Source organism: Chrysemys picta, chromosome 6 (genome assembly GCF_011386835.1).
Source record: "Chrysemys picta bellii isolate R12L10 chromosome 6, ASM1138683v2, whole genome shotgun sequence".
In the NCBI taxonomy this organism is placed as follows: domain Eukaryota; kingdom Metazoa; phylum Chordata; order Testudines; family Emydidae; genus Chrysemys; species Chrysemys picta.
Window position 1 is genome coordinate 36,465,523 of NC_088796.1, and position 288,358 is coordinate 36,753,880.

A 288,358-nucleotide genomic window follows, 5' to 3' on the forward strand; every position below is an offset into this window, starting at 1 on the left:
CATTCCCAGTCCTTATTCAAACCGGAGTTGATTGTGTCTAGTTTGCATATCAATTCTAGCTCAGCAGTCTCTCGTTGGAGTCTGTTTTTGAAGTTTTTCTGTTGTAATATAGCCACCCGCAGGTCTGTCACTGAATGACCAGACAGGTTAAAGTGTTCTCCCACTGGTTTTTGAGTATTTTGATTCCTGATGTCAGATTTGTGTCCATTAATTCTTTTGCGTAGAGACTGTCCGGTTTGGCCAATGTACATGGCAGAGGGGCATTGCTGGCACATGATGGCATATATCACATTGGTAGATGTGCAGGTGAACGAGCCCCTGATGGTATGGCTGATGTGATTAGGTCCTATGATGATGTCACTTGAATAGATATGTGGACAGAGTTGGCATCGGGGTTTGTTACAAGGATAGGTTCCTGGGTTAGTGGTTTTGTTCAGTGATGTGTGGTTGCTGGTGAGTATTTGCTTTAGGTTGGGGGGTTGTCTGTAAGTGAGGACAGGTCTGTCTCCCAAGATCTGTGAGAGTAAAGGATCATCTTTCAGGATAGGTTGTAGATCTCTGATGATGCGCTGGAGAGGTTTTAGTTGGGGGCTGAAGGTGACAGCTAGTGGTGTTCTGTTATTTTCTTTGTTGGGCCTGTCTTGTAGGAGGTGACTTCTGGGTACTCGTCTGGCTCTGTCAATCTGTTTTTTCACTTCAGCAGGTGGGTATTGTAGTTTTAAGAATGCTTGATAGAGATCTTGTAGGTGCTTGTCTCTATCCGAGGGATATTATTATATTTAGCTGTGAGAGTACTTTCAACTAAGCTCTGTGTAAGCTCAAAAGCTTGTCTCTCACCAACAGAAGTTGGTCCAATAAAAGATATTACCTCCCCCATCTTGTCTCTCTAATATACTGGGACGGACAAGCCTACACCACCACTGCAAATGACATTGTCAAAGCACTTCAGCTGAGTGTGCAAGAAAATGATCCACATTAAAACAAAGAGAAGCTTTCCATGATTAAGTTTCATAAGTGAGGTGCCTAGAGGCAGCTCACATCTCCCTGAGATCTTGGCGGCTCAAGTGGAGTATGCTTGTATAAACCCCACAACCCTTGATTTGGTAGCATTTTATGCCCACTTTGCACTGGTGTAAATGCCTGTATAAGGCAATGGAGAATAAGAACCGTTGCATCAGTCTAATGCAAACTCAGACAGTTGTGCATTAGCTCATATTGCACAGGTTTCAGGGGAGGGATTGTGGTTGGGGGGGGGTTATTTTGTAGCTTTTGTGTGGCCATAAGGGCTAGAAACACTTATTTTAAATACAGCAAAACTGGATGTGTCCACCAGAGAAGGTCAGGAACAGCTTTCTTGCTCACTGTGAGGTGTAGACTGGAGTGGTTGCTGGTTTAACTTAAAATATTGAGAGATTAAGGCTCAGGAACAGGACTTGTGGCATTTTACACATAACTGTGCATTGTACTTTTGCTGCATATGGAGCAACACACATTAGAAATTTAAATACAGCACTTGAACAAGTGAGTAAAAAAAGTTTCTTTTCTAGAGTATTAGAAACTTTATTTAGACTCTCTGTAAACTGAATAGATGGCAGGAAAACAAGAGGAATAGTGTATTCCTTAAGTACCAGGGCCAGCTAACAGGAAGGCTTCTTATTGCAGGACTGGGGCCTATAGGATATTCTTGGCTACATATGGATACTAGAGCTGGATGAATAATTCTTTTTTTTTTTTTGCCTTTTTTCTGACCGCAAATATTCCCTAAACCAGATTGTGAAATTCTCAAATTCATTCATTGATTGCAAATGCTTTACGGAATGCAGCAAGAAATTCACAATGTTGGATCCACATCTTCCATGGATGATGAAGGCTGGTGAGGAAGCATCTTTGGTGGTGGTTGAGTTACTCAAGCAAACATCAAAAGGCCAGGAAGCAGGGGTAAAATAACACCATAACTTCTCTCATTCCCCAGGTTTAATACTTCTTCAATTTGGCTTAGGAGAAGGTGAGTGTGATGGGTTCAGTCACAGAGATTCCCTTGGGACTGTTACCTGATATGCTGAATTACCTCTGAGCCCATTTTCCCTGTCAGCTTAGGACTCCAGAACCTGCCTTGTTGAGCCAGACACGCTAGCCTGCTGCAACACAGACCCAGGGTCCGGACCATGCCCCCAAAGCTGCAGACTTTAACCAAAAACTGCTCAGCAGATCATCTATCTCCAGCACCCAGACACCCAGCTCCCAATGGGATCCAAACCCCAAATAAATCCATTTTACTCTGTATAAAGCTTATAAACTCAAATTGTTCACCCTCTAGATCACTGATGGAGAGCTATGCACAGCTGTTTGTTCCTCCAGATATTAATCACTTACTCTGGCTTCAGTAATAAACAAGTGATTTTATTAAGAATAAAAAGTAGGGTTTAAGTGGTTTCAAGTAATAACAGACAGAGCAAAGTAAGTCACTAAGCAAAAACATGGAAGTCTAAGCCTAATACATTAAGAAACTGATTACAGGTAAACGGATACAGACTAACACGGCTGCTACTCTGAAACCTTTGATTACAGGTAAAATCTCACGCTGAGAGATGTTCCAATAAGCTTATTTCACAAACTAGACTCCTTCCCAGTCTGGGCCCTATCCTTTCCCCTGGTACAGTCCTTGTTAGTTTCAGTAGACATCTTAGGTGGAAACTAAGGGTTTTCTCATGACTAGCAGCCACCTTTGTTCTATTCCACCCCTTTTATAGCTTTGGCACAAGGCGGGAATCTTTTATCTCTGTGGGTCCCTACCCCTCCTTCTAACTGGAAAAGCACCAGGTTTAAGATGGATTACAGTGAGACCCCAGCCCCCATTCTTCCAGGGCTGGCCTACATGTACCAGGAAGGTTTGCAAGTAAACAGAGCCATTTACAAACAATTGCCCTAGTCAATGGGAGCCATCAAGATTCTAAACCACCATTACTGGCCCACACTTTGCATAGTTACAGTAGGACCTCAGCATTATACTTTATATTTCTATCTTCAGATACAAGAATGACACATGCATACAAATAGGATGAATACACTCAGTAGATTATAAGCTTTGTAATGATACCTTACAAGAGACCTTTTGGATAAAGCATATTCCAGTTACATCATATTCACACTCATAAGCATATTTCCATAAAACATTATGGTGTGCAATGTCAAAATGATGAAGGAAGAACAGAGGTGGGGTTCATTGGCACAGAAAAGGCGGCTGTTGGGAGAGTAATAATAAGTAAGATCTGAGATGTGGCTAGGGCCACATTTGTGGGTGAGGACAAGAATCCTGATCATGAATTGGAAAGCCAGAGGGCTTCAAAGTGGAGGAAGATAACATAGATTAAGCATTAGGGCAAGAAGTTGATTTTAGCCACTGTGTTCTGAATAAGCTAGTAGGGGGGTGAGATGGGAAGGAGGGAAAACAATAAGGAAGTTGCAGTAGTAAAGGCCTAAGAGTTTGGATACTCTGTTCCTCTCTTGCCCCCCTGCCCCCATTCCCTACTTCTCCAGCTTCCAGGCACAGAGAAGAAGGCTCTTTCAAAGAAATTGTGCCAGACAAATTTTATCAGACTCCAGAAGTAGTGGATGAAGGGACTGCAGTCAGTACTGTCTGGACTTGAATAGTGTTTGTTCAGTGCCTTACAAAATCTTACTGGAAAAATTAATTAAAATTGCCTTAGCTAAGGGCACTGGTAAATGAAAAGAAACTGCCAGCAGGACTCTAACCAAATGGCAATGGTGTAAAGTAATATGTGGAAGTGGTGTGGGGATGGATTTACTGGACTCCTGCAAGGATCAGAATTAAACCCAATTTAATTTAGCATCTTTATTACTGAGCTGGAAGGTGGCATAAACTTGCAGAAGACACTGACCTGCATGGTCTTGGGAGGACAGAAATAATGAAAGAGGAACAGTAAATGTTAAATGGGAGAAGGAAGTAGGAGCATAATAAATGTGGAAAAGATGTGCTAATACATCTGTGAAAAATAATCACATCAATATTCAATAGCACAATGATACTTGGAAAGCAACAGCTATGACACAAACCTCTTACAAAAGGAGTGATATGGAAAGCAAGCTAGATAATCAGCTTGCCACCTAATGTGATGGCAGAAACAAAGGCCAATAGATGGCTGCATTCCCAAACTATCTGCCTATTGAGGGATAACACTCTGGGGGCAGAGGCCTGGAGCTGGCCTGGCTGCCTGATTAGCCCACTCCCTGCACCTCAGGAAAAAGGTGGATCTTAATTAACTGACTCTTGTAAAATAGGGCATTAGGGATGACAGGGAGGGGACTGCAAAAATATCCAGGAAACGGAAGTGCCTGGGTGGTGCTCTCGATGGCTTTCCTGCTGGAAGGAACTTCTCCAGAAAACCACACAGTATTTAACACAATTGCACAGCTTCCCTGGGAGCAGGAGCTGGTACCACAATGATTCTCTGTTGGCCTGAAATTGGCCCTCTGCTGCCACTATTGAAAGCTGAGGCAGGGAATGTAATAGCCAAGAGGGCACTGCAGTGGACCTGTACAGCTTGTTACACTTGACTAAACTACACATATGCTTATCCAATATTTAAAGGGTGAATAAACACCAAGGGCCTGGTTCTTTATACCTGTCTGTCAATGTAAATGATACAATTTATTCCTATTTAAGGCTATCCACACTCACTTCAAGGCCACTTTACTCTGTCAGAGTGGGGTAAAGTCTTATAAGTGTAAGTGAGACTCAGGCTCCAAAAGTATGAAAACAACAGAGGAGTGGGGGATTTTTTTCAGCTGCTATAAGGTCATAAAAACAAAGTAATCAAAATAGATTGAAGAAAGGGAAGATACAGGGTAGGATTTGCAAATGCACTTACATGAGTTAGAAGACTAGGCCTCATTTCTTGTGTGACTAAGGTGCCCAAGTCCTATTGGCTTCAACCTCACTTTAGGCACTTTTTGAAAATGTCACCCTTAGCCTGTTAAGAAATATTTCCTAAGAGTGAGGGCTTCTCTAAAACGGTAAGAGACCTATTAGTGTCAAGGGAGGTAGTGGAAGAATTGTTGTTACCGAATACAACATAGGGAGAAGCCTTCCACGGGAAGAAGGATGGTAATGTAATCTAATATGTCTGTCTCTAATTTCTATGATTGCTTGGGGGGAGTGGGAGACATGGTTATGAAAATGTATTAGATAAATACAAAAAAGTGGCAAACTCTTGTTTAAACAGGATCAATGAAAGTAAAGAAAAGCATGATTAATGACAATTAAAAGTTAGCTGGAAATGATCATTAGTTATTTGGATTTCTACAAACAGATGGATAAATAAAGTGCCTTTCATAAGCTCTAGACTCCCTTTGTGGTTATTTAAAAACAAAATAAAACAAAGACAAATGGGAGTAACTAATGGAACCTTACAGACCATAAGAAGTGAGTTTAAATGCCTCACCCACTTTCCCTAAGTAGTGCTCCTCTACGCCATCTCTCTCCCAAAAGCCTCCATAAAGAGAAGAACTTTCAATGTAACCTGAAATTATTTGAAACCTCTTAGTCTGATTTGACTCTGTAAGCAGCAATGTCTTCTTTTAAATAAGAACAGTCCTATTAGTGAAATTGGGTTCTTTACACTATGGAAGAAGTGATTTAGTAGAAATGTATAAGGTCTGGACAAGGGTCAATATGAGCTAAGAATATTTTACAGTGAAATTTCACAGTCCCAACTATTTTGGCCATTTGACCAGAAAGAACTGGACTGTGAAATGACTGTGCAAACAAAATACGTTAGAACTATGCTTGTCAATCAGGTACAGGGCTGCCTTTAAATTGGATATGTGCACCAACTGTTAAGGGAGCCAAAAAAGCTAGACATGGTCACGCAAAAAGATATGACTGAATATACCTTGCAAAGGTAGAAGATTCAGGGAATTTGTAATCACCATCTTTTTATAATTAGGATTAAAATGAAAATGGAAGTTAAAAGAGAAAAGCAAAAAAATAAAATAAAATAAAATAAACACACTATAACCTGAGTAAGATAAAACAGCATGAGGAACCAAGGGAAATGGAAGACAATGACTGTATATGCTGTAGCCTAATTTATAGATTATGTATTAATTATATTGATTATTTAAGAATCCCCAGTTTTCACTTTGAGGGTTGACAGGTTCTTGTCCCAAGATAAGGCCCAGTATTATTCAAATTATGATATAATTAGGAACAGGAGCAGCAGAAGTGCCCTAAAAGTGGGGGGGGATCCCAGACGCCCAAACCCTGGCCCGCCTAACCACGCTGCACCACCTCTTCGCCCAAGGCCTCGTTCCCACGCCGCCTCTTCCCTCAAAGACCCTGCCACTGACTCACTCCTCTCTGCCCCTTCCCCCCGTCACTCACTGTTATGGCTGGTAAAAAGTGGGGGGCTGTGGTCCCCTGGCTTCCCTTGTTCTGGCACCCCTGGTTGGGAGCCCCAACGTGCACAGTTGCAACAACTCACACTGTAGGAACTCTTCTATATTTACAAATAGTTTATTAATACATTTAGCACAGTCACAAACACCCAACTCAGTAAGGTAAATAGAGATACCACAGAATGTACATCTGTACATCCATATATTCACATCATCCCTTGCAGAACAACCTGAAATGTTAGCCATCATCTTCCTCATCACCATCACCTTCCCCATCATCACCAATGGGCATCATTCTGGCACCTCCTAAGGACCACATCTCCTCCTCCTACTGCCCCTAAGCTGGGATGCAGCTTTTATAATATGATACGCTGACGCCACTATGTTTGATGCATATTCAGTAGGGGTATTTCCCCTTTTCCTTATTTGTATTCCCTCGCCTTACTACTGTTGGGAGTGTCTTTCTTCTATAGGTTAGTATATCAATGATTTCAACGTATTATTATATACGTCAATTCATGAGCATGGCCCTCTTGTGGTTAGGAATTTGTGGATGTAGCTCATGTACCTGTTATTTACGTCAATTTGTTGTCATGCCACTCTTGTGGTTGGGTCATGTTTCTGTAGTCAGAAATTCCCCTTAAACACTCTATTTTCAGCTCCCCAGTACTTGGGATTTTCCATTGGGCCATTTATCTGTTCAAAGTTCATAGGCCTCAAACCTTATGCTAACTAGGTGAAGCTAATGTCTTACAGGATACAGGCCTGTAGGTTCCTTGCATTACTGCTGAATATAATAAAAGCAGAATATAATGCAAGGCAGTGAATATAATAAAGGCAAGCTAGCCCACTAGGCTACAATGCAAAGGTAAAGCATGCTGATTAACAACAAAATATTATTCAATTAAGAGATTTATTGTACTGTATAGAGTAAGAGGAAATAGGAAATATCTTTGAATGAGGAATGGACCATAGCTTCAGTCTGAAATGTTTAACTACAAGGAAAGATAGGTAAGGGTCAGTCTGCCAGGATTCTAGACATGGAAGAAAATATCTAACAAAACTTCCTGAGTTATCTGAGTAAATGATCTGGCCTAATCCTGAAAACACTCTTGCAGAACAAGTAACCCCGCAATGCAGCTATGTCAGTTTCCACTAGTTGAAGCTCTGGCCCAGTGTATTCAGAGTTCAAACTTTTTGATGTACAACACAAACACTGACGCTGTCCTGAAATAGTCTGCAGGAGATCATTACAAATGATTCAGAATTAGCATTAAAATTATGTCCATCAAACAAGAGCACATTTCTGGGTGTAAACATGCAGCAAACACATGATCTGTTTAACTTACATTGGAACTCAATGACTTTGAAGAGGCTACACTGTCAAAATAAAATGCATTTGCTAAATTAGCTAGGGATATACAGTGAAACAGAGCAAATACATTAAAATTGTTTTGGCGAGATTAGGCTTTTGGTTTAATAAGTGATTAATTCAGTGCAATGTAAACAAGTTAGGTAATGAGACTATGAGCCAAATATAGTCAGACTATGGGGAATGCTTATTCTCCTTTCTATGTATACAGGGATTTATATGCACTAGTTAACTCCTAATAAACCACTGTAAGAGTTAGATATGTAGAATGAATCCTTGTAAAAAGGTCCCTTATAGCTTCAAAGGACAAACAGTGTAATGGCAAAGAAAGGCTAACTCTAAAATCCTTGTCAGTGTTGCTCAGAAGTGAGAGAGAAAACAAATCACAGGTGTGTGTAATGAGGCTCTCTACAATAGGGGTAGGGTTGCCAGGCATCCAGTTTTCAACCAGAACGCCTGGTCAAAAAGGGACCCTGGTGGCTCTGGACAGCACAGCTGACTGGGCCACTAAAAGTCTGGTTGGCGTGGGGCTGGCAGGCTCCCTACCTGGTTCCATGTGGCTCCCAGAAGTGGCAACATGTCCCTCCAGCTCCTAGGTACAGGGGCAGCCACAGGGGCTCCGCGCATTGCCCCTACCCCGAGTGCCAGCTCCACAGCTCCCATTGGCTGGGAACCGCAGCCAATGGGAGCTGCAGGGGAGGTGCCTGTGGATGGGGCAGCATGCAGAGCCCCCTGGCTGCGCCTACGCCTAGAAGCCGGAAGGATGTGCCACTGCTTCTGGGAGCACCTGAGGTAAATGCCGCCCAGAGCCTGCACCCCGAAACCCCTCCCACACCCCAACCCCCTGCCCCAGTCCTGAGCCCCCTCCCATACCCAAACTCCTCATCCCCTCCCACCCCGCAACCCCCTGCCCTGGCCCTGAGCCCCCTCCTACACTCTGAATCCCTCGGCCCCACTCCCCAGCCTGGAGCCCCCTCCTGCACCCCAAACCCATCATCCTTGGCCCCACTCCAAACCCCGCACCCTCAGCCGGAGCCCTCACCCACTCCTGCACCCAGCCCCCTTCCCCAGCCCAGTGAAAATGAGCAAGCGAGTGACGGAGAGAGGGTGGATGGCATGGGGGGGCCTTGGAGAAAGGGTGTGGTGGGGGGGCCTCGGGGAAGGGGCAGGTCAAGGGTCTTCAGTTTTCTGCAATCAGAAAGTTGGCAACCCTAAGTAGGGGTGAAATCCTGGCTCAGCTGAAGTCAGTGGTAAAGCTCCTATTGACTTCAGTGGAGCCCAGGATTTCACCCTAAGACTATGGAGCAGGAGTTCTCAAACTTCACTGCACCTCAACCCCCTTCTGACAACAAAAATTACTACAGACCATAGGAGAGGGGAACGATACCTGAGCCTGCCCGAGCCCCACTGCCCTCGGCAGGGGAACCAAAGTCAAAGCCTGAGCCCCACTGCCCCAGGTGGGGAGGGGGGCAAAGCTGAAGTCCATGGGCTTCAGCCCCAGGCGGAGGGCCTGTAACCTGAGGGCAGTGTGGCTGTGGCTTCGGCTTCAGGCCCAGGTCCTAGCAAGCCTAACGCCAGCACTGAAGACCCCATTAAAACGGGGTTATGATCTACTTTGGTGTCCCGACCCACCGTTTGAGAACCGCTGCTATAGAGTTTTCATTGCATATTACCTGACAGAGGTAGCTTTCTCACTGTTTCAAGTATTATAATAAAAAGATTTTCAGAATTTCTTGTACAGTTTAATTCACCATATTATGGGAATGACCCTTATGCACCAGAAAAAGTATGTCAAAGGCAGCTGAAACTCATAATATCTGAAAGCGCATTATCACGGCGAAAAAGGACAGACATTCTCAGAGCCAATTTTCAACTAAGTTAAAGATCATACCATCTGATTCAGAACAATTTCTACCCTGCTTGCTCAGAGGAGCCATCACTGGTCAAAGGGCAACCAGCTTAGTGTGAGTTTGGGAAGTGCAATTTCTTTTCTTAAAAAAAAAAAAAAAAAAAAAAGACTTGGTCCATTTAGCTTATGCCGTACAAGGCAAAGATATTGATCTCCTGAAAGTACAGGATAGGATACAAGGTCTTAAAAGAAAAAGGTACAGATTGCTGACCACAACTAGTGCAATATACTAGTTTGAAAAAAGAACAGGCTGAAAATGAAGAACAGGTTAGTTTTAAAGCATTCCAGGCAGATTTCCTTTACTCAGAAGGTATCTGGAATAAAGTGCCAAAGTCAGCACTGGAAGTAAGCACTGTACAGCAGCCCAAGAGGAAACTCAGCATCTAAGCAAAAGAAGAGACAGAAAGGGAGAACCACTGACTAGAGTGCTAAGCTGAAACTTTCTTACATTTAAAAGAGCAAATTCAAGAAGGAATATATAGCAGGCCAAATTCTCTGTTGACTTCAGTGGAGCTGATTCAATTTGCATCCACCAAGAATTGAGCCCAGCTTCTCTTATTTTCCTGTTGCGTGATCCAATTAATTATCCTCAAACTACCACCACGGGGTCACCTAAAAGAGGTTCAGATCATGAGGCTGAACTGAAGACATGGTCCCTGCAAAGTGCTCTATTTCAAAACATAGCCTGGAAAAAGTTACCCACGAGAAGTGTATTCAGAATACAACATGCTGAGTTGTTGGCAGAGAAATAATAATGTCCTCACTCTTGAGCTTGGTGAAGTTTAGTGCAATGCAAATTCATACAAATCTCACAGTGCTCATGAGTCACAATAATAAGCTGTTGCTTCTCATTTCCTGCTGAGAAGAAAGCCTTTTAGGACGAACCTTTCCTAGCTCTGTGCTGCCACTTCACTTCTTTTCCAGGAAAAGCATTGAAGAAAATGCTTTCTGGTTTTTCCAGCACCCACTGTAAAGTAAGTGAACTCAACTTTAACTCATCTGTTTGCATGGTTTTCTGAAAGCAATGCTGTGGGGAGAGTATCTCAAATTACATTATGGCGACATTAAAGAGATGCATCACTATATTAGTCAGCCCCAATGTGACATCAACCTTTACCAGGATTCCAGGAAAGGGCTGACTGGGAGGGAATAATGAGAATAAGGGTTACATTCGAGAGTATCCAAAATGCAACCCTTCTGCCAGGTGGTGTTAGTAGCAACAAGGGCTGGGTTCAATATCTACAATTTCCTCTTAATATACAGACTAGAACCAGTTCAAGCCCCCAACCAGAAACCTCAGAAAACTACACACCACATCTGGGTGCCTCTGAGAAGCAATACTTGCTCATTCAAAAGCACTGAGTCCCCTAGGATATGTCTAAACAAGAAAGAAAAACCCATAGCTAGCCCATGCCAGCCAACTCAGGCTGCAGGGCTGTTTCATTGCTGTGTAGACTTCCAGGCTTGGGCTGGAGGGGGGCGGTCTAGGATCCTATGAGGTGGGAGGGTCCCACATTTTGGGCTCCAGCCCAAGCCTGGAAATCTACATAGCAATGAAACAGCCCTGCAGCCTGAGTTCCTGAGTCGGCTGGCACAGGCCACTCACGGTGCTGAAGACCTACCCCTAAACGCATAGACTTTTAGGCAAGAAGGGACCATCGTGATCATCTAGTCTGACCTCTTGCACATTGCAGGCCACAGAACCTTGCCCACACACTCCTGTAATAGACCCATAACAGGATATACTGATTAAAAGAGGAGGGAACACAGTATTAAGTGGGGGGAAACACTGCAACAATGATTCAAAAGTAAACACCCACCCCACACTATCTTGGGCAGCAGTTCTTTGCCTCACTTTCCCCCCTTGCTGTGTGAAAGTCTGATGGATGAGTGTCTCTTTAACAAACAACTAACCTTTTCCCTCTACTACACCCCACTCACTGTTGGTTGCTTGAGGCCAGGAAAGTCCCAGAATCCAGGGGTGCATTGGAGAACTGGGGCTGAGCAATGCCTCCACCGTTGCTCACCATTGTCGCTGCCATCTCTGCTTGCTGCTGCCTCTAGCAGCATTGCTGTGTTCTGAGGTTCCACCACTTGATCCAGTTCTTAGTGACTTCACTGGTCACCAGGAACCTCGCTGCTGCATCCTCTGCATTGCCTTTCACCACAACACTGTCCTCATGTCAAGTCTTGGGGGCTCAACTCCTTACTTAGATTAACTTATCAGTGATTTCAGCTCTAGTGATCACTAAGAAGAAACAAGTCTGAAGAAATTGAGTCTAATCACCTCTGTTTCTAAACACTAGATGAAGAGGATCAAATGGAATCTAGTGTCTCTAAACAGAGTCCACACCACGAGGTAGGAACACTTATTCCCACCCACTCTGTCCTTCACATAGAGTTGACATTACTACCCCCACTTACCAAGCGAGGTACAGTTTGGGTGACTCCCTGAATTAGAGTTCAAAACATATGTTTTAAATGTTCATGTCTGACTAATGAATAATTGTGAAGGGAATTTTAGTGACAAATGAAATTAACTACCACAAATCTATACTTCATATTTTTGAAACTGGATCCATATCACCTTGCTTTGCATTTACAACCAGCTATGAATAATAATATACTAAAATCTGAGGAAACTGATATTGCTTAAAGCAAATCCTGTCTCGTGTGTACACAAAGAATAATTCATAAACTGGAAGAAGTTTTAAATAAAAACCAACACAGTGCTGATTCAAGTTAAAGAACAGAATATTCTAGTCAATATCATATCCGAGTGTGTCATGGATGGCTTTGCTTTGCCTTTGTTATGAAAGATTAATGGCAATGCCTTAATATGTATTTAGGAACATAATGTAATATCAAATATTGTTTTCTAGCATCTTGAATTTCCATGAGCAAATATTATGCCTTGAAGTAATTAATTTAAATTAATAACACCATGCTTTGTGTGTCACCTACAAAAATAAGTTAGAAGAATATTAATTAGTTTGCAAAGTCATGTACTAGAAAGCTAGGAAACAGAAGAATTTAGGTTTTCCATGCAATCTTAATTCTGTCCTCTTATCCCTATGCATTATCATATAGTCTTTATTACATGATCACATACTATGTTTTCCATTATTTTTGCCTCATTCAGTGCACAGGATGTATGGTGCTCAAAGAAGGAGGCAACTATTCAATATTTTTATCCTCATTACTTAATCAGTTCCCCTCAATCTCATTTAGTGCACACTATCCATCGCCTCTTCAATGAATATAGAATTATTAATCTCCTTGTGGTCTTTTTCTAGAAAGCTCCTCACTGTGATAGGAGTGCCTCAAAAACATTCATCAGTTCTCTCCTGTGAGATAAGAGCATTATTATCCCTCATTTACAAAAGGGGAAGTTGAGACAAAGACATCCTGGAGGCCATTAGTAGCAAAGCCAAGGAGTTATTCAACCCAACTTCCAAACCCTGTGCTCATTCTTCCAAAGCACACTGCAGTGCCTGACACTTCAGTTGCTATTGTAAGTGTTCAGCATTTCTGCAAACCAGGCCCTGATTGTTTTAAGCTGGGCACCCAGAAAATGTGTACCATAGAACTAGTGGCCACCTGCCACATTTTTGGTTTAAATAACTTGCTTAGCATCTCCTCAGAGGACTGTGGCAGAGGCAGGGATAGAACTAGGGTTTCCTGTGTGGCATTCATATCCCTTAGGCTAGGTCTACACTAAAGGGGGGGGGGTCGATTGAAGATACGCGAATTCAGCTGCGCGAATAGCATAGCTGAATTCGGCGTATCCTATTCGACTTACCCCGCTGTGAGGATGGCGGCAAATTGACCGCCGCAGCTCCCCAGTCGATGGTGCTTACTCCTCCTGGTGAGGTGGGAGTAAGCGCGTCGATTCGGGGATCGATTTATCCGTCTAGATGAGACGCGATAAATTGATCCCCGAGAGATCTATTTCTACCTGCTGAGCCAGGCAGGTAGTGTAGACTAGCCCTTAGCTGCAGCCTATCCTTCTTTTCTTGCTTTCATTTGCCCTGATCTCTGCACGCCTTCCAACATCTAGAGCACAAGGCAGGCACCTGCAAACAGCATCATTCACTACACAGCCCTGTTTCATTCCCTGAGTACTGTCCATCCTGTATTCTAAAGCAGGCTGCCTGCTCCTAGGGTTCCTGTACAAAGTGCGCTGTTGCTAATGCTGCTTCATCCTTAGATGAAAATGTCCATGTTCAGTTATTTTGGCACTTTGCCAGAATTTTGCTGTGACCAAAAGCAACAGAGGGGGAAAAGGAGACTTTCTGATTTCTATCTGAGTCAAATCTGAATGGAATTTCTTGGGACAAAATAAAAAAGGCACTTTTCTGTCCTCAGCCATGCCAAATTTCAAAAGCCTGTTGCAGTGGAGGAGTTATAGATTCTGTAAAGAGGTCACAAGACTCTCTTTTTATAATGGAAAAAAATGTAGACAGCCTAACTATAGTGGCCACTACCGGCTCCCCACTACAGCGTGTGTGTCTGTTCCTGTTGAAACTATGGAGCAAACTTAAAGTAGACAACAGATAATTAATCAAATTGGGGATTTTAAAGACGTGTCATTACCATTGGTCTTACGTGCTGCATAAGGCCAGGTTTGGGCCCTCTGCTTGAGTCTGAATTTCAGCCTAAGATTCTGAGCACCTGTAATTCCAGGTTAAAGTTAATGAGATTTAAGGGGGCACAGCATCTCACAGAATTGGACCCTTAAATGTGAATACCAAAAATGCGTACTCTTGATGTCTGTAATGAAACAGGATTAACATCTGAATAGCCATGGTGATTTGTTTGTAAATATCTAGACAGAATAGAAAACCAAGTAGTGATGCTTGCTTTTTTTTTTTTCTTCCTGAGTCATCCATAGCTGAGGGTCCCTAAAATAGCTATTAGGTTGCTTCCTGCCACAACAGCCTCGTCCAACACAGCTGCACAGCATTCATTTGGAAGTGCTTGGTAAAATCACTCCACTAGCAGTAACAGTATTTCAGTCTTAAAGTATGTATTAAATGAGAAACAGCAAGCAGAATTCAATTCAATTAGCTTTGAATGTGAATATCTTTCCTTGTCATTCACTTTTTAACTGAAATCTGCTGTCTGGTCAAATGCATTTTTGTTTAAAGCCACAATTTTATTTTATTTTCTTAACTCTTCTTCCTTCTTTACCTCAGCGTAGCTCCTGGATTTGGAACATTGAATCTCTAGCAGGAAAACTAGTGATTTTCTGTAGCAGTATTTGATCTAAAGGGGATTTATTCTGTGTGCAAAGTAACTTTTATTCATTATTGGGAGCTGCAGAATAGAACCCTGAGGGACAAAATCTGCCTTTGAATGCACCCAGGCAACTCCCATTTATTGCATGGATATTTGACAAACTCTCTAGGGTTCTTTTTTACTGACCAATCTACCATTAAGGAAAAAGTAAATAATAGTCACTGTTGGTAGGAGACCCTAAAATCCAGTGTTTAATTCTCCCTCTCTTGGCTCTGCTGCAGAAGTTAACTCAGTGGATTTCTGCTGTGGCCCTATACTGATAATGATGTTGATGCACAAAGGATTTGATAAGGGGAATTGGGTGGTTGTAAGGACTAGTGGGCAATGGAGCCTTCCATCTCTGATTGAATATGGTTCAGATCAGTAGTGACTTACTGTTGTCATATGATGGCTGTCCAAGACTATGTCAAATGATTTGGCAAAGGCTCATTCTTCTGTACATCATACCAACCCACATCACAAAAACCATCACACTTGAATGAGAAAGATATGAATGAACATGAAGAACAATCTACTTTTTCATACTTAGAAGTGGTCCCACTAGATTAGGACTGATTTTAGGCTGAGTGGTGTGGGAAAGCATAGACAGCAGAAGTACCCATTCCTTTTTTTTAAACAGATGGTTTAGGCTTAGCGGACCAGCACTCTGTATTACAGAGTGGCTGGCCCCTTTAAGTCAAGCAGGTCCAGCTCGGCTGATGACAAGGCAGGTGCACCCAGGTTTGGCCTAATGAGAGTCTGGGTGACACCTGAGTTAGAGGATAAGAAGATAGCCGCACAGTGCCAGCTGGGATGGAGGAAGTTGTAGAAGCATAGCCCCAGACAGGGCAGGCCCTGCCCTGAGGAGAGCTAGTTCCTGTAGAGCATTCCCTGGCTTAGTTGCCAGAAAGAGTAACTGGAAAGTTGCTTGTAATGTTGGGGAAGAAGGTAGGTAGGCAGGCAGGCCCAGGATGGGCAGGTGAGGAATATAAAAAGACTGTGATATCCTCCCATCCCAGGCTATCATTCTGGCCAACTATTTCATTTCTGAAGGAACACTGAGGGCCTGAGGAAATGGGGATGGAGTACCTGAAGAACCTGGGGTGGAGAAGGAGGGCTTGGCTGTGGATTTTAAGTTGGGGCATTAAGGCTTGCTTTAGGACTGTGTGCAGTGTTATCTGGAATATTAAGACAGCAACCCTGTGGCAGATTTATATGTGGAATAAGGTGTTAGTGGAGTAATTGCTGAGACTTCTGGGGAGAGGTTGTCTAGTCATGGCTCTGGCCTGACAGGCCACAGTTGGCCACCAGAATGTATTCTGAGATTGCCCCCTCTGAAACAGTCTGGCATAAGCAGAGGGCTTGTTAAGAGGCTTACATAAGCAATAAATGTAAGCTTTATTTTAAGTACCCTTTTTAATTTGTGGCTGTCCTTACTCCTGCCATACATCCTTAAAGCTACATGTACAATTCAAAATGTGGGATTTTTGTTACATAACTCCCATAATGCTAATGGCCTATGCTTCATGGGGAGGATACCCTGCTTAGACCCTAGTCCCAAACTGTATGCAAATTTAATCACCAAGCTGCCTGTTTACCAAGGTACTTGATGTAACTCTAACAATGTCACTAGTCCCATTTAAGCTACTTGCATGATTAAGTACTTGTCTAATATTAAGCATGGGAGCAGTCCTACTGGTTCTGAGTGTAAGTACCTTGTTGAATTGGGGTCTTACTCTTCCTCAGAATAGACTCAGACTTTAAGGTCAGAAGGGACCATCATGATCATCTAGTCTGACCTCCTGCACATTGCAGGTCACAGAACCTTGCCCGCCCACACCTGTAATAGACCCCTAACCTCTGGCTGAAGTCCTCAAATCATGATTTAAAGACTTGAAGTTACATAGAATCCACGATTTACACTAGTTTAAACCTCCACATGACCCGTGCCCCATGCTGCAGAGGAAGGCAAAACACTCTTGCCACTAAGCAGGAGCCAAAGTGCGCTCCATTCTCCATATCCTCTTTCAGATATATAACAGGACACAGAGATTGTACAGGTGGGTGTATTCAAGAGTTGCTGTGGGTGGGACTCACTAGTTAAAGGCCTCAGCAATCCCAGTGCATGATGGTGAATACCCCTGTGAACCACTCCATCAAGCTCCACTACACAAGGTGCAGCCAGTGCTGCATGGCTCAGACATAGGTGCTGGAACTAAGTGTGCTGCCACATCTTCTGGCTTGAAGTGGTTTCCATCCTATACAAGGTTTACAGTTTGGTTTAATGGCTCTCAGCACCCCCACTATACAAATTATTCTTAGCACCCCTACTCTACAAATTACTCCTGGGCTCAGGTTCACATATCCAGAGAGTGAAAACCAATGTCCAGGTGTTCCTTTTCCCTTACACACTGGGTAAACCATCACATGTTCTATGGGAGCAGCCAGGAAATGTAGCTGCATCTCTAAGTGCTATGACCCAGTAGCCATGGCAACTACAGTGTTATGATAGATTACTCAGTCAGAAGCAGGACTCCAATAATTTACACTGTCCCTTCCTGACCATGGAATCCAGAGCATTGTGCTACATTACTGCTTTATTGGCTCCATAGCTAAACAGGCACAAAAAATAAGGCCCAGTATATCTTTTATTCAAGAAAGATGTTTACATTGGCATGGATCCTTTAGTACGCCTCCATTGTAATGTCACTGAATCCATTCTCCAGGCAGTCTGTGAAGCATTTTAACGTGTTATACATAACAAAGCAGACTTCCATCTTCTACCTGCTAGTACTCTCTCTCCCGCCTTGTTGTTATAAAACAGCAGGGCTAAGCCTGTTCTTTAACACGCTCCACAGGTTCACTGGCTTTCCCACATTTTGCTGGAAGATTTCCTCCTCTTGCTTGAGAATAGCATTCCTCTCAGAGAAATCAGATGCTGGTTGGTTAATCATTGAGCTCAATGGGCCCTGACTGTGGTCAAGTTTCTTTGCAACTCCCACAAGATGACCTAAATGCTGCAGAGATAGACCATTGACAAAAATGCATCAATTGGCTAATATCAGCGCCAGGATTTTGTTCAGTTTGCCTCTGTTGGCATCTGGGTTCTAGTTGGGTAGTTCTGGGTATAGTCTCGGGGTCTTTCTCAGTGGATGTGTATCTGGCATGCTGGGATTCATGCTTGACAAAACCTAAGCTTTGTCAAGTTTCAATTCCAGATCCACTGCCAGAAGAGGCAGTGGCTGTATTTCAGAGCTGGGTCTGGCAATTTGAGATTGTTCTTGATGGGTCTAGTGATTATATGACAAGAGACTGTCCACTAAAAAGAAACCATCCTTGATATCTTTATCTGCTATTTTGTTAGACCAGCAATAACATCACAACTTGTTGGGAACTCTGTATCCTAAGTGTTTTTGTTACGTACTATAATTAAATAACTTTTAAAAATAAAGCCAAATGAAGCAGGATGTAATAAATAAATATATTTAACTAAATAGAGCTATGCGGGTAAAAGACAGTTACAAAGATAAAGACTGTATCTAGGTGAAAGACCTTTATCTCTTATGATTATTTTCTCTCCAAAGCCCAATTCCAGAATGAGTCAAATGGCAAACAAAAGTGAGAGATAAGAGAGAATATTGTGTTCTAAAAGGTCACAGAAAAAAATAACATTAAGGAAGACTGCACTGGAGAAAACATTGTCAGAAATATGGGTGTTTCAAAATAGCTGCTGTTGTTGTATACACAAAAGGAGAGTTAATTTACTTTTTCCTAAAACTACAAACTTGAAAGGATGCATATGTTGATCAAACTATATTCTGAGAGAGAGAGAGGAATAGTGATCTTTATCTAAATGTATTTGTCTTCCCTCTGCCTTTTACTTTTCTCCTTTCTGTGGTCTTCCCTTATTTGTTGCTTTTAGAGGGTAATCTTTAATTTTAATGTTTTAAAATACATTTGAAACTTACATTTGATGTTATTGTGTCTTGAGTGCTTCTATTTAGCCTGTGGAGTAAAATCACATCAGATTTGTATGTCTTTAGTATTTATTATGATCACCAGCAGCAACCGATAAATCAGGAGAGAGGCTTTCTCTAATTTCATTATTTGTTTCAAAAGTAGTCTTGCAAAATATGACAGGGAACAGTCAAGAAGCTGGGGTTCTATTCCCAGGTTTGCCACTGATTTCCTGTGTCACCTTGAACGATTCTTGTAGGCAAATAAACTGCATTATAGAGGGTGAAAATGTGTTTTCCTAAGCTCTAACTGCTCTACATTCAGATAATCAGAATTTACAATTCTATCTGAAGGATAAAGTGCAAATATTAGATTAGCTTTTGTGGTGATATATTCATCAAGAGCTAAACTGAATAACGGTTGCACACAGGAGTAGCCACACAGCCAATAGTGTGTTTCTTTGTGTAAAAAAGTGCTTAATCAGGCAAGCAAGGGTTGTACAGTCTAGCCCCAAATATATTTGTAATATGCTCTCCACTTCCAACCCCCCTTTAGCTGACTATCTATCCTTGCCAATTGTTATAAATATCTTCACCTTTCTCCCCGACCCACAGATAACTTCCTTCTCTGGATTTTGGGAGACTCTGGAAGCTGAGCTCTTCTTACTGCTTCCTGTATAACAGCAGCTATCAGGGAGATCAGTAACTAATCCTGTGGCTGACAATTTCTGCTACCTGACTGCCTTCAAACAGCTGTTCCACAGCAATGCAGGCTGCAGCCATCATCATTGAAACTAGATACACATTTCCAGATGAAAAGACTTGTGCTATTTGTCATTATTTCATTTGCCAAATTTAGTCTATTTTTATCTGTTCACAAACATGTTTGAATTTCTAAGAACTTGCTCACTTTCTGTAAACATGTGTATCAAATTTATAAACAAACTTCGGGCTTTGGGAAATCTATTAATGGATCCCTTTAACTATTTGCTATTCATTATGGGTGGTGCGCCATTGGTTACCCTTACCTAAATCATGTGGTATTGCTTCTGCTCCCTAATTGCATGACTGAACTTTTTAAACAGGAGAAGAATGAATAGTAAATAATACATAGCAGAGACCCTTGCTTGTATGTGAATGTTCCTATTTGCACAGAGAACAGCCATTTCCCAAATATTGGTATGAACAAATAAGTCATTCATATGAATGCTTGCAAATAGCAAATCAAAAGGGGTGTGGTCATAAAGCAACCAGTCACTGAGAATGTGAGTGCATATTCATGACAGTTTTGTAGCATTTGCCCAGCTGTAGCACCTGCTTAAAGGGCTTATACACTGCAATCTGATTCCCTCAGATGATGGCACACAGTATGAAGCCAGCCAATTCATAACAACCTTCTACACTAAAGGGAGCTTTAGGCCTGGTCTACACTAGGCGTTTATGTCGAAGTTAGCGCCGTTAAATCGAATTAACCCTGCACCCGTCCACACTGCGATGCTATTTAGTTCGACATAGAGGTCTCTTTAATTCGACTTCTGTACTCCTCCCCGACGAGGGGAGTAGCGCTAAATTCGACATGGCCATGTCGAATTAGGCTAGGTGTGGATGGAAATCGACGCTAATAGCTCCGGGAGCTATCCCACAGTGCACCACTCTGTTGACGCTCTGGACAGCAGTGCGAGCTCGGATGCTCTGACCAGCCACACAGGAAAAGCCCCGGGAAAATTTGAATTTGAATTCCTTTTCCTGTCTGGCCAGTTTGAATCTCATTTCCTGTCTGGACATCGTGGCGAGCACAGCAGCACTGGCAACGATGCAGAGCTCTCCAGCAGTGATGGCCATGCAGTCTGGGAATAGAAAGAGAGCCCCAGCATGGACTGATCGTGAAGTCTTGGATCTCATCGCTGTGTGGGGCGATGAGTCCGTGCTTTCCGAGCTGCGATCCAAAAGAAGGAATGCAAAGATCTACGAGAAGATCTCTAAAGACATGGCAGAGAGAGGATACAGCCGGGATGCAACGCAGTGCCGCGTGAAAATCAAGGAGCTGAGACAAGGCTACCAGAAGACCAAAGAGGCAAACGGACGCTCCGGATCCCATCCCCAGACATCCCGTTTCTACGAGGCACTGCATTCCATCCTCGGTGCTGCCGCCACCACTACCCCACCAGTGACCGTGGACTCTGAGGATGGGATACTGTCCACGGCCGGTTCCTCAGACATGTTAGGGGACGGGGAAGATGAGGAAGGAGATGAGGAGGGCGAGGCAGTCGGCAGCTCTCACAACGCTGATTTCCCCGACAGCCAGGATCTCTTCATCACCCTTACAGAGATCCCCTACGAAGCGTCCCCAGCCGTTACCCCGGACACAGAATCTGGTGAAGGATCAGCCAGTAAGTGTTGTAAACATCTAAACATTTATTTTTAACAAAACAGGAATATTAACAATTAAAAGAATGGGTTGTTCATGATTAGTGTGCCCTAGGCGCTTAACGGTTTAGTAAGGGGCAGTGCAAGTTTTGAAAAGAAATCTAGCAATGTCCGGTTTTCAGTGATTGTCCTGCACAAGCCGCTCTACTGTGTATTCCCTGCTACTGCAGCTACAGTAAAATGCGGTCTATATGTGCGGGGATAGAGCAGTAATCCTCCTGGGACATCTCGATGAAGCTCTCCTGGAGGTAACTTGAAAGCCGTTGCATGAGGTTCTTGGGGAGAGCGGCCTTATTGGGTCCTCCGAAGTACGACACGTTGCCGCGCCACGAGATTATCAGGTACTCGGGGATCATTGCTCTGCACAGCAGGGCGGCATACGGCCCTGGTCTTTGGAGGCTTTCCCGGAGCATTCTCTCTTTGTCGCTCTCGGAGATCCTCATCAGGGTGATGTCGGCCATGGTGACCTGCTTTTAATTAGGTAGGGGAATGTTAGTGTTGGGACTGCTTTCCCGTTCCTTTACAGAACTGTCACCGCTGGTTTGCAGCCACGCGGTGGAGGCGGGAGAGGGGCAGCCGAAAGGGATCATTCCCGGGGACAGCCGCGAGGGGGTGGGACAGGGGCAGAGTTCCCGCTTGCCGGATTGCTGGCAGCAGGGACTGACATTGATTTAAATGTGAAATGAGGCCAGTGGTAATATAAAAGTTTTAAACTGCCACAAGTGTACGGCTTACCATGTCTGCCTGCAACAGAAATTCCGTTGTGCTGCCTCGCTTCTCAAATGTGCTGTTCAAGACCCCAGGCACAGAATGCGAAGGCCGAGAATTCGACCTTGTGCTGAGTGCGCATGTGAAAGGTGCTGTGCATGGTCTTGTTCACAGAGAAAGACTATGTTCTTTGTTCACAACTACATTTATCTTTCAGAGGAATTCACTCCCTTTTTCCCATTTCCACAGCCCCGTCTGCGACTGTCTCACAACCTAGCCTGGAATCACACTCCCAGAGGCTAGCGCGGATTAGGCGTAGGAAGAAGAGGACACGGGAGGACATGTTCTCTGAGCTTATGGCCTCTTCCCAAGCCCAGGCAGCACAGCAGACCCAGTGGCGGGAGAACTTGACCCGAATGCACCAAGCCAACATGGATCGGGAGGAGAGGTGGCGGCAGGAAGACCAGCAGGCGACTCAAACGCTGCTTGGACTACTGAGGGAGCAAACGGACACGCTCCGGCGCCTTGTGGATGTTCTGCAGGAACGGAGGCAGGAGGACAGAGCCCCGCTGCAGTCCATCTCTAACCGCCCTCCCCCGCCACCAAGTCCCATACCCACCTCACCCAAAGTGCAAAGAAGGAGAGGCGGCAGAGTCCCTGCTAACTCTCACTCCACCCCTGCAGAGAGCTCTAGTAGCAGAAGGCTCTCATTTCCCAAAATTTGAAAAGTTCTTTCCTTCCTGCCTGACACAAGCCCACGTCCAAGTTTCACCTCCCAATGCCATGTGTAGTTGATAATAAAAAATTCGTTTCTGTTAACTACTGTTTCAATCATGTTCTTTTGGAGGAGGAGGGGAAAGGGGGTTGGAAATTGGACAGGACAGTCTCCTTTGGCAGGGTACATAGTCGGGGGCAGGCACAGCAGCAGGGCACATACACAGTGCAGTGATGCAGTGACTAGTTGCCCCGGTTAGTCTGGGAGGTTGTTTTGATGTAATGTTGGGGGGGGGTGGGTTGCTCTGTGACTTTGTGGCGGGGGAGGGCAGTTACAGATCTTAAGCGCCGGTCCTTAGACAGGATCACAGAGCCACACAGCATGGGATCTGTAACCGTCCTCCCCCTGCCACAAAGTCAAATAGACCTCCCATACACACAGTCCCGATCAGGAGGGGTGACAGGCTCCGTTGAAACAAGCATCCCACCGCAGCGGAGCCTGTCAATCCTTGAGTTTAGAAGCTGCATTCGCATCACAACACTAGACCCGCCCCGCACCACAGTCTGCGTCCCAGTTTTAAAAAATTCCCGCTAAAACAGTATTAAAGAAAACGGTGTGCTTTAACAAAGTAGAACTATTTTTATTTCGACACGTGTGTTGGAGGGGGGGTGAAGGGGGTATGTAACTGGATAGGATAGTCAACATTACCTGGGTAAAGAAACGGGGGCAGGTTTAGCTTCTCAGTACACAAACTATAAAATCACAGGTTACCCTGCTCACTCAGGAACTTTGCTTTCAAAGCCTCCCGGATGCACAGCGCTTCCCGCTGGTCTCTTCTAATCGCCCGGCTGTCTGGCTGTGAGTAATCACCAGCCAGGCTATTTTCCTCAACCTCCCACCCCGCCATAAAGGTCTCCCCCTTGCTCTCACAGAGATTGTGGAGCACACAGCAAGCTGCTATAACAATGGGGATATTGGTTTCGCTGAGATCACAGCGAGTCAGTAAGCTTCTCCATCTCCCCTTGAGACGGCCAAAAGCACACTCCACCACCATTCTGCACTTGCTCAGCCGGTAGTTGAAGAGTTCTTTTTCAGTGTCCAGGGCGCCAGTATAGGGCTTCATGAGCCAGGGCATTAGCGGGTAGGCTGGGTCCCCGAGGATGACTATAGGCATCTCCACATCCCCAACAGTTATTTTGTGGTCCGGGAAGTAAATACCTTGTTGCAGCCGTCTAAACAGACCAGAGTTCCTGAAAACACGAGCGTCATGAACCTTGCCCGGCCATCCCACGTAGATGTTGGTAAAACGTCCCCTGTGGTCCACCAGTGCTTGCAGCACCATGGAAAAGTATCCCTTTCGGTTAATGTACTGGCTGGCCTGGTGGTCCGGTGCCAGGATAGGGATGTGAGTTCCATCTATGGCCCCACCGCAGTTTGGGAATCCCATCGCTGCGAAGCCATCTATGATCGCCTCCACGTTTCCCAGGGTCACTACCTTTGGCAGCAGTACATCAACGATTGCCTTCGCTACTTGCATCACAACAACCCCCACGGTAGATTTGCCCACCCCAAACTGGTTCGCGACTGACCGGTAGCTGTCTGGCGTTGCAAGCTTCCACAGGGCTATGGCCACTCGCTTCTGTACACTCAGTGCAGCTCGCAACCGGGTGTCACTGCGCTTCAGGGCAGGGGACAGCAACTCACAAAGTTCCAGGAAAGTTCCCTTCCGCATGCGAAAGTTTCGCAGCCACTGGGATTCATCCCAGACCTGCAGCACTATGCGGTCCCACCACTCAGTGCTTGTCTCCCGTGCCCAGAATCGCCGTTCCACGGCATCAACATGACCCATTGCCACTGTGATGTCCTCGGCGCTGGGTCGCCTGCTTTCTGACAGGTCTGTGCTACTCTCAGACTTCAGGACATCACCGCGGTGCCGTAGCCTCCTCGCCTGACTTTTCTGCATCTGCCTCAGGGAAACCTTTATGATAAGCTGCGAAACGTTGAGAGCGGCCACAACTGCAGCGATGGTCGCAGCGGGCTCCATGCTCGGAGTACAGTGGCGTCCGCGCTGTCAATGACTGGAAAAGCGCGCGAACTGTTTTCCCGCCGGCGCTTTCAGGGAGGGAGGGCGGGAGTGATGGACGGATGACGACAGTTTCCCAAAAGCACCCTCGACTCATTTTGTTACCCAGAAGGCATTGCCGGCTACACCCAGAATTCCAATGGGCAGAGGGGACTGCGGGAACTGTGGGATAGCTGACCACAGTGCACCGCTTCGAATGTCGACGCTATCACCGTTAGTGTGGACGCACAAAGTCGAATTACTGTCCTTAGTGTGGACACACACGTTCGACTTTGCAATATCGATTACAAAAATTCGATGCAAGTAAAATCGAACTACTCTCGTAGTGTAGACAAGGCCTTAGAGACAAAACGTTCCAGAAACATTACAGCATTGTAAACCAGTGATTGGTTAAATGCTGTGGTGTCAGATCACCTTCTGGGGCAATGCTTTGTTTTCAAGATTGGAGTGCTGTCAATAGCTTACCACCAGTTCAGCTGGCTGGCCTACAGTTCAAGTGTTTAGCTGTTGGTTATGACTATCGTTGGGTTATTTAAGTCATCCCATGCCTGCAGACTCTCTCATTGCACCCACATCATGTGAGTGCATGAACAAAAAGTGAGCAACATAAAGCAGAACATGAAGGTGCCTGTTGGAAGACATATAATAAAAAACACTAAGTGGCAAATCCCACCAATTTGCACTATGCACATTTCTTTGTCCCAGCAGTACAAAGGGTAACACCTCATTATTGTTCCTGAAAATTTGTATGCCTCTGAAAGAAAGAAAGAATACATGAAAAAAGTTGTTTATGCTGAGATACTATTTTGGTTGTTCGGGGTGCAGCGAGGATCCTTCTGTCATTGTTTATTGGAAAACCTAAAATTTTAATGCAAGAAGATCACACATACAAAATATAAAGACCAAAACATCCTACTTCATATTCTATTGATATAACCCCTTTATAGAACACTCTCAGCTAACAGATTATTGTGAGTCTGTAAACTCTGAAGTAAGTATTAACATATTAAGAAAGACTCTGTTAGGCTAAATCCAGGAATCTATCAAAACTTTAACCCTTTAATTCTCCAGTGTAGTGTCTATATGGTGAATTCAGAGTATCTATTTCATAAGAAATTCTAGAATCAAATCTCTGAACATGTCAGTCTGTTTCAAATATGTTTAAGACTTTAAAGTATAACAATGCCCAAATGAGCAGTATTTTACAACAACAAAAAAGTGCAATCAGTTTAAGATCCTTGTGATATCGTCTTCAGACAACGCACAGTCAACATGTGAAACTCTTTGCCAGAGGATGTTGTGAGGGCTAAGACTATAAAAGGGTTCAAAAAAGAACTAGATCGATTCATGGAGGATAGGTCCATCAATGGCTATTAGTCAGGATGGGCAGGGATGGTTTGTCAGAAGCTGGGAATGAGCGACAGGGAAAGAATCACTTGATGATTATCTGTTCTGTTCATTTCCTCTGGGGAACCTGGCATTAGTCACTGTTGGTAGACAGGATACTGGGCTAGATGGACCTTTGCTCTGACCCAGTATGTCCATTCTTTTGTTTTTTTCCCAAACAAACCTTTAAAAGAATCTTAAAGAAGTCACCAGTGTTTAAAATCTCTGTTGTCTCCAGTTGCAGTTGAGCACAAATATAATATACCTTGTTTTGACAGAGAACTGGCTCGATCTATCTTCTTTCTTGTTAGGCATTTACCTTGAATCAATACAGAATTTCAATCACAAATTTTACAGAGTTGGATTTTTTTTTAAACACACGCACACTTTTAAATTTAAGTATTGAATGGGGCCAATATTGCACATATTACAGATTGCATTTATTCTTCTCATGTCTCAAGTGACTGAAAGATAAATGTGAATTGGTTCATGCAGAAAGAAATAATCAAATGCATAAATACACGGCTCTATCATGCCCTTGATAAAAACACTTCACTCCTATTTACATCCCAACATAGTGAAGCTGCTTTGGGCAGTCAGGGAGGAATTTTAAAGGAGCTGCACAGTGTTGAAATTAAATCTTGCAGGCTCAGATATTTTTGTCACTATGGACTTGTTTTGTATTTAAACCATTTGCCTACAGATATGGACTACATCTGCAGTATATAATATACCACATTTGTAGATGGTGATATCTTTGTGATAAATTGCTGTATTCATACACCTTCTCCATCTCCATGGGACAACTTCTAGCTTTCCAAACTTTTTAGCACTTTCACACTGTTGCCTTTTCCAGTGGTATAGCTGTTTTGTTTCTCACCTTCAATATATACCAACTCTTAAAATCATGACATTAGTATGTATAGCGAAGCTGATTAGATGACTTTCAGAAGTTTCTAAAATTAGATATATTTTCCTCTCCAGCAGAGAACTGACCATTTGGACCCAAGATAATTAAGGGTTAGGGCTTTAGAGGCTGAGGGCTCTGAAAAACAATGTCCATAAAAATGTTTTAAATGATCTCTAAAATAAGAAAAATATTTGTTCTGTAACATATGTGGCATATGCAAAACACATGATGGTTTGTGTAACATACAGGTTTTATTAGCCTTCATGTGGGATAACCTACGCAAATCATTTGTGACTTTGAGTTTCACCACTCATGAGTAATTCCAAACACATGCTGTAAAGACCTTTATAATCCACTGTCACAGTCTCTCTCGTTCACTCTGTGTGTGTGTGTGTGTGTGTGTGTGTGTGTGTGTGTGTGTGCATGCCAATATTACAATGGGAAGGGAAAGTGGGTAAAGACGTTAAAGGAATGGACTCTCAGTAAAAGGAGAAGATCAAAGAAAGACAAATGGTGGAAAATCTGGGGAAGATTGCAATTTTATTATTTGTCTACAGTAGTGCCACAAGCCCCCATCTGGGGTCAAATCCATTGTACAAACACATGGTAAGAGACAGGCCCTATCCCAAATAGCTTAAAACAGAAAAGAGAGAAAAAGGATTGGGGGATGGAGGTGAATGGAGTTGCCCCAGCAGGTCTGTGTCAGAGGCAGGAATAGAACCTTATTCACTGGACATGCTGTCTCCTGAGATGTATATCAGACCTTTAATGTTAAATTCCACTCAGGGTCCTATAGGATTTTAGAAATTTTCTTGTGCTAGGCTAGAATATTCAGATGGTGATTCCAGGCCATTTAAAGTATTTATATCAATTTGCCAGATTAAGGCCATGATTCAGAAAGGGAGTAATCCATTCCCACTGAAGTCATTGCATTTTTGTGCATGCTTGAAGTTGTGTGCTTAAGTACCTTATTAACTCAAGGCCTGACCAGGACTGCGAAACTAGTATTTACAAACAAAAAAATGCTTCTCAGAAGCCCCAAGCGTCATCTCATTGTTCAAGAGTTTGTTGAGAACAACCACTTACCTTCCACAAGAGAATAATAGTAGAGAAATACTGCAGAGCTCAATACATAAAGCACTTGAAAACAAGGCGGAACAGGGAAGAAAACCCGTACTGAATTGTTGTTCAGCTATTTCGCTGCTGACTTACAAAACATAAATGCGCTTGCGTATAGAAAAACATATCAAATGCAAAAACTAATGCTAGTGCAAGTGCAATGGTAAAATTGAGAAGTCATGAACCCAACAGTTAGAAATTACAAAAAGTAGTGGAGTTTTAAGTGCAACATTAATTGCCAATCCAGTATCTTGGTATTGTGAACTTTATATATAAAATCAGTACGTTATTAATTAAAGAAATTGGTTACATTTTGTATCAAGCTACTAGGAAGAACAACAAGGAAATAGTGTTCTCCTTTTTCAAATACAGCCCACCACTCCCAACACTTGAGGCATTGATACTAGGGTGGTAGTAGAAGCACTGGAGAATAATGTGGGGACCTGTATTGCAGAGGCAGAGAGCGAGAATAGGATGTAATTATTTCTCTGATCCTATGGCTGTATTTTGTTATGGTGATTAATGCCTGCATTTTATGTAACTTGCGTTGTGTAAATAACCCTGTGGCCTTTCCCTTCCCGTGCTGGTTGGTGGCTCTGAGTTAATAAATGGAAAAGGTGCCTGGAGGGTGGACCTGGGGGGTTGGGCTAATGCGAATTTTGCTGCTGAGCTTCCTAGGAGACGCTTGCTGCTGCCGCCACTTCCTTCCATCGCTGCTGCCTGCCTGAGTGAAAAGTCATCCATCTACACCCTGACCTCAGCCCCTAAGCCCCAGCCAGCACTTTCTCCGCCGAGTCACGCCTGTCCCACTCCCTCTGCCCTGCATCCCTTGCGGGCTACACTTGGGAACCACCTTCTCTGGCGTTGCCGATGGAGCTGTACGGAAAGGTAAGGCAGATGGGCAGCCCCTCCCAACCGATTCAGCGTCTCTCTCCTTAGCCAATCTGGCCCTCTGTTGTCTTGCCAAACAAAGTATCCACCCAAATAACGGCTTTGTGTAAAAAGCTAGAAGCTGGAGCGAGGGGGAGGGGGGTTAGACCCGAATCCTCTTGGCCAGCTGAAATGCGATCACCTCGGGAAACAATGTATAAACACTCCGAATTCGGGCTGAACTGGTAAGCCGGTGCCTTGTAGGGAGATGGTGGGGAGGCTGGGGGGGGTGGGGGGGGAGACCAAGGTATCGCGTGTAGCGCTAGGTCCCCGGCACTGCTGGACCCGCCCCTTGGCTGCTCTGTGGGGCTGCTGCAGCGGGGCTACTCATCCCACTCGGCCACTTCCAGCGCCCAGCTGGGAGAGGAGTTTGCAGCGCTCCCCTTGGCTGAGCGCGCAGCCCCAGCGCCTCTCTGCCCAGGCACTGGACTGGGCGACACCCGCTCTAGCTTCCCCAGCGCCTCTGCACGCGGGGCTGGAGGAGGAGGAGGGGGGAGGCGGAGCCGGGGCACGGGGAGGGAGGAGGGGCCCGCGCTGAGCGTTCTGGGAGTTGTAGTTCTTGCCCTTCCCGGCTTGCCTTTGCTTGCTGCCGCTGAAGGGAGCAGCGCGGACTACAGCTCCCATGGGTGGGCAGGGGGCGCCCGGCCAGCCGTGGGAGCGGCCGGAGGGACAGCTCCGGTGCTGATCCCGCCGCCGGTTTGTTAGCAAACGCCGGGGGAGCGCGCGGGGCGTGCTGTGGCCGCGCTCGCTGCTCGGCTGGACCCACCCGGCACGGGAGGCAGCCAAAGGACGCGGGCTGAGGATGAGGCACGAAGCTCCCATGCAGGTACCTCGCTGAAGGGGAGCGAGCGGAGAGCGAGCAGCCGCACGCTGCCTTCCTGGCGCTACGGACACACACGGGGTGGCGGGCGGGGGGACCGCTTGGGCCAGCCGCAGCCGAGTAATCGCGTTAGCGGTTGCTTACCTTGCGCTGCTGCGCAGAGCGGGGACCGAGCCCTTGTCTTGTAACCGCCGCGGGGGCTTGGGCTCCGCCGGGCTGGGAGCGAGCGAGTGTCGCTTCTGAGCCTCTCTGCGGTGGAAGGGAGGGAGGCGCACCCCACCTCGCCTCTCCGGACGGCTCTCCCTGCCTGCCCGGTGCTTGGCAGTTGCCTGGGTCAGTGGCCCGCTCGCTTCAGGGCGACCCGCGCCCAGCGAGGCTTTGCACAACTGTGCGGGGGTGGGGGGACACGGACTGCAAATAATTCCCATTCCTGGAGGCACTCAAGTCAAACACACGCCTGCTTGCTCCCAGTGCCATTTCCCCACCCAGCCGGCGCTCGCTGCTGGCAAGGCATGAGGGGTAGCTGTACGCCCGCTGGCCCTGATGTCCTTTTGTGCCACTCGCACGCTGGGGTGGGGGCATGGGAAAGCCCTCGATATTCAGTGACCCCCCCCCCCAGTGCTTCGTTTTCTAGCCAGCCACCGTGGTAGTGTTACTTTTTAAGATTTATGATCAGATATGTGTGCTGCATTAGGAAGCGCACCAATCTCTTCAGATATTAAGCTCCTTTGTGAATGAATCTAAACTCCTCTGTAAGTCAATTAATTATAAGTTTTTTTTGGGGTGGGGTGATATGCAGTGAGTTCTTCGCTGCATGCAAAGCAAGTTAACTGGAAATGGCTATCTGTTTATTAAACGAGCAGTTATCCATCTGCATCAAAGGATGATGTCTTGTTGATAGAATTTGAGATAAGAATAGGATAGCCCTTTCTTAATTGTTTTTGTGTAGGGAAAAATCTCTCTCTTTGCACTGGAGAAAGAGACGGATATTCAGATATTATTAATTGACATTGTCACGCACTGTCACGCCTCAGGTTAGTTGGTGTTTTAAATCCATTTATATGAAATTACTTAATTTATTTTAGGTTTTTTTGTATTATTTATTTATATTGTCCTAGCACATAGGAGCTCAAGTCATGGGCCACAACTCCATGCTGTACATCTGAACATATGATTTTTAATGGAAAATCAATCATGTTTACATTAGTAGCAATCAGTCATATTGATGTTATATAATTTAACTAACCTCTTTACAGTTGTGCTGTAAGTTAAGTTTTGAAGTGCAACCATGGCAGCATATGTTTTCTCTTTCAGTATTTATGGTATTGCTGCTATTATCTTGAGTTGCTACTGTAACAGTAGTAGAACTTCAACATGAAGGGGGTGAAATATGCGTCCCGTTTAATATAAATGTACAAAAAGGCAGCTAAAATATTGGATAACACTGCTGTGAATCCCACAATTGAAGCTGGATTTATTTGACTTCGAAAGGTGAATAATAAACCCATAAACCTTTTTTAGATCAATTGCTTATATATCACGTGCTGAAATCTTTCAGCCAAAGAGGCACATTAGAAATAAGCCAATCTACCATAAGCATTTCTATCAGTTTTCTGGCTAGAAAGCAGAGTTGGTTAAGATGCTGTTTAAAATATAAAGTTCTGTTTGGTTAGTACATGAGTATTTTCACTGTGTTCCTTACACTTAAATATATTTACATATTAAAATAATATTTTGAATTAAATGGTTTTGGAGATCCTTTTGCAGAAAAATAGGTTTGTATATTACAATGAAAATAGAAGATTTTGCTTGTCAGTGGAAGAAAGTGAATGTTAGGTTCCTATTGGATTAGTTATGTATCACAGATGTTGGATTTATTGTGGAAAAGCTTGTTAAATAGCTATAGAAACAAAATGATTGTACAAAACTAAACTAACTAAAGACAATCGCAGAGAAAGAAAAATCCAGGATCTGTAAAAATATATTTGTCATATTATGTTAAAATCACATTGATTTTTATATGAGCAGGCAAATATGAGATTGTTACTGCAAATACAATTGTCCATTGTTATAAAAAACAGTGGAAAACAGTGGCTTAGTATAAAAATGACAAAAAGGAGCTATAAACAAGTGTAATGTTTTTTCTTAAAGGTTGGTGAAAGGACAAATAATGTATGTTTCAGCATGTCTCATCCAAAACTATAATTGCACAGCATCTGGGTTTCTCCAAGATATGAAAATGCAATCAGGCAGATTAATTCAGATTAGTTGTCATTTCCATTTAGAGGCTGCAATTCAAATGCTTCTTTCCACCATCCCCAGCATGTCTAAAAACTATTCTTATTAAATCTTCAAGCAAAATACAGTTCTGCTGTGGGGTCTTCTTCTAAAGAGACATTTCTTTTTCTAACTCTAATTTAGTACAGTTCACAGTCCTTGTCCAAATGAGATTTTGGATTGACTGAACTAATTGCCCGCTTTACTTATTTTATCTGTAAAGAAAGACTTTTAGTTACCTGGTTTCCTGTTTGAAGCATATGATATATCTCTTTCTTTAAGCTCTACAGCTTTATAAAACAGTCTGTTATAGAGTAAATGTAATTCTCTGTTGCTAAAATCTCTCAATTGCAAAGAAACAGGAAGAATGATTAATTGTGTCTATGGATCAAGAAGAAAACCAAGTCACCAGGCAGTATAAGAACTAGTTCTTCCTTTACAAATCAACTAATAATTAAAAACATAATCTGAAAATATAATAAAAGATGAGATAATGGGCCATCTCAGTGGTACTGATCTTTTGTGCATACACAAGTTCCTTGTTTAAATCCCAAACACAGTCTATTTGTCTTTGGGCCAACGAGGTCTAAGATGCCTGGGAAGAAAGGACTCTCAATGCTTGTGTATAAAACTATATGCAATATACCCATGTGCACATACATCACTGCCCTCTGCCGGATGGAATCAGAGTTTGTGATGATTTTTTCTTACCATTTTAGTCACAAATTTAAAAAGAAAATAGATGTCTTAATATTACTAACAGTTAGGTGGAGGATTGTGGTTTTGGAAGCAATAGTGCTGAATTCTGTTCACTGTGCCACATAAAAGCAGTGTGGCTGGCATGTGAGGTGGCTGTATGTATGCAGGCATGGATTGTAGGAGGTGACTAAGCATACATTGTTCAATCCTGACTTATACAGCTGATTAAGGAATGGCAATAAAGGCTTGAAAAGGAATTTTGCCTGGTTAGAATCATATTGACTGAGATTTGGGACTTTGATGGAAGGGGTAGACTGTTATATTAGTGATGAGTAAACGGATTTGGGAGAAATAGAAGCGCTAACCTCTTTTCAAATATCATAGAATTGGAAGGGACCTCGAGAGGTCATCTAGTCCAGTCCCTTGCACTCAAGGCAGGACTAAGTATTATCTAGACCATCCCTGACAGGTGTTTGTCCAACCTGCTCTTAAAAATCCCCAATGATGGAGATTCCACTACCTCCCTAGGCAATTTATTCCAGTGCTTAACCACTCTGACAGGAAGTTTTTCCTAATGTCTAACCTAAACCGCCCTTGCTGCAATTTAAGCCCATTGCTTCTTGTCCTATCTTCAGAGGTTAAGAAGAACAATTTTTCTTCTCCTCCTTGTAACAACCTTTTATGTATTTGAAAACTGTTATCATGTCCCCTCTCAATCTTCTCTTCTCCAGACTAAACAAACCCAATTTTTTCAATCTTCCCTCATAGGTCATGTTTTCTAAACCTTTAGTCATTTTTGTTGCTCTTCTCTGGACTTTCTCCAATTTGTCCATATCTTTCCTGAAATGTGGTGCCCAGAACTGGACACAATACTCCAGTTGAGGCCTAATCAGCGCAGAGTAGAGCGGAAGAATTACTTCTCGTGCCTTGCTTACAATACTCCTGGTAATATATCCCAGAATTATGTTTGCTTTTTTTCAACAGCGTAACACTGTTGACTCATATTTCGCCTGTGATCCACTATGACCCCCAGATCCCTTTCCTCAGTACTTCTTCCTAGGCAGTCATTTCCCATTTTGTATGTGTGCAACTCATTGTTTCTTCTGAAGTAAAGTACTTTGCATTTGTCCTTATTGAATTTCATCCTATTTACTTCAGACCATTTCTCCAGTTTGTCCAGTTCGTCCGCAAACTTTATAAGTGTACTCTCTATGCCATTATCTAAATCATTCATGAAGATATTGAACAGAACCGGACCCAGAACCGATCCCTGCAGGACCCCACTCATTTTGCCCTTCCAGCATGACTCTGAACCCCTGATAACTACTCTCTGGGAATGATTTTCCAACAAGTTATGCACCCACCTTATAGTAGCTCCATCTAGATAGTATTTCCCTAGTTTGTTTATGAGACGGTCATGCGAGACAGTATCAAAAGCCTTACTAAAGTCTATCATAATAGACTCACCTGGAACCTTTTTGTAAGGACTGTTTTGAATTGGTAGAAGTATTTTCCTTGTATCTCACAACAATTCTCTCTAGCTTTCCTGATATTCTGCAAATTCAACTGGAAGGTCTCAATAGTTCAGGCATTTTTTCCCTTGGGCTGGCTGCTGCATTCAGAGTTTGTATGATCCTGCACCCTGCTGGAATTAGAGGCATGAAATGCATTCTGGGGCACACCTGAGCTCAGGAGGCCTCAAAGCATGTGAGATTAGAAGATGGCAATTGGCTTACCAGAGAATGCCAGATCTGCTGAGTCCCTACCATGGACTTGGCAGGTCATCAGATCAGAACAATGGACCTATTGAAGCTGGTTGAGCTGGAGAGGGAAGCGGGGTTAAGAGGGAGTTAGTAAAAGCAATGTGTGAATTTATCTCTACCAAGGAAGAAAATAAGCATATTTTCCTCAGAGCTTTTCACATGCTACTGCCACCCATGATGGTTGTGCTCATACAAAGGTAAACAAAACAAGGCTATGCTGGCTTCTACTGCATTAGAAATACATCAAAACAAAATGGAGAAGGACAACGGCTCTTTTGAGGCTACTACAAAATTGTGAGGAATAAAGCCAAATAAAAGCTATACAAGTACAGCAGTTAATATGGCCACATGTCTCTTAGCATTCAGCAAAACTATCTGATCCTTCCCAATTTATTTAACTTTCTGTTAACAACACAGGAAATGTTGTCCTGGAAAGATGCATGTAACATTTTCCACACATTTTAAATGACATTGTGGGATCTTGATTGCCTGACTGGCTAGGGGTATGTTCACATATTGTACACAGAATGTTTAGTTGCAAGGGTGGGTTTCTTGCTGAGGATGCAGGCGTGTATTTCTGTGCTATGGACTAGACTGCTCCTCAGAATGTGTCTGTCTTAAACAACATTAGTGGAGCCTCTTACAAACATTGTGAAGCTGCCCCCCCCCCATGATTTGTTGACATGAGGCGCAAACAGAGGCAGGTACTTGCAAACTTGGCTGCTTTGCTGGAGAAAACATATATTAAGGTCATCCATCTAATAGTACTTTACAGTTCTAATAGCACCTCCTATCTGTAGCTGTCACTGTGCCGTACCTACATTAATGAATGAAACCTCAAAACACCTCAGAGGCAGGTAAGCATCCTCTGATGTTGCTAAGTATTATCATCACCATTTGACCCCTGGGGAAGCCAAGCCACAAAGAGGTTAAGGTCACATAGGCAGTCTGTAGAAAAGTGAGGAATAGAATCCCGATTTCCAGGTCTGTGCTTTAAACACAAGACTATCCTTCTCATCATGATTATGCCAACCCGCCATAGAGGGCATGAAGGGATCTTGTGTATGAGGCTCCTGGTCACATTTTAGCCATTTTAGAAAAGAGATGGAGCTTACACATCAAGGCCAAATTGAGCAGTGATTTACATTCCATATAGTCCTGTTAGACTGGGACCACTCAGACTGTAAGTCTTGTCTGAACTTGGCATATTACTTCTCATTGCTGAAACTGTTTTTACCATTGCTCTAACTACGAATATGCCTGACTATTAATAGAAAAAGTAAAGGAACCACAGTATGCCTTCAGGTGTGAGGAATTATCATATCAATGGGGTGAGTGGGAGGCTGTTTCTTTGTAGTAAATAGTAGTAGTAATTCTTGAATCAGAGGGCGTCATTATATATAGAAAGGCAATGCTGTTCTTTGAAACATTCTATAAATCATTATAACTGAAGAAACCAACCAATGTCTGTCCTTGCGAGGGGGAGAAATGGGATTCTTCCCACACACAATAGTAGGCTTTGCTTTTCTCTTAAGAAAATATTATTTTTTATAATTATATAAAACAAAATATTTGTAAAATATATAAAGGAATGAGCCCAGGCATGTCCTAGCCAATCAGGAATGTTGCCCTTTTCATCCTATTTTGTATGGGGGCTTTCATTCTGTATGGCACAAGTGCAGTGTGTTCCAGGCATATAAAGGCAAGATGAAGGGATAAGCATCACAAAGAGTTCAGGCGAACTCAGTCCTGCCTTAATGAGAACATTGTTGCACTGCCATCAATTCTGTCTAGGAGTAGGGTCCTGTAAGGCCAAACAAAGGAACATGACTAAGTGCCTCGTTAGCATGGTGAGTGTCACATGTAAAGCCATATCTCTTCAAACACCCTGTGGCGGGGCGAGTGCCCCACCCCCCATGTGAGAGGGGGCTAGAGTAGGCCAGAGTGGCTGCGCAGGCTGGCAGCCAATCAGGAAAGGGCTTACTGAAAGCCAATCAGGGCCGACATTAGAGCCAGCCAATCAGGGCTAGGCTAGGCCCTATACAAAGGCTGCCCAGAAGAGCAGCAGGCAGTCTGTCCCAGACCTTCATGGGGGAAGGTCTATCTCCAGAGCGGGGAGACTAGCACCACAGACAGCGCAGTGCTGGCCTGGCTCAGGGAGCAGAAGGGATCTCTAGCTTGTAGCCTGCCAGGCTGCAGGTCCTGAAAGGGAAGGGCCTAGTGGGTGCAAGGGGCCATAGGGGAAGCGGCCCAGGGAAGAGGACAGATGAGGGGAGAGAAGGAGGACAGCGAGGCTGCTGCCAGAGGGTCCCTGGGCCGGGACCCAGAGTAGAGGGCAGGCCTGGGTCCCCACTTCCCCGTTGAAGTACACCCAGTCATCGGCCGTGGGGAGCGGCCATCACAGACTACACCAGAACCCTGACAAGGGGGATTAGACTTGGGTGTGGGGTTGGACATGGTAGCTGGGGCACAGAGAGACTGCTGATCAACCTCCCCGGGAAGGGTGTGTGGATGGACTAAGGGGCACTGCCGGAGGGCAGTGGTCCTGAAGAGGACGCTGTGAGCTGGTGAGTGACATGGGCTCAGACGCCAACCAAGGGTGAGAAAATGGGCGGGACACCACCAGGAGAGGGCGCTCCACTAGACTGAGCTAATTCCTGGAGGCAACCAGCAGGAGGCGCTGCGGTGGTGAGTCCCAACCCTGTCACACACCCTCATTCAGGGATCAGTTCTTGACCCTACATTATTTAACATTTTTATCAATGACCTGAAAGAGAACATAAAATCATCACTGATCAAGTTGGCAGAGGACAAATATTTGGGAAGTGGTAAATAATGAAGAGGACAGGTTATTTGTACAGCGTGATCTGGACTGCTTGGTGTGCAAGCAAACAATATGCATTTTAATAAAGCCAAAATGTGAATGTGTATCTAGGAACAAACAATGTAAGCTATACTTTCAGAATAGGGGTCTCTATTCTGGGAGGCAGTGACTGAAAAAAGTTTGGGCGTCATGGAGGATAATCAGGTGAATGTGAACTCTGAGTGCGAAGAATGTGGCCCAAAGGGCTAATGCAATCTTTGGATGCATAAACAGGGGAATTATTTGTCACTGGTGTGATTGTCTGCTGGAATCTGTGTCTAATTCTGTTGTCCACAATTCAAGAAGGATGTTGATAAATTGGAGAGGGTTCAGAGAAGAGTCACAGGAATGATTAAAGAATTAGAAAACATACCTTATAGTAACGGAGTCAAGGAGCTCAATCTGTTTAGCTTAAGAAAGAGAAGGCTAAGGAGTGACTTGATCGCAGTCTATAAGTACCAAATGGGAACAAATAGTTGATAATGGGCTTTTCAGTTTGGCAGAGAAAGGTACAGAGTAATAAAATCCAAGGTCTAGAAGTTGAACTAGACAAATTCAGACTGGAAATAAGGTAATTTGTTTATTTTTTATTTACCCTCACTGTAAAAAAAACAATTTACCAAACTCGTGGTGGATAGTCCATCACTGTGCATTTTTAAATGAAGGTTGGATTTTTTTTGAAGAGATAGGCTGAAGTTCAAAAGGAATCATTTTGTGGAAGTTCTATGGCCTGTGTTATACGCTTTTATAGGAGGTCAGACTAGAGGATCACAGCCTTGGAATCTATGGCTCTGTTCTCAGCCCATGCCATCATACTTTTTTACTTTGTATTTGTGGGAATAAGAAAACAGATGCCCATATGACTTGACTGACTGCTATGCAATGCAGAGGATTATGCCTACCGTTTATGCTTGCTTATTATTGGGGGGCTTAGCCCTGTTGGACCAGCCGGGATGCTAATGCCTATTTGCAAGTTCCCTCAGATACTAGGCGGCGATCCCAGCAGCGTAGAGAGGCCTTATTGGAAAAAGCCTGGTGGTCCCCGGCTTGCGCCCGCCTACTTCTAAAGGCCCCTCCCCCAGCCTAGCGGGAGGGACCACTGGACCCAGGAACCAACTAATCGCTTGGGACAACTAATGAAAAAACAGGGAATGGAGTGACGGTCAAAGGTTCAAAATAAGGGTGCCAGATGGGGACACCGAGCAGAGAACCCCGGACAGCGCCCACTGCTCCTCAAAGGTGTCAAGGGAGTTAGTGGATGCTGCCCAGTGGAACTCTGCCTGGAGGCATGAGACCAGGAAGGAACAGAAATAGCAGGGTTACCATACGTCCGTTTTTTCCTGGACATGTCCGGCTTTTTGGTAATCAAACCCCCGTCCGGGGGGAACTGCCAAAAAGCCGAACATGTCCGGGAAAAATACCGGCCGGGCACTTCCCCTCCCGGGCTCCAGCTGCTCTGCTCCTCCCCTGACTCTTCGACTCTGTTTAAGAGCCGAGCTGCCTGAGCGCTCCGGCTTCGGGCAGCCCCCTTGCCTCTGGACCCCGAGCCGCCAGCCGGGCACTTCCCCTCCTGGGCTCCAGCTGCTCTGCTCCGGCGGCGCAGCGTCCGGAGGCAAGAGGGCTGCCCAAAGCCGGAGCGCTCGGGCAGCTCGGCTCTTAAACAGAGCCGAAGAGTCAGGGGAGGAGCACAGCAGCCGGAGCCTGGGAGGGGAAGTGCCTGGCTGGGGGCGCAGGGTCCGGAGGCATGGGGGCTGCCCGAAGCCCGAGCGCTACCGGCTTCACGGTTTGCCGGGCAGCCTCCAGACCCTGCGCCCCCGGCTGGGGGCTTCCCCTCCCGGGCTCCAGCTGCGCTGGGGAAGTGCCGGCCAGGGGCGCAGGGTCTGGATGCTGCCCGGCAAACCGTGAAGCCAGTAGCGCTCGGGCAGCCCTTTTCGCGTGGCTGTGAGGGAGGAGGGGGAGTTAGGGCAGGGACTTTGGGGAAGGGGTGGGGAATGGGTGGAGTTGGGGCGGGGGCGGGGTGAGGCTGGGGTGGGAAAGGGGCGGGGCCAGGGCCCGTGGAGTGTCCTCTTTTTTTATTTTTTAAATATGGTAACCCTAGAAATAGGCCCCACAGTCGCAGAGCACCCCCTCGTCCAACATCCTCCTCCTGGTATTGTAGATGGTAACTTTGGCTAGAGCCAGGAGGAGGTTGACGAAGAGGTCTCGCGACTTTGTGGAGCCACGGATAGGGTGTGCGAAAATGAACAGGTGTGGGGAAAAGTGCAGCCAGAACCTCAACAAGAGGTTCTGGAGGAGCCGGAACAGGGGCTGCAACTTGGCGCACTCGAGGTAGGCGTGCGCCAGGTTCTCCCTCACGCCACAGAAGGGGCAGGCCTCGGGAGTAGGGGTGAACCGCGCCAGGTACACGCCCGTGCTCATGGCTCCATGAATGAGCCGCCAACTGATGTCCCCGGCGGGCCGTGTGACCAAAGTGGAAAAGGCTGGCCCACAGGGGCTCCTCACCCTCCATAGGTGGTAAATAGTCCCGCCATTTGATGTCAGGGCAGGACGCAAGGGTGAGGAAATGCAGTGTGTGGAGCACGAGCATGTACAGCTGGTCTTTGGGCGTGGTTTGGAACTGGACTGGCTGCAGGGTGTGCAGCCGGCTCGGAGTACGGGAGTGGGGAAGCCGGGGGGGGGGGGGGGGGGGGCTCGCAGAACAGGGGCCTGATAAAAAGGTCCGGAGGGCCTGGGGTGAGGGGTGGACGGGGAGCGCCCTTTCGCAAGGCCCGCCACGCAGGAAGATGAGAGAAGGGGGCGACAAGGCAGCACCCACCTCCTGGAGTACACGCAGGGGGGTCAGAAGGGTGGAGAGCCCCATGCACCGGCCAAGCACACGGGGATCCACCCAGTCCCGCTGTCGTAGTCCAGGAGGTCTCTGACCCTGGTGGTTTCTTCCAGGACCAACCTCCGGCACACTGAGGGAGACTCCGCCACCTGCACATGTAGATCGGGGTTGTGTAGCAGGGGCTCCATGAGGAGGTCCGCGCCCTCGGTGGCCACAATAGACCTGGTTGCTGAAAAAAGCTTCCAGGTCCGGAGGAGGTCCCGGTAGAAGACCGGCATCTCAGAGAGGTCTTGTGGAAGACCTCTTGGATGAAGAAAAAAGAGCTGCCGGTCATATCGGAGCCCTCAGAGGCGGCGGAGGAAGGTGTGCGCCAACATGCTCCATGCCAGACTACCTGCACTGTAAAGGAGTCTCTGCAGGGCCTGGAGGCGGAAGACATGGACCTGGCTACGAAGACAGACCAGGCCCTGTCCTCCCTCCTCCAGGGGAAGACTCAGAACCCCTGCAGAGACCCAGTGCAGTCCTGGCCAGAAAAACTCCAGGGCTATCCTCTGGAGTCTGGCCAGGATCTCCAGGGCAAGGCTCAGGGTGTTGAGCCAGTGCCAGAGCATGGACAGGACGAGCTGGTTCAGCACCAGCGCCCTCCCTCACAGAGAGAGACACCGGAGCAGTCCTGTCCATCTCCGCAGCCGCCCACCCACCTTGACCTCCAAAGCCTGCCAGTTCTCTGGTGGAGAAGGATGCGTGGCGGAAAGGTAAATGCCGAGATAGAGCAGCAGACCCGCACTCCACCGGATGGCCTGGAGCGCGGGTGGGAGGGAGCTTGCCTGCCACTCATCCCCGACCACCAGGCCAGAGCTCTTGACCCAGTTGACCCGGGCGGAGGAGGCTGCCGAGTAAACGGCCTGGCAGGCCTCCACCTGCACCAGGTCACCCGGGTCCTGGACCACGAGGAGCATGTCGTCAGCGTACGCCAACAGGACCAGCCGCAGCTCAGGCTCCCGAAGCACCAACCCCGCCATCTTCCGATGGAGGAGACTGAGGAAGGGCTCAATCGCCAGAGCGTACAGCTGGCCCGAGAGGGGGCACCCCTGCCATACTCCCCGCCCGAAGCTGACCGGCTCGGTCAGGGTCCAGTTGAGCCTGACCAGACACTCCGCCTCAGCGTACAGCACCTGGAGAAAACCCACAAACTGGGGCCTCCTTCTGACCCAGAGGGGGATGGCATGCCAAACAGCACTCTTGATTAGTCAAGAGATGTAGTTACTGGTCTACAGCTGAGACTGCTGAGAACAGTACTGAATGGTCTAGTTCTTATTAGGTGGGACTGGGAATATTTAAAATATTTTAAAATCAGATTAGAGTCTCCTGATATTGCAGGAGCAGGATCATCTTTGTGGTTAAGGCACTGAATGGAAGTAGGGAGATCTAGGTTCTGTTCTGGTTTTGTCAAACACTTTCCATATGGCCTCAGGCAAGTCATGGAGGCTAAAATTTTCAGGTGTCCACTGATTTGGCTGTAATTTTGGCATGCTTAGGCACCCAGAGCCTGATTTTGGGAGGTGCGGAGTGAGTTGGACACCAAAAACTAGTGAATACTTTTGAAAGAACTATAAAATTGATTTTTAAAAAAAGCACCTAGTGCTCAAGCACTGTTATGCCATTAGTATTTATATATTTTTAAAAATTGAGACGCTCAGATGGAAGGTGCCATTTAAGTGCAAAGGAGAAAGTAGCAAATTTTCACTTCATCTTATAGAAAGGCAAACATATGAAGGCACCTTTTTTATTCATGTGCTTCTTACTCTGGTGGCTCTAAAAGTATCTGCTGAATATTAAGTTGTTCAGTGAAAGAACAAGTTTGTAAGCTTTTCCTGATGTTAATGGAACCTGTGACAGGGAAGAACTCACCACCACGGCACCTCCTGCTGGCCATCCTGGGAATTAGCTCTCATTTTGCCAGAGCACCCTTGTCTAGTTGTGTCTTGCCCGTCGTCACTCTCACCTCCACCTCTAGGACCCATCGTCTTCTGTACACAGGCCTTTGGCAGTGTCCCAGTCGGTCCTTCCCCCCTTCCGAGGGACCGACAGTTCTTAGTCCAATCGCTTGCCTCAGTGGCAATCTGCAGTCCATTCACCAGCCACTTCCCTCAGTGGCATGGGGAGGGACCATTTACTCTGGGTCCCGACCCAGGGATCCTATAGCTGGCAGCCACATACTGCGCCTCCTCCAACTCTGCCATCTCCTTCCCTGGGCCACTTTCTCACAGTCCTAGCACCTTCTCCGCCTTTGTACCAGGGTCTCACTCTGGGAACTGGCAGCCTGCAGCTTTCTCCTACTCTGTTGACCCTGACCAGAACTGCTCTGTCCATGGTACTCAAGCTTTCTAAGCAGCCAGTTGTCCTCTCTCATCCTTCAGGGAGCAACTGCCCCCTCCTCTGCTCAGCATCCCCTTCTTGTATGGGCCTGATTGGCTATTCCAATAAAGCTTCTCCTGACTGGCTGGCACTATAAGCCTTTTCCTCATTGGCTGCATCCCATGCAGCCTCCCCAAGATGGCTTTAACCCCTTACCTACCAGTGCAGGGCAGTCGCCCCATCACAGAACCCTATAGGAAATAACCTATTTTGTACATAGTTGTTGTGAATAACCAAGTGTCAACTTGTGATCATGAGAAGCTCTTTGTGTTTTTCTAAAAGTAAAATTTATCTGATGTCTGACATCCTTTGAATGGTTTAAGCTCATACTCTAGAAAAAGATGTACGCAAAGATGTACACGTCCCTGCGGCCCACCACTTCCTGCAGCTCCCATTGGCCAGGAACGGCGAACTGCGGCCACTGGGAGCTGTGAGGAGCCACGCTTGCAGATGGTAAATGTCAGCAAAATGTCTTGCAGCCCACAATCAGATTACCCTGATGGGCCGCATGCAGCCTGCGGCCACAGGTTGCCTACCACTGCAGTAGGCTGTTTGGCATGTTGAGTTTTTGAAAACAGACAAATTTGCTACAGCCACTATCTTCTTTGTCTTTTTTTCTTCCTATTGGTGTATTTGGCACTGAATAAACATCCTTGGAAATGGAAGTCCTTTGATTATCCACAGAACAGAGCCCCATGAGCAACACAAGCAGTAGCAGTGCCTTCACACTCCTCTGCTAATGTGTCTCAAACGTAACAGCAAGGGAAGCACTGTTAGGAACGATAAAATGTATTTCATGGGGTGTAGTCGTACTTTGAGAAATGGGATATTTTGTATTTGAGAGCTTTTTGGAAGCATAAATTCCCAGCAGTATGCAATTAAGCGGAGCGCTGTCTATCATTCTCTGTAATCTTCCCATGCTTCCCACAAATTTGCCAAGCTCAGAAGTAGGAAATTAGTCATTTACATCTTTTGCCTTCCACACTCATAGCTAGAATAAGGGTGCATACTCTTAATCTCCAGATATAAAAAGAGGGGTGTCATTCTAGTGTGGATATGTCCAGTTTCCCCAGTACTCTGTTTGATGTATAGTACCTATGCTCCAGGCCATGAGCGTCGGGTATAATAGGCCAGGGGAGGCTCTGCCTCCCCTGGTGCTGCTGCAGCCGCTGGACCTCTGGTTGCAGCGTTTGGCAGTGAAGTTTTTGCTTTATTTTGCCCCAAGCAGGTTCTGGGGAGGCTGAGGAGGCACATACCACCTCCTCAGCCATCCCGGAACCTGCAAGGGGCATATCAAAAAGCATCTTCTACATACGCTTTTCCCCTGGGTGGTGGGCAGGTTGGGTCCGGGGAGGGTAGGCACAGCTGCGGCCAGCCCCGGGCTTCTCCAGGCAGGGGGAGGCTTGGCTCAGGGCTTCGACCAGCTTCAGCCAGTCCAGCTGGGGCTCCTCTGGGGGGGGGGGAGAGGCAGGGGGCTTGTGGCTCTGGCTGTGGGGAGGGCATGGGCGAAAGGGGAGGAGCTGGGGGCTAGGCTCCCCAGAGTGGGGCTCCACCCGCTGCCCAGGCTTCTGATTCTCTAGTGGAATGTCACTCTTCCAGAACTTCTATGACTCAGACACTGTAAGGACCCATGGACTGAGAACTGGGTTTGATGGCAGCTCTGCTTCCTTCCAGGGGCCCAGGTATGATTGCCACCAAGAGGAATTGAGAGACTAAGCTCTTCAGAAAGTCCCATGCAAAGGGGCATGAGCAACAGCCCTCCGTGATTCCCTGATTGCCTGGCACACTGTATATAAACCAGGAAACCATTTCTGGGAGTTGTCTCAGCAATGCAGACCTCCGGTGTGCTTTTGCCTTACACCCTTCTTGCTGTTCCTTGCTGCAACTTGCCTTGATCCCTGACTCTCAACCTAGGCTTGACTCCTGATCCTGGTTTACTGTCTCTGGCTTAAAACCATTGCTGACCCCACTGAAAGACCCTGGCCTGGCTTGACCCCAGTTCTCACCTCATGCTCTCAATTTGGTAATGGACTCTGCAGTTTTCCCCTGGCCTCGGGTTGACCTCTGACCTTCCGCCCCAATACTGAGCAGCTCGACACATCTGTATACTTTTAAGTGGGGGTGAGGACGACAACTCTCAGGTGATAAAGTCAAGAAAGAAAATGCCTCTTCTGTGGATGTCGAATTAGTGACCATTGGGTTCAGATTTATTCCAGTTGGTATTCCCGTGATAAATGGAGCTAGATGTGATGCTTTTATTGGATTTTGTGTGGAACAGAGTACTCATGGTGAATTGACATCATACAGGCCATATCTTATGCTTTGTCAGATGGTGTTTTCAATGGTGATGGCTTGATGTTTTTGTAAACTACATACAGTTAAAAGCTGTAAATGAGCATAAAGCTATAATTAAATAGATAAACAACATTTGATTTTCCTTTTTTGCATTTGTTTACTAAGTAATCTAGTCGTTTAAGATAAGGTGGAGCCATGAAAGTGTAAAGGTTTTGTTTGTATTTATTAAAGAAATCAGAAAGATGAAAGATTATTGATGTGTGCTGTTAGTCATAATTATTGCTTTTCATCTTAACATCATTAAACATTCTCTAATTCAGTCTCATCATGACACACTTACAAACTGGTTTATAAGTATTAAAGCCAGTATTTTCAAACTTACATGCCTACAGTTAGGTGTTGACATTCACATTTAGTCAAGAACCTTGGTTACTGGGAGCTGTGGGTGCTCAGCTGCTCTGAAAATCAGGCAGTTAGGTACCTGTAAGCCAGTTACATTCCCACCGTGCTCCAGATCTACACATGCTATATAGGGTCCCTTTGCTGGAGGGTTTTTTTTGTGTGTGTGATAACTTAGGCTGAAATTCATGTTCTGCTTTCTCACAAAGCCTGGTTAGTAGGAGATCCTACAGGAAACCCTAGCCCCACTTGCATCTTTAATACCCTGGTGAAGTTGACAAGGCATACGTTTCAAAGTGAGTCAGTAGAATTTTCTCAGAAGCTTTGTGCAGGCCTCTGAATCCTGCTAACAGGGTGGGTCAACAGAGAGCCCTGCATCTTTAGGCCAGGTCATGGATCCAGCCATCCTACAGAAGTGTCTACATGTGGATTCAGGTGCCTAACTATAGGCACACGGGTTTGCGAGTTTTGATTAAGCTTCTTTAAATTTGCCATAAACAGTCAACATCAGGGTTTGCTGACTGTCCTTCCTGTCTGAAACCACAATGTATGTATACTGTAATTTGTATTGCCAAATCCAAGCATTCAAAAATCATATCAGGCCCCCAAAATAATGTGATTTGCTTAAAACTCATCAGATTCTAAATAATCAGGGCTTAAATTCTCATAGAGTATTTCCCTAAGCCTCCCCTTCCCCAATATGCTATGAAAACTCCAGGGGGTTTGAAAATATTTACCAGAGCTCCCCTCCAGACAGCTCCAGTTGAATTTAAGCCCTGTAAATAATAATAAATGTATAACAGTGTTTTTCTTTGCTTTCTGGTATTAGAGCCTTTAGGCCACACTCTGATCATGTTTTTCAAGAAGTGTGCCTTTTTATAAATGAAAGCTTGATTCTCATGTAATCACCTAACTCCAGGACTTGGAGCCTTAAAAAAAGACTCAAGACTTTTGATAAAATTGTTAGAGTTGACAACACTGTGGGCACTTTGTACATAGATAGCAGAGGAAGTACAGCTCAAGACTTCTGCTCCAAAAACTCCTCTTGAACTTGAGAGAAAAGAGAATCACCATGAGCTGTGTTAGGTTTTCTATATCCTCTCTTTGGGCCATCCAATACAGGGGGAGACAATTACAAACTTTTGAGTAGCTCTGATTCTGTCCAGTAGAGGGCACTGGTGCAAACACACATTCAGGCTGTTACATTATTAAAGCACGAGGAGGATTTTTCCTTTTTCCAGTCAGTCACTTCAGTGGGAAGTTAAGAACAGGAGTAAAGATAATTATGATGTCTTACATGACCCACGAGCAAACCTGTGAATATGTACATCACTTGTGTTCTAGAATGTGGGCAGAGAGTGTCACTGGGAGACTGATGCGAAACATCACAGTAGTGATTACTGAAAGTCTGTTCTGCAGCAATTAGCAATCCTGTCATATTCAAACCAGTATGTTAAAAACAACTTTTCAAACAAATATGTTTGGAAGTCAAGAAGCCTGACAGTGTCTCTTTCAAGGTCAGGACAGTAATATCTGAAACATCTTCTGATTCCTCTGTTGAAAAAATTACTATTTGCTGAATTTATTTTACAGAAAATTTCCAGAACACTACAGTGGCACTACTGTAAACTGTAGAGTACTGAACTGTTACTGTAAAATTCTATAATATTTTTATACAGGTGCTGCAAATAAACAATTTAGTTTAGACTTTCTGATGATAATACAATGGACTATGTAGCTGCTTCTGAATGTGTAAGTAAATCATTTACATTCTTAACTAAAGATTTAAGATTTTGAGTCTGTCTGAATGGTCATGTAAGCCAAAATTTTCAAACCTGGGTGCCTAAAAGATAGGTTCCTAAATCTATAATTAGGCTCATAAATAAAAGTGCCCTGATTTTCAGAGGTGCTGATTTTCTGTAGCTCCCATTTATTCAGTTGTCTAAATGTGGATTTATGAGCCTAATTTTAGGGACCCCTCTTTGAAAACATAGGCCCCCATCACCTGTAGTATTGTATTGTATGAACACTGTGCTGCATTAACATTGTGTCCAAAATTCTATTACTGCATATAGAAAAAGAGACTGAAAGGGAACAAAAGGAAGAGACACTTTGTCAAAAGTATTTACCAAGTGGGTGAGAGACATTGTGATAATGAAAGGGGTAGTGGCAAAATGTTTTGGGTAAGAATCTAGCTATTACAAGGGACCTTTCCACATCCAATGGGTTTCTTCGGATCTAAAATAGATTAAGATTATGGCACAAGATGACAAAAGCAAGGATTGCAAAATTAAGGAGTGAATATACCCCTGTGTTTCTATGCTGCATAGTTACACACCAAAAAAACACTTAAATTGCTTCCTTATCTTCCCTTCTCATATATAGAAACATATAGCACTTTTCTCCTGATTAATTTCTGTATTTTTATGGTAGTATGCTATCACATTCTTAACATTCTGTGAATATAGATTGGTTTTTTTTTTTGGTACTATATTCAGAAATTGACCTGGTCCTTTTGATGGGGTTTCTTTTTATTTATTTTTTTAGTTTTTTGGTTTGTTTTTTGTTGATACTGATCACAGTGATATAACATACCTGATGTACCATCTCCCTCATACTGTAAGTTTTTTGCCATTATCTTTTGTAGAGGGAATTATTACCATGGATACCAGCATCATAAGAAAGAGTTAGGGCCTCTGTGAACTTGTCCTTGAATTCATTGATATCTATTGCCGAGGAGTCCAATAAAATATAAATGCCTTTGATTTATAAAGTACAAAAGACCATAAAAAATCCTTTTTATTTTGATTTACAGATGGCATCTGCTCAAGATTCCAGATATGGCCAGAAAGACACGTCTGACCAGAACTTTGATTACATGTTCAAATTGCTCATCATTGGTAATAGCAGTGTCGGGAAAACCTCCTTTTTGTTCCGTTATGCTGACGATTCCTTTACATCTGCATTCGTAAGCACGGTCGGGATCGATTTCAAAGTCAAAACGGTTTTCAAAAATGAAAAGAGGATTAAACTACAGATTTGGGTAAGCTGAAAAACACATGTCCTCTGAATGTTCTGTGTGGTCGTGACACAATATACAGCTATTGTTCTACTTCAAGGTATGCTTTTTTCCATGCTCTCTGATCAGGGCCGGCACCAGCGCAGCAAGCGGCCAACGGAAAGGGGCGGCAATTCGGCGGCAGGTCCCTGGGTCCCTCTCGGAGGGAAGGACCCGCCACCGAATTGCCGCGAAAGTGCCGCCAGTCGCGGCTTTCCCCCACCCCCCCCACCCCCCCCCGCTTAGGGCGGCAAAAACACTGGACCTGGCCCTGTCTCTGATGTAGACTATTTCTAGTACTCTGTATTAATATGTATGGCACAGTGCTGAAAAGCACTCAGCCAGATTTATTAAGGGCTAACTCCCACTGTAATCTAAACCTAAATACCTTTACAAATCTGGCCCTAGAGCTCTTTTCTGCATTATCCAATTGTCTAATATATTAAAACGTGTGGTTATTTTTTTGCTCAAATGCAGCAGAATTGACATTCTGTAGTAGATCACCTGAGAAATACAACAGGAGACATTCATGGCATATTCACATGTGTACAAATGGACTACCTTGGATGTACAGTAAATACTGAGGACTGTCCTGAAATACCAGTAAAGATCTGTCGCCTTCCCACAAAACAAAGGAAATTCTGAATCCAGGAGCTACAATAGAGGGTCTATGGAAAGACTTTTCCTTCCACTTACATGGCTGGAAAAGAGCAAGCATGTGGGAAAACAGTGGGAGCTTGCAGAAACCCTTCTGTGTAGATGGGGCTGTGCAGTTCAGGAATGGGAGGAAGCATGTCAGAAACAGGGAAGTCTGATGCCAGGGGACAGGTGTTCTCTGTGGCAAGCTTCTCTCCGACCCCCAAGGATATTCCAGTGGATATTTATGTGGAAGTTGCTGATTCTCATAGTAACATTAAGTCCTGCTCCAACCCCTTTGCAGAGATTGGCATAGCCCAAACAGAGGAAACAATGTTAGCAAAGCTCCTAAGGAATCCATATTGCCAAGGCTGGGAGAAAAGGGCTGGACGTCCCATTAGCATTAATGCTTCCTTTCCATGTAGTTCCCAGTGATCTGAGGAGTTTAAAACCTTGCCCCAGGTCTCCTCCAGGAACCCTCCCTAGTAAGTCAAGCCCTACTGAGAAGAACATTGAGGCCTTGTCTATAAAAGAAAAATGCCTCATGTTAGAACACATTTACTAACATGATTTTAAACTTGATTTCACCTTTAGGATGGACAAGGACAAGTCATGTTTAAAATCATTTTAGATGATCATCGCTAACCCTGCAGTGCCCCAGGATTAACTATGACCTGACCAGCTAACACATTTTTGACATCATTGTAGATAAAGTGTATTAATAGGTTTTCTAACATGATGAATATCCCTGGGTAGATATGATATATAAAGCCACCCATTGTTCTGTGGTCCCCCTGAGACAGGACCGCATCATCTTTGTCTCTTAATTTCCTTGGTTTTATCAATTTAGGTCATATCCTTAACATGATTATAACATACAATGCTGACATTAGTTAATTGCTTGCAGTGCATGCTCTTTCACAGTAATGACATGGCAAGCTCACAGCAGCACCCTTGGAAACTATGGTGATTACATGGTAATTCATGTTGACACCACTTCATTATCAGCAGATAATGGAGCAATAAAATTGCATTTCTATTATAGTCTTTATACAGTTCTCCTTCATTTTTTTTTAAATCACAAAGTGGCCTCTACAATAGATTTAATTGGTCATGTCTCTCCTAGCAAAAGCAGCAACATTCGTTTACAACATTATAGTAATGTGTATAGTTTGACACCAACATATTTCTCATCATACTTCTTCAGTGTAGACTATGAATATATACTTGGTTTAAAGGAGTTTATTAATCTAAATGAGCTACAAAGTGACATACAGAAGCTGGCTTTTGGAAATGCACTCTAGCCACCTATAATAATCCTCCTGTTCTATCGAAACAGGCACCTCCATTGTTGTGGTGGTTTGCATTACAGTATCCGCTGAAGGCCACTGTACTGAGATAGGGGCCACCATTGTGCTAAGCACTCAGTGAATACACCCTATGAGACAGCCCCTGCTCCAAAAGCTTGTAATCTAAATGGACAAGCCACACAAAGAGTGGGAGAGGAAACAGAGGGGAAATGACATGTCCAAGGTCACATAGTGGCAGAGCCATAGAACTTAGATCTTCTGATGCCTACTCTAGGGCTCTCTTCACTAGACTTTGCTGCCTCTCATCATTTGGTTGTATGAAACTTTTACTGCTGTATCTTACTGCACATTGAACCAATATAGTGTCTGCTATTTTAGATTTAGTGTTTTGCAGTATATCATTTGTGTTGCCCTTAGGTATGCTAGAGTAAAACTGTATGGCTGTTGAACCCCTGAAGCCCTCATATATGATATCTCCCAGGAAACTATTCCAGGGAACAAGATTTTAAACAAATGGATTATTTTTACCTCCTCTCATAAACTGTATTGACAGCCATACTATTCTTGGTATGCAGTATCTAGATATGTAGCTTCATACTGTATTGTACTTTGTTACTTTTATTTGACTACAGAATGTCTTTTTGAAATGAATGGTATTCCTGCATCGTTCAGTTTCAAACGGCATTTTAGTAACGTTGTGTTGACTACATGAAGCACAGAGTTGGGTGAATCAGAGCAAAAATTATCAGATGTTATTTCTAGGGAGATATATGCATTGGCCTGCAATGCTCCCTTGAACATCAGTGGCAAAACACTGTGACTTTAACATATATGAAATCAAAGTGTGCTGGCAAATCTCACTTATTTTGACTAACCAAACCAAATTGGAAACTAAAAGCAATTTTTAAGTATCAGTTCTGAACAATGAGATGGAGACTAAAATGCTTTGCAATGAGTAGCATATGGAGTCCCACTATGCTGTTCTTGCGGGGAACTAAAATGTTATACAGGTCATTAGAGCCACCAAAGTCCCTTCTTGGAGTCCCCTTCAACTACCTGAAAGGGGGTCCCAAAGAGGATGGCTCTAGACTGTTCTCAGTGGTAGCAGATGACAGAACAAGGAGTAATGGTCTCTATTTGCACTGGGGGAGATTTAGGTTGGACATTAGGAAAAACTTTTTCACTGGGAGGGTGGTGAAGCACTGGAATGGGTTACCTAGGGAGATGGTGGAATCTTCTTCCTTAGAGGTTTTTAAGGTCAGGCTTGACAAAGCCCTGGCTGGGATGATTTAGTTGGGGATTGGTCCTGCTTTGAGCAGGGGGTTGCACTAGATGACCTCCTGAGGTCCCTTCCAACCCTAATATTCTATTATGTCATTTGTCCCATATTGTCTCATTTACTATGCTTTAACCATTCATTTTGACATGTTTAGGCCTTAGTTCCTTAAGCTACTTACACATGTGCCTAACTTTAAGCATGTTAGAAGACCCATTGCAGTCAATTGAACTAGAACATTGACTTGATGTCAGTGGGACTATTCACATGTGTGACTACTTTGCTGAACAGTGGCCTTATCAGAGCCTAATTGTCTTTCCTATATTCCATCAATGTTTTCTGGTGCCAGGGCCGGCTCCAGGCACCAGCTTCTCAAGCAGGTGCTTGGGGCGGCCGCTCCGGAGAGGGGCAGCGGGTCCAGGTATTTGGCGGCAATTTGGCGGACGGTCCCTCACTCCGCCTGGGAGTGAAGAACCTCCCACCGAATTGCCGCCGCAGATCGCGATCGCGGCTTTATTTTGGTTTTGGCTGCTTGGGGCAGCCAAAACCCTGGAGCCGGCCCTGTCTGGTGCCAGTAGGTTTGTATGCCTCTCTTTTACCCAACCTCTCAGTGCTCAGAATCCTTTTTAATGAACCTAGTCCTCAATGTTCTAAATGAAATAGACTGTACATTTCCAGCTATAAAAAAAAAACAACACAGAAAACACCAACTTACATTAAACTAGAGTTAAAATGTCAAGTGCATATCAGTAACTCGGTGGTAAAATCCATATAATAATGCTGTAGTCAATAAACAAAACAAATAAACAAATTAACAAAAAAACTATTAATAATTGAGAAACTCATTTGAAGCTTCTGGGACAAATTTATTTCTTATGCTAAGACATGGCAAAAAAGCAGAAGAAATTTTTTTAAGGGTATGATTGACACTTAGAAAAAAAGCCCTTTCTTATCAAAGCATGAATAACACTTAGGAAAAAAATAAGTCCCCTTTCTTACAAACATCTGATGCAAGCCACCTCACATTTGGTAAAAACAAATTGTCCTCTGGCTAGATTCTGCCCTGTGTATGGCTGGTCTGTGCTGGGAGCAAGGCAGCAGGTTTACGGTGCTTACAATTCCTGCTCAGCCACAAATCCCTAAAGGAGCCAATGTAACCCCATCAGTGGGCAGTGCTGGTTGATGAAGAACATGAACATGATGGCCAGAGGATATATTCATCCAGTGCCTCACCTGGGCAGCTGTAGCATGTGCTGCTACTATGAGACCCTTGTCATAACTTAAAGCAGCCCTCTGTTTGGTGGAATCATTGTGGGAGGGCAGCAGTGTCATCACAACTTGCCTTTGCTGTGGGTGAATCTCCTCTGGGGCCCAACTGCCCCTGCTACTGCAGTGAATCTAAATCAGTGGGACTACTAGCTTGAATAAGGCTTGTAGGATTGGGCCTTTTGGACATACTGTCATGCTATTCCTAGGCATTGTCCTGATCTCCTCCATCTAAGTGCAAGTCACATAAGGGTCTTTCATTTTGGCATACTGTATTTCTCAGTGATATTTGTGTTCATGAATCATTATTTTTCCAAGCTGTTTTTGTAGAGCGTGTTTGAGATGTTTGGGATTTTCAACAACAGATGCTAAGAATTCACACAGGGAAGGAAAGCCCATTAGCTTGCACATTGCATGCTAATAAGATATCCCTAAACAGATAAATATTATGCTTTTATGTTACACAGATAACTGTCATTATAATCTCGAGGGAATATTTCATCCAAATGTAGCATGGGGGACTTCAGTAACTTCCAAAAATCGTCTCTATCATTTAATTAAAATAGACATCCTCATTTTCCTTTATCTTCCACTGGCCTGTTCCAGACTCTGCCCCTTACCCCTCTTCTTTTATTTTATTTCTACTACAGTAGCACCTGGAACACTAATCAAACTCAGGGTCCCACTGTGCTAGGGCCTGTACAGACAAATAACAGAGAAGTTAGTCCTTCCCTGAGGGTACTCACCATTGACATGTCAGAGAGGAGGCAATAGGTGGGAAAGAGAGACAGTTGGATGGGGGGTTGTAGAGAAGATGAGGTAACAAATGAACAGTTTATCAGTAAAATAGAAGCTTCAGCTCGCCATTCAACACCACATGGTACCAATTAACAGGCATCCTGGCAGAAGTAGGTGTAAGTATGCATTTAAAAGAGGATATGGTGGGGGATGGGAGGTTTTACCTATGCATGGGGGCGGCAAGAGAGAAAGAACAGAGAGGTTTGAGGGAGAAGAGGACAAGCAGGTGATCAGAGCTGATACCGTTAGTTAAGCAAATGTGGGAGTATGCATATGCTAAATTTTCCTTTTGACAAGTAATCTGTGCAAATCTGGCTCTGTGCAAATCACACTGAAGAAGGGATTATGGGTGTGTCCCTGTAATCCTGGTAGAGACAAAACAGAAGTCTGTACCGTTTGCCTGTGCAAGAAATGCCAGATTGGGCCCTGTTTTGGGGGTAAAGTATACACAAATCCACTATCCACAGGCGACATGTTTCCAAGAACACAAGGCTAGTGTTTTATGTGTGTAAATCCAGGGCCTGATCCTGCCAGGTGATGAGCGATCCTTGGTGAGATGCAGAACACTCTCAGCTTGTGAGGAGTTTAGTGGGAAGAGAGTGTACTTGGCACCTGGCAGGAGAACCGTAGCATCTTTCAAAGTCTGCACCTACACAGGATACACAAATTATCTGTCTGCATTTAAGAATGATTCTGGCTATTCCAATATTTGTGTTGCTTTAAAATCTCTTTATTAGAATAAAATACCTATGTCCTTAACATTCCGTACATCTTTGCTAAGGCTAGCACTAGAAGAAATGGTTTCAGCATTAGAATAGTTATAGCTTTTGTTGCTGAAACTGCCTTTGGTAGTGTAATGTTAATACTGTTTACATTTTCCTGACATTTCTTCTCTCTCACTATCAACTTTTCCTGAGATTGAGAGACACATTGACTCTCTTTATGTGCAAAATGGCAAGACATGTAAAGCTACTTGGTTGTCTAAAGTCTATTGGAAGACAAGCTTCAGAATGTTAATATTTCTGCTTTATGTAGTTATAAAGAGCATGGTTATTTTTGTTTCTTTCTTTTCAGAACTTTCCATTCCTCCTGCTTTACCTTCAGAATATTCTTATGTGGGTAGATACATACTGAAACTTCTGATTGTCTTCCAGCTGGACCATCCGTTACTCCAGCTGAAGTTGTGGTGTTAGGCAGTTGTGTGGCTTCAGGGATTGGTAGTAGGTACAGACCCTCTCAGCTTTAGGGTGCTGGTTTAAATCAGCTCAGGCTAGTAGTAATCAATAGTTGTATCCACCTGATGGCTAGTTTGGTGGTCTCAATCCAGTCAACGTGTGTCCACACTGCAAACACCAGCTTCCACAACTGGTACTGAAGCCCTAATCTTGCAAACACTTATGCACATGCTTAACTTTAATTGTGTAAGCAGGCCACTGATTTTGTTAGTATTAGCCACGTGCTTAAAGTTAAGCATATGCATAAGCGTTTGCAGGATTGTGGCCAAAGACACTTTGGAGAGTGTGAGGAAGCTTCTGCTGCTACTATTCTGTAGATAAACATCAAGCCAGCAGCTTTCACAAGTACTAAGTCCCACTTCTTATCCATATTCATTAGTGTTTTAATGGATTTTGAGATTTTTGTGTGGAAAAAATTTTCCTTATCTGCTGCATAGTCCTAGATGCATCACGTGTGTTCCAGCTCTCCTGTGATCACATCATGCTGTGTATCATAGCTGTATTTCTTATACTCCATGATAGAGCCCTTCATCAACCAAGGGACAAGTCTGTATTCAGAGGCAAGGACTAATGTGAAATAGAAGGCAGTGCTTAGCATAACTAAACATCTCATTAAGGAGCAGAGACATATGGCATCTTAAACTTGCTGTTTAAGTGAAAGTGTCCATGTGGGTTCTTCAATAGAAACTTTACTAATTTAAGGCATAACCTGGTCATAAATGTAGGTATAGATGCCGATTCTGTGGGTGCTCTGGGGCTCGAGCACCCACGGCGGAAAAAAATAGTGGGTACTTAGCACCCACCGGCAGCCTCAATGTCTGATCAGTTCCTCCCTCTCCCACTCAGTGCTTCCTGTCCACCAGCGGGCCTTGCCGAACAGCTCCTCCCCCTCTCTCTCAGTGCCTCCGGCCCACCATGATCAGCTGTTCAGTGGCAAACAAGAGGCGCTGGGTGGGAGCAGGTGGAGCAAGGGTGAGATGTGCTTGGGGGAGGGGGCGTGAAGGGGTGGGGCAGGAGCAGGAAGAGATGGGTGGGGTGGGGCCTGGGGCAGAGTGGGGGTTGAGCACCCCCCAGGAAAGTGGAAAGTCGGTGCTTCTGAATGTAGAGCTAAAAGGGTCCTTGCTGCAGTATGACTCAGCCAGATTTCCTCACTGGATTTCTGGGAATCAGGGATAGCTCTGCCAGACTTTTAGGGGATGTCTACACTGTAATTAAAAACCTGCAGCTGGCCAGTGCCAATTGGCTTAGGCTCAGGGGCTGTTTAATTGCAGTGTAGCTGTGCGGGCTTGGGCTGGAGCCTGGGCTCTAGGACCCTGCGAGGTGGGAGGGTCCCAGGGTTCTAAAATGTTAAAATGTATTACTGGCATGCAAAACTTTAAATTAGAGTGAATAAATGAAGACTCAGCTCACCACTTCTGAAAGGTTGCCGACCCCTGTTCTACAGCACAATTAAACAGAGCCTTGGCCTGAGCACCACAAGCCCAATGCAGCAGGGACAGGTCAGCTCCAGGTGTCTAATTGCAGTGTAGACATATCCTAAGAGAGTCTAGCTGTGTATGACTCCTGTTCAACCTGCCCCAGCTTTGCCATGACCCCACCCTCGATCTACACCCCTTTGGGGAAGTCAATGGAAGAACCATCATGTACCACAAACTCTGCCCCAGCAACTTTCTAGCTTGACCCTATTCATGTACACAAGAATCGGGAGAACACTGCACGAGCTCTTTGAAAAAATGTGGCAGCAAGAAAGTGTATCCAGAGCTTAATATGAATAGAAATATTGTAATTAGTTTGTAATATTTCAGCAAGGTAATTGAAGTATATTTAAGATACCTGTACTGCTGCAATGAATGGATCATCTGCAAAGGGAAGGAAAACCCATAGCTATCTGCTAGTAAGATTTGTGGTGCGTACTAGAACAGAGCATTTCTCTCTCAGAGAACTATTTGAAGGATCATTTCCTCTGGGTATTGTTTGGCATAGAGGCTTCTTCGGTTCTCAGTTTAAAAATTAAGGTCCAGAACTTTGCGTGGGGTGAATATTCACAGAGCACGAGTCAGGGTGGTGTGCAAGGGTTGTTTAGAGCTGTCCTTCGCTTTCTGGTGCAGCTGTGTGAAACCATCCTCCCTGTTCTGTGTCAGAGCATTTTGACGTCAGCTTTAAACGAAACTGGGTTGAAAGGGGCATAAGTGAACATAACCACAAGCCAGGATTAGTTTGGCATAAGAGCACCCCCTTTTATCTAACCATGCCCCCTTTTCTCTAGTATTCTAACAGGCCAATGTGCATGGTCTATGAGCCCCTATAAGAGCTCTGTGCCACTTCAGGATAATCCTTACACTAGCTGATCCTCCACGGGCCAGGCATTTAGCTTTTATGAACCCAAGTACAATGAAGGACTGTTGCAAAGCAGCCATACTCTAGATTTAGCTCTGTATCTAGACCAGTACATCTCCTGATTGATTAGTGGTTACGTAAGAAATATCAGTGAAAATATAAGGTTTGTGAGCACTGCACCTGTTCCTAATAAAGAATTGTTTATTGCCTGTTTCTGCTGCAAGAGAAGGATAATTTGCATTGGCTTGACTGCTCTGAATAATATTGTGCCATTTTACCAATCCAGCAATAAAGGCAAGTAAATAGAAAGGCAGGGATGACTTGCTTTTTAACCCAATACAATAGTTATTATATTTTCTGCTTGTTAGCACCTTTTTGATTTTTTTCTCCATAGTTTCTGGCTAGACTGAACTTGTTATAATTTTATTTGTTTCTCAGGGCATGTCTACACTATAAACTTAAGTTGATCTATGTTATGTTTCCTGTTAGGGCCATGCATTAGGAGCTCATTAAATCCTGAATGAAGTAAAGGCTTCAAACAGCCAACAGCAGAAGCAAAGAAGTGTGTCATAGTCCTGCTACTGTTGAATATGGGGTGGGCAGCCTGTCACCACCTCGGAGATATTTCTGAAGGATGAGAGGTAGATTGGGTCAACTTGTTAGCCTCATGAAGAGAGAGGCTGGGGGCAGGATCCACCCACTCACTTCCTAACCATGCAGCAAGTGGGATACAGGTTAGGTGGGATATAGGTCAGTCAGTTGTCATCAGGTAAGGGAAGATCGTGAGACCTCTGTTATGCGTGGGGAAGGAAAGTCTCAGCCAGACTTTTATTTGAAAATTAAATAAGCAGGAATATGTAGCAGTGCAGAGATTCTAATAAAGATGAGAGAAAAAGGCTACACTGCTGTATTTTATTGGTTAGCAATACACTGAGCATGAATTAATACAGTACAACTCACCCTCTGCCATGACTTATTGCTGAAATCTTCATATGGTTGTTAAATTGAGTTGCTTTTGTTTAATAGGCATAGGAGAGTATAGGGACAATATTGGTTCCATGACCTAATTGTGAATTTAGATTTTTTTTTTATGGTAGAGAAGTATCTCTCATGCTGGGAGAATTGAGAGGAGGAAAATAATAAAGAGAGAGATCCAGATAGGTCTGTTGCAGTCAGTGCTAATGTGCAGCAGCTGAGGGCAATCTCTCCCATAGCCCATTGCTTGTCTTAGGTGCCCTTGAATTCGTCGTTTGGAGGTTTACTTTTTTTGTGTGCCATGGGAAGAAATTGTAGAAGGTTTAGAAAGTGCTTTGGTATTGGGCTGAGGTAATGGCAAAGCATGATGCCCCAGAGTATGGTCAAACCAAGTGCTGACCTAGTGTGGAAATGCAGAAAAAAGACACTGTTGGAAACAAATTTGGTACTTGATTTCTGTAAACACTATCTTTTAATTGACTTTCAAATAGTACCTGAACTATCTTTTCACCAGTCAAATAGGATATGTCATTGCCTTCTGGGAAAAGCTCCATTCCCCCTTTTTGGAGCTGTGCATTCTGTTCAATGTGTACAGTAGGACCGAGGAAATGAGATCACTGTAACTTTCAAAGTCAGGTCCATAGGCACCAGTGAATGAGCCATAATCCTTAGAAAACAGCAGGATCACAGGAAATAAGAACGTTTTGACTGCATGGCTCCTCACAACAGCGTCTTTTTGAGAGCTATCTCCGGGTGATGGCACAAACAGGCATGAAGGAGCTTGAAGGTGAGGTGTGTCTGGAATAGAACTTTTCTACTGTCATGCATACTGAGGGAAATGGTGTCTCAGAGAAAGGTATCAGACCCATTCCGGGACAAGCATAAGGTGCCTGTCTTGGTGCTGTCTCTAGTTCTCAAAGAATTTCAACATGACTTAGCTGGTATATGCATATCTCGCAGCTCCAGACTGAATGTTTTCCTGCTCTTGCTTGTAATAAGCTGTGAAGTATCCTTATGGTCTCCTATCCCTCTAAAACAACAGGCTTGTAAATCATAGGCTCATTCATTACAGTATTTGGTGTAAATATCACTGATCTCTCTACAGGGCCCTGTTCTCTCACCACAACATATGAAGTTGATAGGACTTACTTATATCCTGACTAGACGTGGACTCAATCTGATGGCTGCTCTCATCAGTAATGTCCATTTTCCACAAAACCTGCCTTGTTTTTTCTATCTTTCTGAATATAGTGTTCTGAAATGGCATGGCAGCAGTCAAGAGACTAGAGCCCTCAGGGTTTGATTCTCCATATGCCTACCACCTGGTGTAGCCATTTACAAATCAAAATGGATGTGTTTTGCACATGCTTTCCTTAAATGCTAAATAATAACTTAACACAGCAACCTCGTTTAATATCAGAGACTAATGAATAATTAAAAATGAGGAATGACGTTTCTGGCTGTGATCATTCTGCCAACTTCATGATAAATAAGTGGATGGCAGAAGATCTTGGAGGACAACTGTTTGGGTTGGTTTTGGATAAGGAAATGTGTATATTTTGGACATACTGAGAAGATGCTGGAGAAACTGTTGGAGATGGCTAAGGATGATATTTAGAAGTATCTGAGCCCAACTGCTCTCTTTTCTCTCTAGTGACTATGATTTTGTAAGGTTATCTAATACATTTCTGGCCCTTACCTCAATCAATGAAGTACTGTTCCTTTGCAAAGTGGAGGCTGCAGCACAAAGTGGACCACCATCGGTGTAGTTACAAACTCAAGGCAAAGGCACAGGAGCATGATACGGCAGTTAAAGCACAGCAGAAGGAAGCAGTATATTTTTCTAAGCCTTGTTTCTCCTGCAGAACAGGTCGTGTGGGGGGGAGTGGCACTATATGTGAAAGAAATTGTATAATCAAGTGAAGTAAAAATCTTAAGCAAATCCGCATGTTCCATAGAATCTCTATGGATAGAAATTTCATGGCTCTAATAAGAATATAACATTAGGGATCTATTATCAACCACCTGACCAGGACAGTGATAGTGATGATGAAATGCTAAGGGAAATTAGAGAGGCTATCAAAATTAAGAACTCAGTAATAGTGGGGGATTTCAATTATCCCCATATTGACTGGGAACATTTCACTTCAGGACGAAATGCAGAGATAAAATTTCTCGATACTTTAAATGACTGCTTCATGGAGCAGCTGGTACGGGAACCCACAAGGGGAGAGGCAACTCTAGATTTAGTCCTGAGTGGAGCGCAGGAGCTGGTCCAAGAGGTAACTATAACAGGACCGCTTGGAAATAGTGACCATAAGACAATAGCATTCAACATCCCTGTGGTGGGAAGAACATCTCAACAGCCCAACACTGTGGCATTTAATTTCAAAAGGGGGAACTATGCAAAAATGAGGGGGTTAGTTAAACAGAAGTTAAAAGGTACAGTGACTAAAGCGAAATCCCTGCAAGCTGCATGGGCGCTTTTTAAAGACACCGTAATAGAGGCCCAACTTCAATGTATACCCCAAATTAAGAAACACAATAAAAGCACTAAAAAAGAGCCACCATGGCTTAACAACCATGTAAAAGAAGCAGTGAGAGATAAAAAGACTTCCTTTAAAAAGTGGAAGTCAAATCCTAGTGAGGCAAATAGAAAGGAGCATAAACACAGCCAAATTAAGTGCAAGAATATAATAAGAAAAGCCAAAGAGGAGTTTGAAGAACGGCTAGCCAAAAACTCCAAAGGTAATAGCAAAATGTTTTTAAATACATCAGAAGCAGGAAGCCTGCTAAACAACTAGTGGGGCCCCTTGATGATCGAGATACAAAAGGAGCGCTTAAAGACGATAAAGTCATTGCGGAGAAGCTAAATGGATTCTTTGCTTCAGTCTTCACGGCTGAGGATGTTAGGGAGAGTCCCAAACCTGAGCTGGCTTTTTTAGATGACCAATCTGAGGAACTGTCACGGATTGAAGTGTCACGAGAGGAGGTTTTGGAATTAATTGATAAACTTAAAATTAACAAGTCACCGGCACCAGATGGCATTCACCCAAGAGTTCTGAAAGAACTCAAATGTGAAGTTGCGTAATTGTTAACTAAGGTTTGTAACCTGTCCTTTAAAACAGCTTCTATACCCAATAACAGGAAATTAGCTAATGTAACACCAATATTTAAAAAGGGCTCTAGAAGTGATCCCGGCAATTATAGACCGGTAAGTCTAACGTCTGTACCAGGCAAATTAGTCGAAACAATAGTTAAGAATAAAATTGTCTGACACATAGAAAAACATAAACTGTTGAGCAATAGTCAACATGGTTTCTGTAAAGGGAAATCGTGTCTTACTAATCTATTAGAGTTCTTTGAAGGGGTCAACAAACATGTGGACAAGGGAGATCCAATGGACATAGTGTACTTAGATTTCCAGAAAGCCTTTGACAAGGTCCCTCACCAAAGGCTCTTATGTAAATTAAGCTTCCATGGGATAAAAGGGAAGGTCCTTTCATGGATTGACAACTGGTTAAAAGAGAGAGAACAAAGGGTAGGAATTAATGGTAAATTCTCAGAATGGAGAGGGGTAACTAGTGGTGTTCCCCAAGGGTCAGTCCTCGGACTAATCCTATTCAACTTATTCATAAATGATCTGGAGAAAGGGGTAAACAGTGAGGTGGCAAAGTTTGCAGATGATACTAAACTGCTCAAGATAGTTAAGACCAAAGCAGACTGTGAAGAACTTCAAAAAGATCTCACAAAACTAAGTGATTGGGCAACAAAATGGCAAATGAAATTTAACGTGGATAAATGTAAAGTAATGCACATTGGAAAAAATAACCCCAACTATCGGCTGAGCAAGTGCAGAATGGTGGTGGAGTGTGCTTTTGGATGTCTGAAGGGGAGATGGAGAAGCTTACTGACTCGCTCTGATCTCAGTGAAACCAATATCCCCATTGTTATTGCAGCTTGCTGTGTGCTCCACAATCTCTGTGAGAGCAAGGGGGAGACGTTTATGGCAGGGTAGGAGGTTGAGGCAAATCGCCTGGCTGCTGATTACGCCCAGCCAGACAGCCGGGTGATTAGAAGAGCCCAGCGGGATGCGCTGTGCATCCGGGAAGCTTTGAAAGCTAGGTTTCAGAGTGAGCAGGGTAACCTGTGACTATTAAGTTTGTTTAAACAGAAGCTGAACCTGCCCCCGTTTCTTTACCCAGTTAATGTTGACTATCCTCTCCAGTTACCGACCCCCTTCCCCCCCCTTCCAACACACCTTTAAAAATAAAATAAATGAAACTTTGTTCATTAACACCGTTTTCTTTATTAAGGATTTTGTGGTAAAGTGTTGAAACTGGGACGCAGACTGTGGTGGGGAGCGGGTGTAGTGCGGGTGTAGTGATGGAAAGGATGCTTCTAAACTCGAAGAATGACAGGCTCCTGCTCCTAGAGTGGTCCGCAGTGGTGGACTGGTTGTTTCAACAGAGCCTCCCCCCCCTCCTTTTCGGGACTCTGTGTGTGGGGGCTATGTGACTTTGTGGCGGGGGAGGATGGTTACAGATCCCCTGCAGCGTGGCTCTGTCATCCAGGCTAAGGACCGCTGCATAAGATCTATAACCGCCCTCCCCCGCCACAAACTCACATAGCCTCCCGACACAGAACATGAAAACCACCTCCCAGAATGACCAGGGTGCCTAGTGACTGCAATGTGTGTGACACCTTCTGCTGAACCTGCCCCCGTGTCTGTACCCTGGTAAAGGTGACTGTCCTCTCCAATTACCAACCCCCTTCCCCCTCTTCAAACACACCTTCCTCTAAAAGAACATGACGGAAACAGTAATTAACAGAAACATATTTTTTATTAGCAACTACACAGATAGGGGATGAAACTGGGACGGGGGCTTGGGTGAGGTGCTTTTGGAGTGAAGGAAAGGACTTCTCAAATCTTTGGGAATGAGAGCCTTCTGCTACTTGAGCAGTCTACAGGGGTGGAGTGACTGTTTTCATGGCCCCTGCCGCCCCTCCTTCTTGGGACTTTGGGTGAGGGGGAGATGGGACTTTGTGGCGGGGGAGGGCGGTTAGAGATAGAATGCAGCGGGGCTCTGTCCTCCTGCCTCCGGTCCTGCAGAACATCTACAAGGCGCCGGAGCGTGTCCGTTTGCTCCCTCATTAGTCCAAGCAGTGTTTGAGTCGCCTGCTTGTCTTCCTGCCGCCACCTGTCCTCCCGTTCGCTGTGTGATCGCTGGTATTGTGACATGTTCTCCCTCCACTGGATCTGCTGTGCCGCCTCGGCTTGGGAGCAGCTCATAAGTTCTGAGAACATCTCGTCCCGTGTCCTTCTCTTTCGTCACCTGATCTGCGCCAGCCTCTGGGAGGGGGATGCCAGGGTAGCTCGGGAGACACTTGCAGCTGTGGGACGGGAAAAAGGGAGTGAATTCCTCACAAAGATACAGTTTCGCGAACAATGAATATAGTCTTTCTCTGTGAACAAGACCATGCACATAATTACCTATCACATGCGCACACATTACAAGGTCGAATTTTCGGCCTTCCCATTGAGTGCCTGGGGTCTTGCTGTACAGATCACACAAGCGGGGCCGGACCACAGAATTTGGCTAGCAGGCGGACATGGTAAGGCGTAGACTTTTGGCTGCTTAAAGCTTAATTTATAGCAGTGCCCTCCTTTCACGTTCCAAGCAATGCTCCTAGCGTTGGCCAGTTCCTGCTGCCGGCAATCCGGCCAGCATGAACTCTACCCCGTCCCACCCCCCTCGCGACTGTTCCCAGGAAAGATCCCTGCATGCTGCCCCTGTCCCGCCTCCACCGCATGGCTGTAAACTGCCGGTTACAGTTATGTAAAGGAACAGGCAATCAGTCCCAATACTAACATTCCCCTAATTCAAAGCAGGTCACCATGAGTGATATCACTCTGATGAGGATTTCGGAGACAGAGAAAGAGCGCATGCTGCGTGAATGCCAGCAAACACCAGGGCCGTATGCCGCCATGCTTTGCGAGGCAATGATCCCAGAGTACTTGCTGCTAGCCTGGCGCGGAAAAGTTTTCTACCATGGAGGATGCAATAAGGCCGCTCTCCCCAGGGACCTCATGCAAAGGCTTTCACAATACCTCCAAGAGAGCTTCGTGGAGATGTCCCAGGAGGATTTCTGCTCTATCCCCGGACATATTTACAGAATTTTCCAGTAGCTGCACTGCATAGGACTAAAAACTAAAGCGCCTAGGGCAAACTAATCATGAAAAACCCATTGTTAAGATACCATTCCTATTCTGTTCAAAATAAATGTTTAAAACAGTTACCTACTGATCCTTTCCCTGATTCACGGTCCGGGTTACGGCCTTGGGAGAGTTGGTAGGGGATCTCCGTGAGGGTGATGAAGAGATCCTGGCTGTCGGGGAAATCAGCGTTGAAAGCGCTGTCGACTGCCTTGTCCTCCTCATCTCCTTCTTCATCTTCCCCGCCCGCGAACAGCTCCGAGGAAGCGGCCGTTGACAATACCTCATCGTCAGAGTCCACGGACAGTGGTGGGGTAGTGGTGGCGGCCTCACCTAGAATGGAATGCAGTGCCTCGTAGAAATGGCATGTCTGGGGCTGGGATCCGGAGTGTCTGTTTTGACTCTTTGGTCTTCTGGTGCCCTGTCTCAGCTCCTTGATTTTCACGCGGCACTGCGTTGCATCCCGGCTGTATCCTCTCTCTGTCATGGCTTTTGAGATCTTCTCGTAGATCTTCGCATTCCATTTTTTCGATCGCAGCTCCGAAAGCATGGACTCATCACCCCACACAGCGATCAGATCCACGACTTCCCAATCAGTCCATGCTGGGGTCCTCTTTCTATTCTGCGATTGCATGATCACCTCTGCTGGAGAGCGCTGCATCGTTGCCAGTGCTGCTGAGCTCGCCATGATGTCCAAACAGGAAATGAAATTCAAACTGGCCAGACAGGAAAAGGAATTCAAATTTTCCCGGGACTTTTCCTGTGTGGCTGGTCAAAGCATGCGAGCTCGGACTGCTGTCCAGAGCGTCAACAGAGTGGTGCACTGTGGGATAGCTCCCGGAGCTATTAGCGTTGAATTCCATCCACACCTACCCTAATTCAACATGGCCATGTCGAATTTAGCGCTACTCCCCTCGTCAGGGAGGAGTACAGAAATCGATTTAAAGAGACCTCTTTGTCGAAATAAATAGCTTCATTGTGTGGACGGGTGCAGGGTTAATTCGAGTTAACGCTGCTAAATTCAACATAGCCTCCTAGTGTAGACCAGGCCTCAGAGATCAGTTTTTTAAGCTTCAGGTTTTTTATTTTTATTTTTTTTCTCAGTTCACTTATTTATGTCTTGCAGCGAGGCCATACCACAGCAGGTATGCCTGAGTCAAGGGAGGTGAGTAAAAAAGAAATATTTTGATTCATTTTTAATGCTCAAACATTTCCAGCCAAACTGTCTGCTTTTAACTCCTTTTGGACAAAACCAGCCCGTAGCTCTGTACAGAGGGCTTCCAAGCAGTGAAATAGTGGAGTTCCACTGTGCAAGGAGATGTGGGTGGCAGAACTTGGGGTGGCTACACAGCAGTTTTACATTTCCCTGGCTGAATCTTCCTGATCTCACCAGAGGGAGTCAGGGTCCATGCATGCACACAAGGATACTGAATTAAGATTGCATGGGTAACCATAATTCTGGCATTTTCTACTTTTTTGAGAGCTTGACTTTGCAGCCTTAGCAATGTTCTTTTAATGGAACTGCTTCGTATGGAATATATTATATAGGCCAAATTCATCAGTATACTCCAGCACCACAAGGAAATCTGGTTTAGCTTATTGGTGAACAAGGCCCAAAGAACATATTTTGCCTACCTTTTAAAACGTTAGACATTATTTTTGTCTTGCTCCATACAGCAATTAAAATAAGTCACACACAGTAATTTAAAAAGGAACAACTTCAGGAACAACATCTTCTGCTTCTTTTGTCTCATTAAAGATAACTACTGTGCCAATTCTACAAAACCTGGCCAATCTGGGGCTTTTATGGGCAGTCTGATACTTCATGCCCATATTATTGCTTTGATCAGTGGTGCCTCAACAGTGTTTTTAAATGTGGGCAACTGACTCCTTGTTTTCAATCAGAATTAATTCTTCTTTGTAAATGAACCCTCACTGCTCTCTTAGAAACAACCTAAAAGAGTAAAGGAACTTCTTCTCACTCACTGTGACCCATCTTCCTGGGAACCTAGGGTTACCATGCGTCCGGATTTTCCCGGACATGTCCGGCTTTTGGGGGCTCAAATCCCCGTCCGGGGGGAAATCCCCAAAAGCCGGGCATGTCCGGGAAAATCGGGAGGGCTCGGCTGGGGCCTCTTTGGCCAGGGCCAGTGCGGGGCCGGGCCGGGGTCGCGGGGCCGGGAGCCAGGGGGTCCGCTGGGCCGCGGGGTCCGCGGGGCCGGGAGCCGGGGGGGTCCGCTGGGCCGCGGGGCCGGGAGCCGGTCCGGGTCCGCTGGGCCGCGGGGTCCGCGGGGCCGGGGGGTCCGCTGGGCCGTGGGGCCGGGAGCCGGTCCGGGTCCGCGGGGCCGGGGGGTCCGCTGGGCCGGGGGGTCGGCTGGGCCGCGGGGCCGGGAGCCGGGCCGGGCCCGCGGGGCCGGGAGGTCCGCTGGGCCGCGGGGTCCGCGGGGCCGGGAGCCGGGGGGGTCCGCTGGGCTGGGGGCCGGGGGGTCCGCTGGGCCGGGGGCCGGTCCGGGCCCGCGGGGCCGGGAGCCGGGGGGTCCGCAGGGCCGGGAGCCGGGGGGTGCGCCGGGCCGCCAGGGGCCGGCAGTGCTGGGCGGGCCGGGGGTGGTCGGCCGGGGGCCGGGGCCGGCACCCCAGGGCCCGAGCCGACCCAGGCTGGAGCCGCCGGGGGGCCAGCCTGGGCCGCTCCTCCTCCCCCTACACTCCCCCTTACCTGCTACAGGCTTCCTGCGAATTAAATATTCGCGGGAAGCAGGGGAGGGGGCGGAGACTTTGGGGAAGGGGCGGAGTTGGGGCGTGGGCGGGGCTGGGGGCGGGGCCGGGGCCTGTGGAGTGTCCTCCATTTGGAGGCACAAAATATGGTAACCCTATGGGAACCCAAATAATATAATATTTCCAGGGGTGCCAGATTTTTGGCATTTTGGAGACCCTTTTTTTCTGGAAGGGTGGCTTTGAGTGTACATATGTAGTTTGTTGTTTGTTTTTTACTTTAAACATCACTCACCTCCTGAAGGCTTAACTTAAGGTGAATTTGATTGGCGATGTGATTTAATTGCCTGTGCATCCAAACAAACAATCACTCTGTCATCTATATGTCTTGCACTGAAATAATACTAGAAATTCTAAAAATAAGCAAGAAGTGTAACAACTTGGGAGAGATGTTAGATTTACATCTAACATCTGTTGGAGTTGGACAACACTGAGTTGGACAACACTGCATAAAGTGAAAAGCCTTCCATTTATCAGGCATCATGACCAGTCAGCAGTCACACTGTAGTAGGAAAGACAAGCTTGGAGTACTACAGCAGAAGACATTTCCTTCTCTCCTATTTAATTAAATGAAGGGATGTACTCTGATCATAACCTGAACAGATTTGTGTAAACTCAAGGCATTGTGGTCCCATATTCAAACTGAACTTCTAGACCTAAGGTTTGCTCATCATTAATCATGCCATGAAAGAGGCATCAGAAAAGTACATAATAATAACTGTACTGATTTCTGTGTCAGTTAAATTGTAAATAACTAATATTCAGGACCTGAGCCTCATCTGGTATAAATCCGAGTCATTCATTGCCAGTGGGACTATGCTGATTTACATCAGCTATGGATCTCTCAATGGGGAAACAGGGAGCAGAGTGTAATTGAGAAGTGGACCATAAATTTTGTGAGTTGGGAGCAAAGAGACCAGGGGTGCCATTTCAGAAAAATTCTGTGGGGCGAGCAAAGTTTACTTTTCTAATGACCATGTCCAAAGTCTGAGAAGCAGCAGAAGGGGAGGAGTGGAAGACATAATAGAGCACATAGATCTATGAAAAATCTGGGCGTGGGGGGAAAACCAAGGTCTTTGTGGGGGGGCACTGTTCCTCCTGCCTCAGAGAAAATAATGCCCCTGAAAGGGGCACACGACTGAGACTAGGTCTACACTACCCGCCTGAATCGGCGGGTAGAAATCGATCTCTCGGGGATCAAATTATCGCATCTCGTCGGGACGCGACAATCGATCCCCGAATCGACGCTCTTACTCCACCAGCGGAGGTGGGAGTAAGCGCCGTCGACAGGGAGCCGCAGAGGTCGATTTTGCCGCCGTCCTCACAGCGGGGTAAGTCGGCTCGGATAGGTCGAATTCAGCTACGCTATTCGCGTAGCTGAATTTGCGTATCTTAAATCGACCCCCCCCCCCCGTAGTGAAGACCTGCCCTCAGATACAGAAGGGTGAGAGGGCGAGAGACAGCTGTTGCTTTTAACATGGGCTGTATGTTTTCTATTTTATTTCATCACTTGTCTAAAAAGCTATAGACTCTAGAATTAATGGCCATCAGAGCACTTGGAGCAGGGCTGAGGTAGCACAAATGATATTAAATGGAAGATGCCCCATGATAGAACAGTATCATCTGTTCAGAAGCCTCTTGCTGCTTGGTGCCACTGTTGAGATGACGCCAATAGCTAATAACATTATGGCAATTTTTTAATTAGAGAAAGGCTCCTGTGTTCTAACGCTGATTTCCATTTTCTCATGAGGAAAAGGTCTGTCAAAGCAATTCAGTGACGGGTCAGCTCCCTCCCTAAGCATCACGGTCATGCTAACTACAACAGCATCAAAACCAACATCATAAATACAGCCTGCTTCAAGATGCTCCTTTTGGGGAAAGGAGGGAGTAAGAGGGGTTTAATATACCCTTATCCAAATATAGACCCTGAACCTGACATGCGTGTGAGCAGTTTCCTGTAGGTGGGCAGACACCCTTTGCTTAAAAAGAACGCCCTGTTGTACACCCATATTGAGACCCACAGGAGTCATTGGGCCCACACAGATACAAGGGTCAACCCACAGGAATCAGATTGTAAATTCATTACTGTTATCATTCAATTAAAAATCTGTTTAGTCTTTTTTGGTAGGGTTTGTGGAACAGAATACTCAAGAGAGCCTTCATTACTTTAGTCTAGTAAACCCTATAAATTAATTATTATTGGCACTTTCCCAGAAAGTTATATACACACACACTCTGGGAGAGAGATCTGAATGGGCGTGGTGAAGATTGGTTTTGAGTCTAGAGTACATTCTCCACTATGGTCAGGGCATTACTGTATTGCAGGATACATTTAAGATAACATATAGGTTGTTAATCGTGCCCAAAGATGTTATCCAACCGGTTGATTCCCAATACCTGTGTGTCAAAAATGTCAATGGGGAGCATTGGCTCCTTTCTGCATTGTCTGTAGGCTTGCCAGATTATCAAATTTTGGTGGTTTTTTTCAGAACCAGACTCAGGATCTGCTTTTTGGTACAGTCAGGAACCTAGTGTCTGTTAAGGCACTTGCAAATTGGATTAAATATTTGCTCTTTCACAGCTTTTTTTGTTTGTTTGTTTTGCTTCTTTTTAAATGGTCTAAAACATTTACAAGATTTTGATGACGGGATGTCTCCTGCCTCCTCATCTTTTTGGAAATGTGTTTAGATTTGTGCTTGTTAAAGGACCAAATGGGATTTTTAAATGAGGTATGAGACTCACTTATATCACTTCTGCCTAAAGAATCTCCAGGCAATAACTGAAAGAGGAAACTATGAAATGAACTGGCAAGAGTTTCCTTGTTTTCTTTGGAAGTGAGTAGGAATCTATTTTATAACCACGGCTTAGGAAAAAGATATGTAATTAACTCCCTCAGTGGTGTATTCTACTCACCAATCTGCTTTCGGTCTGATTTTATATTTGTCAGAGAACCCTGTATAATGCCTGCAGCTGTTCTTTTCTCTGTTAATTAGCTGACCCATAATTCAATTGTCTGTTTTATATATATATTTATGAATGTTAAATATATTTGTATATTTTACATTCATAAATCTTACATATGTTAAATCTTAAACAGTACTTTTCCCCCCCTAAAAGCTATGCATTTTTCTTGAGTGCTAGTCAGGATTGTACAACAACTTGATATCCCATATAATTTAAGACTTCAGTAAATGATCTGCAGGTGATACTAATTATTTAAAGTTTCTCTTTTTCAATATGTTTAACAGACCTTGGTTAGTCTACCTTTTTTGCTGCCTCTTTCCTAAATGGTTATAAAGGCTGTTTGAAATTTGAAAGGTTACAGATTTAGTTTAGATTCCTCACAAAAACAGCTTTTTTCCTGAGTCCCAACTAGGGTTGTCAGGCATCCGATTTTTGACTGGAACGCCTGGTTGAAAAGGGACCCTGCTAACCGGGCCACCAAAAGTCCAGTTGGCAGTGCAGCAGTGCTAAGATAAAAAGAACAGGAGTACTTGTGGCGCCTTAGAGACTAACAAATTTATTAGAGCATAAGCTTTCATGGGCTACTGCCCACTTCTTCGGATGCATATAGAGTGGAACATATATTGAGGATATATATATATATATATATATACACACATACAGAGAGCATGAACAGGTGGGAGTTGTCTTACCAACTCTGAGAGGCCAATTAAGTAAGAGAATTTTTTTTTTGAAGTGATAATCAAGCTAGCCCAGTACGGACAGTTTGATAAGAAGTGTGAGAATACTTACAAGGGGAGATAGATTCAATGTTTGTAATGGCTCAGCCATTCCCTACACTTACCTACATGCCTCCAGCTTCCATCCAGGACACACCACACGATCCATTGTCTACAGCTAAGCTCTAAGATATAACCGCATTTGCTCCAATCCCTCAGATAGAGACAAGCACCTACAAGATCTCTATCAGGTATTCTTAAAACTACAATACCCACCTGCTGAAGTGAAAAAACAGATTGACAGAGCCAGAAGAGTACCCAGAAGTCACTCCTACAAGACAGACCCAACAAAGAAAATAACAGAACACCACTAGCTGTCACCTTCAGCCCCCAACTAAAATCTCTCCAGCGCATCATCAGAGATCTACAACCTATCCTGAAAGATGATCCTTTACTCTCACAGATCTTGGGAGGCAGACCTGTCCTCACTTACAGACAACCCCCCAACCTAAAGCAAATACTCACCAGCAACCACACATCACTGAACAAAAACACTGACCCAAGAACCTATCCTTGTAACAAAGCCCGATGCCAACTCTGTCCACATATCTATTCAAGTGACATCATCATAGGACCTAATCACATCAGCCATACCATCAGGGGCTCGTTCACCTGCACATCTACCAATGTGATATATGCCATCATGTGCCAGCAATGCCCCTCTGCCATGTACATTGGCCAAACCGGACAGTCTCTACGCAAAAGAATTAATGGACACAAATCTGACATCAGGAATCATAATACTCAAAAACCAGTGGGAGAACACTTTAACCCGTCTGGCCATTCAATGACAGACCTGCGGGTGGCTATCTTACAACAGAAAAACTTCAAAAACAGACTCCAACGAGAGACTGCTGAGCTGGAATTGATATGCAAACTAGATACAATCAACTCAGGATTGAATAAGGACTGGGAATGGCTGAGCCATTACAAACATTGAATCTATCTCCCCTTGTAAGTATTCTCACACTTCTTATCAAACTGTCTGTACTGGGCTAGCTTGATTATCACTTCAAAAAAAATGTTTTCTCTTACTTAATTGTCCTCTCAGAGTTGATAAGACAACTCCCACCTGTTCATGCTCTCTGTATGTGTGTATATATATATATCTCCTCAATATATGTTCCACTCTATATGCATCCGAAGAAGTGCTCTAATAAATTTGTTAGTCTCTAAGGTGCCACAAGTACTCCTGTTCTTTTTGCGGATACAGACTAACACGGCTGCTACTCTGAAACCAATGCTAAGACAGGCTCCCTGCCTGCCCTGGCTTCACACAGCTCCCAGAAGTGGCCAGCATGGCCGGATCCTAGTGCTGGGGCGGCCACAGGGGCTCCACATGCTGCCTCTGCCCGAGCGCTGGCTCTGCAGTTCCCATTGGCCAGGAACTGCAGCCAATGGGAGCTGCGTGGGCAGCGCCTGTGAGCGCAGGCAGCACAGAGAGCCCCCTAGCCCCTCCACCTAGGACCCAGACATGCCAGCCACTACCAGGAGCTGCGCGGAACCAGGGCAGGCAGGGAGCCTGCCTTAGCCCTGCTGCACCACTGACTAGGAGCCACCTGAGGTAAGTGCCACCCGACTGGAGCCCGAACCTCCTCCCGCACCCCAATCCCCTGCCCCAGGTCGGAACACCCCTCCCACACCCTAACTCCTTCCCAGAGCCCGCACCCTTCACTCCCTCCCTCACCCCAACCCCTTGCCCCAGTCCTGAGCCCCCCCCTGGATCCCGCACCCCAAACCCAGCCCCGAGCCTCCTCCCGCACCTAAACTCCCTCCCAGAGCCTGCACCCCCTTCTCTACCCCAACCCCCTGCCCCAGACCTGAACCCACTCCCGCATCCTGAACCCCTCATTTTTGGCCCCACCCTGGAGCCCACACCCCAACACTCTGCCCGGTGAAAGTGAGTGAGAGGGGTGGAGCTCAGAGAAGGGGTGGGGCAGGGCTTCAAAGAAGGGGCGGGGCCAGAGGTAGGGCAACAGTATTCAGTTTTGTGTGATTAGAAAGTTGGCAACCCTAGTCCCAACAAGCTCTTACTCACAAGCATAACCCTGACATCAGTGGGGACAGATGTTAGGAGCTGCATTAAATGGTTTTTGGGTTTTCCATGTTATGCTAATATTTACAGCTAAATCTTCTATTTTTGTGTTAAGTGCTTCCAGCAGTAAAAATCTGTTGCAAGTGAAAGCCCTAATTTATATACCTGGGTCACAATTCTGTGACCTTTGCATGTGTTATCCTCAGTCATGTGAATCATCTCATTGCAGACACTGGGACTGTTTCAGTGAATGAGGGTTACATAAGTAATGGTTGGCGCATAGGTGCCTCACTATACACCTCTTTGGAATTATTGTGGGGAAGTTCTATGGCCTGTGTTATACAGGAGGTCAGACCAGATGATCACATGGTCCTTGCTGGCTTTGAATCTATGAGTTTAGCATCTGCAATCAGTCAGCTTCAAATTAATATTACAAATCCAGATTTTGCCATCGAAGTGCCTCATTAGAGGCAGATCTAAATGCATTTCTACCTCTTCAACAATTAATTACTTGCGGCAGCTGCCTTTCTCAAATAACATTATGTACATGTGTGATTATGACACATGCAATTAATTGACACAGGACTTGGCAATGTTGTTATTACCAGTGAGGATAGCACAGAATCCTTCTCTAGTTTCATAGAGCGCTACCTATGATTAATTACAAAGTTTCTGCAGAAACAAATCTAGATGTCTGTTTTACTTGCTTACGTGCATTACTTATGGTCATCTTCTCTAAAGTATTTTGTGACATTCTTACACTTTGCATGAAATATGGTGGTTTCTTGAAGTTCCCTCTTCATTCGTATTTCCCTCCCTTTTTTATATTATCTCCCTTTGTTTTTGAAACCATTAGCACTATAAACTGGGAATGTCTGGCTATATACAGAAGCCTAAGGGTTTTAAAACTGTGCACAGAGACTGTGAGTATAGCTGGTTTGAAAAAAAGGAGGTAAATCTCAATATCTCTGTTTCCATTAGTTTAATTATCAAATATTTCCTTCTAGCTACAGTACCTGCTTGAAAAATTGGGAAGAGAGAGAGGGGAGAGACTCTTGAAATTTTCTAAACTTGTTTTAATTTTTCAAATGCAGACCAATACACTAAGCTAAGCCCAAAGGAGACACAGCTGTGCATCATTGGAAATGTAGTCCAGTTGAGGAGAATGGGGGCATGTCGAACTCAAAACTCCCATTAGATACCCATTGCCCCAACCTGAAATGAAATGTTTTGATTAGGGAATGACAAAAGTAAACACTTCAGAAAATTTTTGATTTAGAAATGTTGAACTTTTCTTTCCACAAAATATTTCAATATTTTGAATTTGCATCCTGATTTGGTACCAAGACAAATGTCAAAATATTAGAATTTCACATGGGGTGGAAATTTTGTTTTTTTAATTTGTGCTACTATTGACTCCTACTCATGGGATTAAATTAAATCAATAGAGCTAGTCCACTTCTGCCAGTGAAGAATTTGTCCCATTGACTCCAAATACAAGACCATCCTTCCTCTTATACAAACAAAATTGATTCCAGCCCATTTGGGCCCCATTTTGTTTGGAATTCTATAGATGATGATTTTTCATCCTCCCCCCCTCACTTATAACCAAAATGACATGTTGTTATTTTATAAAATTGGTTAATGCTTCTATGAGTTATGACAGGTTGGCTGGGGTGAAGAGGAGTGACAGGGTAGGCTGTCAGTTGAGGGATGATGAGAGGGAGTACAAGGAATGGCTGTCTCAGATGGGAAGAGGGATACTGAGACAGGAAGCAGCAGCAGCTGGGGGGCATATATATATAGGAGAGTGGTAAATAATAAAAAGTTCAGGTCATTGATACAGAGTGATATGGATCACTTGATAAGCTGGGTGCAAGCAAACAATATATTGTTTAATATGACTAAATGTATACATCTAGGAACAAAGAACGTGAGCCATACTTACAATATGGGGGACTCTATCTTGGGAAGCAGTGACTGAAATAGTCAGCTGAACGTGAGCTCCCAATGTGATGTTATGAACAAAAGTGTTAATGCGATCTTTGGATGCATAAAGAGGGGATTTTCAAGTAGGAGTCAGAGGTTATTTCACCTCTGTATTTAGCACTGGTACAACCACTGCTGGAATACTGTGTCCCGTTCTGGTGTTCGCAATTCAAGAAGGATGTTGATAAATTGGAGAGCATTCAGAGAAGAGCTATGAGAATGATTAAAGAATTAGAAGACATGCCTCATAGTGATAGACTCAAGGAGTTCAGTCTATTTAGCTTAATGTGACAGTCACGTTCCAGATACCCCAACGAGAAAATAGGGGGCATGAACCCCAAAGAATAAGCAATTACATCAAATGATTGTATACAATGTTGTCATATTATAAAATTATATCAAGTAAGATCTTTTATGAAAGCTTGATGGTCATTATGAGATATGTATACAGATTGTGGCTATGTATTTGTGTATATAAAAAAAACTGTGCTAATAATTTGTGCTGCAATATTCAGCTTCACATCACAGAAGGGTGGTGGGCAGTCAGGCAGGGAGGGGTTGCTTCCCCCCAGATGAGATTAGCTCCGAACACCTAGCATTGCACAACCCAGGAAAAGACAAATGTTGGGAAAACCATTCCAGTTAATGGGAATACATTGAGACATCCTGGCTATGAAGTTGAGAGGGAATTTCACCTGCCCTGAATCACCATCTGTCAACATATTCTGAGAGAGTGGGGAAAAAAACAAAATGGAAAAAACACTTTGAAGAGAAATATATCCGGAAACTGAGGGAGAGCATCTAGGTGAGACGCTATCTGTGAAATGCAGTTAGGGGGTATGCTGGGAAATGGTTTAAAGGCAATGGGTAAATTGTATTAGAAAAGGGATTTTTACCTAATTTGGAAGTGTGAAGCCTGAGGTGGCAGTGTTATATGTATTTTCTGTGTAACTTATGTATGTTTGCTTCCCCTGCTATTTCATCTTTGAATCTATGGTTTTTCCATCAGATAATCTTGTTTGTTTGTTTGTTTTTACCCCAAGCCGTTCTCTGGCATGCAGATTGTGAGGAGTGTGTGCGCCAAAGCAAGCTGATGTCTGGGGGGCTCGTTTCACACCTTGAGAGGTGTCAAACCAGAGGGGGGAAATCCAAGTGTCTGGTAGTTAAGAACTCGGGGTGGACAGATTTGGGGAGATTCAGGACCAGAAGGGTTGTTGGGGTCACACTGCAAGAAGTAACTAGGCTAGTGGAAGCCAGGGTGGGACCTTTGTGCTTGTGGGCTGGCTACTGGCGTCAGGGCTCTGAGCTGTAGCAGCATAGCATTAATGTTTTCAAGGTTACAGGGAAGGCAGTGACAGAACCTCTTACTGCTCTGGGCTCAAAACATCACACTTAACAAAGGAAAGGCTAAGGGCTGACTTGATTACAATGTATAGGTGCCAACCTGGGGAACATATGTTTGATAATGGGCTTTTCAGTCTAGCAGACAAAGATCTAACACAATCCAATAGCTGGAAGTTGAAACTAGACAAATTCAGACTGGGAACAAGACAGGTATTTTAAACAGTGAGGGTAATTAACCATTTTAACAAGTTAACAAAGGTTGTGGTGGATTCTCCATCACTGACAGTTTTTAAATCTAGGTTGGATGGTTTTTGAGACATGCACTAGTTCAAAAGGAATTGTTCTGTAGCCTGGGTTAGACAGGAGGTCAAACCCAATGATCACAGTGGCCTTGGACTCGATGAATCTTCCTCACTATACTGATGAGCAGACTGGGGCACAGAAAGACTGAATGGTTTGCCTAGGATTACAGAGAAACTCTGTCACTTTCCAGCCTACCCTCTTCCTTCACACTGTGGAATTAATGGCAATGAAAGGAGACAATATAGCACTATGAATCTGTGAAGTAATCACCATATGGCTTTACTGTGTGATTGCTAATGAGCTTATTAAAAACTAGAAGACAAAATTACAATTCTGTGTGATTTCAATTTACATTAGGCAGGGCTTTTAATTAGCTGCAAGCACTTCATAAAATACTGCAGCCTAATAACATTTGCAATGTGAAAACTTTCCAGCCTGAATTGAAAATGGTGATTGTAGAGGTACATCCAGCCTTCACTTGTCTGGGAGTGCTGTAACTCCCTTGCTAGGGCAGAAAACTACAGAGCCTTTCACTCAGGCTGAAATTCACCCCTCTGCAGAAGGCCAGAACAAAGACTATGCACTAATTCAAGCCCAGTATTGCTAAACTCAGGAGTTCAAAAATCAAGAGACTGGCTTAAAAGTCATGTTTGTTTTGTTTTTTTCAACTGGATTTAAAGCCTTTAGGGTGTACTTGAGTCACGTTTTCAAAGCTTTTGTCCATAATCGTGAGGGCTAGGAACTTAATTTTTTTTTAAATAGTTTTAAAATGAAAATTGAGATTTTCATGTAATCACCTGGCTCCAGGAGCTGGGGCTTTAAGAAAAATCCTAAATATTGCAAGGCTCATGATAAATTTGCAAGAGTTGGGAACACTGCAGGCCATAAATGGGCCTCAGTTAGTGCATAGGCTTTGTGCTGGTCCTCTACATAGGTCTGAATTTATATCTTGGTTATAACAAAGCAGCTCAGTATAGATTTAGTCAAGTGGCTCATTTTCTTCTATCTGTAGCTAAGCTTCCAAGGAGTTTAAAGTAGCACAGCAAAAACCACTGAATGTTTTTCCTGTAGTTTTCACCAAGATACAATAAATAACAAATTCCTACAAATATCTTACTTCATTTGAAAGACGCCAGTACATGAAGCGGAAATACTTCACCCTCAAAACGGGTTGTGTTTTTGGAAAATTGGAATGCATGTTTGAGGCTATGGTTTGTTTTGCGCTGTTACTTTACTTTCTCCCTTTAGAGATGCTGTAATAAGTGCACAGTGTCTTTGTTTAGTTCCATTTTTAATTATGAGGCAATTCTGGGAGTTTCTCATCACTCTTGTTTTATTCTTAAAGGGTAAACTTCATAGTGACAGGAACTAAGTGGGACTTAACTGAGGCATAAGTATTGAGCTGGCCCTCTGCATGGGATGAATATTACCCAAAGTGAGTAAATCTGTTTATTCATAAGAGTGGTGTAAATCCCAAATGTTAGCAAAGAATTCACCAAATTGTCCACTTCGACATATTCTCACAATGGAGGATGTTTATTCCTATCCTGCCTAACAGTTTAACTGATTCCTCTGTTCTAGCAGAGCTTAGAATAAAGTATTTCTAGTTTAGTATGAGGGTAACTCCTAAAAATTAAAAAAAAAAATTACAAATCTTTAAAAAGGTCCAGAATCACTGAAGACCATTGCCATATATTGATGGAACAGACATATCACTGGTTTTATTTTGAGCCCTCAACATTCTTGTTTCCAAATGAAAGGGTTGGTACCTTGCAGTTCAGGCAGAGAAAGCAATGACAGCAGTGACTCATGGTGCTAAGCAGGAGTAGTCAATTTATTTTTTGTCTAGGTCCAAATTTCTTACTCAAGGTATAGTCAAGGTCCAGACTCCAGAAGAACATTTTTTTCAAACCACAATAACGATAATAAGTAAATAAAAAGATTTCACGGTCCGTTCAAAAGCATTGGGTGGTCCAGATTTGGCCCGTGGTCTGCCTATTGACTATCCCTGCGCTAAGGTATTCTATGTATTTCATGTTGTAGTCTCTGCAATATGGAGATAGCAAGCAGAGTAATTAACATGGGAGAAGATTATGTGGACTGACATGTAGGGGTAGATTCAGCACTGTTGTAATCAGGTGTAACTCCTCTGGTTTAAGGGGAATGCTACCCTCTTACCCAAGGGCTGAATTTAGCCCTTAAAGTCAGGTCAGAATTGAAATAAATAAGTTCATTTGAATGATTGAAGGCAGTCTAAATAAATCAGCAGCAAAACAGAGAAATAAGATGTCTGATCACATAGGAAACTGGACAGAAAGGTTTTTACAATGAAAGCAAGAACTAACCAAGATTAACAGTGCCTTTGTTTTGTCCAAGTACTGCTGAATCACTCGCTACTGGAATCTTTCCTGGTGCAAGTCTGCAGCATTTTTTAAAAATCAGTGGATATAAAAGCTTACAGAACTGAATGCTGGCAGTCATCACTATGAAAGTGTTTAGCATTTCCACAACCCCGCTTTTAAAATAAGAGTTTCAGTAAGGAACATGTTTGGGAAGGTGCATGATATCAGCCAGAAAATCAAATTAACAGAAGGAACTTCCAGCATATGGGCTCTGATTCAGCAGAGGGTTTACACACATTCTTAAGTGCCTTGCTCAGGGATGTTTTCCTGAGTCCCTGGCACCTGGGCAAGGATACCTGCCTCTCTAAGTGTTAAAAGCTGGGGTTGAACTGGGAAGATCAAAGGTTCTCTCCACATTTCAGGGTATCAGTAAAAGAATCTGTTTGCTGAACTGACTACAGGAAATAATTGTAGAGGGGATTACCATAGGAAAGGAAAGTGCTAGAGGCAAGCTGCACATGTAAATCCCATGCTTAATGTAGCCCCTGACCAAACAGTGGTACAGAGATGTTTAACAAAGTCATAGGGATCAAAATAGAGCCCAATGGCACGTGAAAAGAAATGCAACTACATCACCAAATCAGCTCAAAAAATAAACTTCTAGAGCTGGAGCAGGAATAATGAAAATATCAATTGGCAACATTTCAAGGACCCTTAAGTTTTAGTTGGTCCCTTGGTGCAATATAATCACTGATGTAAATTTCCTTTGACAGAATAAGCTTAAATTTACAAGTTTTCCACCAGAATAGGGTATTGTTGCTTTTCTGCCAAAATAGATCAAGGTATACGCTTGGATTCTGTATCAGTCCAGAGCTGTATACTGTGGTGTAAACAGTTTGGGAGTAATTACACTAAAAGCTCCCAAGCACAGTCTTCCCAGGCCACACCAGATCTCTTTATCAGAGGCATTTCGTCATTGCGTATCTATGCCAATTTTCTCTTTATGTTAGCAAGTCTTCTGTATGGCAGAGTGCAGAATCATCTACTCTATAGAGCAGATCTGTGATACTTTGTTATTCACAGGTGAGTCAATCCAGCACACTTGTTTAGCAGTGGGCTAGGGCTTCAGCTGGTATAAATCTGTGTTGCTCCACTGGCTGCAGTGGTGTTATTCTGGTTCAAACCAGTAGGGGATCTGGCCTGGTACCTGTTTAGCAAATTAGGTAACAAGTTTGGAACACATCTCTCCTCATTCTGGATAAGCCCAGGGGAATCTCAAAATCTATGAATGTGAAGGTTGGCATCTTATTCTGGTACAACAGTTTTCCCCAGAAACTTGATACAATAGCCATTGCATAATTTTATCATTTAGCCAAATAACTGCTTCAGAGTCAAATGGAATTTCCCAAGGGCTCACTTAATTTAGGACATAGATAAATTGACCTGAGAAAAGGGAATAAATGGATAACAGATGAAAACAATTGCCCACCACTTCAAATAACTTATATTAACTAACACAACACTACAAAAATGTAATAAATCTACCTCGTTATGACCTATTGAATAATATCACGCCATGCACATAATTTCACATTGTCCATGCTGCAGGAGTTTAGTATTTATTAATGCTTTCATTCATTAGGTTAAGTGCAGTTGACTAACTTCACAATGCCAGGATTTCATGTGCCTGCAGCCTTCAAACCACAAGTCTAAATTTCCTAAAAAGGAGCATATATGTAATTTAAGCACAACTGTTTCAAGTTAAAGGCCAGCCTGGTATATTAAGATGAAATGATAATATATTGTTTATATTAGCAATATTGTTTGTGACCATCATTCTTCATGGTTGATTCTGCATGCTTTAATATGCTAGAGCACTATGCCAAGGGACACTTTAGGAAGAATCATTTTAACTGGATGATCTGGCATGTACTGCCATGGACAATCAGTTGTTTTGCTGCTCTAAAGCAAGTGCTGTCACAGGAGCAGGCTAATATTGGAAGCACTGAATGTTATTGACTTGCCTGTGTCCTGACACTATTTATGCAATCTGACTCATTAACATCTGCTCCCGTTAGAAAGCCGCAAATGAACCACAGCTGCCTTTCCTTTTAGAAGCTGTCTTTTTCCAGTATGTTAGTGACTCATTCAGAGCTGAAATTTTCTGAGGGAAATATAAGCCAGGCAAGGAAACACTCAGAGTCCACTTTTGCCCATTGATACGTAGCTGAAGCTCCCATTGACGTCCTTAAAAGTTGCACCCATATAATTGAGGGAAACTCATAGCTTGATGACACTAGTCCTTCCTGAATTGCTGTTAACTTTGTTTTCTTGGTTTCTCTCTCAACCACTGTTCCCAAGGTTTCCACTTGCCATAAAACCAAATAAGTTGATGTAAAATAATTTTTTTTAATTAGGAAAATAATATATTCCTCTGCTTTAAGTGACTCTGAACAATGGCTGGTCACAAAAGCTTGAGAAATCTTATTTTTAGCTTCCATAAACAGGACCCATCTACCTGTTCTTCTGTTAGTTTCAGTGTCACTTTCACAGCTGCAGCAATTCAAAGCCTTCTTTGAGGATGTCCTTAGCTGAGAAATCCTCAAAGGAGGCCTGAGTCTGTGGTCAAAAGCCTGAGGTTTGGCAGATATGCTGGCCTTACAGTAAGTGATGAAGATCCAGGAGCCATACAGGGGGATGCTGAATATCTGGGAGAAGGAGTTGGGGCATAAGGAAAGGGGAGGTGAAACTGATTGTTCATGAAATCTTCTTGGCAAATTTTCCTTGACATCTCTAGTTGGGTGGAATCCTAAATGTGCTGTTCTTGCACAAACTAATGTAACACTGGTCTACAATTTTTGAGAAGTCGTCTACTTCAGAGATAAAACGTGCTATTTATTGTGTATTTTGATGTGCTGAATTCAAATATGACAATTAAAACAACTGATTGGCTACTGTTTCTAAGATATTTAAGTTTTTACATTTTATGTCTATGTATATTGTGTAGATAGTAGAGTTTTAATCAAATTGTAAACCTAGGTCTTTTCATGTGTTTATGGTTGCTTTACATGATAATATTTCATCTGTCCTGTTTATATAACACTTTAAAAATCAGCAAAAGGGTTATATAAATAAAATGTATTATGAATCAAAAGGCAAAAAACTATTATGTACATAGTTTAGACCTATTCAGGGTCTACTCGGCGCTTCTTGGCTTGTCTCTTGTCTTCATTAAATGGAGCATCTCTTGTCACTGTCCAGCAATAGTCTGCAAGCATTGATGGGCTCCATTTGCCCTGATAGCGTTTCTCCATTGTTGCAATGTCCTGGTGAAATCGCTCGCCGTGCTCGTCGCTTTTTCAGTGGAAAAAAATCTAGATGAGCGTGCAAAAAATATATCTTTAGTGACATGTTGCAACCAAGGCTTTTGTATGCCTTGAGGAGGTTTTCCACCAACAACCTGTAGTTGTCTGCCTTGTTGTTTCCGAGAAAACAACACTGTGGTTTATTGCCACTAACTGGAAGGCTTTCCATGCCGTCATTTCCTTGCCACGCAGTGCATGGTCAAATGCATCATCTCGAAGAAGTTCACGAATCTGAGGACCAACAAAGACACCTTCCTTTATCTTAGCTTCACTTAACCTTGGAAATTTTCCACGGAGGTACTTGAAAGCTGCTTGTGTTTTGTCTATGGCCTTGACAAAGTTCTTCATCAGTCCCAGCTTGATATGTAAGGGTGGTAACAAAATCTTCCTTGATTCAACAAGTGGTGGCTGCTGAACACTTTTCCTCCCAGCCTCCAATGACTGTCGGAGTGGCCAATCTTTCTTGATGTAGTGGGAATCTCTTGCACGACTATCCCATTTGCAGAGAAAACAGCAGTACTTTGTGTATCCAGTCTGCAGACCAAGCAAGAGAGCAACAACCTTCAAATCGCCACAAAGCTGCCACTGATGTTGGTCATAGTTTATGCACCTCAAAAGTTGTTTCATGTTGTCATAGGTTTCCTTCATATGGACTGCATGACCAACTGGAATTGATGGCAAAACATTGCCATTAGGCAGTAAAACAGCTTTAAGACTCGTCTTCGATGAATCAATGAACAGTCTCCACTCATCTGGATCGTGAACGATGTTGAGGGCTGCCATCACATTGTGGAAGCATCGATGTTGTTGCAGGCTACAAGATCACCTTCCATGAAGAAGAATGGGACAAGATCCTTTGGACGGTCACGGAACATGGAAACCCTAACATCACCTGCCAGGAGAGTCCACTGCTGTAGTCTGGAGCCCAACAGCTCTGCCTTACTCTTGGGTAGTTCCAAATCCCTGACAAGGTCATTCAGTTCACCTTGTGTTATGAGGTGTGGTTCGGAGGAGGAGGAGGGGAGAAAATGTGGGTCCTGTGACATTGATGGTTCAGGACCAGAAGTTTCATCCTCTTCCTCGTCTGACTCAAGTGAGAATGATTCTGGTGCATCAGGAACCGGCAGTCCTTCTCCGTGGGGTACTGGGCGTATAGCTGATGGAATGTTTGGATAATGCACAGTCCACTTTTTCTTCTTTGACACACCTTTCCCAACTGGAGGCACCATGCAGAAGTAACAATTGCTGGTATCAAGTATCAAAGGGGTAGCCGTGTTAGTCTGAATCTGTAAAAAGCAACAGAGGGTCCTGTGGCACCTTTGAGACTAACAGAAGTATTGGGAGCATAAGCTTTCGTGGGTAAGAACCTCACTTCTTCAGATGCAAGAGGTTCTGCATCTGAAGAAGTGAGGTTCTTACCCACGAAAGCTTATGCTCCCAATACTTCTGTTAGTCTCAAAGGTGCCACAGGACCCTCTGTTGCTAATTGCTGGTATGATCTTTTAGCTCTCTCCAAATCATTGGCACTGCAAAAGGCATAGATTTCCTTTTCCTGTTCAACCACTGGCGAAGATTTGTTGCACAAGTGTTGCAGCATATGTGTGGGGCTCACCTCTTGTCCTGATCTCCAATTTTGCAGCCAAAATAAACATGATAGGCTTTCTTAACCATAGTGGTTATACTGCGCTTTTGTGATGCAAAAGTCACTTCACCACAAACATAGCAGAAGTTATCTGCACTGTTCACACAAGTACAAGGCATCTCTGCTCACTTTGGCTAAACAGAAATGTGTCCCTTTGCAAAATCAAACACTGACAAATAAGAGAGCACGACACTGTATGATTTCTAGAGCTGATATAGAGCAATTTGTTCAGCAGAGTGATGTAAGCCTCATTATGATTGCATCATCCATGACTTCTAGGAATAACATAATGCAATTCATATAATCTATGATGCAATACCAGCTTCAGATTGCATCATTCATTGTTTTGCCTAAAAAGCAAGTACTGTCCAAACCCAGTCATAGATTTATTCATAGACCCAGTCAAAGATGTATTTTAGTCATTTCTGGTTTAAATTGAGCTCCCTTCCCTTTATAACTCACTTATCCTCCGCCATTCCCAAGTCAAGGGTGGTATATACTGACCCAATAGCATATCTTGAAAACTAGAGCCAATCAACAATTTTAAGCATCATTTTCGAATTATTTATTTCAGAAGCATTTTGGCTGTAGAGCAATGAATTTGATTGTATTGGACTAGAAGTCTCAACCAGAAGTCTAACCTTTAAATGTGTTCATTGTTTGTTTACATGATTATGTATGCATAGGATGAAGCCAGAGGCTGTGGAATATGTGTTTCTGTATTATCAGCCCCGTTCTTGCCAGATTCTGTGAGCAGGCTCTGCCTTTTGCTCACAACTTAACTTTGCTTTATAGCAGCAAAGCTTTGACCACTACTTTTAGTTTAGGCCTTAGGCCTCTAATACAAGGGCTTATGTTTCAGGCCCTCTTCCTACTACAAATATCATTGAAAATAAGGTAGGATCTGAGGCTAATATAGGGAAAGAACAAGTTCAAAATTACTTAGACAAGTTAGATGTCTTCTAGTCTCCAGGGCCTGATGAAATCTATCCTAGAATATTCAAAGGAACTGACTGAGGATATATCTGAGCCAAAAAGTCATGGTAGACAGGAGAAATTCCAGAGGACTGGAAAAAAGCAAATATAGTGCCAATCTATAAAAAGGGGAATAAAGACAACCTGGGGAATTACAGACCAGTCAGTTTAACTTCAGTACCTGGAAAGATAATGGAACAAATAATCAAGCAATCAATTTGCAAACACCTAGCAGATAATAAGGTGATAAGTAACAGTCAGCATGGATTTGTCAAGAACATATTATATCAAATCAACCTAATAGCTTTCTTTGACTGGATAACAATGAAAACAATAACAATAGCAAAAAAATATGGAAAAGCCTTGTGGATGGGGGGAAGCGGTAGATGTGGTATATCTTGACTTTAGTAAGGCTTTTGATACTAATCTCACATGACCATCTCATAAACAAACTAGGGAAATACAGCCTAGATGGTGCTATTATAAGGTGGGTGCATAACTGGTTGGAAAACCGTTCCCAGGGAGTAGTTGTCAGTCATTCATAGTCAAGCTGGAAGGGCATATCAAGTGGGGTCCCACAGGGATCGGTCCTGGGTTTGATTCTCTTCAATATCTTCATGAATGATTTAGATAATGGCATAGAGAGTACACGTATAAAGTTTGTGGATGATACCAAGCTGGGAGGGGTTTCAAGTGCTTCGGAGGATAGGATTCAAATTCAAAATAATCTGGACAAACTGGAGAAATGGTCTGAAGTAAATAGGATGAAATTCAATAAGGACAAATGCAAAGTACTCCACTTAGGAAGGAATAATCAATTGCACACATACAAAATGGGAAATGACTGCGTAGGGAAGGAGTACTGCCGAAAGGTATCTGTGGGGGTCATAGTGGATCACAAGCTAAATATGAACCAAGAGTGTACCATTGTTGCAAAAAAAAAAAAAAAAAAAAAAAAAAGCAAACCTCATTCTGGGATGTATTAGCAGGGGTGTTGTAAGCAAGACACAAGAAGTAATTCTTCTGCTCTGCTCCATGCCGCTTAGGCCTCAACCGAGTATTGTATCCAGTTCTGGGTGCCACGTTTCAGGAAAGATGTGGACAAATTGGAGAAAGTACAGAGGAGAGGAGAGGAGACTGGGGGAGAGGGGCATGATAACAGTTTTCAAGTACATAAAAGTTGTTATAAGGAGGAGGGAGGAAAAAAATGTTCTTCTTAAACTCTGAGGCTAGGACAAGAAGCAATGGGAGATTTAAATTGCAGCAAGAGAGATTTAGGTTGGACATTAGGAAAAACTTCCTAACTATCAAGGTAGTTAAGCACTGGAATAAATTGCCTAAGGAGGTTGTGGAGTCTCCATCATTGGAGGTTTTTTTAAGAGCACGTTAGACAATCACCAGTCAGGGGTGGGCTAGATAATACTTAATTCTGCCTTGAGTGCAGGGGACTAGGCTAGAAGACCTCTCAAGGTCCCATCCAGTCCTACGATTTTATGATTCTACTTTTAAAATGCATTCCCTGTTTATAGTACTTAAGTGAAAGGGATTTTTAACCTATGTTTCTGAAACATTGTTCAACATGGTTTACCTTTCTCTATATTTGCAGCTATACTGTGTTCCGCATTGGCTCAGCTACACTTTTTATTGACACGTGTTGATAACAGATCATTTTTCTCAGATAGACCTGTTAGTGTGTGTGAGGCTGAGCAAATATTTCTGGCATAAATATACTTGGTCATACTTGACTACACTAATTTGCCCACACACTCATGGATATTCATGGAATAGTGAGAGAAAGAGGTACAAAAGCAATCTAATTAAACTGAAATTCAGAATTCAAGAACTCATTCATGAGTAAAATTTCGAACTATTGTCTCAGATTCGCTGTTCCCAGCAGCTAACAATTAAGGAAAGTTTGTTTCTTTATATAGTATATATTTTTTATGCTGTGTTCTCACCTCCAGAGCCAAGGTCCTATATTTCATACAGTCACAGCCAGTCTGAACTGATGTTATGTTTTTCAATGGGAAAACACTAGTGATCTTAGCAGAACAAATCTCTCTGTGCATGGTGATCTTGCAGAAAATAATGGCCTGGTTCTGGCAGAGAGGAAGCTAAAAGTAATCCACATTCTGTGTTGGTGCAGTGAATGGGAAGCAGCAGTTATTGAACCTACCTCTGGTACCTGAGAATACAGGTTACGGTGAAGACGTGAGTCACTTGATCTTATATCACAAAGCAGCAGAAATTTAATCAAAATGGAGTAAGTGAACAGACTGAGGTTCAGAGGATTATCTTATTCTGGGGTTCCTATCATTTGGATAATCCAAGATTACGAGTGTTTGACTATTAGTCCTGTTGCCTGTTTCCCTCCTTGTCATGTGAGGGAGGGGAAAGAGTATCCCCACTCCCACCCAGTGGACTTAATTAGAAGATGAGCGAGAATAGTCTTCTGGAAAAGAAGCCTTGTTCTTTAACGGGTATAAGGGAGATAAGTCCTCCAAATCCAATACCCTTTCTTGGCAGAGATGCAGGGGGGAAAAAAACTCCTAACTCTGCTGTTACAAACCCTGTAGGCTCTTCTGCATGTAACAAGTCACAGGTTCCCCTCACAGCCAGGAGCGGTGCCAGGGTTTTTGCCGCCCTAGGCGGCAGCGCTCCTCCTCTGAGCATTCGGCGGCGGGGGTCCTTCTGCTCCACGTCTTCCGAGCACTTCAGCGGCGGGTCCCGGAGCGAGTGAAGGACCCGCCGCTGAATTTCTGCCGACGATCCGGAGCAGAAGGACCCCCCGCCGCTGAATTTCTGCCGAGGGCAGCAAAATGCCGCCCCCCCCCCAATCCTGCCGCCCTAGGTGACCGCCTAGGGTCACCTAGTGGAAGCACCAGCACTGCTCACAGCCACACATTCCCTGAGTGGATTTCTGGTGAAAACAGCCTCGTGGTCTTCCTCCCCTTCCCCTGACATCTTTCAGATGATGGTGGCTGGTCCTCTCTTTTCTCAGGGATCTTCTATTATCTTACATCTGCTTGATCTAATTTTCCATCTTCATGGCTTATGTGAAGTGTTATGACATTGTTAGACTGAGATCTGGACATCAGAAATCTTAAACAGTTAAACAATTGCAGAAAAATGTTTGTAGTGATGCATGGATTACTTTGTATATGAATACATTAAACGACCTGTCTTATTTCCTTAGCATAAGAAGTGAGCAGATTAAGAGAATATGATTTTTTTAAATGGATTTCAAGTGTATTAATTACAAGCCTTTTGGATTCTAGTTAACTCTGACCAGAATTACTGAAAATCACTCTTATCACGTGGCTCCAAACTAGAATGGTAGTTGCATCACCATGTTTTCCAGGACAATAACAATAATATCTATTTCTTATAGAGTGCTTTTCCTCTATACATGTATCAGAGGGGTAGCCGTGTTAGTCTGGATCTGTAAAAAGCAACAGAGAGTCCTGGGGCACCTTTAAGACTAACAGATGTATTAGAGCATAAGCTTTCGTGGGTGAATGCCCACTTTGTCGGATTTCCTCTATACATGTAATTGATTTACACTCTAATTTATTGATTGTGTAATTAAGTGGCTAGCTTAAGAAAAATAGACTCATAAGCAAAAATGCAATAATTCTCTTTATGATTGATCATCCTGAAATCGTTTATTCTTGTGTGGATGCTCATGTTTTCGCTCATTGTCTCTCTCCATCTTTGTGTTTTCTTGTTGTGACACTTCATGGTGGTAGTACTGCTGAAAAGGATCTGGGGGTTATAGTGGATCACAAATTGAATATGAATCAACAATATGATGCAGTCGACAAGGAGAGGAAACAACATGCAGAAATGCACTGTCAGAGGATAGCAACAGGACTAATTGTCAATCTCATTCATAGGAGTGTAGTATGTAAGACATGGAAGATAACTGTCCTGTCCTATTGATGAAGCCTCAGCTGGAGTATTGTGTCCAGTTCTGGGCACTATACTTTAGGAAAGATGTGGATAAACTGGAGTGTGTCCAGAGGAGAGCAGCAGAAAATGATAAATGGTTTAGAAAACCTGAACTATGCGGAAAGGTTTTAAAAAACAAAAACAAAAAAGAGCATGTTTAGTCTTGAGAAAAGAAAACTTGAGGGTGGGGGGACCTGATAATAGTCTTCAAATATGTTAAGGGCTGTTATAAAGAGGACTGTGATCAATTGTTCTCCATGTCCACTGAAGGTAGGATAAGAAATGATGGGCTTAATCTGCAGCAAGGGAGATTTAGGTTAGACATTAGGAAAAGCTTTCTAACTATAAGGGTAGTTATGCCTATTCCAGAGCTTCCTTAGGAGGTTATGGAATCCCCATCATTGGAGGTTTGTAAGAACAGGTTGGACAAACCCCTTTCAGGGATGGTCTAGATTTACTTGATCCTGTCTCAGTGCTGGGGGCTGGACTTGTTGACCTCTCGAGGTCCCTTCTAGCCCTACCTTTCTGTGATTCTGTACACAAAATTAATTCAAGCTCACTTAAACATGTAGGGCCTGATCCAGTGCATACTGATTTCAGTAGAGTTCCATTGACCACAGCTGGCATTAGATCAAACTCTGGAAGCCAATACTATATAAAGGAGTCCTTTCCATCCCCTTTGGAACATTGTTGATGTTAGCACAACTTCTCCATTCCCTTTGCTCAGGGCACACAAACAATAGGAGAGGAAATCCTGATCCTATTAAATTCAATGAGAATTTTGCTATTGATTTTTCTGGGGTGAAAATTCTGTCCCAGTAAAAATTCTAACTCCCCCCTGTCCTCTGCATAAGTGCAAAAGGGAGGATGTTGCACCCTTTCCTTTAAACTTGGGACCTAGGCCATAGGAGCTACTGTCTGATTTTCTTTCTTTTTTTTTTTTTTTTATTAAAAGAGTAATAGTCTTAGACATTTTTAGGCCATGAATATGTGGCACTTCAAATGTCCCTGTATGGTGACTGCATAATTATCAGTTGATAATGGGAAGTGATGTTCTCTTCCAAAGTGTCCTTATTTTGTGCTTGTAATAAAAAAGAACCTCTCAAGAAAAAATCCTGACACTTTTCAGACTGCAAAATATGCCCCTAGCCATTACAGTTCAGGATTTCCCATCTACAAATGCTAATATCGTTTTTGTTGCTAGTTAGTATTAGGAAATTCCATTCCCAACTCCAGCAGGCACTAAGTGATTGAGTTAGACATCAAAGGAAGTTAAAACAAGTAAAAATAGAGCAAGAAGAAAGCAGAGCAAATCTGCTGGAGGAGCTCCATTTCAATTTATACAGTTATGAATTATTCACATACCCTCTTTAAGCCTTTTCTGTGTGTATTGTAGTGAGCCTTCTAGAGTTGTCTGTTTTTCCATTATAATCTCATGTTCTGGACTCAACAGGATTTGCACAAACCTTGTCTCAGATTTTCTTTCAGGTGAGTTCTTACCTGCGGAGTTTCTTCTTTGAGTTTTCGTTTTGAACAAGCACCTAACTGCAAAGAGAAATTCAGTTGAAACAGTCGTGTTGCAAGTTAAAGTTGACAAAATTATCAAATTCCACTTTGACTATAAATCTACCCAGTCATTTGTAACATGCAGGTAGCTATCCGGGCAACTTGGTCCTGCCAGAAAAGTTGGCGGTCATATTGAAACTGTTTCTTAAAGTATTTCTAACTGAAGTAGCCTTTACCTTAAATACTGATCTACTTCCCCAGCACTCAGAAAGCCCTAGGATTAAGAAAGAGCAAAATACTCCTATCTGTTTGCCACTTTTCCTGTCCCTGGGTTGTGCCAGATGCAGAAAGGCCGGACCCTTTTTTTCCAACATCAAAATAAAATTCAAAGTGATCTTCAGGGCCATCTTTCCAAAATAAACTGTGTGTCCACTATTGGTCTACCCTGCCATGGGTCATACGTAGACTGGAAATCAGTTAATGTTCACTGGAAGCTGCCTAGGACACTTCCCTCCTTCCCCCTCTCCCCCCAGCAGTAGGAAGCTGTAGCTAGGTATATCATAATGTCAAGAAATCAATCCTTTACTGTGGTTACCTGAAGAATTTCTGGAACAGAACCAGGAATAGCTCTGTCCTACAAAAGACTGTCAGACTCGGCACAGCCTAATATCATGAAGGCTGTACAATGAGACCTGTACCTTTATTGAGTTAGTAACAGAGAGTGTCTGCTTATGGGGTAGATTTCTTTCATAATTGATATTTTAGGGAGTTAGGTGTAAATGCATCTGATTTCTCTGAAATCTGATATGCCTGGAGAATCTGAAAACCTGCTTCTGACAATTTGGTGTCAAGATGATTTGTACAGTGATTCCATCCAAAGGGAAATAGAAAAGAACACTATGGCTAAATGAAGAGAAAATCCTTTGCACCATGTTAAAACAATTGCTGCTATGTAGCTCTCTTAAAAATTCCATTAAGGAAATAAACAAATGGAAAGAACGGCATTCAAATGTGCTAGTAAAGAAGCTGCATGTGTGGGATTTATTTTTAAAAAAAGACTTGTTTATAAAATAAGTAGGAAATACAGTAGGAAATTTTACAGTAATAAAATAAATAAGGAAATACAGAGGAATTGTGGTTAACATTGGGAATCTTTCATAGCCTGCATTTCTCTGAAGACGTTATGAGCTTGATCCTGCATCCTAACAAGAAGACCTGTCTCTAATTATAAGGTTTGAAAAGTAGTCCCACTGAAGTCAGTATAAATAGAAAATGCTGCAAAATCTCAGTCAAAAAATAGACATAACTACCTGAAAACTTGCTTCTTCTCCCTCCCCTACAAAAGTGAATATAATAAAACAATAACAAATGAACCTCTACATTCACTCTTTAACAAAGCCATCAAGATGTGGACATATTTTTCTGTGTAACCAAATGAAGGGTAAGAGCAAGGTAATGGGAAATTAACTCATCCTTCAGAGGAACTGAGTTCACTGTTCTTCAAACAAAGAAACCCAACCAAAACCAAAACTTTTTGCAGAGATTCTCTCCAGTCTACAACCAAAATCCTTAAGAAGGAATGTTAACTAAACTTTAGCACTACCTGACATCTTGGATCTTAACCTTAAAAAGGAAAGTTACTTCAATATTTTCTGTATTCCCTGTATCTGTTCTAGAGAATATCTATTTTAGGCACTTACATGGCCACCTTGCAGTCTTTAATGTATTTGTTCTCACAGCATCCCTGTGAGGTAGGGAAGTGCTAATATCTCCATTATACAGATGGGGAACTGAGGCACAGACAGAGCAAGTGACTTGCCCAGGGTCACCCAGGAGCTTCTGTAGCAGAGCAAAAGTTAAACCCAGGCCCCCACAGCACAGGTGTGTGCTGTACCCACTAGACCATTCTTCCTGGAATACAGCAAATGTTGATTTCATGTTGCATACTTACCTAAGGCACTTGAACAGGTTTTAAGGGTGACCCTGGTTCTGCTTCTCAAACCTGGTAAATGATACGGGCCAGATGCAGGGGTGTAGCTGATCTGCATAGAACACAGATTAGGAATGGGTGTGTGCAAAACTCACTTTTGCACTCCTCCAAATCTGGTGCTGCTTCTGGGCTGGGGTTGAACTCCATGTACCAGGGCTGCTCTAATCTATGCTAGTCAAAAATGACACCAAAGTCCAAAACCCACTGTTAGAATTGGGGTGCACAAAAATCTGGCTACCAGCAGCAGAGACTGGAGGTGGCCTAAGAACCTCTTCGCTGCAGGAGGCTCACCCTTGCACTGGGGTTATTCACCATGGGTTTATTGCACTAGGTTTATCTAGGGTCAGATTGCAATGGCGATACTGTGCAAAGCAGTCACACTTCACGAGAGAATCTGAACAAAATATTAAAAAAAAAAAAACACCTTTGTAAATTTTGCTCTCTCAAAAGCATGTATTCACTTCATGCTCACTGCTACATAATGATGAAATTTAGCACTGAGTAAATCCAAGCTCAAGCTGCAGAGCCATGAGTACATTTGCAATCTGAACTTTCCCCCTACCCCTTAGATGGCTCCCTGGAGTTAATGGGAGGATTCTCAGTGTCCTCCTACAAAATGATGCAATTTAACAAGCCAACTGGCAGCATGGGGAAGGTTGATTACATAGCTGAAGTCTGGGGACACTGCTTTGAGACACATGGGGCTCTTGGGAGAGGATATTTACAGAGGAAGATTAGCTAATCCAGTGGAGTTTTTGCGAGATCAGGCAAGGGCTAAAAATGTAATTTAGGAAAACAAAGACCTACACCAAAAAAGGGAAAAGAACCCTAAACTTAAAAAGGATTGAACTAACACATTTTTATTGTTAAAAAGCAACAGAGGGTCCTGTGGCACCTTTAAGACTAACAGAAGTCTTCTGTTAGTCTTAAAGGTGCCACAGGACCCTCTGTTGCTTTTTACAGATTCAGACTAACAGGGCTACCCCTCTGATTTTTATCGCTGTTACTGATTGACTCTGCTAGAAATATTATCAGAACATCTAAAATCAAATGTGAACCTATCAGCACATCAGTCCTGCACAGTTTAGCTCTTGTGATATTTTTTCTACTTCACTGGAAAGGAGAACCATTTGCTGGACAGAATACTAGGTAATTTTTTAAAAGCAAGATTATATGGTATGCTAAACTCAGTGCTTTAGGAGCTCACAATGTCAGCAGAATCTCTTCTCATAATTGAATTGCAGCCTTATCGTTTGAGAACTCAGTGTGTAAATTAGAAGTATATGGGCCTGCCTCTTTCATATCTACGCCAATGAAAAATAAAATACATTCATGTGTGAATGATGGATCGTGAAACCTGTCACATTTAGACTATAGAAAAACAGCTTGGAGAGTCATGAATAACAAAAGAAATGGGCCAGTGTGGATTCTGTGCTCAGTTCCCCAGTATTTACTAATTTTGTGAGTCTGATGCATAATTTTTCCTTTAAAACCCCACAGGAAACAAATACACTATAAATCAGAGTATCAAGTGTTTCTTTTTCATAGAATCATAGAAATGTGGGGCTGGAAGGGATGTCAGGAGGTCATCTAGCCCCTCCCCCTATGCTGAGGCAGGGCCAAGTATACCTAGACCATCCCTGTTGTGTTTGTCTAATTTGTTCTTAAAAACATTGGATGGTGGGTGTGATGGGTTGGATCACAGAAGCCCCTTTGGGAGCTGCCACCTGATGTACCAAGACTACCCTTGCTCCTGTTTTCCCTGCCAGTTCAGGACTCCAGCACCCTGTCTTGCTGAGCCAGACACTCCCGTCTGCTCCAACCAGGGCCGGCTCCAGGGTTTTGGCCGCCCCAAGCAGCCAAAACAAAACAAACAAACAAAAAAAAGCCGCGATCGCGATCTGCGGCGGCAATTCAGCGGGAGGTCCTTCACTCCCAGGCGGAGTGAGGGACCGTCCGCCGAATTGCCGCCGAATACCTGGATGTGCCGCCCCTCTCCGGAGCGGCCACCTCAAGCACCTGCTTGAGAAGCTGGTGCCTGGAGCCGGCCCTGGCTCCACCACAGACCCAGGGTCTGAATTACTTGCCCCAAAGCTGCAAGTTTACCTGAAAACAGCTCACAGAAGTGTGCTTGTCTTTAGCACTCAGACGCCCAACTCCCAATGGAGTCTAAACCCAAATAAATCCGTTTTACCCTGTATAAAGCTTATGCAGGGCAAACTCATAAATTGTTTGCCCTCTATAACACTGATAGAGAGATATGCACAGTTGTTTGCTCCCCCAGGTATTAATACATACTCTGAGTAAATTACTAAGGAAAAAAGTCATTTTATTAAATACAGAAAATAGGATTTAAGTGGTTCCAAGTAGTAACAGACAGAACAAAGTAAGTCACCAAGCAAAATAAAATAAAATGTGCAAATCTATGTCTAATCAAACTAAATACAGATAAGTTCCTCACCAGTTCCAGAATGCTCCCTTTTACAGGCTAATCTCCTTTTAGCCTGGGTCCAGCAATCACTCACACCCCCTGTAGTTACTGTCCTTTGTTCCAGTTTCCTTCAACTATCCTGGGGGTGGGGGTGGAGAGGCTCCTTCTTTAGCTAGCTGAAGACAAAATGGAGGGGTCTCCCCTGGGTTTAAATAGACTCTCTCTTGTGGGTGGAGACCCCCCTCCTCTCTCCTATGCAAGTCCAGCTCCAAGATGGAGTTCTGGAGTCACCTGGGCAAGTCACATGTCCCTGCATGACTCAGTCTTTACAGACCAAAGCCATTGTCCACATGGTATCTTGTATGTCTCCAGGAAGACTTCTTGTGTGGATTGGAACATTCCACGATGCATTATTCCCCGAGTGCTTCCTGATCAGGTACTTAACCTTGCGAATTCCTTCCTAAAGAATCTGACCAAATGTAGGGTTACCATACGTCCAGATTTCCCCAGACATGTCCGGGGGAATTGCCAAAAAGCCGAACATGTCCGGGGAAATAGGGAGGTAGCATAAGCCAGGGTCCGCCCGGCCCCAGCACGACCCGCACATCCGCAGCGCAGCCCAGCCGCCCAGCTACATTGTAGCGAGCTCAGGCGGGGGAAGTGGGGGGGTGTAGCCACAGAAGGCAGCGAAGGGGCCGCTGCTGCCCCCGGAGGCCGGGCGGAGCGCGCGCCCCAGCCGAGCCCGCAGAACCACGGGGAGGCCGGGCCCAGCCAGCGGCTCGGGCTTCCCTCGCGGGCGGGAACTCCCCGGCCATTGGGGGACCCTTCCTGCGGCCCCGTCACCCCGCGCGGCAGGAAGGAGGCTGCGGGGAGTGCGACATGTGCCGGGGCTGCAGGGACTTGCGCTGCCCCGGTCGCCGCTGAGCGTCTGAAGCCCCCGCCAGACAGAGGCTGCCGGGGCAGCAGGGCATGCGGGGGCATAGAGCTTGCAGGGGCAGGGCAGATGGGGGCGCAGGGACTGCAGGGCGAGTGGGGAGCAGGGGCACAGAGGCTGCAGGGCAAGTGGGGAGCAGGGAAGCACTTAGCAACCCCCAACCAAGATCAGAGCGGCAGGGAGGAGGGGGAATGCGGGGTGCTCAGAGGAGGGGGCAGAGTTGGGGCAGGGACTTTGGGGAAGCGGTTGGAATGGGGGCAGGGAAGGGGCGGAGTTGGGGCAGGGGCAGGACCGGGGCCCCGTGGAGTGTCCTCTTTTTTAAATGTTTGAATATGGTAACCCTACCAAATGCCTCACAAAGCTTACTTAGAAACCAAGCAAGTATACAGCCCATATTCTTAACCTCAGGTAGAAAATGATACATGTGTACAAATAGGATGAATAGATATAGAGGACCATAACCTTTACAGAGATATGTTACATGGCACAGGCAGCACAAAACATATTCCAGTTATGTCATACATACATGTATAAGCACCACCCCCCATAAAGCCTTATGGGGTACACTGTCACAGTGGGGATTTCACAACATCCCTTGGTAACCTTTTCCAGTACATAACTACCCTTATAGTTAGAAAGTTTTTCCTAATATCAAACCGAAATCTCCTTTGCTGCAGATTAAGTCTATTACTTCTTGTCCTATGTTCAGTGGACTTAGGGAACAATTGATCACTGTATTCTTCATAACAGCACTTAACATATTTGAAGACTGTTTTCAGATCCCCCCCCTCAGTCATCTTTTCACAAGACTAAACATGCCCAGTTTTGTTAATCTTCTCTCATCGGTCATAATTTCTAAATCTTTTATCATATTTGTTGTCTCCTCTGGACTCTGTCCAGTTTGTCCACATCTTTCCTAAAGTGTGGTGCCCAAAACTGGACACAGTACTCCAGCTGGGGCCTGCCTAGTGCCAAGTGGAGCAGAACTATTACTTCCCATGTCTTATATACGACACTCCTGTTAATGCACCCCAGAATGATATTAGCATTTTTTGCAGCTGCATCACACTGTTGCTGCATATTCAATTTGTGATTCACTATAACTTCCAGATCCATTTCAGCAGCTATTCCCCATTTTGTATTTGCGTATTTGATTTTTTCCCCTTCCTAAGGGGTAACACTTTTCACTTGTCTTTATTGAATTTCACTTTCTTGGTATCAGAACAGGTCTCTGATTTGTCAAAGTCGTTTTGAATTCTAATCTTGTCCTCCGGAGTGCTTGCAACCCCTCCCAACTTGGTGTCATCTACATTAAACACCTCAACCTTCTTGGTGTCATCCATTCTCTCCTTGCCTGCTAAGTAGTGGACCTACACTTTCCTTTGACTTTCTCTTTTATATCATTCTCTTCCCAAATGCATTGTTCTATAATTCTCTATTCTACCTTCCCTACAAGGAAGTCTAAAAATTAAGTTGGTTATTGAAAAAAAATCAGTATTTTTCCCAGCAAAAGATAAAAGTGACCAGAAGCCAATGATCTGCTATTATTGGTTGCTCTGCTATTCTTTGCAAGGATGCAATAGTGTCTTCAAATCTTTAGCCCAGGCCAGAGGACATGTAACAATGCTCAGCAGTTAAGCAGGCACAAAGAAAAAACAAATACTAATTCTAGTTTAATAGATTTTTAGATCAGGGAGCTGGCTTTTTTTCGCAAATACAACTTTTGGATGAATGAGCTTGGTAGTCCCCCAGTACAATTTCCTTTGTCTACACAGAAAAGTTAACTATGTTGTTGGTTGATGATGGTCTTGTTAATAGATGAACATGAAGGTTCTGTACTGAATGTAGTAAACAAGTTGTTGACCTAAATAACATTTTTTTTTTACCCATCAAGCCACAAGGTTTGGGATTTTAGGAAAGTGAGCCTTGTAGGTGTTTTGACAGAGTCAGTCACTCATACATGAAAGACTAAAAACTGCCAAAAATAAAATAGAACTAAATTGTTTAAATCTTACAATCTTGATTTGACCTACTCTCGCTAACAAAATATCATATTGGTCTCATTTTACCAGAATCATAGTCAAATCCAATTACTCAAATTGATTTTTGGGGGGATTTAACAGAATTGCTTTATAGGTCTTAATAAATGTTACACAAGTTTCCAGTCCTAGTTGAATTATTTATTTTAACAATTGTGGGTAATGAAATTAGGCACAAATACTTGAATGCAAATCCATATAAATGATTTAGCTCCAGAAATGTTGTTTGAAATAATCAAATGCTTGTACTAAGTTAGTAAATTGAATTAAAGAGGAAGTCACTAAATTGTACAGGGCCAACTCCTCCACTGATAACAGAGAGACATGGTCTGTGACTGTCCATTAGCTTGGAAGAAATCTTTCCCCATCCTTATATTTATGTTATTGTCCAATAATATAGCTCTAATACTATAATGATTTGCAACTAGTGACTGAGAGTTAGGAATTCCTGACCTCAGGATAGCAGCATGATATGCAAACTTGCCAAAGGCATTTGAAAAAGAGCAGTGTGTTATATTGGATATAAAATATAAATTCTGAACAATTCCTGCATTGTTAATTATATGTATAACACAGTAGATAGCAGAAGCTTCTATCATTTTTTGTATTGTTGTCAGATGATACCTGAGCATCGACACAAGTGTATAGCCTCCAATAGTCACAATTCCTTGTGGATGAAATTACTTTCATCTCTGTCGCCCTAAATTCATGACTTGTGATGGAAAGAATGAATTTAGGGCCCAATTCTACAAGTCGTGGAACAATCCAGTCCAAGCCAGCAAATCACTTCAGTATGTACTTAGCTTTAGTTCTATTGTCTTCATTAGGACTATTCAGGTGCTTAACTTTAAGCATATGCTTAAGTATTTTGCTATATTGGAGTAATGTTTAGTACCTTGTAGGATTGAGTCCTTAATGTGAATACTGACACTTTGCCCAGGAGACTAGCTATCAGACACCTCTTTTGAAGTAGAGAAATCTCTATTATACATAAGTATTGTGTTTATACAGTATTTTGAAGATACTGTACCAAATCCTGTACTAGAGCTAAGTGTTAATAAGTAATTGCTTTATTATTTATCAGAGGAAAATTAAGTCAGCTAAACATTTATGATCTAAGTAGTCTGGTCATATTAAATATGTAGAACAGAAAATTGAATCTAAACTGAGTTCCCTGCATCATATGAGGTCCTGTTTCCTGTGTTCAGTCAAACAACTGCCACTGGTTCAAATGACCTTCCTTATGTTAATGTAATTTATAGATTGGCTTCTGAGAGTTCTACAGAGGTTGGGAATGTTGTAAAATTCTGCAGTTATATTCGTTACCAGAGCACCACTTTATATTGCTCATGATAATTTGTGTAAAAAGACTGAATCACAATAACAGTTTTATTATCTATTTGCAGTAGTGCCCACTATGTTCTAGGTTCTTTCCAAACATTTAAACAATCCCTGCTCTCAGAAGTGTGCAGGAGATGGTCAAGGGAGAGGGAATGGAAATAACACTACATACAAAGTATATACACATCTACAAAAGAGGGTCCTGTGGCACCTTTAAGACTAACAGAAGTATTGGGAGCATAAGCTTTTGTGAGTAAGAACCTCACTTCTTCAGATGCAAGTAATGGAAATCTCCAGAGGCAAGTATAAATCAGTATGGAGATAACAAGGTTAGTTCAATCAGGGAGGGTGAAGTGCTCTGCTAGAAGTTGAGGTGTGAACACCAAGGGAGGAGAAACTGCTTCTGTAGTTGGATAGCCATTCACAGTCTTTGTTTAATCCTGATCTGATGGTGTCAAATTTGCAAATGAACTGGAGCTCAGCAGTTTCTCTTTGGAGTCTGGTCCTGAAGTTTTTTTTGCTGTAAGATGGCTACCTTTACATCTGCTATTGTGTGGCCAGGGAGGTTGAAGTGTATATTTGCCCTCTACCAGACTCCTGTAGGCTTCGCCCGCCCACATCCTGGATCCCAATAGGACCAGACTCCTGTACCCCACTGGTCTGGGTCTGTCACACAATGCAGACTTGCATTTCAAAGCTCTATTCATTTACATATCTTCCTAACCAGTCCTTAAGGTTCACCCATGGGTCAGGTCAGTCTGAGTTAATTAACTCTTTCTGGCCCTGTCACCTTTCAATGAGATATTATATTATACTCATAACATCACACGCTCATACCATGCATAGAGGACTGCATGGAAGAAGGCATGGAGCTGATTGTGTGAGTGAGATAGGTAGCTTTGGTGGAGCAAAGGAGCTGGGAGGCAAATTCTCACCCTGATGTGTCCCTGATTGGTGGTGGGGATGGGTCAGAACTGTGGTGGTGGGTGACCTCAGCCTGCCTCTTGTGTCAGAGTGACACCTGGTGTAAGGAAGCAGCTCTCTTCCCAGTGCAGTCCCAGCTGCAGCAGAGCTACAGTGTCGTGCTAATAGTGTCTAGAGAATTCTGACTGGCAAAGTGCCAGTTTATCTTAAGAATTTACTTGTATGTTCATCATGAGTGTGGGTGGCAGCCATCTCGGCTGATGCACTGGGGATTGAATTGAGAATTTCCAGAGCTAAAAGCATGAACTGTTGAGAGAGCTAAAGCTCTCCAGCTAGGTTTCTAGCAAACTCACCTCCTCTGCAGATATGCACAGAAGGGGACCTGTAGCATATCCTCACCAGTGGGTTACAAGCATGCCATCTGAAACCTGATAGTTTTACTAAATGGGTTGTCAAATTTTCAACACCTTAGTAGAGATGGTCTCTTGGATTTTCATCATCTGATAATTGAAACACATGACAAGCCTGATTCCTGTCCTCACTCAGGAAAAATGCTGTGATGATTTGGGAGATCTTTTTATGGACAATTTATGAATTCTGTTTGATTTTATGAACCTCATGTATAACTCCAACCCTCTGTGTAAACAATCAATGTAACTGAGATGATGATTGAGTTTGAAAGAAAAGGGAAGGATGGTCTTGTTAAAATACAGGCCTTGGATTCAGAAAATCTGAGTTTTATTCCCTTCTGTGCCACTATATATGAGCAAATCACTTAATTTCTCTCTCTTGGTTATTGTATCTGTGAGCAGGGCCAGCTCTAGGCACCAGGCAACCAAGCACATGCTTGGGGCGGCACCTGGTAAGGGGCGGCCAATCTTGGGGTGGCGGGGGGCAGCGCGGCGCAGCATTCCGCGGGGGGTGGCGCTCCGGCGGCGCGGCGCATGGTGTTGGGGCGGCGCAGGACGCGGCGCTCGGGGGGGAGGTTCCAGCGGCACTCGGCGGGGGGCGGGGGTTTCCGGCGGCGCTCGGTGGGGGGGGGGGGGGGGCTCGGCGGGGCGGCGCTTTTTTTTGCTGCTTGGGGCAGCAAAAAATTTAGAGCCGGCCCTGTCTGTGAGATGGGAATAACAACACTTGACTACTTAACAGGCCTGTTGCGAGGCTTGGTTCATTAATAAGCCTCTGATTTAGTCACGGATATTTTTAGTAAAAGCCAGGGACAGGTCACGGGCAATAAACAAAAAGTCATGAACAGTGACCTGCCCCTGACTATTACTAAAAATACCCCTAACTAAATCTTAGGTTCTGAAGGGGGGGGGGGGAGAGGTGGCTCGGAGCCCCGCTGCTGCTGCTGCTGCTCCTCCGGGCGGGGGCGGCCTGGGGCCGCAGAAGCAGCAAACAGTGCATCTTGTCCCAGCTGCTTGGGCGGCCCTGGGGTCAGCTGCACCAGCCACTGCAGCTGCGGAAGTTACAGAGTTCCCGGAAAGTCACAGAATCTGTGACTTCCATGACCTCCATGAAAGACTCAGTCTTCTTATTCATTAATGATGACAAAGTGCTTTAAGAGTCTCTCAGAGGGAGGAGAAAGAGAGAGATTCCCATTGACTTTCCTGGGCCTTGTGTCATGCCTATGCTGGAAAGTATTGTATCATTATTAATTATTTTAGTATTCAACACTGAGATAGAAAGGGAGAGAGACTTCAGGACAGGTGCCTTTTGTCAAAGAGTAAGGCTTGCATTCCTATGCACCCAAAAATTCCAGTTCACTTTGTTAGAATGAGGAAAAAGAATGTAGTATATGTAGCCTAATGCTAAAACAACAGCACTGAACTTAGAAGTCATGTGCCTTTTAAGGACTTAAGTGATATTCTGTATTGCAGTGAATGTCTAGTTGGATTTCCCCCTGCATTATTCTTCTACATTTTACCTTCTTTGTGACATATTTCTTATTTGGAATTTTAAAATTCCAAATCTTATGAATTGTACATTGAGAGGTTTTCATGGGCCACTATTGAGAGTTATAAAGCCATTTTCCATGATCAGTCAGGACACTCTATTCTATCTACCAGACCTGAGAAATTCCGCCACCCCTTTTTTTTCTTCTTGGTTTCACTTTAATGTTCAGATATTAAAACTAAGGTGCCAGTTTTTGTGCTTGAGCCTATTCAATATATATATATATAGGGAGAGATGACTGTATAGCTGCAGAATCAATCATTCTTGAGAAGAATTATTATTATCTTGCTTATTAGTCAAATGGACAACTCATTTCGCAGCAAAAGACTTGTTCATTTACAGCATATTATAAAAATAATGGGTAACTATGAAGTTCCAGTTGTTCTATTTTAGATAAGCATATGCAAAGTTTTAATAAAAGAAAAATTAGACTCCACAATCATTCTGAGGTTAGTGATTTTGCTAGAAATTAAATGAAATTCTGCTAGGAGATGGGAGCTAGTGCATGGATGTTTGGAAAGACTGAATTGAGTATGGTATACATAGCATTATTTGTGAAATAAATTCGTAATTAATTATTGATTGACTCTTGTATTTACCTGTATTTTTATGTTATTGAATTCTGTGATCCTTCATTATGAGGCTCCCAAATTCAAGCCACCTAAGCCTCTAATGCAGTGTGTTACAGTAATTTTGCCTGTGTAATCTTTCCATAAATCCTTAAATTGTCATGGCTTCAGGCATTGCTGATTTGGAAAAAGCCAAACACCCATTTAAAACCTTCTATGAACTCTTTTGGAAAGAATACTAAAGCTAAGATGAGAAAAACACAGAAATACGCATATGTTGTGATCTGTAGGACAAACAAAACAGCTGTTCTCATCTTGTGAAAGCAGGCATTACGGTGGGGTGGATACCAGCAACAATAAAATGTTGAGGGCTTTTTTTTGGTAGTTTAGTGTCTGGATCTCATTGTTTGCATAAGCCTAGATTTCATGGGACAAAGTGTTCACTTTTAGTTACACTTGTGGTGTTACAGATGTAATTTAGAGCAGAATTTGGCCCCATGCATTTTATTTATAAAGTAGCACTAGTCATAATTTGTTTAGTACCAACACTCAGCACCTTACAATACCCAAATGTAAAGACAGGTCCTGTTCTGAAGAGCTTACAATCTACCTGCAAAATTTTCAAATCTGGGTACCTAAGGTTGGGCTTCTAAATTTGTGTATATTCACCTAAATTGAAGGGAATTGATTTTTTTCTCTCAAACTCTGAGAACCTGTAATTACCTCCTGAAGTTAATGAAAGCTTCAGATGCTCAGTACCAAATAAATATTAGTGTAACAAAGCAACCCAGTAACATCACTTCAGTAAATGTTGCATATGAATTTACATTACAAACCATATTTTTTATTAGCCTACAATTTCACCATAAAAGTGGTTTAGGACAAAGGAAGAAATTGACATGACAATCAAATGTCCCACATTTAAAGCTCATTTATCCTCTTAGATCATATTACAAGTCTGAAAATTAGGATACATTTTAGTGTTTAAAGGACAGAAAACAGTCTCCAGGCTTAACTTTTGAATTGCTAGTATTTTGGCATCCTCCAAAACGTATGCATCCCCAGATCCAGCATTACCTTCACGCTGGTGATGGCAGGTTTCTGCAAAAAGGCATTGTTTGATTAAAGTCAGGTGGATTTCACAAATATGTGGTCTGTACTTATGCTGCTGTTTTAAGCAAGCATCTCTGGAGTCTATATGGAGATGTCCATAAATAATTCTGGCAAATTCTTCTCCTTTCTTCTCTCCAGAGCAGTCAGTGGGTGAGTGAGGTTATATGTGTAGTGACTAAAATTCACTATCAGAATTTCACTTTTTTTGTGGTATCTCTGGAAAGCATGTTAGATAAAGGCTCCTTTCTGTGGCTAAATCCTTGTTATGATCTTCTGTTCAAGATTTCCCTTTGGCTGTCAGCCTTTCATACGCAGTCACATTTTGTGAGCTGTGGGATGATGATTCAGTTATGTTTACCGAACAAAAGAACATGTCCCACACCTTAATCAAATCATGATAGAAATGGTCCTGAATTTTTATCTAGGCTCAAAGAACACATGGCTGAGTGTCAGATAATGCAATTACTAGTTAATATGCTGGTCTCTATTATGTCCAGTGAAAAAACAAGTAGGAATCCTATTCAGTGCCTAGAAACTAAAGTCATGCAGGGGAAATAACACACACATCTCTATAATAGCACTTCTGAACCATGTTAGTGCATGGAAACGCACAGCTAGGGCGCAAAAACAACCTTAACTCCACTCTGTAGTTCCCCCCATATTTTCCCCCCTCGGATTCACTAATGTGCCCTTAAACTTTAGTTGAATCTTATCTGGAACTACTAGTGGTGCAGGTTTTCTTTTTGCCTTAACATGGTTGGATTTCTTTTTAACTCTGAATGTCCTGGATTTATAATGCTTGGTTTGGGGATATTTATGACATCCCTATAACTTACTTTACCCTTTCATTTCTGATACATACTCTCAGGCTAGACTCCATTTTAATGGAGTTTTTTTGTCTCATTTATATTTCATCAGCAATTGTGTGTGCATGTCTATAAAATAAAAATGGTAGTATGTATGAAATTCTCTAAGTTGTGTCTGAATTTTGTTCCTCAGGTTCTCTGAAGAGATCAACCAATACTCTGAAATTATGTGCAGGGATCTTCAAAATGATAGAGTATTTCTCTTTTTCTTTGACCTAATGAGATAGGTACATGAACATTCACAGAAGAAAAAAAGGAACATAACACGAACTATTACTGTAAACAAAACAGTAGTAATATGAGGGATGTGGTCTTTATATAAAATCATATATCAGAGGGTTTTTTTTTAAACTGTTACTCAAAACTAATATATATTGAAGTTATAAAGCAGGGGACAAGGAGAGGAGTTCCCACAGGCAGTATTAGCAATGGAACATGGAGGCTTGCAGGACTCTATATTTAGCTTTAATGAAGCTAAATTTTCAGGTTTAGAAAAGAAACTTTACAGCAAGATAAAAGTAAACATGTTTCTCGAAACCAAAAAAATGAGCTCATTGTTGTTCTGGTTATCAGTTTGTTTCGGACACTTATATGACAATGATTTGTAAACCTGTTAAAACTTCTACATAAATAGTTATAAAAAAAATCAGCTGAAGTATTAACATAAAACACCTGTTACAATTAGGGTCAAATTAAAGTACTATAATGTCCTAGGCATAACACCTCTATACAACCACCTCCTGCCATAGACTTGCCCCTTGACCCTTAATGGGGTGGCCTTAGCTTCCAAAGTTCAGATTACTGGGCAGTTCATACTTTTTTTAGAGCTGTTGTTTCATGGTGCCTGCAAACTAAAGCCTTGTCTATACAAAAACTTGCATTGGATTAATTAAACTGATTTACTTAAACCATACAAACCTCTGTGTAGACACTGTTATTTCAATTTAAGAGTAGCTTATTCCACTTCAGTTTAAATCTGTTCCTAATTCATTTAAAATAAACTGAAATAATGGTTTAAACTGTAAAAAAGAGCTGCACAGCCTCTTACACCAACTAAATCTGTTAAAAGCAACACCTTTGGTTAAACCAGTGCAACTCTGTCTAGACAAGCCCTCAGACAGGCATTATTTACACTCAATTAATGTTTTTAAGCTTTTCTTTGATACATGAGGGCTAGAAACCTATTTTAAAAACAAACAAACAAACAAAAAACAGAAGCTGAGATTTACATCTCATCCAGGAGCTGGGCCCCTTGGTGTGGCCCTTTAGTGCCTAATGCTTTTATCCAGCTCTGATTATAGTCATGCTTCTGTTGGAGCTCACAGTTGGTCATTTTTCTACTTCCATTAGATTATAGTTTGCTACATCATAAAGTAATGGGAAAGTCTGATTACTTGAAAATACCTGTAGTTTCAAAATCACAGCTAATGGATAACAGTAATTATTGTGACAGATGCAGTCTTACATCTAAATCCTGGCTTCAAAAATTATAAACAATCAAGCTGCAACCAAGAAATATAATTGAAATACTCCCTCATTTGTTCAAAACTTGTAAAAAAACACCTGGTAATCTTTGGTTAATGTATAAAATATGTGAGGTTAGATTGTTCTTGGCAGCAAAAAGTGCTTAAAGTCACGCCTTCCCACTTACTGTAATTTATCAAAAATCTTTTCATATAGCACTTCTTTGCTACCCAGTCAGTGTGATTTTTTTATGAATGTCATGATTAAGGACAGTAAGAATTCTAAATATTATTTTGATTAACATTTGTGCTTTTGGATCCTTGTAAAGGGTTGGGTTATTTCTTAATTATAGGTTCTTGGACTCAGTTATTAAAATATGTTTTGGTATAATGGGAAAACAGGCCTGGATATAACACAATTATCAGAGCCACAGAGCCATGAAATCCTCTTTCTCTAATTGTCTTCTGCTTGATGTTTCCATGCGATTTGTATCCCATAATTACTGGTCCACCTGCTGATTTAGTCTGATAAGAAACACAATAATATTGTAAAATTAAGGTCTTTGGTAAGAGGAAACTAGGACTGAGAGATGTTCCAGCTTACTTTCTGAAAGGGCCTTTTGTAGTTAGATGAGGGGGAAAAAGTCTTCAAAATTGAGTAAAATCGCATCTTTTTAGTGTTGAGCCAGCAGGGAAGTAGTGCTGTGCCCTATAGTTCAGCAGAGCTAAATTAAAAGAGGTATTGAATCTTTTGGTTTCAGGCCCGCCAGTGCACAGGCACATTTGTGGAAGGAAAATATTTGCACCTTGGGCATGTCCTCAGGTGAGGGAGCTAGTAGTGGTTGGGTGAAAATGACTATTACTTGTTGCATATTAGTCTACAGAGCAGCATTGATAGCAAAAGGACAGGAAGTACAGCCATCCTCCCAACTGGAGAACGTTCAAACCTAATTTCACGTTGGAGTGGTGGTGGGTTTGCATTGCATGTATAATCCCCTCCACCGAATTCCACTGTAGTTTTCTAATTTTCTAATCCATACTGGTGCATGTTTTCTTGCATCTAAACTGATTCAATAGTAAAAAGGAAAAACAAAATCATAAATATGTTAGTGCATAAAAGCAATGAGTTTATTTTGATATGATTCCTGGGATAATATTCATGAGAGTCAGAAAACTGTTGGTCATTCATGAAACATACAATTAAAAATATGTCAGCATTTATACATTTTAGGATATTAGCAGTTTTACATTCTCACTGTGCTCCTGTAGCTCAAAGTCCTTTGTCATCTAAACTGTTATCTTCTTTATCTGGAGAGTTTTCCTACAGGCATGAGAAGGATTTTATTTGTTTGTTCATTTAGAGCTCAATCCTGCAAGGCACTGAGCACTTTGACCCTGATCCAGCAAAGAATTTCAGCACAAGCCAGTGTTTTAAGTTAAACATGTTTAAGTGCACAGGCTGAGCACTTTGCATGATCGTGCCCATATATACGGATTTTTGTCAGTGCCTCTTGACATGCTTCCACAATGGATGTTTTTGCAGTTTTAACGTATGGTAGTGTCATGAAGATACTACTCCTGGGGGAATTCTGCACCGCTGTGTACGCGCAGAATTCATGTGCCACACAGATTTTTTTTCCCCACAGAAAATACATTTTGCCAAAAAGGTGCTGCAGTTATACCTTTTATATCAGGAGCCACTGTGATGCCATAACAGAGCAGCCCCAGCTATGGACAGGAAAAAGAAAAAAGTTGCCTTCCTCACAGCACTCTGCTTGTGGGGCCAGGTCTGGAGGAATTGGATATGGGGGACAGACAGCATGGGACACATGAGGCTGCTGGGGTCACAGACTGAGGTTCAGAAGGGCTAGTGGAGGGACAGAGTGGGGCAGGGGCTGAATGGGAGTGGGGGGCAGGGACACATGGGAACAGGGGGATGGGGGAGGGGGTGCAGGGCCAAATAGCAGAGGAGAGTGACTGAGTGAGCGTGCAGGGATACATGGGGACAGGGGGAGGAAGGGGCTGAGTGGGCATGCAGGGCCACAAGGGGACAGGGGGGAGGGAGTGCAAGGACATTTGGGAGTACAGGGGGTCTGAGTGGGGGTGCAGGGACATATGGGGACAGGGCAGATGTGCCTGACTGAATGAGAGAGGCTAGGTGTTAGCCAGGGTCTGCATGGGGGAGGCTTTCTTACAATCCCTCCCTGCCCCAAAATAAAACTGTTCCATACTTCTCTGACCCACACCCAACAGCCCTCCAAGTTCACACCCAAGCTCTTTCCCAGCAATGGCTTCCCTCTCCCTCAGCTCCTTTGTTACCCCTGACTCTCCCAAGCCTTTGCACGGTTTCTGGAGGATGCAGTAAACACATTTCCGTATTGTAGTTTAAATGAATTATTATTCAGAGTTCTGTATTAATATGCCTAGTAAGGAAGTTATTTGTCAAAAAACATTTGCTGAATCTTTTTTGTTATCTATATTATTACAGACATTTTGTATTTTGAAATAAATTACCAAAACAATTGAAATAGTCATGTTATTTTGTTATATTGACAAATAAAATATGCAGAATTTTAAAATATTGTTCACATAAATTTTAATTTTTGGCATGGAATTCCCACAGGAGTATAAACTTTCAGTATATCACCTCCAGTTTGTGCATGCACAAAAATTTGCACACGTACACCATGCACCAACACTTTGTATATTCAAACACTTGTATAAACAAGTATTTAGAATTTGTACATGGAACCCAAATTTTAACTTAACCAAATCTGACTTTTTTTTTAGTGTCTTGAGACTAGTTATGTTTACAGTTTGCACCTGTGGCTGATAAGACCTTAGCTGTTGAGAAAAGACTTTGTTTTGCTTAAACCAGTTTGGCATAAATACAGATAAAATCTGAATATGCAATTAAATGTATAGTACATGGTTCTCATAAGCCACCAACACATTAAAAACACTATGAATATAGCAATGTAAAACATTCCTAAAGCCTGGTATAAACCTAAAATAATGGTCACATAATTTTGAAACAAAGTAGGACAAAGAGATTCCTAAGGATTTATATTTTTTATGAAGTTTAAAGGACTGAAAGGAGAATAGGAGCTAATAAAATCCGTAAGCATAAGGGGTAATAAAAATATGTAATTTGTGTCCATGCCTTGACATTAATTAAAAATAACAGTAGGCTAGCAATAACACACCTAATATAAACTGTAACAGACTCATTAGTAACTGATCATTAGTGCATCTGTCTTGAAGGCTTCCCTTTCACTGAAGGCTTCCATCAGGACTTGCCTGGTGCTTGCAGCTGGTTCATAATTCAGGAGTCTGTTTGCTCACGGATTTTTAGCAGCTGAACTATTATACTCTTCTGGCCTTCTTTAAGTTGTCTGTCTATAAAATGGCAGATTGGCCCTGTTGTGTTTTAAAGCAACTCTTGTACTTTACAGTGTAGGTATGATTATATTCAAGACTCTTTGAGAGCCTGATCCCACTGAAGTCAATGGAAACATTGGGAGTACTTCCCCTGACTTCATTGGCAATTGGATCACATTCTGAATTAGGCTCTTCAGACATGGTCTACTTTAAAGGGATCTCATGGTCACACCTGAAACCATCAGTAGATCTTATTTCTGTAGTGGTATCAGGGTGTGGTGCTTACACCTCCATATTCTTGTTAGGGGGCCTTCCTCTTCATTGTTAATTGTTACCTTTAGAAATAACTTTATTAAAGTATTTTTATGACCATTGCTGACCCCTTATCTATTAGCTTCCTCCAATTCCTTTGTATGAGGAACCCATTAAAGATTTTAAAAATACTTTTATATAGGATTTTCCATTGGTACATCTCAAAGAACTTTACAAAGGTATGTGGGTATCATTTATCTCCCTTCTACAGACAATGAAATTGGGACACATAGGTGAAATTATTTGCTCAAAATCACACACCTGGTCAAAGGCAGAGCCAGAAATAGAATCCAGGTGTTCTGCCCTCGTCACTTGTTACAGGGAGGAGGAAGGATGTGTTACAAATAAAATTATACTTAAATTGAATTGTCTCAACCACTCGGCCCAGATATTCCATACACTTACTCATCCATAACTTCATCGGATGCATGCAGTGGAAAATACAGTAGGAAGATATATATACACAGAGTACATTGAAAAAATGGGTGTTGCCATACCGACTGTAACCAGAGTAATCAATTAAGGTGAGCAATTATCAGCAGGAGGGAAAAAAACTTTTTTAATGATAATCAGGATGGCCCATTTCAAACAGTTGACAAGAAGGTTTGAGTAACAGTAAATTAATTCCAATTCTGCAGTTTCTCATTGGAATCTGGTTTTGAAGATTTTTTGTTGGAGTATTGCGACATTGCTATGGGTACCCGCAGGGCCCCACAGTATGCCAACATTTTTATGGCTGACTTAGAATAATGTGATTGTATCTTAGATCTTGGCTGTAGACAATGGATCGTGTGGTGTGGTCTGGATGAAAGCTTCTTTTCCATTAGTCCAGATGATGAAGATGTCATCAATTGCACTACATTGATGACAACTTCATGTACATTGGCCAAACCGGACAGTCTCTATGCAAAAGAATAAATGGACACAAATCAGACGTCAAGAATTATAACATTCAAAAACCAGTCGGAGAACACTTCAACCTCTCTGGTCACTCAATTACAGACCTCAAAGTCTCAATACTCCAACAAAAAAACTTCAAAAACAGACTCCAACGAGAAACTGCAGAATTGGAATTAATTTGCAAACTGGACACCATTAAATTAGGCTTGAATAAAGACTGGGAGTGGATGGGTAATTACACAAAGTAAAACCTATTTCCTTATGCTAATTTTTCCCCTACTGTTACTCACACCTTCTTGTTGGAAATGGACCATCCTGATTATCATTAAAAAAGTTTTTTTTCCCTCCTGCTGATAATTGCCCACCTTAATTGATTACTCTCATTACAGTTGGTATGGCAACATCCATTTTTTCATGTTCTCTGTGTATATATATCTTCCTACTGTATTTTCCACTGCATCCAATGAAGTGGATTTTAGCCACGAAAGCTTATGCTCAAATAAATTTGTTAGTCTCTAAGGTGCCACAAGTACTCCTGTTCTTTTTGCAGATACAGACTAACATGGCTACCACTCTGAAACCTGTCATCCATAACTGTACATTTATTTCTTATTCAAAAATGAAGGGATTGTATAACTGGCTGCAGGGTTCTAATTTGTACTGTCATTTTTCATTAGCCCATACAATATAATGCAAAGCCATGCAGTCTGATGGGCTACTACCATAGAACTCCCCATTAGCATGGCAGCCTTAATTTCTCACCATATTATCAGCCCACTTAACTCTGAGAAATGACATGTTAATTAAAAAGGAAATTTAATATTAGTGGGGGAATCTGGCTTCAAGAAGCAGAAGAGGAGGTATTGAGAAGAATGAGGTAAATTGGGGAGACAAAGTGAGGAGAGATTCAGAAACTGTCCTATTTTATGAGGATATGCATTACGAGTTCTGGAGAGAAGTAGTTAATCAAAGATTTATAGTAGCTAATCATAGAGCAAGAATAAGAGGACAGGATATTTCAGCCTCTATAATATCTTGATGGTCCCTCTTTTTATTTGGTAATAATGACCTTGACTTTCAGTCTCTGGGTTGATACTTTAACTCAATGTATTACTGTTACCTCATAAACAGGAAGCACCTTCAAGTTCTCATCTAATTATCTGGGCAGTCAGCAGACATCCAGCCTCTTGCTCATAATTTGCATGGAGAAAGCAGCTAAATCTGCCAAATGAAAGGCAAAAGCCTTTGAGAGGAAGGTGAGAAGTCAGTCAAAGAAATGAAAGGTTTAGCACAACTGTAAAGCAAATGCAGGTCTGACAGAGCAAGAACACATCTATTTTTAGGTTATAAATGTCTCTGTTGACAGAACAGCCAGTTTTAGAAACTCCATTAGATTGCAAATACCCTTAGAGGTCACCAAAGCCAAGTGTAAGAGAGATGCATTGTTTAGAGTCTGGTTCCACTAGAGACTAAAAGGAATCATTCTAACTGTCTCTTATTTTTCTAATAGGATCATAGAAATGTAGGTCTGGAAAGAACTTTAAGAGGTTATCAAGTCCAGCCCTCTGTGCTGAGTCAGGCTCAAGAAAACTTAGACCATCCCTGACAGGAGTTTGTCATAACCTATTATTAAAAACCTCCAATAATGGGGGTTCCACAGCCTCCCTTGGAAGCCTATTCCTGAGCTTAGCTACCCTTATAGGTCATGTCTACACGTATAGCACTGCAGCAGCGCAGCTGTACTGATACAGCTGCGCTGCTGCTGCACATCTGGTGAAGATGCTCTATGCTGACAGGAGAGAGCTCTCCTGTCAGCATAAAAAACCCACCCCCACCAACGGCATAAGCTATATCGACGGGAGAAACTTTCCCGCTGACATAGCACTGTGCACACGAGCACTTATGTCCCTCAGGAGGGTGGAATAGTCACACCCCTCAGCAACATTAGTTTTGCCAACATATGCGGTAGTGTAGACATAGCCGTAGTTAGAAATTTTTTCCAAATATCTTAACTAAATCTCCCTTGCTGCAGATTAAACTCATTACTACTTGTCCTACCATCTGTGAATACAGAAAAAATTGATCACTGTCCTCTTTACAACAGCCTGTAACATACTTGAAGACTGTTATCAGGTTCCCCCTTCAGTCATCTTTTCTCCAGACTAAACAGGGCCAGTTTTTTAACCTTTCCTCATAAGTCAGGTTTCCTAAACCAGTTATCATTTTTGTTGCTCTCCTCTGGTTCTCTCCAATTTATCCACATCTTTCCTAAAGTCTGTCACCCAGAAATAGACACCGTACTCCAGCTGAGGCCTTACCCATGCTGAGTAGAATGGGACAATTGCCTTTCATGTCTTATGTACTGTTGATATACCCTAGAATGATATTAGCCTTTTTTGCAATTGCCTCATGTTATTGTCTCATATTCAATTTGTGATCCACTATAACTCCTGATTCTTTTAAGCAGTACTATCACCTAGTCAGATATTTCTCATTTTGTAAGTGTGCATTTGATTTTTTCCTTTGTAAGAGAAGTTCTTTACACTCATTGATTTCAGACCAATTCTCTTAATTTGTCAAGTTCGTTTTGAATTCCAATCCTGTCCTCCAAGGTGCTAGCTACCATTCCTAGCTTGGTATAATTTGCAAATATTAGAAGCATTCTCTCCACTCCATTATCAAAATCATTAATGAAATCATTGAGTACTACTGGATGCAGGACTGACCCTAACAGGACCCTACTAGATACACCCTCCCAGTTTGACAGCAAACAATTGATAACTACTCTTTTAAGTATGTTCTTTCAACCAGTTGTGCATCAACTTTATAGTAATTTCATCTAGACCACATTTCCATAGTTTGCTTATGAGAATGTCATATGTCACGTCTACTGCTTCCCCCCTATCCAATAAACCAGTCAAAGAGGGAAATTAGGTTGGTTTGGTATGAATTGTTCTTGGCAAATCCATGATGGTTATTACTTAACTTAACTCATTTCCTCCAGTATCTTTCCAGGTATCAAAATTAGTCTGACTGGTATATAATTCCCTGGGTACTCTTTGTTTCCATTTTTAAAGACAGATACTATGTTTTCCCTTCTCCAGTCCTCTTGGACATCACTCATCCTCCATAAATTCTCCAAGGTAATTGCTAATGGTTCTGAAATTGCTTCAGCTAGTTCCTTAAGTACCCTAGGATGAATTTCATTTGGCCATGCTGACTTGAATACATCTAATTTATCTGAATATTCCTTAACCTGTTCCTTCCCTATTTTGGCTTGCATTCCTTCCCCCTTGTTGTTAATATTAATTAGGTAAAGTAGCTGGTCACCATTAACCTTTTTAATGAAGACTGAAGCAAAATAAGGCATTAAAGACCTCAGCCTTCTTGATGTAATCAGTTATTAGCTCTTCTTCCACACTAAGTAGAGGATCTACACCTTCCTTCCTTTTTTTCTTACTTCCAATGTATGTAAAGAACCTATTCTTGTTGCCTCTTGTGCCCCTGACTATGTGTAACTTTCTGATTTTGTCCCTACATGCTTGCTATTCTTTTATACTACTCCACAGTTTTTGTACTATCGCTTTTTGATTTTCAGGTCAGTAAAGAACTCCTGATACAGCCCTATTGGCTTCTTATTACTCTTCCTACCTTTCTTTTGCATTGGGATAGTTTGCAGTTGTGCATTTAATATTATCCCCCTGAGAAACTGCCAGATCTCCTGAACTCCTTTATCCCTTAGATTTTCTTCCCATGAGCCCTTAACTATCAATTCTCTGAATTTGTTAAAGTCTGCCTTTTTGAAGTCCATTGGCCTTATTCTGCTGGTTTCCTTCATGGATCACAAAATCTATCATTTCTTTATCAGTTTAACCCAAATCAGAAGTGAAAGGAAACCAATTCTTCCTTTTTTGTCAGAATCAAGTCTAAAATGGCTGTCCTCTTGCTTACTTCCTCCACCTTCTGAAACAAAAAATTGTCCCCAATTCCAATGATGTCTAATTTAATATTTGTTTAATCTCCCTGTGCCTCAGTTCTCCCATTATAAAATGGGGATGATTCTCTCACCCTTTGTCAGTAAATTGTAAGGCCTTCAGGACTGTCCCTTCCTCTGTGTTTAACCAATGACTAGTAAAATGGGGAACTGATCCTTTTTTGAGCCTCTAGGTATTGCCACAATACAAAAAAAATCAATAACAATAATAAATTTGATGTGTTATAAAGTTTGGATCTAAATTTGATCAGGTCACTCACTCTAGTCCTTAAATGAGCTACAGCTGCAAAACTTCTGGTAATATTTATTTGGCTAAGGAACAAAATTTGGTGTAATCTTTGGCTGTGCTCGGATTGCTTTATATTGCGGGTCGTACCAAATTCACAGTCCGTTTTGGTCAACTTCATGATTATAGGATTTTAAAAATTGTAAATTTAATGATTTCAGCTATTTAAATCTGAAATCTCATGGTGTTGTTCATAGGGCTCCTGACCCAAAAAGGAGTTGTGGGGGGTCACATGGTTATTGAAGGGAATGTTGCGGTACTGCTATCCTTACTTCTGCACTGCTGGTGGTGGCAGCGTTGCCTTCAGAGCTGGGTAGATGGAGATCGGTGGCTGCTGTCTGGGAGCCCAGCTCTGAAGGCAGAGCCGCCATCAGCAGCAGCACAGACATAAGGATGGCGTGGTGTGGTATTGCCACCCTTAATTCTATGATGCTTCTGGTGGGGTGCTACCTTCCGATCTAGGCACCAGGCCAACAGCCACCACTCTCTGGCTACCCAACTCTGGAGGCAGTGCAGAAGTAAGAGTGGCAATACCATGACCCCACTAAAATAACCTTGGGACCCCCTGCAACTCCATTTTGGGTCAGGACCCCCAATTTGAGAAACACTAGTCTCCCCCATGAAATCTGTATAGTATAGGGTAAAAGCATACAAAAGACCATATTTCATGGGGGGGAGACCAGATTTCATGGTCCGTGACGCATTTTTCATGGCCATTAATTTGGTAGGGCCCTATTTATATCACTTCTGCAGAGCAACTGTAAAGCTAACTAGTTTTCCACTGGAGACTCCTTGAGTGATGTAGGGCCACTGTAGCATCTACTACATTGTTCTCATTGGCCACTAGAGGGGGTGTGACAGAAGGAACCTAGGACATGGTCAGCATATCTCTGAGTACCATTATGGCCTCCGCTGCTCCACTTTACACTGGGGCTGGAGCAGAGACCGGATGGGCCAGGTTCAGGGGAGTGCAAAGGACAACTTTGTGCCTCCACCCATTTATGTTGAGCAGCATTAAGCATTTGTCATCCACAGCTGGGGCTCAGTCCCAGTATTTGCAGGTACTTTGAAAATGCTGTTATAAATATTGGCTATTTCTGTTTAGTCCCCTTCTTTTGGCTATTAAGAAACAAGGCTAGTGCCTTATTTCACACTTCAGTTACTTGGGCTTGGAGGCTGACAATGCTACACATGATAGAATTTTTTGACCCTGCTTGTTGTTCTTCATGGGTTTCCAAACGCCATGCATGAGCACATATGTATTTTTTTCCTCTTCTGCCTCCTCTCTTTCTTTGCATTAAACCATCCACACTGTCCTCCCCTTTTTTCCTTATGTGGGGTGTGTAATGAGATGTTTCAGCTTTTATTACTTGTGCACCAGATCTGAATCTAAAAGCAAGTTGTTTGGGGTGGGGGAGTGGGTGTTCATAATCTATAAAAACAATCTCAAATTAGAGATTTTCTACTATGTTACAAGGGTTTTTTAAATGTCATTTTTAGTTATAAAATGTTTTAATGACCTATGCTAGACTTTGGGTTTTTTTTTTTTAAAGCATGGAGTAATATTGCAATATTGTACTTGATGGCATTGTGTGCCATTAAACATTTATTAGGATTTTCACTATAAAATTTAATTTTCAGAGGTTTATAGCTTATCTAAAAATATGTTGCACGCTGAAATTTTGGTATTTTGAAGGGGGAAAAATTTATTTCTGAGATCGCAATGTATACTATAAATAGTAGAGAAGAAATATCGTTAAAGCACAGAACTGGGACTTCGGAAGCTATATGCGGTTCCTTCCAAACACGTGATAAATGATCATGGGCAAATCTCCATGTCCTTCGTTTTGCCCATAGCATTGTTCAAATGATGGTCCCACAGGAGAGGTGTGTAAATGAAACCTGGCTCACATGGTCACCATAAATGTGAACTAGCAGGTTCCCTTCATTTTGAAGGTTCTTCCATACTGCCATCAGGTTTGCCTGGACTTTCAGATTAGAAAAATCCAACTGAACCTCAAGAAAAGTAAAATTTTCTAGTTCCATAGCTTTGATCATGTATTTTTCACTCCCTGTCCCCCTTCCTTCTCTTTCCATGTCCTGGGACTCTTTCCTTAAGTAGAGAGGTATTCTAGTGCTCTGGTTTGTCTTTCTCTGTCTTTTGAGATGGCTTGAACTCAACCCAGGTAAAACGGAGATTATGGTGATAGGCAACTTGATGAAATGTTAGTGGTTATTTCACGGTATTTTCGGTGACATACCCTCAGATCTGGAATTTGCCTCTTCTTTGGTCAAAAAGAGCCTGAGTTTGAGCTCAGGGCTCAATACAAGATTACTCTGTTTGGCCAGGTTTTCATAAAAGGATAACTGACAAGGATTTGAGTGGGTTGAGGGAAAATTGCTAATCGTGAGTAGATGGGTAGATGAGGAAGGTCAACTAGCTAAGAAATGGGAATTAAAATACTTCCTTTCACTTAGACACGAGAACAAGTGGCTTTTTATATTTATTATGTGTTTCCTCTGTCCCTCTTCTCAGCCCACATGCATCGACATATGTACATACACAACTCGGGAGTTCTTAATGGGCAGGGTGGTTACATTGTCCAACTGGCAAAAAGAACCTCTAAAATATGCAAACATATAGAACAGCATCCAGCCTGTTTGGATGACTGCATATGCTTCAGTCCACACATAGGAGAAGGGATTCACTTTTTTTTTTTTTTTAATAATTTGCCCTCCTTTGTGTTGGAAATCCCATTGATCTTGATTTGGGCTGTCAGCAGAGGTTCTGCCAGTTAATGTGCAATGCACAGGAGGTGGGTGATTGCTTGAACCTTGCCTTCACTGGATCTCTGAGTTTGCAGATTAAGCATGGTTGGGCCAACAGCCAATCGGACTAAAGCCCATGGGATAACATGAGTATCAGAGTAGAATTTGGAAATGTGAGTTTTACATGGACATCTTTGGTCAGTTAGCAGTTAAAATCTTTTGTTAAATATTTTTAAAGAGCCCTTTTTATTAGTCTTCACTATATTGAACTTTTGACTTAGCACTCACTCACTGTCATTCATTCCCTGCTGTCCCTCTACTCTAGTTCTTTAATGAACATCATTGTCAGATCTGATAGGATACAACAGACATTACTTTTATAGCCTATCACAAGAGAACTGAAATGGCACCATAGAAGATCTATATATCTAGTTTCTCCCAGGAAGATGAATTGCCATGGTAACACGGCCATGGAATAATAGGTCAAGTTTTATCATTTTTCCTCAGGCTTATTTTATTACATTTTTGCTTAGAAAAAGACACCAGTATAAAATGCAGGCTTCAGCATTTCACAGTTTAAAAAAAAAACAAGAGATGATCATCTGAGCAATCCAATACTCATGCATGAAGGAATAAGACCAAGTAACAGCAGTCAGTAGCCATGTTTGAACTGATACAAGGATTTTCTTTGGTTCAGGTGTACATCAGTACAATTGGGACTGATTTTAAGATGCAGATGTGATGAAATATGCTCAATCTTTTCTCAAAAACAAAGCATAATAAAAACAAGGTCTGGAAGTTTCATTGTGTTGAGGGATTAATTGTTCCAAGTAAATTCAATCATAGTAAACTGTACTAAAATATAACATTTCACATTACGATGTTTGATACTTCAAATATGCCATTTGTCTTTGATAAAATCAGATTATTTTGAGTATTTTAACAAGCTCGCAACTTTAACTTTCTCTGTATACTCGAGAAGCTCCTAAATTTTAGGCAGAATAAAATGAGAGGTTTCTGAATGTGTTGGACCCCAGTTAACACTGGTATGTTTAACTCTTCTATTTAAATAACAAATTCTTTGTAACCTCCCTATCTTTCTAAATATCATATTAATTCCACATGACCACGTATTTTGTAACATATAACATGTTTCTGATTGGATTTCATATTAATATGAATTTTGATTGTGTTACTGCTTATACTGGTAGTGATGCCTATAGTAAAGGTTGCCTACCACTTTCCATTCATTATAAGATACCATTTTCACTTGTTTATAACTTTGCCAGACTTACACCATGTGGGCTAAAATTCAGTTTTCCATGCCCATTATCTATCTTAAGCTGAATATTTTTTGAAAGTTTCACCAAAAGCAGTTGAGCCATTTCCAAGAATGAGGTTAGGGAAAAATACAGTATTTTGTCCAAGTTAAAAATAAATAAATCTTACAACCATTTCATTGTGAAATCGAAGTGCCACAGTACTCTGGAGCAGAAACTTGAAATTTTGGAGGTAGAATAGGTGGGCGGGGGGAGGGTCACGTTGATCTCAGGGATGTCTCTTCTTGCCCAAATTTGACCCTCTAAAAATCGCAGTTTGCACCTGCTCACTGGAGGTTTGTTAGAGGCTGGCAGCATTATTCTCTGAATATTCTCTCTGCATTGAGCATGTGTCTTCTTGCAGCATTTTTGTGCCTACTGTTTTTTTTAATGGACTATAAGGTATACCCAATACTTAATTAAATGTTAAGATTGAGAAAAGAAACTCTTAAAAGTAAGCCAATACAGAATTAAGATTCAAGGCTCAACCTTAATTCTGCCTCCTCATGTATATGCCTTATAATTTGATCTCTTTCTAGGATTATAAATTATTTGGCATGTAACACCACGTATAATGTACCATTATGTAAACTGGAATTTAATTTGCAACTTCACATATAGTAAAATAATGGCAGTAATAATTGGCTTGATTTTTAAATTTCAATGAACTATATGAAACAAATCAAGTATGAAGTGAATCGTTTCAGTAGTTCTAAAGGAATATAACGGTTGTATATAAGATTTCCAGTGTTGCAGGATTTTTATAATGGCTAAAGTTAATAGCATATTAAAAACCTTTCCAGTATAAATACTGTATGTGCAAATACTGTAAATTGCTGATTTGGAAATGAGCAATGACATTCTTCTAACTAGTGTTAAATGAGTTCTTTGTTAAAAGACTAAATTATCTTGGTTGCAGAATAATTAGGTGGAAGGATGCTGTAACATGATGTGCATAACAGGACCAGTTATCACATAATATAATCAGAAAGAGTCATTGGTAGGGCAGTTTTGTGCATCTCAAGTAGAATCCAGAGTACATTCCACCATAGTAAAGGAGGAAGATTGGAGAATAGAGATGACCAAATTGCAGTGTAAGTATTCCCCTAAATCTTATTCCATGCCTCTTGTGATCAAGGAGGTATCAATATCAATTTCCAAAGCCAACTGTGGCTTCATTATATGGCATATATACTTAAAAGTAAATTTGCCTACACATCATGAGGCTACAGGAGGGGAAGACCTCTTTGCTTTCAAAAATTTAGACTGAGGAAATTATGGGAGTCTACTTTATTTACTAGTATTTACTACTACTATTTGCTACTTATTAGTAATAGCAGCAAATATATATTTTATGGTAGTCTCCAATTGGAACTTGGACTTGATTGTGTTGGCTTCTTGTACTTTCTAAAGGTATCATAAGCCAGCTAGTTTTTTCAACATGTGCCTGCTAAATAAGAAGTATGAAGGCATAATTGTATCCCTCAGCCAAGCAAGAAAGTCAAGGTATCCATCATTATTAGAGGAAGGAATATCACCTTATTTCCTTCATGTTTAAGCAGTTTCCTTATATTTCTTTCATAGAAAAGGTTTTAATTTCCCATAGTTTTATTGGCTTAATTCCCTTTATTTACTATTAGAGTAAAAGTCTGCCCTACAGCAATTACTGTCCAGAATAGATATGGAATCCAGACACTTTTTGATAGTGACTATCTATCTGTCTGTCAACCTGAGATTTGTATAGGGGGAAATATATTAGTCTGACAAGCAGGAGAAAATATTATTTTGCTGCAGGTGATTCACACTGAAACCTGTCTTCAGATCATACAGTGAAAAATTCTAGTTATAAGACACCAAGACAGTAAGCTCTGTATCCAAGATTTTGATACCTTCATAGCCAGTATTTTAGAGCCTATGGGCTGGTCCACACTAACCCCCCCAGTTCGAACTAAGATATGCAACTTCAGCTACGTGAATAATGTAGCTGAAGTCGAAGTACCTTAGTTCGAACTACAAGGTACTTACTGCGGGTCCACACGCGGCAGGCAGGCTCCCCCGTCGACTCCGCGTACTCCTCTCGCAGAGCAGGAGTACCGGCGTCGACGGCGAGCACTTCCGGGATCGATTTATCATGTCTAGACAAGACGCAATAAATCAATCCCAGAAGATCGATTGCTTACCGCTGAACCTGGTACATTGGTTTAGGCTTTCTCAGCTGTGTCAAAACTGAAATATGTTTAAAGGAAAGGGAGAGAAACAAGTGGACTAAAGTTTTTAGATAATTAATTTTACATAAAGATGGACCTCAGCTGCAGATCTGGATTTAAGCTTTGCCAGATTTAAGGTAGAGTATGCTGTTTTGGATCTGGACTTTTTTGTTTAGTCATTTATGGATATAGGAACCAGTTGCAAAGTTCATGAAGATCAGAAGTGGCCCAATGTTTGAGAGTTGTCAGATCTGAGTCTTTGGCATGGACCCATCTCTAATTTTACACTGATGTGTACAGAAAGCAATGTTTCTAAAATGAGTTTTCAGCATATGGTATAGATGGGTGACCATAAATAAAACTGAATTTTCTAGTTTTCAGATGCCTACATGTGGCCCTCTTAATAGTATTCTCATTTCTGTTGACTCTTACAACTGATTAGGAACCATTAAAAGTTTCATTGGGCTAATGTGGGAATGGTACAGCATTGTGTTTGACACTGTGACAAATGAACACACATATCAGTAGAGCTATAAAACAGAGCTCCATGAAACTCCGTGGTTTTTGTTTGCTGCAGTTCATGCAAACCTTTTATTAAATTCAGTTCTCATGAGTTTCCCAATCCTATGAGTTCATCTCTGAACTTTGAGAACAAACCCAAAACTTGAGGAATTGCAATTTTACACATTTTTTAGACCTCACTGGAGGTACTCCTGATTTATGCTGGTGTACTTCTCAGTGGCGTACTTTTCCTGTTGCGATCTACACCCTGAGAGCTAGTAAGAACTGTGCTCTATGGACACTGCTAGCCTATGATAGATAAGTTCTAGTGCATGAAGCCAGGATGTCTAGAACAATGAAGTATCATGGGAAATTGTATTTCTACATCAAAGGCCTGATTCTCCTCTCATGCTGGTGTAAATCAGGAGTAACTTTACTGAAGTTGTGGGGTTACTCTAGTGTAAATCTAGGTAAATAAGAGGTGTATCAGGCACTAGTTTTCTATACTTGTTTTCAGTGCAAGGTCATTAAAACTAAATCTAGGCTATAGTGACTGTAATCTGACCTGAATTTCCTCCTAGTGTTCTGCCTAAGAAATTGTTTGTGAATGGTAATCAGCTCTGTTACATTTTTTTTAAATGATCTTCTTATAATTGGTTTATGCAGTGGGTGGAATTTAATTTCTTCTTTCTTTGTAGGATGATTGATGTACATGCAGAATAAGAACACTCATTTAAATATATTTTCTCTAATGAGGTTGTACTATTTGTACCATACGAACTATTTTAGAAAATATTCCAATTAACACATTTGTCATTTTTGTCAATTTTCTTCTACAGCTGAAGTAGTCCTTTCCATGTTCTAGCAAATATAAATTTTTGTACTATTAAAATTTGGCAATGATATAATTCTCTTACAGCGGTTGTTTAAAAAACAAACCAGAGTTAACGTAAGTCCTCTGCAGTCATTGATACAATAGCTGTAGTAAAAGTTCATACTGGACATTGTTTGATGGAATTTCACTAAAACGTTCTATTTCTGCAAGATTTAAGAATACATTTGGGGACTTTAAAAATGCAAATAAGTGTTATTTTGAAACAGAATGATTATATTATTTCCTGTAATATAATTTAATTATTGTTAAAATTTTTATTAAAGTAGAACCTTAAAACCTTAACCAAAATTGGGCACTCTATATTAGCATAATAAGTGACAGTCCCTTTCCCAAAGAGCTTGCAATGTAAATGGACATGGTAAACAAAGGCTGTGTGAATGGAAGTATTATCCCCATTTTACAGGTGGGAGACTGAGAGACAGGTGAATTGAGTAGGAAAGTTAGGAGTAGTACCAAGATCTCCTAAGTCCCAGGCTAGTGCCTTAACAACAGGACAATCCTTCATCTCTTTAAAAAAAGAGAACGAAAAGCTGCCCAGTGACTTGAATGGAATTTCAAAGGTGTGAAGATGAAAGTTTTTCAGAGTTCACTTCTGATTTTCAGAAAGATACAAATCTCTTGACAAGGTAACATTTATATAAAAGATAACTTTTGTTGTTTTAGGACACGGCAGGTCAGGAGAGATATAGGACAATTACCACAGCCTATTACCGGGGTGCAATGGGATTCATTTTAATGTATGACATCACGAATGAAGAATCCTTCAATGCTGTGCAAGACTGGTAAGTAAAACTTGGCACTAGAACTAAGGTCAGCTACAGAGTATTTGATCACTACTTTACTACTGCTGTTGCTTGCTGTTACGATGTGAACCATCTCAGGAAACAATTCTCCAACCCTGGTCAACTCAAATACTAATTTACATCTTGTCAATGTACATTTGATTTTGAGGTTTCTCGAGTCACATTGCAGAAACTGGCCCATGAATGACTCCGGAATCGGAGAAGAGAAGGCATGTAATTATTACAGGTCTGTCGCATCTTACGTGCATTTAACATGCGCGATTTCAGCTTTACGCGGTCGGCAAAAACAAAAAACAAAAAAAGAAAAATAACATTTTAATACTGTACTTGTAGTGTGGGCAATTCCGCCCGCCATTCAACTCAATGTAATTTTGACTATACGCGGTTTTCGCTTTACGCGCTACCCGCGGAATGGAACCCCCGTGTAAGATGAGACTCGCCTGTACTTAAGTGAAGCATTGCCTTCTGTTTTTCAGACTTGTCATTGTCCTTTGCCCAAAAGATAGCTTTTAGTTTTGTTTTGAGAAAACACAATGAATGCTTTAGGACCTGTTGAATAAAATTAAGGCTACGATTTAGTCATGGGTATTTTTAGTAAAAGTCACGGACAGGTCATGGGCCATGAACAAAAATTCATGGCCTGTGACCTGTCCGAGACTTGTACTATAAATACTTCTGACAAAATCGTAGCCTTAATTTTGTGGAGCTTTTTCTTCTGATTTATTTTTCTATCAATTTTCTGTTAACCTCATTTACTCGCCACTGCTATCCTAGTGTTATGCCTCTAGAAGGAATAGGACAAGCAAAATTTTCTATTAGTTATGGTACCGTCATTGTTAGGCAATTTCTGTGGCATTTCATTGGGGTGTAATTCAAAGCAGAATTCTGCTTATGATTCTCAATCATTTTGTAGTTGGAACCAAGAATCTATCCTGTTCCCCATCAATAATCATATCTATAATGTGTCAGGGTATCTCTGGCTCTTTCTTGAACATTCATACCTTTTCTTATTCGATTGTAATGGGAAATTTGTGTGAATCACCTCTAGGCATAGGTGCCGACTCTGTGGGTGCTCCGGGGCTGGAGCACCCACGGGGAAAAATTAGTGGGTACTCTGCACCTACCGGCAGCCAACCTCCCGCCCCAACTCCTCCTCCTCCCCTGAGTGCGCTGGGTCCCCACTTCTCTGCCTACCTCCCAGTGTTTCCCACTCGGCCGCCGCCAAACAGCTGTTTGGCAGCATTAGCATGCTCCGAGAGGGAGGTAGAGGTGTGGGAATGTGACCCGCTCAGGGGAGGAGGATGGGAGGAGGCAGGGCCGGGGCGGGGATTTGGGGAAGGAGTTAGAATGGGGGCGGGGCAGGGGTGGGAAGAGACGGGGTGAGGGCCCCTCATGGAAGGGGTGGAGTGGAGACGGGGGCAGAGGGAGGGTCGAGCACCCACGGGAAAGAGGGGAAGTCAGTGCCTGTGCCTCTAGGGGCATTATGGGGAAAGAATCTCCTTCAACTCCCTCATGAAAATTTTACCCCTGGTTATCTACTTTAAATCTTCTTTGTTCCAAAAAACTAAAGCAAATTACAATCAGTGTCATGGTCATTTCATCTTCTGTGGTGTTTTCTCAGTTGCATAGCATTTGAAAATCCAAATGGGTTGGAAAGAGCTTCTATTTCATCTGCACTGCAGGTTTTACTTGAGGAAGTTCTCAACACTAGCCTTGTGTAGGCTGGCTCAGAAGGTCATGCAGGCTGGGGACACACTAAGGCAGGAGGGGCCACACTTCTGCATTTACACAGGGCCTCAGTAACCTGAACAGCTGGCTTCAAGGGCTGGTGCCACTACCCCAGTGCAGTGAATTGGGAGGTGAATTTCACTTCACTGTATCAACATAAGGCTCAAAAACTTAGTGCCTGTGGAGTAGGTTTCACCCTATATCCTATAGTACATCATTGCCAAATGTGTAAAACTAGAACGATTTTCCACCCTGGAGGATGGTCTTTGTTTGGTACTTTGATCTCCAACAACAGGCAGTAATTTTCTGGTTTCCTGGGTGCAAATACTAAGCAAACACTTTTCTGTCTTTAATGTAGGAAGTGGGTACAAATAGTAAACATGATCTTTTTCATGCTAGAGGTTGCAAGGACTCAGTGTGAGATCTCTGTTGCCCAGAAAGCAGGCAAGAATCCAAATTAAAGAATTTCTTAGATAAATCTTATCCAAAAGGGGAACTAAGGTTAACCTTGTATCATCTTATCTAGTCTATTTTGGTTCTTATACCACCCTCATCATGCAGTATCAGAGTACCTTCCAGTATTGCAGTAAGTGACATGATTAGTATCTGTCACCTGCGGTTTCTTCTTTCCCTCTTATCCTCTCCCTGGGAAGAGAATTGTGTGTGCAGTGGAGTGTTGTGAGGTTTTTGTTTTGTTTTATGTACGTGCTTGCTATGTGTTTATATTAGAGAAGGCAAGGTCAAAGAAGAACCTCTAGCACTTGCTGTGGTAGACAGTGACTGATTTGTGATGGTCCTTAGTTTCTGGGGGAGTTTGTTCCACAGTCTGACACCAGACCCTAAGAAAGCTTTATCTGTCACATAGACAAACTTTACCTTTATGTCAGAAAGTTCCATAGTGCCTGAGTAGTGGAGTTGTCTGCCACAGTCTATATCTGAGAGCTTTAGTCTATCTTTTAGAGGTGCTCAGTGCAGGCCAATGAGCACATTGAAGATAAGAACTGAGCCCTTTAACTTGATTAGATATTCTACAGGAAGCCAGTATAGTGTGAAGGACAGGTGTGATGTGCTCATGATAGCCTGTGTTGTTGAGGAGACATTGTTGTGACAATTGGGTCTACAAGGTGTATCTCCATTGTAAGCTCTAATGTAAAAAGTACATGAAAATTTATCAGATATTACAATAACCATGAAAAATAGGTCATGTTGTTTACAGCATTGAATGTTGTAACAAGCACAAAAGAACCGGACAAAAGAAGCTGGATTAGTTTAAACCAAAAAGGCCATGTTGATATAATCCAAAAACTGTTGATATTATGGCTGGTAAAAACAGAAGATGTGGAATCGGAAATTAATAGAACAAAACTGGTCAGATGCATATTAGGCCTAATTGGTGGACAAAATGAGCGAGATAAACTATTATGCCCACTTTTCCCCATTTGGAGTTCCTTAAAAAGAGACTTTGAAAAAGGACATCATGAATTCTGTTCGGATTAATTCAGATCAGCACGCTCTCTCTCTCATCTCCCATCCCACCTTACATCCCAATGCATCCCCCAAACTGCCAGCTCTGCAACTCACCTCGACACATCTAAAGGACTTTCTACCTGAGAGGAATGCCAGGTGCCTTAATCTTGTTTAAAGAACTTTGTTTTTACCCGAGAGTGCTGAAGTCATCATATTATAATGACATCCAATCCTCAGCCCATGGATGGGGTTATCTAACTGCCAGCACTGAAAAGGAACATAAGAGCCTTATTGTCTTCCCTTCCCTTATTGTGTTATATCCCTTCCACCCCCAACTTTCTTTCCTTCTATTCTATCTCACACTCTCCTAGCTTTCGATCAAATACTGAAGTCAACTTGCTGTAGTCATCCTGCCTTGTCTAAGGGCTTGTCCACACTACCACTTAAGTCGATGTACGTTACATTGCTCAGTGGTGTAGGAAAAACCACCCTCTTGAGCAACGTAAGCTACATTGACTTAAAGCAGTATCTACACCATGCTATGATGGCAGGAGACGCTCTCCCTCCCGCCAACATAGCTTCTGCCTCTCGTTGAGGTAGAGTAATTATGTTGACAGGAGAGCGCTCTCCCATCGATGTAATGTGTCTTCACCAGATGTACTACGTCACCGCTGCTAAGAAGAAAAGATCCAATCAGATGACATCCCTGAACAGAACGTAAACCAGGATCCAAGTGTGACGTTGTGCAGTCTATATGGTTTTATAAAAACATGATAATAAGTGAATATAATGCAACTGGGATATGCTTCGTGCAGAAGGTCTCTTGTAAGGTATCATTACAAAGCTCTTAATCTACTGAGTGTGATCATCCTATTTGTAGAAATGTACCACTCTTGTATCTAAAACTAGAAATATAAAACACAACTCTGAGGGCCTATTGTAATTATGTAAAGTGTGGGCCATCAATGATGGTTTGGAATCTTGATGACTCCCATTAACCAGGGCCATTGTCTGCAGATGGCTGTGTTTACCTGTTAGTCTTCCTGTATATGTGTGTGCTGGCAAGTGGGCAATGAAGTCTTGCAGTGACATGTGATCATGTCACCTGAACTGGAATCCATATTTAACCTGGTGCTTTTCCAGTGGGGGGGAGGGGTGGAAACCCAGAGGGACAAAGGGTTCCTGCCTTATGCAAAAGATATAAAAAGGGGTGGAAGAGAACAAAGGGCGAGAAGAGCCATCATGAAGAATCCCCTAGCTATCACCTGAGCTGGAACAAGAGCTGTACCAGGGGAAAGAATTGTGCCCAGGCCTGGAAGGTGTCCAGCCTGAGAAAAAAACGTACTGAAGCATCTCTGAGGGTGAGATTATCTGTATTCAGTTTGATTAGGCATAGGTTTGCCATTTTATTTTATTTTGCTTGGTGACTTACTTTGTTCTGCCTGTTACCACTTGGAACCACTTATCCTATTTTCTGTATTTAATAAAATAACTTTTTATTTAAAGTAATTTACTTAGAGTATGTATTAATACCTGGGGGAGCAAACAACTGTGCATATCTCTCTATCAGTGTTATAGAGGGCGAACAATTTATGAGTTTACTCTGCATAAGCTTTATGCAGGGTAAAATGGATTTATCTGGGTTTAGACCCCATTGGGAGTTGGGCATCTGAGTGCTAAAGACAAGCACACTTCTGTGAGCTGTTTTCAGGTAAACTTGCAGCTCTGGGACAAGTGATTCAGACCCAGGGTCTGAGTTGGAGCAGACGGGAGTGTCTGGCTCAGCAAGACAGGGTGCTGTAGTCCTGAGCTGGCAGGGAAAACAGGAGCAGAGGTAGTCTTTGCACATCAGGTGGCAGCTGCCAAGGGGGTTTCTATGATCCAACCCATCACACCAAGTAGTAGGTGTCATGGTCGACTTGCCAGCCAAAAGCAACCACTTATAACTAATCAGCAGTCCAGTGTTCTAAAAACATCAACAAAAGCCACATTTCACCCATCTGTTCCAACCTGTCTCTCCCCCACCTTGTGTTTGTCTGTCCATCCATTAAGAACAGGATAAGTAAATACCCTCTGTAATAGCAGAGTAAAATTAACCCTTTCCTTTTCATCAAAGAAAGGTTGTTCTGAAAAATGAGTGACATTTTGCCTCCCAAAGGAGAGAAACTTTAAAGGTTATGTCTAAGTTTGTTTTGCATAATCACTCAACCGCAGTTTCAATATAAATGCCTGTTTTGATTTCTTGTTCTTTCTTTTGTTTAATCAAACTTTTCATTTGAATGAATGTTTTTGTGTTTCCCAAATAACCGTCAAACCAAGGCCTCTGTTCAAAAGAACCTGGAATCTAGCTCTCACTATTTATAAACTTTCATTGTCCAACATTAAACACCTTTAACTCTTTGGGCCTTTGAGATCAACATCCATACAACAGAAACTCCACAGTGTTCTGTACTTAAGTGTTCTTAAAGGCTGAGGGCTTTGTACCCACATATATTGCACTGGTGTAGTTCAGGTGGGAGGTGAGAAAGGAATGTATAACTGAGGCCAGGCCATTGTCCACTAGGATAGGATGGAGTCTCCTAGCCAACCAGAAATGGTAGAAAATATGCAGACATGGATGCTGGTAGGTGAGAGCTTAGCATCAGCAAGGAATCTAGGAGCACTTTTAAACTGTGGACTGAATTGACCAATTCTGGGTATGTACCTTCAGCCAAAGGAGACTCACCATGGACTGCAAACTCCTTAGAGAGCCTTCCTCTGCTCACCAGCATAACCTCTCTTTTGCTTAGCTTCAGCTTCAACGAGCTATTCTTCATCCATGAGCTGATCTCAGCCAAGCATTGAGCAATCTTGATGGTAGTGGTATAATTGTATTTGGTGAGGGATAAGTAGTGCTATGTAAAAAGTGATAGTCCTGTGGCACCTTATATGCTAACAGACATATTGGAGCATAAGCTTTTGTGGGTGAATACCCATTTCGTCAGATGATGTAGTGCTATGTGTTATCTGTAATCTGTGAATCACTTTGCCCTACATGACATGCTGTAAATGCTGTTCCACAGACTCTTGAGGGATCTACCATTTTTAATTGTCTGTAAAGTGCTATGCACAAGTATGGTGCTGTACAGGTAACAGAATGTAGTAGTGTCAATCACTGAGCATGCTCACATCCTATTTTACCTTTATGCCACATCTCTCTTGGCTTCTCCTTGCTCTGCCTCCTTCTGTTTCTATACGGCCTTGCACATCAAGGGGAGGAAGCATGGCCTTACGGTTAAGACACAAGACAGAAAGTCAAGGGATTTAGGTCAGAAGATCCTAAGTCTGCAACAGCTTCCTGTTGACCTTGAGCCAGTCACTTTGTAGTATATGTGCAGCTAGGCTAAGGTCCAACTCTCCTTTTGAAGATGTAATTTTGCAGACATAAAACTTGTGTCTGTTTTTTTTTTTTTTTGCCTGCAGAGAAATTGCTGATAGAAATGTGATTATTCAAGTTTTTAGCAAACAGACTTGCACCTGCAGAAGGGTGCTGCCCAGCTGATTATATGCACTGTATTTTTCTGTGCTTTGGTTTTACCATGTGTTAGGCAAATATTGTATTTCCATGTATCTCTTGGGGTGATATGAAGCTTAAATCATTAATATGTGTAAAGTGCTTTGAGATCCCCAGACAGAAGGGGAACTTCTTTGACTCAAAGCAGTTAGGGAGAACGCTTATCTGAGTTCCCCAAATAAAAAGCTATTTATACAGTAAGTGCACAGAATAAATTATTTATTATTTATATATTTCTCTGCCTGAATGTTTTCCCACGCTCTGCATCTGCTGTTTGCCATTCTGCCACTTCTAAGTTGGCAATACCCAAGCATGCCACTGAAAGAAAAGAGAAATCACGGTAGAATACAGCTAGAAAATAAGTTAAAAGCTGCAGAGTTTAAGCTGTTTGTGGAATATGTTTTTAAATTGTTTCTTAGCCAATCTCTCTTGAGACTGTTGGCAGCAAGTGTAGACACTCAGTGGGCATGTGGGGTGAGCATGATAAGGAGCTTGGAAGGGCTGGTCCATGGACTGGGTGGGTGATAGCTGTGGCAGACTGCCAAAGCATCTCCCTTGTCAGGAGGTGGCATGGGCTTTTGTCTTTTTTTCTCTTCTGCATGGCTGCTGCCCCTGATCTCAACTTTATCAGCTGTGTAATGGAAGCAATCATTATTGTTGATTAGCCCAGGCTCCCACACTGGTAGTACTCATAAAACTGCAGCCTGCTCTGGTCAGTCAGGAAAGTTAGAGAAGGCTCTGGGCATCAGTGCTGCAGTAACAAAGTGCAAAAAGCTAAACAAAGAAACCTTTAAAGGCTTTTTGAACTTCCTAAATGCTTTCCAGTGAGATGGATGAGCTTTAGAGGCAATACTGCCAGTTCATACAGATTCTGCAGCCCTTTCAGAGTCCTTGCTCAGGCACAAATGCCGTTGACCTCATGATTTTAATTGGAAAAGTCAATATATTAAGGACAATGTACGTGTCTGAGCTAGGGTGACCAGATAGCAAATGTGAAAAATCGGGACGGGGGTGGGGGGTAATAGGAGCCTATATAAGTAAAACCCAAAAATCGGGACTGTCCCTATAAAATCGGGACATCTGGTCACCCTAATCTGAGCATTTGATAAAGGAGTTCAGTGTAAAATTTGGACCTAGATGATGCTCTCGTATGAGCAATCTGTTCTGAGGCTGATATACTCTGGTAAAATGCTGTTTTTTCTCTCACCTGAAAATCTGTTTGAACCCTCTCGTTTATAACAGATCAACTGCCGTACCCCAAAAGATGCAATCCCTAGGACAGAGAGATTTTTATTTTTAGAGATGGGATCCTCTTCACAACTGTCTTGTAATCTAATACAACACATGAAACATTTTTGGACTGCAAGTTTAGCTAGAAATCTCATAGAAATGCAAATTTCAGCTAGATCTCACACACACAAAGAATGTATGTATTTCCCCTCCTTTTCCAAACTGAAATCAGACAGAGGTGCATGGAAACTAAGGGGAATATCAAAAGTGTGTTTTTTTTTGTTTGGTTTGGTTTTTTTTTTTAACCTAACTAGAATCTGTTTGGAGAGTCAGAAAGTTTGGTAGAGGTTTGAGAGGAGAGTTAGGTCAATTCTTGTTTTGTTCAGAGCGGTCCTCACATTTAGTTTAATTCTCAAGAAAAGCTTTGACAACTGTTTGCTTTTTTCTATTAATATCTTATTTTAAAAAAGAAACTTGGGTGGATATGTAAAAGGACATGGAGATGCAAATACAGTGGATGGCATTAAATATTCAGCATTTGCCAACAGCTGCAAAACTATGGTATCAGAATTACTACATTTATTTCCTATACCATGTGGTACTGAAGCTGTTGATAAATGCTATACTGGCTGCCATTAAAAAAATATCCTGACTATAAAATCTATACAACCACTGTACAGTATGCCAAACAATTTTTGTTTAGTTCATCTAGTCAGAAGCCAAACAACAGAACATCCTTTCCAGATTCATAAAAACATTGGAACCAACATATTGTCCTCCACTCTTTTAGCTATGTAGGCATTTATACCTACTTTTATTTCTTGTAAGCTCTTTGTCAAAGGGACCATTTTTTGTTCCATGTTTGTACAGCACCTAACACAATGGGATCCCAAACTATAACTATATGTACTACTACTAGTAATAACAATATCTACTACTAGTAATAATAATACTATGTTCATTACAGTGGTATCAGAGTACCTTAGTTCCATTTTTGCCCCCCATTTTTAGCGTTTTAGCTACTGGCTGACTCTATGGTCAAATTATATTTGTTACATAAAAATAACAGCCACCAAATACAAATCACCCAAATTAAAAGTATTTGTGTTGACTTTTTTGGTATTCATGCTTTTATTTTTTAAGTCCAGGAGGAACTCTTATGATTACCTAGTCTAGTCTCTTGCCTAACACAGGCCTTAGAATTTCACCCAGTAATTCCTGCAATAATTGCTACAGATATTTAAAAAAAAAATCCAATCTTGATTTAAGGATTTCAAATAATGGAAAACCCACCACATCCCTATGTCAGTTGTTCCAATGGCTAATTACCTCACTGCTAAAATTTCTGATCTCAATTTGTCAAGCTTCAGCTTCCAGCCATTGGATCTTGTTGTTTCTCTGTCTGCTAAGTAAAGACAACTCTATTGTCAGAAATCTTCTCCCCATGTAGGTACTTGTAGACTATGCTCAAGTCACCTCTTAATCTTCTCTTGGGTAAACTAAATAGAATGAGTGTCTTTAGTCTCTCTGTATTAGACCTTCCAGATCTTGAATAATTGTAGCTCTTGTCTGAACCCTTTCCAGTTAGTCAGCATTTTTTGAGGCTCTTCTGAACACACAATTATGGTCTCACTAAAGCGCAGTATACGGAGGTAATCGCACCTCCCTACTTCTCTGCCTTAGCTGAGCAGTGATCACATTAGCTTTCTTAGTTTAGCCTTTCTTAGCATCACCCTGAGTGAGAGTACATGTTCAGTTGTTTGTTCACAATAACTCCTAAATCCTTTTCAGAGTTGTTACTTTCCAGTCTCTGCATATGTGACTTCCATTCTCTGTTTCTAGATGTATGGTAATTCTTTCTGCTATACTAAAACACACTTTTTGCTCCAGTTTATCAAGTGTTCCAGAATGGCCTATATAACTGACCTGTCCTTATCATTACTTACCACTCCACCAGTTTTTCTGTCATCTGCAAACTTTAGCAAGAGTTATTTTATTTCTTCCAGAACATTGATAAAGATATTGAATAGCACTGGGCCAAGAATAGATCCCTGCAGGAGTCCTCAAGAAACACTGTCATTGATTGATTCCCCTCTTCCAATTACCTTTTGAGATCGATCAAAATAGCTAGTTTTTATTTGGTTTAATATGTGTATGTTAGTTTTAAGGATAATTTTTAATCTCTTAACTAACTGTCCCACAAAGAAATCAGCCCTCTTCTATTTCCATTGCATATGCTTCCAATATCCAGTCTTAGTAGACTTTTTTAAATTATTTTTTCAGTCCTTTTAGGGACTGGATGTATTGCTTCTAAAAGTTAAAGCAGTAAAGAGGAGGTAAAATATTGATTTTTATTGCTCTGACTCTCAAACATTTTGAACTGCTAGAATCTGAATTGCAGCTAACAATGTTTGGGTTTTTTTGTGAGCTCTACTTAATAGAGCCTGATGCAGCTGTTTGTGCATAAATTTGGTAAAAACATTCAGTATTTTCACACTTTCCGTAAAGGGAAGGAATCAGAATGACCTGTAAAGCTCCAAACTTATCATGGGCCTTAACAAAATGGAGGTTACCACTTTTCTTTCCCAGTCAGGAATGACAGTATTTGAAACAGACTTAAGACCACTCATTTTGCTCAGGTCAGAGAGAAGGGGCCAGATCCTGTCATTGGATTCTGATCAGGGCTGCCCAGAGGATTCAGGGGGCCTGGGGCAAAGCAATTTTGGGGGGCCCTTCCATAAAAAAGGTTGCAATACTATAGAATACTATATTCTCGTGGGGGCTCCTGCAGGGCCTGGGGCCTGTGGCAAATTGCCCCACTTGCCCCACCTCTGGGCAGCCCTGATTCTGATAGCTTCTGCTCCTGGCTTCAGAAAGTAGATGTATAATTCCCTCTCCTCAGGGGAGCCTGAAGTAGCCAGCCCGCTGGAAAGGGAGCGAGGCCAGGTCAGTTGGGAATACTTTTCTTTTATGGAAAGCAACTATGTAAGTACTGAGCGCTTTGTTAGATATGCTGTCTTCCTGCTGTGAAGTGCTTAGCACCCAGACACTCATTTTTCTCAATGATTGCAGCTGGGCGTTGAGCACTTCTGAAAATCTGCCCATGAGTAGAAATTGCAAAGCAAACACAATTTGATTCAGCAGATCTCCTAGGAAGCCTCTGCCAGAGGATCTCCTCAGGAGCTCTGGCTGGATTTTCAAGCTGTTCTCCCCTGCAGGTGATTTCTCCCCTCAAGCACAGCTGCCCTTGCAAGTGAAGGGTGTGCAGTTAGTATGGCCTTGTGTCGGTGGGGTGGATCTATTTCCTGTGAATGGAAAAACAGCTTGTAAGTCATTTTAATTTGTCTGTCAGGCCTACAGTCTAAACTGAAAAACAACCATTTAGCTGAACTCTTTTGATAAGGTCCACATGATCGATGTAATTGGCTTAGTGGAATTTGATTTTCTTTAATTAATTTTACTAAATTTGAATGAGATATAAGTGACTGCGGAGAGCAGTATCATGCTCTCTGAGTGTATGGTGTCTGAATAGCTTAGGCCAGCGGTTCTAAAACTGCGGGTCACTACCACAAAGTGGGTTGTGACATCATTTTAATGGGGTTGCCAGGACTGGCTTAGGCTTGCTGGGTAGGGTTACCATATTTCAGCAATCAAAAAAGAGGATGGGAGGAGCCCCGCCCCCGTCCTGCCCTAGCCCCGCCCCTGCCCCTTCCACTCCCTCCCACTTCCCACCCCCTCAGAACTCCCAACCCTCCCCCCCACTCCTTGTCCCCTGACTGCCCCCTCCTGAGACCTTCCCCCCCATCCTAACTGGCCCCCTAGGACCCTACCCCCTACCTGTCCCCTGACTGCCCCAACCCTTATCCACACCCCCACCCCCTGACAGCCCCCCCCAGAACTCCTGACCCATCTAAACTCCTCTACTCCCTGTCCCCTGACTGCCCCCTCCTGGGACCCCTGCTCCTAACTGCCCTCCAGAACCCCACCCCCTACCTAAGCCTCCCTGTGCCTTGTCCCCTAAATGCCCCCTCCTGAGGACCCCCCCACCTGTACTCTGACTACCCAAAACCTTACACCCCCAACCCACAGACAGCCCCCCCCCGAACTCCTGACCCATCCAACCCTCCCCCTGCTCCCTGTCTCTTGACTACCCCCCCCCAGAACCTCCCTGCCACTTCTCTGACCCCCTGGCCCCCTTACCATGCTGCAGAGCAGCGCGCTCGGCCGCAGGGGGAGGGGAGCAGGGTCGGAGCTCCAGACTGCCGGAGGCCCGAGGCGAATGGCCAGCCGGCGATCTGCAAATGCAGGGGGGGGGGAGGGAGGGAGAGAGAGGAGGGGAGTGGTCTCAAGTTCCAGGGGAGAGGAGGGGGAAGTGGAGGAAGGGCTCTGGCTGCCGGAGCCCCGTGCGAGTGGCAGGATCCGGCTGGCTGCCCTGTAAGCCGCGCACGCTATTCATGGGGGGGAAATCTGGACATTTACAAATTCCCCCAGACGCTATTTTTAACTCAAAAAAGCCGGACATGTCCAGCAGAATCCGGACGAATGGTAACCCTATTGCTGGGACTCGGGGCTGAAACCCTTGGGCTTCTGCTTTGTTCCCCCTGCCTGTGGGGAAGTACTCGGGCTTTGGCCCCTCCACCCAGTGCAGTGGAGCTTGGGCGGGCTTAGGCTTCAGTCTCCCCTCCTGGGGTCATATAGTAATTTTTGTTGTCGGAAGGAGGTCGGCACAGCTGTACTGACACGGCTGTGCTGCTTTAAGAGCGCTCATGTAGCTGCATTATGCCGATGGGAGAGAGCTCTCCCGCAGACCTAATAAAACCAGCCCAATGAGCAGCATTGGCTATGTCAGGAGGAGAGCATCTCATGCTGACATAGTGCTGTGCACACTAGTGCTTATGCTGGCAAAATGTATGTCACTCAGTGGGGTGGTTTTTTTGCACCTCTGAGCGACAAAAGTTTTGCCGACATAAGTGCTATTGTAGACATGGCCTTAGTTATAAGATTACAGTGGTTGCACTTGTTCGTTCTTTTATTTTGTCAGTCAGTATGTACATTTGCATGCTATTTTGCACCAGCTTGCAGCAGTCCGCAGCAATTTCTTCCATAGAAAACTATGACAACTCATACATTTTAACTCCCATCTCAGAATTTGAACGTTTCTGTCAAATCATCATCTTAATACTAGAGCTGGTCAGGAATTTTCCATCGGAATGATTTTCTGATGGAAAATACCTTTTTACAAAAAAAAATCAAGAATGAAAATGAAATTGACAATAGTCTTCCCTGCGGGCAGACAGCAATTTGAAAAATTCTGTTTCAGATCTTCCAAAATAGAATTTTTTAGAATTTATGAAAAATGTTGAGATTTTTAAATTTTTGACCTGAATCAGGACAAAACATCTTCGCAGGATAGAAATTCTATTTTCTGGACAGCTCTAGTTAACACTACATTTTTAATGGGCATCGATAGAATCAAGTGGTTTCCCCATCTCTCTCCCATAAAGGTTTCAGCCCAGATAGGGTGTTAGTCTGTGTGTTTAATGACTTTGCATGGAAGACTTCTGCCACTGCCACCCCCTTGCTGCATTGCCCTAAGCAGTGTTTGCCAAACTTGTTCCGCCGCTTGTGTAGGGAAAGCCCCTGGCGGGCCGGGCCAGTTTGTTTACCTGCCGCTTCCGCGTGGGCCGAGGGACGTACTGGCCGCCGCTTCCAGCAGCTCTCATTGGCCTGGAGCAGCGAACCGCGGCCACTGCAAGCCACGATCGGCCGGACCTGCGGATGCAGCAGGTAAACCGGCCCAGCTCGCCAGGGGCTTTCCCTACACAAGCAGCGGAACAAGTTTGGGAATCACTGCCCTAAAGACAACAGTTCAGAAGTTCTTGCAAAGACAGCACCTCCTGCTCCAGCTCCTCTTCCCGCTCTATTTTAACAGCTCTCAATCTGCAGCTCCTTCTGAAGCCTCCCACATCCTGTTCTGATTCTTAGGAGACTACCTCTTGCCCAAGTAATCCTTCCCACCTGCTACCCCATGTCCCTGGGAAGGGCAGGAAACAGCAAGCAGAGTGTGGGGGCTTTAGGAGATGGTCTAGGCTGGCTTATGAAGAGGTGGGAAGCTTGCAACAGCAGGCTGCTGGTCTGTTCTGGGTCTTATACTCTTATTGCATATTTCCATAAGTCTTGCTGCAGAATTTAGGCCTAATATGCTACACAGTAAAAGGTGCCTTATCCTTAGATGAGGTCTCAGTTAAGGCCAAATCAAGGTCAAGGCAGCCTACATCTAATCACTGTGTCCTTTTATCCATGTCCGTGAGACACAGGAGATAGTTACTCAAAATAGGAGCTGGACAGAGGCAATAGAAATAAAACTCTAGTCTTCATGTGAGACTAGACTGAATATATAGCTCTGCTGTGCATGCAAAAATATTAGAAGTTAAACCACTAAAAACTTCATTGTAAATGGATACTTTCTGAGTATATGTAGGACTGACTGTGAGGGGGTTCCATATAAAGGAACTTCCCGAGAGAGAGAGTGTCTTTTTTCTCTCACAGGGATTTAACATTTCTTTCCTTTTTTTATTTTTTTTATTTTATTTTTTTGGTCGTCTTAATCTAAAATAAAAAGGCATCTAGACTCGTAGGGAATGTCTACACTGAAATAAATAAATAAAGACCTGCAGCTGTGGGTCTCAAAGCCTGGGTCAACTGACTCAGGCTCATGGGGCTCATGCTACGGAGCTAAAAATAGCAGGGTAGATGTTCCTGCTCAGACTGGAGCTGAGCCCACCCCTCTCGCCAGGTTTCACAGCCCCAGCAGAAATGTCTACAATACAATTTTCAGCCCTGTAGCACAAGCCCTGTGAGCTCGAGTCAGTTGACCTGGGCTCTGAGACTCGCTGCCATAGTTTTTTGTTTGTTTGTTTGTTTGTTTTTCAGTGTAGATGTAATCTACTGCAATTGGTTCCCCTCCCCAACTAGCTGGGTTGCATGTGTGTGTTTCAGAGAGGCTGGTGGGAATGGACAATGAAATTAAGCATTGTTGATGTGGTTCTGCCTGTAGCCAGTTTGAGGGAACAAGTACTTCTGTGTGAGAACTCTGGTTGGATTAAAGGATTTTTGGATTGTAAAACAATGTGGTCTCATCTACCCCAGTTGGATATCCGTGATGCTACAGTACTGTTATCAGCTAGATGAAATTTTGTTATGGATTGAGTTAAAACCCCCATTGAGATTGATAGGTGTGAACTCGCCCATCAATTAATACAACTGTAAGGATGCATCCGAAGAAGTGAGGTTTTTACCCACGAAAGCTTATGCCCAAATAAATCTGTTAGTCTTTAAGGTGCTACCAGACTCCTTGTTGTAACTGTAAGGATAAGCTCTCTTAAAACAAAAGGCGTGTGAGAATCTGCCCAGGAGAATTTGGCTGAATGCAGTTTTAGGTGGGTGTGGGGTATAGGGTGGGAAGAGCAACTACATAGAAATTTTGAATAAACAAAAACAGAAAGAGAGGGAGAGGGAAGAAAGGTAAGCAGAAGCATGTAAGCACAGTGTGACCCGGGAAAAAGCTAGTGAGACCCTCTAGGTCTGGTGTTGGCTAAAGAGGCTGAGGGGGCTGTAATCTAAGAAATGGGTCCAAGTGATCCATCCCCTTTCATCGACTCCCAGTGTAACCCGCACACCTTCTGGGTGTGGTGTTCTGTCCCATCTAGTGGCACCGAGACCACTTAGAGATATAGATTAATGAGTCTGCTCTACAGCCTTAGCTAAGAGCCATATGGCTTTTAGCTCATGCAGTAGAGCAGGGGCAGGCAAACTTTTTGGCCCGAGGGCCGCATCGGGTTTCGGAAATTGTATGGAGGGCCAGTTAGGAGAGGCTGTGCCTCCGCAAACAGCCAGGCTCGGCCCCTTCCCCCTATTCTCGCCCCCTGATGCCCCTCCTACCCCATCCACTCCCTGTCCCCTCACTGTCCCCGGAACCCCTGCCCCTGACTGCTGCCCCATCCAACCCCCCGTCCTTCCTGACTGCCCCCCCCGGGACCCCGCCCCCATTCAACCCCCCTGTTCCCCACCCTCTGACCGCCCCGACCCCTATCCACACTCCGAACTCCCCTCCCTCTAGCCAACCCCTCTGCTCCCTGCCCCCTTACCGCGCTGCCTGGAGCACCGGTGGCTGGCAGTGCTACAGCCGCGCCGCCCGGCTGGAGCCAGCCATGCTACAGCGCAGCACATAGCCCCGGGTCCCAGGTTCACTCCCCATTACTGGCTTCTGTCGGTGTTACACTAGCTTCTGGCAAACAAAGGCTAGGGACTCTCTGAGCATGGTGTTGCATCCCTGCCCATCCTGGCTAATAGCCATTGATGGACTTATCCTCCAGGAACTTATCTAGTTCTTTTTTGAACTCTGTTTCTAGTTTTGGCCTTTACAACATCCCAAAAGAGTTCCACAGGTTGACTGTGCGTTGTGTAAAGTTTTCAAAAGTTGAAAGAAAAAAAGTTGAAAAAGACCCTCCCCTCTCATGGGGTCCCAGAGCTCTGTCTCCAGCCCAGGCCCGAATATCTATAGTACCGTTAAACTGCCCTGTAGCCTGAGCCCCATGTCAGCTGATACAGGCAAGCCACGGGTGTTTAATTGCAGAGCATATGTATCCTAAATGTCATACTAGAAGCGTTTTTCAGAACTGCTAGCATTCCTTGTTGTCCGTCAACTGACACTAGAATGAACTTATCTAATTTAGCTGTGGACCTGATTGAACTCTGAGTGCAGTTAATGGAAAGACTCCTACTGACTTCAGGGAGAGCTGGATTAGTCTCAGAATCAGCATCTGCTAACTGGACATACTGGGTGTGTTGCTCTTGCTGGACATACTGGCTGTGAATGCAGGGAACAGATCCAGTTGAGCCAAAACTTTAGCTACTCTGGCCACACCAATAATATCTGTGCTGGAATTAGCTCTTCGCCCATCAACACTGGCTGTCACATTCCCTTCCTTAGGAAGGGGTGCTGTGGTAACTTCTGAATTGTCATCAATAGATGAAAGAAAATTAGCAATGAGGTTAGTATATTAATAGAAAATCCACAAAATGATTAAGGCCATTAGGTGAGCTTCTCTCTTGCTACATGCACTGCTGCAGATATAAGTTTTACCATTCTCTTTGCTTCTGCCTGTCAGTTTAATTTGCTGTTGAATGCTAACAGGCAGCAGGTGTTTGATCTACAAATAGGGTGATTTTTCTTTTACCTCTTGATAGAGAGCAGTTCCATCATTTAAGAGAAATACGATCATTTTGTCATGCATTGAAGAGAGATGCCCTTGTGGGCAAACTCCCTCTCTCCTCCCCAGTCCTCAAGCATGTAAGGCCTCATAGGCAGTGTAACTGGGGCAGTTGTGCTGCCCAAAGAGCCTCGTGCAGGTTATCCGTACCTCCTGGGTGACATGGAGCTGTGCTCCATGGGGCTGTATCCAGGGCAGCTCTGGGAGTTGTGGAGATGAGCTTGATCGTCGTGGAGCTGTGGCCAATTTGAGTACACAAATCCACCCCAGACATGAGGCATCGGGGAGTTGTCATAAAGGCTACTGCAGCTTGAGGGAGCAACAGAAGCTGTGGAACAGTCAGGGAGAAGATTCTGTTTCTTTTGGAGCATGCCTGCCCCATACCTGTTTACCTGGGCTTGATACAGAGGAGTGGATTTAAACAGATCTCAGCTTCTCTGCGTGGTTCCATTTGGCAGACAAACAGCTACAATAAGCTGCACATTTGAAGTTGGTTGTTTTATTTCAATCCTGTGATTTTAAAAATAAAATGTCAGAGGATCACTGGACAGCTAATATACTGTAAAAGCAAAAAAGCATTAAAGGCTGAGTTTTCAAAGGAATTTCAATTCAGTGTCTATTTTTTCAGGCTGTGTCATTTGTATAATAGACACTGCATATAAAAAGGCATTTGTACCATTTAAAACTAGTTGCGAGATAAAAGGCTGTTTAACATTATAAAGATGCCGCTGCTGCTTCACGAACCTGTAAAAACATTTGTTCCATTGGCCTCTTCTTACTATCTTCTTATCAGATGCGGAGCTTGCCAAACCAATTTGCAGTAGCCTTATCAACAAAGTGCAAAGTCCTCAGTCCATCATCACATCTGGTCAGAGGGTGGTCATCAGTGATGTGTGACACTATCTGTTTTTGGCCACAGCGGGTTATGGGATCCTCTCATTGGCTCTAAGTGTGAAGGCTGACTGCACATTGACCCTGGCCCATTTGAAATCAGTTCAGAAGGGCCCAGCGCCAATGTGGGAAATCAAACTTGGGTACACGCTTGGTCAGGTCAGTTACAAGAGACTGGTTTCTGACATCAGCTGCAGACCGTTCTTCATGCCACATTGACAAGTCAGAGAAGTCAGCCCACAACAGCTGCCTCAATGACAAGCCTGCTTTTGCATGTTCAAAGAGTTTGTGTACAGCAGTAGGCTCAGGTTTGCCCTGATCTTCTCAACCATTCTGGCTGTAGCATCCTCATGATGGATGCGTGGATGAGTGATGTTGCTTAACATAGGGAGCCATGATACCGGTGAGGTGAAATCACCCCTGTTACAACGCGCATGTTTAAGTGTAGTTGTGTGTCAACTAACTTGATGTGAGATGAATGGAACCAGACTGGAGCGCAGCATTCTGCTGAAGTTAATGCTTTTCATAGTGCAAGTCCCCTGGCAAATGAGTGACACCTTTTGAAAAGTATATTTTCTTTCATCCAAACTCAACAAAATATTGAGACAGCTTTTTATAAATTAATAACTTGATGGAACAAATCTGTTAGAACAGACTGGTTTATAATTTAAATGTGCGCTTAGCAGCTTTTCACCTTATTTTAGATTGAATGCCAGAAGTTGTAAACTGCTTATTAATAAATGCAAGGCTAATATATTAGCCTTTCCCTCAAAAGGCCTGGCTTTGTTTAGGTTATAAGTGATGAGCTGGTTTCAGTTCCCAATACAGGCACACTTCTCAGTTTCAGAGAACCACCACAGAATCTGGCACAACTGGAAATCTTTCTCAAGGAATGGCCAGGATTGATGTAGCCAGGGTGTTACAGGACAAGGGTGAGATACATCACAAGAGATGTGTGGGGTAGCACACACTGTAACTGCCTCTCAGCATGAACATCCTGTTCATACAAAGGAAAATGTTGCCAAGAAAAATTGATTTCCATTTTTGATTGATGGCTTCCATAACTTTTAACACAGAACAATTGCTAATAACCACAGAAAAATTAAATCAGTATAAATTAAAATCTTGGAAATGCCAGGAAGATCATCCAGGTGAAATAAAAACATCTTTGAAATTTGTAGCTTTGCTAAAATGGATGGCTATAGGCTTGCCTTGAAGATGACTCTTAGTGAGTTATGGAAAAGTAGTGTTTGCCTGTTAGCTTTCTAGGGGGTCTGTCTGTTGCTATATCTGATATTTGTCTTAAGCAACACAGTAACTTGGACAGAACTGCTATGATGAAGATATTTCCTTATCTTTTTCTTTTTGTTAATCCTGAATTTAAATATGCATATTACAAATGGAAATTTATGCAAATCTTTATTTGACTGTTTTTGTCTTGGAAATAATAAACCTTTGATTAAAAGTTTTGAACTGCATAGAAAAATGTTTTCAAATAATTTACACTCAGTATAGCTATTCAAGCTTTATAGCAGTCTATTAGTAGTGACTGCTATTGTTAAGTTTGCAAGACAGTTTTCGTTATCTCATGTTTTTTACTCATACCAATTATAGGGAAAAATCACTTGCAAGACTGAAATTGTCCATACTTGGTCTCAGCCCAGAGACACTACATCTATATCTGTATAGATATACAAATAATGAGAACCTTATGTATAATACATTTTAATTTGAGCTACTTTATTCCTGTGGCATTTAATTCTCACACCACAGAATCATGGGGGGAGAAGAATCTTTGTTCTTATTCTGGTAACCATTGCTCTCTCCCCCCTGGCTCCCACGCCCTCCAGTCCATCCAAAACTTGGTATGTAAAATAGTGCTTTCATGACTGGTAGTCTACTGATATCTCTGACTTCTCCGCAGCTCTGAGCCCCCACCTTTTTAATTCCGGCGCCAACTTCTCCATTCCACTCTCTCCTTCAACCTTGACTCTCTTGTTCCTCTCTTTGACTAATCCCAGTTTTCCTCAGCTTTAGCTTACTCCTTCCACTTATGTTCTCCTGGCACCAGGACACTTCTGAAGAAAATCCAGGTCATACCTGAACTTCCTGAACTATATTTGTGTCCTCTTCCTCTTCAGTACTGCCATCTTCTTTGCTCATAGTTGCTGCCTCATTGTTCTACATCTACAACCTCAACATCCGATTGTATCCTTTTGACTGTCTCATCAAGCTGTCTTCTCCTTTCTTTTCCTCATCCTTCCCCCAGCTCCAAACAGCCCAATGATTTTTTTTTGAATGAAGCTTCTTCCACCTCCCTTGCTCCTTCTTCTCTCCACCTTCTTCTTCTCCCAATGCCTTTTCCTTTTTTACTCCACCCTGTCCGGAGACCAGGTAATAGGCAGACAAGCCTTTTGGTGGGAGCAGGAGTCAGGCCTACTTGTTGGAATCTGAATGCCACAGCAAAGGGTCAAGGATCAGAACCAGATGACCTGGAGTCAGGGAAGGCAGGAACAGGGCTGGTTCCAAGGCAGGAGGTCTAGGCTAGAGCAGGGCAAAATCAAGGCTGAGGTAGGACTTGGTGTGAGGCAAGCACAGGGAGGCAAAGAATCTGTGGGTGTGTGCACTGAGAAGCTGGTCATTCTCTGCAGCTGCTGGGCTTAAGGGCAAGTCACCTGACTGCCTTAGTCAATTAGGTGTTTCTGCGGTGGTCCCACTGAGTTCACTGACTGCCTGAGCTGCAGGCCCTCATTCTTCAACGGCATCTCCAGGACTGGTTTCTAAGGGTAGGTTTGGTGACAATTTTGTAGCAGATCTGGGGTGTTTCCCAGTGGATATTTTCCACTGGTTCTCAAGATTTTTCATCAGGGCTGTAACCTTCTCAGTCTACTAAGTACTGGAGTTGCCTCCTAACCCATTCTGAGTCCAGGATCTGTTGAGGCAAGTACTCTTCTTGTCCCTGAGGGGTGATAGGCAGGAGCAGCGGAGTGGAGCAGGATGGGAATGGGTTCTCGATGAACAGCTTTGGGAGGGAGACATGGAACATAAGGTGGATCCTGAGGGATTGAGGTAACTTCAACTTGAATGCCACTAACCTGATTCATTCCAGAATCTAAACAAGTCCAGATACTTGTGGTCTAACTTAGTCGACAGGCAAGTCGACTTAAGATTCTGGGTGGACACCCAAACCTCATTCCCAGTGGCAAGATAAGGGTGGCTTGGTGGCTCTGATCAGCATGATGCTTCCTTGGTGGACACTAGGTGTTTCTTTAGTTCTAGATGCACTTGAGGGTGGTGAGCAATTAAGTCTGACAGTGGCTACCAGAGATCCCATGTGGGTGTCTGGGTGAAACCTGTAGTTGGAGAAAAAAGGACTTTGAGAGGTGGAGGCATGGGAGCCATTATTATATGCAAATTCCACACGGGGAAGCAAGGAAACCCAGTCGTTTTGGTGGTTGTTCACGAAACAGCAAAGATATTGCTCAGAGACGTGGTTAACCCTTTCTCTTTTCCCATTAGTGTGTGGGTGATATGCAGATGAGATGGAGTTTTCTATGCTCAGAAGTATTAGAAAGTCCTGTCAGAAATGGGAGATGAACTGAAAGTTTTGGTTGGACATGTCAGTTGGCAGTCTGTGTTTCCAAACTGTTCCTCAGGAAAAGACAGGGAGTCTCTGGAATGGTAGGGATGGCAAGGTCCGGGACAAAGTATGCCATTTGGTAAACAGTTCCACCACTAAAATCATTGCATGATCTTGAGAGCATGGCAGATCCACAATAAAGTCCATGGATGCAGTGGACCACAGTTGAGGTGTAGAGGGCAGGGGCTGGAGAAGACCGAGCAGCCTCTAATGCAGGCACAGAGGTCTCAGAATTTTATGTACAACTTGATTTGATGCATAGTTTGATGAAAATGTCCAGTGCCAGCTCATCCTTAATCTCCTCACCGAGACCAAGCTGGAAATCATAGAATCATAGGGTTGGAAAAGACCTCAGGAGGTCATCTAGTCCAATCCCTTGCTCAAAGCAGGACCAACACCAACTAAATCATCCCAGTCAAGGCTTTGCCAAGCCGGGCCTTAAAAACCTCTAAGGATGGAGATTCCACCACCGCCCCTAGGTAACCCATTCCAGGGCTTCAGCACTGTCCTAGTGAAATAGTGTTTCCTAATATCCAACCTAGACCTCCGCCACTGCAACTTGAGACCATTGCGCCTTGTTCTGTCATCTACCACCAGAACAGCCAAGCTCCATCCTCTTTGGAAACCCCCTTCAGATAGTTGAAGGCTGCTATCAAATCCCCCCTCACTCTTCTCTTCTGCAGACTAAACCCCAGTTCCCTCAGCCTCTCCTCATAAATGGTAATGCTGCTCTGCCTCATGCCACTTGGTGTCAGTCACTAGGCACTGGAATGCCACCGAATACTCAGCAACTGTTTGACAATTCTGCCACAGTTCTCAGAGGGCAGCCTCTGCTGTGTGTGCGCAGTTCAGGTCATCAAAAATTACTGCTATGGCTTGCACACAAAGTTCTCCAGCTAGCCAAGGAGCAGGCTAGATTTCTCTAGGAGTGGGGAAGTCAAAGCCAAAGCCTCCATGCTCAGCAGGCTAATAAGTTCTATTTGGGCTTCATCAGTGGGGAAGGCTTGTGGTCATAGTAGAAACAGAAGCAGACACTGACTTGGGAGCTTGCAGAATTTGCTATGGTTGCTGCTGAATTTATCTGGCAGCAGAATCTTTGGTTCGTGACGGGTCAGGGTTGGGGTGGCAGTTGGTGTGTCTAGGGCTTGCAGGACCAGCTTTTGCACCTGCTGGGCAGCAATCTGTGCTTGCAGATTCTGTGCCTGCAGATTCTATCAACAGGGAGACACTGGTCTTGTTGGGATCCATGTCCATGGAGCTGGACCTCTGTTTCCCTGAATTATTCCATCCTTTTAGTTGGGGCTGCTCAAACTGTTAGGAGACCAACTCATAGACAGTCAGGCTTAGCAATCAGAGCAGGAGTCAGGCCTAGTGATCAGAGTCTGAATGCCAGAGCCAAAGGTCGAAACAGAGTCGGAGCCAGGAATCAGAGCCAAGGGTCAGAACCAGATTAACTGGAATCAGGGAAGGCAGGAGCAGGACTGGAACAAGGCCATGTGCAGGGCCAGGTTTTGACTGGACCAAGGCTGGGTGCAGGACAGGGCAGGGCCGGCTCTAGGCACAAGCCCTCCAAGCATGTGCTTGGGGCAGCACTTTCTAAGGGGCAGCACTCCACCCCCTTCCCCCCCTTTATTTAATTTATTTATTTATTTATTTGCTTGGGGTGGCAAAAAGCCACTGGCCCTGTCAGTGCACGAGCCAGGATCCGCATTCCCTGCCCAGCCTGGCGGCACTCTGCACAGCCCACTCGGGCGGGAAAATGCCACGCTGCCCTGGGGAGACTCGGAGCGGCAGCGGCAGCAGGACCCCTCCTCCCTCCCTGCATCCCGGGCCCCGCTTCCCTCCCTCCCCGGCTCCTCACCCACTCCGGGAGTCCCTCTCGCCGCAGCCCAGGCTCGGCTCCAGGGCCCAGGCTGCAGCGGCGAGAGGGGCTCCCAGAGTGTGTGAGGAGCCAGGGAGGGAGGGAAGTGAGGTCCCCTGGAGCCGAGCCCAGGCTGCGGCGGCGAGAGGGGCTCCTGGAGTGTGTGAGGAGGTGAGCGGCCGGGTGGGCTCGTTGGTGCTGAACAGGTAGCCCCACAGCCGGAGATCCTCGCCTTCCCGCCCGCCTGGGCTGGGCCAGGGCGCGGTGAGGCTGAAGAGCAGCAGGTCCAGGGGGCTCTCCTGGTCCTCGGTCACCAGCATGTCGGGGGTGAGGGCGGTGAGCACAAACTGATCCACCTCGGCCACCAGCAGTGCTGCAAAGCCCAGGGAGGATGCCATGTTCTCCGCGCTGCCCCGCAGCCACACCACCACCTGAAAGTACTCCTGCTCCGTGCTGCCCAGCAGCTCCACCCGCATGGGGACGGAGTCGCGGCTGGGCCAGGGCTCGGCCACCGTGTGGGGTAGCGGCTCCCATATTTTGGCGGGGGAGCCCAGTGCTGGGGCGGCAGGAGGTGTGGGTGGGAGGGGAGCTCAAGGTGGGGTGGGGGGGCAGCCAAAAATGTTTTTGCTAGGGGCGGCAAAAAACCTAGACCCGGCCCTGGGACAGGGTCTAGGCTGTAGCAGTGCTTGGAGTGAGGTGAGCACGGGGAGGCAGAGAATCTGTGTGTGTGTGTGTGTGTATTGAGCAGCCACTGATCCTCTTCAGCTGCTGGGCTTAAGGCAAGCCACCTGACTGCCTTATTCAATCAGGTGGTTCTGCTGTGGACCAAGTGTGCTCACTTGTTGCCTCACGACTGGGCAGGAGCAGCTGCAGGCCCTAATTCCTGACACAACCCCTGTGGCTTCTCACTTTTTACTTCAATCTCTCTACCAGTCTCCTTGATCTACCCTTGTGTTTACTGAACTCTCTTGCTCCTACTTTCACATCATCTCTCTCCCTTGTTTTCAACCCTCTCTTCCATGGGCCAGTGCATAGCAGGGACAAGTCTATGGGGCTCCAGAGGAGAAAGCCAGGAGTGTGTCTTGGGGTTCTGTTGTACTCTGGGTTTTCTGTCCAAAGATATGGAACCCTTTGAGAAGTAAATTCTATAGGACCAGTCTGGTCGCATTGTGGCTGACCCGACTGCAGGACCATACTGGTCGCAGTGGGGCTGACCTAACTATATTGAATTGGACCAGTGGTGACAGTGCAGAAGGATCTGGTGCTTCTGGACTAAAGCAGACAGCTAGGAAGGGCTGCCTCCTAGCACTCACTTGACCACCATTGAATCCAATCAGGCTTGTGAGTGAAGCTTAAGTGGGTGGAGACTGAGTTCTTGGCCCTAAACCTGCAGGGCAGTTAATTAGCTCTGGGTTTGGCCACACCTCTTATATCCTATTAGAGTTTTGTGAATATTTCAAAATAAGGTCTTGGCGATTTCCTATTACCAAGGACTCATGTGCTTGCAAGTGGAGAAGAAACATCTGGGAAGGTGGCCAAGGAGGTTACAGTTTTGTTTCCTAGAGCTTGGAGTGGAATACAGATTCTGGGAGAGAGCTCGAGCCATACATTTCCTTTATTTTAGAAAGGATTCCTTAATCTCATTGAACTTCTTACTGCCATCTGCACCTGGCAAAAAGTGTTTACAGGTTCATCTAGAGAGAGTCTGTCTAATTATAGTTAGCTTCACTATTAACTCATGGGGGTATATACAGGAGAATTATCTTACAGTTCATGAAAGTTTCTGCATGTTGACCTTCATGATCTCATGTTAGGAAACATGACAAGTCCAATTTTGTAATGCGCTGTCTCTTAGCTCTTAGGTGAACTGAGCATCAATCATATATTGCAAAAGTTGAATTTGAAGTTTAATATTGGAATTTCATTACAACACTACTGAGGCAATATAGCTATGCATCTTGTTAAATAGGGATATTTATAGATCCTGCACCAGATTCTCATCTCCCTCAGATGTATGTTGTTTTGCACTGGTGTAAATGAGATCAAAAGCTGACTCTAGTTTGAATTAACATCCAAATGCAGCTGTGCTAAATTGATCTTCATTAACCAAATTAAACTGATTTGTATGAGAGACTGGATATCTTACTTGTTTTCTAGGCTAAATGACCTGCCTTTATTTTTCTACAAGATGAAGTGGCAAAATGACTCCTAGGTACTAATAGTAGACTGCCTGATTTTACTGGAACAGATAAACTTAATTGTAATAATATGTTAGCATTAAGCATAATAACATCTGTTAGTCAAAGCATATGAAATATTGATTCCAATATGCCCATCTAGTCTGCCATTTTATTCTACTATGGATCACAGCCAATGGCAAAAAATCTAAATGTTATCGTCCAGTCTCAATATTTATTCTTGTTAGTAAAATACCTAAACAAATGTCTTGTGAGATTGATGATAGCTTTTATTGGCTGAATAATAACAAATGCACTCTTTCTATCAGTCCATGAGTGTGTGTGTGTCGACAAAGTTACATTGTCTGTCATTCAGCATTCCCAAATGAAATCTCGACTGCCAAGAAATAGCATGTGACTGTTGTTGACTGATCTGTATTAATAAACAAACTCTGCCAACTGAAATATGAAAACTTTAGAAGATTTAGTTGTTTCCACACTGTATCTTGGAACTTCTTAAGCTTAGAGTAAAATTACACCCCTTGAACTAAGTCCAAGTATTGAGGATTGGCAAATTTCACAGACAGGTCTCAGAACAGCAACAGCCTTGTACAGAATGGGATGTATAGCATCAGCACTAAATATGGCACCAAGCCCCTAGTTTGGAACTCATAGCCTTCTAATCCAGAAACAAGAGAGTGGTCATTGGAGTCTTATTGACACATACTGTAAGGTAATTTAGCAATATGACCTAATACAGTATAGTCACATTTGTTTTCAAAGACCGACTTAACCTTATGATGGACACGCTAGTAAAGTGACCTGTAGACAGGGCTGGCTCCAGGCACCAGCTTAGCAAGCAGGTGGTTGGGGCGACCACTCCGGAGGGGGGTGGCACGTCCAGCTATTCGGCGGAGGGTCCCTTACTCCTGCTCGGAGCGAAGGACCTCCCGCCGAATTGCCGACGAAGTGCCGCAGATTGCGATCGCGGCGCTTTTTTATTTATTTATTTATTTTTCGCTGCTTGGGGTGGCAAAAACCCTGGAGCCAGCCCTGCCTGTAGAGTGCCTCTTATTGCTATACCGCAAGACTCTGGTAATTAAAATGGTAAATTCATATTGAATGCTATATACTAGAAACTTAAAATATAAAAATCAAAGATACAGGTGCTCCAGCCAAACACAAGATGTAGTATAATGTTGTCAGTCTCATGCCTCTTTCTTCCCCCTGCCAAATCCTCACAAAGAACTTGCTGGCACTGACAGCTAAATGTGACTTTCAGAATTTCTGTCTCCTGAGGGAATCATGAACAATGACAGTAGCCTTGATATGGTGACATATTCCTGTTGGCAGACAGAGCAGATTACAAGATGCTGGAAAATACTGTATACTTCAGTTTCTCAGGGAATCGAAGGACATGCATATTTTCTGGACAGGTTATGTTTTGTACAAATCTAGCTGACCTGTCAAAGCAGCACCGCATTTGTTCTTTCTAATTGTCACAAAAAGTTAGTCTCAAAGAAAGAGTTTTCATTAGGAAATCTATTTTTCTCATGTGAATGCAAGAGGCAAACAAATATCTGTGACTTGGGAAGTTTGTGAAATAGGCTCCCCATATTATAAGCTAGGGTATATTCATCTCTGTATGGATTAGAGAAAGTCCCAGACTGAAACCCAGATCTAAACTCCTTCAGGACATTAGAGCAGTTAGGCTTGGGTTGTGAAGTTTGGATCAGGATTCAAAGCCAATCTCCACAGTAGACCGAGAAAAATGTTCCATTTCTAGATTCATCTAAAAGTTGTAGGGGCTGTAACAATTACTAGGGCTTGTCTACATGGCTAAGTTAGGGTGAGAATTTCAAGTGCAGTACCTATTCTGCACTAATTTTCCATGTGGACACTCACATTTTGCACTAAGAGTGGATTGAGCTAAATGGCACAGAGTCACTTAATACAGAATAATTCTGCAATAGCTATTCTGGGGTATTGCCCCATGTATACAAGCCCTAGGAGTGAGCTTTACCTCACAACAGAGAGAATAACTCACAGGGCAAAAAACTGAAACAGAAACCAAAGCTGATCTTTCCTTCTTGGGGGTATAAAAAAGAGCCAAGTTAAAGCTCTCCTCTTTTTGGAGTGTAAACAAGGCAAGGCAACCTTCTTCTCTGCTTTTGCCTGAGCTTTCCCCCACAACCATTAACTACCCCTTTCCAGTTTGGTTTTATGTTTTGCATGCATGTTAGCTGGGCTCTCTAGTGAACTGTGCCTCAACAGCAGCTGCTGCCTAGCAACTTAATCCCTCCAGGCCTTTTTCCATATCCCTACAGCAGGGATGCTGGAACAGTTTGTATAGTGGGGGTGCAGAGAGCCATCGAACCAAACAGTAAACCATGTATATGATGGAAACCACTTCAAACCAGGGGGTGCGGCAATACCCCTAGTTCCAGCCCCTGTGCCCTACAGAACTGACACTGAAAATAGGATTGTGGGCCTTGGGCCTACCCTGACCCTGCTGCTTGCACCCACTCCAAGAACAAGTCTCCTAAAAGGAAGCCAGGGTGATATTGGAACCATAGCCTGTCAGTGATTTCCTTTGTCATTTCCTGGGCATGAGGGATTTAACAGTGGTATCTTACTTTGGCATAGTCAAAGCCAGCAATGCAAATGTATTAGATTCTGTTATAAATTTTAAGTTAGCGTGTGTGGTGTGGTGTGGTGTGGTGTGGTGTGGTGAGTAAGGAATGGGGAGGGGAGTTAAAAGACTTGACAGCAGTTCCAGAAAACATTGTCCAGGAACACATACAGAAGCAGACTCTGCTACATGCCACCTCTTCCTACTGGTGTGGAAGAGGGGGAAGACTCCATCGTCATCTCTTGCTATGTCATTTGGATTTTCCAAAAATGGAGCTGGTGTTTGACTCAGGGCCTGGAGGGCAAGGCTGGAACTATGGCTGGCCCCTGTGCACTGAAGAGAAGGCTCCCCCTCCCTTGCACTCATCTCATCTTTGACCATAGTTAACATTATATAAGAGAGAAACTTTCAAAGTGGGAGTGAAAAATCAAATTATAACACCTTGAAATGTCTCCTCCAACACGTACAATAAATCTGTTTACTGTGCTTTGTGCACAGCAAGGAAAAGAGATGGTGTTATGTCAATTAGGAAAATTGGTATGGAGTACTACAGGACTGACAAAACCGATTTCAGGCCCAGTTTCACAAATCTGACAGGTCCATATTCAAAAGAGGTTGGGATCTAGCTGACAGTCTTCACTCATTTTCTCTCCCCCTTTTTAATCCATGCCTTCCAGAAGTATATTAAGCAACATGACTGGAATCGGTCACATGAGAATTTTTTTTCTTCCCTTCCATCCTACAGGACAACATTTTATGGGAAATTTATTTTAATTAAATATTTGCACACTTTGGTCTGTTTGTATTAGGAGTAACAAGGGGATGAGGAAGAGAAAAAGAGTAAATCTGTCTACATCAAGACATGATGAAGGAAAGAACACTGGCTCCTGTAATTTTGGTTGCAAGTCAGTAGGAGACACTCAGATATTAGTGTTGAGGCTCCATTATAAAAACCTAGATAGAGGTATTCGGGTCAGACAGGGAGGGACAAGAAGGAATAAAACATAAACTAGATAAAAAGGTTGGGGAAGAAACCTTCTGCTACAGTATTTAATATCAGTCACTACTCCTGGAGCAGGTGGAGAGAGTCACAGGAAAGATCATCAGGACTCCTTTTTCCAGTTCATGGAAAAATTATTGCAATCTATTTTAAAATGGTATGAATTGAAAGTTGGGCACCCAAAATTACTCGTCACTTTTTAAAATCTTGGCCTAAAACCTTCCTTGCCTACTGGAGCCACACTGAGGAGAAACAGTGCTGGACCATCTGGCTGGTGAAGAACAAGGTGCTTGAGTGAGCTTGTGGGGAATATGTAGTGGGACTGACCTGGAGAAACAAAATATGGCCTCACCTAGCAAATACTGAACAATCTAGGATATATTTGAGGGACACATTTGCTCTTAAAGAGATTGGCAAGATCCTGAGTATACAAAAGGAAGGGTTTCAAGCAGAGAGTTGAAATAAAGAAACGATGAAGCCATTTTGCCAGCCAGGGTGGAAAACACTTTACAAACAAGCACACACCACTGCCACCACTACCTCCCTCCAGCATCCCAGGAGAAACCCTCCTCCCTCCCCCCAAAAGCTGACCAATCAGTGAAGGAAAAAATAATATGAGTGGCATGGCAGTAGTATGCCCTTTGGAAGAAGGCACCCAGTGTGACTGCCATGCTTGCCTGCCCATAAAACTAGCCATAGATGAAGGCTGTAGGAGTGAGAGTTAGCCAAGGAGAAACAAAGTTGTTTGGCAAGAATGATGGCTATGTTGAATGGAAAGAGGATGAACTTGTAGTGGAAGAAGTCCAGATGGTCTCTGGATTTCCTCAAAAGGCACCATTAAAGGCACCATCTCCAGGACCAACTGAAAGGTTATTCACCTTGTCTTTACCTAGAACTTATGTCATTGATCTGTGTGTTGTTGAATTCCCTCTCTCTAATCACTGCCTCATCTCCTTCAAAAGCAAGCACTTTCCACTACCCTCTGCCCCACCTTAGCTACCTTCCATGACCTGTAGCTTATTAACATCTTTGTCTTCAGTGGTGCTTTCTATCTCACCTTCTCTCCTTTGAATCAGTAAATTCCATCCTCTCCTCCACACTTTCTCCTCTCTCTGAAAGATGAGTTTGTCCTTCCCACCCCATGAAGTGGTGTTGCCACTGGGGTAATGCAGCAGGATAAGAGGTATGAGAGAGGGGAGAGTAGCCCCTTACCTCTGCTGCTGAGGGGTAGCAGACTGAGGACACTAGACAAAGTAGGGATCATGTTTTAAGTGTATTTGAGCATGGTCTGGAAAGGTTTCATGTTCACTTAAGGGCTGTCACAGCCCATTAGTTGACAACCATTTAAGAAAGTGAAAGTCACTGAAACATCCCTTCTCTTTCAATTGGAGTTTATATAAAGACTGCTGAAGATAACCTTTGCTGCCGGAAGAGTCATCTTGAGAACACATTAAGGAAAATCCAAACAAGGCTGTTTTAATATTGACCTTCTATATTCAGACCACACAGCTGAGGCTGACAATGACAAGCATGTCCACAGAGAATCATTTCCTGATCCCTACAGACTAGATTACACCTTTAAGGCACACCCTGTGTAAGAGATGACACTGAGTCTTGTTGCCTTAGGGGGGCACTGGGATGGGTTGTGGAGGCACAATCCCGCCCTTAGCTCTCCTGTAGTAGGAAGGCATGCAGCACTCAGGAATGTAATGTAGACAGCTCTTCCCTGCACACTCAGTACACACCCAAATCTAAATGTTAAAGACAGAAGAATATACAGTGGAGTTCATGCTGTGGCTTGTAGAGAGATGCTGAAGGTAAAAGTTTATTCTAAGTTACTGGGGAAAATGAGATAACTTGTATTTATGTGGGGTGAAATTTCCCCCTGTGAGAGAGAGCCGACACCACCTAAACCTCTGGTTTGAAGCCTGAAGCCTTATTTTGAAGGCTTAAGTGGTGCATAGCCTTGTGCTGGCCTTCTGTAAAGGGTCAAACTTCACTCAGGAGTAGGTCCATTGACTTGAGTGGGACTACTCAGGACAGCAAAGTGTTGCAGGATTGGTCCATAATGCAGCTATTACATAAATTGACATGTTACATTAAAATATTGTTATAACATCTCTTCTTTCACTGGTATAGTATCCTATGATATTGAGTGCCAATCATTGTTCCATTAATTCAGTAGTGTGTTTGTTCATTTAAACTGCATAGCATTCCATTGTAAGGCCTCCTGCATGGATACAGTACCACTGTTTTCCTTTCCCTAATTGTTCTGTGACATCATTTTGAGTATTGTAGTCTGTAGTGATACTTGTCAATGTTTTATTTCCCATTTTTGCACAGTGATCTTGCTTAAGCATCAGATATCATGTGGGGGCCTGTTCCCTTCCTGGTTTATTGTATCCCTATGTTATTGTACCTCTCCTGATGTTTTCATATAATCAGAGACTTTAAATTCCTTGAAGTCAGTGACAAAACCCCAATTAGCTTCAGTGGGGCCAAGATTACCCCCTCTGGGGCCTCTGTCTTTGTTTTTATTCACTGGCATGTACTTCTGTAGTGCTATATATTCCAAATAATAATACATGTGATATGCAACCATCATGACAAAATATAGTACACTGACACCTATTTCTTGACTATTTTTTCAAATTCAGATGTTAAAGCAAATGGATGTAATGAAGCTTTACATCCTGTACAACCTACTGAGAAATTATGGGATGTTGCCCTGTATTTAGTAGTATAGCTGAATCATTTACTGCATTAGGATGCAAATCATGCTGTCAATTCACTTCTACATTTCACTCTGCTATATAACAGAGCAGATATTAGTCTGTCTCCCCAAGACTTTGAATTTTGATTGACTGGGAATCATGATTACAATGAAGAATGAATTAATAGTGGAAGATCTAAAGTCAGGTGGAAGAAAACATTGTAAAAAAGTAATTGGTAAGCTATTTGAATATAATTTTGTTAAAAGGTGTTTTTATTAGAGATCATTGATAAGAGCATTAATTAAAAACCCCAGGAAATTCAGCGTTCCTTTCTCAAGTGATGAGTCTTGAATACAATAGTAAGACCAATATTCTATACATGAAACCTTGGAAAGAGAATGTTCTTAAACACAAAGTGTTTTGATTCACTTGTAAAAATAATTTCGTCAATAGATTTCCTTACCGTGTTTTTATTCTGGCTTTTTAACCCTGATGTTATTTTTGTTGTCTTTATGGGTATATTCAATTGAAAGCTATTAATTCATCACAGTGGTGGAATGATTTCCCCCAGTATTTCAGAACTTTACCCGTTTTGTAGTTATTGACGTGAAGAGCCTATCAAAGTCAATGGGAGATGAGATGCTCAGACCCTCTGAAAATCAAGCCCTAAATGGCTTTTGTTTCCTCTTTTCAAATATGGTTAAGTCCATCAAATTCAGCAAGGATGGCTTTAGTAAGTGTTCTTGTAAGAGGTTCGTGCCGGGGCTCGACCCTCCTGGGCAGGAGGGGAACCACACCGACTCACCACCGGTGGAACAACAACCAGTCAGTCCAGGGGCTGAGCAACAATGCAACGAGTAGTTCGGAGGCCCAGGCCCTGGATCAGGGCGGGGCACAAACAGTCACAGCTCAGGCCCTTTGGGGCAGGGGCTGAGCAAGCAAACAGTTAGGGGGCTCAGGCCCTTGGGTGCAGGGGCTGAGCAACAGTACAACAAGTAGCTCAGAGGCCCAGGCCCTAGATCAGGGTGGGGCACAAACAGTCACAGCTCAGGCCCTTTGGGGCAGGGGCTGAGCAAGCAACCAGTTAGGGGGCTCAGGCCCTTGGGTGCAGGGGCTGAGCAAACAACAGTTAGGTAGGCCCAGGTTCCTACACGAGCGTTGGGTGAGGAGGAAACTTGCCACCCGAGAGTGGGGTGGCAGGGGGAGGACGCAGGCCCACCCACTCCACTGCGTCCCAGCCCGGGGCCCTAGCAGCAGCTCGTGTCGCTGCTGGTCAGTGGGGTGTCCTGACCGAAACACACTGACATCGGCTCACATGCGTCTGCAGCCTGACCGGGGGGCGCTCCGGCAGCTCCTCCTCGTAGTGGGCTCGGGAGAGCTCTGGCCAGTTAGGGCAATGGTCTCGGGTCTCAGCGGTCTTCCGGCCGCGAGCTCTCGGCGGCACGTCCGCCCCGTGCGGCAGCTGGGCCCCGACTGAGCTCCGGCGGCCGGCCTTTATACTTCCTGTCCCACCCCTTGACTTCCAGGGGGTGGGAACAGGCGGCGGTGGCTCCGCCCACTCGGGTGCCTGCAAGGGTGCTCCCTCTGCTGGGCAAGAGGGGAGCCACACCGACTCACCACAGGTCTCTAATTAAGCAAGTGAGAAATATGAATGCTTGGAATGTAGCCTATTTAACATTCTGCAGTTAACTAGCATTTTATGGCAATTCTTTTTATTAGCATTTCCTGATTATTTTTGTAGCAGTCTTTTGATTTGCACTGCATAAACAAAAAGTAGAAAACTGAGGGGAAAGGAGAGGCAAGATTTTGGAAGGAGGAATGACAGACCGACAATATGCTGGACAAATCTTATTGAATGAAGTTAAACCTTACTGAATTAGATTTAATACCTTTTGCGTCCATTGTATTAAAAATGCAAATGTGTATGTACTACTGTGGAATTATATGGAATTGCTTTTATCAGGAAGACAGGATTAATGCGATCTCTGGAAGATATGAGAGACTTTTTGGAACAATCCATGTGAAGTGGATTTCTTGGGGTTGAGTGGAATGCAAATGACCCACTTTGAATCCATTCTTTTGAAGCTATGCCCTGAGGAGATAAACCAACTGAGCTCCTGGAAACTCCAGCTCAAAGACTCGGAATTGTATAAAGGGTGGACTAAACATGTCATGAAGGTGCTAGTTCTGAGCTGAAGCTGTGATGAACTTGGGCCCACAAAAGAGATCCCTTTGGTGTGGTTTTGAAGGACTGTTCCTACTAGAGCCCATGTTAGGGTTGGGTTGATCTCTGGTAAGCTTATTATGTGTGCACATTCTTTTATTGTTTTTAGATGTTTTCTCTGTAGTGTTTTTACCTTAAGAATAATATAGGCTTGCTTAGCAAGTGCTGCGTGGTACCTGTAACAGTGGGCAATGTCAGAAGCTGGGATGGCAGGAAATGGGTCACTTGATGATTTCCTGTTCTGTTCATTCCCTCTGAAGCACCTGGCATTGGCCAGTCAGAAGACAGAGTACTAGGCTAGATGGATCATTGCTCTGATCCCTACAGCCGTTCTTATGTACTCTGTTATTATCTCTGAAGAGAAAGTAAGCTTGCTTGCTCACTCAGACAAAATCTCTTGCTAAGAATCCCACAGTGAAGGCAGGGAACTGTTCAGCCAGGAAATACCCTGGCAAGAAGGAAGAGAGATGCGGGTCTCCACCCAAGAAAGGCAATGACTGGGGAGCTGGAAACCTGAGCGAGAGTGCCCTTGGTGGACAACAGAGGAGGAATACATGTGGTGTTGCCCTGAACTGTAACAGGAGATTCACATATTTTATCAGGGGAGTATGTCACATCGTTTCAGTCTGAATCATAGCCATGAGTCAGCAATGAGTCCAGTTCACATTTCCTTAGTCCTTCAAATGAGATAAAAGAAGCAAAGCACCAATCACTATTAGAGAAAACAATTGTCAGAATCTTCCTACTAAGTAGTCAAAAATCAATTAATTATTTTCCTGCTTTGGGTTTTTTAAAGTTGTAAATGAGATTTTTTTTGTCTGAGATGTTAATTAGGGTGGAGAACAGAATAGGACTGCAAATTGAGACACCCAGAATCAAATGGGAAAAGAAGAAAGGTGTTGAAGATCTGGCTAATGAAGTGCACTTGTTAAGGGTAGGAGTAAGTGTAAACTACTGGGATTTCATTTTGTTAAAGGAGAAGTGGGGAAGAAAGAAACGGAACTGCTAGCATTTGCTTTGTGCATACCCACATACTCCATTATCCCAATCGTTGGGAATGCACATTCCAAGCAAGCACACCAGTAATGGGAAAGAGAATCCCCAGCCATGGTAGAGTAATGCTGCCAGGCCAAACAGGAGCATTTTATTATATTTAGAACCCCCCCAAACCACAAATTTGGCAAAACCCACACTGCTGGAGAGTCTTATGGGAGCACACCACCAAACTCTGTGTGGACCACACCCCACCTAGACCGGTGTCCCCTTTGACTTCTTCAGAAAAGCTCCACTCCTTAAAGGTACAGAGCATAGGAAATTAACCCTGGTCTTCCAGCCAGTTTTTAAACAGAGTATTTTAATGTGAATTTGAATTTGCTAACATACATATTAACTTAGGAATGCTACAGTAATGCTGAGCAGGTAAAAATGAAAATAAAAGTGGATAAAATAAAGCCTCTTTCTTCCTTCAGGTGGATCTTAGTTTGTTGGGTGACTACGTTCATTTCAGCAGTTAACTCATAGCATCTGTTTATTTCAATGTAATGCTATGAAAATATTTGATAGTGTTTAATTAACTTGGTAGCTAGATGGCAAATTCAGTTCAGATCAGACACACAAAAATACTGTTGTATCAAAGAGGAACTGTCTGAATATAGAGGTTCTGCAGCACGTTAAATAGGGAAGAGATGTTTGGTGCTAAAGAATTTCTAACATCTTCAGCCTGTGTGTCACTTGTGATGATGACTAACAGAACATTGCTCTTCTTAGAGGAGTAAAATATGACTCAAAGTATGTTATTTATAAATCAAAGGTGCTGATGTATAAATATTCTGGCTGTACCTCGCATAAATGCTACATCCAGAATTATTTACCATATTTTCAAAAGGATATGACTCTTAAAGGAAAGCATGGTGAAGCTACTAGTATGATACAATTTTTCGAAAACTGAAGTCATCAAGAAATACCGAGGTTCAGCTGTTTTATTGAAAAAGTAATTACCTCTGCAGCAGCCTGTCCAGTATTAATCTTACTATATGTATTTGAACCTGATTTTTATGCTGCTGTTCTGTACTGAGCTATAACCAAAAGCTATTTGTTACGAAGAGGAAAGGAGCCATTACTGTGAATGTTAAAAATTTCTGCTCTGGGAAAAATGCAGCCTGTGCATCTTGCATGGTTAACAAATCGTCCGTCCAAGGATATATTAAAAACAATCTTTAGCTTGATAGAGAGAGCTAATTAGAGTAATGGAAGGGCATGAACATGAGGACTGTAAAATGTATTCCTGCTGCTCAGATGTCAATAGATGGTATAACAGGAAAAGAAGGAAATTGGACTTTTGGGTATTATGAACTGCAAAAGAGATTATGGCCTCATTGTTGACATTTTGTCAATATAACTGATTTATGCAATGTGTTTTTGAGCTGTTATAGTAGGTATGTCTACACTGTAAATAAAAGGTGTGTTTGCTAGTTAGCTAATTTGGGTTAAAATTGCAGTGAAAACACAGTAACTGAGCTTTTGACTCAGGTTAGCAGCTTGAGTTAAAGCCTAGAGGGGAGCTTGGGGTTGAATTGGAACTGCTAACCTGAGTTAAAAGCTGAGGTGCCGTGTCTTCGCTGCAATTTTAACCTGAGTTAAGAACACACCTTTTATTGTCAGAGTAGGTATACCCTGTAATTGTCTGATAGGTGCCTATATACAGGGAAAAAGAAAAGAAAAATAAAGTCCCAGAACTTAATTTTAATTATATTATTTCTGATATGTGCCTGGCATTTTAAGAACAATAAAAAATGGCCTGTCCTTGTCCCATAGAGCTTACAGTGTAAGCAGCAGACAGTTCCTGGCACTTACATTGGTGCACAGTGATGGGAAGAGGTCAAGGGGATTTTTTTATGACCACAGGTGGGCAAGACTTTGGCTTCAGATCTCTTCTGAAACAAGACACCTTCAGCAGCACACAGTACCTTCTACCTCTAAACTGGAGTACCGGGTCACTACTTACTAAGGTCTGGTCTACACGAAGATTTTAGGTCGAATTTAGCAGCGTTACCTCAATTTAAGCCTGGACCCGTCCACACGACGAAGCCCTTTTTTTTTTTTTTACTTAAAGGGCTCTTTAAATCGATTTCTTTAATCCACCTCCGATGAGGGGATTAGCGCTGAAACCGGCCTTTCCGGGTCGGATTTGGGGTAGTGGGATGCAATTCAACGGTATTGGCCTCCGGGAGCTATCCCAGAGTGCTCCATTGTGACCGCTCTGGACAGTACTCTCAACTCAGATGCACTGGCCAGGTAGACAGCAAAAGGCCCGTGAAATTTTGAATTTCCTGTTTGCCCAGCGTGGTGGAGAGCCCAGGTGAACACACAGAGCTCATCAGTACAGGTAACCATGATGGAGTCCCAGAATCTTAAAAGAGCTCCAGCATGGACCGAACGGGAGGTACGGGATCTGCTCGCCATATGGGGAGACGAATCAGTGCTAGCTGAACTCCGTAGCAGTAAACGAAATGCCAAAACATTAGAAAAAGTCTCAAAGGGCATGAAGGACAGAGGCCATAACAGGGACGCACAGCAGTGCCACGTGAAAATTAAGGAGCTAAGGCAAGCCTACCACAAAACCAGAGAGGCAAACAGAAAGGTCTGGGGCAGAGCCTCAGACATGCCGCTTTTACGCGGAGTTGCATGCCATGCTAGGGGGTGCAGCCACCACTACCTCAACCCTGTGCTTTGACTCCATCAATGGAGAATCACGAAACTTGGAAGCGGGTTTTGGGGTCAAGGAAGATGATGATGAAGACATTGAAGATAGCTCACAGCAAGGAAGCGGAGAAACCGGTTTCCCCAACAGTCAGGATATGTTTTTCACCCTGGACCTGGAACCAATAACCCCTGAACCCACCCAAGGCATGCTCCCAGACCCTGAGGGCACACAAGGCACCTGTGGTGAGTGTACCTTTGTAAATATTACACATGGTTTAAAAGCAAGCATGTTTAATGATTAATTTGCCCTGGCATTCACGGCCAGTACAGCTACTGGAAAAGTCTGTTAATGTGTATGGGGATGGAGCGGAAATCCTCCAGGGACATCTCCAGAAAGCTCTCCTTGATGTACTCCCAAAGCCTATGCAAAAGGTTTCTGGGGAGGGCTGCCTTATTCCGTCCTCCATGGTAGGACACTTTACCACGCCAGGCCAGTAGCACGTAGTCTGGAATCATTGCAAAACAAAGCATGGCAGCGTATGGTCCCGGTGTTTGCTGGCATGCAGACAACATCCATTCCTTATCTCTCTTTGTTATCCTCAGGAGAGTGATATCATTCACGGTCATCTGGTTGAAATAGGGTGATTTTATTAAGGGGACGTTCAGAGGTGCCCGTTCCTGCTCTGCTGAACAGAAATGTTCCCCGCTGTTAGTGATCATCCCAGAGAATTGGGTGTGGGGGGCAGGGGGAGGGGAAGGGGGTTAGTTGGGTTTGTGCTGCACATTAACCCGGAAACCGCAGCCCCTCCTTTTAAATTGCAAACCCATTTGAAACGGCCAACCCAATGGCCGCTTGGTATGTGAAATGAGGGCGCTGCTGTTTGAAACCAATCCCACATGTTATGAAGGTTAAAAAAGCCAAAAGACTGTGGCTTACCATGGCTGCCTGCAAGCCGAATTCTGTTGCCTGGCACTGCGTGAGTGATCTCTCACACCAAACTGGCAGGCCCTCAATATAAGAGGAAAAATGCGACCTTGTAACGAAAGCACATGTGCTGTGTAATGTGAACTGCAAGATTTAACATGAAAGAGTGTACCCATTGTTCTCTAAAATGTGTCTTTTTAACTACCACCTCTCCCTTCTCCTCCACCAGCTGCAAATGTTTCTCCTTCGCAGAGGCTAGTGAAGATTAGAAGGCGAAAAAGGTGCACTCAGGATGACACATTCTCGAAGCTCCAGATGTCCCCCCACACTGACAGAGCACAGCAGAATGCGTGGAGGCAGACAATGTCAGAGTGCAGGAAAGCACAATATGAACGCGAGGAGAGGTGGCGGGCTGAATCGCGGGCTGAAGAGAGCAAGTGGCAGGCTGAAGAGGATAGGTGGCGTCAGCTTGCTGACAGAAGGCAAGAGTCGATGCTCCGGCTGCTGGAACATCAAACTGATATGCTCCAGCATATGGTTGAGCTGCAGGAAAGGCAGCAGGAGCACAGACCGCTGCTACAGCCCCTGTGTAACCAACAGCCCTCCTCCCCAAGTTCCATTGCCTCCTCACCCAGATGACCAAGAACTCGGTGGGGGGCCTCCGGCCACCCATCCACTCAACCCCAGGGGATTGCCCAAGCAACAGAAGGCTGGCCTTCAATAAGTTTTAAAGTTTTAAAGTGCAGTGTGTCCTTGTCCTTATCTCCTCCTCCCACCCAGCGCTTCCCTCCTCCTCCACCCCTCCCGGGCTACCTTGGCAGTTATCCCCCTATTTGTGTGATGAATTAATAAAGAATGCATGAATGTGAAGTAACAATGACTTTATTGCCTCTGCAAGCGGTGATCGAAGGGGGGAGGGGAGGGTAGTTAGCTTACAGGGAAGAAGGGTGAACTGGGGGGCAGGGTCATCAAGGAGAAACAAACATAACTTTCATACCGTAGCCTGGCCAGTCATGAAACTGGTTTTCAAAGCTTCTCTGATGCGCATTGCACCCTGCTGTGCTCTTCTAACTGCCCTGGTGTCTGGCTGCGTGTAATCAGCGGCCAGGCGATTTGCCTCAACCTCCCACCCCGCCATAAATGTCTCCCCCTTACTCTCACAGATATTGTGGAGCACACAGCAGGCAGTAATAACAATGGGAATATTGGTTTCGCTAAGGTCTATCCGAGTCAGTAAACTGCGCCAGCGCCCTTTTAAACGTCCAAATGCACATTCTACCACCATTCTGCACTTGCTCAGCCTATAGTTGAACAGGTCCTGACTACTGTCCAGGCTGCCTGTGTATGGCTTCATGACCCATGGCATTAAGGGGTAGGCTGGGTCCCCAAGGATAACTATAGGCATTTCAACATCCCCAATGGTTATTTTCTGGTCTGGGAAGAAAGTCCCTTCCTGCAGCTTTTGAAACAGACCAGAGTTCCTGAAGACGCGAGCATCATATACCTTTCCCGGCCATCCCACATTGATGTTAGTGAAACGTCCCTTGTGATATACCAGTGCTTGCAGCAGCATTGAAAAGTACCCCTTATGGTTTATGTACTCGCTGGCTTGGTGCTCCAGTGCCAAGATAGGGATATGGGTTCCATCTATCACCCCACCACAGTTAGGGAATCCCATTGCAGCAAAGCCATCCACTATGACCTGCACGTTTCCCAGAGTCACTACCCTTGATACCAGCAGCTCTTTGATTGCGTTGGCTACTTGGATCACAGCAGCCCCCACAGTAGATTTACCCACTCCAAATTGATTCCCGACTGACCAGTAGCTGTCTGGCGTTGCAAGCTTCCACAGGGCTATCGCCACTCGCTTCTCAACTGTGAGGGCTGCTCTCATCTTGGTATTCTGGCGCTTCAGGGCAGGGGAAAGCAACTCAAAGTTCCATGAAAGTGCCCTTACGTATGCGAAAGTTTCGCAGCCACTGGGAATCGTCCCACACCTGCAACATTATGCAGTCCCACCAGTCTGTGCTTGTTTCCCTGGCCCAGAATCAGCGTTCCATGGCATGAACCTGCCACATTAACACCATGATTTGCACGTTGCTGGGGTCTATGTGAGAGGTCTATGTCCATGTCTATTTCCTCATCACTCTCGTCACCGCGCTGCCGTCGCCTCCTCGCCTGGTTTTGCCTTGGCAGGTTCTGGTCCTGCATATACTCCAGGATAATGCGCATGGTGTTTAAAGTGCTCATAATTGCCGCGGTGATCTGAGCGGGCTCCATGATCCCAGTGCTATGGCGTCTGGGCTGAAAAAAGGCACGAAACGATTGTCTGCCGTTGCTTTCACGGAAGCGAGGGAAGGAAGGTGGGGCCTGACGACATGTACCCAGAATCACCCGCGACACTGTTTTTGCCCCATCAGGCATTGGGATCTCAACCCAGAATTCCAATGGGCGGCAGAGACTGCGGGAACTGTGGGATAGCTATCACAGTGCAACGCTCCGGAAGTCGACGCTAGCCTCAGTACCGTGGACGCAGTCCGCCGACTTAATGCACTTAGAGCATTTTGTGTGGGGGGGACACACAATCGACCTTATAAAAACGATTTCTAAGCAACCGACTTCTATAAATTCGACTTAATTTCGTAGTGTAGACATTCCTTAAGAGGGAAGAGAATCAGCTTCCAAATCACCTATACCACTTCCTATAGGTTCTAGACGCTGTTTGGAGGATTCACACCCAAGTACTGCCCCAGACCAACTCTACTTAGCTGCTAAGAACTCACAGGACCACAACACATTGTAGTAAGATTACAGGATACCTTTAACAAGAGGATAATATTGATTCAAGTAAAGTTATCACACTGGTAAAGAACCCTAAAACAAGACAGCTGATTCTGAAAGACTTTAGGCAAGATTAGGTCACATGATAGAAAATAAGGCTATGGAAAAATAACTGTTAGAAAGAAGTAGATGACTCTGTTTAGCATATAATAGATACAGAGGAAACACAGGAAAGAGAAAGTGGCCTGCAGAACAGGAAAGGTGGTGGCTTATTTCATGTATTTCCAGTGTTCAGGTTTCTTTGGTGATACTATTACCACTGTGCAAGCTGGTGGAATATTCAGGTACTGTAAGTCATCTTTTCTTCAGGCTAAACACAGTATTGCCAACCACAAGTTGTTCAAAAGTCATGAGTCAGGCCCCGCAAAATCATGGGATTGGCTTAAAAATTATGCAATTTTAAAAAACAAAAACTGTTTTCTTCTTATTTGCCTTCTTGTTTTTGAGCCTTAAAGTTCGTGTTTTCCAATATTTTTCCACATTCATGAGGGTTAAAAAATACTGTTTTTTTACAATGAAAGGCCAGATGTAATCACATGATTTCAGGAGCTGGAGCTTTAAGAAAAATGCTAAATACCATAAGACTCACCATAAAATCTCAGGGAACCGAAACACTGTAAACATTAATATCTTTTGGTACCTCTTATGAGAAACTTCCCATAGCACAAGTGAACCGATATTTTTCTTTACTTTGTTCTACCTAAATGCCACTTTTTAATCGAGCTCACCAGTAGTGCAACCAATGTTGCTATAGACATGCAGTGCAATCTTTCTTTCACAATAGTGCTCACTATCACTGTTCAGTCATTTTCTTCCTCGGTCATGTCCAGTTGAAATCCACTTAATGGGGTTTCCCCCCTACATTTGCCCATTTCACCAGTTTATCCAAATATTCCCCAACTGTGTGTGTGTGAGAGAGAGAGACTCTTCCTATATTTTATTTCCATGTGCCCTGATGTCTAATGGAATGGGCTTAGAAACAGAAAATGGATAATGTACTCAAGTGCAGTTACCATTTTATTTTCTCTTATTAAATATTTTTATTGCAGTAGCACCGAAAGGCTGTAATCAGGCATTATGCACTTGCACGTACACACTCATGCGCGCACACACACACACAAAAGGAAAAAGAGAAAGAGGAAAAAAAGGAGCAAGAAGCATCCAGGGTGTGATTTGTTTTTCACATGTTTGTGATATGAGGCTGTGGGAGGGCAGGTTTAGGTTGGATCTCTGGTAGGACTTTATTTCAGGTTTGCAAGGTCTATGATATAGATGGAAGGTCACTTCTGTTTATATAAACATGTAGATCAGTTGCTTACTATAGATCAGTTGCTTACTACATTTATTCAGTATTTTCTTTAAGAAAATAAAATGTGGGCCAAAGGGCTATGAATGTTCAAAGATATTTACGATGCTACATTGAATATAGATCCCTGTAGGGAACACAGTTATCTCATATCTGCACTTTTATCTTGATGTTTTGAAGTTTTTTTCTCATTTAAAGCACCAGTGCACCACAAGTAATAAAGCAATGCAATTAAGCAATACAAAAGATAAAAATAAACATGAAAACCTTTTGCATAAATTTTGCACAAAGTTCCACCTTAAATCCATGCACTGTGGTGGAAAATAGGTCAACATTCAGCATCTTGTTGTTTGATGAAACAATTCAAACCTGTTTCCCAGGTAACCAATGCCATTCTTTAGAAATCTCTGCCATGCTTCCACCTGTTTCACTTTAGCTGAGTGCCTCTTTTCATTTTCTGCCATAAACTCTGAACTTACATACTGCTTGCCCATACCAGGACAAAGAGGCAATAAAAGTAAATATGAGATGGTTAATATTTAAACTGCTTAATGCAGCTGTCTTGGTAGCATGTGTTTAGAGTTATTGTAAATGATGACAACCAGCACTTGAACAAATTGCTCTTATAGGAAAGGTAGATTAATTTTGGATGGATTCCTGGGTATCTGCTCTTCAGTTCACAATGGTTTCTTTTGTACTCTATTTTTATGTAGATAGAAGAGGTACTGGATTCTAGGAAGAGTAACAAGGCTCTGTCAATACCAGGTGAATGGTGTTCAATAACACTGATTAGTTTGTATGTTCTAGAGTAGATTGCCATCTTTTCTGTTTTTATTAGTTGATTGCTCTGCCATTCTGCTAATTACTCATAAACAGGGCCGGCTCCAGGGTTTTTGCCACCCCAAGCGGCGCAAAAAAAAAAAAAAAAAAAAAGCCGTGATTGTGATCTGCGGCGGCAATTCGGCGGGAGGTCCTTCGCTCCGAGCGGGAGTGAGGGACCGTCCACTGAATTGCTGCCAAATAGCTGGACTTGCTGCCCCTCTCCGGAGTGGCCACCCCAAGCACCTGCTTGGCAAGCTGGTGCTTGGAGCCGGCCCTGCTCATAAAGGCAGGACATATTTTTATTTCAGAGCCGTTCCTCTGCATATGCTGACCATTTTCACACAGCTGTACGTTGTTTCCTAGAAATGGTTTAAATGCTCATTGTTTTTTTCTTTTATGATTGTTCCTATTCAGCCAGTATTCCACTGGACAGGTAGAACACAAGGCTTACTGTGGTGACCACTGAAAAGCCATAAAAGATTCTTTCATCTTTAACTGGTAATGAAGAGTATGGGAGTGATACTATATTAAAGCTATTTCATATTTTATCAATATTTCATAGTAATTGTTTTATAAGTTTATTGATTTGTGTTTGTTTTACTAAAATACTGATATTACAGGCTCTTTTTCAATTTCCTATATGGTACTATCAGTAAAAGTAAAATTACAGAATATAAAACAAGAAGATAAAACAGAACTGAATAGTGCCTCCTTTGAGAAGACAATTGTCCAGTTATATATTGAAACTATAGGTCATTTTAATAGAGGACCTTATCAATGGCATTCATACCTCTGTGATCATGAGTATAACAATCCCATGAAAGATCACACTAAAGTTAACAACTTGTTAATCATAATCCTCGCAAATATTAATTATAAAGTTGCATAATTTCAATGCTTAAGTAATTCATATACTTCCCTACAGTCTGGACCACACTTTCTAAAAAGTGGTTAAATAGTTCAAAGGAATAAGTGGGATCAATCGATAACATCCTGTAATAGTCTGTTCAGTTATGTACCAGTGAAACCAGAGTGGTGACTCAGCTCTAGTTATATTTCATGGCTAGAACTGCCATCCAAGGATCAGGTGGAACTTCTGTTTAGTTGAAGATGGCACTGTAATTACTGTTCTAATGTCACAGAGTTCTCTTACTACAAAGAGAGCTACTGTAATCAGTAAATGCCCATACATGACTCATCTTCTTGATGTTTCCCCCAGAAATGTATTTGAGGGGACTTTCAATTATGCTGGAACTTTTCCAGAATCCCAGCCAGCTGGTGGTGAGTTCAAGAAGAAGCAATTCAATGCATTTATGTTTCTTCTTTTATGAAAGTTCTGATGCGTGTTTTTTTGAGAGCCTCTTTCTTGGAATGATCAATGTAAAAAGCACACTTTGTGGGACATTTTTGCATAAGCCAATGGGAAAACATGATGTATCCCTGTGGGCTTATTTTGCCACATCACTTACCAAAGGTGCTGATATACAAATATCCTGGCTGAACCTTTGTATAAATGTTGTCGACAACATGTTCCCAACAGGAGTCCTCAGTCAGGTTATTTTGAAAAATTGCTTACAATCCAGGTCAAACAGAGGTTGCAAAATATATGCTTTCATGTGCAATAAATTCACACTTTGGGGGGTTGTTTACAACCCACCAGTAAGCATTTGTCTTGATAATTGCTCTGTCACTCTGACTGCTTTTTATTCCCTTTTGTCTCTTTTCACTTCTAATCAACAAAATAATTTTACCCCTCTCTTGATGACTATCATCCATAACCTTGATAGAAAGTTCCAAAGTCTGTTCACTTTCTGTATGTGTTGAGCATTAATCAGCGCTCATTACTTTACCTTGTCCTTCTGTTATATTAAACACATTAGTTAACCCATACATTCAGTCACTTATTGTACACTGTTTTGTAACTATAAGCCTTCACTGTTACATTAGGAAGTCATATAAAACTCACTTTTACTTTTAAGTTCAAAATGAAATCTTATATTTAGCCAGTTAGCAAAAAAGATGCTTTATTTTGGTTTAGTGGTTGCTTATTGACAAAGATGTGAGAGATTTTGGGTGGAAGATAATGGCAGGATAGATACCTGAGGATCTTGCCGGGTATGACTGTGACGTTGCACTCCGTATGCTTTATAAAAATATGTTTATAAGTGTGAATATGCCGTAACTGGAATATGCTTTATGCAAAAGGTCTCTTGTTACAAAGCTTATGATCTACTGAGTGTGTTCATCCCATGTGTTTGCATGTATTATTTCTATGTCTGGAGTTAGGAGAATAAGATATAAACTTATATTACTGATGCAAACATATTAAGTGGAAGCCATTAAGGGTGTTTCAGAATCAATGACCTGTAAATGGCTCTGTTTACTTGCAAAACTTCCTGGGTAAGTGCAGGCCAGCCCTGGAAGAATGGAGAATGAGGTCTTACAGTGACATGTGATCATATCACCTGAACTGGAATCCATCTTAAACCTGGTGCTTTTCCATTTAGAAGGAGACGTGGGAATCCAGAGAGACAAAGATATAAAAGGGGGTGGAACAGAACAAAGGGAGCTTCCAGTCATGAGAAAACCCCTAGTTTCCACCTAAGATGTCTGCTGGAACTAAGAAGGACTGTACCGGGGAAAAGATTGGGCCCAGACTAGAAAGGAATTTAGTCTGTGAAAGAAGCTTCTTGGAACATCTCTGAGGGTGAGATTTGTCTGTAATCAGTTTCTTAATGTATTAGGCTTAGACTTGCGTGTTTTGTTTAATTTTGCTTGGTAACTTACTTTGTTCTGTCTGTTATTCCTTGGAACCACTTAAATCCTACTTTTTATACTTAATAAAATCACTTTTGATTATTGATAAACCCAGAGTAAGTGATTAATACCTGGGGGAGCATACAGCTGTGCATATCTCTCTATCAGTGTTATAAAGGGTGGACAGTTTATGACTTTACCCTGTATAAGATTTATACAGAGTAAAACGGATTTATTTGGGGTTTGGATCCCATTGGGAACTGGGTGTCTAGGTGCAGGAGATAGGTGACCTGCTGAGCAGCTTTTAGTTAAAGTCTGCAGCTTTGGAGGTGTGGACCAGACCTGGGTCTGTGTTTCAGCAGCTAGTGTGTCTGGCTTAACAAGGCAGGGTTCTGGGTTCCCAAGCTGGCAAGGAAAACGGGCACAGAGGTAATCTCAGCACATCAGGTGACAGTCCCAAGGGGAGTCTCTGTGACCGAACCCATCACAATGACATTGTTATGATAGTGAAGATGGAAGGAACGTTGCTTCTTGAATTCACAGGGCCAAGTTTGATTTATATATAACTATATATCGATTTTGACTTTGTTTTCTGTGTACTGTACATTTTAGAGCCTGTCACACACACTAAAGTCCCTTTACACCACAGTTTCTTTATAGTACCAGAATGATGAAAGGCAATCTAGTGTAAATGAGAATTTGGCCCTTAATTTCTGTAGAATCTGCCTGCCTGTCTTCTTTGGTTTGGTTTGGTTCTTCTGTCATTTTGGAGAGCAGTTTCAGAAATATATTTGAGAAAGGATCATATATGCTATATCAAAATCCTGATTTCAAGTGATCTTAGTCCTGGAAGGGGAGGTTTATTTTATTTATTCATTTGTCTATACTTCAACTTGTTTAATAATTTGCAAAAGCTCTTCAGTGTAAAAACTGCAATACCATTGTAGCAAAATCAGACCTTGGTGAATCCTGCATTGTCCTATCTGTGTAGCCAATGTGAACCAGACACTCCAGCATTCAAAGGGATTGGCATCAAACCAGTACCTGTGAATTGCTGTTAGGCTTGTGTTTCTCCTCAGTTCCTGCACCTATTCTACTTAGATTCATAGACTTAAAGGTCAGAAGGGACCATCATGCTCATCTAGTCTTACCTCCTGCACATTGCAGGCTACAGAACCTCACCCACCCACGCCTGGTAATAGGCCTCTAAACTGTGGCTGTTACTGCTGTCCTCAAATCATGATTTAAAGACTTAAAGTTACAGAGAATCCATCATTAACACTAGTTTAAACCTGCAAATGACCCATGCCTCATGCTGCAGAGGAAGGAGAAAACCCCATAGGGTCTTTGCCAGTCTGACCCTGGGGAATATTCCTTCTTGACCCCAAATATGGCGATCAGTCAGACCCTGAGCATGTGGGCAAGACCCAACGGGCAGATACCTGGGAAAGAATCTGTAGTAACCCAGAGCCTTCCCCATCAAGTGTCCCGTCACCGGCCATTGGAGATATTTGCTAAAAGCATTCGCAGATTGGCTACATGCCACTGTGGGCAGTCTCATCATACCATCTCCTCCATAAACTAATCCAGATCAGTCTTAAAGCCATTTTGATTTTTTGCCCCCACTGCTCCTATTGGCAGGCTATTCCCAAACTTCACTCCTCTGGTGGTTAGAAACCTTCACCTAATTTCAAGCCTAAACTTGTTGATGGCCAATGTATATCCATTTGTTCCTGTGTCCACGCTGGCCCTTAACTTAAGTGACTCTTCTCCCTCCCTGGTATTTATCCCTCTGATGTATTTATAGAGAGTAATCATATCTCTCCTCAGCTTTCTTTTGGTTAGGCTAAACAAGCCGAACTCTTTGAATCTCCTCTCGGAAGGTAGGTTTCCCATTCCTTGGATCATCCTAGTAGCCGTGTTCCAGTTTGAATTCGTCATTCTTAAACATAGGATTGCACAGTACTCCAGATGAGGTCTCATTAGTGCCTTGAATAATGGTACTAACACTTCCCTGTCTCTACTGCAAATACCTTCCTCGTAGGGTGACCAGATAACAGTGGGAAAAATCGGGACAGAGGGTGGGAGGTAATAAGGGCCTATATAAGAAAAAGCCCCAAATATCAGGACTGTCCCTATAAAATTGGGACAGCTGGTCACCCTACTTCCTTGATGCATCTCCTAGGACTGCATTAGCCTTTTTCACTGCTGCATCATAGTGGCAGCTCATAGTCCTCCTGTGATCAACCAATACACCCAGGTCTTTCTCCTCTGACACTTCCATCTGATAATCCCCAGCTAATTCTTGTTGTTAGTGCCTAAATGTATGACCTTGCATGTTGCACTATTTAATTTCATCCCATTTCTATTTACTCCAGTTTACAAGGTCATTGGGATCTTGTATGATATTCTGGTCCTCCTCCCAACTTTGTGTCATCCGGACAAATTTTATTAGCACATTCCCACTTTTTGTGCCAAGATCAGTAATAAAAATGTTAAATAAGATTTGTCCCAAGACCCATCCCTGAGGAACTACACTAGTAACCTCCTTCCAGCCTCACAGTTCACCTTTCAGTATGACCTGTTGTAGTCTCCCCTTTAACCAGTTCCTTATCCACCTTTCAATTCTCATATTAATCCCCATCTTCTAATTTAACTAATAATTTCCCACATGGAACTATATCAAATGCCATACTGAAATCCAGGTAGATTAGATCTACTGCATTTCCTTTGTCTAAAAAATCAGTTATCTCTCAAAGAAGGAGATCAGCTAGGTCTGGCATGACCTACCTTTTGTAAAACCAACTTTTCAAAGTCACCTGGAAAGGCCAGTGACTCACCCTCCACCTCCTTTCTCAGATCAAATTGATATGATCTGTCCCCACCAGGATCTTCAGGAAAGATTTGAAAAAAAAGACCTTCCCTTCTGCCCAGCAATTATTTGCACTTTTGCTCCTCAATTATTTGTGTTTGCACCTGGTTATGGGAGTGTTAAAATCAGACCTATTATCTTGCTTTCTTGTTTGCTTTACTCAGAGCTGTGCCTAAACACACATCTTCTTTTTGTGCATAGAAATCATCCAGATTTCCAGACTTTTAAATAAAAATTCCAGTGTTGGGCATGAAGAATGGAATTAATTTTGATGTAAAAGATTGAGGCCTGGAATAACCTTATATTCAAATACTCATTCTAGTACTACAGGTTGTAAGTTATACACTCTTTCCTCAGATACTAGTATAGTTTGGTTTCAATCTAATATATTTTAAATACCAAAAGAGTAAATTAATCTTTTTCATAACTCTTCATGATAACCAAAATATTTAGATGCCATTAAATAAATAGTTTTGCAGTATGAGTGGGATGTATTTCTGTAATTGAAGCCATTGATTTGCGTTATTTGAACTGAAAATGAAAGCATAGGCGCTGACTCTATGAGTGCTCCAGGGCTGGAGCACCCATGGAAAAAAATTAGCAGGTGCTTAGCACCCACCGGCAGCCAAGCTCCCCTCCTATCCCCCAGCACCTCCATCCATTGGGGGCCCAAATCCTCCCCCTCCCTCCCAGCGCCTCCAGTCCCCTGCAATCAGCTCTTCCATGGTGTGCAGGAGGTGCTGGGAGGAGGAGGGGGAGTGCTCAGGGGAGGGGGCAGAAAGTGCTCAGGGGAGGGGGCAGAGCGGGGGTGGAAGAGGCGTGGCTGGGGTGGGGGCCTGGGGAAAGGGGTGGAGTGAGGATGGGGACAGGGCTGGTGGCAGAGCGGGGGCAGAAAGAGGCGAGGCGGGGGGCTTGAGGGAAGGGTGGAGTGGGGGGGCACCTGGGCCAAGTGGGGGTTGAGTCCCCCCCCTCCCGGGCAAAGGAAAAACCTGGCACCTATGAATGAAAGTAACTGAAGATCTCACTTGTCTTAGCTATACCAAACACACAATGCATATAGAGAAGATGCAAGTTAGCATACCACATGGTATGTATGTTCTCATTTTTGTTTGCAACTTGGAGCTGCTGGAATTTATGCCACTGACATAGACCGTACAGCAGTGAAGAAGAGATGTGGTGGAGCTCTGCCCCACCACATCCCTTCTTCACACAGATGTGCCATGCTTTGGTGGGGTGCAGCTGTCAGGTATCATCTCCCCCAGTTTTATGCCATCAAGAAGTTCCCCTACCTCAGAATTGCCTGATGACCATTTATGGACAGATTCTGTCCCCCCTAAGCAAAAAGACCACATCTCAGAGAATCTGGGCTCATAGATGGAGCTCAGACAGTGAAACAGAGGTTTATTATCTGATTTTATTGTAGCGAGAGAAGACAAACTGATACAAAAAGCCCTACAGCTATATAGACATAGAGAATTCATGCAACATATACATCTTATGCAGACTTCATAAGATGGACTGAATTCACAAAAGCATAGATGCCGTGTATTTATATTTGTGTTAGGGATGCAGCCTTTATTTTTATTTAAAGTTAATTTTAGTGGTGTTATATTACCATTGAGAGTTCAGCTCTGGCGGCTACAGTCTCAAGTTCAACAGAGTTATCTCTGTTTGTTTTAGATCTAGAGCTCTTAGGAACCCATGAAGGCCAAGGCAAATAACACAATCACAAGAACAAGGTCTAATAGCTTTTATCAATTTCATTAAAGTTACCAGCACAATTATGACTATCACAGCATATACAAATCCTAAATATGTCAACGCAAAAATTATAACTACAGACATATTCACATCCCCCTAGATAGTATTAGGGTTTGATGGGTCTCTCATGGATTGATCATTAGTAAAGGGATGGTTCCGGCTGGAGTTCTCCCATAGGAAGCTCAATTTTCCCCCATTTTATGTGATTCTCCCTATACCTACATTCTGCACATGTATATGCAAGTGTCAACCCTCTTTTTTCTTATTGGTCAGGTGTCCCCTAGAAATTTAAGGGACCCCAATTTCTATAGTTTGTGTAGTTTATCTTTATTCTCATTAGCATTGATGCACAATTTGTATCCTGTGGTTAAGACACATGTTGGTGACAGATGTGTCTCTACAGCATTTTTGTGATTTAAAATTAATCTTCCAGCTAATTTTTCCAATAGTACCACTTGGTACCTCTTTTCCCATAATCTTAGGGCATCAGGTTATTCTTCGATCACTTACTTATGTCAGCATTTCTCATCTCCAAGGCCTAAAATAGCTAAGCTAAAATCTTGCAGGCCTCAACCTACAGGCCTTGCGTTTCAGCTTTCCTTCCTTAGATATCTGGTACATGATTATTGCTTCTAAATACTGATCAATCTTATGCTTTTATAATCCTACAATTTAACTGTTTAACACACAATGATTATATGACATGACCTGTTAATCATAACATCACACCATAGAAAGGTTTGCATATGCATTTTCAGAAATAGTAAATAGGAGCACCCAATTTGCCTTTTCTATGCCATGTATTGGTTTGTATATGTCCCTCATGCCCTACTTTATTCATCTCCCCTAAAATAAAGAGCTGCAGTCTTTTCAATGTCTCCCCATACGGAAGTCTCTCCATGCCTCTCATTAGTTTTTGTAACCTTTCTCTGAATCCCTCTATTTCTGCTGTATCTTCCTTGAGACAGAGTGACCAGAACTCAACTCTGTATACCGAGTGAGCACGTACCAGTGATTTATATAATAGCATTACAGGTCTGTCGCATCTTACGCACATTTAACATGCGTGATTTCAGCTTTACGCGGTCGGCAAAAACAAAAACAAAAGAGAAAAATAACCATTTTAATACTGTACCTGTAGTGCGGGCGATTCCGCCCGCCATTGAACTCAATGTAATTTTGACTATACGCAGTTTTCGCTTTACGCACTGACTGCGGAACGTAACCCCAGCATAAGTGAGACAGACCTGTATAGAATTGTCATGATAGAGGCTGGGTGAAACCTCATTCAATCTGGTGAGTGTGACAACCACCCTTCGTGCAGAATAAATGTAAGACGCATGTAAGCTCCGTTTTGGAGTAAGGTAGGCTGAAACAGTAGGAGCGGCCACCCAAAACTCTGGCACATGCAAAGCTGGCTGGAAACAGCTATTTGTGAAGAGGGATTTCACTGGGTACCGTTAGGTGAAGGAGTGTGTGTCAGGGGGCAGAAGCAGACAAAGAACAAGCATACAAAAGCAAACAAAAAAGCCAACTAGACAGCTAGAGAAGCACTAGGAATGTGGCCCTGAGAGAAAACAAATAGAGAGAGCTTTTAGGGCAAAGTGTTGGCTGGAAAAAGCTTGGATCTGTGAGCAAAGAAGCTGCCTACTGCTGTTTGATTCCTACTGTGATATGGGAAACAGAATTGTATATGTTCTTTGTAAATAAACAGGACTACATCAAAGAAATACTTGACTAACATCAGTTTCTCCTCCTATCAGAAACAACCTGCAACCCCGAATATTCCCTAACCACTTAGGCCAAAAGAGGTAACAGTGTTTTCAATATTATTTACTATCCCCTTCTCTATATATCCAACATTTTATTTACTTATTTGACAGCCACTGCACATTGAACAGAGGTTTTCATTAAGCTGGCCACAGTGACACTCCTGAGGGGTTACAGTTAATTTAGAGCCTATCGAGATGCAGGAATAGTTCGGATTATTCTTTCAAATCTGCAATATCTGGCATTTGTCAACACTGAATTTCATCTGCCCATTCCCTTAACTATGTTAGATCCCACTTAAGTTCCTCTGTGGTCTTTAGTCTTGACTACCCTAAATAATTTGTCATCTGTAAATGTTGTCATCTCGCTAGTCACCCTTTTCAGCTTACTAATGCCTGTGTTAAAGAACATTTGTCCTAGTATGGAATTCTGGGGTGTCTTAAGTTTTTGCTATGTTAAATATTTGACTATTTGTTCCCACTCTCTGCTTTGTGTCTCCAAGCCAGTTTCTGATCCATGACAGTACTTAAAATCTCACCATATAATTACTTCGTTTCCTTAATAGCCTTTTGCAAAGAACTTGTCAAAGGCTTTATGATAGTCCAAATAAATTATATCAGCTGGTTGATTTGCAGTTAAAGAAACCAGTTCTTGGCCATTACGGAAAACCCTTCTTCAGCAGACATTTTAATTTCAAAATTTGGAATGAGTATCCTTGTTCCTTTTATTATGTGAATAGAAAGTTTTATTTTCTTTGACCTATTAGGAATACACAGAGTACCTCCAAAATATAGTAAACAGGAATGTCTCGGTCTGACATGTAGCATTCTGTTTTTATTTTATTCCCATAACATCAGAATGCTTTTTATTGTCAGTTCATTAAGGTTTGGTTCTGGGGGTTTTATTATGTTGGTAAAGTGCCCTTCATTCTTATGGTACTATATAATTAAAAATAACAAGAACAATTTTACATATAAAGGATACATACAACAGCAGAATTATTATTATTACTCTTGCCCCTTTGGGCTGGTGTTTGCAGAGTTTTGCTATTTGTTAGGATTAAAAATTGATTACTCAAATCATGTATGATCTTGCTGTAATTTTGTTTAGTTACAATGAATTTACATAAAGTCCTGTTTCCCTGAACACAATAGGAACAAACAGTAGGCAGTTTTCTTGCTCAGAAACCCCCACATGTGCTCTCCTGCAAGCTCTGTACCCAACAAGCTCTGTCTTTCTATTTCCTCTACATCTCCTCCTCCAGGCTTTTCTGCCTCCAACACGCACAGACTGCAAACCAGTATCCTAGCCCCTGTGTTTGCGACCAGGAAACCCCTCAGTCCACACCCTTAGCTCTGACCTACTATGAGCCCTACTCCTTGGGTTGGAACCTCCTTCATTTGCAGCTGTCTTTACTGCATAATGGCTCTAGAACCTAGAGGCCACAATCAAAGCTCAGGGTTCCTCTGTGCTAGGCACCAGCCTCAAAGCACTTACAATCTAAGTATAAGAGTGAAGACATCAGGTAGCTAAAGCAAGAACAAGGTAACTGTGAGATAGTTACAAATAATGTAATAAGCAGTAGTTATGCCACCCTAGTCATTTAATCGTTAAGTGTAGGCATCACTACACATCTGCTCTTTAAGGAGAGATTTAAAGGAAGCTAGTTACCTTGCTGATTTTTACAAGGCGTTCCTCCCATTCATAAGAGCAGCATGGGAGAAAGCTGCTGGATAGTTTGACAAATGGGCAATCCAGGCTGGCATTATTGGCAGTTCAGAGGTGGGAGCTGATCGCAGAATAGCAGCGGAGAAGCGTTAGGTGTTTTGTACAAGAGTATACAAACCAAAAGGGCAGCTCTTCTTAAATTTGTCGTGTTGATTCAAATGCCTGTGTTGTTGGAGAGTTGCAGAGTCACACCGCCCAGGAGAGCTGTGAAAGACGCTAGGACAGCGCAGGGCCTGCAGTTGTTCTCAGTGCTGTGAAAGGGTGCACAGCAGAGAAACATTCAATGTGCACTCCTCCTCAGACCCCTTTAGCTCACTTCCAAAGGGGACAAGCAGAGACTGGCCTTAACTTTGTTTACATTTGTATGCTTGCTCCATGATTTTCAAAATTGGATGACTGAAGCTAGTCTTTAGGCACTTAAATAATTTCCTTGGTTTTCAAAGGTACAGAAAACCGGTGTTACCAACTCTGATGATTTCTTCGCAAACGTTGGGATTTCAGCCCAGGCTAGAGTCAGTCCCGCAATGACAGAGAAGCTCTAATCCCCTTACAAATTTCAGCCCTGCCTGGGGGGAGGGTGTAAACACCCTGAGATTGGCTGCCTTTCCCACTTGCCTGCCGCCTGGGGAAGAGCAGCTAATCAGGGCTGCTGCAGGAAGCAAGCAGAGCTCTTCCCTCTCCCTGAAGAGCAAACACCCCCTCCCCGCTCTCCTCTGCCTTTCTGCAACACCCAGCCTGGGAAGGGGGAGAGGAGACCCTGCTACACCCATCCCAGGTTTCAGAGATGGGGGTAAAAAGGCCCTGGAGCTTCAGAAGGAGTAGAGGTGAGCTGGAGGACTGGGCAGGGCAGATGTGGGGGAAGAATGGATCGGGCTGGAAGTACAGGATTGATTTGGGGGTTGACGGGGCAGGGTACAGGCAGCCATCAGGGTGACAGCTCCTGCAGCAGGGGCCAACATCACCATACTCTCTAAATGCGGGACAGTGAGCAACACTAATTGTCATGGGGATGGGCAGGGCGAGTTCCAAAAATCAAACCAAAAATACAATAGTTGTATTTTAAAATCTCATGATTTGGGGGCCAATTTTATGATTTTGATGGGTCTGACTCATGATTTTTGAACCGTTGGGGTTTGCAACCGTGTTCCCTCTAATTTTTCCCACCCATGTGCGGAATTAATTTTGTCATGTGCACCAATGTGGAGGTGATGTGTGACACATCATCTCCATATTGGTGCACATAACAAAATTCATGTGGTGAGGGTGGGGCCGAGAGGTTCGGAGTGCGGGAGGGGAGCTCAGGTCTGGGGCAGAGGGTTGGGATGTAGGAGGGGGTGAGGGCTCCAGCTGGGGCAGCGGGCTCTGGGATGGGGCCAGGGATGAGGGGCTTGGGGTGCAAGCTGCCCCGGGGCTATGGTGGGGAGAGAGGACTCCCCCCAGCTCTCTCTCCCTGCAGCAGCACCTGGGCTGAGGGGGAAGGGGCACCTCTCCCCGCCGTGGCAGCTCCGGGGCTGGGGCTGCGAGATACGTGCCTCTTCCCCAGCCACGGTAGGTCCAGGGCTGCGTTGGGCCTGGGGGAGGGGCCCCTCTCCCCCAGCCATGGCAGATCTGGGCTAGGGCTGGGTTGGGGCTGGTGGAGGGGCATCTCTCCCCCGGCCGCAGCAGGTCCAGGACTGGGCTGGGGCCGGTGAGGAGAAGCGCCTCTCCCCTTCATGGAAGGTCTGGGGCTGGGGGAGAGGCATCTCTCCCCGCTGCAGCCCTGAGCACCTGTGCAGTTCTTAATAGGCTGCTGCGCTAGGTTGGCAATCCTGGAACACCCACCTGTTCTCAGTGACTTCAGTGGGAGTGCCTGAGTGCTCAGCACCTTTGAAGATCAGACCACTTATTTAGGAGCCCAAGTATAGATTTAGGTCCCAGCTTCAGGCACCCTTTCTCTGAAAATCTTGATTTCCACGTGTGTGTCATTTTGAAAGGGTCAACCTTTTGGGTATAGTGACTCTGCAAAAATAACCCGTGGGATTTCATTATTGTCTCCCAGCGATATACATATCAAATGTCCTCAAAGTAAGTATAAGTAAATATAAAGTTATATAAGTAAATATAAAAAAAAGTCTGCCTGTGTTGCAATCTCAGTCTGGGATGTGAAAGTCAAGCTCTGTTTTTTTCCTTCTAGTGTATTTTCACTAATTTTTTAAGGCCAAATTATGCCATAAGTACCATTGTCTTTGCATTATGTTGTCAGTGACACTTGTGCAACAGCCGTGTCTTCAAAGGGTTTGCATAGGGATAACAGCAAGTCAGCATCAGAGTCACAATTAGAACCCATGTTTCTTGCCTCCCCGTCCTGTACTCTAACCACTAAGATAACACTTTCTACCATACCACAATTCACTGTCTAAGACATATACAAAAAACAAGCCCCCCTCCACATACCTCAGGTGTATACCTGTTAGAAAATCCCATTTGTGGTCTTTCCTAGTCCGGCTGCGGTGCCCTGAGCTTCCCTAAATTACCATTATAGGTCCCCACATCTTTAGCATTGGTCTCAAGATAATAGTGTCCAGTAATTTTTTTCAAGCCCTGAACAAAAGTGAAGGAGAGAGGTATATAAAGAGATCAATTTTACCTTGCATGCTGCTTCGCTGCATGAGGGTTTTATGAGCTAGGTTGTCATTTATTTCATTGCCAAGTCTGTTCAAAGTGGTTGGTCGGAAAGCTTTGAACTTAACCGAAGTACAAAAAGCAAGCTGTTCATTTAATCTGCACATTTAATTCATCCTGCTTTGCATGCTGCTCCACACTGTCTTTTTTCCATATAAGGATTCTGTGGCATCTTCCTGCAGCACCCCTGCCTCTCTCCTGAAAACAGCCAAAGATGGCTTTGTGCTTATTGCATATATATGCTGTAGGCCCAACTCCTTTTCGGTTTGTAATATAGCAGCTACTTCCTTCTTGCATATCTCTCCTGCCCAGGTGAGTTATCTATATTCAACATCTTTTCACACAAATTGGGAGGATGCTCTTAATTTGTTTTTCTTTATATATAGATATATATGTATTTTTTGCTATGATTGAATGAATGAATAGGAAGTGAATCAGCAAACTGAGTTCTGGTTATATTAGAAATTTATATTAGTGACAGATGCATTTTGCCTTTGGATTTCTCTTTTTGTGAAAATGTTGGTCAGATCTCTGTTTAGATATCCATTGTTCAGAATCCACTGAGGGCTTCTTAATGCTGCTCAGGCATTTTAGTAAAATCTTTCATAGGCTAAAGAATATACAAATTGATGAGGAGGAGAATGCGTTTGTGATTTAGCATCATCATAAATTCAACAAAAATACGGCACATTTGTTGTAGTTTTTATTGAGGTTACAGATGTTTATTTTTTTTTCTACCCACACACTCGTATACTGTATATAAATATTCAGCATAATATACAATATATTAATGGCACCTTCTGTGTCACCTTCTGTTCAAGTCTGATGTTCTGTGTGTGTTATCTGATTTACCTTACCATTTTAAACTGTTTAAGGATCATGGAACACCTCAGCATTAAGAGATTATCCACCAGAAAGGCTAGGAATAGGCACAGTATTATCCCCTATCACCTGCTCCACAAGGGTATGCATTACTGGACTTGCTTAGGATAACTCATTACCAGTGTCTCCCACAGCCACATTCCCTCCCACCCCCATATTCTCACCCTGAATCTTTCCCCTGCCAGCTGCCTTGCAGTCCCAGGATATTAGAGAGACAAGGTGGGTGACATAATATTTTTCATTGGACCAACTTCTGCTGATGAGAGAGAAAGTTGGTCCAATTAAAGATATTATGTCACCCTTGTCTCTCTAATATCCTGGGACTGACACGGCTACAACAACACTTCATACATAGTTTCTTTCCTGGTTTTTTTCATCAGTGCATTGAACGGATGCTGTGACTCTTACCCTTAAGGGCCGAAAGCTCTTTTGTGCTTTATGTGCATGGAAGGGAGACGGAATCTGCAGGTCCGAGCTCAAGTGCCATGGAATTGGGAAGTGCCAGTTCCACAACATGAGCACCCTTCTCCCTGGCATCCTGGAAGCAGTGATGGGCAGGAAACTATGGTCCTGTCCTGAGAATATTTTTGAGAGTTTGATTTTTTTCCCCACCTTCAATTGGGACGAAAAGTAAAAATCTCAAAAAACATTGCTAATGGAAACATAAAAATGTTTTTCATGTCAGGTTAATTGAAATGTTCTGGTTTGATCATTTTAAAACTTTTGTTTTGATTCTGACCTCTCTCTCTTTTTTATTTAACATTCTAGCTTTAAATTTCTAAATGAAAATTTGTTTCAACCTGGAAAATTGGAATTTTTTGTTTCAAAATGTCAAAACATTTTTCTTGACATTTTTTTAAAGTTGGGAGATTCGACGAACCTAACCCTGGTTTACGAACAGTTTCAGTTTCAACAAATCAGCATTTTCCTGCAAGTTGTTCAGGGACTCCATTTCCATAGGCAGTAGGGTACCATGCATTCCACTTCATTTGACTCTCTGTTCTGTGGGAGAGGTGGGTAGTGTAGACCATGGAGGACTGGTGTGAAGTGCTCATGCTAGCCCATATTGCTGAGGACACACTCTGCTGTGATCTGTACTAGTTGGAGTTTTCTCAGTGCCAATGGCTTCACGTCCAGGTGGATTGCATTGCTGTAATCCGTCTCGGAGCAGACAAAGGCACATATAAGTGAAACCAGATCATCCTCCACAGGACGGGACAGTCTTCTAGTCAGCAGTAGATAGACTCATAGACTTTAAGGTCAGAAGGGACCATTATGATCATCTAGTCTGACCTCCCGCATGATGCAGGCCACAAAGCCGTCCCTACCCTTTCCCTTGACTCTGCTGTTGAAGTCCCCAAATCCTGTGGTTTAGAGACTTCAATTAGCAGAGAATCCTCCAGCTAGCAACTCCCGCCCCATGCTGCGGAGGAAGGCGAAAAACCTCCAGGGCCTCTGCCAATCTACCCTGGAGGAAAATTCCTTCCCGACCCCAAATATGGCGATTAGTAAAACCCCAAGCACGTAGGCAAGATTCTCCAGCCTGACCCTCATTAGCCATTATACTATTTACCAGCGATGGCACGCTGTTCCTTTGACTAAAATCATGTTATCCCATTAAACCATTCCCTCCATAAACTTATCTAGCTTAATCTTAAAACCAGACAGGTCCTTCGCCCCCACCGTTTCCCTCGGAAGGCTGTTCCAATATTTCACCCCTCTGACGGTCAGAAACCTTCGTCTAATTTCAAGCCTAAACTTCCCCATGGCCAGTTTATATCCATTCGTTCTCGTGTCCACATTAGTACTGAGCTGGAATAATTCCTCTCCCTCCCTGGTATTTATTCCTCTGATATATTTAAAGAGAGCAATCATATCCCCCCTCAGCCTTCGTTTGGTCAGGCTAAACAACCCGAGCTCCTCGAGTCTCCTTTCATACGACAGGTTTTCCATTCCTCTGATCATCCTAGTGGCCCTTCTCTGTACCCGTTCTAGTTTGAGTTCATCTTTTTTAAACATGAGAGACCAGAACTGCATACAGTACTCCAAATGAGGTCTCACCAGTGCCTTGTACAACGGAAGCAGCACCTCCATATCCCTACTAGATATACCTCGCCTAATGCATCCCAAGACCGCATTGGCTTTTTTCACCGCCACGTCACATTGTCAACTTATAGTCATCCTGCGGTCTACAAGGACCCCGAGGTCTTTCTCCTCCTCCGTTACTTCTAACCGATGCGTCCCCAGCTTGTAACTAAAATTGTTGTTAGTCATCCCTAAATGCATCACCTCATCCCTAAATGCATCCCTAGATGTCGGAGCATGTCACTTGCAATGTAAGAATTTGTTGACAGCAAGGAATCTAGGAATGTTCCTAAACTGCAGACTGACTTGGCTCCCCTAAAGAGGGAAATGGATACTTTGCTGGGCTTTGTGGGGTTGGTTACCCCTTGGTGGCACTCAGCTGCACCATAGGCCTCTGCTTCTCTTCTCTAGCCTTTTGGATTCACTGGTTAGACTGGAGGGGAAAAACAGGGTGATGTCTCACAAATGCCATCCATTCATGGCAACAAAATGAGATGCCATTAACAGTAGATTGGACAGCTCTGTGATCCTGTCTCCTTTTCTGACATGTTTTGAAGGGGGTATCTGAGTTAACACCTCATTGAGATCAGGGCCGGCTCCAGGGTTTTGGCCACCCCAAGCAGCCAAAACAAACAAACAAACAAAAAGCCGCGATCGCGATCTGCGGCGGCAATTCGGCGGGAGGTCCTTCGCTCCCAGGCAGAGTGAGGGACCGTCCGCCAAATTGCCGCCGAATACCTGGATGTGCCGCCCCTCTCCGGAGCGGCCGCCCCAAGCACCTGCTTGACAAGCTGGTGCCTGGAGCTGGCCCTGATTGAGATGAATCATGCGTTCTACTCCTGTGAGCCAATGTGTCAGGCTCTTTGCAAATGTAGGCCAGCACCCTGCATACAGTTTACTTCACATTTTCAAGGTTTACTCCCCAGCCATGTGGGCTAGAGAATTACCTTTAAAAAAATAAATAAGAGAGCTGAGATTATGCAGAACAAAATGACAGCCTCAAAGATAAAGTGCCAAGTTACTGACCTGGTACAGACTGTCTCAGTGAGAGCCCTGATGGGGCCAGAAGGCAGGGCCAGTGCCATGACCTCTAGCAGATTTAATCCATGTACTCTATTTCTAATGTACCCATTATCATGTAACAAAAATGTTATAAAACAAAACAAAAAAAAGAAAACCATGTATTATTCTTAGCACATGCTCTTCCCTTATGCAGTAGTATCCCTAAAAACTTCATCCCAGCACAGCTAACACTAATTTGGGAATAATGAGCCTCAGCCTTCCGCTCTATGGATACAGCCATACACTTGAAGTGTAGGGGAGAGATGAGAGTCTTTTTTTAATAATACAGTCAGTAAGGGCTCTATTCCTAAATAGTGGACTTACGTACATGCGTCTTTTTCCTATGGCTGTTCTATGGCAGTGGGGCTAGCTCTTGGATTTACAACATAGGTATAATGCTTTTCCTCCTCTTTTTGAGTGTATAAGCACCCTACATTTGCCTGTGCTTACATAATGGTCCTTTCTGGACTTGCACTCCATACCAATACCTAGTTACTTTATTGACATATAAAGTACTAATTACTGTAGCAGCTAGGATCTCCACAGAGGAGTTTCGTTGCTCAGCAAGTAATCCACCTTGCTGACAAATCCCAAATTTGTTTTAGTTACAGGGGAGAGTTATGAGCTAGTTTTCAGTGCAGCTTAATAAAAATAATCCATTTTATGCTGCGTGTACTGTACAGTCCATCCTTACATAACAAAAGCAGGAGCTGCTCATACCACTTATATGTAGAAAAAAGAACATGTTTCTCCCTCCCCCTCATGTAGAAAATACGTATTTTTACTTTTAAAGCTGTCAGTATTGGCGGCTCAGGAAGCAGTTCCATGGGTTGATATTGCACTTGAAAACTCACTGCTGGTGGATGAGGCCCTGGACTGGAACTCAGGAGACCTGGGTTCAATTTCCAGATCTGCCAGTGCTTTACTAGGTGATCTCAGTTAAATCACTTCCCTTCCAGTACCTCAATTTCGCCATCTGTAAAATGGGAATAATGATACTAACCTTCTTTGTGAAGTGATTTGAGATCTATGGCTATATAAGAGCTAGGTGTTATTATAACAACACTGTGAAGTGATGAAGTTACCACTCTGCTTCAACAAAAGGCTGCACAGATTTTGTATAAGGTAAAAAGTAAACCCTTTCTTTCAGGCTTTATAACTGAGAAACATCAGGGAAACAACAAACTCCAGCGTAAGTGTCAGAGTTACAGGGCTGCTCGCACCTCTGTCTCCTTTCTGGTCTTTTTCAATGCACTGCATCAGATGTTTGGCCTCTTGCCCTTATCTGTCTTGGGGTGGAATTTTGCAATTCTCCCGCTTAGACTGGGATCTGGGTACAATACCTCATCTCTGCCAACCACTTATTACCATGCAGATACTATCTCTCTTCACTTCAGGAGCCTGTGACTAGTGCTATACATTGACGGACAACCTTCTTAAAGCAGATAGGCTTACTTAGCAATGGAACAAAGCACTAGAGAAAATTATTTTAAAACAAACAGCCTACATGTGTTTACTCATCTGTTACACTTCACTACAAGCTAGGTTGGATGGGTTTCACTGCTGCGTTACAGAAACAGGACAGGTCCAATTTACATACTTTTTAGCAAGTCCTGGAGCCCTTGAGACCCAGGCTGGTCTGAGAACAGGTCTACAATACCAATTTAATGCGCTGCTGCAGATGATCTAAGCCGATGGAAAAGAGCTTTCCTGTCATCTTAATAATGCCACATCCATGAGAGACGGTAGCTATGTCAGCAGGAGACGCTCTCCTGCGACATAGTATGTCAGCAGGAGACGCTCTCCTGCGACATAGTGCTGTCTACGAGGGGGTTGCAGTTGGTATAACTACATCATTCAGGTGTTGATTTTTCACACCCCTGAGCGAGGTACACCTCTACCTCGATATAATGCTGTCCTCGGGAGCCAAAAAATCTTACCGCGTTATAGGTGAAACTGTGTTATATCGAACTTGCTTCATCTGCCGGAGTGCGCAGCCCCGCCCCCCCGGAGCAGTGCTTTACCGCATTATATCAGAATTCGTGTTATATCGGGTCGTGTTATATCGAGGTGAGGTGTAGTTATACCAAAGTATGTAGTGTAAAGTATGCCTCTGTTTGCCTTCCAGAAAGTGTGTCCCTCAGGGAGTTCCCACTCCCTCAGGGAATCTCTCTCTTTTCAAAGCCCCACTCTCTCTATGGCTATGGGTACACTGGCGCTTTATAACGCTGCAACTTTCTCGCTCAGGGGTGTGAAAAAAAAACCCTGAGCGCATCAAGTTACAACGCTGTAAAGCGCCAGTGTAAACAGTGCCCCAGCGCTGGGAGCCACTGTAAGCTAATCCCCTCGTGGAGGTGGAGTACCTGCAGCGCTGGGAGAGCTCTCTCCCAGCACTGGCGCGTGACCACACTCGCACTTCAAAGTGCTGCCGCGGGAGCCGGAGCACTCCCGCGGCAGCGCTCCCGCGGCAGCGCTTTGAAGTTTCGAGTGTAGCCACAGCCTATGTCAATTTCAGTCTATTCACTGTTTGCTCTGGGGCCTTTGTTATGGGGCATAGGTGTGAAGGCTTCCTTTTGCCTCCGTATGTTTACACTGTGACCGTATCTACACTACAGGATACTTTGGTATAATTTACATCTCCCAGGGGTGTGAATAATCCACACCCGTGATTTAGTGTTGCCAATTTTCTACTCACACAAAACACCCTTGCCCTGCCCCTTGTCCAAGGCCCTGACCAACCCCTTCTCTGAGGCCCCGCTCCCACTCACTCCATCCCCCCTCCCTCTCTCGCTTACTCTTCCCACCCTCACTCACTTGCTCATTTTCACCAGGCTGACTCAGGAGGTTGGGATGCAGGAGGGGGTGAGGGCTCCGGCTGGGGGTGTGGGCTCTGGGGTGGGGACAGAAATGAATTCAGAATGTGGGAGGGGGCTCTGGGCTGAGGCAGTGGGTTGGGATGCTGGAGGGGGTGATGGCTCCGGCTGGGGATGCAGGCTCTGGGGTGGGGCTAGGGATGAGGCGCACCACTTCCCGCAGCTCCCATTGCTGGGAACAGCGAACCACAGCCAATGGGAGCTGAAGGGCTCCATGCCCATGAAAGCTTCAGGTAAACAAAATGTCCAGGCCCACTTGTGGCTTACCCTAATTGGCTAGGAGCCAAAGTTTGCCAACCCCTGAAATATAGGGTCGGCTTATGAAAGGGTCATACAGTTTTTGCTATTTTTACCTAACCATCTTGGGGGGGTGGGTCAGCTTATAAACAAACGGGCTAATGAACGAGTATATACAGTTATAATTTAACAGTCAGACACACAATCAGGCACAGCACTGGAGGGGGAGGGGGATTTGTGGGGGCTGTAGACACCCCAAAATTTGTGTTAGGCCCCCCATAGCTGCCCCTCCCAGCGCAAAGGTCAAACGTTATGCAGTAGTAAGGATGGCATGGTATGGCATTGCCACCCCTACTTCTGCAGCTCTGTGCTGCTGCTGGCGGCAGCGCTGCCTTCAGAGCTGGGTGCCCGGCCAGCAGCTGCTGCTTTCCAGCCTCCCAGCTCTGAATGCAGAGCCTGCTGCCAGCAGTAGCAAAGAAGTAAGGATGGCAATGTGGCACTAAGTCTGCCATGAAAAGTGATATTGACAAAGTTTCTTTGCCCCCCCCACCCCGCCCCGCCAGTATTAAACAGTAACTATATAAAAAAATAATTTTTCTTCTTATAACAATAAATCAATAAAAATGTGTTTTGGTCTTAATTTAAAAGTGGTGTGAAAAAGTAAATTCATTTTAAACAATAGGGTTATAAATTTAACATTTAAAATAGTGTGAAATATAAAATTGTGTTTTTAATTTATAAGGGGGAGGAGGGGGTCACACTCAGAGGCTTACTGTCTGAAAGGGGTGGCCAATACAAAAAGTTTGAGAACCACTAGAGTTAGACTCATTGCGTATATCTACACTGCAATTAAAAACCCTCAGCTGGGTCAGGTTAGCTGACTCAGGCTCACAGAGTTTGTGCTAAGGGGCTGTTTAATTGCAGTGTAGACTTCTGGGCTTCTCCAGCCCAAGCCTGACCATCTATACCACAATTAAACAGTCCAAGCCCTGTGAGCCCAAGTCACCTGACCCAAGCCAGCCTCAGGTGTGTAATTGCAGTGTAGATATACCCATTCATAGAATCATAGAATCATAGAATATCACGGTTGGAAGGGACCTCAAGAGGTCATCTAGTCCAACCCCCTGCTCAAAGCAGGACCAATTCCCAACTAAATCATCCCAGCCAGGGCTTTGTCCAGCCGGGCCTTAAAAACCTCCAAGGAAGGAGACTCCACCACCTCCCTAGGTAACGCATTCCAGTGCTTCACCACCCTCCTAGTGAAATAGTGTTCCTAATATCCAACCTGGACCTCCCCCACTGCAACTTGAGACCATTGCTCCTTGTTCTGTCATCTGCCACCACTGAGAACAGCTGAGCTCCATCCTCTTTGGAACCCCCCTTCAGGTAGTTGAAGGCTGCTATCAAATCCCCCCTCATTCTTCTCTTCTGGAGACTAAACAATCCCAGTTCCCTCAGCCTCTCCTCATAAGTCATGTGCTCCAGACCCCTAATCATTTTTGTTGCCCTCCGTTGGACTCTTTCCAATTTTTCCACATCCTTCTTGTAGTGTGGGGCCCAAAACTGGACACAGTATTCCAGATGAGGCCTCACCAATGTCGAATAAAGGGGAACGATCACGTTCCTCGATCTGCTGGCAATGCCCCTACTTATACAGCCCAAAATGCCATTAGCCTTCTTGGCAACAAGAGCACACTGTTGACTCATATCCAGCTTCTCGTCCACTGTGACCCCTAGGTCCTTTTCTGCAGAACTGCTACCTAGCCATTTGGTCCCTAGTCTGTAGCAGTGCATGGGATTCAGCCATGATGGTTTGCAGTCGCAGGCCTTGTGTTTGTGGGGGAGTGTTTGAAAACTGTTTTCTCCCCTTGACATTCAAACAGGGTGTTATCAAGCACTTAGTGCTTGTCTAGAGTAGGATGGAAGGGGTAATTTTTAAAATGTGTTCACTAATATGTTTTAACTAACATATTTTAAAATCCCAGTAGAAACAGGGTGAGTTAAAACATGTGTTAGCTGGTCAAGGTGAACCTTAGGCAGAGCCTAAGTGGTAACATATGAAAATACAAATCACCCATTAGGGTACAGCATATATAGCATTTTTTTTCAAGCTATTTGCTAAGACTACAGCATAAAGTTTTGCATCTTGATTTAATAAGGACATGGTCCCATAAAACACACCATTGGATGAATCCTTACCAGATTTTGGAATAACAATGATTTGTACTTCTCCCCAAGTATCTGAGATCTTTTATTCCTTTGATATTTTATTGATGAGATTTGTCAATTGTTGTATTAATTGCACCCTAAAAACTGTATAGAAGTCTGGAGGAAATCCAACAGGGCCAGGACATTTACAGTTTTTAAGGGACTTAACCTCCAGGACTTCCTTTGGTTGAATATCTTCCTCAAGGAATTGTGGGTTTGGGTGATCTAGTTTTGGTTTGTCAGCTTTAGCTAAATATTCCTTTATTAACTTATGGTCAGCTGACTCTAGGGAGTATAGACATTTGCAAAAGTGTGTCACATTTATCTTTTGGGCCAGTTGCAAATTCATTTGGTGCTTTCCAGACTGGAAGTATAGTTTTATTTTCTTTTAAATTTTTCAATTTCTTAGCTAGTATCTATCACTTTTTTGTTACCTTTTTCATAATGTAATTGTTCTGTGTATCTGATTGAAAAGAAGGAGTAGTCTCTTTCCTTTGGATTAAGATACTTCCAGGAATCACATAAATCTTGATTATTCATTAGAGAGATTAATTCTGTGCCCAATTTTCTATCCGTTGTTATACTGATCTACTTAACCTTGGTCCTGGAACACAATTATAATTGCCTCCAATCTTAATAATATCTCCATCTCTAAAATCTTATAATATCTGAGAGAATTTTTCTAGAAAAAGGCATTTGACCTTGATTAAGGGTATAAATACTTCCTAATCTTAGCATTCTATCACCAATTGTGCCTCTAACTAGTAGACATATGCCTTCATTATCTAAATATTTATCCTTGAATTGGAAAAAAAATGTTACTCCTCTGTTATTTGATGTTACTGAAGAAATATAAGGAGTGTGAAACCAGCTCCCTTTTGTATTTATTATGTTCCTCCTTAATGTGCATTTCTTGTAGAAAGCATGCATCTGGGGTTTCAGCTTTGATCATTTGAAAAGCTTTTTTTCCTTTTAAACCACTGTTAAGACCACTGGTATTTATGGTATAGAACGTAATTGAATTAGCCTTCATAAAAGAGATGTAAATTGTTAGCTGGTATATAAGATTGTATAAAGAAAAAGTAAAGCCAAATATCCTTTAAAGCTCTAATTCTAATTATTGGATTTTTTTTACCCCTGTCTGATTATTTTACAATAATATTTTTTAACTGAAAGTGTATGTGTGACACCGGTAGGTCTCTCCACTTACTTAAGCCAAAAATATTATTCAGCATGAAATATCCATTTTCATTTGCTAATCTAAAACTTTGTTTGGATCTGAAGATTTTTATTGTAATCACCCTTACTTAACTTTCCTCTCCCATAACTTTTTTAACTTTATCTCACCTCCACCTGTTCCTTTGAGACTAGGTACCAACCAGCCTGTCCACTCCTCCCTCCATTCTACAGTAATGTAAAATTAACACACTCTGCATAAATATCAAGTTAAACATTAGAACATTATTCTTAGTTTTCCCAATCCCTTCTTCTCCCCGCCACAAAAAAGAAAATCCCTCAAGCCTCCAAAAACCAGGAAAAAAAGAGAAACCCACAAACCCTTCCCCTTTTACAATGTGGAGATTCACCAAAATCCTAGCTGGATCCGGCTAACCTGCCCAGTCCTCCGGTACAGTGAACTCCCTCTGGGGGGACCTCGACATCCACTGCACTTGGAGCTGGGGCACTGTTATCTAGAAGGACCAATATCAGGGAGGGAGACACTAACTAAGTTCTATGTATCAGCCCCCTTCTCCATTTAAGTCCTATTTTTAGCATGCAGTTGCACGGCTTCCTTCCTCCCCCAAATCAGACAGCAAGCACATATTTGTAATTCTTGTTTCCATTCTCCATTATATTCTGGTATTTAAATAATATCCTGATCAGGTAGTTCAGAGTTCTTCATAAGCCAAGTGGATACGCTACTTGGTTTCTCACTCTCTCATTACTTTCCTTTCTCTTTTTCAGATTCATCTTGGATGTCCATCTCCTGATTAATCCATTTCTTGACTTTACTGTTCCTATTTTCTGGTGATCTCTTTCTTCTATGTTTTACTAATTGCCAGTCGTCATTTTGGCTTGCTGATTTAATGTCTGGGTCTTCATGGGAGTCTGGGCTGCCTTCTGTTAGTTTTACCTTTCCAAAGGTTTTAATCCTGTCTCTTTTTCCCCCTCTTATATCATATGTCTGTCCCTTCGGGTGAAGAGGTGCTTAAAGGTGAACCCAATCTGTAGTTTATGAACTTCCCTTAAAGCTGGTTTGACTTCAGGTAGTTCTTTTCTTTTTGTTAGAGTGGTGGTTGCCAAGTCTTGGGAGATCAATACTTTATGACCCCCTAGCATTATTACAGGAAGATCTCTGTCTCTCCTTAAAATTTGCTCCTGTTGCACAAAATAATGAAGTCACCAAACACATGTCTCTTGGTCTGTTGGAATGTAAGGGGGGAGCACTCAGGGCTCTGTGAGCTCTGTCTGCCTCAATCTCTCTGTCTTCTCCTGGCTATAAGAAGACACATACTGTCTCATTTAGGAATTGCACTGAATCCCCTTTCTTCACTCCTTCAGGTTGACCCCTAATCCTTAGGTCCTGTACTCTCACGTTTCCCCATGCCTTCCACATTCTCTGCCAGATCTTGCTCCCCTTTTTTCTGGGATCTGAATTCCATTCTGTAGCAGAGCCATTGCCTCCACTCGCTCCCCCATGCCTGTTTCCAGACCAGTCACTCCCACCCATTTCAATGAGATCAGCCTTAATTTCATCCACTGTGGCATCTTGGGAGGATTTTAGGGATCTAATATTGGAAATTAGCTCACCAAAATCTTCTTTAGTGACAGAAACTCCTCTCTCTCCTGCTCCCTTCTTCCCCTGACAGACCTGCCATCTTGGATTTTTCCAGCTCACCTTGCTCTGGGGTCTCACAGCTGTGTGAATTCCTTTTCTGGAAATAATTGTTCAGATTGGTCTCTGTGAAGTGACTATCTAAGAATTCGGAGAGACTTTTTGGGAAGTCATGGGGGGCCCAGAGAACTGCGATGTTTGGGGATTGTGCCAGTTTTAACCCAGAGCAAAAGGCCCAAACAGCCATTCAGCTCCTGTGATGTCACTTCCCTCTCCCTTATTGTTTTCTTAAATTACAGACATACAGACACGTTTTTAGCCCTAATGATTTCAGAAAAAAAGCTTGAAAACATGAATCTTAAAGCCTCAAAAAACATGAAACCTCTCCAAAATGTATTATTTAAAAAAATCTCATGATTCGTGGGGCAGGGGGGACATCTGATGTGATTTTTGAATGCTTGGGGTTGATATTACTGCTTACATTCAGGATGTTTAATGAACAACACTTGCCTCAGTGAGTCAGCAGAAATTAACTTGCAACTTCCTGTGGAATTCCACCTTCTGCTGACAGGTTGAGGCAACGGGACAATGCTGCCACCCTGTGACAGGCAGTAATATGAGATTAAAAAGACTGGTGTTACTCCGCTGTTTCCTGCTCCTGATGCCACCTGTTGTCCCAAAGGGAGTCAATTCCAACAATTTCCCACGCAGCAAAGTGCTTCAGTAGTAGCTCATAGGTTGTCTGGAGGGACCCAAAACAAAATACATTACTGTTTAATTGTTTAACTCTTATTTCCCTGGTTGATGCTAATCTATATCACCATTGCCTATATCACTTAACAGTGTGATCAGGGCAAACACCATCTGGCAAATCTAACTTCAAATCTCTAAAAATAATGGCATGACTGCAGGGCCAGCTCACAACATTTTGGCACCTGAGGCGGGGAGCTCAAATGACACCCCCATGCCCCCTCGCTTGGCCAAAACTTTGAAAGGTCTCAATTCTGCCTTCTTCCTGTTCTACTCCTCTCGTGGTACTGCTCTGCTACCTACCCCAATAAAGGAGAACTAACAACTTAAAATGCCTTGTTCAAAAATTTTAAGTAACACTTAACTTTCAAACGCCTGAACAGCAAATGTAACTTTTCTTGTCTGCATAGTAAACACTGGCATTTTTATCTGTTTGAATAATCAAAGTGGTGTTTTCCGTGCTTTCTTGGTTGAAAAGATTTGAACTGCTTCCTGAAGGTCCACAGTCTGGGCCAGCTCATGCTCTACTGAGATGGTTGCAAGGACGACCAGCCTCTCCTGTGGCATTGTGGAGTGTAGATGTGTTTTTGTTAACTTCAGCTTGAAGAAGCTGCGTTCTCCACTGGCAACTGTTACAGGAAGTGTTAGAAGTATGCGCAGAGCATCAAAAGCATTTGGAAAGAGGGTGGTCATCTTATTTGTGCACATATATTCCAGAACAGCCTTTGGAGTTGATCCTACTGAAATGTATCTTGAAAGGGCTTTCAGTTCATCACCTAAATCACTCGCATCAATATCACACATGTCATCATGTGTCAACACTGTCTCTAGTGCCCTGCATTGCAGGTGTAGGTCTTCTTCAGGTATAGTGAGGAGTTTTGGAATATCATACAACATCCCAAATATACCGCTGTGTTCCTTGAGCTGCATGAAACGTTCTTCAACTGACTGTATTGCACAATCTAGCACCTGGTTAAAGAATTCAACTTTGAATTGTTGTTTGGGGTCTCTTATGGGATTATCCCGTGCCTTGTAATCAAAATGTCTTCTTCTTCAGTGACTCTTGTATTCTTGAATGGGTGGGAAAACACCTTCAGTGTGAAGTTCCTCTGCCAACTTCTGTGCACTCTTCAGAACATTTTGAAATTCCTCATCTGACCAGTAAGACTGTAGGTATGACTTTGCTTTGTCCAGTTGTTCCATTGCTCCAGATATATCAAGGTCAACACCTTGGAGTCTCTTGCTTACAAAATTTATTTCAAACAGTATGTCATGCCACAACACTAAGCCACACAGAAATTTGAAGTTATGTATGTTTCTGGTGATTCCATTTCCCTCTGCCACTGTTCTCCCACGAACAGTTCCTGTCATAGCATTATCCTCCATAAAGGCAACTATGGCATCATTTATCTTCCCAATTTGGTGTTTGATAGACTTTATCAAACTCAACTTTCCCATCATGTGGCACTCAGTGGTTTCTTTGTCAGAGAGGATGTTCCCAGATGTTGCTTCAAAATTTGCTATCGATGAGTTGATGCAGAGAAAAATACATAATGGTTTGAATTACATTAAAAAATTCAGCAGCCTCCCTAGAAGCTGATGGTGCATCACTGACCACCAAGTTCAATGAGAACTGCATGGGACAAAAAAAGCTCGAGGATTTAACTCTTGGATCCCTGTCTGCACTCCTCTGTTCTTTCCTCTCATGTTGGCACCATTATCGTAGCCCTGACCTCTCATGTCAGCTATCACAATTCCCGTATCTTCCAGCTTTTTAAGAAGCACATTTGTCATACCAGCTCCTGTAGTATCATCAATGTCAATAACTTCTAGAAAATGCTCTCTGACAGTCACCATTGCAGGGACATTTTCACTAGGTTCTGTTGTTGTTACAAAACGCACCATTAAAGTCATTTGTGCTGTATGGCTGATGTCAGGTGTGCAGTCCAGAATAACAGCATAATATCTTGCTGATTTCAGATCTGCCACAATCTTCTGCTTGACTTATGTTGCTAGTAACTGTATGATCTCATTTTGAATTGTTTTTCCAAGGTAGTGGTGTGTGTATATTTCTTGGGTGGTGACTCTTCTTAGATGCTCCTGGAGTACAGCATCAAACTCAGCCATCAGCTCCACAATTTTAAGGAAGTTTCCATTGTTTGGCACATACAGCTGATCTGAAGTGCCACGCAGTGCTAAGTTTTGGGTAACAAGCATTCTCACAATGGCAATGAGCCTTTTCAGAACATTTTGCCAGTAAAGAGACTCTGATGCAATCTTCTCTTGATGCTGATCATCTATGGTGGCCTTTAACCTTAGTCTCATCTCAGGCTCTTTCCACCTATGGAATGCTCTCTGGTGATTTCCTGCCTTCTCATGGCATGCCAGATTTCTAGCTAGATTTTTCCAGTCCTTTGTTCCTGTAGAACCCAATGTGGCTGGAACATTAGACTGGAAGAGTTTGCAACAAAAACTGTATGCAGCATTCTGGGTTTTTGAGTACATAAGCAATGGCCTCTCCACTTTGTCACCATTGGGGATTTCACGCTAGTAATGTGTTGGATGGAAACTTCTATTTTCATTGACTTTGGGGAACATGAAGTTTTTCACTTTCTGTGGCCCATGCCGTACAAGGAAGTCCCTCAGGCTACTGCTCAAGTGGATCCACAGTCCTGGATCATCTAGACTTAAGGAACTAAACTCAGCAGCAGCTGTTTCTTGCGCCTCCACCACACTCGTCTCTGATCTACACTTTTCTTCAGGAATGTGCATGGTTACATCCATTTGAGATGGAGATATGGATGCTGCAGTAGCTGCCAGGTCACCTGCACTCTGACTAACTGGAAGATCAGGCATCTCCTCACCACTCACATCCTCACTGGGGCTGGAAGGCTCAAAGTGAATATTTGTATCTATGTATCTCAGGAGAGCTCCTTCCTGTTTAAATAGAAAAGCTTTCTTTCTTTTTCTGAATGCTGCCCCAGAGGGGTGTTTTCTTCTTTCACTCATGACTGCTGTTCTGTGCCAGCTATAGTGGCTCTCAACACTCAGTTAAAGGGGACGAATAAGCAGGCTGGTAGCAGGGCCTGAGTGAGGGAAGGTATCAGCGTCTTAAGGGCCTAACTGGCTTCTACTACTTCAGTTGACTGCCTGTTCTCCTCAAGTGGGTTCAGGGAAGCAGCAGGAAACAGGAAGCTCCCTGAGAAGCTGGTGTTAATCAGTCCAGGCTCCTGGGGGTGCTAGAGAGGTACATAAGAGGCTCCTCCTCCTCTCTCTCCGTGCAACTCCTGCTGCTTTCTGTTAGTCCCTCTCACCTTCTCTCCTGCCTGCCTGTTATGTCTCTTGTGCCCTCCTTCCTCCAGCACAACACTCCACCATCTCTGTGCATCTAGAGCAGAGAGAATGCATATGCACCAGCAGCAGACACAATTTTCTACACTCTGGGTCCTAGTGGGCGCCCCCCTCCCCACACACACAGTCTGGCACCTGAGGCAGCTGCCTCAGTTCACCTCATGGTAAGACCTGCCCTACATGAATATGCAGAGAAGAAATATCCACAAATATCTAGGGTCAAAATTTCAAACTTCATTTGTGCCTGGAGAAAGTGCACAGTCAAACAGGGAAATTGTACTTCCAAACAAGTATTGGTGCAAGGAAATGTGACAACTGCCTGTTCCATAGTACATTTTGGAGTGTTCAAACATAGTACTGAGTCTGGCCTGATAATAGAATAGGCAACCATGATTTTAAGAGAACAAATCATGATGAACAAATGTTGACTCAAATTTCAAAATTAGCATGTAATGGAATGCAACAGATGTAATCTATCTTGATTTTAATAAAACATTTGTTACCATGTCTGTCTCATTAAAATCTTCCCAACAAAATTCAAATTAACTTAGATAAGAGCTTTGTCGCACAGATTGTAAACTGGCTGGATCATAAACAAAATGTAACAATAAATAGTACCATATCAAGAGTGGATTAAGATGTCTAGTGGGGTTCTTCAGGGATTAAGGTTAAATATAATTTTAATAATATCTTTGTTAATGAATTGGAAAAGGAGTTACAGAATGTGTTAAATTTGCAGATGAACCTAAATAGGGAGGAGTGATGAAGAGAAGTGATAAGGAAATGATACAGAAGGAACTGGCAAGATCAGAAATAATAGAGGAGATGGCAAAATTAGCTTAAACCTGGAAAAATGAAAGCTAAAACATGTGGGGAAATATAATCCAAAACACAGATATACTAGAAGTTGGAGAGACTTGAAAAGCATTCCTGGCAAAACAGGCCTAATGAGAGTAGGGGACAGCAAATGTGAGGTGAATTTTATATGATATGGCAACAAAAAGTCAGTGTGAATCCTAAATCCTGGAGAAGCTACATTCCTTTGATTAGATACTCTCTAGAATATTACATTGAGTTCTGAACACCCCGTTGCCAGAAAGTTCTTGGCAATGGGGAAAGTGTACAGAGCCGAAAAACAAATAAGAATAAAACATTTGGATAGGCTGACATAATTTATTTTAGAAGGTGTAAAACACTAACTCTGTATGACTTGGATAAATCACAGTTACAGAGTGGGGGCAGTTATAGGTGAAAATAACTTCATTGCCGGGGGCCCATTAAAGCCCCTCCAAACCCTTACATCTCTGTGGTACTTCTGTGTGAGGGCTGGAGGTAGAGCCTCTGTGCACCCTTGCACATAGTGGAGGGACTGTGCACTAGGATGAAAAAGGCCAGTGCTAAGGGAGGGGAGGCCATTGGTAGTGAACAAAGAAAGGGAATCACTGAATCCAATTTTGTGTGACCAGAAGCACATGCATAGCTGGAACTCTGTCCCCTTCTTAGCTCCCTGCACAAAGCCCACATCCTTGGGCTTTGTGCAAGGCAGAGTGAATTTCATTCAGCAAAGTGAAAGTAATGTGCAGTTATTGAATAGTTTTAAACAGGTTTTTTATTTCAAAATAACAGACAATTTGATTAAAATAATGTGTCCCATGATTTTGGGCAGTTTTTAAACTATACATGCACAACTTTTATATGTTTTTCATAACCAGATCATGGCTTTTATATAAATGACTATTACAAACCAGGAGCTGTAATCACAATGCACTACTGATGCTTTATGCTTCATCTTAGTATAATTGCTGGCCCCTCAGAGCAGCAGTGTTATTTTAACTACCGGTAGTTAGTTTAGCAAGTCTTGAATCTCAGATCTGTGTGATATTTAACCTCTTCATGCTCAAAACTCTTTGATTCGAGTATGTGTTTTCCATACGTAGAGAGAGACCATATACTTTCAGAATAACCTTTGTTTTATATTGAGAGGATAACAGCATGAAAGAACAAAAGTAAGGTCTTCATGAGAGAGCCCACAATGAGTGTATGTGTTTGTGTGTATCTTCTGTATCTGCTATGGACAGTAGTATATTCCTTATATATTTAAAGGTGTACACTGAAAACAGATACAACAACTGCTTAGGTAAATACAACAAGGCTCCTTTTGACATTACTTTACTACTGTGTTTTTCGGTTGTATTGTTCAGATTTCCAAAGACAGTTTCTGCAATCAATGTAAATTGATGATTAACAGGATCATTTATGTTGGGGCATCTGGAGAATTAAACAACAGGGAAAGTCAAAAGATGTGCAAGAACAAACTGTATTTTAGTCTCAATGCTTTCCATGAATATTATTTTAATCATAAACACTTCTATTCCCTCTCCTTCCAAACCCTAATCTTTGATGATTATGCATGCTGTGCATGTGTAGTAGTAGCTTTGAAGGATCATAATTTAACAGCAAGTTTCTCAGTAGGGCGAAGATTAAAATGTACAGCCTTTTGGTCTTCTAGTGAGTTGCTAAATCACTTTGCATGGTATGACACAGCTCATAGCCTTGTGCCTGACATAAAAACTCTCCATTAACATGTATTGTTACTATGCCCCACTGTGAAAAATGTGTTAAATTAGTTGGACCAAACATAAGTAATCCTTACGGCTTATGGCCAGTGCTTTACCTTGTTCCAAGATAGAATTTTGTGTTTCTTCAAGTCAGATAAATATTTATAATTTTAATTGGTACATTTTTATCACTATATAAAATGTATATATGAAGCAGATTGGACATCTCTTACCCATTGATATTGAGCAAATTACTCATTGTTTTCTTCAAAATATCTGTGTAAACAGTTAAAGTCCACCAACCAATAAGGCTAAAAGAAAAGAAACGATGGTAATAATGCAAAACAGAAAAGGAATGAAATGCTGTTGACTTTGGCAGATAATTTACTAACTATTATTAATTATATTAACATCTGAGTTGATTCACACCTGCGGTCAAGGCCCACATAACCCTGAGGGGATCACAGAGTTTTACATTATAGTTCATAGGCACCCTCCTCTATATTATAGAGGAGCAGCCTACAGAGTCCAGAGAAAGGAAGCTCAGATCACATCAATATGTTGCATGCTGGGACCTGTAGTCCCATGCCTCTGTATTAGTCTTGTTTAAGTGCCAGCTGTAAAGTGCTGACCACACAAGATGAAGAACACTACCGTGTCCCTATCCTGATGGTCTTCCAGTCTAAACAAACTGCTATCACAAATCAGACACAAAATGTGTAGTGGGGAATAGAGAATGGAATATAGGCCTATCTTAGAGCATAGGCATTTTTCTATTGTAAGGCATGGTGACAGCATTTTGAGTGATAAATGTTAGTATTGGTGGTGCACAACAGGGTTCATGCTAGTGCTATATTGGATAGGGAAAGAGTTTTACGTATAGGTGAAAGCAGGAAAGAAGGCAGGAACCACAAGAGTGTTCCAAGTATACAGCAGATGAGAGCATCTGCAGTATGATCCCTTTTATGCAAATTAGGAGTGGCAGCAGGCTGCTGAATAGTTGCTCCTAATTCCAACTATAAAACATACATATTAATTATCTTTTTCAGCATAATGGTCTTTAGCCCACATTTCACATTTTCAGTAGCATATATCAGCCACCCTGTGAGTTAGCACTTGAGTATCACAAAAGATTCCTCATCTGAATATTGCAGATTTTCAGTACATTTATTCAAAAACCTGTTATACAGGCATGGTGCAAAATGAAGCTGAATTGTAAATTCTTAACAAAATTGCTTGTATGGTATTAGATTAGAATAAAATTTGATATAAAATAGTATTCATTGTGGGAAAGAAATAGTCCATAAAAGCAGTGACATATAATTTCCTGGAGGAAAACAATGCCTTGTGTGGGAGTTAAAATTGAAAAACATACTGTGTCACTAACTTTGGGGAGAAATGCCTAACATAATATAGTTGTTTTTAAAATTGAAAGACTTGAAATTCCCAGGTAAGATTGTAATAAAAAAAAATCAAACATTTGAATACAAGGAAATGCACTGTTAACATCACCTGAACAGTTAGAGGCTACACTTCCATTCCCCTTTCCATCCTGCACAGCTGTGAAATATAGAAACTGTTTCTGCTTTTTGACCCGCATGGCTAGTCAGAGTTTGGGGACCTGAGGATCTTCTGGCTGAAAGTAGAAATTGATGGTGTCTGGTATTTTCCTTGATGCAATCTTGATTATTTACAAGGGATGTATAATGTCCTGCTTTCCTGAATGCAGCAGGAATCAAGGACAAAAGGAGACATTTCTTAACTTACAGCCCCAAGCCTCTTTAGCCAACAGTCCCAAAAGCTCACTCTCTCACTCTTTCCAGGGTCACAATGTGCTTGGCTTTTTTGCTTTTTGCCTCTGCCTCTCTCTCTGTTCTGTTTGTTTTCAGTTTCTGTGACATCTGCCTTTCCCCCCCTCCACAACAATACTCAGAAAAAAAAAATGCTCTACCTACACAATCAAAAACCTCCTCAGTGGGCTCTATTCGGCCTTATTTTGCAGTTTGTGGTGTAAGTGATGCAAGATATTGGGAAGCTTCTAAAAACATAAAATAATCTATCTCATAAAACACTTTCTCTGAATGGCCTTTGACTTTCTAGTAAGATTCATACGATCCTATGTGAAGATTTCAAACAGATGGGTTTAGTTTTGGTGAAGTTCAAGTGTGGAAAGCCGTTATTGCAGAATCCTTAAGTCCAGATCTGGGACATGAAAGTTTTGCTTCTCGGATCCCATTGTGGGCTACAGGCAAAAGTTGGGAACATGAGAGAAAATAATCCAGGAAAGAAGAAGGGAAAGAGAAGCTGGGAGGAATGGAGAAGGGGCTTTAAAGATGTGTAGGGGATGGCCAGAAGGTGGAGGAGAAATGGGTTAAAAGAGATCCCAGAGAAGGCAAAGAGAAATTGGGAGGCTGATGAAGGGGAAGAAAGAGGCCCAGGAAAGGGCTGAGAGACAGAGAAATATGGAGGCCAGAGAAAAGGGGAAGGTCAAGAGAATGTGATGGGTTGGACCCACCGTTCATGATGACACCGTATGTGCTGGGGTCACACTGGTTCCACCTGTTTCACCAGCCTAGGTTTCCTCACCCTGTCCTAGCTGTGCTAGGCCCTGAAGCCTTCTCCAGCACACAGGTAGGGACACCCCCAGCTGCAAATGGACACAGAGACACTGAGATCAGCTCTGTGTGGGAGGAATTAGCTTGAGGGTTCACCCAGCACTCATGTGCACTCCCCCTTTGGGGAGTAAATCCAAAATAATATTGTCTTGCGCTGTATAGAAAGATCTGCACAGTGCAAGCTCATAAAAATTTGCCCTCTCCCTCAATGTGGAGAGAGATATGCACAGCTTTTTACCCACCCCCAGATATGAAATGCACAAACTGGGTTTTGAAATGAACAAGAAATAAGTTTATTAACTACAAAGGGTAAATTTTAAGTGATTATAAGGAATAGTAAACATAAAAACGCAGATTACTGAGCAAATAAAACAAACACATAAACTGAGCTTAATACACTCAAGAAACAGGTTACAAAATGTAATTTCTCACCCTAAATGTTGTTTTAGGCAAGTTGCAGGGTTTCTGTAGCTTAGAGGTCCAGTTATTTCTCTTTACAGACTAGATCCTTGTCTTAGACTGGACTCAACCCTGCTTTTCCCTTCAGGTGTTTTTAGCAATCTTCCTTCCTGGGCAGGCAATGGAGGAGAGTCTAGATTGCCTTGCTTCCCAGCCTTAAATAGAATTTACATAAGGCAGGAAGCCTTTGTTTCCAGTGGAAAAGTACCAGCAGTGTCCAAGGTGGTATTTTGTACCAGGTGACATTATCACATGACCTTGTAGTGTCAGGGCAACCATGAGACAAGGTTTATTTGCAAGGTCCACAGGAAGGACCTCCTGGGAATATGGGGCATCCATATCTTCGGAATGGCCCATTAAGGCTGATTGCTTACTCTCTGGTGGGTGTTTCCCAAGCACATACCCACACAGTTGTAATTGTTACATAGACAATATTCCTAACTTCAGATACAGAAATGATACATACATACTAATTGGATAAATACATTCAGTAAATCATAACTAAGGCTACGATTTAGTCACGAGTATTTTTAGTAAAAGTCATGGACAGATAACAGGCAATAAACAAACATTCACGGCCCGTGACCTGTCCATGATTTATACCTGTGTTTAAATGGGGGGGGCGCTGGGTGTGTGTTGGGGGGGCTGCTAGTGAAGGGCGCATCGGGGGGGGTGTTGGGAGAGGGGAGCGCCTTGGGGACAGCAGCTCCAGCTCCCGGGTGCCACAGACTACAGATGCTCCAGCCTGGGGCTGTGGACACTCCAGCTGGCCGGGAGCCACTGCCTGGCTCTGGGGCCACTCCAGAGCCAGCTGCTTGGGCAGTGCTGGGATCAACCACACTGGCCCCTGCAGAAGTCACGGAGGTCGTATAAAGTCATGGAATCCGTGACCTCCATGACAGACCCGGAGCTCTAATCATAACCTTTTCAATGATACCTCACATGACCCATCTTGCATAAAACATATCTTAGTTATGCCATATTCATATCATAACAATAGTTCTATGAAGAATATGGGGTGTGATGTCACAAAGAGGTCATACTGAAGAGGCTGCAGCACAAGAAGCAGCTCTGTGCTCAGTAGCAGGACTCACTGGGAGACCTGCAGGAACTTAGGCAAGGAGCTCTTTGGGTTTTGTGAAGCCTGAATATGACCACAAGTGGATGGCCATGCCATGCCCCATATGCTTACTGGAGGACACTGGGTAGAAAGGGTATTTACATGTTTAATAGATGAGAAGAATTGGCTAGAGAGGGAAGAAAATTCATGATGCCTATCCCCCATATCCAAAGTGCCACACAGGACTATATACTTACAACCCATTGAAATGTCTGTTCTCCCTGTGTTGTGTTAATTGCACATCCAGATCATTCTCAATAGCTGACATTACTGGGCTGGCATATAGCATATACACATACCATATTGGGATAATCAGAGAGCCGTTAATATACTGGCGTGAAAATAGATGTCATTTAGGATGTGACCTTTTTACTTTAATGTTTAGCTCTTCTTTTTTTCTGAAGGCACTAATCTGTTTCTGAATTGAGAGGTTAGAAGCTAGGGTCACATTTCCTAGCGTGTTGTTACCAAAACAAAATAAATGCATTCGATCAGGAGGTTAGCTTACTGCTACCAGCTGAAAGGATTACAAATATATTTTTATTCTTGTTATCTCAGAACTGGAATGTGGCTTGTGGTGTTCATTTATGAATTTGCTGCCACAGAGGTTTATGGCAGATTTTCCTGATAAGGTTTCCTTTCAGTCTTGTTCACTGGTAAAAATAAAAGAATTTGACTTACAGTAGACCCAGTTTCTACCGTAGTAGGACAAAGCTGTGATTTTCTGTGTAATGCTCATTTTCTCTTAACTAGTCTGCTAGCAGCAAATGAACCAGAACTTCATTAATGTCACACCTGTCACACAGCTTCTGCATGTTCAATTTATGTGCCTCCCAGGGAAGGTAAAAAATGTAGCCTGTAGTTGGAAGATGCACACAGCAGGACCTTGCACAAGGAAAATAAAGTCTGACAGTAGGAGGTATTGAGTCATTGATATTCTTCAGCTTCCGTCAGTGTGGGTTTATTTCACAACTAAAGTGCATTTTAAACTATATTTGCCCGTTAATTCAGACAGAATTGAGTTTGTGGAATGCTGTTTGACCAACCTGGTCAATATTTATGCATCGAGGCCTGTTGCTGGAAAAATCAGTTTACCAACAACAGAATATTTGGTATATCCCATTTCTATTTCTCCCTCCACTTCTCAGTGGCTCCCATTTCCTTCCCACTCTGTGGTTCTGAAGAAAAAGCATTTTTTTAAATTGTTTTGATTCTTGGCATTCCTCAGCCTCCTCTGCCCCTGTCCATGCTGGTCCACTGTCCCACTGGGGGACTTACTCTGCTGTCTGTAACACACTAGTATTGCCTCCTCCAAGACAGAGTAGAATTGGGACTGACAGAGCAGATTCACTCAGCCTAGTTGAATGGGACAGATGGACATCTCAGCACTAAAATCAGCAGTCATTAAATTAACAGTGAAGTGACGCATAGGGAACATGTTAAGAGATTCTAACATGCCCACTCCCCTTTGAATCTTTTATGAGCAGGGCACACTCAAAGTCATTGCGTCTTCTCTTCGTGATGACTATTTAAACCTTTGGATGGAGACACAGAGTTTTTATAAAAATTTTATTCTGAATTATACATTGGTTCCTGTTAGCTCAGCTCATGGCAGGAGGAACAGAATGTTTGAGCCTGGATATTTTGACTGGTGTTCAAAAGTTGCAAACTTTACGTTTTCTTAGTTAGTAGTTGGAAAATATTTTTTCCAGGGATAATTCTCCAAACTAGTTGTGTTTCTTGGAGCTGTGTAGAGTCCCCGACTGCCACTGAGTTGGGTGCATTCTGGTGAATGGATATTTTTAATACAGTAGGAATATGGAAATGATCAGAGCCATAAGAAATTTGGGATTCAAATAAGCATCCAAATATTGGATGTTTACCTGAGCCTGCTGCCCAGGATAGTGCTTGCCAACAATCCCATTTTGGCCCAGAGTGGCCAGGTTTTTAACCTCAATCCTAGGTTTTTGTTGTCCCAGGCAGCTCAGCTAACAGCTGATTTTAAAACGATGGATTGCCTCCTGCCATAATGAGTTGTCATGGGAAACAGGTGGAAGGACTGAGGCTACCTTGGCTTTCTGTCTCCTTACTCAGCTGCTCTGCCCCCTGCAGGGTGTGAGAGCTAAACATAGAGCAGCCAGAGAGCAGGCAGCATCCAAATGACCACCCAGCCTGAGCACTGACGGGATGGGACTGGGAATAGTTCTGTAGTGCTCCCACCCCCATCCCATCCCAGGGGCTGAGTGGGAGAGAGAAGACCAAAAGGTAAATAGAAAGACCTGGTGGATGCATGGGATTGAAGGACATAAAGTGAGATGTGGGAGGACCCAGGGAGACACTGGGAATCACAAAGGTCTAAAAGACAAAGGAGGACACAGAGGAGGAGTCAGGGTACCTGGGATTACTCACTAGAGAATAGAGGACATGCAGTAGGGTGGCAAAACCTCCAAATCTGCCTCATGTCCAACAGAGAGAACTGAGAAGAATGCTAGAGCCTCCTCCTCCCTCCACATGAAAAGAAGGAAACATTCCCCACTGGAGAGAGAGTAGGGGAGATGCCCTATGTCTGTCCAATCACTAGCAGAGAGTGATGCCTCCTGAACATGCTGCCGGAAGATCAGGTCTTCTGTCCTTCCTTGAAGACATGGGGGAATGGGGCTACTCAGCTTTCTCCCTCACAAAGGCTACTGCACATAAAGGGAGGGAGCTTATTTCGGAACAGGAGTTGGGCCGGGCCTCCACAGGTTCAGATAAACATCCAAACTTGCAGATGCATAATGCTGAGGCTTCAATAATTGAAAGTGTTATAGTAAAGCCAACCTGGGATACACCATAATTCATATAACAATTTTGCAGCAGCTGGCAGCCCATCCAAACTCCTGGCTTTCTGTAGAATTGTTCCTGGGCAGGAGGCAAGAATTGTTAGGAACTCAGCACAGCCTCAGCAGTAGCCTTAGCACATAAATGTTTATTTGGCAGGATACTGCACTCCAGTTAATTGCATACTTCTGTCTGAAACTAGCCCATCAGAAGCCCAGTATGTTCCTGAACTTGCTGAAATAAACAATGTGCATGATCCCCTCTGGAGTATAGTCAGTAGGGACTGACTGCCAACAGTGAATATGATCTACCAAACATTGGGGAGCTTTGGATTCAAAAAACAATGCACGGATTACAGATGTCTATAGAAGGAGTTTGTCATTGTTGACAGATATATTCTTCTTCGGGTGCTTGCTCATGTCAATTCCATTCTAGGGGTGTGTGTGCGCCCATGTGCACAGTCGTCAGAGATTTTTGCCTTAGCGGTATCCATAGAGTCATCTGTAGCATCCTCTTGAGTGCCGCGCTGCCAACCCTATGCCATAGGCACCGACTCCATGGGTGCTCCGGGGCTCGAGCACCCACAGGGAAAAATTGGTGGGCACTCTGCACCAACTGGCAGCTCCCCGCCCCGCCCCGCCCCAGCTCTCCTCCTCTCTGCCTTCTCCCCTGAGCACGCTCCAGCTCCGCTTCTCCCCTCTCCCTCCCAGCCATGTGCCTGCCCCGGGACTTCACAGGGGTACCACTGAGGTCGGACCCCCCAGCCCGGCCAGGAATCTGACTCGGAGGAGCAGCAGGGGACCCCAGCTTCTCCTAGGGCCCTTGTTGCCCAAAGCAGCTCCTGCGGCTAAAGAACAAGCAGGCCAATCAGCACCGTAGACACTGCTCCAGGCGCCAGACTCCGCTTAAGGCCCCAACACCTAAGGGCAATCCAGTCATGGGACTGCCCCATAGGGCAGTGGAGCATCCTTGATCCCCGGACTGCAGGCGTAGATTCCCATCTCCGTGGCCTAGCACCCCAGCAGCACATCTCCAGTCTCCGGTCAGAAGACCCAAGTCCCCAACGCTGTGCTCTCCCCCTACAAGATGTGGGACACTGGAGTTGAGGCACCGGTCCCCGTACCACCAGTACTGGCGAGCTTCCCGCCAAAGATCGCCATGGCTCAGGTCACCATCTCCCAGACGAACTACCAGACATCGGACCCCTCCGGGGCGGGATTGTTCCCTGTTGCGGCACCGGTCTTCATCCCCCCCGGTACCGCTCATTGGGCAGGCACCAGTGCTTGCCTGGCTGGTTGCAGACCAGGGTCAATCGGTCAATCAGCAGACTCAATGGCTCCACCTTGGCTGCCGGAATGGCAATGGTCGGAGTCGGACCGGGAGTTCAGTCCCTTGCTAAGGAGGAGTGATTCGCCGCCGACCCGTGAAACTGGCACAGCACCTGTAGCGACGGCATAGCAGCAGGGACAGGGCCCGCTCAATGGCCGTATTGGACCCCTGGGGGCGTGCCCATAATGCCAGTCCCATATTCCCACCAGTGCTCCCTGGCTGCCTCAGACTAACTGCTCCCGGCACCGCCAGCACCAGAATCAGAACACAGTACCGGCAGTGCAGTCATCATCATCGTTTCCGGACGAAGCGGCAGCAGGTACTTCCCAAACAGACAGCCCCCATGATGACTTCAAGGAGCACCTGGCCCTCCTTAAAAGGGTGGCTGCCAACTTGAACTTAAAAATTGAGGAGGTCACGGAGGAGTCTGATGACCTCTTCAACATTATATCCTCCTCCACCCTGTCCCAGGTTGTGCTGCCTGTCCACCCAGGAGTTCTTAATCTTGCAAATCGCTGTGCAGCCCCCCTCTTAGATTCCTCCTACTTCTAAGAAGGCGGAAAAGAAGTACTACATCCCTGCAAACCTGTTCGAATATCTGTACACACACTCTCCAGCAGCATCACTGGTCGTGTCCCCTGTTAATGAAAGGGACAGGCAGGGCCAAGCAGTGGCACTCCGAAAAACAAAGACACCAAGAGACTGGACTTATTTGGCAGAAAGATTTATTTGATGGCAAGCCTGCAAGTTTGGGTGTCTAACCACCAGGTCCTGTTAGACAGGTACAGTTTTAACCTGTGGGACTCCCTAAACAAATTCAAGGAGGCCCTCCCGCAGGACCGAGCCCAGGAGTTCGCCACTTTAGTGGATGAAGGCACAGCAGTGGCAAAGGGGGCCCTTCAAATGACCCGAGATGCTACTGACTCCGTGGCAGGGTAGTTGCCTCCGCAGTGGCCATGAGGTGCAGCTCCTGGTTGCAGTCCTCCAAGTTATCCCAGGAGATGAAGGCCATTATACAGGACCTCCCGTTTGAGGGGACGGGGCTCTTCTCCAAGCTCACGGACATGAGACTCCATGGACTTAAAGACTCCTGTGCCACCTTCCGCTCCTTGGGCCTCCATACTCCTTAGCAGGCCAGGAACCGTTCCGCCCTCCACCTCCACAGTCTAGGTCCTGGAGGACTCCCCGGCTGGGCACCTACAGGAGAAAGGATCGAGACAAGGGTCTGAGCGGTGACACCTATCATCTTTCCGTTCGTCTGTTCAGCCTGGACCTTCCAGGAACCAAGGAGGCCAGAAGCAGTACATTTTAAGGGTGTTATTGAGGACAACACCCCAGTCACTTCCCAGGATTCACCCTCCCACTCTTTCCTCGACCGCCTTCACCCCTTCTGTTCAGCCTGATCTCAGCAGACCTCAGACCATTGGGTGCTCAAAGTAATATACTCAGGTTACACCCTGCAGTTCGTGGCACTCAAGGGGGCAATACAGCCTACCCTATGGATACCGCTAAGGCAAAAATCTCTGACTGTGCATGTGGGCGTGCACACACACCGAGAATGGAATGGACATGAGCAACACATCTTGAAGAACAACAGTTACGCAAAGGTAGGTAAAGTTTTTTTATAGAAGCAAGTGTCTTCATTTATCAAGTAATCCATATGTGATACAGTGAACAGTACTAGTAGAAATAGTCTTTGTTTTATACATTTTTCTTTTAGAGCATCATGAGAGCATAATTAAGTGGAAATCTGCAAAGTGTGAGAGACTTTGTGGTGGGATGCTAGCAAGAGGTGTGACTAATTTATTTTGTTTTATTTTGGATGTTCTCATCTAGAGAGGAGTGATCCATTTCATGTAGGAAAATAAGGCTAGGAGTTAAAACTAAACCAAACCAGTACCCACTCAGGGGATCTGCCCATTTAACGGATAGAGGCTTCAAAGCTGCCAAAGGGGGAGGGGGAGTTTCTGTTTATTGCATCCCTGAGACACACAGCTCAAAAATGAAGGCTAGTTCAGAACTTTCTTCTTTTCTCTTGGAATTAGCACTCAGGAGTCACTGGTCCCAGTCTTCTGTTCATACCACTCGGCCTTAATTTCTCTCGTGGCATATGTCTCTTAGTGAAGTGAAAGGCATGTCACACTCTGAATTTATGACTGACTAATGACTGACCAATGATATAGGGTGGTAATTCCCTATCAGTAAGCTAACGTGATCTGTGACAGCTGTGCTTCAAAATACTCAGAAATACTATTCAGAATAAGCACCCAAAACTTGGGGGGTATATCTGAACCTTATCAGACTACCTGAACTTTTATGTGACCTCTTCCAGAATGCCCTCTCTTCCCCTCCCTTGGGCTCCTAGCTTTTTTTTAAAAACCTTTGCCCTCCCTGTGTCCAACCCTCCAACTTCTAGGAGGCTTTGGAGGAAAGGCTTGGCACTCCTTTTTCCTTCAGTGCTGGCATTTTCCCACTGAAAGAAACATCTTGTACCATGCCAGTACCATGCTTGCCCCAAGAATAGCACCCACATGCCAGGGCTCAGACCTGCAGTACATTTCAATAGTTTCTTATTTAAGATGGGAGTGGAGGGAAGACCATAGGTCTCTTCAGTACCCCCCTGAATGAGAATGTACCTACCACAGGAGATAAATACACTAAGGCATTGATGGGTCTTAGGGCTTATTAATGCACAGGTTTCCAAATGTTTCTGTTTGCAAACATCACCATGAGTGGATAAGACTATTCTAGAGAATTGTCATGGGTGCAATAATGACATATTTGGGGATTTGTACCATTTGCTAAGGATAAACCTTATGTGGGTACATTTTCAAAAATGGAATCCCCAAGGTATGCCTGTCCAAATGCTTGTTTCGTCCCAATAATTGCACACACAAATACATACGCAAATGGTTACCTGAGCAAATGTCATTTGCATGCACAAGCATTTGAAGTAGTGCATGTGCAGCTGTGGAGGGGTCCACTTTTGCACACGGACCAGGTCTCCTGCCTTTTGAAAATTTGGTCCTGCTTTCTAAAGACCAAATCCGTACTCAGGTAAATCTTCCATTGAACTCAGGGAGAGTTTTACCTGAATAAAGATCTCGGGCTATTGGCCCATAGCTGGTAATTTCCCATCAGAGGGAATGCTAAATACAGGCATTCTAGCAACTGTTTCAAATGTGGGGTAGTTGAGAATGCACGGTGCTGGTGTCCCAAGGTGTTCTGACTCAATCTCTGTAATGGTATGTTCATAAAAGACATGCTCATTCCCCCTTTGAAAGCTGTGTGTTCGTAAGAGATGAGGTGACAGAAAATGACTCTGTCTAGGCAATGCTGTGATATTATTCCCTGCTTCTGTAAGTGGTACTGTAAGGAAACATATAAAAACATACCACACCCCACTAATCTAAAGAGCCTGCTTGTTATTTTGAGAGATAAGAGTTAAATTTCATTATTTTACAGCAGAAATAGGAAGGATTTGAGCCTTTGAGCAAAACTATATGTGTGTGCGTGCATGCACGTGAGCCTTTCTGGACTATTGTTTTTAAATAATTGTTTATAGTTTTATTGTACACAAAATAGAATTTAACTGCTGTCTTTCTGAAGAGGCAGCTGCCTGCTACAGTATAGCTTCCACACAAATGGCTGACACCACCAAACCGAATGAAAAAAAAAGACTATAATATTGATAGTGTTCTAAAGTAATAGTCCAAAACAATACAGTAACATTAGTGTGAATTGTAGTGCTTTGAGGCGTTACTGCAGAATACTGTACTATATTTAGAAGAGAAAATAGTGTTGCTTTAGTCAGCATTTCACCAACACTCTTGTCTTGCAAGCAGCTGAATTGCAATACAAGACTTGAGTTGATCACTGGAAAGAATAGATCATTGAACTGCTGCATTAACATGTGTCTGTGGTGCCCAGACATTAAAAAAATTAAAGCATGTTGTAGATTGTGTGCTACAATGCAACTAGCATATGAAAGACTTGCAGGGTAAATTACTATTGCTATACAGTAGGTCAGTCAGACTGGACAACAATTGCTGTATTCAGCTCGCTGCAAATATCAGCTTTGCCTTTTCATGTCTTCAGTTTTCCTGAGGCTAAAGTTCTTTTCAAGGACAAAACTACATAGTTTGGGTCTGTCAGAAGGCTCTGCCATTTGAAAAGTCATCTATGCAAGGAAGGGGGAAATTTGTGTTTTAATAGATCTTTGTGTTGGCTTTTGTGGTGACTTGTGGATGAAAAGATCTATAGAAGCCATTAGTTGAAATGTATGTCAGAGGAAAACATAATGGTGGTGGCCCTATTAAATTCTTTTGAATCCATTCTCCTATTGATGTGACAGTGTAGTGGTGCAGGGGTGGGAGGGAAATTTGCACTGAATACCCCCACAGATAGTCATTTTCACTTCTGCACTACAAAGTCATCTGTGAACAGAAGCAGACCATGTAAGACTAGTGAGAACTTGGGGTCAAATTTTCTTTCTCTGACCCTGTACTGTCATTAGTAAGGACAAGATCTCTTAACTTTTAGCTGAAATAAGAACTCCCTACAACTTCAAAATGAGATCTAGACCAGTCAGATTATCAAAGACTATTAGACTTTTTTTAGTGAGAAGAGCTGTGTTTGTATGCACAGGTTCTCACGTAGTAGAAGGCACAATAACACTCTCTTTAATAAAGGGTGTTTCTAATTCTTATGTTCAAAGACACCCAAACCAGTATGTGTGATGCATACACGTGTAAACCAAACAAATGGTTTTACAGTGAAAACATTTTCATTTAGGATTTCAGCCTTGCATATAAATGCATGACTAATTTACTCGTTGACTAGAACTATTTATTTTACTCTCACTATGTTTTATTTTTTAAAATATCTTCCATTTTCCACTGAGATATAAAATGCCAATGGGCTTGAACTCATAACTGATCACAAATAAGAGTCACTAATGGGTTGACAATGTCTGAGATTTGAGTTACTGCCATCTGCAAGTTTACCTCGGCAACCATTGTAGCTCTGGTGAAAATTATTAACTGTATTCTGATTAACCACAAATTCCATAAGAACTCAGCATGGTTCCAAAAATACATTTCTGCCAAAACTAATTTATGGTGTCCTATTTTCTAAGCAATAGTATCTTTAAGTATAATATAAATATTAATAAAATTCTGACCTCTATAGACTGTTTTAGTTATAGGACCTGATGATTAAGACTATGATTTTGTCACGGAGGTCACGGTAGTCATGGAGTCCGTGACTTCCAGAGATTTCCATGACTTCAGCCCGCAGTGGCTGGGAGCTGCAGGGTCCCCCCCGCCACCCCTTCCGAGCTCCGAGGCACTGCAGGCGGTGGGGGTACCCCACAGCTCCCAGACACTGTGGGCGGTGGGGCCCCTCCAGGGCGGCGGGGGTACGCTGGAGCTCCCGGGTGCTGTGGGCAGCAGGGGTTCCCAGAGCTCCAAGCCACTGCAGGCAGGGCCAGCTTCAGGCATCAGCTGAGCAAGCTCATGCTTGGGGTGGCAGATTCAACGGGGTGGCATTCTGCCCAATCCTAGGGCGGCACGGCCGCTTTTTTTTTTTTTGTTCGCTGATCCGGCCGCCCTGTAGGAGGCGGCGGCGCGAAGGAGGGGTGCGCCCTGCTAGGAGCGGTCTGCGCGCTCTGTCTGCCCCAGCCGGTGCCAGGTCTGTAGCAAGCCCGGAGCCCTCCCAGCAGGCGGCACAGTAGTCAGGGCCGCGTGGTGAGCGTCCCGCTGAAGCCCTGGCTGCCCCCTTTCTCTCTCTCCCCCCCCTCCCTCCCCCTCCCCCCCGCTAGCACCTGCACCCTGGCTCCAGCCGCCCCGCAGAATTTTTTTTTTTCCTGCTTTGCCACTCCGGCCACGCCGCAGGTTGTTTTTTGTTTTTTTGCTTTGCCGCTCCGGCCGCGCCACAGGGTTTTTTTGGTTTTTTTGTTTTGCTTTGCCGTTCTGGCTGCCCCAATTTTTTTTTTTTTTTTTGCTTTGGGCGGCAAAAAAGCCAGAGCCGGTCCTGAATGCAGGACCCTACAGCTCCAATCTGCAGGCATCAGGGGACCCTGGAGGTCCAAGCCCCACGGGCGGTGGGGTCCTCAAGCTCCGAGCCAGGGCCTCGTACCTGCCCAGCTGCCACATGAGGTGTGGGGACCCCGCAGCTCTCCATTTTCTCACAGATATTTTTAGTAAAAGTCACGGACAGATCACAGGCTTCTGTGAATTTTTGTTCATTGCCTGTGACCTGTCCATGACTTTTATTAAAAATATATCCATGACAAAATCTTAGCCTTACTGATGATATATTACATGAAATAGCCATTTGAGAACTTGCTTCCAAAAATGTGTAGTAGAATTCCCATTTTAAAGTAGGGAAAAGCATGGCAGACCAATGAGAACAGTGTGTAAACAAATACTTCAGATCACATATCGTCATTAAATACTTAAATGCCAAATATGTAGGTCTAGATCTTTAGCCCCACTTCATCTGCCTTTTGCTTACTGTGGTGGAGCAAAGTCGCCCTAAAGCCAGCCTAATCAGCCCCTTGAAAATCCCCATGCAGTGCAAATCCTTAGGTGGTGTGGAGCTCCAGTAGCAAATTCTATGCCACTCACCCTATGGCCTCAGTGCAGGTGATGTGTCATTGGGAGAGCAGTGAGTGGCTGAGCCCCTCCATGCGCCAGTGATATCCGGCTTCTGGAATGAATGTTTGAGGGCTGTGTGTTGGCTGCTCTAACTTGTGTGGGGTATCTGGACATAGGTTGATTGGCCACAGGATCTAGGGTGTTACAAAGGTGGCCTAGAGTCATTTTTGCACATGTCCATCCTCTGGTCTTGCACTGAGTACAACCAGAGTGGAGGATTTCCCACATAGTCTCTCTACCATGGTACCTGGGTAAAGTACAACATGGTAGGTTTTGTGCATACCTATGGACTTCCAAATATATGCATAGAGTAGCTATGTGATGGGAAAGTGTCACTATTGGGTGTACAACCAGCACTTTCCAGTTTCAAAAGTAACTGAGCAACAGCATTATGATGCCATTTAACCTTCTCTTATGCCTAACCAGGGCCTCTCTGTACAATGGAACCAAATTCTGCAGCAGCAGCAGCAGCAGCTACTTAATTCTGTGGATTTATCATAAATAAATGTTTAAAAAAAGAAACAGAACCATGATAAGACTGGTTTGCTGCTGCCTAAAGTCAGGAAGCAAGATTGTGATATAGTGTCAAAAATTATCTAAGACAATATCGTGGTGGCACATATGTCTAAAACCAAAGGGGAGGTTTGAACCCTGTTAGAACAAAGGGCTCCAGAGCAATGTGCTGGGAAGGAATAATAGGAGGAAGCCAGAATGTCTGTGAAGTTTTGCTGTTAATTTTAGATCCTAATTTTGAAAGGTGGAAGATAATATATGAATAAACTGTTCATTTTTTTTCTAAAAAACACTCTGGTTCAGTTGGAAGGGCTTTTGTTCCAATGTGAAAATACATCCTTTTTATGCTGGGAGGGAGGGAGGGAGGGAGGGGGGTAGCAGGGCAGCTACTTTTCAGTAATAAAAGGAAGAAGGGCTGCTGGCAGAAGAAACCCTGAAAGGGTTCTGTCTTCTGACCAGGGGGATTGTAGACTATACTAATATTGCTCCTATATGTTGCGTCATACAACCCTATGCTTATCTGAAAGCCAGAACTGCATAGAACCATTTTAGACCAGATGTCAGTTTTGTCCTCATTTGCTTTGTTATGATTGTTTGAATTTGATTTTTGGGGCAGTTTTATTTGCTTTAACTCTTTATTTCTCTCTCTCTCTTTTTAAGGTCAACTCAAATCAAAACATATTCGTGGGATAATGCCCAGGTTATTTTGGTCGGTAATAAATGCGACATGGAGGACGAGCGGGTAATCTCCACTGAGAGAGGCAAACATTTAGCAGAGCAACTTGGTAAGAAGCGAAATGATAAGCGAGTTTTGTGATTGCTTGTAACGTTGCATTGAGTACTGTCACTAATTGCTGCAACAATTTTAACGAAAAGTTCATCCATCTGCCAGTATAAAGAAATATATCAATAGCAAATTATATGCAGCACCTGCCTTCTAATTTTGCTGGCTGACGTGAATTATTTGTGTTGGAATCATTAGAACTGTAATGTCATTAGAATGGGGTACACAGCTAATGCTGCATCCAGTGGTGGGTTTATTCAGAGCTGTGACATGACACTGCTACCCATACAGTTTCCTGAAGGAGCCCTCGCATTAGTTTAGACTAGAGACTTGTTTGGTATTGCATCATAGTCAGTTCTTTATTCCATCCCTTAGATTGAAAGTATGGTAAGAGTTACTAAATACAGAAAACAATAACAGACTATTATACACACACACACACACACACACACACACACTCAAACTAGGAAACAAAGTAAAGTACATAGAAAACTAAGAGCAGAATCAGTTATGAGAAAACGGTGAGTGGTAAGAGTAACACAGTAAAATTAGCTTCTCCAGCCTCAATTAACTATGAGGAGTTCTAAGCTTCGGAAGCTCCTACTCTAGGCTGGAGATCTGCCCTTTAGTTCCTTACTGAATTGTCAGCACAGCAATTGGAGACCACAGTCCATGCTACTCACATGCATATCCCTTTGAAATTGATGTGCTTCCACCAACCACCTACATATACTTGCCCAAAACAACACTATAAGGGGCTTGCAAGCCAGCTATCAGTAATTCCTCTGGGTTCAGGGTGTCTGAGTTGGTAATTTTCTTGTCCCTCCCATTACAGCCCTGCTAATATTATTTGTTTCATACAGTCCTATGACCCACTTTCTAAAATCCCACATACATTGTTTAGTAAAAGTGAAAAGCTCACTGCTTATATGTACAAAAGAGAATAGTTTAACCAGTTAAAAAAAAACAAGTCAAATCTTTAGCCAAAACATCAACTGAAACTTTTTTCCAAATTCAGAAAGCTTGGATTATTATTTACAACATAGAGAGACACATCCAGACACATCCCATTGAAATCAGTGGAGTTACTCTACTTGTACACTGGTGTAAATGAGGCAGGAGGATCTGTGAGTCAGACTGATTTCTAGGTGGTAGTCTTAACCACAGGGATAATTATTATGCAGCTTTGTGCATCTCTGTCCTTTGTTCTGCCGAACAGTGGAAGTACTTTCATACCACAAGAAAAGCGATCTTTTTGGTATTTTGACTGAGCCAGAATCAGGAAATAACAAAATCTCACAAGAACTTGATATTGTTAAGATTTCCTACCCAATTTAGCAGACTCCACAGATCCTAATATTTTGGATAAGCATCCAGATGTTCAGGGGGTTACCAAAATCCAACCCCTAACCCTTTGGAGGTTCACCAGTCACTTCTATAAAGAGATACATTTTTGCCATTCGTTAAAACTCACTGTGGCAGGACACTTTTTGGTTCCTAGTGAATACGTGATAAACTTCAGCTCACCTTCTTCCTTTCCTTGCACAAGTGCTTAGGGGAAAGGCTAAGAGCAGCTAGTTGGGAAGCAGAGATGAAGAGAGTCTTTCATACCCTTGATCATAGGTCTGGGTCAAATCCCAAGCTGGGGAATCTGTTCACTTTTCTGCTTATATTACCTTATTTTAGATTCTTGTCATAACCACTTTCCCTTTTGAAAAGCATTGTGTTGGCTGCAATACTGTTCGCCCTGCTGAGACATTCTATCCAATTGCACCCACCTTCCTTGTGCCACATCTAGCTGAAGAGACACGTATCCAAAACAGCCATGCAAACAAGGACCATAAACCAGGCCTTAAAAGCTGGCAGAAAGGAGCTGTTGCCATCTGGCAGAACAGAATATGTCCCAACAATTGCCCCCAAGTGCTTAGAACTGATTTTTTTTTAACTCCTCTGTTTTCAGTAACACAAGTAGTTGCCATAGCAACTACTTTGGCACATTACTTTTCCTTACAGAAACACACCCTCATCAACATGACCTATTATTCCCTCTGTGCGCACTCATAATCCCATTCATATTAGTGGGAGCTAGGAAAGTGTATTGAATGGAGCAGAGAGCCCCAAACTGATGTATCAAATACACATGTATTTTTCCTAAATTTTAAAGCGGAATGAACAATGTTTAAAAAGGTGCAATTTATGAGCTAGTTTTATTTTTTTAAGTCTCACGGTTGACAGGCTTGTCAATGAGGCCAAGAGTTTAGCAAGATTTGAAGAGGGATTAGTGGGTCATACACAGGGCCGGCTCCAGGCACCAGCTTGACAAGCTGGTGCTTGGGGCAGCCACTCCGGACAGGGGCAGCGGGCCCAGCTATTCGGCAGCAATTCGGCGGACGGTCTGTCACTCCCGCTAGGAGCGAAGGACCTTCCGCCAAATTGCCGCCGCAGATCGCAATCGCGGCTTTTCTTTTTTTTTTTTTGTGGCTGCTTGGGGCGGCCAAAACCCTGGAGCCGGCCCTGGTCATACAGATATCAAGACTGTCCAGTTATAATAGTTAATACTAACAAAAAGAGTATTTAGGAGGAGGGGAGATAAAACCTCATGTTTCAGGTTTTACACCAATCTTTAACTATTGGGGATTAGGATTAGACCTTCATGGGGGACAGATTATCCTGTATTTGCCTACTAAGGGATTTCATGCATCTTTCTCTAAAGCCTCTGGTGCTAGCCACTTGTACTGGTACAGATGGACCTTGGGTCTGATCCAGTGCAGCAATTCCTATATTTTTATGATTCAGTCCACGCACACACAGGCCAGAGTCACTTCTGTTGCTGAGGGTATGTCTACACAGCAGCTAGGAGGTGTAATTCCTATCTAGGATAGATATATACGTGCTAGCTCTGCTCGAGCTAGTGCTTCAAAATAGCAGTGAGCCCACAGTGGTCCAGGCTAGCAGCCCAACTACATACTCAGGGGGTCACGCAGGATTATACTTCAGTGGCCAACCTGAGCCACTACAATCATGCTGATTTTTTTTAGATGCTAGCACGTACACGTCCATCCCAACTGGGAATTACACTGCTCAGTTGGTGTGTAGATGTGCCCTATGTTCTACTCAGAGCTCCCATCAGCTTTATGTCTGGCAAAAAAAACTTCATAGATTTGTAACTTGCCTATTGTTCATATGAGGCCAAGTGCTGCTCCTGCATGCATCTGGAGTAAAGCTATGTGGAAAGCTAAGTTCCACTTTGTGGAGGATTTCAAATTTTGAAATTTGTTCCTATTAGCAACGGAACCCCAAAATTACTGCAAAGGAAAATTCCAGAAAAAAATTAGATTTGATCTACCCCAAACATTTTCTTTCAAAGACATTAACTTTCCATTTCTATTTTCACTTTTTAATGGTATTTTTTTAATTTAAATTTAAAAAATTCAAAACAAAAAAATTTGTTTTGAAAGGAAAAGTCAAAACATTTTGTTCCAAAAATATGGAAGAAGAGGTTTTGACATTGTTGGAACTCCCCTCTTCCTCCCTCCCCCCCGCACTACCACTACCATCCTTTTTTTCTTTGAAACAAAATGTTGGCAAAATCAAAATGATTTTGCAACATGTTTTATTTTTGATGGAACTGAATTTTCAAATGGAAAATGATTCCATCAGAAGTCTTCCAACCATCTCTGTCCTTGGGCAACAGTCAACAGGGATGTACGTGAGGCAGAATCTGCCCCATTTTCTTTATACAGTCTCTTTTTTTTCTTATTTAGCTGCTATTTCATGCTTGTTTAACACATGTTAATCATACATAACTTAATTTTTTTATCATGCTGCGATGAAAGGAAACTGGTTATGCAACCGCAGCTTGCTCGCTGCAGAACATAACCTGGCAACGAAAATATATAAATGTGGCAAATCGGCCAGTAGAGGGAGCCAATTAATGTCATGTTAATATTGATGTGGTAAAAATAGCTATTGAATTCAAACAAGTTAGTTCATATAAAACTCTGCGTACAGGAAAAATACTAAACATCAATTTATTATCAGCTTTTTTCAACAAAAAGAAATGTTACTTGCAGAAAAGAGCTGTTAAACATAATATATTGTATATGGAATATCAGTGCTTTAAAAACGTATTCATATTAATCTAAGTTCTACATCATTGCTGAATGAAAAATCTCATTTAAGCCCTAATCCTGACAACACTTTTGCACATGCTTTAAACATTCTGGGACATGTAAAACATTTTGGAAAATTTTGAAAATTGCACATGCTCCATTGCACATGCAAAAATGTGTGCATATTCAAATACCTAAATTGCTGACACAGTTGCTGTGACCATACTTGTTATGTGTCTCTCAATTCAAGGGACAGCCCCCATTTTACACAGGATTGGTGGTCCTTCACTTATATTGTTTAAAATTATTTACATCAGAAATCAAGAATCATGAGCTAAGAGTTATTTACACCAAAAGAATCACACAGCATTTTAAGTTTCCTGCATGAATTTTTGTTTTAGTTGCTGTTTCCCTCTTTTGTGGGCTTTGTGATATACTGTATCCAACCGGTTGAGAGTTGTGACCATTACTATGCACATAAACTAAGTAATTGCACATGCAAATGGCCAATTAAATACACTTATGGCCGTTATTGTCAGATTGCCAGCACTGGAGAGCGCTGCAGTGTTCTTTAGTCACACCGTTTAGTCACAACACAGACCGGGCGTTGCCAACATGATTAAAAGCTCCAAAGCACCTGTCTACATGATGCTTTTCTGGGGGAAAGACTTGCCAGACTGTCATTACTTTTATTGACTCAGAGACCTGTGTTATATGAAAGTCATTTGATGAAAAGCAGAACCTGGAACTTTGTTTGCTGAATGTCTCTGATAAGCGGAGGACACTTTTGTTCAGGCCTAGTCGTGAGGTGTTCTTTAACTGGATTTAAACTTTCCAAAGATCACCCAAAGCCACAACCAAAAACCATCTGTGCTGAGAGGGCAGGGAAGGAGGGGTTCACTAGATTCTTTCAGATAGCTGCATCCCAAACCTGTGCATGCTGGTATAACCAGGAGTTCCCCTTTTATTTTATTTTTTTGAAAAATTGGCCACCATAAGGGAGGGATTAGCATTAACATTATGTGAAGCCCCACAGCCAACTAGATTGCATGAATGCTCCCAGAGTCACTCATGAATCACACAGGCACCAGCCAAATCCCCTCAGCTCCCAACCTTGTACCTCAGGGATATACTGTCTTGCACTGTTCAAAGCGAGCAGTGCAAATTTATTAATTGATTCACCACTTCATCAATGGAAAGCCTTTGTAAACCTGGGCAGTTTTGCCACACACTTCATACAAACTCACTGGTAAAGATAAACAGTAAAAGAAGTTTATTAGCTACAAAAGATAGATTTAAGTGATTATAAATGATAGGCAAAAAGTCAGAGTTGGTTACCAAAAGAAATAAAATATAAGAACGCAGTCTAAACTCTCAACCCTATTAGACTGGGAAACATCTAGATTAATCAGTTTTTCTCACCCCACAGTATATTGCAGTTCATAGTACACTGGTTTCACTCTTGAAACCTGGGCCAATCCCCTCTGTTGGAGTCTTTGGTCTTCTGAGTGTCTTTGTTGCTTGCAGCATAGGTGGGGAAAGGAGAAAGGCCAAGCATGGGGCCCCTGTGTTCAGTTTTATATCCATAGACCCATGTGCTTGGAGAACACAAGTTCAGGCATATCTGGTGGGCATTGCTGAGTCCCCAGGCAAGGTTGAGCAATTCTCTCAGTGTGGCCTTATGCAGGTGAGTAATTGAATTGTAGTTCCCTTGCTGGACAATGGCTGTTCAAGGTTGTTTGACACCAGGTGTTGGTTACTTTCCTTGGCATTGTCTCCGGAGAGCTAGTCTCTGGGAGCTTCCCAAACCCAGAGCATATTTTAGTGACATGCATACAATACAGTTCTCATAGCTTATATACATATTTCGATAGAACAGTGACTTTCAGCAGATCATAACCTTTCCCCTGATACTTCACACGGCATGCTTTATATGCAATATCACAATTATATATAAATGAGGAATATGGGGGTTACAGGACGCTCCCCCAAGGTAGCGGTGTCACAGAAATTAATTGGGTTGTGCATGAACTCTGTTGCATGCCTCTTTTAATGATTTTTAAGTGTTAATGTCATGCCTGTGCAAGGAGCCAGATTGCCAGCACTGGAGAGCGCTGCAGTACTCTTTAGTCACACTGTTTAGTCACAACACACACTAGGCGTTGCCAACTGATTAAAAATCTGCAAAGCACCTGTCTACATGATGATTTTCTGGAGGAGAGACTTGCCAGACTGTCATTACTTTTATGGACTCAGAGACCTGTGTTATATGCAGGGGCGGCTCCAGGCACCAGTGCAGCAAGCGCGCGTCTGGGGCGGCAAGCCGTGGGGGGCGGCGTACCAGTTGCTGTGAGGGCAGCAGTCAGGCGGCTTTCGGCGGCGTGCCTGCAGGTTGTCTGTCAGTCCCGCAGTTTCAGTGGTAATTTGGTGGCGGGTGCGCCGAAGGCGCGGGACCAGCAGATCACCACAGAAACGCCGCCGAATCTGCGTGACCGCGGACTGCCCGCAGGCATGCCGCCGAAGGCCGCCTGACTGCCGTGCTTGGAGCGGCAAAAAACATAGAGCCGCCCCTGGTTATATGAAAGTCATTTGATGAAAAGCAGAATCTGGAACTTTGGTTGCTGAATGTCTCTGATAAGCAGAGGACATTTTTGTTCAGGCCTAGTCATGAGGTGTTCTTTAAATGTATTTAAACTTTCCAAAGATCACCCAAAGCCACAAACAAAATCAGTGCAACCAGAATATCTCTGGAAAGTATCTGTGCTGAGAGCGCAGAGAAGGAGGGGTTCACTAGATAGCTGCACCCCAAACCTGTGCATGCTGGTATAATCAGGTATAACCCCTTTAATTTTTTTTTTTAAATTGGCCACCATAAGGGAGGGATTAGCATTAGCATTAACCTACATTACAATGGCTGCCATGTGAAGGATGCTGCTTACAGCACAGCTGTTCCCTGACTCAATGCCAGTGCAGTCTAATGTATAGGGGATCTAATGGTATTTTAACTCTTGTCCCTAAATTTATCTAAACCCTTGGACCTGTCCTAGTCTTTAGCATGGTTCAGCTAGTGTAGGTCCCATGTGCACTACAAAACAAAAGCACGTTGTAATCAGCTCCCTGACCCTGTTTCAGGATAGGTGACCCATTGAAGGGTGATGATAATCACTCCACCACTTTTAAATGATTCTGTCCCACTGGCTCTAAAGCTTTGTCTGTTGTGCACTGCTTCATAAGAGAGCAAGCCTCTCACAGACCCACCTCTCCAATCCCCCGCTACTCCTCAAAATATTTTATTCTGCAGACCCCCAACAAAGAGCTGTGACAGACCACTGGCTTGTCTTCACTAGAACGTTAACTTGGGATAGGACACAACCATGAGAAGTCATTTTAATAAAGCACCACATTGCAGCCAGTGTAGACAGGGATGAGCTGTGTTTAACATCACATCAGTTGGTGGTGGGCAAACATTACTGAAACCATAGAGTTGCTCCTGATGAGCTGATGTGTTAAACACCACTTGTTCCCATCTACACTGACTGCAGAGTTGTGTTCAACATCATGATACTTAGCATAACTCCTTAAGCTCATGTTCTAACCCAATCTTATGGGTAGAGCCCTGCAAATCTGCTTTATATGCGTGGACCATGTTTGCGGATCGCTGATCGGATGCAGATACAAATTTTGTATCCGTACAAGGCTCTACTTATTTTCTCACAAAGACAAACCCCTAGAGACTGTTTTGCCCCTTTCTATAAACTCTTTGCTTGCCATTTCCTCCTCTCTCCTCCTCCCTTCTTTTTGGTAAACAAGTTAATGAGCATCCTAACGAATCTCTGCAAAATCAGTAAAGGCATAAGGGTGATAAGGGGGGGAAGGCAGCTGCTCAGGTTGTTTATATGTCTCAGGGCCAGCATTTGCATGGCTTTACAATCGTGGTAAATCTATGCTTGCCTGTACTCACACAATGTACTCACAGCTCCTGAGTCCCACGTTTTTTAATGAGGATTCCAGCTGCTCATACCTAGTTTTAAATATAATGAAAAATAAACATGTTGCTGATTGGAACCAGCAGGGCAGAGAGAGATATTCACCACATCCTAACCCTCTGAAAATTACAGGGCAGCTAAAGGGGGAAAGGGCCAGTACATCTGGACTTTGGGTCCCCAAGGCTGCAAGGCCCAAGGTCCAGTGTGTGACTTTTCCTTCTGACAGCCCCACCTCCAAAAGTGCTGTGTCATATCAGCTGAGAAGTGGGGAATTATTTCCTTTTCCCACCCTCCTCCTATAGGATTGTGTCCAGAGCTGGTTGATGCATTTGTGGAGAGTGGTAAGGAAAGAGTGCATGGAGGTTTCCTCTTAAACAGGAAGAGGGGAGAACCTGAAGCTTGCCCTAGCCAGGGTACAATAAAGTGAGAAGAGAGCTCAGTTCTGCTAGCACCTCTAGTAGTTACCATGCCAGAGCTCTGTCAGTAGGAAGCAGCTCATATTACACAGCACACTGCCCTGGAGCCTGAGTAACAAACGTCACACTAGCATGCCCACCTGATGGGGCTGACACGGGTGTGGCACCTTGTTGCAGCTACAGGTTTGGCAGCCTTGAAGGAGAACAGGGAGAGTCACCAAGAGGTGTAAGGGGGCAGCAAAGGGAAAGGAGACGGAGAGAAATGGAGGAGGGGGACAGAAAGAGAAAAAGCATCCTGATGTATCATCCAAACACAACATTCTCACCCAGGCAGCACTTTTGACATTAGAGGCTTCCTCAGTTGTATCAGCTTCTGTTCCATTCAGCTTCCTCCACCCTGCTTGCTCTCGGGCTTTGTCATGTTGTGCTCCACTCTGCATTGTCTCTTCCACTTCTGCTGCGCAGAACATCACAGGTGGTGGGAACAGGGTGTTCCGTGAGCCTCTGCTGTCTTTATGATCACAAGGGAGCTGCCTCACTGCAGACACCTGCTCACACAGAAAAATCTTTTCTCTGCGTTAACAAGCAGCAATGGAAAGACACCGAACAAGGGATCAAAGCAGATAGATCTGATGTTCAGAAGTGCAGTGTCTCTGGGCCCACCTAATGAAATATTTCAAGCATGAATCAGCAGTGGAGGAGAGGTCTGGGGTACAGATGTCTGCAAAATATTCATAGTGAAATGAAAAACAAACGGGACTGAGGATTTTGCACTTCTTGAAACCTTTCGTTCAGGGACCTCCCCACACACTTTTCTAGCAAAAATGGGCCAATTTCTGAATGTAAGTGGGCTAATTTTTTGTATAAAGATGGCATCTGCCTTAAAAATTATGTGAAAATTCACATTTTCTGTGGAAACAAAGCAGCCATTTTGTTTTTGATAGCGTTATTGCTGAGTGCAACAGAATATAATTTGGTCCAATTTCTCTGTTCTCTCATCCCCAGCTCTGATGCATTCTGCCCCCTTTTGTCTCCCCTTTGCTCTGTATCACTCTGTTCCCTCCCATTGCTGCTCCTCTGATTCAAGGTATTTTATCCACCCACATCATTGCCTCATTTACAGTCTACAGCTTATACCCTTCTTTTTTGCTTGCTCTATATTTTCCTCCCTAATTTTCCTGTCCTACCTCTGACCCACCCAATCACTCTCTTCTTTTCTCTGAACCCCACTCCACCCCCAACTTTCCAGGTGCTTTCAGCTTCATTCTCCCAAATTGTGTCCTTTCCCAACCCTTCATGTTCCAGTCCTTTTTCCTCTCCTCCTTCTCCTCTTGCTTCTTCACCACACATCAACTCCCCTCCCTTTCATCAGCCCCCCTTGTTCTGCCTGAAGTACATGGACATAGGGAAAGGAGCAGCTAACAAAAGAACGCTTTTGTGGCGTGCTAAGCAGACAATGAGGCACCCCTCTGACTGGTACTCAGTTTTCAGCTTTGCCTGTTTGCTTCATGGGAAAAGGAGCAGAAAGGTGGATTGGGAGTAACACAAGCAGTGCTCCCACACTACCCAAGGGATCAAGGGAGGTGGTAGAGCTGGTTTGTAGTGGTATGCTGCTTTTCTATACCACTGCAGTCTTATTTACACCAATGTAAATATGGAGTAACTCCCCTGAAATCGTTGGAGTGGCTCCTGATTTTATACCAGTATAGCTGAGGTCACAATCTGGCCTCCAAACAGACCAGCCTATTTGGAATGGCTTCCTTCTTTAACTTCCCGCAAGGCAGACAGTAGTAACTGTGTAAAGATTAATTATTTGAATGGGTTACCAATGGCCCAATGCTCAGGAGTGCCCAGGGTTGTACTGCAAACCTTGCAGCTAAGTTCCAGCACATAGTATTGAAACTGTAGACGATCTTCTTTTCCACCCACTTCCTAACTGAGCTGAACAGTCATCCATTGCTCGAGACTGCCAGAGAACGTTGAAAGCTTCCAGCAAGTGAGGAAATATACTGTGATGTTTGGGGTTCAGCTCAGACCACCTGCAACTCTGGTGTCTTCAATACTATGCTGCTGTAGCTCACAGCCCTGACACCTACAGCCAGCCTACAAATATGCAGGTCACATCCTAGCTTCCACTGCCCAGCTACTCTTTGTAGGGTGACTCCAACACCCTCCCAGTCCTGAATTTTCCCCAAACCATTTGCCCTGGAGTGTTTAACCCTCTCCTGGAACATTTACAGAGGTTATTAAATACGTTGCTCTTTTGAAGAGACAACACAACGCAGCCTGTTATCTGGTTTCAATGCATCCTTCCCTTTAATCAGTGCACTAGGTTAGTTCAGATACAAAGTGAAACAAATTGATTTCATCAAAAGAGATATCTACCAAATTCACGGTCCGTTTTGGTAAATTTCACAGTAATAGGATTTTACAAATCTTAAATTTCACGATTTCAGATATTTAAATCTGAAATTTCACAGTATTGTAAGTGTGGTGGGTCTCGACCTAAAATGGGGTTGTGGGTCAGGTTTGCAAGGCTATTGTGGGGTTTGCAGTATTGCCACCCTTACTTCTGTGCTGCTGCCTTCAGAGCTGGGCAGCCGGAGGGCAGCTACTGGCCAGGCGCCCAGCTCTGAAGGCAGTGCCTCCACCAGCAGCAGTGCAGAAGTAAGGTGGCAATACCACACCATGCGACCCTCATTTCTATGCTGTGGCTGGTGACGATGCTGCCTTTAGAGCTGGGCTCCCAGCCAGCAGCCACGGAGCTTCCTGCAGCCGGGGGAGGTTCCCAGAGGTAGGTCTGACCTGGCCCCAGGAGTGGCCTGTTGCAGGGGAAGAGGAAATCCTGTCCCTCCCTCCCCAGCCCATCCAGACTAGCAGGTGGAGCCCAGTGCACAGTAAGAGACCCTGGCTGGGGAGCCCCCAGCCCTGCTCCTCCCTAGCTCCAGGCCCAGCACTCAGGAGTTAAAGGGGCCTTGGTGGGCTGCATGTGTGTGCGGGGGCGACCACTGAATCCCCCTGACCACAGGGCCTTGGGTGGTTGCCCACTCACCCACCCGTAAGGCTGGCCCTGTCTCCCCCAAAAGTGATGACCTCCTCCCATACCATGCCACCCTCACTTCTGTGCTACTACTGGTGGCAGCACTACTTTCAGAGCTGGGCTCCCGGCCTGCAGCTGCTGCTCTCCAGCTGCCCAGCTCTGTGAAATCTGGTCTCCACTACAGATTTCACGGTCCATGACACGTTTTTCACAGCCGTGAATTTGGTAGGGCCCTAGAGAGATACCTGAACTCATTTCAAACCTAAGGGATAAAGACAGAAAGGGTTACAAACAAACAACAATAAAAAGACACTGTCTAATGGCTAAGACCTAACTTAACAAGCTACATTCTTTGTTCAAGCTAGCTTCCTAACCAATCTTCTTTTTCCTGCAATGACTGACTAGCTTTTAGCCAGGATCCCCACAGAGTTCAAGGCGCTGGTTTTCCTGGTCTTCTCAGGTGCAGGATAACATAGGGGTTCACTCCCCCCTCTCTTTATAGTTCAGTAAATCTTTGAAATGTATTCCCATAGAAAGTGCCTTTTTCCTGCTGGGTGTGGATGCCATGCTGTCTTCCCCCGCCTGGTGATTTGTACAATGCAAATGATGTCTTCCAACTACCTCCCATACAAATGAATAGCTCGTTGAATTTGGCCACACCTAGTTCGAGGTTTTGGCCTCTTCCCTTTGTCTAAAGAAAAATCAACTCCCCCTGACATGCCTGGTATAAAAGTTATAATTCGAACACATCTGCATAATCCTTTGTGGATTGACTGTACATAAATCACACAAGAATATTAATAATCAGTGAGTTATTAGTTTTCTAGTGACAAATTACATGACACCTTTTAGATATAGATTATAACAATAATGAGTTGGGGTGCACTGAGCTGGTCAGGCCATCTGGAACTCACTGCTACATACCAGGGATCCCCTTGCCTTCTGACACAGAGATGCTCTTAGAGTCACATATACACAATAGTAGTGCCACCTTTCTATCTTTCTTTCCACTCTATTTTGGAACAAGGAAATGGTTGTGTTACCCTAGCTAAACAAGTAAGTAAACAAGTAACCCAGCTAAACAAGCTAAGTAATTGTTTGGAGATCAGAAATTAAACAAGCTCCTAAGGCATGATTTATTTATACAGTGCCTTTTATTGTGGTCTTGATGCTTTCAAGAAAGAAGGGGAAATATTTAAACCAATGCATGAAGGTTTAGCTACACATCTCTCATTGATATTATGGAAGTTGTATGGCTAAATTCCAGTGCACTACACGGTACCCCTCAGTTTACATAACCTACACTATTAATAAACTCAAGACTGGGTCACATATCTAACCTCACTCCTAGAGATTTAAATAATTTAGGCTTTAGTGACATCTCTCTCAGTACTAGGCACCTTATATAAATTTAAAATATTCAGAATAGTCATCATAGATTGTTCTTACAGTAATTACTGAACTGCCATTAATAGATCATATGCCTGCCAAGAAATCCTTAATACATTATTTCCCAATATATTTCAGCTCATCCACCCATCCCCTTTCCATATGCCTGGGGACAATCTTGGGCTTGGCCGTGTACCCAAAAGTTAACCAATCTGGGCCAAGCAGACCAGGGATAGAGTGAATTCTAAATTTAAGGGGTCTTCACAGTGGACAGCCTGTCATCAGTTCCCTTTCATCTAACCCAGGACGCGTCAGCCCAAACAACTCTGCTGATCTCAACAGTGGCAGTATCACAGATAGGTTTTGTCTCCACTACAGAATTCTATCATGTTAGTACGTGGTCTATTTCTGGATCCTTAGGTGACAAATAATATTCAAACAGGCTTTTTTTATCTGCATTTGGCTAGAAGAGCATGACATTTTCTTTTGATAATGGACCCTGACTCAGTTGTCCATAAAATGCCTTTGTCACCTTGAAACAAGACTAATTATAACATGCTCTAACTCATGCAAAGCACAGTGCCATTCATAAATATAAGTTAGAACAGATTGTAGTGGCATGAGTATTAAATGGAGGCCTTTTGTTACTACAAAATGTTCCTGTGTTAGAACAGAGGTGTGAGTAGTACAGTTAACTAAATGTGATACAGACCATGACTTTGCAGTCTGTAGACGAGGACATATTGTGTCCGGCATTATGTCAGCCAGTCCTGGTTAAACGCTAGTTCCAATAGATGTAGCTAGTGTAGCGGAGAGCAGAATGTATTAAAGACATTCTAAACTTCCTAATGTAATGCGATAGCTGAATCAACAACCATGCTTGGCACCTTGAGGTGATATTTTATGTTAAGTTATGCTGTTTCACTACAGTGTTATTTAATTAAAATCTTTTCCTTGCTTATTTTCTCTTTTACTGTTTTAAAGTTGCCTTGGTTTAATAGACTTGCTGGGAGTCAGCTGTCTTAGATCAGTGATTTTCAACCTTTTTTCATTTGCGGACCCCTAAAAAATTTCAAATAGAGGTGCAGACCCCTTTGGAAATTCAACCTGTGGTTCATGGACCCCTACCATAGACATCTTAGACTGAAAACTGACTGAACAGAATTCAGCTATAAATGTTGCATGTGTTCAGCACAGCATTTGATGCAGTGTGAGAAAGGGTCTTCTATGGTAATGACAGCACGTCCAGGTTTTGACCTGTAGTTGGGGGTATTTGCATACTTTTGATTGATCAAACAGAATGCTTTTTCTGGGATCTGAAACTTTTATTTTCATAGTCACCTTTTGCAGAACCCTTAGACATAGTCTGTGGACCACCAGTGGTCCGTGGACCACAGGTTGAAAACCACTGTCTTAGATCAATGGGCCAGAGCACTAATGCAATCATAGTGCTGATGCTAAGCAGCTTGCTACAAACCCTTTACTTCCTTGAACATAACCCACAGCATCCAATGCTGATTCTGCAAACAAGCTTTTTTTACCATTATCATGATATCTTCAGCTGTGCTCAGTATCCTAAAATATACAGTTGCAGCTACTTTTGGGGGCTAATAGAGCATAAGAGACAGCAGATGTTCACTTTCTGTCAAATAAGGCCTGTGCTGGTTGCTTGTATAACTGGAAAAGTCTATGTTGAGAGTTTGTTACTTATGTTAAATATTCGAAAAATTGTCCAGTGAACCCTGAGCTCAGCCATGCCTATTAGTTGCTAACAAAATCCCAGTACCATTAAGGTTTCCTGTCTCTGTTGTATTAATCATCCTTGGCAGTAAGTGGCCATCTGTGAAACAGAATTTCAGATGCACATAGACCTCCCCAAACTGCTTGGATTGCCTTGTAAAGGGATCTGCTAACATGGTTGAAAAGAGAAACTGCTTCAGCTGCCAGAATCCAGAAGAAGTAAAACAGCAGATTCTGCAACATGGAAAGCAGGCAAACATGCAGACAAGGGGCTAAAATGAATAGCACTGAGTTTGGAAGACAGAGTAAATATCAACACACTCAAGATTGAAAAAAGGAGCAGGAAAGCCGAAGTTGAGGTGACCAATATTTGTATATAGATCCAGGAAATGAAGAAGCTGTTCACCATGAATGGGAGGAAAACACTGATGGTGGCAAGGTGCTTTTATAAGAAGAAAAACCAAGAATAATATCAGTGAAGCACTGTCTGAAATCCGCCTCTTCCTATTTATTCATTGTTTTAACTGACTACAAAGGCAGTCTCAGGGCATGGAACAACTTGTTGTCCAATGTCGTTATTTTAAGATTCTCATCCTCCTTTAAACCTTTAACTCCCCTTTGGCCTCAGGCAAAAGCCTAAGTAAAGAGATGGGCTTGGGCTGCAGCCTGAGCTCTGGGACCATCACACCTCACAGGGTCCTAGAGCCCAGGCTCCAGCCTGAGCCTGAACGTCTACACCACAGTTAAACAGCCCTTTAGGCTGAGCCAGGTGAGCCCAAGTCAGCTGGCACAGGGCAGCCCTGGGTGTCTAATTGCAGTGTAGACACCCTTTGTGACCCAGAGGTTAACATCAGGCTTGGGCTCTGATAATCCAGCAGGCGAAGTGAACTACAGAGCCAAGGGCCCACCACAGGAAACATCCTAACTCCAGCCTCAGGTACTCAAATCTAGGTACCATCTGTAAACGTGGGCCATCTGATCTTAGCTGTGTGGTAATCCATGGAGAGGACAGATTCTCCTGTAGCCAGAATCCAAACCAGATTGCTTGTTGTACAAAGACAAACACTATAATTGCATCCCGAAGTAAATGAACATGTTCTCTGTGGCTCACATCACCAACCAACTGACCTTTGAAGCTAGCCCCACATAGAGCACCTTGCATACAGGGCCGGCTCTAGCTTTTTTGCTGCCCCAAGCAGCAGAAAAAAGCGCCGCCCCCGAGCCCCCCCCGCCGAGCGCCGCGCCGCCCCCCCGCCGAGCGCCGGAAACCCCCCCAGCACCGAGCCCCGCGCCGCCCCCACCCCGAGCGCCGCGCTGCCGGAGCCCGTCCCCGCCCCCTGCCGAGCGCCGCCGGAACCCCCCTCCAGCGCCGCGCCCGCGCCAAACCCCCACCGAGCGCCGCGCGCCGGAACCCCCCCCCAGTGCCGAGCCCCGCGCTGTCCCCCCCGCCAAGCACGGCGCCGCCAGAGCCCGCCCCCGCCCCCCGCCGAGCGCCGCCGGAACCCCCCTCCAGCGCTGTGCCCGCGCCGCCCCCTCGCCAAGCCCCGCGCAACCGGAGCCCGCCCCCCCCCAGTGCCGCACCGCCGGAGCGCCCCCCCCCCGCGGAATGCCACGCCGCGCTCCCCCCGCTGCCCCTTACCAGGTGCCGCCCCAAGCACGTGCTTGGGTGCCTGGTGCCTGGAGCCGGCCCTGTGCATAATCCAGGCTGAAGGTACCAAAAGCAAGGAGAACAGTGGCTGTGTCTGCATAGAAGAAATGGTCACCATCATCTTACCAGATCCAGATGGGGGGAAAAAGGGACTTTTGTCTACTGAGGCAACCTGAAAATCAAAGTGCCAACTGGGAATTCAAAAGCAACCCTAAATTATGAAAGGTGAAAATATCAGCCCCTTTAGATTCTTCCAGCAGCATCACCTCTGTCTTTGATTTAGTTAGGCATGTGGGGGGGGGGGGGGAGGGGAGAAATGATTTACAAATCTAAGCATTGAAAACAATACACTGGCCATTGACATGATTAGTAAGAATGATTTGCTGAGCTCTTACATTGTATTTAGTGTCATATAAAACTTGGTCTCTCCACTGAGGATCTTATAGGCTAAGAAAGCAGATGATACAAGTGTTCAACTATAATAATCATAAGTGTTTTATACGAATTAATTGTTGTGTATTATGGTAATGCTTAGAAGCCTCAACTAGGTCAGGGCCCCATTGTGCTAGGCACTGTCCAAACAGATGAAATAGCCGTCCTTGTCCCAAAGCGCTTGGGACAAAATCCAGTCTTGGGCAAGATTCTGATTCTATTTGCACTGTCATAAAACTGGAGTAAGTTCAGTGATGGCAATAGAATTACTCTAGATTTACACTGCTGTACAGGAGGGAAGAATTTGTCCCAGCAATTCCAGATCAAATGTACAATCAGTCAGTGGAAAAATATAGACTCATCTTACCCTTATAGACAGCCTGGATCCTCCATTGTTGTACAATAAGTTGCAGTGATATTGCCAGTATAGCATATGCTGGGACATCACTCCAGGCTAAAGCTGACTGTCCACAGCAAGTCTGCGCTGGCACTTAGCCCTATAAAAAGAAGAACAGTTAAGCTGTAAATTACTAATGGCCTGAATGTGCATATTATCCTGTTTAGTTGGTGTATTCAACAAGTAATACTAAGTTATTAGAGTTGCTGTTTTAAATGTAACCTTTTATTTAAAAAAAAAAAAAAAGACTAACTCACTGATTAGAAAATACACTGTATGAAAAAAATCCATCTACTTTACACTGCCCCAGAGCAGTGTAAGGGCAACATGAACATAAATATTTCAAAACATAACTTGAATGTTGTTTTAAATTTTCTTCCAGAACTCCAAATACTTTCCTTTCGGTAGCTATTAATCTTGATACTAATTAAGAGTAAGATGACAGACATTTTGTTATTGGGTTTCTAACAGCAAAACACAGAGATAGGTGTATGTCATTAACCAAGGTGAATCAAAAAGACGAAGAATGCTTTGTGAATGCCAATTAACTTTTATAATATTACCAGAGAATGTAGTTGTTTTGTGAACCACTTCATTCCAGTTCAGGAATTGGAAAGGGGGAAATCAGGGAAAGAAAGGCTGGTGAATTGATGAAGGACAGTCAGGTGACTAGTGTGGTAACTGGGGTGGGGGGAAAGCTGGAGCAGAGGGGAAAAGTGGGAAGGGAGGAGAGAGGTCAGGCAGGTGAGAGAATGGGACCATCCAGCAGATAGTGTGGACCCAGTGAAGTGGCAGGCAGACCAGCAGGTTACTTCCAGCTACACTGGGAACCAGCCAGCTGGAGAGGGTCTTGAAGGTAAAGATGACAAAGAGGAACATGCTCATGACAGCTTGCTCTATTAAAGAATTTCAGTGTATGCACTCTGCCGCATGGATGATAGTGTTACTTTAGCGGTGGCACAGTGGGATGAGAGGGTTACAGTACCCACCCACAATTTTTGAAGGAAAACAACTTAACCTTAGAAATATTTTTGCATCAAAACTTGTTTTCCATCCACAGATTACATAACAAACTGGAAAAAAGCCTTTATTGATTTGTTTTCTTTCTTCTTGGTTCCTTCCAATTTCAGTCATCTGTTCTGGCATCAGCAGTAGTGGCCCAACGGCAGTGCCCATTACCAGTGGAGCAATGCGTATGGGAACATAGTAATTAGAGCTGGAAAAAGACCAATAGAGTAACTGAGTTATTCCCCTCACAAGAGCCGGATGTAGTCCCATGATATGTGTCATTATTAAAATGATACTGCTCTCAATTTTAGCATAGCACAAAATCAACTATGATGAAATCACCTTTGAATATGATTTGCAGAAGAGATCAGATTGGGTCAAATGATGATTTCAACTACTTTGGTGTAAATCAAATGACTTTTGTGTGGTTACTCTGGATTGAAACCCATGCAACAGTGGTCAAAATTTAGCTCATACTCTTTATAATATCACTATTTTGCATGTGCTGTTTCTTTTTCTTGTGCCCTGCCCACCTTTCTCTCTCTGCTTTTTCCCTTCCTCAGGAGAAGTTAATAGTTACCGAAGGATCTAAGAATGTGTAATGACCAGCGTGTGTTTTCTTTATTTTACCAGGTTTTGAATTTTTTGAAACAAGTGCCAAGGACAACATAAATGTCAAGCAGACATTCGAGCGGCTCGTAGATATCATCTGCGACAAAATGTCAGAAAGTCTGGAGACAGATCCTGCCATCGCTGCTGGAAAACAGAACACAAGGCTAAAGGACACCCCTCCTCCACAGCAACCCAACTGTGGCTGTTAATACAGTTATCAACAGAGGCGTCTCCAGTGTGTTCTATTGCCAACAGAGTATTTACAGATGGTCTATAAGCCTTTATTTATACTGTCTTTTTAATTTATTTGGGGACAATGTGTTTATTTTATGTCAATGGCTGGTACAATGTGTGCAATTTGTAAGGACTGCCCATTTCTCAGCATCTGGCCTTTGCATGTGGATGGCTAATTGTCTGTCTTTTCTTTTTATCCTGAGTGCATTACACTTACTTCAGCTGGTTCTGTGACCTCAGAACACAGGTCATCTACAACTGACTTTAACTTAATCAATTTCAAATTATACCATTTACTTCTTGATGTAATGATCAAGATATTTAGGCATAAACTTTCTGATGCCATTTAAATTTTCCTTGACTGAAAAATCTATTTTAAAATATTACCCGAATATACTATTCCCTGCCTTGTCCAGATAATTTGTCTGAGGCACACTTCCCTGAAGGTAATGCTGTGGCAAATCCATGTCCACCACCGAAATTCACAGTTACCTCTACACCACACATCATGGCCACTTCGAAATTCAGAATGACAGCAGCGGCCTAACCCAAAACACAGGCTCCTACCCCTCAATATAAGGAGAAATTCTGTTAGCTGCTGGCAGGACAGGGGCTGGCTGTGTTCTAGTTCCATCCACAAGCTAATTCACTACAATACTAATATAGAAGAGAGTTGTGAAATGTTGTTCTTCTTTAAGTTACCTGCTTTAGATAATGAATATGCTACAGTTCTTGATATTACCCCAACAGAGCCAAATCTGTTCTGTACAGTTATTCATAACCAAAAATAACCTACTCATATTGTTCTGGAGGTTGCATCATTTTGGCCTTTAGGAATTTCATGTTTCATTCTTGAAAATGGTGTCTATATATTAATTTTATAGTCTGAGAGAATCTCCTCTGTATTGATTGCAAAGGCCCATTTCTCTCCTCAGAAGTGCCACTCCTATTGAAGTCAGCAGGACTTGTTTGTGTGGACAGAAATGGATCCATTCAATTTGAAAAATAGTTTGGTCTAGAGATATCTTGCTGAGGGTTTTCTTGTGACAGGACAGTCTGAAATTGGCAATGTTTTTGGAAAATTCACAGAGAAATAAAAAGTTCTCCACTGAGTTCTTCCATGTCAATCACTTCGAAAATCCACGAAAGGCTGTGAAGATAGCAGAATGTCCACAGTTTTTTTTTAAAGCATTTTAAAAAATAGTCATTTCTCACCATGTTAATAAGCTCTCGCTCTACTAATTGGTAGCACTTTGCACCGTTGGCGTATCTGGGTCACAGTGATATTCCTCAATTAATGACATCACTGATGCAACATTAACTTTTTATTGTTCTTATTAGATCAGCTTTAGTACCAGGATGACATTTCTCAAGCTAGACATAACAGAAAAAAGGGAAGAAAAACAAGAAAATGAGTCAGAGCAACTGCTAATGCATTACCTGACAGTAAGGCAATACCTATACCTTTTTCCTCAGGTAATTTATATAATCTCATCAAACACACTAAGGCCATGTCTACACTAGGAAAAAAGGTGTAGTTAAGACATTTTATCTAACATTGTAACTATTGTATGTTAAAATCCTAGTGCAGACAAGATTAACACATTAGTTGGTTGAGGTAAACCCGAGTGTAAACTTGTGTTAAAACTATAACTTGGCTTGGCTACACTAGGATCTTAAACATATCTGTTAACACTGCTAGCTAGCACCTACTCTGAAACCTAGCACCTACACTGTTTTTCTTAGTGAAAAATGAGCCACATCATTTGGTACCATGGAAAAACCTGAGGAAAGGGAAATGTTGGCTATTCACTGCCCTACATTTATCCCTGTTGTGCACAGATTAGTAGGGAAGAGAAAGTGTAATCAAGCAGAGCCAATTTGCCTAGCTCTTGGCATCCACATGGCATGCCAGTCACTACTCTTCCTGGCCCTCCCTCCCAGCTTGATAGCTGTACTCCTCCAGCTGTGGCTATGCATTCCAAGGTACTCTGAGGATAGAAGTATTTTGGCCAAAGATTTTTATTGGTTTTCCAATAAAAAATAAAAACATTTTAAGGAAAGCAGATGCTTTCCCAGAAAATTTTGATGTTATAGAACTGCCCTCTCTTCCCCCCCGCCCCGCCACTCTTTTTTTTTTTTTTTTTACAGAAAAGAGCCTTGAAGGGAAATATTCAACCGCTCAACTGAACCAGCCCTGGGAACTTCACTACATAATGCCTGGTGCGATGCCATCAACAGTGGTCACTCTGGCTGGCACCATGGTCCTCAGTAGACTATGCATGCTTGATGACGATGACTTAGTAGAAGGGTAGAGAATAGAAGCTGTAGAGCAAAAAATTAATGCATAGATTCCAAAGTCAGAAAGAACCACTGTGATCATTTAGTTTGATTTCCTCTATAATACCTGCTATAGAACTTCCCCAAAGTAATTCCTAGAGCATAGCTGCTAGAAAAAACATCCAAACTGGAGAAGGTGGAGAAGATAGGAGCAGGGATCAGTCAGATCCATGTGTGATCAATGACTTTGTGGGGTGCTCCAGGACTTCAGGAGAGGGTTGTATAGGTGCAGAGGTCCAGCCACACAAAGCCAATTCGAGGGTCATGACTACTAATAGTCACAAAAAGTATTTTAAAAACTTTTAATCAGCAGCATTGTTAATCTGGATACTTGGGGCCAAATTTTGAAAAACTAGCTGCCTAGTCTCAGTCCAGTTCCTGGTGGCCACATCATAAAATACAGGACCAATCATCACTAATTTGTACCTTTGTTGCTAGTCTCAGCAGAGAAGTAGGGAACTGAATGGCCCATGGTAACTCATTGACCTTCTCACACCCAGAGGTCAGGGCTTAGGCCCATTTCTGAGGCCGGGCAGTGCAGTGAAAGCTTTCTCTGCCTCTGCCAGTACTATCTGTTCTATGGATCCAGATTGCACATCAGCCTCCAAGGTTTTCAGTCCATCACCAGCACTGAATTTTAAAGAGAAGCTTGCCATTTAATGGCTTTATGTTCACTGTGGCACAGACTATGTAACTCCTCAGTCTGCATGTACAATGGAGGGGTGTGTGGAATTTGAGCTTTGGAGTCTTATTTCTCATTGAGGGCTCTGGAGGGGATTTGTCTGGGTAAAATACTATATTATTTTTACTGTCATTTATTACCTCGATTTAATGGCTGTTAGCAGGAGGGGAAAAAAACCCTTCTCCTCTATCACAGTTTAATGGGAGAATAGACCTTGAAGTGGACAAAACCCCCATTGCCTAGGGTCTGAGCCCCATGGGGCCAGCTGAACTACTGCACGAAACAACCCTTCCAAAGTGCCAACCAAGAATAACACTAGTGCTACAGTAATTGCATGCATGGGTAATACGCCATCTTTGTCATGGAGTCACAGTGTCTTTCTCAGTGCATGGGCAAGCTGTCACTCAGCGTTCCAAATGGAAACAAGTGGAACAAATGTAAGAGACTGGGCCCTGCAGTATTCAAATGCATGAACCGATGGGATTGATCAAAATGGCTTGCAAGCCTTTTTGAGTTGAAACTGCAATTGCACGGTCTTAATTCTGACAAAAGTTCATTTTCAAATGTGATAAATGTGCCTGTCCTTACAGATCAATTAACTTGTAACTGTTTGTATTTCATTTTGTTTATTTAGACTGATTTGTTTGGTGTCTGAAATACATATGAACTGGCCTGTCTTTTTTTCTCTCTCTCTCGCGGTCTCTCTCTCCACACACACATATATATATATATATATATATAAACCCAACTCATTCTCTTTCTGAATTGCAATGTGCGTGACTGTTACCTGGAACTGTTTGTTCCTTTGTGCTTATACTTAATGTAATGCATAGAGAAACTACCTGAGCAACTAGATCTATGTGGCCTTTCCAGAGCATCAGTCTGAAAGATTAGGTTTTCTTCCCAGTCTGCTCAGCTCTGTATGTCCAGCTGTACTGCCTGCACCTTTTTTATTTTAAGAATGAAGTGCTATTTTATGGTGCAAACACTGCTGGAGTTTGATCCTAACTTTCAGAATTGCTTGAGTTTTAATTGTCTTTTGCTAAGAAATGCATGGCATTCTAAATGTTATGTCTAGTGCTGCCATTGTTTCTTCAATAGCAGAGAAACCAGTGATGCTTTCCATTTTAGAAAAATTACAAGTTTCATTTTTCAGTAGCATGGTTTGTTATTGTCACTTTTCAATGGCAACAACTAAATGACTGCTCTGTTGCTTGAATGTTATGAAAGATTCCTCGACCCATTTCATAGACAGACTTGATATACAGCAAATGGATCAAATTCCTCTTGGGTGTAACTCGAGTGGAGTTGCACCATTAATGCTTTGGCTCCACAGGGCCCAATCCTCAGCTTGTGTAAATCAGCATAGTTTCACTTCAACCAATGGAACTATGCTGTGTGTACAGCAGCTGAGGATCTGATCCATGAGTGGGGTTTTTTTAATACCGATTGGAACTTAGTTTCTTCAAGGTTCACTACTTGTAAAGGCTCCATTCAAAAGGCAACTCATCTGAATAGTCTGAGTATGTAATAGGTTTCGTCATTAAATGGGTCAAGTAAATTCATTTCACCGTGTCTGTTAAGCTTTTTTATTTATTTACTTTGTTTATTTTTTCTTTAATGTTCATCCAAGCAAAGATTTTTACTGCACGTGTAGAATTTTCACACACAAACAAATATATCCTAAACACCGGTTCAGTTTGCACAGGTATTTGTTCATTTTCAGCACAGTGTTTTTTATTGTTATTATTGCAGTGGACCTTACCCAGAAATTCTCATTGTCACTAGAAGCTGCTTGGGTTAAATCCACAGGCCATAGGAATACTGGTCATGGTGACGGCAGAAGCAGATGGCACATCACTTGTACACAGACACCTGTTTTGGGGGAAGGCAGAGACCATGTCTGAATCTTCTGACAATTTCATGCTCTTGCATAACATGTGGAAACAAACGTTAGGGATTGCTCACCACTTCCAGTAATGAATTTACTTGAGTAATCCTGACATGTACCTGCAAATTAGTGTTAAATGAAAACTGTTTGTGCTGTAATCCCGTTTAATATATTGTTGGTAATGTCAGCCGTGTTGTGGTTCAGTTGGACTGTCAGAATGTGTAAACTATTTACTAGTGTTTGTGGAACTGAAATGTCTTAAATGTTGCATGAAAAATGTTATAAAAATAGATTTGTTTTCTATTTTTGAACACCTCTGAACTGAGGGAACATGGGCCAATAAGTGCAATATTTAATGACTTACTCAGTGTATATAAATCCGTATGAAAGGGAGAAGTGTCATGTATGTGTGATATGGTGTTGATGATGGCTGTGTGGCTTATTTAAAGGATGTCTAGTAGCTGTAAGAGTCTAGTAGTGAAATTTATACAGTAAATACTTTATCAGTGTAGTGTAAGAATAATCTATTCTTAATTCATTTAAACTATTTTTCATATATGAGTCAACAGTAACAGACGTCCGTATCTTTACTGCAAGTGCATGTCAATTTTACTTTTAGAATTGTGAATGTCCTTTTAAAAAAAATGATTGTGTTCACTATCACTAGTAGTGGGAAGACCTTTTTTCAGTCAAAAGATACCTTTAGCCATTTCTAAAGAAAACCCCCACATAATATTTTAGAAGCATGTTCTCTGGAAACAGAAAAAGAGATTATCTTGGAACTCAGCTCTTAAGGAAAAGCCTTCATTTTTTTTATCTGAAGAGTCAATTACATGCTCTGTCTGCCTGTACCGCATAATATCATGTGGCCACTTTTTTAAAAAAATATATAATTGCATGGTTCATTCATGATTACACTTAGCCTAGAATATTAAATAGGAGTCTCCAACCATGTTGAAATGTACTTAGCATCTTCTGTTTGGTGTCTTGAGTTCACAGTTCGTTTTTTGAAGGAGCTTGCATCTCATGTCCAATGTGTTTGGACCACATTGGAAAATGTTAAGCAAAATGTTAACCCTTACTGACCCCATTCTGCTGCTTCTATTTTTAACTTTAAATCAGATACTGAAGTAAGACAGAAGGTACATTCTAGGCCAAATTCTGCTCTCTTAGACTGCTGAAAATTTTGAGTAATTCCATTGGCACCCATCAGCAGTGTAAGTGAGAGCAGAATTTGGCACAGTTTCTTGCCCAGAGATTAGGAGAAGACATGAAATCATTTTTTCCTTTTACTTTAGCCTTGCACAGTTGTACTCATCCATTCACTCAAGGACCTCAAATGAGGCAGCACATTTAAACACCTGCTTAAGTCCATCCTTATTCAGTAAAGCATATAAACACATGCTTCACTGTAGGCACTTGATTGCTGTACTGCCAGTGGGTCCCCTATTGTGACTGCAAACCTCTGAGCAGAAGTTAATGCTGTTAATTAACTTCTGCTGCATCCCTCTTGTACAATATGCTGGTTGTCTAGAGGAACATGCCCTCACTTCAGTGGGCCTTTACTGATTAAGGATGAACTACTAAATCAGGGCCAAGGTGAGTAACATTTTTTGATGGGTTACTAATATCACATTCATTTTTTCCCATTAGCATCATGGTAAAAGGCACACGAGTAGATTTTGTGCCTTGGTCTGATACATTGTCATGACAATTTTACAAGGCTGTTTTAGCATATGTCATAGCTAGCTCTCATCAAAAAGAGGCAATAGCCAAATAATGCAGGACGCCAATAGCTCTGCTTTCTTTTGCCTCTGCCATGTCATCGAATAGTGCTAGAGAACAAGCAAAGCAGTCAGATCACATTAAACATGACAGGACAATCCTATCAAAAGCTAAGCATCTGTCCCAAATGCTTCCCTGTGTTTTATACCTTCTTCTGTTGCAAAATCACCAGCCAAATTATGCAAAATTGCATGAAAATGAAATTGTGTGATAGGGGAAATTTGGGAACTGCAGAATGAAAGAAAAAATAAAAACATCCCTGTAGCCAAGGACCAGACACAGTAAGGCTAAGATACCAATGAAACAGAAATATACAGACTGAAGATGCATTGCCTATATTTTACTATTGCTGTTAAGTGACCTGACTGCCCAAGGGTTTGCAAGGGTTTGTCACCATGACAGGTAATTTTACCTGGCATTTTTACTGTCCCCATACATGTATGAGTACATAAAAAGCAAACCCAAATGCCTACTTTGAAAACATGTAGCTGTTCTAGCTCCCCATACTAACTTTACTTGCTGAACTGTTCTTAAAGAGATGTTGGAGTACCTGCTTAGAATATATTTGTGAGGTGGTTAGGATTCAACTCTTCCTCCGCCTCTAACTACCACTACAATATAGTGACTGTGGTTCTAAAAATGTGAGTTTAAAATACTGCTGGGTGACAAATGTTGGGACTCTTCAACATATGTCCACAGGAGCTCTTGTCTGGATGTGAAGTACAAATTTTATCCATGTGCAGAGTTTTAATTCTATGTGGAAGTAAAGACTGTGTGTATTCCATTGGGTATTCTGTTTGTATGTGATTTGTGTATAACAGGTGGATTTTGTTTTGTTTATTTTTGTTTGGGGTATTAATTTTGAGATTACAATAAATATTCAAGAGACTATATTCATGAAATTTTCTGATGTGGTGAGGTGCCTCCCCCTGCCCGCTGGTGCTTGTTTAATTCCTTGCAGTTATTAAAGTGGTCTAAAAATTGACTTCAGTTTTGACCAACGGTATGTTGTAATGTGACACTCATAGTAGTTGAGTATCCTGCCAGTAACATTCTTCACTCTGAAGTCTGAGCTTCACAAACTACGGGCCTAATATGGCTCCTACTGAATTCAATAGAATTTTTGCTATTGACAGGAGCAAGATTTGGCCACTTCTCCAATGGAGGCACAGAAAACAGGCACAATAAATAACCTGGGTGAGACCAAGTTGCTATCTTAGCATTAAGCCTTTGAGAAATACTCAAGCCAAAGAAGGACAAGGTTGTTGGCAAAGACACAGACAAAAGAAAATAGCTCTTTAAAGCAAACCACGAGGCCTGTATCTATTAAACTTTTCTGTGGAAAGGGAATAGGCGTCTTAGCTGTTTATTGCTCATCATCCTGGAATTCGCAGGGTAACTATCAGACACTCAGATACCATGGTGCTGGGTGCAGAATAAGAAATAAGCTTTAAAATAGTATTTTTTAAAATAATAATGTCAATGATAGCTTAGAAACTTTAAATGGCAATAATGTTTCATCTCACATTTGCTTCTCTAATTTTGCAATGTAATTATTTTTGAGGGTAGGGGAAGGAGCTGGTGGTTAACAGGTTGCCTGACACTAATATTTCTAAAGATGTGGATGCAGACTGTCTTGCTCTCAGTACTTTTGACTTGTAGGCACCAGCATGGATTGGCACAGTATAATGCACCTTCGCCTTTATGCACAGCTTGGGAAGCCCATGTGCATTATAGGTGGAATTCACCCCACAGCAGAGGGCCAGAACAAGGCCTACACATGACACAAAACAGCTTAAGTGACACATCAGCCTTGGTGCTGGACCTCTGCACAGGAGTAAATTTCACCCTCTTTGCTTTCCACTCCTGAAGGGAATAGCACTAGACACAGCCTAACTGCTTCTATTTCTTCAGAAACAAGAAACCTCCTTTGTTGTTATTATTTAATGTAGGATGTGTGTCTTAATAAAAGGAACAGTTAAGTCTGTACAATCCATCTTCTTTTTTGTTAAGGTATTTTATATACCCATGTCTTTCTACTCATTGTTTCTTCCCAAATCCACGAACCCCCTTGCTCTAGGTTGAACCATTCTATGGCCTACCCCTGGATCTTCCTTCCTCCCATACAAGTTCTGGTCTCAATATTACCTTCTGAACTCATTTCCTCCCATCAACTCCTCATATCCAGGGCCACTCAACAGTTCCCATTCCACTACCTGTCCCAGTTTTCTTCCAATACTCCAAGATACTCCCAGTTTCAAACACACACCTCCCAGCATGTTTTAATCAACTCTTCTAATCTCATGTTCCTACCTTACTGGGACACACTAAGTCAGAGATGTTGGAACAATTTGTATAGTTGGAGCCATTGAACCAAACTCTAAACCCTGTATATGATGGAAACCACTTCAAGCCAGAGGGTGTGGTAGCGCCCCTGGTTCCAGCACCTATGCACTAAGTCCCAATCCAGCCCTCCAATTTCTCTAGCCCACCCATCAAATATCCTGAATATTCTGATAAACCCGCCACAGAAATTCCCAGCTCCCCAAAACTCAGCACTGAAGCATGTAGTGCTTCAATTTATCATGCAGGGAGAGGCTTCCAAAGCATTTGCACACATTGCTGGACCCCAAAATTTTGGGTGGGTTTTGGAGAGGGGTCTCGTCCTGCACCTTCACTGCCGTGTTTCTGTGCCTCACTGAGGCACTCTATGGTTCCTCCTTTTGCCATTGTATTGCCTCTGGTGACCCAACTCTGTTCTTTTGCCTCCTACTGGAATTTGGCTTCTCCAGCTACCTCCCTCCTGCCACTACTCTACTGATCCTCTACCCACCTCCTGTCCCCATCTCTACCGGTTCACCATGCTCCTTTCTACTTCACTTTGCTCCCACTGCTCTGTGCTGAACCAGCACTACCATGGCACTAGACCTAATCTGCTTGCCCACCCACTGAAGAAGTGAGGCGTCAGGGAAACAGACTGGGGGACAGTGGGAGCAATGGAGGGACATTTGTGAGGCAATGAAAAGGCACAATGGTAGAAAATGAATATCTCTATAGTGCGGTGTTGGGAGGTTGTTAGAAGCTCTCTGGCCACTCCCCAGTAGCAGTAGTCATCCGGGGCACAGATGCTGGAACTAAGAGTGATGGGGGTGCTGCCGCACCCCTTTGAAATGGTTTCCATCATATACAGGGTTTACAGTTTGGTTCAACTGCTCTCAGCACCCCTGCTGTACAAATTGTTCCAGCACCCCTGTCTGGGGGAGACTTCCAAGGGCCAGCCCTTCTGCAGAAGTGTGCGCCCCTGATTACAGGAACCCTGCTGAGTGGTGCCACACTGTGAAGGAGTGTACTACCCTTTAATGGCCAACTAGGAGCTGCAATCAGAACCACCTGCATTTAAAATCACAGCGGCTCCCTGCTTCACCTGAGGACTTCCCTATTTAAAACAGGAAAAGGAAGCTGAGTGGGTCTGAGCTTGTAGTGGAAACTGACAAGGGAGGGTAAGCTGTGGACAGCTCCCTGAAGGGAGACTTAGAGATTGTTTTGTTTGTTACTAAGTTTTGGGTAAGCTGACCCTAGTCTCCAAGGTAAGGGCTTTTATATTGTTGTCCAAGTGTTCCTTTCATAGACTTCATTAATGGGAGCTTTATGTTAGTGTGTTTGGCTTCTCTGATCTAAACAAGCATGCTTCTTCACACCCAGTTGGTGCAAAGTAAAGAAAGGTAGCAAACCTGCCCAAAAGGGGTTGCACAGGGGTGAGACATCCCTTTGCGCACACACACACAGAAGGAGCTTTGAGAGGACCCCATCAGCATAGCAAGGATGATGTGGTCCAAGCTCTAACAATCCATCACAGGTGACAGTCACATTGTGTAAGATCAAAGCGATTACAGTAGCATGAGTGTGCCTGTGTAGACATGTAGTCAGGCTAGAGCAATTATGTTCAATGGCCCATACTGGGTTTGCTGAGGACCCAAGCAGTATATGTGTATTTGTTTAAAAATAGTAGTTTTTTAAATTAAATATTTAATTCTTTGGCAGTACTGTGTGGGATTTAGGGCCTAGATTTTAAATGAGTGCCTCAAGTTACATTCAAAATCCTAAATCCCTACTTAAGCATTAAGGACCTTTAGACACTCATTTTTAAAATCTTGCCCTACCTTTTTTTTATGAAGTTACATTCTAAGACTGAAGCAGGTTGGCAGCATATTTTTGCCTGTACTATTTCCTTTAATATTCAGCAAGAAAAAAATGTATAGTACTACTGCATCCCCTGCATTACAGAACACTCTTATTTATTCATTGTTGTACTGCTGCAATAGAAAACCATTTCCTTAAAGAAGAGCAAGCAGCACTGTGTAATGTTCCACTTATTTCTAAAGAAAAGTTTTACTTGGAGCAGAAAAGGACTGATTAACTCAGAAAACATCTGGCATATGGAACTTTCCTTGAGGCCATCTCTTATTTCCATTGGGGAATAACATCAAAAATTTCTGTCTAGGCAGTAATTACAGCCCATTTCAAATTAGTTTGTTTCATGTGTTTAGTAATTAATGAGCGAAAGAGGGATTATAAAACCGTAGATACATCAAACTTAGCCAAGATGTTTCCAAGTATGAGCGAAAGAAACTATGACCTTGTGGGCAGCTACCATTTCCTGATTATGTCCTAAGTTTACCATTGAGCCTCCCTCTAAATGCCAGCTGTGATGTCTTCACAATTTGCTCATACCCCTGAGCTCTCTGCAGCTATCTCTGTGCAAGGCTTCCTTATCACAATCTGCCTTTTATCCTACATCAAAAATATGGAGTCATACAGCTCAGCTAGCAATTTTATCACATCACACAGGCTAAGCAGATATGATGCTGGCTGCTGAGTGACCAGCAGAGGTGAAAGTAAGCCGGTACGGTGTACCAGTAAGAGCCGGTACACAGCTGACTGTACCGGCAGGGGGCAGCTTCCCCAGGGCCTGGCAATTTAAAAGGGCACAGGCCTGGCCTCCTGGGTGCCACCGCCGCTACCATGGGGCTCCAGCGGTGATTTAAAGGGCCTGGGGCTCCTGGCCACTGCTGCTGGAGCCCCGGGCCCTTTAAATCACTGCTGGAGCCCCAGGGCAGCAGTGGTAGCTGGGAGTCCAAGGGCTCTGGCCCTTTAAATCGCTGCCAGAGCCCTGGGGTAGCACTGGCAGCAGCAGCTGGGAGCCCCAGTCCCTTTAAATCACTGCCAGGCTGTGCTGAAGGGCTGGCTGGGGGAGTCTGGCCCCAGCCCCACCCCTTCCGGTTGAGTTGCTCCCCGCACCTTGCTCAGGACCCCGGCCGCCCTGTGTACCGGTAAGTCCCTTAAGTTACTTTCACCCCTGGTGACTAGCCAGGAAAAGCCTATCCCAGAGGGTACTGTAGTGTTGAAGGCACTGTATAACAGATGAGATGTAAATCAAAAGGCCCTGATGGTTTGTAATCAGGGAAGGTCCCCTGGGATTTTTCAGTAGATGGGTGGCTTGGCCAAATTTTGCTGTCTAAATATTCTCTGCTTACTTAGCTGCAGGGGGGATTTTATCACTGCATTTCAAATCCTAAGCCTAAAGGTGCAAGTTACAACTATGGCCACAATCCTGCAATTGTCAGCATGTGGCCACAGCAGCCCACTTGTATGCCAACAGTTGACAGACTGGAGTCTGAAATGGTAACTTCCATTTGTGCATCTAATAGTGACATACATAACGCTACCTCAGCATAACTATTACACTCCTTTCTTTGCTGCCCCTCAGTTTACCTCTCTGCTGAAGCAAAGGCCAGTATTCTGACTTTTCAGGGGGGAAAATAAAGGATTATACATCATTAAACCTTTGGTATGCAAAATCCTCTCTAGATGTTAACAGCTGCCAGTCAGCTTCAAGGAGAAAGTGCCATACAATTTTAGTAAACAAACATTTCGTGCACAAACATTAGCAAACAGTATTTGGAATACTTTAAGAAGTTATTTTAAAAAATAAGTTATTAGGCAGTAAACATGTTGGCATTCTCTATACAGACTATCAGAGGGGTAGCTGTGTTAGTCTGGATCTGTAAAAAGCAACAGAGAGTCCTGTGGCACCTTTGAGACTAACAGATGTATTGGAGCATAAGCTTTTGTGGGTGAATGTGTCCGGGGTGGCACTACACGATCCATCGTCTACAGCCAAGCACTGAGGTACAACCGCATCTGCTCCAACCCCTCAGACAGAGACCAACACCTACAAGATCTTCACCAAGCATTCTCAAAACTAAGATATCCCCACACAAGGAAATAAGGAAACAAATCAACAGAGCCAGACGTGTACCCAGAAGCCTCCTGCTACAAGACAAGCCCAAGAAAGAAACCAACAGAACTCCACTGGCCATCACCTACAGTCCTCAGCTTAAACCTCTCCAATGCATCATCAGTGATCTACAACCCATCCTGGACAGTGATCCCTCTCTTTCACAGACCTTGGGAGGCAGGCCAGTCCTTGCCCACAGACAACCTGCCAACCTTAAGCATATTCTCACCAGCAACCACGCACCGCACCATAACAACTCTAACTCAGGAACCAATCCATGCAACAAACCTCGATGCCAACTCTGCCCACATATCTACATCAACAACACCATCACAGGACCTAACCAGATCAGCTACAACATCACCGGTTCATTCACCTGCACGTCCACCAATGTTATATATACCATCATGTGCCAGCAATGCCCCTCTGCTATGTACATTGGCCAAACTGGACAGTCACTACGCAAGAGGATAAATGGACACAAGTCAGATATCAGGAATGGCAATATACAAAAACCTGTAGGAGAACACTTCAACCTCCCTGGCCACACAATAGCAGATGTAAAGATAGCCATCTTACAGCAAAAAAAACTTCAGGACCAGACTCCAAAGAGAAACTGCTGAGCTCCAGTTCATTTGCAAATTTGACACCATCAGATCAGGATTAAATAAAGACTATGAATGGCTAGGCAACTACAGAAGCAGTTTCTCCTCCCTTGGTGTTCACACTTCAACTGCTAGCAGAGGACCTCACCCTCCCTGATTGAACTAACCTCGTTATCTCCAGACTGATTCTTGCCAGCATAGTTATACCTCCCCCTAGAAATTTCCATTACATGCATCCGACGAAGTGGGCATTCACCCATGAAAGCTTATGCTCCAATACATCTGTTAGTCTTAAAGGTGCCACAGGACTCTCTGTTGCTCTATACAGACTGCCTCACTTGGCTGCTGTTACATATTTCAGTGTAGGGTTTCAACAAGAGTATATCCACTTTTATGTTACTGCACATACAGACACATTCCCCTCGGATCTTCTCAGAGAAATGACTTCTAGGTTTCTGTAGCGTGGCCTCAAAATGCATGTGTCACTGAGATTCTCTGAGGAGAACGGCAGCCTCTGAGTTCCCCTCCAGCCACTTCAGAATCTACTGAGAAAACCAACCAGAATATCTTTCCAGTAGCAATTCCAGGCTCTGAGCTAAGAACAGACTCTGTGCTTGGAGCTGTCTCCTCCATTTCTAGCGAGACAGGAATGCTAACTCCTATCCAAAGAGTACAAGTATTGGGAAGCAGCCTTCAGCGCAGATACATCTCTTGGATCTGACTCAGTCAGCTGCTGTGTCTCCACAGGGCTGTCTTCAATTCCCATATTTACAGCCTCTTGCGCCTGAGTTCCAACTAGCTACACTCTCTCAGGTACCTGAACACATGGAACCGGCAAGACTGCTTGCCTTCAATCAAAGCTTCCTGTCAGGGTGCTAGGCCAGGGGGTCATGCCCCCCGCCTTTTAAAAGAGGGAAGGCTATGCCCATCCACTTTTTATCAGATGAGCGATGGGGGAGGGGTTGGGGGGAACACTGTGTGGGAATGGGACCTCTGGGGAAGGGGTGGTGTGAGGGCCAGGCTTGCGGGGAAGAGGTGGAAATTATTTATTTTTTTTTATTTATTTAGGTGGTGTGGGTTTGGGGCCATGGTTCAGGCACCAGTGGAAGCCCCCATCTTCCCCCCCCCCCCCCGCCCCCCTCCCCCGCCCCCCCCCCCCCGCTCTGTTAGGAAGCATCCGCTGTCCCTGCTTCCTATAAAGCTGCAGAAATGGCTATTGATCATGTCTAGTAACCACCATATCACTCCTATACCCATCACTAAGCCCTTCTGAAAAAAGTTGTCTTGTCCTGCTCTCTACACTTGTTCTAAGACACAAACAAGTCAACTAAAATCCATGTCTCACTTCCCCATTGCTTCTCCCTTTCTTTAGGCGAAAGTCAACAGCTGTGGCTGAAATGTAATCTTACATCTCCAGACTACTTAATTTCTCCCAATTGCCACTTTGCTGACAGTGCCAGTTGCTTCTTTTAAGCTACCAACATTTTTCATTTGATGTGGAGAATCTTTCTAGTTCCCTTTATAAATGAAATACCCTGTACTAGAAAATCTCCTTTCATTGCAAAGCCAACAGATGCTTGTATTTTTCCCCTGTGCTCAGTGGTGCTAGAACAGATTTTATAGTGGGGGTGCTGGAGGCAGAAACCATGTATTTGGGTTGTTACTACTTCAAGCCAGGGGGTGTGGCAGCACCCCTACTTCCTGCACCTATGCCTTTGCTCTAGGCCGGGGCAATCAATAGGCAGCCCGCAGGCCAAAGCCGGACCACCAGGTGGTTTTGAATGGACCCTGAAATCTCTTTATTTACATATTTATTGTTTTCGCTGGAGTCTGGACCTTGACAAAAAATAATTGACTACCCCTGAGGCCATGTAGGAGGAAAGAAAGAAGTTTGTCTCCAGTGTGATTTAAAATTGCATTAGATAGCCCCCTAAAGCATATGGGCTGTAAATGCATCTTATTTAAACATGGTAGCATATAAACGGCACTTACAGTGAGCTGCTGCCCATAGCAAAAGGCTTTGTACTCCTGGCCATGCCCCTTATATCTGCCAGTAACAGGAGGTATATATGCACCCCCCGAGCAACTATTTCTGTATTTGTCTTGGAGACCCCTGGTATGTCAAAATTGGGGGCAGGAGGAGAATGCATTTAAAACTGACTTTAGGGTAACCTGTGAACTATAAAACTATGAACAATCTTAAAAAAAAAATCTTTCCTAGATTCAGATGCACGCTACACAATACTTGTGCTGGGTCTAACTGACACCGTGATCAAATATTTAAAAAAAAAAAAAAAAAAGCTACACATCAGTTCTCAAGCAAGGATCCGGGGCCCCTTGGGGGGCCATGAGCAGGTTTCAGCAGGTCCACCAAGCAGTGTCAGCATTAGACTTGCCTGAGCTCCCAAGACCCACCACCCGGGGCTGTAGCTGAAGCCTGAGCAACTTAGCTTTGAGGGGGCCCCTGTGGTGTGGGGCCCCAGGCAATTGCCCTGCTTGCTACCCCCAATGCAGCCCCTGACTTTTAATCTACTGGATATGCTGAAAAAGCATTGCTGAGGCATGGGTGGGCCATGAAGCTTGTATAGCATGTGGGGGGGGGAAGGCTCAGAAAGAAAAAGGTTGAGAACCCCTGGTCTAACTGATCCCATGTTTAGAAACTGAAAATAGATAAACAGCAACAATATAAAGGACACAAACAAAGCAAAGTGGTAGCAAATGGCCTATTGCTTTCAACACATAGGTGATATGTTCTCAACATACACAGTTTTTACACTTTGCACATTTTGTACGTGATTTCTGTCTCATTCTCTGGAATAGATGTAACATCTTCCCCATGTCTTAGGCCAGGTCTACACTAGACAATGAGGTTGGTATAACAATGTCACTCAGGGGTGTGACAAATCCACATTCCCCTGAGCAATGCAGTTAAGGCTACCTAATTTCCCTGGTGTTGACAGTCCTAAATTGACAGAGGGTGTAGGTCATGTCTTCACTGAAGTGCGGCAGCGGTTTAAGTGTAGACCTGCCCTCAGGCTCTCAGCGCCCAGCACACTAGATGCTGCTTCCCTAGAAACCTGAAGTAAGTCTGCAATGTTCCTTTCCTGCACCAGAGGTTTCAGCATTTCTGTTCCCAGGTCCCTGAGAAACATTTGTCCCTTACTCAAAGATTTATTTTGCCATGTGCATAATAAACAAAAAAAATCCAAACAATAGCTGTATTCAGACATGCAATGTGCAATGCAACGGTGAGACTTTGCCCCAGCAACAGCATCTGGCAAGAATGGGCTTGCCAGAAAATGTATCTGACAACTGTGATGATGCATGAGGTGAATGTTATCTGGGGTCTCTCAGACCTCCAAGACCCATTTGGTGGTTTTGGCGGGGTTTTTTTTGGGGGGGTGGGGGTGGAGGGAGACAACCACCCAACTATCATATTATAACAACTGCCTTAAAATAAAAACGATCTGCTGCTGGCATACCTTTGTGGTCTAACTGGTCACACTACTGTTTGAATTACTTTTTTGGCTATTGTGAAACTACAACAAGTATGTAGACAAATCCAATCTTAACAGGTTGTCCTCATCCTAGTTTGAGAATACTTAATGTATTAAGAGGCACAGGTTTGGCACAAACTTTTATTTGCATGTGTTGTAGTCCTATAGACCCAAAAACATTAGGAGTATTAAACTCTTCTCTAATATTCATTCATGTGTTGGATTATTCATCTAATAAAACACAGTATTGCCAAGCCCAAGCATTCAAAAATCTTGAGTCCAGCCTATCAAAATCATGAGATTGGCTTTAAAAACCATAACCTTTTTTTTAAATAATACATTTTGGATTCTTTTAATTTTATTTTTGGTTCCTGAAGCTTTTCTCCACAAGCTTGAAGGCTAAAAATCTATATTAAAAAATAAACCCATGCAATCTCTTGCTTATGCTAGCTGGAGCTTTAGGGGAAAATATTACACTGTGCAAGTCGAGATTAAGTTGCAAGTGTTGGCAACAATACAAGCCTCTGCCTCTAAGGATTAGATTTGGGCTTTCCCTCTTCCCAGTAGCTGGTTTATGTGTAGCTGGGTTAGAAAAAGGCCAGAGGCAAGAAGAAAATAAAGGAGAAAGTGTTTGGGGGCTGGTGTATCCTGCTTTTAGGGAAACAAGCACTACTCTGCGATGGTGTAGACTTCATTAAAGAAGTCTTAAAAGACACTGTCAAAGTTGTCAACGCTGATTTGAGACGTCCGATGGTAGGATTTTTGTTTTGTTTTGTTTTTAAAGCTTCTTATGATCTAGTGATGGCAGGTACAAACTCATACTGTTTGGTTATTCACAGATGAGGAAAACTGCGGCAGAGAGGGTAAATAACTTTCAGAAAGCCACAGAGGGACTGGGTGGCTAAAACAATGTTACCACTCAGGAGTTCCTGTACCTCTGTCTTGTATTCATACCTTGTGTGCTTCTTTCATAGTCTCTTGGCTGAAACCATTCAGCCCCTGGTATATGATCCTACTTTTACCCATCACAACTCCCACTGATAGCTTTGCACATTTTGGATCAGGTACGAATGAGAAGTGAAGTTTGGTATTGAAGGCTGACAAGAAGTAGCAGTATTGCTGAGATCAACCATGAGATTTAAAAAATAAATACATTTCAGGGTCATTTTGTCTGTATTCTGGTATGAGCCCTTGGGGTGCATTTGGGTCATGTTTTTATGCTTAGGAGTCAAGAATCGGGTCCTCAGGATTTAAACCCAAAGCAATGTTGCCACCTCTCTCAATTTTACCAGTCTGCAGTATTTTAGGTTTTGCTCTCGTGATCTTCCTGTAAAAAAACCTTCTATCTTGTGAAATTTCTCCTTATAAAATAGCCACCATCTCCTATTACTTTTAATGGGGCCACCATTTCCCTACACATCTCTGCATGTGGAAATGAGGCTACCTCCAAAAAGATGCCTGGCAGCAATGGCCTGGCCTGTTTTCAATAAGACAAGCTGCCCTCATGAGCATGGATGCCATTCTGTGGTCAGGGAGCTAGACTGCACACTATGCATAGACTGGGGATTGTGAGGAACAGAATAGAGGCTGAACAGGTACAGGGGCTCCTCAGGGAAGTGTGGGATGCAAGGAGTCGATTGAGGATGTGTAGGAATGGGGGCTGCAGCAGAAGACTGGAGCGACAAGGGGAATGTGGGGGCAGAGCACTCTGAGGGACAGAGGAGAAACTGATAAGGTGTATGGCAATGTGGAAGGTAGAAGAAAACTGAAGGATAGTACAAAGTGACAGGATACAGGGTGGGAGAATGGAGGAGACAGTGGGTACAGGGAAATGAAGAGCAGAGACAGAGAAGCAGAGGAATGGGGAGGAGGGTTCAGGGAATGTGGTGTACAGGGGAGAGACTGAAGGTGTTCAGGGAAATGTACAGGTGGAGACTATGTTAAAATGGGGAATATGAAGAACAGGAGGGAAACTGAAGACTTGCCAGAGGAGACTGAAGGGGAGGCACAGAATAGTGATGACTGAAGGGAATAGGCTAGTAGCTCCCACACCACAGGGGAAAGAAGTGGGTGAGTGGGGTCCCTCCCCCATAGTCAGTGAGGAGGCCCAAATTTCTACATGTGCTATTAAGGTTGAATTTTGACTCTGAGACACATACACACTTTGGGGGCAGGCAGCTTCCCCCTAGAGGCTCAAATACCAGAAATTCAAGAAGAAAAAAATGCCACCAAAATGTATTGTTTTTAAGGTAATTCTTGAATAAGAACAGCCATATTGAGTCAGACCAATGGTCCATCTAGCCCAGTATCCGGTCTTCTGACAGTGGCCAATGCCTGGTGCTTCAGAAGGAATTAACAGAACAGGACAATTATTGAGTGATCCATCCCTTGTTGTCCAGTCCCAGCTGCTGGCAGTCAGAAGTTCAGGGGCATCAAGAGCATGGTGTTGCATCCCTGACCATCTTGGCTAATAGCCATTGACAGACCTATCCCCCATGAACTTATCTAATTCTTTTTTTAACCCAGTTATACATTGCTACCTCGATATAACGTGACCCAATATAACATGAATTCGGATATAATGCGGTAAAGCAGTGCTCCGGGGGGCGGGGCTGCGCATTCCGGTGGATCAAAGCAAGTTCAATATAACGCGGTTTCACCTATAACGCGGTAAGATTTTTTTGGCTCCTGAGGACAGTGTTATATCAAGATAGAGGTGTACTTTTGGCCTTCAGAACATCCCCCAGCAACAAGTTCCACAGGTTGGCAGTGCATTGTGTAAAGAAGTACTTCTTTTGTTTGTTTAAAACCTGCTGCCTATTAATTTCATTGGCTGACTCTGGTTTTTGTGTTATATGAAGGGGTAAATAACACTCCCCTATTCACTTTCTCCACCTCATTCATGATTTTATAGACCTCCATCATATCCAACCTTAGTAGTCTCTTTTCTAAAATGAATAGTCCAGTCCTTTTAATCTCTCTGTCCTCATAGGGAAACTGTTCCATACCCCTTATTGTTTTTGTTGCTCTTTTCTGTACCTTTTCCAATTCTAAAATAGAGCTTTGAGATGGGGAGCGGGGGGAGAGACCAGAACTGCACACAGTATTCAAAGATGTATATAGTGGCATTATGATATTTTGTCGTCTTATCTGTCCCTTTCCTAATAGTGCCTAATATTCTATTAGCTTTTTTGATGCTGCTGCACACTGAGCAGACATTTTCAGAGAACTATCCACAGTGACTCCAAGATCTAACAGTGTACTGTAGTTAGGTCTAGCTGACCTAAGCTGCTCCAAACTGCTGCGAAAAATCCCCTTTTCCCCAAACCATCAATCTTTATATTTCAGTGGCAGGCCAGACTACGAAGAAGGGGATACATTTTCCCTAGGCAGCATTAAGTCCTGATAACTGAAATCATCCAACATCTTTAATTTTATTTAAGTGTTCAATCCTAATAACCATTATTCTGACCAGGGCAAGAGCTGAAATGTTGACTCAGTCAGCAGCTAATGCATTTACCACACCCACCAGCCATTTGGCATCATTTTAGCTCTCTTCCTGTACCTTATTTTAAAGTCTTGGTGCCAACTGCAGTAGCACATATTCAGTTGATAAGGATTTCTCTTGCACACCCACACGACCTCCGCCCCTCAGGGAATGCAGCAATCATAAAGCTATGCCACAAGTGTTTGGATAAATGTATTTTTGCCCTACAATTTGAATATTCGTAATGTAGAATGGTATACTGAAAACCTGAATGGGCTCTCTGTCAAAATGGGGGGGAGAGGGGCAAAAAAACCAACCCTTTTTGAGCATGCTTTTGGCAGGTATTTGAAGAAAATACATGAAATAAACACCAGAGGGAGCAGTGTATAAGACTTCTACAGCTGTGCTTCAGAAGGAAAGCATAGAACAGGGGTCGGCAACCATTCAGAAGTGGTGTGCCGAGTCTTCGGGCTGGTCCACACTAAGCCCCCAGTTCGAAGTAAGATATGCAACTTTAGGGTTACCATATGTCCGGATTTTCCCGGACATGTCCGGCTTTTTGGGACTCAAATCCCCGTCCGGGGGGAAATCCCAAAAAGCCGAACATGTCCGGGAAAATCCGGCGCCGCTGGGCCGGGGGCTGGCCCGGGCCGGGGGCCGGCGGTGCTGGGCAGCAGGGGGGTGCACCGGGCCGCCAGGGGGTGCGCCGGGCCGCCGGGGGCCGGCAGTGCTGGGCGGCCGGGGGGTGCGCCGGGCCGCCGGGGGCCGGCAGTGCTGGGCAGGCCAGGGGTGGTCGGCCGGGGGCCGGGCCCGGGGCCGGCACCCCAGGGCCCGAGCCGACCCAGGCTGGAAACACCGGGGGGGCCAGCCTGGGCCGCGCCTCCTCCCCCCACACACCCCCTTACCTGCTTCAGGCTTCCCGCGAATCAAATGTTCGCGGGAAGCAGGGGAGGGGGCGGAGAATTTGGGGAAGGGGCGGAGTTGGGGCGGGGGGCATGGGCGGGGCTGGGGGCGGGGATGGGGCCCCGTGGAGTGTCCTCCTTTTGGAGGCACAAAATATGGTAACCCTACGCAACTTCAGTTATGTGAATAACGTAGCTGAAGTCGAAGTATCTTAGTTCTAACTTAAAGGTACTTACCGTGGATCCACACGCAGCAGGCAGGCTCCCCCGTCGACTCCGCCTACTTCTCTCGTGGAGCAGGATTACCGGCGTCGACGGTGAGCACTTCCAGGATCGATTTATCGCATCTAGACAAGACGCGATAAATGGATCCCAGAAGATCGATTGCTTGCCGCCGAACTAGCGGGTAAGTATAGACGTACCGTTCATTTATTCACTCTGATTTAAGGTTTCACGTGCCAATAATACATTTTAATGTTTTTAGAAGGTCTCTTTCTATAAGTCTGTAATATATAACTAAACTATTGTATTTAAAGTAAATAAGGTTTTTTATTTAAAATGTTTAAGAAGCTTCATTTAAAATTAAATTAAAATGCAGAGGCCCCTGAACTGGTGGCCAGGACCTGGGCAGTGTGAGTGCCACTGAAAATCAGCTCACGTGCCGCCTTTGGCACGCGTGCCATAGGTTGCCTACCCCTGGCATAGAATATAAGAATCGCCAACCTGGGTCAGAGCAAATGTCCATCTAGCCCAGTATACTGTCTTCTGACAGTGGCCAATGCCAGATGCCCCTGAGGGAATGAACAGAACAGGTAATCCTCAAGTGATCCATGCCTTGTCACCCATTCCCAGCTTCTGGCAAACAGAGGCTAACGACACCATTCCTACCCACAGTCACAGTGAAAATGGGAAATTCATCATGGTATAGAAGCACTGCACCTTTTTCTTATCCTGTCATGCAGTATCTGCACAGTGCCTTCCAGAGTTCAGTAGGTAGCATTAGTCCGATTTTATACTTGAGGAGACAGACAATGGGGGGTCCTAGTCCATGACTAGAACATAGGAACTACTGCACAATAATTATACCCATCTTCCCCAAACACACCTTTATATAATTGATTTAAAATAGACTCTAGAATGAATTTGTTCCCCGTTCTGGTAAACATGACCTTGTCTTTATACCAGGAAGTGACCTGACACCATTACTAGTGCAGCCTTCACGTTAGCTCGGGATATTCTCCTATTGTACCTTCCCAAAGGCATTAACAGACTGAATTCTAGCATGGACTATGTTTGCTTCCACTTTTCACCTGTGATGATAACCACATGGTGAGACAGATTTCTGTTCCTCTCCTTCTTCCCCCTCCCTGACATGGGCCCCATCCTGACCCTGCTGTCTCCTTCTAAAACACATTTCAATGGCCACTAATTATGCAAATCAACTAGCATTTACAGAAAGAAGGGTCCCTTTATGCTTGACTGTATAACAATTACTGAATACATTCACTTTGTTTCAACTAAACAGCCCAGAGAGTGACATTAATTCTCAAAGAAAGAGGGTGAACAGTTTCCCATCTAGCGGTAAATAACCAGACTCCTCTGTGTACAAAGTTAGCAAACGAACCTAACTTCTACTGACAGCACTGGGCAATGAGGAAGGGGAACCATAGGACAAACTGAAATGGCCAATCCAGCCCAAAACAAATGGAGCGATAGGATTTCAGGAGGAAGAGGAATAGAAACAGAGAAAGTCAATCAAGAGTGACTTCATAAGACACACTGAGGAATCTAGACAAATTGGAGAATTGATCTGAGTTCAACAAGATGAAATTCACTTAGGAGAGCAAATGCTCATCTACAAAATGGGGAATAATTGGCTAGGTGGGCAGTACTGCTGAAAATGATCTGGGTGTTATAATGGATCGCAAATTGAATAGGAGTCAACAGTGTGATGCACCATTGTGAAAAGGCTAATATCACTGTGTGGTGTATTAACATGAGTGTTGTATGCAAGACACAGTGTAATTTTCCTGTTCTATTCAGCGGTGGGGTTGCCTCAGCTGGAATACTGTGTCCAATTCTGGGTACCATGCTTTAAGAAAGATATGGATAAGTAGGGGACAGTCCAGAGGAGAGCAAAAAAGTATTTTAAAAAAATAGAAAATTAGACCTAACTATAAGGAAAGGTTAAAAATAACTGGGCATGTTTAGTCTTGAAAAGAGAAGATGGGGCAGGAGGGCACTTGATAAGCCTTCAAATAGGTTAAGGCTGTCATAAAGAGGATTGTGATCAATTGTTCTCCATTACCACTGCAGGTAGGACAAGAAGTAATGGGCTTAATCTGCAAAGAAGAATTAGTTTAGATATTAGGAAATGCATTCTAATATATAAGCTTTGTAAAGAGTAGTTAAGCTCTGGAACAGGCTTCCAAGGGAAGCTGTGGAATCACCATCGCTGGAGGTTTTTAAGAACAGGTGGGACAAACACCTGTCAGGGGTGGTCTAAATGTACTTAATCCTTACGCAGCACAGGAGGCTGGACTTGTTGACCTCTCATGGTCCTTTCCAGCCCTACATTTCTGTAATTAGTCTGATTTCAGATCTTTGTGGTTGGTTCCAGGACCGGCTCCAGGGTTTTTGCCGCCCCAAGCGGCGGAAGAAAAAAAAAAAAAGCCACGATCACAATTGCAATCGGCGGCACTCCGGCGGCAGCTCTACCGCGCCGCTTTCTTCTTCGGCGGTAATTCGGTGGCAGGTGCTTCCCTCCGAGAGGGACCCACCTCCAAATTGCCGCCGAACAGCCTGACGTGCCGCCCCTTCCCCTTGCTCGCCCCAAGCACCTGCTTGCTGGGCTGGTGCCTGGAGCCGGCTCTGGTTGGTTCTACTCATTTTGTTTAAGCACCTGTATTGCCAACCCTAAATGTTTAAAAATCATGAGTTGCCTCAAAAAAACAATGATTTTGTAAAAACCATCAATGTGGGTTTATTTTTCTTTGCTGTCTGGTTTCTGAACATTCAGGGTTCCATTTTCCAGTTTTTCGTAAAGCCTAAAAGTCACATGACTAGGTGGGAATCACAGTTCTCTCTCACTCTTTTATTAAAGTGAATTGCTATCCCTCATAGTTGCAGAGAAAAACACCCAATATCGTAAGCTGGCAACACTGCAGCACCTACACATTTAGATTCTTACCCCAAAACCATTGACTCTGCTGGATTCTCTTTTATGAGAACAGGATTTTCTGAAGCTTCCCAGAGCTTCCACTCAGGCCTAGAATACGCCAAGAGCGAGCTTTCCTGATGCAAGCTCACCCCTCCCACAGCTGGGAAGAACCAGGCCCTGTAGAGGCCTGCAAAAATGAAACACACTATTGGCTGGACTGGCTGCTCCCAGCACTGCATTTGCAGAGGTATGCCTTCATGTACGGACCTCACCCCTTCTACAAGAATGGGTGTGGATCTGCTGCTTCTGCAGCACCATTCTCCTCCTTCTCCAGACACCCTCCCCCCACTCGGAGTCTCTGAGGAGGGTGCAGAGATCTGCATAGGAGGAGGAGACAGGCAGTCAGATCTAAGTCAGCAAAGCAGTATTAGGACTAGGGAAAGCACACATTTTGTCATAAGGAAGGTTAATATATGCACAATCTTGATTACTTTTCCACACTCTACCACCAAGGTGGGGGATCCCTCCTTTAAAAGCTGCTTGCAGACAGAGAAACTGTCACAGAATGGCTCTATTTGAACCACACTAATGAAATGGGAGTTGAGGTCCCAGGGCCTGAGAGTCAGTGTGAGTTACATGAGGTCTTCACACAGATGGCCTGTTCTTCTGTGGATCTTCAGGAATCACACAGATCTGGAAGAACCATGGGAGTAGGAGTTGAACCAGCAGGGGACAAAGCTTGGCCTTCCCCCTGCCCTCAATGGAACTAGTTCAGGAGGAACTCTGCCTGGGGACTCTTGTGGATGTTTCCTCCTCTTTAGCTCCCTCCTGGAGGCCCAACTCTGTTCCAGGGAGCACCACCATCTCTGGGTGGTGATGTTCAAGGAGATAAAGAGCTTGAGTTTACTGAATAAATGAAAACAAATAATTTATATGTTTATTCCCCATTTCCTCCCCCACTCCCCTTTCTTGGTTTCATAGCTAAACTAGCTGCTTCCTTTTCTCTTATGTTTCTCTGGAGCTAGTGACAGTAGTCCAGGCCCAGAGAGAGGGGACATCCACTCAGGACCTTTCTTGTGGCCTAGTGAATTCCACCCCACACACATACCAATTCCTTCCCACACACATACCAATTCCCTCCCATCCCATAATGTAGTGGGGCCCTGGGAGGGTGTATTATTTCTTGGGACGTGGTGGAAAAGGGTAAACCCTGGGAGTTTGAGTGCTCTGGTGAGGTAAAGGGGTTTATCTGGGCCTTGGGGAGCCTTGCTATGTATTCTTCCACTAATGACCTTTTTCTATTTTTGGTATCTCAACAGCGTGTGAGATAGTGCTGAGGCAAAGATACTCTTTTCTGTAAAACCAATATGAACTAGTGCCAACTCTCATGATTTTAATCACATTTGTGACATATGGTGCTTTCTTTAAAGCCCCAGCTCCTGGAGTCAGGTTGTAGTGCCAGATTCTCAGTTTTCATTTAAAAAAAACCTAGAACTAATAGGTCATGGAGAAAAGTTTGAGAACATTAACGTTAAAGGCGGCAACACCACAAGGCAGATAAGAAACCAGTATTTATTACTTTTTAAAAAATCTTTGGCTTAAAAAAAATCACATCTGCTGATCCCATGATTTTGGGGAGCTTGACTCATGATTTGAGTTGCCATGGATACTCCCAGTTTTCAGAAACACATGGATGCCCTAGCTGTTTAATAAAAGAGATTGCATAGTTCATCCACTCTAATACAAAATGGAATGTGAGCATGGTGGACGAGAGACAGTTTTGTGGGTTGGGGAGAGATCAGTAATTAGTTTAATGTGGAAGTAGGGAGTGGTGAGAGAGTGGGGGCACGTTGGTTGCAAAGGTTTGCAGACCTGGCATAAAATACCAAGGCCAGCCCTGGTCCTGTGTGGAAAAGGATTCTTCCTTTCCTGGCTTCCTCCACCATCAATTGAATGGCTCTGATGGACAGTCAATTTCTGGATTCTGGAATACCAGGAACACCTGGTATTTAGCCTCACTTTTTCAATGCACCATGGGCTTTTTGGGGAAAGGTGGCTACTTTAATACAAACTCTCTTGTATTCTGCAAAGAAATAAGTTCCATCTCTTCTTTAATGTGGGTTGCAAAGTTTCAGAGATCTTTTTTAGCCTTGGAATCTGGGCTGGGACCATAGGTACTGACTCCGTGGGTGCTCTGAGGCTCAAGCAGCCACTGGGAAAAAAATAGGGGGTGCCCAGCACCATCAGGACCACATTAATCTTTTGCGGACCCTGGACCGTGGCCACCACTGGCAAAAACAAAAGTCAGTGCCTGTGCTCGGGACCCTCTCTTGGCTGTCTCCCTTTCAACAATCTCTCACAGCTGAGACACCAGCAGCTGCTTGTTCTCTGCTTATTTTTTTCAGTAATCAATCTTCACATTCAGAGCGCGCTCTCACTCTCTGTTTTCCCTCTCCCTCTGTCCCCATTTCTGGTGCCTGCATCACAGTCCAGTAAAGCAGCTAATTGAACTACAAGCTTCTGCTGCTGGGGCGAGTTTGTGCCGCCCTCCTTTGTTCTGCGATCTGTCGCTGCAGCAGGGTTTCCTTTCACTCTCCTTCTCCCCTTCCCCAACTCCGGGCTCTCACTTGAGAAAATTCTCACGTTCCCCCACCGAGAGGTGGGAGCTCTCACTGCTCAACTCACCCCTCTTCTGTGTCCCTTTGTCCTCCTCTCTCCCCCCTACACATACACACACCATTTTCCTAGCGTCTGACACTCACGTGCAATCAGCCACGTGACGCTGTTCTTCTCTCTTGGCATTAAGTATCAGAGGGGTAGCCGTGTTAGTCTGGATTTGTAAAAAGCGACAGAGCCCTGTGGCACCTTATAGACTAACAGACTTATTGGAGCATAAGCTTTCGTGGATGAATATCCACTTCATCAATGTAGTTATGGACTGAATGAAACACACAATGCAGAGTTAGGTTTTCAACACTAAGCACTTGCCTGTTAAACCTTTCTCAATTTGCTGACCCAAAAGAAGGCAGCACTCTTTCCCTCATCCATCTGCAGCTGCGCATGGCTGCATTTAAAATACTGGTTTTAATTCCTTGTCCAGCCTACAAGCAGGGTTAATAAATGAAGCACTTTACTGCCTGTAAACCTGTCGCCATTCAGTTCCTTCATCAGAGGAATCAGACTCGTTACATTTTGATGGATGACCTTGTGCAGCGTCAGAAGGAAAACGCCGCGTGTCTGTTACAGCAAGCCAGAGAGAAAGCTTGCTGACTGATCATAGGAACAACAAAATAAATCCGTCATGACTTTACTAGCAAAAAAATCCTTTCAGCTTGTGTAGCTGTGGTAGAGTTCACAAATTCTGTACTTCCAAATGCATTTTGTTTGCTTGCTATTCATTTTGCTGTTTCAATATAAAAAAACAATGGTAATAAATGAGACGCTCTCCCTGGCATGACCACAAAGAACAAACCCCACTGGCAACTTATCTGCCCATCCTGAATGCCCCTTGAATGGTGACTGTATAAAAGGGTCAATTATTTAGCAGGGGAAAAAATATTATTTTTTTAAAAAATAGCACTGACTAGAAACCACCACCAGATGTCACTCCGAAAAGCCAATCTGGGCTACATAATAGTTTCCTTGTTGACGCAGCTCATTTTTGTCCCCTTTTCACCTTTATTTCTGAAAGTGTAGAAGCATTTCTCAGAAGGGAAATACACAGGATGTGATCCCAATCCTGCCTAATGATTCAGAAAAAGGCAAATCTAAAAGGATGCTTTGTCAAACACTTGCTTTTGTACCGCACTGGATGTTCCATAGTTGCTGGGAGCAACAGCTTACTCTCATCCCCCTGTGCAGCTTTTGCGTGCCATTGACAAAGATTTGGGTCACGTGGAGGAGAGCAGAACAAGCTGTCATCCCAAGATGCTTTAATTTTAAGTGAAAAAGAACCCTGTAGACTTTCCAATAATTCTTAATTGGTGGGGGACAGAAGGGAGGTTTGTGAGGAATGGTCCATATGAATTAAATGGGGCCAAAAAAGCCAGTCCGTCTCACCTAATGATGGAATTTTGTACTTCTGAGGCCTTGATCTTTCTCTCAAGTTAGGTTGTCTAGCCCACACCAGCAGACAGCCAGACTCCATGTGATATCCAGATATCAAAGTCTTGCTTTAATTTTCCCCTGATGAGCAACTGAGAGAAATAGTCAATTCTAATTTAAATGGCAAAGACAGTGATAAAAAGCCATGAAGACTGTGCTAGTGGGGAGGATTAAAGAACCGGAGTAGGGGAAAGAAATAACTTAGGGCTAACATTGTGCATAAATCCCTACCACATTGGCTTTGGCTGATGTAGGTGATGATGTCCTGAGGAAGATGAAGGCTTGGGGGATTCAGTAGGGCCAGCTCTTGCCATTTGTCTCCCCACAACTGATGGATGTGATTTCAGCTCAGGATCTGGGAGTTCTTGTGTTCTACTGAGATTAAATCTCAAAGGCTATTCTGATTTGTGGCAGCTATCAATATGGCAGCTGAGGAACCTCCCCAAGCATAGGAACACCTGTCTATGCCCCCATTCGCCCAGCTATGCACCCCGCCTTTATCTTGGTCCAAGCATCAGCACATCCAAGCAGAGGCCAGGACTTTCTCTCTGAGACCACTATGTAAAAAAAAATGGTATTCTTGCCAGCAAGTTAAAGAAGTTTGGATTGAATAAATGGACTATAAGATGGACAGAAAGCTGGCTAGATTGTCAGGCTCAACGGATAGTGATCAACAGCTCATTGTTTAGTTGGCAGCTGGTATCAAGCAGAGTGCCCCAGGGGTCGGTCCTGGGGCCGGTTTTGTTCAACATCTTCATTAATGATCTAGAGGATGGGATGAATTGCACCCTCAGCAAGTTCGTGGATGACCCTAAGCTGTGGGGAGAAGGAGATGCACGGGAGGGTAGGAATCAGAGTAACCTAGATAAATTGGAGGATTGGGCCAAAAGAAATCTGATGAGGTTCAACAAGGACAAGTGCAGCTCTAGTGCAGTATAAGAAAAAGGCAAATAAAAGAGAGAATAATTTCAGAACACATGAGTAGGAGACATTGCTCCATTAACGAAATGTGCCTAAATGGGGAAGTAGCCATTCGCCACAGGAGAGGAATGATTCTTCTAACAGAATACAACAACAAGACAAAGAAAAGTATTAGCATTAAAGCAATATCCTATAGTCATTAACCACATTCTTCCAGAACGAGCAATGCAAGAGGATTAGAGATTCCCAGAATAACACATCTGATAAGATTCCAAAATAATTCACACAAATGCTGATCCTGTTGAATTTAATTTTCCGTGGTTAAACAAATTGAAAGAGTGAAATAACCACAAGGTTAGTGTATCAGTCAAATACGTAGGCAGCACTTTAAGATTTATTTAATGCCAGTCTTTCATAAATCAGTTAACAGCTGCAATTTCATATTGAAATTGATGGGTATTGGTAGAGCACAAAAGCACATACATACGCACACTGAACAGTTATCAGACAGGGACACAAATTCATCTGCATGTATGTTACCTGCTCTCACACACACTGTACATCTCCCTCCTAGGATTCAAGCAACTCTTTGGCTTCATCTCATACTTTGCAACCTGCTTGCTGTAAACCTTTTTTTGTCCCCTTCCTGCTAGTCAGAATTAATTCTAGAGATCCTGATCAAAAGAAACTAGCAGGTGAATGAGAGGTTTGTGAAAACTCATTGGGATACATTAAAAGGTAAAAATAAAATATTTACATCGTTCCATAAGTACGCAGCAAACTGCAGTGTTTATGAGCGATGGCACCCTGTAATGAATAAACCACAGAAAAGATGAGGAAGCCACTCTTCTAATCAGCTAGCTCAAGTGACAGGTCTGTTGCTTGAGAGAGAAAAGCCAGAGGTTCCAAGCCCAACTATTCATGAGTGAGTCATTAGTCTAATAATGCTGTCTGCTGCACATGGATTCTTTACAGATTGGTGGGTGACTGTGAGATTGCCATGCCTAGCAATTTCAGATGAGCTTTGTCTAACTGGTGAAGAGTAAGTAATGTACTCAGTGTATCCCTGTGACCCTAAGCACCTGGAATTCATGCCCTACATGCTATTGTAAAATCTTGTACAAAATATGCCTTGTAAGGTATCATTTGAAAACTAATAACTTGCTGATCAACAACAACATGGTGAAATGCATGTAACAACATTACAGATAAAGTTATGGATTCCCCTTATAGGCTGTTACTAGCACATGCTCAAGACTAGATAGCCTTGCCTAGGCAAAACAGATCTTGTCTAAACAAAGGCATGTGAGATTGCCTCAATTGACATATAAGCAGTAAACAGGACCATTAAGACAGCAACGGGAGGACATTTTGCTAAAATGAAAATTGCCCTTTTTTCCTAAAGACTAGTGGGGAGGTGGGAAAACAGCATGGAGCTTCCTTCACCACAAAAATCTGTCACATTTCTCACACCTTGAATTAACTTTACTTTGAGGGATAACCTTCAGAAATATCCATTTCAAAGGTTCATTGGACTATAAAAGAATGGGCAGGAAAACCCAATTTCTCTTTCACCTAAGACGACAAAGGAACCAGCACTTTTGAGTTTCTAAAGGAGATCCTGACCCAGGGAAGGGGAGGGAGGAGGCCAGCCACTATCTTGCAGGAATACTGTGAGTGAACAAAGCCATCTTGAACAAAGCCTGTACCTTGCTAGATTAAGTTTTAGATGTGTGTTTTTACTTTTATTTGCTTGTAACCTTTTCTAACTTTATTCCTTTTACTTGGCATCACTTAACTTATGCCCTATTGTTAATACTTTTGTTTTATTTTTTCTAAAAACCAGCTCAGTGCTGTGTTTTCAGGAAAGATTATATTTACCTCAGTTAATACGCCGTGATGTGCTTTTGTCTCTTTTGAGGAACAAACTAACCATGTAATTTCTATGAACTGTCCAGGAGAGAGCTGGACATTGCAGAGTGTGTGGTTTGGGGAAAATATGAAACTGGGAGTATGTTGGGATCACCTTGCAAGTAGTAACCAAGGCTTGTGGAAACCAGAGTGGGGTTGTAGACAGGTTGCTGGGGTCAGAACTGCTGGACCAGGGCTGTCTAGCACACAGACACTCAGGGTGTGATCTGCATGCTTGTAGGCTGGCTCTGAGTGTCCTAGGCTGCGAGCTACAGCAGCAAAGCATTGTAAGGCACCCAGGATTACAGAGCAGGTGGTGACACAACCCCTCACTGGTCTGGATTGCACATTGAACCCCATGACAAGCCCTACCCAAGTAGCAGGGACACCTAAAGCATGAAGGACCTATTATTTGCATTAGGAGTCCGCCATTAGCACAAATGGTAGAAAGCTCCCTTTTTCAGAGCTGCTAAGCCCAGGCCAACAAGGCCGTGTGCGTTTTATTTACACAGTAATGTACCTGTTTCCTGTCAAAACATGAATTTGGTCACAGCATGTGCAGTATAGATAAAATACAGTAGACAAACAAAATTACTGACATGAAGAGTTTGAAGGGCAAACCGTGCTTGCCTCACTCATGAAAACTCACTAGGTTCAGTGGGACAACTCAGTGAGGCAAACAGGATTTGGCCTTCCAGAGTCACATGAGCACAATACACAAAGTGGCTTGGGGCCATTATTGCTGGAATGCCTCACAGAACAGATGGATTTCCAGGGGGAAGAGAGGTGGGGTTTTGCACGCATTGATTGAGAGGCTTTTGCAAACGCCCGGGCGGGCATGAAAAAAGCTGCCAACTCAGAATTGAGTGAAGGGGATGGAGGGAGCAGTCAGCAGCCAGAACCTCTTAGACAGCACCAAAGTTAAGGAAGATGCATGTAGAAAATATCAGCTATAAAGGAGAATGTGAAAGTTTGCAGATATTAAGTGAAGAGTAACGGATATTTTTCAGGCCATGAACTTGGGTAGGTGTTCCTTTTTGAGATAGAGGTGAGGTGCTGTCAGGGCCAGCTCCAGGCACCAGCAAACCAAGCAGGTGCTTGGGGCAGCCAATGGAAAGGGGGGCGGCACATCCGGGTCTTTGGCGGCAATTCAGCGGCAGGTCCCTCAGTCCCTCTCCTCCTTTTTGAGCTGCCGCCGAAGAGGAAGAGAGGGAGCGAAAGACTCGCCGCCGAATTGCTGCAGAAGAATGAAGTGGCGTGATTGAGCTGCCGCGGAAGTGCCGCCAATTGGCTTTTTTTTTATTTTTATTTTTTTCTCCCTGCTTCGCTGCTTGGGGCGGCAAAAAAGCTGGAGCCAGCTCTGGGTGCTGTGCCTCTGAGAGGAGCCACACAGAACTCCCATCTCAGGGGGTAAGGAGAACTGGGTTGGCTTTGTGGCTTTAAGCCATCTTTGCACTCAGCTGAACTTGGGCTGATTTTGGGGTCTGGTGTAATTTAGCTCTGTAAGTCTGTCTAAGCTACAGCAGTGTGCTGAGGCTGCCCTATGGGCCAAACTACTGCCCTGAATCTTGACTCCTTTCCCCTCACAGGTCCATCACACCTCTGTGCCTGGGCTTGTGAGGGGATCCTACAGAGAGAGCCTTATGGCTGTCTCCACAGTACCTGCACTAGGGGAATTCTCTCTCCGATGAAACTGATGCTTTTAGGGCCATTTTCTGTGGTAAGGGCCAGAGTGGGGGTGGGGCACTCACCCACATTAAATACAGGATTCTGGGAGTGTTAAAGGCCTTCTCTGTTGGTAGTGGAAGGTTTGTGAGCTGTTGAACCAAGAAACAATTCCAGAGCAACTCAGAGAGGACATGTGGAGTGAAAAGTAGCAGAGTTCTCACAGGGCTATGGAGATCTTTCATTCATTTCAGAAATCCTCTCCTTATATCCCGTGATAATTTATTTTTGGCTCTCTCAGGTTCCCACTTTAGGGTCAGGAAACATTTTTGACAAATACAGTAAAAAGAACAGGAACATGTTACCAGCCTAATGCAAAATTGCTTATTACAGTCCTGGAGCCTTAAAATTCCTCTTACCCTGCAGGGTGACCTTGGTGGCAAAAATATTGAGTTCTTGTAAAAATCAGACAGCCCTTTTCTGCCTTACTGAAAGTGAATATTGTTAGGTTGTATTGTTTATAACCCTCTAGATAAAGCCAGTTTCAAGAAAACTTCTGTTTAGAATCTAACCATTATACTGTTTTGCAGTTTCTCTAATCTTCTGTTATCTCTGCGAAAGCCTTATCTTTGTCATCTGGCCTTGTAGGATTGGGAATTTGCCTCTATTACAGCCATTAGTTGCACCACTAGAGAGGCACTGCCACTATTTGCCCTGATTTTAGACAGGAGTAAGCTCCATCCGTGCAAATGGCAGCTTTGCTTGTTTACACTACACCAGTTGCAGTAATACTGATGATTGTATTTGAGGCAAATCACCACTTCAGACAAGGTCTTAGAACAAAGTCTCCTTAGAGTTAGGGTTACCATATCTCATAAATAAAAAAAGAGGACCCTCCACGGGCCCTGGCCCCGCCCATTTCCCCCACCCCTAGCCCCGCCCCAACTCCGCCCCTTCCCCACCCTAACTCCACCCCCTCCTCCCTCCCACTCCCAGCCAGGGGGAAAGGGCTGCCCCAGTGCTACCAGCTTCACGGTTTCCCGGGCAGCCCCGAGACCCTGCGCCCCCAGCCGGCGCTTCTCCAGCGCAGCTGGAGCCCGGGAGGGGAATCGCCCAGCCGGGGGCGCAGGGTCTGGAGGCTGCCCAGCAAACCGTGAAGCCGGTAGCGCTCGGGCTTTGGGCAGCCCCTATGCCTCCGGACCCTGCGCCCCCAGCCGGGCACTTCCCCTCCGGGGCTCCGGCGGCTCTGCGTAACTTACACTGTATAAGTTACACAGAGCCGAAGAGGAGCAGAGCCCCCGCAGCTGGAGGCTCTGCTCCTCTTAGGCTCTGTTTAAGAGCCGGGCTGCCCCAGCGCTACCTGCTTCGGGCAGCCCCCGTGCCTCCAGACCCTGCGCCGCCGGAGCCCGGGAGGGGAAGTGCCCGGCTGGGGGCGCAGGGTCCAGAGGCAAGGGGGCTGCCCGAAGCCGGTAGCTCTCGGGCAGCCCTTAAACAGGCTCTTAAACAGAGCCTCCAGCGGCTGCGGCTCTGTGTAACTGACACTGTGTCAGTTACACAGAGCCCCGGGGGCTGGAGGCTTTCCTCCTCTTTGGCTCTGTGTAACTGACACTGTGTCAGTTACACAGAGCCCCGGGGGCTGGAGGCTCCAGCCGCCGCGGCTCTGTTTAAGAGCCGGGCTGCCCGAGCGCTACCGGCTTCGGGCAGCCCCCGTGCCTCCAGACCCTGCACCCCCAGCCGGGCACTTCCCCTCCTGGGCTCCGGCGGCGCAGGGTCTGGAGGCACGGGGCTGCCCGAAGCCGGTAGCGTTCGGGCAGCCCGGCTCTTAAACAGAGCCGAAGAGTCAGGGAGGAGCAGAGCCGCCATTTTCCCGGACATGTTCGGCTTTTTGGCAATTCCCCCCGGACGGGGGTTTGACTGCCGAAAAGCCGGACATGTCCGGGAAAAAGAGGACGTATGGTAACCCTACTTAGAGTGCTGCTGCTAACAAAACTAATTAGTCCTGCTTTAAGTGCAAGGAACTGGATTACAGACCTATTGAGGTCTCTTCCAGTTCTGTACTCCTATGATTCTATGAATTTAAAAGTTTGTAGAAGATCTTGAGCTTTCTTTCTTTGTTTTAATCTAAAATTAAAAAAAAAATTGAGGAAAAATTAGGACAGACTTGAGCTAAAAGAAATACAAATTGCAAATCAGCTCTTACATGTTGAAAAGATGTCTTCCAACTGCCAAGGATTCAGAATGTGCAAAGAAAAAACCTGGTGTGTATAAATAGAGGTGCTAAACATAAGATGCCAGAAAGTATTCTAGCACTGCATAAGAAGTTGATGATCTCACATGAAAATTACTGGGCCTAATTCTCCTCTCACACTGGTGTAAAGCAGGAGCAACTCCAGTGAAGCTAAAGAGGAGGATAATTAGGCCTATATCCCAAGTTCTGGGTACCTTAAATAGGTTATTTTAATGCTGGAGAAGGTGGAGAGAAGGAGAATGCTGGTCACTAGATGAGGAACTTGCTGTAGGATCTTAACTAAAGGCTTGTGAAACTAGGTATTTCTTCTTTTGAAAAAGGGAAGACCCTACTAATACCAACACACAAACCAGAATTTAATAAGAGGTTGTCTTGGATCCAGATCTCAAACTGTGCCAAACTTCAGGGAGTTTTAATTCCAGGGTTTTATTTGGCTCAATACACAGAGAGAGAAACCAAGTGTGAAATCCACATCCATTCACATTCGGAATGCTGCTTTAGCCCCCACAAGTCAAGAACATGCAGAATGCAGGTTGTGGTTCAGGCCCATCTTCATACAAAATGGTAGGAAACTAGGTCAGGTACAAAAAAAAGTGGGGAGGGGAATCAAGCTAAATGCTGGGGAAGGACTGGGCCCTAGAGACATTTAGGCAGCATTCTCAAAGAAAATGATATATGGGGGGAGAGTACAGGGGGTACTTTTTTTTTCTCTTCAGTAATGCATACAGTAAATGGCAAACAGATAAGGGCCTGGCAGGTGGTGAGCTGTAATCACTATTATAGACTGGCCAAAAGTTACACACATCCTAATACTTGTGACCCTGCCTCCCTCTTACCCCCCCACCCCCCAGCCTACTTGATTGTCTCATCCACCTTGTAGATTTTAAGGTCTTTGGGGCAGCGACTCATTTATTTGTACAATGCCTAACACAGTGGGGCCCAATCTGGTTGAGGTCTTTAAATGTGTCCACAAGTATAATCAATATTTATTATCGTTAGTGGTGCTGGTTAATAAAGTGATTCCTGTCCTAGGTATACGTGTCCAGACTGTACCATGATAGAATTACATTCAGTAAAGTTTCTGTCATCATGGAATTCAGATTGCTTGTGCAATTTAGAGACTTTGGGTGGGATTTTCAAAAGCTTAGCTTTCACCTAACTGCAAATAGTAAAAGGTTTCAGAGTAGCAGCCGTGTTAGTCTGTATCCGCAAAAAGAAGAACAGGAGGACTTGTGGCACCTTAGAGACTAACAAATTTATTAGAGCATAAGCTTTCGTGGACTACAGCCCACTTCTTCGGATGCATAATAGTCCACGAAAGCTTATGCTCTAATAAATTTGTTAGTCTCTAAGGTGCCACAAGTCCTCCTGTTCTTCTTTTTGCAAATAGTAAAGCTCCCTTAGGTAAACTTTGTCCAAACTGATGTGCTCAAGTTGGCTTTGCACCTTGTGCTGGTCCTCTTCTTATGGGTGAATTCCCCCCTTTAAGTAGTATGTTTAATAAAAGTTAAACATAAGTTTAGCTATGGCAGCTTACTCAACATGCTAAGCTTTTTTTGAAGAACTCGCCCACAGACACTGAAGTACCCTCTTCAATGTCACCTAATGAGACATACAGGAGGTTAGACTAGATCGAATGGTCCCTTCTGTTAGTGGACCCTTGGGGAAAATGAGTTTGAGTACCAAGCCATAAAGAATTTCTACCTCCACTTTGTGCAACTAAAGAATTTCAGTTACCAAGTTGTCAGTCTCTCCGCCCATCCTCTTTTTCTCACTGTCGGATTCACACGCTCTCTGCTTTGTATGTGACACAGTAGCAAGATCCTACATTTAAAATAGGCATTTATGAATCACCTGCCATTCAGCTAAACATTCCAAAGACACTTTATATATAAGACAAGGCTCTGAAGAAACTCTACAATCTGAATAATCTCCCCAGATGCTATCCATGTCAAGCACTCGGAAAATGCTGCAGGTTCTTAGAATAGTGCAGTGTGTTTTAGACATGACCAAAATGTTTCCTCTCTCAGCCCTGTTTTTATTTTTTAGTCTTTGATATCTCCCAACCCCATTTTGAGAAGCACTAGTGAGAACTGACTGATACATGCCCAGTTTCCTACTTCTGCTTACTGAATTGGAAAACTTCAGAGGTTTTTCTGAGGTAGGAGCTATTAAAAGCTATAAAGATCAGACGCAGACAAACTCACGTCTTTAAAACGTGCAATTTTATATCACAGTTGTGTCACAAACTGTTTCAGCTTTCAGTTCTTTTTCACGTGGCAGCATTTAAACTACATGTCAGTGTTTAGAGAAAGCATCTCATGAATGAATTTGCTGTCATCAATTAAAATCATGCCATAATTAGTAAGCTTCCCCATACATTAAAAAAATTCTTCCTGCTCCCAACCTCAAGTTATATCAAAACACATATGTAAAACAATACCTTAGTTATTTAAAATATTTCCATAAAGGCACACTAAGGTATGCATAGAGAGAGAGAGTTTATTGTAGATTGATTGGGTAGGTCAGGATCAGATTACAGAGTTGTTTTAACACAATGCCATGATGGTTCCATCTGAGATTATCAGTAAGAGACAATGAGATAATATTTCAGTGTTTACTCCCAAATTCCTGCTACTTCAAACAGGAGCCCACCTTTCCAGGCTAGTGGACTCAGGGGCAGTGGGGACAGTCGAGTTATAAAAAGAGAGTCTGGTGAATTCAGCCCTGTGCAGGGGGTTAGCACCAGGGCCAACTCCAGGCACCAGCGAACGAAGCAGGTGCTTGGGGCGGCCAATGGGAAGGTGCGTCATGTCCGGGTCTTCGGTGGCAGGTCCCTCAGTCCCTCTCGGACCTGCTGTTGAATTACCACCAAGGAATGAAGCGGCACGGTTGAGCTGCTGCTGAAGTTCCGCCGATTGTGTTCCCCCCTCCCCACCCTTTCACTGCTTGGGGCGGCAAAAAAGCCTGAGCCGGCCCTGGTTAGCACAGGACCCATGCTCCACTTTAAATCCCACTTAAGCCTTATTTTTCATATTTCATCCATTTATAGTCATGCCAGTCTGTATTGATTTTTTGGGAATTACAGATTTGTTTATTATTAAGCAAGAGGAATAACAGAGATGGGGTTCAGATTAGGACATGAAACTGCTCTTTAGCCTGAGTATTTACTTATTTATTTTAAAACAAAAAAACTTAAGTTTTTCCTCATGACCCACTTAAACTTTGTGGCACTAACCTTTGCTTGCTTCCTTCTCCATGCCCCAGGAACACATGATGCAGGAGCCCTTAGCAGCACCTCCACGTGTGTCTGGTCTAAAAAGGCCCCCACCTAAGGAGAACTGACCATTACTAGTGCTAGTGAGGAATGGGTATACCCCTTGATATCGTTAGGTGTTAGTGTAAACAGCTCTGTCTCAGTTGCTGTGGGTGCACCACAGTGACATGGGGGTACAGCCGCGTTAACACGAATGCTTGTACCTGGGAGATGGGTATTGGTTATTCCTGCACCACCGAGATTATTAAAGGGCCTCACATCTGTCTAAATGCAGATCAAAGTAAATACCATTACAGTCTCCAGAAAAGTGATGATACGCATTCAGTTATGGTACTTGTTGATAACAATTGTTTGTGCATTAGAAGCTGGTGCACAAAGTTTCTGGTAAAGTTTTTACTATGTGAGTCCCGATCCCCATAGCAATCTATGTTTATGCTCCATTTATGCTATTAAGGGATGACACATTGACTTTGTATTAAAGAATGTTACAGTTCAGGATGTGCATGTATCCTATGTGCTGTATAAGCACGTAGAGCCTGTGAATCTGGGTGTCAATGTATCTTTGTTGAGGCAGTTAGTGAAACACACAGAATTAAAGCAACACTTTAAAGAGTTAGAGCAACGGGGCAAGAATGTCATGATGATAGTACAACACTCCACAGAGAAAATAGAGAAGATTCTTAAGAGAGTGCAAAGAGAGATGGCCTGTGCACACTGGTGGGAAAGTTGTTTTTTTTTTTTCTCTAGTCCCACAAGCTTTAGAGAAGCGTGGAGTATTTTAATTCACCCCTTGGTAGTAATTTTGATTATACAGTTTGTTACAATCACCTTTGTTACTGGTACTATCTGTTGGATGAAAAGGAAGGTGGTCATGCTAAAACAGGGTTCAAGGTATATTTGTAGGCCAGCAGTTTAAAAGGGACAAAAATGTAGTGACAGTGATAAGACAAGCTATCACGTCGCATGGGAGTATGGAGGGGCACGTAGGGCCAATTCCTAAATCACCATTTTGTTTTACAAAGGTTGATGTTGGTTTGGCCTCCATGTTGGTACCCCTTCTTGTTTGTTAAGTCGGCGCCCTTTTTCAAACTAAGGCAGGAACTGTTCATGTAACAAGTGTAATCTGTCTAAAGACAGGTAGTTATATAAGGACTGAACATCCAGCACTCCGGGCTATCCGCCCCAGTGGCAGTCCAATACTGCCAGTGTGTGACCTGAGCTGAGATGTCAAGTCATGACCAGAAGAGAAGACCAGAAGACCTACTTACCTGTTGTTCCTGATCATTCCTGATTTCCTGCGCTGTTCCTGTGTGTTCCCGAGTTCCTGGTTCCTGTCTCCTCTGTCGTGTTCCTGAGTCCTTGCATGATCCTGTCCTGTTCCTTGTTCATCAGTGACATGGTGATGTATTAGTTTTCTTGATTTATTGTATACTTATCAACCACCTGTATTGTTTGGGGTCCTTGGCTTCAGGCCAATTTGTCTGTTAACACCCAAGTGCTTTACTGTTTGTTCCCTGTTATTGGTTGTGGGGTCCTTTGTTTAATAAACCTTGTTCTGTTTGTACCTTTACATTTGCCTCCTAGTACTTTAAGAGTCATTATCACCACCGGTGATAGATACAGGAAGGGAGGGAAATCTGTATTGGGAGGGAGTTTAAGGGCAAATACTAGTTCTCTATGCTATTGACCTGCTAGAGGGTTTGTGTTGTAGTAGTGACCTGCCTAGCCAGTTAGCAGCAGCAGCAGCAGACAGACAGTATGGGGTGTGTGAAAGTGAGCCAGTCAAGACCGTTCCTTCACCTCCCAGACCCAAACAAATATAAAGTCTCCATGGGTTTGGCTACAATGTACAGTTAACCCAGGTGATTGGCACCCAGGTTAGTATAACCTGGGGGTGTGCATCACAACTGCAAATCCCTACGCATGTTATCATATCCTTGCTGTTTCTCTTTCACCTGAGTGCACCTGGGGGGAGAGGGGGGCATAACCCATGGTTCTCTTTGCTGAGTTGTTCTAGGATTCTTTCCCAGTCAACTGTGCGAGAATTCATTTGTCCTTGAAGGAAACTGTGGGACGGCACTAGAGGAAGATTATCCTCCTTACATAGGGTTGCCAACTTTCTAATCGCACAAAACCGAACGCCGCCGAAGGCTGCCTGACTGCCGCCCTCACGGCGACCGGCACACTGCCCCTCATGGCTTGCCGCCCCAGGCACGCGCTTGTGCCTTGTGCCTGAAGCTGCCCCTGCCAATGGGAGCTCTGGAGCTGGTGCTGGCGCTTGGGGCAGGGGCAGCACCCGGAGCCCCTATGGCCACCCCTGTGCCTAGGAGCCGGACATGCTGGCTGCTTCTGGGAGCCATGCGGAGCCAGGCCAGGCAGGGAGCCTGCCTTAGCTCCACGGCCTGGTCAGCAGTGCTGACTGGAGCTGTCAGGGTCCCTTTTCGACTGGGCATTCTGGTCGAAAACTGGACGCCTGGCAACCCTATCACTACAGCATGAACGGGTTCCAACCCAGTCTCTAACCTATACTCCTAGCTGGGTCACCTACCCCAAGCTTCAATCTCCTCCAAACCCATATCAGAAGCTTTTTTTGTGTGGATGGCAGTGGGGTTTGGGCTAAAACCAGGGTTAACTGTGAAGTGAAGACATACCCCATAAGAGAGCACGCTGTGTGTGTCTCCTGTGTGATCACAAAATGGCTGACAGTCTCTGCAAACAGCACAGTCCTTAGAGATTTAAAGCAACGAGTGAGCCCTTAAAAAGACAAAAACAGTTATGCCTGTAAAACTCTAGTGTTTAACTATATAGTTGGGAGGAATGCAAATAGAGAACTCTAAAATAGTTAATGACTATGGAGTTTTATTTAAGTACTGCAACATTATTAACCATGCCCAACTTAAAGGTTTAAGATACAGCACTTCAGAAGTGTGCATCCTGTTTGTCACTGAAGTTTCAAATACCTGGCAAGTGTTAGCATTTTAATGATTAGAACAAGGCTTTGATGTTAACACTCAATTAAGATGAATGGAAGAAACTTACACCTCTGTTTCTGCTCTGTTTCAAGTCTGTTCTGCCTAAAGAGAAACCAGGCCAGCATAGCTTTATAGACTGAAGGCTACCTTTGCTAATAAACATAGTAGACGTTTGGTTTTTTTAGCTAAGGAAAGCATTGCTTCTGGAGGACACAACAAATTCTCTGGTGAAAGCCAAAATCTGTGAATGTTTTGGCACTAGAATAGTTATTAATACAAAAATGCTGGCAAGAGACTTTAACATTGCCATCTGATGGCCTTATCAACCCATCCTCTATAAGTTAAACAATAAAAATCTTTTAGTTCCCCAATCACCTACATGACCTGTTGTTTTCTTTTCAAGAATACCATTCTTTTGAAACCACTGTGCAGCTGGTCAGGGGAGAAACTGTTGTGCTTCAGGGTCTCCTAGCATCCAGAACAGCAATGAAATTTTTAGAGCACCATTTACACGCCGGTGGTCTATTTCAATAATAGTTAAAGGATAACAATCAGCTTTTATTTTTATTAAGGCAATGTTTTATGTCATATATCAACAATGTAACACGAGTTCTGTTTTTATTATTTTTCTTTAAAAAAATAAATTTTAAAAGAACATAAGCTCCTGAATGATGAATGTCATGATTTTAAGGAAAAGGAATGAGGGCAGTAGACTAAGCTCAATGGGCTTCAAAACAGTAGACGTCAACAAACTCAGAACTGGTAGGTAGGGTCCCATAGGAAGAACATCTAAGAGAAAAAAGGAGTTGAGGAGTGCAGGCAGTTTTTCAAAGAGACAATATTAAAGGCACAACAGCAAACTATCCTGATGTAAAGGAAAGCCAAGGTAAGAGGCCAATATGGCTGAATCAGGAGCTCTTTAATTATCTGAAAATGCTCTTGTGCTCTCTTTGTGCATCCCATGCATCCGTGCTGGCATTGAACATTCAGAAAACATCCTGATTCTGATATTCCTTCCTTCTGTTTTTAACTGACCATCACTCCACAAACAGTGTTCTCATCGTTTCAACCATTCTGACTTCAGAACTATCTGTCACTTACTATAAAAGGCAACCCCCTTGAGCCTTTACAGTGGAGGGAAGCTGCTACAGGGATAACCCTGCAGTCTATCCCAATTATATCAGTCCCTGTCACAGTGTGAATTAGCCTTTTAAGAGGGTTAAGGCTCAGCCTCACCTGAGTCAGGTGTAGCTTGCCTCCCCAGCTGAAGGGAATGAGTCTAGGAGTCATGTGATGGGCATGTGTGAATAGAAATGAGGCCTAGGGTAGCCAATGGTCCCAAAGGTAGGCTGGGTAAGCTTCTGCAGCAGTCTCTTCTTGAATTTCTAATACAGAGACCCCAAGGGGGTAAGGTGAGAGAAGTAGAAGCTTCATGGTACACATTATAGAAATGGTCTCTATCATTCTCCTGGGGGAAAACAAACAAACACCACCAAAAACAGAGCATTTCCTTCCCTCAGGGAGGTATTCCCCTGTGTTCCCTCTGGGAGAATATGAGCTAGTAGAAGTCACAGCTGGGTGGCATCATTCTAAATTAATACTGATCCTGGAAGTGCTCCCAATGTTTAATTAGAAACACAATGTCATGCTGGTCTCTACCATTGAAGTGAGTGGGAACTGCCCAAATGGCAAAGATCACTCTTTCAGCTCTACAGGACATTGTATGGCTCCCAACCAACGAAACACCTGACAGAGGCCAAGATGATCCTTGAGAAATCTCCTTGTGTTCTAAAAGGAGTCGTCTCACAAATTAAAAAAAGAGGGCCAGAGGAAATCTTTTCTTTTGGAAGCATTATAGGAAGCAAAAAAGAACCTGATTTCTATGCCAGGTAATGCCGCTAGCTCACAACCATATTGTCCTAGATCAGATTCATGAGCAGGGCCGCCCGGGGGGGGAGCGGCAAGCGGGGCAATTTGTCCCATAGTATTCTATAGTCTTGCAACTTTTTTTTTATGGAAGGGGCCCCCAAAATTGCTTTGCCCCAAGCCACCTGAATCCTCTGGGTGGCCCTGTTCATGAGATCCAGATGCAAATTGTGCAGTGCTGGTCATCGAACCAGCTCTGGGGGGAACTCTTGGTGAGCCACTGCTACGATTGGAAGGGAGTTCAGACAACAGACAATCGATGGAAATAGAGGGGTCATGGGATCTAATATGAAAAACAATCCATCCTGCCTGTCCCTAGTACATACATTACATAGACAACTTGTAGTCATAGTGCGTCCAGTCTCAGAAAGCAAGACAGACTAGATGTCTATTTGTAAAAAATGCAGACACATCTAGAAGCTCCACTCTGAAAGTTACACACACATTACCCAAGTGAGGCAATCCTGGAATGGTGGAACAGGCTTTAGGAGGCCATTCCAGCCAGCAGAAATTAAAGCAGCTCTGAAATTTCTCCATTTTGTCTGTGGCCTTAGAAATCCCCACCTAAATTCCCCCTAAGCTGCGTGGTCGCCAGGGCCGCCCAGAGGATTCAGGGGACCTGGGGCAAAGCAATTTCGGGGGCCCCTTCCATAAAAAAAAGTTGCAATACTATAGTAACATGTATTTGGAAATGTAAAAAATAACTAGTGAAATACATTCAAAAATTAATTTGTAATAATTTGAAAATACACTAAATACATTATTTAAAAACATTAAATGCTATGTATACATTTGCAATTACATAATGGGCTGTTGCTGGGTGATGGTGATGGTTGGTGTCAATGGGCTGTCGCTGCCTGGGGGTGGTGCTGCTGTTGCCCAGGAGTGGGTAGGGAGCTGGGCTCTGGGTTGGGGGGTGCCTGGCTCACAGGGGCTGGACTCGGGGCTGTGGGGAGATGGGGTCAGGAAGTGTCCGGCTCAGAGGGGCTGGGCTCGGAGCTGGGGGTCAAGGCTGTGGGGGGTTGGGGTCTGGGGGTGTCCGACTCAGAGGGGCTGGGCTCAGAGCTGGGGTTCAGGGCTGTGGGAGGGATGGGGTCTGGGGGTGTCCGGCTCAGAGGGGCTGGGCTCGGAGCTGGGGATCAGGGCTGTGGGCGGTATGGGGTCGGGGGGGGTGCCCGGCTCAGAGGGGCTGGGCTCGGAGCTGGGGGGCTGGGCTCGGGGTGGGGGGTGCCCGGCTCAGAGGGGCTGGGCTCGGAGCTGGGGATCAGGGCTGTGGGCGGTATGGGGTCGGGGGGGTGCCCGGCTCAGAGGGGCTGGGCTCAGAGCTGGGGTTCAGGGCTGTGGGGGGGATGAGGTCTGGGCGTGCACAGCTCAAAGGGGCTGGGCTCAGAGCTGGGGGTCAGGGCTGTGGGGGGTATAGGGTCGGGGGGTACCCGGCTCAGAGGGGCTGGGCTCGGAGCTGGGGGGCTGGGCTCGGGGTGGGGGGTGCCCGGCTCAGAGAGGCTGGGCTCGGAGCTGGGGATCAGGGCTGTGGGCGGTATGGGGTCGGGGGGGTGCCCGGCTCAGAGGGGCTGGGCTCGGAGCTGGGGATCAGGGCTGTGGGCGGTATGGGGTCGGGGGGGGTGCCCGGCTCAGAGGGGCTGGGCTCGGAGCTGGGGGGCTGGGCTCGGGGTGGGGGGTGCCCGGCTCAGAGGGGCTGGGCTCGGAGCTGGGGATCAGGGCTGTGGGCGGTATGGGGTCGGGGGGGTGCCCGGCTCAGAGGGGCTGGGCTCGGAGCTGGGGATCAGGGCTGTGGGCGGTATGGGGTCGGGGGGGTGCCTGGCTCAGAGGGGCTGGGCTCGGAGCTGGGGATCAGGGCTGTGGGCGATATGGGGTCGGGGGTGTGCCCGGCTCAGAGGGGCTGGGCTCAGAGCTGGGGTCAGGGCTGTGGGGGATGGGGTCGGGGGGTGCCCGGCCCCGGCCCCTTACCAGGCCGCTTACCCCCTCTCCCGGAGCCTCAGCGCGCCACCTCCAGCGCTGCAGCTGCGTTGTGTTTCCAGCGGGGCCTGAGCTCCCGCCGCTCGGCCACAGCTCACAGCCCCGCCCCCTTACCAGCTGAGACGCCGGGGGATGGGGGAAGACGGAGGCAGGGAGAGCCTCCGACATAATCGTGGGGGTCCCTGCGGGGCCTGGGGCAAATTGCCCCACTTGCCCCCCCCCCCTCCTCTGGGCGGCCCTGGTGGTCACTGCCTATTAAGCACCACCCAGGCACTCAGGGCTGCAGTGGGGAGAGATTTCTCTCCCCCAACCCCAGACCTGCCCCGATGCCCCTCCCCTGGCCCCGACCCAGCCTGGACCTGCCATGGCCAGGGGAGAGGCACCTCTCCCCCCCCCAGCCCAGGTGCTGCTGCAGGGAGAGAGAGCTGGGGTGAGTCCGCTCTCTCCACCATAGCCCTGGGGAGCCACAGTGCACCCCAAACCTCTGATCCCCAGCCCCACCCCAGAGCCCATATCCCCAGCCAGAGTCCTCCCCTCTGTACCCTAACCCTTTGCCCCAGCCCTGAGCTCCTTATCCCCAGCCCCATCCCCCCCAGCCAGAGCCCTCAACCCTTTCTCCCCCCCACAGCCCAACCCTCTGCCCCAGACCAGAGCCCTCACCCCCCTGCACCCCAACCCTCTGCCCCAAACCAGAGCCACTCATCTCCAGCCTCCCCCGACAGAGCCTGCACCCCCAGCCGGAGCCCTCACCCCAACCCTCTGTCCCAGCCCTGAGCCCCCTCCCACATGCTGAACCCCTTGGCCCCACCCCGCCACATTCATTTTGTTATGTGCACCAATATGGAGATGATTTCTCACACATCACTTCCATAATGGTGCACATAACAAAATTCATTCTGCACATGGGTGGGAAAAATTAGAAGGAACACTGATCCCCAAATGCCTCCAGTATTGGAGGAATGGGTCGGAAATCTATCTATGCCCACCCGCTCCTCAGAGTCCTAAGGATTTAACACTTCATGTCACATTGCCGGTCCCAGACAACATAATTGAGAGAAAACTGTTTGAATTGCACATAAAACAGCAACTGGCAGGCAAGTGGGAGTTTGCAAAGCACTCATAATCTTCACCTACATGCATGCCCAGTTTAAGCTTGAAAATACTCCAATACACAAGTCAAATCCAGCTTGCAAACATGCATAAGTTCCTAAACTAGGGGTGTGAAAAAGTGTTCACATGTGTATTGTGAAACCCCTGCCATGCCAAATTGTGTGATGAAGACAAATGTACTCAAGGATGAAACTAAAAGCATCCATCGAAACTCTTTTGCACCTGCACCCCCATGGAGGTGCATAAAACTTGAGCATGAATGGTAAGCCAGAGCGCTGCTTCTGAAATGACACTTTCGTAGAGATGAAAAATAAGACAGTAGCCTAGTTTTCTGTTTTCTGTCCATTACCTGCCAATAAAAACAGCACTAGAAGACAAAAGTGAGTCTGTGTTAATGTAACCTGACTTGCGTGTCAGAGGCAAAATCTACCCTCAGAGATGCATGCACAACCCCCTTTAAAGTAAACAGGAGCAGTGCATGCATATCCAAGGCAGTCTTTCACCATAGTATTGTAGTCCAGCTACCACAGAATCATAGAATCTCAGGATTGGAAGTGACCTCAGGAGGTCACTGTTGCAGTTTATATGGTTTTATAAAAATATGCTAATGAGTGAATATAATGTAACTGGAATATGCTTCATGCAAAAGGTCTCTTGTAAGGTATCATTACAAAGCTTATAATCTACTGAGTGTGATCATCCTATTTGTATAAATGTACCACTCTTGTATCTGAAACTAGAAATATGAAATATAACTCTGAGGGCCTATTGTAATTATGCAAAGTGTGGGCCATTAATGGTGGTTTGGAATCTTGATGACTCCCATTAACCAGGACAATTGTCTGCAGATGGCTGTGTTTTACCTGTAAGTCTTCCTGTATAAGTATGTGCTGGCAAGTGGGCAATGAAGTCTTGCAGTGACATGTGATCATGTCACCTGAACTGGAATCCATCTTTAACCTGGTGTCTTTCCATTGAGAAGGAGGGGTTGGGAACCCAGAGAGGGACAAAGGATTCCCGCCTTATGCAAAAGATATATAAAGAGGTGGAAGAGAACAAAGGAGGCGGAGTCATCATGAAGAATCCCCTAGCTACCACCTGAGCTGGAACAAGAGCTGTACCAGGGGAAAGAATTGTGCTCAGGCCTGGAAGGTGTCCAGACTGAGGAAAAAACTTACTGAAGCATCTCTGAGGGTGAGATTATCTGTATTCAGTTTGATTAGACACAGATTTGCACATTTTATTTTATTTTGCTTGGTGACTTTGTTCTGTCTGTTACTACTTAGAACCACTTAAATCCTACTTTCTGTATTTAATAAAATCACTTTTTACTTATTAATTGACCCAGACTATGTATTAATCCCTGGGGGAGCAAACAGCCGTGCATATCTCTCTATCAGTGTTATAGAGGGTGAACAATTTATGAGTTTACCCTGCCTAAGCTTTATACAGGGTAAAACGGATTTATTTGGGTTTAGATCCCATTGTGAGTTGGGCAGCTGAGTGTTAAAGACAGGAACACTTCTGTTAGCTGCTTTCAGGTAAACCTGCAGCTTTGGGGCAAGTAATTCAGATGCTGGGTCTTTGTTGGAGCAGACAAGAGTGTCTGGCTCAGCAAGACAGGTGCTGGGGTCCCGAGCTGGCAAGGAAAGCAGGAGCAGAGGTAGTCTTGGCACATCGGGTGGCAGCTCCCAAGAGGGTTTCTGTGATCCAACCCATCACAGTCATCTAGTCCAACCCCCTGCTCAAAGCAGGACCAATCCCCAACTAAATCATCCCAGGCTTCGTCAAGCCTGACCTTAAAAACCTCGAAGGAAGGAGATTCCACCACCTCCCTAGGTAACCCATTCCATATGCAGTGCTGTCTTGTGCTAAATAATTACAAGCCCATTACTCCAGTGTATGGGGCACCAGTCTGTGGCAAGTGGACACAGCCCCTAGGTTCCCCACATGCTTTTAAGGCAGGATGGTTCTGGGTAGAGTCTACTCACTGTTTCTAGAGCTGGGTCTGTAAGGCATACGCCCAGGTTCAGATCTCTTGTCTAACACTCTTCTTTGGGATATGGCATTTTCTCAGACCCCAAAAATCAGTTTGAGAGCTTTCCCTCCTACAATTGCTTACATGCACCCCCAGAATTCCACCTAGACCAGTGATCACCAAATTGTGGGGTGCACCCCCCCCCAGGGGGGACAGAGAGGAAAATTTGGGGTGGGGCATGGCAGTGCCCAGGCCAGCCCCCATGGAGGGAGTGCCACCCTGCCCCACTTCACCCTGAGCTGCACTCCAGGCCCGCCCCCAGCTGTAGCCCCGGCTCACAGCCCTGTCCCCTGCCTCAACCCCCAACTGCGACCTGGCCATGGCTCTGCACACGGCTGAGGCCCCCAGCTGTCAGCCCCCACCATGGCTCGGCTGCACCTTCACTCCCAGCCCCGCCTCCCCCCCCCAGCCTTGGTCCCCAGCCGCAGCTCCACTCCCAGCTCCAGCCTCGGCCCATGGCCGCAGTGCCATTCCTGGCCCTGCTCCCGGCCCCAGCGCTTGTGGGGAGGGGCAGACGGGATAACAATGGGCACAACCATGAAAAGTTTGGGAACCTCTGACCTTGACTGTGGTCATGGTGGACTTCTAGTTTAACCCCTCCAGGCACCTATGGCAAGAAAACAAGGAACATAGGCTTAGCAAAGGAATTGTTTAACCACAGAGACTTTACTCTTAAAGCACATTGAAAGCTATCACTGAAAACCAGAGACAAGGCCTGAGACCCTACCCTGGTCTGATCTTATCCCTTCTTGTGAATCTGAGGTTTGTCAGCATTTTGGGCTAGGCAGCATCCCTCCTGCTCTCACCCAACCAGTCTTTTGGGTGTGTCTGTGGTGATGTTTGCTCTCCTCCCCGGCACAGAGTAGACTCTCACTCTCAAATAAAGTCTCATCTCTGTGCCATTGTGCTCAACTTGGGAGCTCCAGGCTCCCAGTCATATTTGTCCCACCCCTCCATGTGTGCCTCTGTGTAGAAATTCCATTGTTCCACAGGGCTGATCCCCTAGTTGTAAGACAATCAACATAAGTGACTCTCCATTGCAGTTGTGATGGCTTCCCAGAGACAGTCATTCAAGGAGATGTAAGGGCAGGGCTACACTGGCAGAGTTACAGCGCTGCCAGTTACAGTGCCACTCAGAGAGTGCTGAAGGGAAACCACTGTTATCTGTTCACACTGTCAGCTGCCTGCGCAATAACGTGTTCACACTTGTGGCACTTGCAGTGGTATTTGGAGCGGTGCACTCTGGGCAGCTATCCCACAAAGCATCTCTTTCTCGTCTGCTGCTAAGACTTGTGGGAAGGCGGAGGGGGTCACGGGGCATCCTGGGTCCTGTCCCAATGCCCCATGATGCATTGCTTCGCATCTCAGCAATCTCTGTGCTTCCATCCACATTTGGCACCATCTTTCAACAGTTTGGGTACTGCGTGCCCTGCCACTTCAGGCTGCAGGAATGGATCCCAAACTATTGACTAGTACTCTGAGTAACAGGCCACAAGTGGCAGAGGAATTATTCTTTAAACTACAAAGGGAAGAGGAGTGCAACATTGATCTCGCCACGCCTAATGGCTACGACACAAGATTGCTTGTGGCATTCACAGAGGTGCTGCCCACAGTGGAACACTGCTTTTGGGCTCGGGAAACAAGCACTGAGTGGTGGGATCACATCGTCATGCACATCTGGGATGATGAGCAGTGGCTGCAGAATTTTCGGATGAGGAAAGCTATATTCATGGGACTGTGGGATGAGCTCTCCCCAGCTCTGCAGCACAAGGTCACAAGAATGAGAGCTGCCCTGTCGGTGGAGAAGCATGTGGCGATTGCACTGTGGAAGCTAGCTACTCCAGACTGCTACCGATCAGTCGCTAACTAGTTCAGAGTGGGAAAGTCGACTGTTGGACTCGTGTTGATGGAAATGTGCGGGGCCATTAATCGCATCTTGCTCTGAAAGACCGTGACTCTGGGCAACATGTGTGACATTGAGGATGGCTTTGCACAAATGGGGTTCCCTAACTGCAGAGGGGCGATAGATGGCACGCATATTCCAATTCTGGCACCAGACCACCTAGCCACCGAGTACATTAATCACAAGTGGTATTTCTCAATGGTTCTCCAGGCACTTGTGGATCACCGTGGGCGTTTCACAGACATTAACGCAGACTGGTCCAGAAAGGTGCATGACAAACGCATCTTTCAGAACACTGGCCTGTTCAAGAAGCTGCGAGCAGGGCCTTTTCTTCCCGGACCAGAAGATCACCGTAGGGGAAGTCGAACTGCCATTGTGATCCTGGGAGACCCCGCCTACCCCTTAATGCCGTGGCTTATGAAACCATACACGGGGCAACTTGACAGCAGCAAGGAGCAGTTCAACAACAGTCTGAACAAGTGCAGAATGGCTGTTGGGTGTGCTTTTGGCCATTTACAAGCCCACTGGTGCTGCCTCTATGGGAAGCTGGACCTGGCCGATGACAATATTCCTATGCGTAGAGCCATATGCTGTACACTCCATAATATTTGTGAAGGGAAGGGTGAAAGCGTCACTTAGGGCTGGACCGCAGAGGTTCAGTGCCTGGAGGCTGAGTTTGAACAGCCAGAGACCAGGGCTATTAGAGGGGCGCAGCGTGGGGCCATAAAGATCAGGGATGCCTTGAGGCAGCAATCTGAAGCTGAAAGCCACTAATATTTGTTGCTATTCATGGGATTGCAGTGCTTGTAATGCTTGGAGGTGATTGGTGCACATGATGCAATAAGGGGGTTTAACATGTATGTTGCTTTGCAGGGCTCTTTTTGCTTTCAGTTAATAGAATAAAGATTGCTTTCAAACCAACACAATTCTTTTATTAAAAGACAACAACCGGAGGAAAGAGTCAAACAAAAAAAAAAAAACCATCAACAGGGAGGGGGAAGGAAAGGTCCCAGGAGGAGGTATGGTCCCAGGACGGCTAAAGATTTGTGTTTGTTCAGGGATCATATCCAGCCTTCTCCTTTGGAGTACAATGCAGGGGGTACTGTACTTCAGCAGGGCCAAACTGCAGAGAGATGGGTGTTGAGTGCAGTGGGTAGTGGGAGTCCACAGTGCTGGACTGTGAGAGGGCAGGAGTGGAATGCTGCGGGCATAGACTGGAGCCAGGAGGTTGATAACAGTGTGTTGACGGTGTCTGGGGGGGGGGCACATGGGAAAGAGTTTTGCAATAGTGGCTGCAGGGGAGGGTGGGCGCAGAGCTGCCTGGTTTGCAGAGCTAGTATCGCCTGGAGCGTGTCTGCTTGGTGCTCCACAACCTTTAAGAGCCGCTGAGTGGCTTCATTCTGGCATGCCACATTCTCCTTTCGGTCCCTCATCTCGCTGTCCCACCACTCCTTCAATTCCTGTTTCTTGGCTGCGGAGTGCATCATGACATCACGCAGAAAGTCCTTCTTAGTTCTAATTGGCCACTTTCTAATTCTGCGCAGCCGTTCAACTGCCGATAACAAAGAGGGAGGTTGGGCTTCCAAGGTCATCTCTGTGAATTTTAAATGCAACGTTTTACAGAAGCAGTATTGTTTGCAACATAGACAACACTGATTCAGTGCTTTAAAACACAGCCAGTACTCACACACCTGTCACTAACTGGCTGACTCTAGGCAAGCACACATGAGCCACAAGACCCCCAAGGTAAATCACTCTGCCCGGACCCTGCTGTACACTGGGCATGTGGCTCTTGGGGAGAGCCAGCACTGTAGGGGGTGGGGCCTGATAATCATTCCTGTCCCCACACTTTCCACAGGATGTGATCATTATGGAAGATGAGCAGGGAATCAAGGGAGGGGCTTCTCCAAGCCTGCGGCACCCCCTTCCCCTCCCCCACCCCGTGATGGAACAGAGGTGTGGGGAAATTGCCGTTAATGGGGCAAGAAACAAAGCAGCTCTGCCAAATAACCTGCAGCAGTGGATTGCCCCCAACAACTCTCTTCCGCGATTCCCCAAATCAGATCCACTTACCAGGGGCCTCCTCTCCTGTTTGCGCTTCGCCAACATCTGACAGCTGTGACTGGCTAGCCTCCTCTGGGTAGAAAAGAGGTACTGGCTGCATGCATCTGAGTCATCCTCTGCCTCTGGGTCCCCCTCCCCCTCCTCGTCCAAGATTTCCTCTTCCTGGCTCGGTCCACTCTCGACTGGCACGCGAGCCACCGACGTATCCACAGTGGCCTTCGCAGTGGAGGTGGCGTCGCCGCCGAGTATCGCATCCAGCTCTTTGTAG

The 288,358-nt window shown here is 43.8% G+C and overlaps 2 protein-coding genes across 4 annotated transcripts; both read left to right on the forward strand.

Annotated features, from left to right (window-relative positions):
* The first annotated feature begins 20,346 nt into the window (after nucleotides 1-20,346).
* LOC135984253 (uncharacterized) lies at nucleotides 20,347-22,888 on the forward strand. Its single transcript, XM_065599003.1, has 2 exons — nucleotides 20,347-21,324; nucleotides 22,319-22,888. The coding sequence occupies exons 1-2, from the start codon at nucleotides 20,748-20,750 to the stop codon at nucleotides 22,792-22,794; spliced, it is 1,053 nt and encodes a 350-aa protein (XP_065455075.1). The 5' UTR covers nucleotides 20,347-20,747; the 3' UTR covers nucleotides 22,795-22,888.
* Nucleotides 22,889-28,943: 6,055 nt separating this feature from the next.
* On the forward strand, nucleotides 28,944-236,739 carry RAB3C (RAB3C, member RAS oncogene family). 3 transcript variants are annotated; one of them, XM_005306604.5, is made up of 5 exons: nucleotides 28,944-29,170; nucleotides 48,389-48,616; nucleotides 123,499-123,617; nucleotides 216,190-216,314; nucleotides 235,115-236,739. In XM_005306604.5, exons 1-5 carry the CDS (start codon nucleotides 29,153-29,155, stop codon nucleotides 235,300-235,302), a joined length of 678 nt encoding a protein of 225 aa, XP_005306661.1. In that variant the 5' UTR covers nucleotides 28,944-29,152; the 3' UTR covers nucleotides 235,303-236,739. The 3 variants fall into 3 exon arrangements, with proteins under 3 accessions (XP_005306661.1, XP_005306660.1, XP_065455076.1); XM_005306603.5 differs by lacking the exon at nucleotides 28,944-29,170 and adding an exon at nucleotides 29,774-30,038; XM_065599004.1 differs by lacking the exons at nucleotides 28,944-29,170; nucleotides 123,499-123,617; nucleotides 216,190-216,314; nucleotides 235,115-236,739 and adding exons at nucleotides 29,865-30,038; nucleotides 64,355-64,688.
* Nucleotides 236,740-288,358: the final 51,619 nt, after the last annotated feature.

What these genes read in the sequence shown, in the direction of transcription:
- RAB3C (XM_005306603.5), top strand. Translation starts at nt 30,015, where the DNA reads ATGAGGCACGAAGCTCCCATGCAG. An exon ending in GGCACGAAGCTCCCATGCAG is followed by an intron (nt 30,039 to 48,388) that starts GTACCTCGCTGA and finishes TTTGATTTACAG; the next exon opens with ATGGCATCTGCTCAAGATTC. An exon ending in ACATTTAGCAGAGCAACTTG is followed by an intron (nt 216,315 to 235,114) that starts GTAAGAAGCGAA and finishes TTATTTTACCAG; the next exon opens with GTTTTGAATTTTTTGAAACA.
- LOC135984253 (XM_065599003.1), top strand. Translation starts at nt 20,748, where the DNA reads ATGCAGAGCTCTCCAGCAGTGATGGCCATGCAGTCTGGGAATAGAAAG. An exon ending in ATCTGGTGAAGGATCAGCCA is followed by an intron (nt 21,325 to 22,318) that starts GTAAGTGTTGTA and finishes CCATTTCCACAG; the next exon opens with CCCCGTCTGCGACTGTCTCA.